Source organism: Salvelinus fontinalis, chromosome 42 (assembly GCF_029448725.1).
Source record: "Salvelinus fontinalis isolate EN_2023a chromosome 42, ASM2944872v1, whole genome shotgun sequence".
Taxonomy (NCBI): domain Eukaryota; kingdom Metazoa; phylum Chordata; class Actinopteri; order Salmoniformes; family Salmonidae; genus Salvelinus; species Salvelinus fontinalis.
In genome coordinates this window covers 11306455-11594812 of record NC_074706.1, presented here as the reverse complement: position 1 = coordinate 11594812, position 288358 = coordinate 11306455, and the positions used below count along the sequence as shown (strand labels likewise).

At 43.2% G+C, this 288358-nt stretch overlaps 6 protein-coding genes across 13 annotated transcripts; 4 read left to right on the top strand and 2 right to left on the bottom strand.

The window, feature by feature from the left end:
* The first annotated feature begins 22433 nt into the window (after nt 1–22433).
* Nucleotides 22434–35686, top strand: LOC129841099 (endothelin receptor type B-like). Its single transcript, XM_055909198.1, has 8 exons — nt 22434–22837; nt 24368–24965; nt 27472–27599; nt 30180–30378; nt 31549–31701; nt 32268–32401; nt 32648–32756; nt 33494–35686. The coding sequence occupies exons 2-8, from the start codon at nt 24387–24389 to the stop codon at nt 33632–33634; spliced, it is 1443 nt and encodes a 480-aa protein (XP_055765173.1). The 5' UTR covers nt 22434–22837; nt 24368–24386; the 3' UTR covers nt 33635–35686.
* A 14307-nt stretch (nt 35687–49993) lies between these two features.
* Nucleotides 49994–56927, top strand: LOC129841543 (transmembrane protein 184C-like). Its single transcript, XM_055909861.1, has 11 exons — nt 49994–50623; nt 50732–50862; nt 50999–51035; nt 51502–51618; nt 51840–51928; nt 53170–53244; nt 53684–53777; nt 53925–54037; nt 54460–54559; nt 54856–55027; nt 55292–56927. The coding sequence occupies exons 1-11, from the start codon at nt 50504–50506 to the stop codon at nt 55624–55626; spliced, it is 1383 nt and encodes a 460-aa protein (XP_055765836.1). The 5' UTR covers nt 49994–50503; the 3' UTR covers nt 55627–56927.
* On the bottom strand, nt 56270–69587 carry LOC129841542 (protein arginine N-methyltransferase 9-like). Of its 4 annotated transcripts, none has more exons than XM_055909857.1 (13): nt 69400–69587; nt 68411–68610; nt 67662–67810; nt 67109–67345; nt 66498–66665; nt 65896–65998; nt 65099–65223; nt 64594–64783; nt 64118–64301; nt 61897–62644; nt 61490–61643; nt 59295–59417; nt 56270–57690 (listed from the first exon to the last, which is right to left on the bottom strand). In XM_055909857.1, the coding sequence occupies exons 2-13, from the start codon at nt 68606–68608 to the stop codon at nt 57430–57432; spliced, it is 2640 nt and encodes an 879-aa protein (XP_055765832.1). In that variant the 5' UTR covers nt 68609–68610; nt 69400–69587; the 3' UTR covers nt 56270–57429. The 4 variants fall into 4 exon arrangements, with proteins under 4 accessions (XP_055765832.1, XP_055765831.1, XP_055765833.1 ...); XM_055909856.1 differs by lacking the exon at nt 69400–69587 and adding an exon at nt 69058–69372; XM_055909858.1 differs by lacking the exon at nt 69400–69587 and adding an exon at nt 69058–69372 and having other exon boundaries at nt 65099–65208.
* Nucleotides 69588–69906: 319 nt separating this feature from the next.
* Nucleotides 69907–129267, top strand: LOC129841045 (rho GTPase-activating protein 10-like). Of its 2 annotated transcripts, XM_055909157.1 has the most exons (23): nt 69907–70577; nt 89816–89911; nt 90401–90462; nt 93940–94011; nt 94482–94583; nt 96222–96332; nt 97282–97386; nt 98426–98555; nt 98643–98749; nt 98978–99072; nt 100069–100150; nt 100324–100366; nt 100477–100545; nt 101591–101665; nt 103741–103825; nt 106330–106388; nt 110165–110270; nt 112000–112159; nt 114629–114758; nt 117565–117712; nt 124923–125006; nt 126022–126122; nt 127884–129267. In XM_055909157.1, the coding sequence occupies exons 1-23, from the start codon at nt 70424–70426 to the stop codon at nt 127970–127972; spliced, it is 2265 nt and encodes a 754-aa protein (XP_055765132.1). In that variant the 5' UTR covers nt 69907–70423; the 3' UTR covers nt 127973–129267. The 2 variants fall into 2 exon arrangements, with proteins under 2 accessions (XP_055765132.1, XP_055765134.1); XM_055909159.1 differs by lacking the exon at nt 124923–125006.
* Nucleotides 129268–137110: 7843 nt separating this feature from the next.
* LOC129841316 (mineralocorticoid receptor-like) lies at nt 137111–248409 on the bottom strand. Of its 4 annotated transcripts, none has more exons than XM_055909527.1 (9): nt 247917–248409; nt 244152–246098; nt 177091–177227; nt 161534–161650; nt 160253–160612; nt 158231–158375; nt 151022–151152; nt 143563–143720; nt 137111–142135 (listed from the first exon to the last, which is right to left on the bottom strand). In XM_055909527.1, the coding sequence occupies exons 2-9, from the start codon at nt 246077–246079 to the stop codon at nt 141980–141982; spliced, it is 3132 nt and encodes a 1043-aa protein (XP_055765502.1). In that variant the 5' UTR covers nt 246080–246098; nt 247917–248409; the 3' UTR covers nt 137111–141979. The 4 variants fall into 4 exon arrangements, with proteins under 4 accessions (XP_055765502.1, XP_055765501.1, XP_055765504.1 ...); XM_055909526.1 differs by having other exon boundaries at nt 247945–248409; XM_055909529.1 differs by having other exon boundaries at nt 177100–177227; nt 247945–248409.
* LOC129841317 (uncharacterized) lies at nt 209548–213364 on the top strand. The gene is made up of 2 exons (XM_055909530.1): nt 209548–211410; nt 211531–213364. Exons 1-2 carry the CDS (start codon nt 209711–209713, stop codon nt 212531–212533), a joined length of 2703 nt encoding a protein of 900 aa, XP_055765505.1. The 5' UTR covers nt 209548–209710; the 3' UTR covers nt 212534–213364.
* Nucleotides 248410–288358: the final 39949 nt, after the last annotated feature.

Genomic DNA, 288358 nt, shown 5'->3' with positions numbered 1-288358 from the left:
TGATATATCAAAGTGCTGTACAGAAACCCAGCCTAAAACCCCAAACAGCAAGCAATGCAGGTGTAGAAGCACGGTGGCTAGGAAAAACTCCCTAGAAAGGCCAAAACCTAGGAACAAACCTAGAGAGGAACCAGGCTATGAGTGCTGGCTAGTCCTCTTCTGGCTGTGCCGGGTGGAGATTATAACAGAACATGGCCAAGATGTTCAAATGTTCATAAATGACCAGCATGGTCAAATAATAATCACAGTAGTTGTCGAGGGTGCAACAAGTCAGCACCTCAGGAGTAAATGTCGGTTGGCTTTTCATAGCCAATCATTGAGAGTATCTCTACCGCTTCTGCTGTCTCCAGAGAGTTGAAAACAGCAGGTCTGGGACAGGTAGCACGTCCGGTGAACAGGTCAGGGTTCCATAGCCGCAGGCAGAACAGTTGAAACTGGAGCAGCAGCATGGCCAGGTGGACTGGGGACAGCAAGGAGTCATCATGCCAGGTAGTCCTGGGGCATGGTCCTAGGGCTCAGGTCCTCCGAGAGAGAGAAAGAAAGAAAGAGAGAAAGAGAGAATTGGAGAGAGCATACTTAAATTCACACAGGACACCGGATAAGACAGGAGAAATACTCCAGATGTTACAGACTGACCCTAGCCCCCAGACACATAAACTACTGCAGCATAAATACTGTAGGTTGAGACGAGGAGGGGTCAGGAGACACTGTGGCCCCATCCGATGATACCCCCAGACAGGGCCAAACAGGCAGGATATAACCCCACCCACTTTGCCAAAGCACAGACCCCACAACACTAGAGGGCTATCTTCAACCACCAACTCACCATCCTGAGACAAGGCCAAGTATAACCCACAAAGATCTCCACCACGGCACAACCCAAGGGGGGGCGCCAACCCAGACAGGAGGGCCATGTCAGCAACTCAACCCACTCAAGTGACGCAGCCCTCCTAGGGATGGCATGGAAGAGCACCAGTAAGACAGTGACTCCATCAATGTAATAGGGTTAGAGGCAGAGAATCCCAGTGGAGAGAGGGGAACCGGCCAGGCAGAGACAGCAAGGGCGGTTCGTTGCTCCAGAGCCTTTCTGTTCACCTTCGCACTCCTGGGCCAGACTACACTCAATCATATGACCTACCATCATACCAAACTTGTAGCGTCATACCCAAGAAGACTCGAGGCTGTAATTGCTGGCTAAGGTGTTTCAACAAAGTACTGAGTAAAGTGTCCGAATACTTATGTAAATGTGATTTCATATTTTTTTATATATATAAACTTGCAGAAAAATATATAAAAACTTGTTTTTGCTTTGTCATTATGGGGTGTTGTGTGTAGATTAATGAGGGGAAAAAAACATTTTAATACATTTTAGAATTAGGCTGTAACGTAACAAAACATGGATAAAGTCAAGGGGTCTGAATACTTTCCGAATGCACTATAACTGTTATGCATGCCAGTCTCTCTTGGTTAAAAGTTGAGGAGAGACTAACTGCATCACTTATTTTTATAAGAAACATTAATATGTTGAAAATCCCAAATTGTTTGCATTGTCAAGTTACACACAGCTCTGACACACACACACTTATCCCACCAGACATGCCACCAGGGGTCTTTTCACAGTCCCCAAATCCAGAACAATTTCAAGAAAGAGTACAGTATTATATAGAGCCATTATTGCATGGAACTCATTCCATCTTATCTCAACATTCCATCTCATATTGTTCAAATAAACAGCAAGCCTAGTTTCAAAAAACAGTTAAAGCAACATCTCACAGCACAACGCCTCTCCCCTATTTTACCTAGAAAGTTTGTGTGTATGATTTGGTATTGATATGTAGGCTACGTGTGCCTCTTTTCATTAATTTTTTATTGATGTAGTTCTGTCCTTGAGCTGTTCTTGTCTATTAATGTTCTGTATTATGTCGTGGTTCGTGTTTTGTGAGGACTCCAGGAAGAGTATCTGCTGCTTTGCAACAGCTAATGGGGATCCTAACAAAATACCAAATACCAAATGGTAGGAGCACCGGTTTGTGTCAGTAATTGCAACATTGCTGTGATTTTCACACTCTACAGTTTCCCCGTGTGTATCAAGAATGGTCCACCACCTAAAGGACATCCAGACAGCTTGACACAACCGTGACACAATATTAGGAAGGTGTTCTTAATGTTTTGTACAATCGGTGTATGTTAAGTTCCCAGAATCTCCTACTTGGGTAATACTTTTGGTTTCTGAACCAGAATATTGCTCAACATTGGAATAATACAAGATTAAATGCATGAGGGTTAAATATGTGATGTCATAGCTAAAGGATTACATTTGAAACATATCCCATGAAGCCGACAAAGGCTCTTACTCATAAGATGAAGGGTGAGCTTGTTGGTTGATCTCAGACACATTGTCATCGACTCTTTACATACATAGGAACTGAAGCCACATTTGCCTCTGAGCTATGGGGACTCAGAGCTGAGGGAACACAGGCCTCGTGAAGAGTGGAGCTTTTATCCAGATCAAAACCAGCTCTAATCTCATCTGGACCCTTCTGTTCCTGGAAAACAACACCGTGTCCTGTAAACACACACCAGTGGGATGGGTGGACGTCCACATGAGACACACACACACACACGCAAAGGCATGGACACGCACACAAAAACATACACTCTCTCTTTGTCCAAGTCCATTCCTCCTGCAATTCCCGTCTTTCCCTCCCCTGGTGCAGCACACCCCTTCAGTACTGTAATTAGGGGACAGATGAAAGCAATACCGTCCTGTGTGTCAATGTAGCTGGTTACATCGAGCCAATCAACCCAGGCCATGGGGCCAGGTAAGCAAAGCATGGGTACATCAGCTGTGAACATTCACCCCCTCTCCCCTGGCCCTCTAGCCCCATAAAGGCGACTGCACGTAACCCCTGGTGACACGTGATGTTGTCTTTGTGTAATTAAATCATCCTGGCTCTTGGGTCCATCCCATGAGATCTCCTCTGAGGATTTGGAAACCTAGCTGGGGCAATCCCCACAGGTCAGGGTCCGCTGTTTTTCTTGGATGTGTTTCATGGGACCGCATGTTCTCACTGAGACCTCGGAAAAATCAACCCCTTAGAAAAACAAAGCAGAGAAATTGGGATTTGGGCCTCGGTCGGACATTGGGTACACAGTAATTTAGGTCCTGTGCCTCGCCCCAGAGGCCCGAGTAGCCAATGCTATGCATGGAAAGGTTCCTCCAGGCTCCTCCATAGGTGGTCTCCCATTTCAAAGAGGCTGGAGGTCTAGGCTTGTTTCCTGAATAACAGGCCCTTTATTTATTATTTAAGGACACACTGACTGTCTGTAGTTCCTATGCTTTGCATCAGACCCGTAACAGGATTTGGTCTGAGAGGTCTTTGTGATGACAGAACTTCTTGTTGTTGTCTACTCCTCATTGTACCATTGTTATTGGGACGGAGGAATACAGTCATACCGGGCACACTACTCCAAAGAGAACGTGATAAGACGCCTCTGAAGAGACCCTCTCCGTCAATTAATTAGGTCGACAAAGAAAGGGGGCCGTCTGAAACACCATAAGGGGTGTGGAGAATAAGCGCAAAATAGATACTAGAGACAAGTCCTCTTGTACTCTTTCATTTTAAAAGACTTAGGCGCAGGCTACTCTTCCTTACCTAAACACTACAGGCCACCTCCTACTCTGGCTACCATGGTGTTCATGCACCTTGTAAGTAGATGGAACATATTATTAGAGTATCAAGTTGCAGTAAGTGGCCATTCTCTGTCTGGTCCTAAAACAACACTTTGTCATTATCATCGGTTCAGACTATGTTACAGTGCAGATTGACAATGTAGGGCTTTTTTAGGAAATGTCATCCGCCAGGAGAAGTACATTTCCCAGGGAGCTCCCTTTTTTTTTAAATTCCCTGAGCTAATATTGAGTTCCGAGGTTCCCAGCAGAACCACATTTCTCGGGGTGAAAGATGACGGCGGAGCCCCTTTCAACAACACACACAGGAAGTAGAATAGGCCTGATCGTTCCTCAGTAAAACATCACTCTAAAATCAAATCACATTTTATTCGTCACATGCTTCGTAAACAACAGGTGTAGACTAACAGTGAAATGTTTACTTACGGGCCCTTCCCAACAATGCAGAGAGAAAGAACATAGAGAAATAATAGAAAAGTATAACCCGTAATAATAAAAGTAATAATAGATACACAATGAGTAACGATAACCTTGCTCTATACACGGGGTACCAGTACCAGTTGATATGTCTCCCGGGTGGCGCAGTGGTCTAGGGCACTGCATCGCAGTGCTAGCTGCGCCACCAGAGTCTCTGGGTTCACGCCCAGGCTCTGTCGCAGCCGGCCGCAACCGGGAGGTCCGTGGGGCGACGCACAATTGGCATAGCGTCGTCCGGGTTAGGGAGGGTTTGGCTGGTAGGGATATCCTTGTCTCAGTATGTAAAAATGTAATAAAATGTATGCACTCTACTGTAAGTCGCTCTGGATAAGAGTGTCTGCTAAATGACTAAAATGTAAATGTAAAAGATATGCAGGGGTATGAGGTAATTGAGGTAGACATGTACATGTAACTGGAATAGAGTGCAAAAAGGGTTAAGGCAGATTCTTAAATAGTTAACCAATAGCTACACAGACTAACTATTTAGCAGGCTTATGGCTTGGGGATAGAAGCTGTTCAGGGTCCTGTTGGTTCCAAACTTGGTGCATAGGTACCGCTTGCCATGCGGTAGCAGAGAGAACAGTCTATGACTTGTCAAATCACACACCGGCAGCCGTCCACTCGTCCAGACAGACTGCCCAAGACAAAGGTGGGTCCAAAATAGCACTGTAGTGCATTACTTTAGACCAGAGCCCTATGGTTCCTCATCAAAAGTAGTGCACAATATTGGGAAATAGGTACCAGACTAAATCACACACCAGCAGCCGTCCACACAGACAGCCCAAGACAAGGCAATTGCATAATTCTGTCATAGAGCCATTTCTCATTGGTTGTTCAGATCAGTGCCCTCTGACACACTCTGACTATAAATACAAGGTATATGAATCCAGTTGACCTCTATGTCTAGCTGTTGATCACTTTATATAGAACTTTATACTGCCTCGCAGACAGATCAACGGTTTCATGTTGAATCAAAACTACCATAGGGACCAGTAAATGTCTACAGAACAGTATATTTTCCTTTTACATGCATATTTGTCGATATTTACAGTGGTTTTGTGGTTTGTTAAAATGTCTGTTCAGTTCAGCCACTGGTAAAGCCAGGAGACTTGTACTGGACTGGACAGTGTCCAACCTAAACACTATCCTCTATGCAGCAGTGGGCTGGTATGTAGGCTACTCTGATGCTAATCTGAGTGTAGGCACTTAACTCGTAACACATGGTGGAGTTGACACTGGCATTGAAAAAACTTGAATAATTATAAGCACGCTGTACAGTAGGCTACGTTATTTTAAAGGTGTTGTTTGGCATCAATCAGATTGTTACATTGGGATTTGTGACATCACCCATCAATGAAAGCAAAAAGGTAGATGAGCAAATTGAACCGCACGTACCAAGGGCTTTTTATACACGGTTGTATAAACTGTTAGAAGAAATGCGTCGACAAGGTTTGACAAACAAGGGCCTTAGGCACTAACAGCATCCTGATGTCATGGTGGTTGAGGACTATCCCCCAGGTTATTAGCACTTTTAATCACTCCCCATTTGACCATGGAGCCAGCAAGGGGCTGGATCATTAGCAAGGCTACTGGGGCTATGCTTCCAGGTGGAGGTATGGCTGTGGGGTGATCCTCTATACTGGTGCATGTAATCTACTCTCCTCAGAGGGTTGCTAACAGCAGGACGTCCCCTCTCTCATGCTGTTCCATGGATGATGACCTCAGTGAACCCGAACAGCATGTTGGGTGGTAATGAATGACACTACATTTTCCGTAGCAGCTGAGGAGCGTTGGTAGCAAAAAAAAGCCGTGCATATTGTGCTGTTCTATCGTGCATGCAGTGATGTCTGCTGGGAAAAAAACGGTGTTTGTTGTTTGCAGTAACTTCTTTGTTGTTGTAATATCCCAAATGGACACGTCTGTTTCACCATTAAAGATTCCAGCTTTAAGCCACGGGTTCATATTCAACAGCTACGGGTTCATATGACACATCGTTTTTTATTTTATGACGTTTATTTGACAGGGACCATGTACAATTAAAACATACATCTCCCAGACAATGTTATACGTTGTATTGAATAAGGGTTTGAATTTGGCGACATGCGTCATTTCATATTATTTAACTGTATTATATGAAAGCTTGGAGTCAGTCAGGAGATTTGTTGATATTGTTAACTCATTATGAATATAATATAATTCGGTTTAATATTCCTATGTAATAGAAGAGGCTGCCCAGGTTGTATAAATACATCACTTAACCGATGTTATCTGAATCCTGGCTGGAGATGCTTAACTCAAACTGATGCACAAATCGAAATCATTGATTGACATAAAAAATTGTGTTATGCAGAAATATTTCACAGTCATAGTTATTCTTCTCTTTACACAATAGCATGTTCTCAGCCACTCTCTTGTGCTTTAATACTGAACAGTAGAAGCCACCTACCAATCCACATTAACATAAGAGTCATTTCCTGTTACGCTTCTCATGATGTATTTCTTTTCAGATGACCCCAGTGGGAAATGTTATAACGTGAGGAACATTAGTTCAATGGCTAAATAGACAAGTTTTATAAGATGTATATTTTGATTTCCAGCAATATATACATTTTAATCTCTCATCTAAACTGTGTTGCATATCTTCACAAGTTCCCACACAGTTTTTCTCTTCGTCTGGCATGTCGTGCTTAGAAAGCTGACATAACTGCAGGGGCTAGTATGCTCTGTGGTTAAAGGAGCTATCCTGGATTCAAAAAAACAACACAGCTATGGATGCAAGGACTGATCCAAAGACTGACCCAAAGACTGACCCAAGGACTGACCCAAAGACTGACCCAAGGACTGACCCAAGGACTGACCATCCATCCAAAAATGGATGACTTCCGCTGTAAAGGGAGTGTCATTTAGGCTCTCTTTAGACTCTAGTATATACTGTATATTTCACTTTCCCAAGCCACAGTTCACTAGTTCCCTGGGGGACCATTTACTCAGTCACGTAGCCCAGTAGAAATAGTTAGGTTGCATCCCAAATGGCACCCTATTCCCTATATAATGTACTAGGTTTTGAACATGGCCCTTTTCCTTAGTCACGTAGACTGTAGAAGTAGTTTACAACATATGGAATAGGGTGCCATTTGGGATGCTGAAACCTTAGTCGATCCATCACAACTTCACTAAAGTAAGCCTCTGTCTTCTTTTCACAATGTCATGTGATCAAAACACGTTTGGATAGCTAAAACATCATATTTGTCCTCTCTTGCATAGCAGACGTGCTCTGTTCCCTCAGGACATGTTGGTGTAAACAACCACAGGAAACGATGAGGACTTCCTCAACACGTAGTTCTGCGAGGAAGACAGTTTTTGTGCTCTCTCTCTCTCTTTCTCCGCCTTTCTCTGCCTTTCTTTCTCTAGCTCTCTCTCTCGGTCTCCGTCTCCGTCTCTCTCACTCTCTTTCTCACTCTCGCTCTCTGTATGTCTGGAGTTTGTTCCATGTGAACCAACCATCGTCAGATGATCTAAACCATCCGCCAGGAGACATCTGGTTGTCTGAGTCATTACTGACTGAACCAGACTGTATATTATTGAGTCATGACACTGTGTGGATATACATAAATGCTATTTACACAACTAAAAAGCTCAATCGTCAAGCCTGCTCTTGCTATATCCAATTGTAAACGAGGAGAGGAGCATAGCCTCCAGGATCGTGTGTGTGTGTGTTGGCATGCGTGTGTGTGAAGGATCGCCTCCAGGGCTGAACAAGTTGAATGTCATACGTACATATCTTTGTGAGATTTACACGAGCATGAGTCATGACATGATGCAGCATGCTGCAAAATGGCAACTAACCCCGTTATCACAGCCCAGAACTCCCCCATATGTAATAGAGGTCACAAAGTTGTTTAAGTTAATGTGAACTAGGTTTCCTCGTGCCAGTTTGAGCTTGCTATGTGAGTACAGTGGTGAGACTGCGGCTCTGTTTTGTTCTCATAAATCCAGGAAATGGTCTGATGATCTTATAATATCTGTTCTTCGTCTCTTTGCTTCTTCTTTTGTCTTGCCAAATGGCACTGTCCTTAACTTCCTCTCGGGATGTGGGGAAAACGGAGGTTTTTGAATGTGTTTAAATGTGCGTGTTTCCACAGTTCTCTCTCTTCCCCACATGACACTGTGTTTTCCTCCACGGTGTCACACAAATTCCTATAAACAACAAAAAATGGCCTCAACATTTCAACATTCTTCAAGTCTTTAATTGTCTCGAAATACTAGAGTGGGACAGGTCAAGTTCAATGCACTTCTCCATCAATCTGAAACAACCAGGCGACCCCAACAGACCACTGGCAGGCTTCTGGAAGGAAACACCCAACAATAAGAACACAACGATTAAAACAGCAGCACGAAATCTATGGTCAACAACCCACATCTGCATGACTGTGGTACTGTGTAGCAGACCTGGGTTCAAACACTATTTAGAATCTTTCAAATAGTTTCAGCATTTGTTTTAGCCTTCCTGGAGTGACAGGTGGGCAGGGTGTGCATGCACAATTAGTTCCATTGCAACAGGTACGCTCAATCGAGCTCAGCTAAAGTATTTGAAAGATTTCAAATACTATTTGAACCCAGGTCAGCTGTGTAGCTCTGCCCGTTGTAGGATTGGCTGTGCACGCCATGCCCATTTCCTACCCTTTGATCCCTTAACACAGGAAACCACTGGATATAACAGGGTTTAGTCTGCATTACTCCCTCCAACCCAGAGACTGATGGACTCCGATGCTAAGACTGGGTACTGGCACAGTCTATACGGCAGATTACTCATATCCTAAAGGCAACCAGCAAACTGTTGAGAAGATACTGGCATCCGACCAGCAAATGGGCAGTACTGTTCTGTCACAACACTTAACTGTCACTCCCCAATCCTTCACAAACTTAAACAATGGAGAATGCAATTCATTGTGTGTTAGAATAGATTAATCTGCCAGGGTTTATACAACGGGTGGGTCTAATCCTGGACGCTGTAACGCTTGTCGTGGTTGGAAGAAGAGAGGGACCAATGCGTGGTAAGTGTCCATATTGTTTTAATACGAAATAATGAACACTGAACAAAAACAATAAAACGACAAACGTACACTCCTGTACGGTGAAACAAAAACACAGAACAGAAAATAATCACCCACAAAACACAATGAAAAACAGGCTACGTACCTAAATATGGCTCCCAATCAGAGACAACGACTGACACCTGCCTCTAATTGAGAACCATACTAGGCCAAACACATAGAAATAGAACAACAGAACAAAACATAGAAAAAACAAGCCTGCCAGTCTCTCGGCACCCCAACTCACGCCCTGACCAAACTAAAATAAAGACATAACAAAGGAACTAAGGTCAGAACGTGACAGACGCTGATTGGTTAAAACCGCATTCCAGCCGGTGTCTATTCCACAAGTTACCACCAGCTAAAGCTATGATTTCTTTTAGACTAGCAATTGGTTTTAAATAGTCCCCAGATTTGTAAAAACCTTGCTCTCTATCTAATATTGTTTCAATATTGAAATTTGATATCCATCTGTCCCATATTAATGAACGTGTATGAGTCGGGTGTCGGAACTATTCTTAGCCAGTTGAAATCATGAATCGGCATCATTTTCATTATAAACTCAGCAAATCTCAGTCCTTTTTCAGGGCCCTGTCTTTCAAGGTCAGTATAGGTCAGTATAGGTGCATCAAAGCGGGGACCGAGAGACTGAAAAACAGCTTCTATCTCAAGGCCATCAGACTGTTAAACAGCCATCACTAACATTGAGTGGCTGCTGCCAACATACTGACTCATCTCTAGCCACTTTAATAATGAAACATTTATGTAATACGTGTATCACTAGCCACTTTAAACAATGCCACTTTATATCATGTTTACATACCCTACATTACTCATCTCATATGTATATACTGTACTCTATACCATCTACTGCATCTTGCCTATGCCGTTCGGCCATCGCTCATCCATATATTTATATGTACATATTCTTATTCATTCCTTTACACTTGTGTGTATAAGGTAGTTGTTGTGAAATTGTTAGGTTAGATTACGTGTTAGATATTACTGCATGATCGGAACTAGAAGCACAAGCATTTCGCTACCCTCGCATTAACATCTGCTAACCATGCGTAGGTGAGAAATAAAATTTGATTTGATTTGTTCAATGAATCATAAACAATTAATGAACATGCACCTGTGGAACGGTCGTTAAGACACTAACTAGCTTACAGACGGTAGGCAATTAAGGTCACAGTTATGAAAACTTAGGACCCTAAAGAGGCCTTTCTACTGACTTCGAAAAACACCAAAAGAAAGATGCCCAGGGTCCCTGCTCATCTGCGTGAACGTGCCTTAGGCATGCTGCAAGGAGGCATGAGGACTGCAGATGTGGCCAGGGCAATAAATTGCAATGTCCGTACTGTGAGACGCCTGCATGTGTCACAACACCTGCACAGGATCGGTACATCCGAACATCACACCTGCGGGACAGGTACAGGATGGCAACAACAACTGCCCGAGTTACACCAGGAACGCACAATCCCTCCATCAGTGCACAGACTGTCCGCAATAGGCTGAGAGAGGCTGGACTGAGGGCTCGTAGGCCTGTTGTAAGGCAGGTCCTCACCAGACATCACCAGCAACAACGTCACCTATGGGCATAAACCCACCATCGCTGGACCAGACAGGACTGGCATAAAGTGCTCTTGACTGACAACTCGTGGTTTTGTCTTACCAGGGGTGATCACCAGGGATTCGCATTTATCGTCAAAGGAATGAGCGTTACACCGAGGACTGTACTCTAGGCGGTATGTCACAGCATCATCGGACTGAGCTTGTTGTCATTGCAGGCAATTTCAATGTCTTGCGTTACAGGGAAGACATCCTCCTCCTTCATGTGGTACCATTCCTGCAGGCTCATCCTGACATGGCCCTCCAGCATGACAATGCTACCAGCCATACTACTCGTTCTGTGCGTGATTTCCTGCAAGACAGGAATGTCAGGGTTCTGCCATGGCCAGCAAAGAGCCCAGATCTCAATCCCATTGAGCACGTCTGGGACCTGTTGGATCGGAGGGTGGGGGCTAGGGCCGTATCCCCCAGAAATGTCCGGGAACTTGCAGGTGCCTTGGTGGAAGAGTGGGGTAACATCTCACAGCAAGAACTGGCAAATCTGGTGCAGTCCATGAGGAGGAGATGCACTGCAGTACTTTATGCAGCTGGTGGCCACACCAGATACTGACTGTTACTTTTGGTTTTGACCCTCCCCCCCTTTGTTCAGAGACACATTATTCCATTTCTGTTAGTCACATGTCTGTGGAACTTATTCAGTTTATGTCTCAGTTGTTGAATCTTGTTATGTTCATACAAATATTTACACATGATAAGTTTGCTGAAAATAAACGCAGTTGACAGTGAGAGGACGTTTCTTTTTTTGCTGAGTTTACAAAGAAATGTCAATAGAAAACAGGTAAAACGAAATTAAATGCAGCTTGTTTGCAGTCTTTCCAGCTTCAGTATGAGGTGACTGTGCTAGCTGTGTTGTTGGCTAGCTCCTCTGAACAACAGTGTCCTGACGAGAGAGCACATTTTCTATGCCAGGTGAAATCGCACATTATTAGCTCATTGTTATGGATGTATGCAAATAAACGTCACTAGAACACAGCTTAAACAAATGCAAATTCAGCTACTTTGTTGTTATTCTGGCTGCACTGTTTGACGTGACTGAAGGTTAGCTGTAGTTGGCTAGCTGGCAAGCAAGAGATAAGGACGTTGCCAGCCAGTATGGCAATAGAACATTTTGGATGAACGACTGGGTCACGTCCATAGACACAGAACAAAGTCGAACTGATAGAACGAACGACCAGCCGGCTTGAGTAGGAACCCTAGATTTGTGTCGGGACTATATCTCGTGGAAGGATGAAATAGTACGAGATTTTTTTTAATGAAAATACAATATGTAAATAATTATTTAAATATGTTGGTAACCCATTGTAAAAAAAAAGTGATGATGCCCTTGAAGCCGGTGTTTGGAGGATGTACTATTCTTCGTCTCAGGCCTGACAACACCCTGCCAATATATCCTTCAAACACCGGCTTCTCTAGCATTTTCACTTAAATAGACACATAAGTGCTGCTTTATGACCACACAAAATTAGGGTCATACCTTTCATCATTTAAATTCAGTTTCATATTGTGGGATAATACAAAAACAGTAATTGAGCTAGTGAGCTTGTCGGGAAAATTTTATATTTTTGATTAATGAACTACTTTCAACTGCCATGGCTTATTCCTGCTAAAACTTTAAAGCGCCGCTGTGTGAGTACCCTGGGTTGCGTGTTGATGTTGTGGCGGTCAGAGTACTGAAGTCTTAAGTGTACAGGCAGTGTTAAGGCAGGTGGGCCCTTAAGCATGCTGTGACCCTCAGGCCTACTCAGGACCACAATTATGAAGGTCAAAGGTCAGTTTAATGCCAGGGGCTAATCGGCCTTCGATATGCATATCCACTTGAACCACGGCAATCAGTGCTGATCAGCCAGATGTTACGGTATTGGGAGAATTGTGCAAGTCTGTGGGAAATTAATGAGAATGTACTGGAATATAAGTTATGAGAAATAAATATTTTCAGAAAATTCATAGGCTTTTTTTGGCGTTTATTGCGTTTTTCAGATAATTACCACAATAAAGTGTTCTAACATTATTTTGGTTTCCTTTTATTTATCTATAAAGTATATATAGGAAGTGACATTCCATCCTAGCATCATGTATAAAATGTCAAATGTGTTGCACTAACCATCTACATGTAAATCATTACATAACCCTGTCTCAATTCACACTTACCTCAGAGCTTTTCTTACTAACATGCTCTAATTCACATTTATGTGGCACTTAAAATGATCTAGCCATCACAGTCCCCATATAACTCTCATTTAACTGTTACCTCAGAGTACACCTCAGAACACAGTTGGGTGTCTTAATAAAGTCACAGCTTGTCCACATCACATCCACACACGTCTAGCTGTAACACACACCGTGATCTCTCTCTCAGCCTCTAATCACTGCCAGATAATGTGCGTCCTCTCCCCTCTGACCTCTCACCTCTGGCCTCCCCCTCTCTCTCTCACACTGGCTGTGGCGATTCTGGGAAGGATAACACCCTGGAGGTTACTACCCCACTACCCCAGCACGCTGGAGGATCCAACCCCAGGAAGAGGTCACGTGTTGGGGCAGGGGAGGCAGGGGGGCTGGAGGGGATTCCCTGTGGTCCAGTAATCACAGAGCAGGATAAACACAGCTGTAGCAGGAAAGGGTGATTGATCATACATAGAGATTCTGTAGGAGACAAGAGGCATGCCGAAATCATACTAGTGCTATAGCATGCCCTCCGTTTCACAACGTGACGTCTCTGTCTCTCTTACAGGTGAATCAACATGGAGGTGAATGATTATCATAATATAGCTAAATATAACATTGTTATTTTGGTGGTCTGGCCTGTATTCAAATGTGTTGGTCATTTCTTGTGTGTTTAGATTAGGATCGGACAATTCCTGGAACGTTCAATAAATTCCCTGGTTTTCCAGAAATCGTGTTTGGATTATGATGTATCCTGGTTTTTCTGGTAAACTTACATGATTTATTCCTGCTATTTTGAACATCTTTATTATCTCCAAAATAAACTTAGTAGACTTTTGCCACAGACATAGTCATTCAAATAAAGCAACCCAACAGTTACCGTGTTCATAACGCAAGACGTGGAAGCGAGCTGAACCACCGTGTTATCTGGAGCAGGATGACAGACTTGTTATGCAGCTTCTCCAGTTCATGAATCAGGTCAAGTAGAGTTTCTCTCAGTGTGAAATATAGTCAAGCATTCTCGCTCTTGCCTTATATGTACTTTTATAAGTTCAGTACTTTCGGTCCTACATTACATTCTTTTATGGAGCGTTTCAGTACAGAGGAACCGTTGACCTTTCCGGTAACTTTTCAATGTATCAAATAGCTTGTGTAACATCTAATATGGAGTAATGTCCACTATTTACTGATTTTAGTACTGTAGCATTTTTGAGTCAAGATACTTCATCAGACAAAATAATGATCAATAAGTGCTAGGCCTACCTACATTTCTTGTTATTTATTTATGTGACAGATGTTTGTGCAACTTTGAACTTTACCCAACACAGAAATCAGTTGGGATGCCCGTATTATGGATAGCCATAGTATTTTGTCGGTACAGACAGGTGTTTCCACCTTCGCAGCATGTGAATATGTGTTTAGGTGTGTTTAGATCGCAGAAACAATAGACTGGATGTGCAGCCATTGAACGTCATTCGGAAGACAGGAAGGGCTCTATAATTACAATGTTTTAACTGTATTGGGTTCTCACCACTGTTGTCCTAAATGACTTTTTAACCTCCAAGACATAAATATTTATTTTACCTTCAATCGCTTCTGTCTTGGTGCATGTTTCAGTCAAAAAGCCTTTGGGCCTGGCATGAAGCAACACTGTCATAAATGACAGAGTCTACATCAATTCCCATCCCAAAGTTCAGTAACCTGATACATAATTGTGTTAATTTGGAGCCAAGAATTTCCTTACAACAATACGCCCGTGCTGCCATGCATTCATAAAATAATAATACAATTCTTGTTCTGAATGAGCGAGGAGAGGCTTAGCTACATTTGGCCTGCGTTTTCAGCTTTCAGCTGTCGCCTCACTCCAATAGCCCGACTAGGGTTTGTAACCGAGCCAAGGGAACTAACCGCAAGACCCAAAGCTTATGTTTTACCCCAACACCCATACAACAGAGAGGAACGTTAATCAACTCATATAAATGTCAAGGGGCTCAAATAAAATGCAAAAGTTGCAGATAAAGTCCTCTCTAAAGGGTTTCATAACACGCTCCAATGAATGAGCGTTAATGGCCCATGTGCTACACATCAAACTGGAACTCAACACTCTTTGCAATCTGGACGATTAAAAACAAGGGGAATGAAATGTTCTGGATTGATAAACAAAGCAGAAGGACTGGCTCAGATGAAATACCAGCTTGCGGGATTGCCTTTTAGGCTAGGAAGGATACAGTTTATGTCAGAATTGACCAGAATGGACTTTTTGTAGCAGGTTAGGAGAACTTACGCAGCAGGTTAGAAGGATTAACAAAGCAGGTTAAGATAATTAGGTTAAGGTTAGGAAAGGGTTAGGGTTAGCAAAAATGCAAAACGTTTTTTTCTTTTGACTTCAATTTGACATAAACTGTATCCCATCTAGCCATTAGTTTAGAGAGGGACGGGTGGGCCCCATTGACTGATTACCATCATTAGCTACTAGCATGATGTCGTTGCTGCGGTAGCCACAGAAGAACAAGGGGGCGATTTGTATCGGCTTCTCTGGGGCACCTGTACTTGGCTAGATTAGCCACACAACCACCAACCAACCGTTCTCATATGATCAGTACAGAGTTTATCTGCTGTTTCCTATAGCCATATTATTACATTTCATGATACATCCATATCTAGCAGGCCTTTAGCCTTTCATCTACTACACAGGCCTCCGACAGACAGATTCTCGGATTTCGCTCCACAAAGGCTGCTTTGTTTACCAAGCAGATGGATGCAATTGAAGGGAAAAAGACACTCAAAGACTTCCCCCTACCATCAATTGATAACAGATCTTTATTCAACCTCTCAAACAACAAACCCAGCATGTGGCGTTCCTTTTACCTGTGAAATCTCTTTTCTCCTCTATCTTCATCCAACCGTCTGTCTGTTTCTCTTGGAGTTGCCATACTTGTGATCTCTCTGCGTTGGCCGGTGCCGTGGTTTGCGGGTGCGACTCAGCTCTGTTTATAACTAGCACGACATGCCCCCCAATCGTCCCCAGATGTTTCCAGAAGACCCAAACCTGCCCCGAGGTGAAGGTTTCTGACCAAAGGAGCAGTTCCTGGATCTTGGATCACAGCCCCAAATCCTGTTTTTTTTTCTTCCCATTGATGTCATATGGGATTGGATTTCTGAATGGAGGCTTTCTCTGAAACCTTCTCTGTTGTGTTGGTTCAATTTATCTGTGTTTGTATCGCCCGTAACATTGAGCAAGGAATGAGGGCTTTCTCTTGGGATGGTCAGCGAGTAGCGGTGTTGTGTTGATTCAACGCAGGGATGGACAACTTTGATGGGGGTTACAAAAAATCTGAAGTCATCATGAGTGGCCGCAGTTTGTCGCGGGTCTGCGTACCCACGTATATACACATTGTGATCAAAACATTTTAGTGGCGCCCCTCTTGACAGTAGAGAGACATGTTGTTTTTTTCTTCTTCATGCAATTCTACACTTTTGGCAATGGGCTGTAGAGAAAATGTTGCTGTTTTAAAGCAAGTTTGCTGCAATTCTGCACATTTTGCAATGGGGCGGAGACAAGATTTAGCAATTGTAAACTCATTTCATACAATTCTACAAATTTTGCCATAGGGTAGAGAGAAATCTTTGCCGTTTTTAATATGATATCTGAGCGAGACTGACATACAAAATCAATGGGGGACCCCCGGCCGGTAATTTGTGTAGATAGCTAGCCACTAAATAAACAATTAAAAAAATAGCAATACAAAATAACTGAGCTGACATGGGCTAAATGAGTGACTGTCAGTGACTGACATAAGAGAAAAACAGCTCATGCACAACCAAATGTCGAAATTGCACCTTGTGCACCTTGTGTATTCTACTATTCTTACTCTCAACATTAAGTTGAGACCCCGACTGAGTTCCCCTCCCCCAAAAATGAAATATAAATATTATATACGGTATATATACAAACAAACACACACACACACACACACACACACACACACACACACACACACACACACACACACACACACACACACACACACACACACACACACACACACACACACATACACACACACGCACGCACACATTTTTTTGGGGGGGGGGATTGCTAACAATAAGCAACGGAGAAAGATGGTATTGTGTTAGACTGCTGGAGATAGCAAGGGAGGTGCTGGACTCTAATGCAGGGAAATAGTGCTGGACTGCGAGAAGATATGGCAGGAGAAGATATACCTTCTACTTTGAGAAGACAGTCAGTCAGTGAGCACCTTGTCACGATAAGTCATGATAAGATCCATTGGCATTGGCTGGAGGTGGTTGGTGAAGACTGATGTCTGGGGAGAGGATTCATCATGGGGTTGATGCATCACTGGCTTGTCTGTCTGTAGGGGCCCTCTCATTTCCTCTACACAGTCTTCAAAGAGACAATGCGGCGGCACATACATTTAGATTATAGTCATTTAGCAGACGCTCTTATCCAGAGCAATTTACAGTTAGTGCATTCATCTTAAGATACAGTTGAAGTTGGAAGTTTACATACACTTAGGTTGGAGTCATTAAAACTCGTTTTTCAACCACTCCACAAATGTCTTGTTAACAAACTATAGTTTTGGCAAGTCGGTTAGGACATCTACTTGGTGCATGACACAAGTAATTTTTCCAAGAATTTTACACAGACAGATTATTCCACTTATAATTCACTGTATCACAATTCCAGTGGGTCAGAAGTTTACATACACTAAGTTGACTGTGCCTTTAAACAGCTTGGAAAATTCCAGAAAATTATGTCATGGCTTCAGAAGCTTCTGATAGGCCAATTGACATAATTTGAGTCAATTGGAGGTGTACCTGTGGATGTATTTCAAGGCCTACCTTCAAACTCAGTGCCTCTTTGCTTGACATCATGGGAAAATCAAAAGAAATCAGCCAAAACCTCAGAAAAAAAATTGGAGACCTCCACAAGTCTGGCTCATCCTTGGAAGCAATTTCCAAACACCTGAAGGTACCACGTTCATCTGTACAAACAATAGCACGCAAGTATAAACACCATGGGACCACGCAGCCGTCATACCGCTCAGGAAGGAGACGCGTTCTGTTTCCTAGAGATGAACGCACTTCGGTGCGAAAAGTGCAAATCAATCCCAGAACAACAGCAAATTACCTTGTGAAGATGCTGGAGGAAACTGGTACAAAAGTATCTATATCCACAGTAAAACAAGTCCTATATCGACATAACCTGAAAGGCTGCTCAGCAAGGAAGAAGCCACTGATTGAAAACCGCCATAAAAAAGCCAGACTACGGTTTGCAACTGCACATGGGGACAAAGATTGTACTTTTTGGATAAATGTCCTCTGGTCTGATGAAACAAAAATAGACCTGTTTGGCCGTAATGACCATTGTTTGGAGGAAAAGGGGAGAGGCTTTCAAGCCGAAGAACCCCATCCCAACCGTGAAGCACGGGGGTGGCAGCATCATGTTGTGGGGGGGCGGGGGGGTCAAGTGCAAGTGTTGGTTCAGGATTCATATTTATTTTACTGAGTAGAAGGCAAAGCAAATGTTTTGAGTTTGTTGAAGAGGAGGTGCATTTTCCTGAGAATTTCTCCATAATCAAATTTTGACTGATTTCAAATACTTTGTGTATTGTTTCGCTTCCTGAGTTAGTAATTATTTCCCTCTAAAACAGACATCAGGCAGATGTTCTGTGGTGATGACGTCCGGGATGTCTTCAGCCTTGAGTGCATCTTCAAGGGCTGTCCAAAAGGACCAAAGAACGGACATTTCCATTCAAAGTCATTCTCTACGGGTCTAGACTCTAGCTCTTATCGCCAAGCATGTGGGGCCAGATTAGAGCTCTGCGTTTGGGTCTCTAATTACCATGTCCAAGACAACACTATCAGTCCCCTGTCTCAGTCTGCTCCCAGAACACACTACTGTATGTATAGCCAGAAAGAATTATGAGCATAGCTTAATATTGTCTGTTCACTTCTCTCCACGCATTGATTGAAATATGCGTATAGCATTGTAACTGCTGTAGGTAGCTGGGAGACGCTTCCAGGCTTTTTCACTTGTCCAATGTCTGGTTCCAAAACAAATATGAAGTGAGCATAACATGGAGCTACTCTCCAACTATGTATCAGATAAATCATGTCACACATTAAAAGATTGGGATCACTGAGAGAAGAAAACTAGAAGTGCTCCATAGTAAATGTAGCACTGAAACAACTGGGAGCCGGACTGGTTGTCATAGCTGACATGGTTCAGCATATTTCGGTGTGTGGGGGGGTGGGGGGGGTGGAACTGTTCTAGGGATGTGCTGTCCTCTTTCCGGGAACTGAAATGAATAATCAATTTTTTTTTCTAGTTGTGAGACAGCGAGGAGCCACCCTTCTCATGGCATTTGACCCTGCTCTGTCCCTAAAAAGACAGTCAAAACACAAAACTTCCTGTTCAAGACAGAATTGAAAGTCTCATCTTAGTCCGAGTACGTATTTCAGCCAAAATTAGCCACGTCAGATTCAGAGGACATGAGGATTTTGGGATCCTCTGCAAAAGTCTGACATACGTATTTCACAACAGAACGTGTTTCTTCACAGGCTTGATGAGTAATTTCCCATCATTCCTTATTGACTCAACCTCAGCCATTCTGATCTTAATCCAATCTTAATTGGATAACGGTCCGATTGCATATCGTAATGAAATAAATTGAACTCATATGCTTACATGAATTACTCGATCACAATTGTGATAATACTTCCATCATTGAGTTATCCTGCATTCCCTTTTCCAAGTCTATCTGTTTTCACAGTAATCCCTCTCTCCAATAAACCAACAAATTCAGTCAAAGTAGAAAAAGTCACTACAGTTTGTCACTGATTGTCACAATAAAATTGGCCTCTAACTTCCTTCCCATTTCTCTCTCTCTTTTCCCTTTTTGTCATTTGGAGCAAGTGCCCCAGATAAGAAATTGCTTACATCCCACTCAGTGTGGGACTGGGTGGATTGCTTCCCACAGGGTATGTACCAATGTGCAGAGAGCACACTTCGACAGATGCCATCAGAGAACAAGCATATGAATTACCAGGCAGCCTGCCATCTAGCGAGTTCACACAGAATGCCATTAATACCTGATGAACAGTCAGACAACAACACAACAACAACATGAAAGCCGTGGCAACTGGGACCCAGGTAAAGGTTCCATCATTTATATATTAATGGTTTTATTAACAAAGACTTCCAACTAGCAGCTAGCGAAACGCCTCAAAAGTTACAATGATGGAGGCGTCGAAGCTTGATGCCAGGCTGGAGCAACCAGGGGACCCGTCAGCGAATCACGTCCCGATGAATAAAAGATAACAGCACTGTTGACCAATAACTAATTCAGAAGCCATGAGATATTTATGGATACAATTAAAGAAAACACAATCCTTTTAAATTTAAATTGTGGTAGATATTAGCATTACCCAATGAAGTCACAATTCACATTAAGTAGGTAAAGTACCTTTACAAGTGTACTATAATTGGATGAGATCAGTGAATCTGTTATTGGGGCTTAATTAAAAAGCATAAAGGAAAGGCTTTGTTAAGTCTCTAAATGTTCATTACTAAAAAAGGGCACACGATGTTATGATCTACGTGATATTTCTCATTATTATTATACAATTAATAGTCAACCGATGATTAAATGCATAAAATATCTGAAACAATTAATACTAAGTGATGTATTCACACTATATATAAAAAGTATATTTTCTCTCATATTCCATCTCTTCCTGGTACAGGGCATGACATGGCACGCAAAACATAATTACTTGATTATCATAAAGATTTCCACTTTTACAAGGTAATATTTTCCACAGGAGACTCTGATAACGTCAGACACACTGTTTTCATTAAACTGACGATGTGATCCAAAGTGTTGTTTAATGAGATGATTGCTACAGCCTGACCTTAATGGAAAGAAGCCTACCCTTAGGCCAGGAGAATGTACCAGCGAAGGGCGGGGGGGGGGGGGGGTATTGGAGTGCTGCTGATACAAAAAACACTACTTTGCCCTCTCGGAGGATGTTCAATCAACTTTTAGGAATGGCCCTTGACTTCGACAAGGCCTGGGGGCCCACAAGTAATCAAGCGGTGTGTGTGTGTGTGTGTGTGTGTGTGTGTGTGTGTGTGTGTGTGTGTGTGTGTGTGTGTGTGTGTGTGTGTGTGTGTGTGTGTGTGTGTGAGTTTGTGTGTGTGTTTGTGTACCTTATCTGTTTGCACATTATCTTATCTTCCTCGTGATATGGAACTCCATTTTCCAGGTTCTTTATTTAGCTAAACAGTGTCTGTGTCAGCTCGTTGGGAGAGAGAAGGGCCGACCCTGGCCTGCTTGGATAGCCTCTCTTCCTGCTTTTAGACAATGTATTGATGAAGGGCCCATTTGCTAAGTGTATAGTTATGGAACGAGTAATGGACACCGATGGAGAGGCACTCACATTCCTCATCATTATTGACATGCCTCACTCTTCTTTGTTACCTAGCACAACTCACAACATCTATCTGTCTGGACATGATGTACTTTGTGCCGTACATGTCTATGGGACAATATATCAAACATTCCTTTGTTTAGTTTCAAACTAGTTTATTTACTGTTTGGTGAATATGACAGCTGACAAACCTAATTAAGTGGAATAATCATGCATATGAACCTATTTAAGGCAAGCTAAAAGAGATTTATACACTTGCAGCTAGTGTGGCACGTACAGATGTGGTGACTTAACTAGCCTCTGCTTTGGCCACCCACAGAGATGTGATTGTAAACAGTAATGCTTCAAAGAAAGTTAGGTTCCGCTCTCTTTACTACCCTTCCCTTTCCATCTCAACATGTTCAAATCAACACGACTGGGACATGCACATTTAGTTCCGACTGCCCTCCTCACATTTCCTTACCATGTTGATCTCGGTTTCCTTTAGTGGGAAGAAACAGTTGAGCCGTATACAGGGCTAGAATCTGATCTGGGATCTGAGGAAAGGAGAGAGAGGAGCATACTGACTGGGGACTGTGTGGTTCCCAGAGACCCGGTGCGTGAGTGTGGGAGTGTGTGTGTGTTTGTGTATATCGGAGTGCGTTGTGCCCCTGAGATGATTTTCAGCAGGCGGTGCAGAGATGAGAGAGAGACGAGAGGAGGAGTGAGAGAAGGAAAGAAGGAGAGAGAGAGAGGAGAGAGGAGAGAGAGAGAGAGAGAAAGAGAGAGAGATAGAGAGAGAGAGCGAGAGAGAGAGAGAGAGAGGGGGAGAGATAGAGAGAGAGAGCGAGAGAGGAGAAAGGGGAGAGAGAGAGAGAGAGGAGAAAGGAGAGAGAGAAAGATAGAGAGACAGAGGAGAAAGAGGGAGAGCGAAAAAGATAGAGAGAAAGAGTGAGAGAGAAAGAGGGGCTGCTGTTGCTGTTTCCTATGGGGGCCTGTTACCGAGGGGAGGTGGAGATTTACACTCCCTCTCAGTCAAAGTGCTCCCTCCACTCCTGCTGCACTCTGAGACACACACACACAGAGACACACACACACACACACACACACACGCTCCCAACTCTCCACAGGAAAACCCAGAGCCTAATGCGCAGCACCTCACAGGCAGCACACTGCCACGTACGTTGGGCAAACCAAACCAAGTGGGACACTAACTCCGACTCTGCGACTTTGATAGTTGGTTAATTACTCATGTGATGTGATTCAGATGTCTAGGGGCTTCAGCAGAAAGTTCGCCTGACGGTTCCAACAGGGGAGGCAGGAGCAGACATTTTAGGAGAGCAGAGCGGTAGGTGAAAACCAAAGCTATTTATTATTTATCAATATATCAGTTTACGTGCCGTCACACAGGGTCCCAGTAGTGTGGTGCCTGATGCTAAACGGTGATGCTACATGAAGTGCTGGATGCTAAATAGGTTTCTGTGTACTAACTAGGTGACATCTGGGACTTTGAACAGGATGAAACACTCTTCATGGCTAGCTGGAGAGCCACTGTGTTCTGTTGTGATGAAAAAGTATTCAAATGTAGATCTCAGTTTTCTTTACCTCCTTGGTCTGAATTCAGTGAGTCTAAATTGTACATTCATAGAAAGGGTTTTTAACTACTTTGTAAAGTTTTACCTGAAATACACTATGATATTACTTTGAATATAACCTGGTAATTATATAAATGTAAGTATTTGATTTACATTTTGATAGTAGGGTTAATTTCCAACTGGTTAAAAAATATATTTTAACATTTTGAGAGAACTTAAGATTTGTTCATGTAACATCTTCACTTAACTCTCAAACAATACAAAAGCTATATTGTGTAATATAACACTGACTAGACATGGGGCTGATCTGATTCTTTCATGTTAAAATGTCTCATTGTTTTCTAACCGCTAGTCTGAGTCTTTAAATTAAAACCAGAAGGGAGAATGCAGGGCAGAGGAAACCACACTGAAGAAGCCACATAAGGGGCACATTGTCAAAACAATATAAAGCCCTGCCTGGCTCTCTCTCTGTGTGTGTGTGTGTGTGTGTGTGTGTGTGTGTGTGTGTGGTGTGTGTGGTGTGTGTGTGTGTGTGTGTGTGTGTGTGTGTGTGTGTGTGTGTGTGTGTGTGTGTGTGTGTGTGTGTGTGTGTGTGTGTGTGTGTGTGTGTGTGTGGTGTGTGTGTGTGTGTGTGTGTGTGTGTGTGGCATGTGTGTGTGTGTGTGTGTGTGTTGTGTGTGAGAGCTTGTGTGAGTGTGTGTAATATGTGCTTGTAGCCCACACACTCCTATTAGCACAAAGGCTGTGCTGATTATTACTTCCAGAAATGACAGAGAGGAGACTCTTCATAAGCTCACCCATCATATTGTTTGACTGTAACCAGTCGTGGCATCTTCCCATCTGTGCCCCCTTGGTAAAACCTGTTTGAAGTCTGAAGGAGGTTGTTTTACTTCCTCTAGCAGTTGGAGAGGATGGGAGAGGACCCACTGTGATGTGTAACTTTTGACTGACACATTATGGTTTTGGCTCCATTTCTGAGGAGATGTTCCTGGATTGACATTTCAGTTGTGGCGGGGGAAATTAAAAGATTCGGACAAAAGTTTGCAGTGGTTACACAGTCAATTCAATTGAGGAAGTTTTGTTTTGTTGCTTGCAAAGTTTGCTGGCTGAAATAACCCATATACTTTTTTCCCTGTCTCCCTTCATCTCTCTCTTTCTGTGTCTCTCTCTCTCTCACTCTCTCTCACTCTCCCCCCTTTCTCTAACTTGCTCCCCCCTCTCTCTCTAACTTGCTCCCCCCCCTCTCTATCTCTCTCCCCTCCCTTGTCTCTCTCGCTCACCAGCTCTCACCACCAGCAGTATATGGGGAACCCCTACACTATCTGTCCATCTCCTGAGACAAAGCGTGGAATGTGTTCTATAATGGGCGCCCCAATCGTACATGTGTTGGTGCTAATGGCCGTCATGGCCGCCCTGCCTGGCCCTGGAATGTGTCAGATAAACAGCACCACAGACGAGGGAGAGAAGAACTCCCTACCAGATCAGGGCCTGGTCCTCCACAACACCCACATCACCCTCCAACCCCTGGGCTTCCACAGCACCAGTAGCCCCTTCCTGGAGCATGGGAGTCCCATCTCCACCAGGGGCCACCAGGGGCCGCAATGGCCCAGGGTCGGAGCTGGATCTGGGGCCACAAACATCACCAGGATAAGGGCCCCTCCACCATGCACCATCGCCACTTCCATTCAAGGCTATTTCAAATACATCAACACAGTGATTTCTATCATAGTGTTTGTGGTGGGCATAGTGGGCAATGCCACCCTGTTGAGAATTATCTACCAGAATAAGTGCATGAGGAACGGGCCCAATGCCCTCATTGCCAGCCTGGCGCTGGGAGACCTCATCTACATCACCATAGATATACCCATCAACGTCTACAAGGTAAGAGACACATATCCATCCTGTACACTGGACATCACAGTGAATTGTGCATGGATATATTGAAGCATAATTGCATCTCAGAGAAAACGAGAGATTATTTCACTTGCTTTGGCAATGTAAACATATGTTTCCCATGCCAATAAAGCCGCTTGAATTGAATTGAGGGAGAGTAGGAGAGAGAGAGAGAGAGCGAGAGAGAGTGGGTGAGAGAGGGAGAGCGAGAGAGTGCGCGCAAGAGAGAGAGAGAGAGAGAGCGAGAGAGAGTGAGAGAGAGAGAGAGAGTGAGAGAGAGAGAGAGAGAGAGAGAGAGAGAGAGAGAGAGAGAGAGAGAGAGAGAGAGAGAGAGAGAGAGACATTATTTGCCAGCCTAAGGGATGTGGTCGCAACACGGGCCAGATGGTAGACCAACAACAGACTGAAAAAGGCCAACCTATTAGAATCCTCTAAGAGAGTAGCGGAGAAAAGAAAGGGGAGAACAAATAAATAAAGTATTCATTAGAAGGCTCCCCAAAGATCATGTTGCTCTCCAAAGTTGATTTCAGTCAGTAGTAGTACTACTTTATCTTCATTGGGTGGCTCTTTGTGATGACGGAAGCAGGGAGAGGCCCAGACTTAAATAAACAATGTAATCAGACCAATCAGACTGCGGTCACACATATCAGTGGCCCTGCTCTGACCCGTGGTTTGTCACAGGACCAGCTCTCCTCTCCAGCCCTCTTATCTGCGATCACACTTGAACCTAGCTACACTCAGAATAAATGGGTCTGGTTAAATGATGAATCACGTGTCCAGTGTGAGTCATTTAAACCCATTAGACTGTAGTCCATTTACCCCCATGTGGGCTCACTTTAACATTACCTAGATAGATCTCACAGATGATTTACTACGTTATCTTACCTGCTGTGGTATTATTGCTTGAGAGTAATGAGCATATTTTTCATTGGGTCCACATACATTGGTTGAACAGGTCAAGGTTCTTAATAGGATGTAGTACAGTACGTTGGGAATGCTCAGTTCATTGTCAAGAGAAATGGTGAAGCCACCTGTTTAGTATTACCGGTATATAGTTTCATCACACTGTGTCAGCACATATGGAAGTGCTCGGGTCCCGGGACAGATGATTCTCTACATGTACAAAGGGGGAAAAGTCTTTCCTGTATTAGGCGCTTCAGTTACACACATGAAGGATAAATCACAATGTCCCTTCGTACTGGTGAGGAAAAGTAGTGCCGTAGGTACAACTCTGGATTCAGGCCAAACACTCCCTGTGAATATGTCTGCACTACAGGGCCATGTGCTTTCGGGAGGCCCAGCTCACTTCCTACGGGGTTTGTTTGACGCAGTTTCCAAATTGAATCATATACACACTGCACACACACACACACACACAATACTACACACACACACACGGACACAGGCTACACACACACCCACACTGACGTAGCCCCCTTTTTCCTTCCAACTCCCATGTTCCCGAGACTTTTTGATTAGATGGAACCGCCTAGCGCTCCAAGTGAACAATAGGGGGACAAGGATGCACCCGTGAAGTGGTTCCTTCGACCCGGCACCTCAACGACTCTGGGTTAATCCCCTCTTTCTCTCTTTGTTCGGCCCATGTTGATTCCTGTTCAACGACAGCTGCCAAGACTACTTCATAATGACAAAGGGTGGTTTTAGCAGTCTGTTCTACAGGGAGAGCTGTGAGTTGTTTTCTTAAAGGAGCTCTTTTTGTAAGAGGCTATGGGAAGTGGTGCTTATAGATGCCTGGAAGTCCAATTAAAGAAAAGATGTCACTTTCAAAGATAGTTCCAGGGTTGGCTTGCTAGGGTTTTATTGTAGGACCTGACTCAATGATGTACTGTATCAAGATGATGAGGCGCATATGGGCCTGCTGTTGGACTGTACTCAGATTCGGAATGAAGTCAGGACGTACCATGAAATCCCTCTGATGTGACTAACCTGCCTGTTGTGAAGGGCCTGCTACAGCACAGTGGTTAAAGATAGTCCGGACCCTAAGGACAATGGGAATTGAGCTAAGAGGAGATAAACATGAGATTCCCTAACCTCAATCCCCTATAATGTATCCCTTACTAGTTAGTAAAGAAAGCGATATAAGGGCTAGTCCATTATTTTTATTATTGTTATTATTATTGTTGTTGTTATTATTATTGTTATTATTATTTTATTATTATTACTCTTCACAGCAGGTATTGTTCTTTCACAATTCTATTTATTTTTGACATGCTTTTTCTGTCTTCTCAGTTACCATACTGGCTAATAATGACCATTATGGATTTCTGGTATCTTATGAAAGGGTTTGTAACACAGGGAAGTGCCAACTGGCTCAATGCCATCTAAGGTGTGTGGTTATTTCCTGACGATGCAAAGCCTGTTGTGAGTTGAAGCGTACATACTGTCGTCTACGATGTGCTGACGGTCTCTCTCTCTCTCTCTCTCTCTCTCTCTCTCTCTCTCTCTCTCTCTCTCTCTCTCTGTGTCCCTGCAGCTCCTTGCCACCAGGTTCCCCTTCGATGACAATTCCTTTGGGCTGTGTCTGTGTAAGCTGGTGCCATTCCTACAGAAGGCCTCTGTGGGCATCACCGTCCTCAACCTCTGTGCCCTAAGCGTCGACAGGTCAGTCACCTGTACCACTGCTGAATTCCAAATCAACCAATGGTAGCTGATCTAACAGGATCAAAGCAAAAAGCCTAAGAAATATTTGCATTTGCATATCAATGTTTATGGAATTAATAAACAATATAAGCAATAAGCAATGTGGTGTTTCTTTCCATCTGCTTCATGATAGCCTATTGCCTACACCTATCGAATTCTTTCAGATCTACGAGAGTGTCTTGGGAGTAAGGGATAAGGCTTCTGAAGCATTATACACATTACTCATTTACTATCAAATGCATTGTCTGGCAGGCATACACTTACCAAGGTTAACATATGAGCTGTAGCTGAATCTGACCTAGTACTCAGACACTAAGTGGGTCTTTATGCAATTTATTTCATAGAGACATATTCTGCTCCCTGGAATAGGACTCTATTATCTTGTAAAAACATGTGTTTTAATTGGTTCCAGACTCATGGAATGTTTGCACCGTAGAATTCTGTTCTGTTCTGAACCTTCAGTTCTGTGAATCTTTATATGTAGGTTACGGTAAACTCCAAATGAAAATCAGTCTAATGATACTTTTTTTCTGTGAAATGTAGTCTACTTTACAATATGTATGTATCAAAGAAAAAAACTCCTCTCTAAACTTTTTTCCTATGAAAAAAAGTCACCCTCAGACCCTCAACCTTTGCCAGTAACTCACCAACACCATGATAAAACACATTGCCGCGGTTTGAATTCAAACCAAACGTGTTTGTTGAACAGTAAAGCCTTTATGAGATAGCCCACTCTATGTATGGGAGTGGCTGAGACAAATTGGCCAGGAAAGATGAATGACTTCCCTAATTTGATTTAAAGGAAACCACAGGATGAGAGTTAGTTTAACTTCTTAGTGGAGGTGGTAAAGGCAGTTTATTCCGGAAGTTTGTAATGTCAGTAATAATGGAGCTCTCCCATTAGCAACATAGTTACTCTCCCTCCTAGTTTTCTATTGGCTGCATCTGTTGAGGACTAGGCCAGCTGGGGCCATATCCACAAAACCTCTCAGAGTAGGAGTGCTGATCTAGGATCTGCCCATACAATCTTTTTCATCTGATCCATAAGTCAAATCTGATGCTAGATCAGCACTCCCACTCTGAGACGCTTTGTGGTCTTAGTTGTTTCTCTCCCTGAGGAGGGATAGCTTTGCCATCAACGAGCAGAAGTAGTCTTATTCTCAAATCTAAAAATGTTTATTCTCACATTTTTAACTCTGATTGTTTTGTGTCTGTTGCTACACTACTAGACTTGTATTCCCGTCTCACTCCCTTCAGTTCTTGTAACACTTAACACTGTCGCTCCTGTTAATCAGCAGAGTGAAAGTGAGAGGCTGACGTCCGGCTTCATTGGCCTGTGAGTTAGCAGACATAAGAGATAAGAGCATAAGGAGGCCTGTTCTGGGTCTAAAGGGATGGAAGCCAGTTGAACATACCAGCTATGCTGAATGACTCCCATCATAGAGAGAGAGAGAGAGAGACGTTAGTGATAGAGGCGAGTTCAATAGCAGATGGTCTCCAGTTGCTCCCAGAAAACGTGCAGCATATCTCGCCTGGTTTGCACGCGTTGTGTCTCGTCCTCTCTGTTTGAGAGAGAGAGAGAATGTGGATGCATTACCAGCTGGGTAAAATATAAATGACACTATGTTGTTTGCCAAGGGTATTGAAGTGCGTCATGAAAAATATATTGTTCAGGCCATAAAATGTTGATGCAGCGTTTACTAAAACAAGCGGTGCCTCTTAATGAAACAAACACGCAAACATGATTTGGAGCGCAGGAAACAAGCGTCAACAAACAGACTATAGCTCCTGCCAACGCTTGTTTGGAGGCTTCACAAAAGAATGAATATTAGATTGTGAGGATAAACAATTGATTATTATCTGTTGTTCATTAAATCTTAACTTGGATCATTTTTCTCACTATGCGGTACAGTGTGTGTCTGGTCTACTGCCATGCAGTCAGTTCATAGAGCATATACTACAATGCACAGCTGAGTTGACCCAACATAATGGTACTGTGGTAAGATGAACAAGTAGGCCAGTAGTTTTCTCACCATATCTCTGTGGTTCTCACAATCATGTTCCCATGCAGGGTTAAACGTTTGAAGTAAGTCTATTATTCAAGTACTGGAAGTGTCTCTAAAATAGGTTCACTTTTCACAGTCACTTGAACCTCCTAGCGGGCAAAGCTGGTTGAAATGACTTCATTACAACCATTAAAAGCTGGTTGAAATGACTTCATTACAACCATTAAAAGCTGGTTGAAATGACTTCATTACAACCATTAAAAGTTGGTTGAAATGACTTCATTACAACCATTAAAAGCTGGTTGAAATGACTTCATTACAACCATTAAAAGCTGGTTGAAATGACTTCATTACAACCATTAAAAGCTGGTTGAAATGACTTCATTACAACTAGTTTCGCCGCTGGGCTGTTTATTAGTTCCAACTCCCAACTCATCAGTTGTTGCTGAAAAGTCCACAGCCCTGGCCCTGCTCTAACCCCTACCTTACCCCACCATGTTCACCCTTTCATTCTTTGTGTCCCTCCATGCCCCAGGTACCGTGCAGTGGCGTCATGGAGCAGGGTCCAGGGAGTAGGGATTCCTCTTCGGACGGCCATGGAGATCGTGTCCATCTGGGTGCTGTCCATGGTCCTGGCTGTCCCAGAGGCCATCGGTTTCGACATGGTTGAATTCAACTACAGGAACGAGACCATACGGACATGTATGCTCAACCCCAAGACTGAGTTCATGATGGTACGACCCATTTTCTTGTTGACGCTTCTGCACTTCAAATAATCCTACTACCTGTATACAAACAAATCTGGCCCACAACGTGTCTGAGTAAGAGTGCTGATCTAGGATCAGGTCCCCCCTCGTATTCATAATGATTTAAAAGACAAAAGTGATTCACGTAGGGTTACAGTACAGTACATGTGTGTTAAGTAAGTAAATCTGAGAGTCCATGATTTCATGTGGTGGTGTATCCTTGCACTGACCTATCAAAAACAATTCCATCTGTCCAAATACTTGGCATGAAAAGTAATTGTTATAAATACATTGGTGGATTTATCGTACTGACATTCATTTCTCTGACATTCTTGGTGGAACCACGGAAAGAACTAGAAGTATGGTGAAAGGAAGCATACAGGGGCCAGACCTGGGTTCAAATATCACTTCAAATACTTTAGCTGTGCCTGACTGAGCTTGTCTGGCTTAAAGGACGAATAGAATCGTCCCAAAACATCTGGCACTCCAGGTAGGCTAGAGCAAACACAAAGTATTTGAAAGATTTCAAATAGTACTTGAACCCAAATAGCATTTGAACTCTGACAGAGGTCTCCATACGTTTTTTCCCTCAGAGAGAAAATCTCTGAGGTGATCACTTTCTTTGTTCACAAGCCTGGAGAACATAATTGATCGCAGGCCACAACAGCAATTACAGCTCAACTGATGTATGGTTCCTTCAAGCTGAGCCATGTGTGTGTCTAGTTCACATCATGCAACACAAAAGATACTAAATCCCATATCATGACCAAACCATGCTGAGGTTTAGGTCGTTTCATTTAAATCCTCCTGGAGTGAGGAATTTAGTAATGTCGTATAAAGGTTATAGATTATTTATTCTGTGGCCAAAAAATTCCTCAAATGGCATCTGCTCCTCCTTAAAACTTGTACGATAATATGTGGATTTAGTAGATTAGAATATGTCACTGCCATCACATAGACGTATTGGTTAAGTCAACTTGCTTTGTTACCAAATCTAGCAGGTGAAACTGGTTGAAATGACCTCATTATGATATCAATACAACCAGTTTTCCACGTTTGCCTGCTAGACAGTCTTCTGGAGTATTGGCATGTTAAGAATTGTGGTTCTCCTGCATAGAACCTGTGTACTAACGTTATCCTGTTGTGGTTCTCCTGCAGTACTATAAGGACATCAAGGACTGGTGGTTGTTTGGGTTCTACTTCTGCGTTCCTCTGATGTGTACGGCCGTGTTCTACACTCTGATGACCTGTGAGATGCTCAACCACAGGAACGGCAGCCTCCGCATCGTCCTCAGTGAACACCTCAAACAGGTACACACACACACACAAGGTACTGAGGCCAGACTGCCTGATGTTTAGTGTCTCTTAAGGAGAAGCCCATTCCCTCTCTCAGGCCTCTCAAGCTGACGTTGCATAACCCACCCTGACTGCCTTCTACATTCATAGTACTACTACTTAGTATCAGATCTCTCTTCTCTTCGGTTGTTACGTCCTGTAACCAGAGCCTCTAGCGTTTTGGAGGCCCTAAGCCAGGTTGGGCTGCGTATAGGCAGAGGCACCTCTACCGTAACAGTACACTACTGCAGAATGACTCATGTTTAGTCTCTTTAAAGGTTTGTCCTTTTCCTCTCTCAGGCCTATCCGGTTTACATTACATAACCCTACATCTCCCTAACAACCTAGCGTCTCCCTAACAACCTAGCGTCTCCCGAACATAACATTTTGTCTGTTTAAATCCTCAGAGTTGTTACCATACAGTACTCAGGATGACTCAGCGTTTTTTTAGATATGTTTTCCACTCTCAGTATCTTGTCTTCATCATCCTTCATCGTCATCGTCCAACCTTTTCCTAATCTGTTGTTTATTGTTATCCCCAGAGACGGGAAGTGGCCAAAGCAGTGTTCTGCCTGGTCCTGATCTTCGCTCTGTGCTGGTTCCCCCTGCACCTCAGCAGGATCCTCAAGAAGATGGTCTACAACCCCAGAGACATCGGACGCTGTGACCTGCTCAAGTGAGTGCAGCCATGTTTGTTTGCTGTTGTCATCTTATTATTAGAAATGACTGATTCAGTACGGTGTGTTGGAAAATGGAAAGGTGGAAATACGTGGGGAATCACTCGACTGGATCTAGAACCACAACAGACTAAACACAGACGGACATGATTTGAGTTGCTGTAATTTAACGATTCGAAATGTTTGAAAGGAGATGAAACTCAAATGGAAGTTCGGCCAAAAAACATGGGTGTCGTTTCTTTCAGCTTCCTGTTGGTCTTGGATTACCTGAGTATCAACCTAGCCACAGTAAACTCCTGTATAAACCCCATCATCCTCTACTTTGTCAGCAAGAAGTTCAAAAACTGTTTCAAGGTACAGTAGATCCCTAAACATACACACACACCCAACTCTCCTTTTCTCTCTTGCTCTATATCTCTCTCAATCCTTTTCACTCTCTCTTGCTTTCTTTTTATTTCGCTCTCTCTTTCCCCCCATATAATCAGTGTCTCCACTAACCCCCCCCAGCCCTCCCCAAACCCTTTGTCTTGTCTCGCCAGTAAAACAAACAGAGAACCTCTCCCTCTCCCCACGACCGAGGGGCCGTGGCTCTGTGCTGGTGATGACATTATTTAAAGAAAATGTAAAGCAAAGCAGTGATTTATCAACTCATTTACTGGGTGAGGTCACATAACTGTACACATCTGTTAGAGACCTGAGCTGAAGATAAGCCATGCTCTAGCTCTAGCTGTCCTCAGAGAGCGAGAGAGACTGAGACTAACTCATAACAGCAATTCCCAGACCCTGAACGTGCCTCTTCCTCTTCTGCAGAAGTGGGGCTAAGAGTTTGGGAAGGATAGAAAGTGTTCTACTTCTCACGCTGTGAGCAGATGTAGTTTTATGTAGTATACTGTTCAAAGAAGCATTCCCAGCCCTCATTACACAAGCCCTCATTATTGTAAGCTGTAGAAAAGTGCCTACTTGGACCTCGTCTATCGTAGCAGCAATAGAATAAACACTATCAACACAGAATGACCACAGCACCATGAACAGTGCCTCTAATCTTGTAAACTTGCACCCTTGTTCAAGTGTCTAACCTTGTCCCCTTCCAGTCCTGCCTGTGTTGTTGGTGCCACTCGGATGCCACAGTGACCAGCACGGGACAAAACGGGAACGGGACCAGTATCCAGTGCAAGAGCCCAGAGCCCGCCAACCTTCACACGGACCGCAGCCTACGCAAAGACAGTGACTGACCACCACAGGAGGTGACGCCCCCTATGGACGAGGAGGTCTCACTACAACTACAGCCAGTCTGCACTAAACACAATGGACTCTCAACTCAATAGGACCCCCATGCTAAACCGCTATGGCGTGACAAACAGAGAGAGAGTCACACGTTTCAAACACCATCACACGTTTCTTTTACAGAACACTGCTGGGCAGCTCTGGAGCCTGACGTAGAACGACGGGGAAATTAGTGGAGTTTATATATAGACACAAACATACAATGGGCATGATGGACGCTGCAGTATTTCCAGTGTCTCTATGGACTATACCGTTCCCTTTGCCAGGGGGAGACGAGGAGGGAGCGATGCTTTACAGTACCGTGAGAGAGGAGGAAGAGGGATGGAGGGAGGGGAGGGGACGGGAGGGGGAAGGTAGCTAACAGGATGCAGCTGAACTCAGGCTATAAATGACCGGCCAGTCAGTAACGGAGCGAGTAGCGTGTTGTTCTGTTCACAAAATGGTCAGCACTGCTGGGATGAACCAGGAAGCAGCGGAAACCCCGGGAAGGAAGGCCAGAGCGCTCCCTGTTAGAGGGGACGAGAGGAGAAGGAGAGAATGGTCCCCCATGAGTCCTAATGAATTGCTACTCAGTGATGGTGGAGAGAAGGGGAGCTCTCACTATTGAGTTGACTGTCCTTTTTTAGTGTCGCTATAGCTTCTTCCATCATAGGCACTATACGCTGGTCGTTGTATACACAGTAGTACACTTTCATAGAGTAAGCTAATGTCCTGTGTTCGGTATGGTGAATTTGTTTTAATATAGATGAAAGTGATTTTGCCATCTAAACGTGTGTGTTCCAGTACTGTTTAATATTCTGTTTTATAAAACGTACCAGGAAGTGTTAATTCACTGTGTTTAGGTTTCATGTGCTGGGAAGAAGGAAAAACGGATTTTAACGAAAAGGTGCCTTGTGTCACCTTGAATTCCCCCGTCTAGCCTTATACAGTATACAGACTCTGTACAACGTCCATTGGAATATCACATAGGGTGTAGAGTTACTCCAGTGTAGAGTAACCACCAGTGTGCATCCCAAATGGACCCCTATTCCCTACATAGTCCTATGCGCCCTGGTCAAAAGCTGTGCACTATAGGAGGGAAGGGGGTGCCATTTGGGAAGCAGACCCAGTCTCTTGACTTGTTATCCAAAGACTTACTGAAGTCCCAAGCTAGTTTAAAGAACATGTCCAGATGCAACAAGCACCACAGGACCATAAAGAACAACGTTATGATTATGTCTCAGTTCAAGGCTCGTTGAAAAGGGGGTCTCTATGTTCTCACCCCAAAAATAAAGGGATAAAAACGGTATCCCTACTTCACTGTGAATTTTACAAGACACAGAAAATGTTGCTATTTACAGCTAAGCTGTTTGTGAAACATGCTCGTATATATCAAGTTTTTATATGGTGTTATATTTTGCTATGTTCTTTATCATGTATACAGAATGTGGTTATTATTTGTCCTTTGCCTGAGGCAGGATTTTTTATTCATTTTTTTTTGTGTGATGATAAATATACCAGTTGGTGTTTAAATCATATCAGCTACCTAGGTGACTATACTGCTTTATACATTTGATATGTGAATACATGTATTATGAATACAATTAATGCGCTGTGCGTGTGTGTGTGTGTGTGTGTGTGTGTGTGTGTGTGTGTGTGTGTGTGTGTGTGTGTGTGTGTGTGTGTGTGTGTGTGTGTGTGTGTGTGTGTGTGTGTGTGTGTGTGTGTGTGTGTGTGTGTGTGTGTGTGTGTGTGTGTGTGTGTGTGTGTGTGTGTGTGATTCTTTGCACTTTTTTCCGTTTGAGTGTTTGTGGAACTATCTACAGCATATCAGACAGTGTCAAAGATAAAGGCTTTTCAGTTTAACCACTCATATCAAAACATGGTATTTTACCACTATAATGTTCATTCAGAGGCATCATACCCCTCTATAGAAAATTGTATTATTGTTTGACACATTTGTTTCTCATGTTTCATACAGAAATGCTGCTGCTTATCCTAATAAAAATCATTTAAGTGTATACCGTTTGCCTTGCATTACTAATGAGAGATTAACGTTATATTGATATGCATAACGTAAATACTTCGACATGTGTAAGCATAAGAACATTAAACATGGCATTACTAAGGAGTTATACATTTGACATTGATATGCATTACATATAATTACTTTGGAATTTGTAAGCGTATGACCCTCACATTGCTTTACTGAGGAGTTATGAACTTTATACTGACATGTCATAGAAATACTATTCTCTTTCTGAGAGGATAAGGGGCCTCTTTTTTTTATTTTCTTAGTGTCTGTGGGAAGGAAACACAAGCTGGTCTGGGAGTGATTTGAAGTGCACTGTGACCTGCTTGCTTGTTGCTTGGCAACGCCGCCCTCAGGGTTACCATGTCAACTGAGAGGATGTGAACTGAATTGCTTGGAGAGAGGGAATGTAATCAAGCCAGCCAATACGAGTGACTTATCAGAGCTCCCAAATAGAGGAGCTGTTAAACATAACTTGTCTTGTTAGCGTAAAGACGTCCACCAGCGATTTCAGAATTTTTACTGTTGAAAAGCTATATATATATAAATACAGTGAAGTACACAGGTGTAATACATTGAGAAATATAGTGTTTTTTAGACAAAACTGAAAACTTCAAGGAGTTGGTCTGATGGGGAGATGTGATGTCATCGGCTTCTCCCCTTTCTTGAGGAACAATAGAGAACAAAAGAGGATTCCTGGACCACCTATAGAGATGTGCCTTTTGTTAAGTATATCAGGTGAACAATTAGGTGAAAAGAAGAATGGAGAACGACTTTGATCAAATCTGCAGGATCTCAACTCTTTGCTTGAGATCAGTGCAATGGCTTTAGTTACATGGTTGTGTTGGACATTTAAAGTGAACACCATGAAATCTTCTTCGACAACCTAAACATTGTGACCGATATCGTTTTTAATCAAGATGATCATTTTAGCATTTTAGTCATTTAGCAGACGCTCTTATCCAGAGCGACTTACAGTTGTTGCATTCATCTTAAGATCTTCGTCATGTCTAGGTTGAGCTTGAAGTGGTGGGCCGACATCCAAGCTGAGATATCTGCCAGGCACGCCGAGATGCGTGTCGCCACCTGGGTGTCAGAATGGGGGAAGAAGAAAAGTAGTTGAGTGTCATGAGCACAGCAATGATAGGAGAGACCATGTGAGGATATGATGGAGCTGAATGACTTAGCGTATAGATAGAAGGGGAGAGGGCCTAGAACCGAGCCTAGGGGGACACCAGTAGTGAGAGTGCATGGTGCAGACACAGATCCTCTCCACGTCACCTGGTAGGAGCGGCCTGCCAGGTAGGATGTAATCCAAGAGTGTGTAGAGCCTGAGATGCCCAGCCCTGAGAGGGTTGATAGGAGGATCTGATGGTTCACAGTGTCGAAGGCAGCAGATAGATCTAGGAGGAGGAGAACAGAGGAGAGAGAGTCAGCTTTGCCAGTGCGGAGAGCCACCGTGACACAGAGAAAAGCAGTCTTGATTGAGTGACCCGTCTTTGAAGCCTGACTGGATAGGTTCAAGAAGATCGTCAGAGATGAGTTGATGAGGGAAGTGAGGAATGGGAGAAGATCTCCAGAGATGGTCTGGAGAAGGGAGGAGGGGATGGGGTCGAGCGGGCAGGTTGTCGAGCGGCCAGACTTCACTAGTCGCAGGATTTCATCTGGAGAGGGAGGGGAGAAAGAAGTCAGTGGATACAGAGGAAGAGAAGGTAGAGAGGAGGGAGTGAAAGGATGATAGGTCCTCCAAAAGTTTTCCTCCATTTTCCTCCACGGAGAAGGAGGGGAGGGCCGAGTCGGTCGGGAGGAAAGGAGACAGTGTAAGTCATAGGATGCAGAAAAGGGAGGAGAATAGTGTCGAAGAGGCAGAATCAGGAGACAGGAGGGAGAGATGATAGGTTAGAAGAGGAGAGAGTAGTGGGAGAGAAAGCAACGATTGTGATGCCGCTTGACCATCTGGATAGGGCCTGAGTGGCTAGGGTTGGAGGAGAGTGTTATGCTGGTGAATGAGGACCCAAAAGCGACTTAACAAAAACAGAGTCTTTATTCCAGTCTTAAACAAAACGGTACTCCAGGATATATCTTAGATGACACCTGCTCACACGCAGCATCTGATGAAGGCAAAAACACGACAGGGCGGAACCAGGACACAGAACAGCAAACATCAAACAAAGATCCGACAAGGACAGAAGCGGAAAACAGAGGGAGAAATAGGAACTCTAATCAGAGGGCAAAATAGGGGACAGGTGTGAAAGATTAAATGAGGTAGTTAGGAGAATGAGGAACAGCTGGGAGCAGGAACTGAACGATAGAGAGAGAGCGAGAAAGGAAGAGAGGGAGGGGAAGAGAGAGGGATAGAAAGAGGGAAAGAACCTACTAAGACCAGCAGAGGGAGACAAATGGAAGGGAAGCACAGGGACAAGACATGATAATCAAATGACAAAACATGACAGTACCCCCCCACTCACCGAGCGCCTCCTGGCGCACTCGAGGAGGAACCCTGGCGGCAACGGAGGAAATCATCAATCAACGAACGGTCCAGAACGTCCCGAGATGGAACCCAACTCCTCTCCTCAGGACCGTAACCCTCCCAATCCACTAAGTACTGGTGACCACGTCCCCGAGAACGCATGTCCATGATCTTCCGTACCTTGTAAATAGGTGCGCCCTCGACAAGGACGGGAGGGGGGGAGGGAAGACGAACGGGAGCGCGAAGAAAAGGCTTGACACAAGAGACATGGAAGACAGGGTGGACGCGACGAAGATGTCGCGGAAGAAGCAGTCGCACAGCGACAGGATTGACGACCTGAGAGACACGGAACGGACCAATGAACCGCGGAGTCAACTTGCGAGAAGCTGTCGTAAGGGGAAGGTTACGAGTGGAAAGCCACACTCTCTGACCGCGACAATACCTAGGACTCTTAATCCTACGTTTATTGGCGGCTCTCACAGTCTGCGCCCTGTAACGGCAAAGTGCAGACCTGACCCTCCTCCAAGTGCGCTCACAACGTTGGACAAAAGCCTGAGCGGAGGGAACGCTGGACTCGGCGAGCTGGGACGAGAACAGAGGAGGCTGGTAACCAAGACTACTCTGAAACGGAGATAGCCCGGTAGCAGACGAAGGAAGCGAGTTGTGAGCGTACTCAGCCCAGGGGAGCTGTTCTGCCCAAGACGCAGGGTTTCGAAACGAAAGACTGCGTAAAATGCGACCAATCGACTGATTGGCCCTTTCTGCTTGACCGTTAGACTGGGGATGAAACCCGGAAGAGAGACTGACGGAAGCACCGATCAAACGACAGAACTCCCTCCAAAACTGTGACGTGAATTGCGGACCTCTGTCTGAAACGGCGTCTAACGGGAGGCCATGAATTCTGAACACATTCTCAATGATGATTTGTGCCGTCTCCTTAGCGGAAGGAAGCTTAGCGAGGGGAATGAAATGTGCCGCCTTAGAGAACCTATCGATAACCGTAAGAATCACAGTCTTCCCCGCAGACGAAGGCAGACCGGTAATAAAGTCTAAGGCGATGTGAGACCATGGTCGAGAAGGAATGGGAAGCGGTCTGAGACGACCGGCAGGAGGAGAGTTACCTGACTTAGTCTGCGCGCAGTCCGAACAAGCAGCCACGAAACGGCGCGTGTCCCGCTCCTGAGTAGGCCACCAAAACCGCTGGCGAATAGAAGCAAGCGTACCCCGAACACCGGGGTGGCCAGCTAACTTGGCAGAATGAGCCCACTGAAGAACAGCCAGACGAGTAGAGACAGGAACAAACAGAAGGTTACTAGGACAAGCGCGCGGCGACGCAGTGTGAGTGAGCGCTTGCTTTACCTGTCTCTCAATTCCCCAGACAGTCAACCCGACAACACGCCCTTCAGGGAGAATCCCCTCGGGGTCGGTAGAAACCACAGAAGAACTAAAGAGACGGGATAAGGCATCAGGCTTGGTGTTCTTATTTCCCGGGCGATAGGAAATCACGAACTCGAAACGAGCGAAAAACAACGCCCAACGAGCTTGACGTGCATTAAGTCGTTTGGCAGAACGGATGTACTCAAGGTTCTTATGGTCAGTCCAAACGACAAAAGGAACGGTCGCCCCCTCCAACCACTGTCGCCATTCGCCTATGGCTAAGCGGATAGCGAGCAGTTCGCGGTTACCCACATCATAGTTGCGTTCCGATGGCGACAGGCGATGAGAAAAGTAAGCGCAAGGATGAACCTTATCGTCAGACTGGAAGCGCTGGGACAGAATGGCTCCCACGCCCACCTCTGAAGCGTCAACCTCGACAATAAATTGTTTAGTGACGTCAGGAGTAACAAGGATAGGAGCGGATGTAAAACGCTTCTTGAGGAGATCAAAAGCTCCCTGGGCGGAACGGGACCACTTAAAGCAAGTCTTGACAGAAGTCAGAGCTGTGAGAGGGGCAGCCACTTGACCGAAATTACGAATGAAACGCCGATAGAAATTAGCGAAACCGAGAAAACGCTGCAACTCGACACGTGACTTAGGAACGGGCCAATCGCTGACAGCCTGGACCTTAGCGGGATCCATCTGAATGCCTTCAGCGGAAATAACAGAACCAAGAAAAGTGACAGAGGAGACATGAAAGGCGCACTTCTCAGCCTTCACGTAGAGACAATTCTCTAAAAGGCGCTGGAGTACACGTCGAACGTGCTGAACATGAATCTCGAGTGACGATGAAAAAATCAGGATATCGTCAAGGTAAACGAAAACAAAGATGTTCAGCATGTCTCTCAGTACATCATTAACTAATGCCTGAAAGACAGCTGGAGCATTAGAGAGACCGAACGGCAGAACCCGGTATTCAAAATGCCCTAACGGAGTGTTAAACGCCGTTTTCCACTCGTCCCCCTCTCTGATGCGTACGAGATGGTAAGCGTTACGAAGGTCCAACTTAGTAAAGAACCTGGCTCCCTGCAGCATCTCAAAGGCTGACGACATAAGGGGAAGCGGATAACGATTCTTAACCGTTATGTCATTCAGCCCTCGATAATCCACGCAGGGGCGCAGAGTACCGTCCTTCTTCTTAACAAAGAAAAACCCCGCTCCGGCGGGAGAGGAAGAAGGCACCACGGTACCGGCATCGAGAGAAACAGACAGATAATCCTCGAGAGCCTTACGTTCGGGAGCCGACAGAGAGTATAGTCTACCCCGAGGGGGAGTGGTCCCCGGAAGGAGATCAATACAACAATCATACGACCGGTGAGGAGGAAGAGAGTTGGCTCTGGACCGACTGAAGACCGTGCGTAGATCATGATATTCCTCCGGCACTCCTGTCAAATCCCCAGGTTCCTCCTGAGTAGAGGGGACACAAGAAACAGGAGGGATAGCAGACATTAAACACTTCACATGACAAGAAACGTTCCAGGATAGGATAGAATTACTAGACCAATTAATAGAAGGATTATGACATACTAGCCAGGGATGACCCAAAACAACAGGTGTAAAAGGTGAACGAAAAATCAAAAAGGAAATGGTCTCACTGTGGTTACCAGATACTGTGAGGGTTAAAGGTAGTGTCTCACATCTGATACTGGGGAGAGAACTACCATCTAAGGCGAACATGGGCGTGGGCCTCCCTAACTGTCTGAGAGGAATGTCATGTTTCCGAGCCCATGCTTCGTCCATAAAACAACCCTCAGCCCCAGAGTCTATCAAGGCACTGCAGGAAGCAGCCGAACCGGTCCAGCGTAGATGGACCGACAAGGTAGTACAGGATCTTGATGGAGAGACCTGAGTAGTAGCGCTCACCAGTAGCCCTCCGCTTACTGATGAGCTCTGGCTTTTACTGGACATGACATGACAAAATGTCCAGCAGAACCGCAATAGAGACAAAGGCGGTTGGTGATTCTCCGTTCCCTCTCCTTAGTCGAGATGCGAATACCTCCCAGCTGCATGGGCTCAGTCTCTGAGCTGATGGGAGAAGATGGTTGAGATGCGGAGAGGGGAAACACCGTTAACGCGAGCTCTCTTCCACGAGCTCGGTGACGAAGATCTACCCGTCGTTCTATGCGGATGGCGAGTGCAATCAAAGAGTCCACGCTGGAAGGAACCTCCCGGGAGAGAATCTCATCCTTAACCTCAGCGTGAAGTCCCTCCAGAAAACGAGCGAGCAACGCCGGCTCGTTCCAGTCACTGGATGCAGCAAGAGTGCGAAACTCTATAGAGTAATCCGTTATGGATCGATCACCTTGACATAGGGAAGCCAGGACCCTGGAAGCCTCCTTCCCAAAAACTGAACGATCAAAAACCCGTATCATCTCCTCTTTAAAGCTCTGATAATCGTTAGTACACTCAGCCCTTGCCTCCCAGATAGCTGTGCCCCACTCCCGAGCCCGACCAGTAAGGAGTGATATGACGTAGGCGATCCGAGCTCTCTCTCGTGAGTATGTGTTGGGCTGGAGAGAAAACACAATCTCACACTGGGTGAGAAAGGAGCGGCACTCAGTGGGTTGCCCAGAGTAACATGGTGGGTTATTAACCCTAGGTTCCGAAGACTCGGAAGACCAGGAAGTAACAGGTGGCACGAGACGAAGACTCTGAAACTGTCCTGAGAGGTTGGAAACCTGAGCGGCCAGGGTCTCAACGGCATGACGAGCAGCAGACAATTCCTGCTCGTGTCTGCCGAGCATTGCTCCCTGGATCTCGATGGCAGTGTTGCGAGAATCCGTAGTCGCTGGGTCCATTGTGGTCGGATCTTTCTGTTATGCTGGTGAATGAGGACCCAAAAGCGACTTAACAAAAACAGAGTCTTTATTCCAGTCTTAAACAAAACGGTACTCCAGGATATATCTTAGATGACACCTGCTCACACGCAGCATCTGATGAAGGCAAAAACACGACAGGGCGGAACCAGGACACAGAACAGCAAACATCAAACAAAGATCCGACAAGGACAGAAGCGGAAAACAGAGGGAGAAATAGGAACTCTAATCAGAGGGCAAAATAGGGGACAGGTGTGAAAGATTAAATGAGGTAGTTAGGAGAATGAGGAACAGCTGGGAGCAGGAACGGAACGATAGAGAGAGAGCGAGAAAGGAAGAGAGGGAGGGGAAGAGAGAGGGATAGAAAGAGGGAAAGAACCTACTAAGACCAGCAGAGGGAGACAAATGGAAGGGAAGCACAGGGACAAGACATGATAATCAAATGACAAAACATGACAGAGAGGGAGACAAAAAAGGAAACAAAGTTTTTTAAATATTTATATTCTTGATTTCAGACCAAAATAAGCTGAGCCAAAATAATTTCTGCCTCAAAACCAATAGTAATGTCAGTGTCATAGATGTGTTAAGAGCTAATTTGTTACTTGTTTCAGTGGGTTGGTGATAACAGGTCATTCTAAGTCATGATCCTTATGAAAGTGTTCCATATTCATTGCAAAACATTGTTTTTGTCTCTTTCCAGTAAGTTTGAAAACATGAATTCCTCTCACAACTGTGGTTGAAGAATATCAAAATGTCTGGCTTTAATGAAATGGATGACAGAAGAATAACATGGGACTCAAAAGGCATGACCATGAGAGAGAGAGAGAGAGAGAGACAGAGAGAGAGAGAGAGTGCAAGAAAGAAAGTGAGAGTGCAATAGAGAACAAGCGAGAGAGGATGGTTTTAGGTCTGTGGAATTTGGTGGGAAACTTGGTTGTTGCCAGCAGTGAAATGAATAAAGCTCAAAGGCAAAAAACAGAGGACCTCAAAAGGGCCAAAGAGGCTCCTCTATATAGAACATGGTGAACAGAGCCAAGTCCTTAATGTTGAAGGCCAAACACTGTTCACGAATGACAAGGCATTGGAGGGTTAAGTTGTGTGTGTGTGTGTGTGTGTGTGTGTGTGTGTGTGTGTGTGTGTGTGCGTGCGTGCGTGCTCGCGTGCACCTGCGTGTGTGTGGAGAGGCATCAGAGGGTTATTATACAGTGCAGGCTGTTCTCTGCTGAAGAACGATGTCTGATGGATGTCTCTCTTTATTCAGCAGAGTTCAAACCCATGCTCTCAGCTGCCACTCAGACTTAAGATGCATACAACACAATAACAGTGAGGACTAGATGGACTACATATACCGAACTATGGTGGGTCGATAATGAGAAAGTCAATGAGTTTTGAAAGGGAGCTGAGAAAATTGTGAAGAGATACTTTGGGAAGATGCACTATAGTTTGAAACTAGGATAAATGTTATATAAAGTCAATCTTAATTGAATAGTTTATAATGGGTTGTACGTTGTTCATTCTTAATTAGGCCATTGTATTCGCTACATACTGTGTACACAGAGTAAGGAATTAAGATAAAGCGTGATACAACTGTGTTGAAATCCTTATACTAGCTAGATTTCACAACATTAACAACTCAATCACCAACTGAGTTCTAAGTAAACATCAATGGCTACAGACAGATGCAAGAAGAGAATAGCTATTCTGAAACATACCACCATAGACTTTAATAATAGCCTGTGCCCTTTGTCAGGCTTCTCTACTTGTCTCTCAGCATTACACAGATGCACTGACAGACCTGGGTTCAAATAGTATTTGAAACAATTCCATTTGGTTTCGTTGTGCCAGGCCAGCTCAATCAAGCCCAGCAAAATTATTTGAAACCAAATGGAGTAGTCCCAAAGGTGCCAACCCCTGCCTTCTGGCTTTTTAGGCTGACTAAAGCCAACGCAAAAAGTATTTGAAATTATTTCAAATACTATTTGAACCCAGGTCTGTCTGTATAAATGGAATAGTCCCAAAAGTGCCAACCCCTGCCTTACGGCTTTTTTGGTTGACAAAAGCCAACAATAAAGTATTTGAAATGATTTCAAATACTTTTAGCGGCTTTAGTCAGCCTAAAAATACAGAAGGCAGGGGTTGGCACTTTTGGGACTATTCAATTTGGTTTCGTTGTGCCAGGCCAGCTCAATCAAGCCAAGTGAAATTATTTGAAAGATTTCAAATACTATTTGAACCCAGGTTTAGTACTGAGGTAATGGATTGGTGTTGAGTCCAAACAAGCACACCACACTTCAGGGTCAACCCTACCTCATGCCACAAGAGTCGACATCGACTTAGCTCTGCATTTCCTCTCAAGAATCCCCCCTCAATCACAGAATAATATCAATAACACATTTCTAATACCACGTGGAGTTCTGCCATACAGAGTAACCTGGAACCAGTAGAAACTGTATCAAACTGGATTGATGATTGGATAATGATATGGTCTGGGAGATATTATTGGTTCATCATGTCAGAGGCCTACTCTTCCAGCCAATCAGATTGTCACGCATAGGCCTACTCTTTCAGCCAATCAGATTGTAAGGCTATGTTGGGCTATTTCAGGAGGTGTATGGGTGACCTCATCTTTCATGCAAGTGATCTCAGAAACACACAGCATCCAGAAATATCAGTCTACAGGGACCGGATCCAGAAAATTGACAGAAAACAGGATGAATGATCACACATTTTCGTGATTAGAAATATGAATGTCTGTTTCTTATAATGATATAACTTTGCTTTGTTTTCTTATAGGCCAATACATATGATCTGAATGCATATCATTCTAATCTAGAACACTTTGTAGGTCAAGCTAAAAATCTATTCTATTCCAGTCTGTTAGTTATTGTTCAGGAGAAGAAACAGCACAGCTGAAGTAAGTTCCCTGGGTGAATTTGAACACTTCCTAACACACAGACCTTAGGCAGATGTATTAAGATAAATAAGTAATCTCTGAATAATTGCAGACTTGTGTATTCCCCTGATGAGGGCGGTGCACTTTGGCTGATACTGTATCACTTGGTGCCAGTCAACAATCAGACAGTATGGCTCCACCTCTGCATACATTGATTTTCATACAGGTACTTCGCAGGGCCCATATTCATAAAGCGTCTCGGAGTAAGACTGCTGATCTGGGATCAGTGTTAATTTTCAGATCATAATGAATAGGATTAGATGGGCAAAGGAGACCTGGTCCTAGATCAGCTCTCCTACTCAGATGTTTTGTAACTAAGTAACAAGACTGTTCAGTTCATTCAAAAATATACAGTGGCAAGATAAAGTATGTGAACACTTTTGAATTATCTTGATTTCCTCATAAATTGATCAAAAAATTTGATCTGATCTTCATCTAAGTCACAACAACAGACAAACACAGTCTGCTTAAACTAATAAGAAAAATACAATAATTTCTGTGTTGTCTATATTGAATACATCAATTACACATTCACAGTGTAGGTTGGAAAAAGTGTGTGAACCCCTAGGCTAATGACTTCTCCAAAAGCTTAATTGGAGTCAGGAGTCAGCTAACCTGGAGTACAATCATTGAGACGAGATTGGAGATGTTGGTTAGAGCTGCCCTGCCCTATAAAAAACACTCACTTCTTGCTATTCACAAGAAGCATTGCCTGATGTGAACAATGCCTCGAACAAAAGAGATCTCAGAAGACACAAGATTAAGACTGGTTGACTTGCATGAAGCTGGAAAGGTTTACAAAAGTATCTCTAAAAGCCTTGATGTTCATCAGTCCACAGTAAGACAAATTATCTATAAATGGGGAAAGTTCAGCACTGTTGCTACTCTCCCTAGGAGTTGTCATCCTGCAAAGATGACTGACTGCTGTAAAGATGACAGTGCAGAATGCTCAATGAGGTTAAAAATAATCTTAGAGTGTCAGCTAAGACTTAAATAAATCTCTGGAACATGCTAACCTCTCTGTTGACGAGTCTACGATACGTGAAACACTAAACAAGAATGGTGTTCATGGGAGGACACCAGGAAAAAGCCAATGCTGTCCAAAAAAGACATTGCTGAACGTCTGAAGTTAGCAAAAGAGCATCTGGATGTTCCACAGCGCTACTGGCAAAATATTCTGTGAACAGATTAAACTAAAGTTGAGTTGTTTGGAAGGAACACAAAACACTATGTGTGGAGAAAAAAAGTCACAGCACACCAACATCAAAACCTTCTTCCCAACTGTAAAGTATGGTGGAGGGAGCATCATGGTTTGGGACTGCTTTGCTGCCTCAGTGCCTGGACAGCTTGCTATCATCAACAGAAAAATGAATTCCCAAGTTTATCAAGACATTTTGCAGGAGAATGTAAGGCTATCTGTCCACCAATTGAACCTCAACAAAAGTTGGGTGATGCAACAGGACAACGACCCAAAACCCAGAAGCAACAGAGTGGCTTCAACAGAAGAAAATATGCCTTCTGGAGTGGATCAGTCAGAGTCCTGACCTCAACCCGATTGAGATGCTGTGGCATGACCTCAAAAGAGCGGTTCACACCAGACATCCCAATAATATTTCTGATCTGAAACAGTTTTGTAAAGAGGAATGGTCCAAAATTCCTCCTGACCATTGTGCAGGTCTGATCCTCAACTACAGAAAACTTTGGTTGAGGTTATTACTGCCAAAGAAGGTTATTATATCCAAGGGTTCACATACTTTTCCCACCCTGCACTGTGAATGTTTATATGGTGTGTTCAATAAAGACATGAAAACGTATAATTGTTTGTGTGTTATTAATTTAAGCACACTGTGTTTGTCTATTGTTGTGACTTAGATGAAGATCAGATCAAATTTATGCAGAAATCCAGGTATTACCAAAGGGTTCACATACTTTTTCTTGCCACTGTATATATTTTGTACCCCCTTTGCGATCTTGTCTCATTTCTGCAACTCCCCAATGGGCTCGAAAGGCGAAGTTCGAGTCATGCGTCCCCCGAAACATGACCCACCGAACCACGCTTATTAACATCCGCCTGCTTAACCTGGAAACCAGCCGCACCAATGTGTCCGAGATAACACTGTTCAACGTACTACCGAGGTCAGCCTGCAGGCACCCGGCCCGCCACAAGGAGTCGCTAGAGCGCGATGAGCCAACCAAAGCCCCCCTGGCCAAACCCGGACGACGCTGGGTCAATTGTGCACCGTCCTATGGGACTCCTGATCACGGCCGGTTGTGATTCAGCCCGGGATCGAACCAGCGTCTGTAGTGACGCCTCTAGCACTGCGATACAGTGCATTAAACCGCTGCGCCACTCGGGAGGCCCTTAAATACAGTGCCGAGACAGCCAGGGGTCGAACCTAGAATCTTCTAATCCGTCGTCAGACACATTTTCCACTGTGCCACTGTCCCCGATCATTCACATTTCTTAACAAATCCTCCTACAGTTCTATGTGCCATCCAAATAACCTTATTGTGCACTGTAAAATGATGCTTCAGTGGGATCTTATCGACGTCACATTGTCTATGCTCAAATATGTTTTCAGTTTGATCAAACACAGCACATGTTTATCCTACCCGGCCCTAACATGGCTGTGTTCCTAATGCCATTTTGCATAGCAATCCCTCCAAGCTATAACCCACCAAGGCGCCAGCTCGCTCGCATGACTGTGGTGGCAAAGACCATTTCTAATTTATAAAAGCCAAAAGGATAAATTCAAAATTCATGAACAATCTGTCTGGTAACAACCAGTGATTTCTGTGATTGTGGGGCAGTAGCTAGTGAAACGATGGGGACGGATGGTGCAACACAAAGGAAAGTTCTGCCTCCACTCATTAAACAGGGAAACACACTCTGAACGAAAGAGAGGAGAGAGAGATTCATAGTCAGACTTCTCCTCCCTAGGCTCTTTCTATAACTTTCTTCATACTCAATGCTGTTTGAGTATAAAATCCTTTAGAAAAATGTCAGAACAGCTTTAGTGAAACAAATTGCTGGCAACAAGAGGCCTAAAACTCCTTGAAATCTTGTAATTCATTCCCAGAACTAAACAAACAATGAGTGAACAATGAGGTAGAATGATTACTATTTTGTTTTACAAGCCTAGTCAATTCAACCCACCATCTGCCCTCATCATGGAAAAGTTTGTGCCGACAACGTTCTCTGCGCAAAACATTATTTCACTCCTCGTCACCGTTGCGAGAGTAATTAAAGCAGACCGCCGAGGGGTTTTAAAGCTTGTCTGTTTCACATTCTCCATGATTCTTGGTTTCGTGACTGAGAGACGTTGTTTGTTAAAAGAGCAGGTCTCCAATGATACATAGCAGATCAGGCCAACACATTAAAACAGTTCCTAGTTCCCAGCACTGGCTTCAAGTCATGAAATAAGTATAGTGACCTTCACTTCAACCCCACTGCATTTTGAGGTATAAGTAGATTGTCACTCCAATAAATATATTTAATATTGAGAAGTTTCCCTGATATCTGCACTCTGTGGTAAGAAATGCAGTCCTTGTCTTCACTGCTGTAAATGCACATACATTCGTTAAAAAAATAACAAGCACATTCCTTAAACAATTTGTTAACAAGTATCTCTAATAAACATAAGCTCAAATCCCACATCCTTGACTTTCTCTGCTTCCCTGCACTGAGCTAGACCCAGATCACATTCTCTGTTGTGGGTCAATGTATTCAATGTGGAGCTTAATGTTCAACTAAACAAGTTTCAACTGGAATAAATACATTGAAAACCTTCAATTGGACAAAGAAAAGAGAGCCTAATTGACTATGGCCTATTTACTCCACTCTAATTAACGGAGCAACGGATGCTTCTCTGAAATTATTTAACCATTGAAATTGTTTAAAGGATAACAGATCTGTATTGAAATAGTTATCCTAGGACTATACACAGATGGTCGTTCTGTTTTTCAAATGATGGCCTTGTGATAGCCTGTAGTAGAGATTTTTTAAAGAAACTTCAGCCAAATAAATTCCTATTGTCATTCATCTTCCTTGTGTTATCTTTCTTTGGACAAATGGTTTCACTTGACTAAATATTTTGTGCTGACTTGCACCTTTCTGAAAGCTTTTGTAGGAATTAGTGGAGCTTTTGGACTTAATCCTCTCACACCATTTCTTACTTCTTAAGAATCTTAATTAGAACCATTTATTCACAGGCCACATGTTTTACAGCAAGGAAAGAGAGAAAGAAATATTTATAAATAAGAGATAGAGAGAGAGGAGCCAACTCCAGTATGAAAAAATGAGAGAAGTTAAGCTAGCTCAATGTGGAGCATGATGATGAAAATGAGTTTCCACAGCGGACATCACATTTATACTTTGTCATTATTTTACACTGTTGAGTTATTCTTAACTTTTGGTCATTTAAATGAACCATCCTTTTCCACTTGTGTGAAATACTGAGAATGATTGATTTGCATTGCCATCTAGTGGAGCATACATGAGTACTCAGATTGCAGATCAACCGAACTACATCTGTGCCCAAGTCATCCATTGTGATGGAGTAAAAAGGTGAGCAATGAAAAGGATAGAGACCTTTTCCATATCCAATCAGATTGAAGCATGGGCGGCATTTGTCAAGAACGTCAACAAGAAGTAACCATCAGTTACGTTGTAAAACTTATTTTTGATGTTTAGGAAGTTTTAGAAATTAATGTATCGTTATTAATACAAGAACGGCGTTGTTTTTGACCAGTTGGATTTGATTAGATTATCAATATATGTTTTGAATTTTATCAAGAGCTTTCGTTTGGAATGGATGCAGCGTGGATCATTGTTTGTTTATAGTGAATCATGAGATCAGCTGACTAACGTTAGCTAGCTAGCTACCAATTTCTGGTTTAGCAAAGCAGCTAACGTTACAATGTGTTTGGAAATTGTCGTTCAGTATTCATGCTTCCCAAATGACATTTGAAACGAACTCTTATACCAAGCTATAGCTGGTAGCGGTAATAGCTAGTTGTTACCTAGCTAGCTTGCTTGCTAGTTAGCATTAGCTTTGTTTTCACCTATTGACCCAGTGAGTGTAGGACGCTTGACAACTTGCTGTGGCTAACTAGCTTACCATTACAAATATGCCTTGTACTTGTGGCAACTGGAGGAGATGGATTCGGCCTCTGGTCGTTCTTCTATACTTTCTGTTTGTGCTTGTCGTCCTACTACCCCTGTGCATCTGGGAACTACAGAAATCAGAGGTCAGTTGATATCATTGCAGCCCAATCATATCGTTACTTGACACTGAATAGCCTAGTCCATGCTTTGTTGTTTGGATGTTGATTATATACGTAATTTATACCTTTCAGGTTGGTACCCATAACAAAGCATGGTTCATAGCTGGGATATTCGTGTTCATGACCATACCCATATCACTATGGGGGATCCTGCAGCATCTTGTAAACTATACTCAACCAGAGCTACAGAAGCCAATTATCAGGTAAGTGAAAGGCTACTCTGTCACAGCTGTAGGATAGTATTACTTCATTACCATCATGGGTTTGTGTCTTTATCTTGAATGATGTACAATATAACCTAACTGATTGTAAATGATCTCGTCTCCTTTTTTTTTACAGAATATTATGGATGGTCCCCATTTACAGTTTGGACAGTGTAAGTAATGCCTTCAATTCTTGATCATGTAGCTAGATGTTCTTAAAAGTCCACATTGGTTTATTGTTAAGTTACAAATATGGACAAATTTGACAAAAGAAGTTAACAGAAGAAGTCACTGTAGCTTTGACAGTAGTAAAACTGAAAAGCGCCTGACATGAGCATGGCACTTCAATTCGTTTCGTTATGCTAATTAGCATTTGCTACACTCAGCATTCCCCCTATCACACAATTTCCATTATCCTACTTCCCAAAGAATGAGAACAGAGTTCCTTTAGAAAAACAAAACAGAGAAACCAAAAAATGCCTCACTCCCTGACTGACTTTTCAGAGTAAATGTTTTCAATAGTTTCAAGTGTTCACTATTATCATGCAACATATCATTGAGATAATGTAATGGCCCATCTATGATCCCATTCCTCTCCTTGTCTTCCTCTCCCACCCTCTCCCTTTCTCTCTCACACAGTGGATTGCGTTGAAGTACCCCAACATTGCCATCTATGTGGACACGTGCAGGGAGTGCTACGAGGCATACGTCATCTACAACTTCATGATCTTCCTGCTCAACTACCTAGGGAACCAGGTACACATTCTTGTCATGACCTGACTGAGAATGATCCCAGACCTGTTTGTTCTAACATTCCAATCATGGCCACTCTTTGGCCTATGCCAAACATAAGTCTAGCACAAACACATCTGGATCCCAGGCTAGACGGAGTAGCCTACATTTATTTCAATATCCTCACACTGTAATTCCTCTCTTCTCTTTATTTCTCTCTCACTCTCTCAACCATGGGTAACCAGTACCCCAGCCTGGTACTGATGCTGGAGGTGCAGGAGCAGCAAAAACACCTTCCTCCCCTCTGCTGCTGCCCGGCATGGCCCATGGGAGAGTGAGTTTGTTGCTTTTATCGTTTTTGTAGTTCTTTAAGTGTATGTGTGCTATAATAAACAGGCCCCTGTACCAGATTTGTTAGGTCTGTGCATTTGGCATGAGAACAAACATAGGGGTTGGCTTTACTCATAGAGATAGAGGACGCAACATTGTATCTTGTCCCATTAGGGTGTCTGGGAGCATGGGCAGGGCATTGATGCTATCTCCATTTTGAAGTAGTGAATTTTCTTCTACTACTTTTATAAGTTGGTATACAAAATTAAATGGTCATACTGCCACGTGGAATGTGTTGTTTGAACAGATATATAAAGCCAAGGTTGGCAAATTTTCTGCCACCTGTGGTTATGGAATGTTCACTTATAATTTATTGGCTGAAGCCTCCTTATGACCTGGATGGATTTATGTGATCCTTCCTTAAACCATAGGAAGTCCCACCCAATTGACTACTTCAAAATTGTGAAAGTCCTTAATGGCACTGTCCATACTAAAATAGGCTTTTGGCCGTTAGAGTCCTCTATCAATATCTATGGAATTACTGCGCAATCAGCCAGGCTAATAAGGAGCTATAATATTATCCATACCATGTGTTATAAGTTTACATTTTAGGATGAAGGTCTATGTTTTTGTGCAGCAATAAACTACCACTTGTTTTACGTGTTATGAATGGATATTTTAGGGTTAATAACATGTTTTTATACCACATTGATGTGTTTTAAGTATACATTTATATTTCAGGCTCATAATCAAAACAGGAAGTTGGGTGTTAAAGTGGCTCCAGTCTGTGTGGCCTCCATTTTGAGTCTCTTTCTAGAAAGTTCACCTTCAAGGTGTTTGTTTGGCTGCTTGAAGTCTCTCCAAGTCTCCATTGCTACTCGCCAGCTCCAAACGAGCCCCAGTCAGGCAACAATAGTAATAACAGAACCAGAAGTGTTTGCAAGTGGAACAACGTGTTCTCATTTTAGGAAAAATGCACCAGCCTACAGAACAGAAAGACCGCATTAGGCTCATCTGTTTTGTTTACTCTGCATTTGAACTAATGCTGTGCATCTGCGGTTTTAGCCACAGGTATTGCAACATCTTTCTTCATAGGATGTTTTTGATTTTAAGAAATTGAAGAGATCCATGAAAAACAAAGCTGGTGATTAGTAAGATGTTAGTGCTATTTTATAGTGGGGAAAAAGCTAACATTTTGTGTGAATGTCTTTCCTTAATAATGTGTACCGTGTTTTCTTATTGCAGGGTATTGCTATTAAGATGCAAGCTGGGAGTGTTGCAGTACACGGTTGTCAGACCAGTCACAACAGTTATTGCCTTGTAAGTGTTTTTCACAGGATCTGTTTTCCATTCAGGAGGGACTTATGTTATATGCCTAAGTGTTGAATGTACATGTGTCCAGAGAGACAGCAACCTTACCTTGGTCCAGGTCCAGCTCTGTCTCTCTTGACTTCTGGGTCGGCCAGTCCAAGCAGATTATAATTTGTTCAGATGGTGACGAAATATAAATATGTACAAAAAGGAAAAATACCAAAGGCATGCCCAAACCTAAAGATTTTAAAATAAATAAAGTATCATGGCCACCAAACCAACCAGCAGCCTTACGGCTCTCCAAGCTGCCACCCCTTGGGTGACTGGGGTGTGGAAGTAAGCTGTAGTGTGCGGTCTAAACTACCTAACCTATTCCCTAACACTCACCACATATAAATTGACTTTTTGTATCAAGTCATATCACATGTCTCCATTCACTATCCTGTAGGATATGTCAGCTCTGTGGTGTGTATGATGAAGGTAACTTCAGCTCAACCAATGCATGGACGTACCTGGTGATATTCAACAATATGTCCCAGCTGGTAGGTTCTATATTTTTCACACTTGTCTCCACATTGCTGTAAACTTCCTGTCATCATACCACCACCACAAAGATAACATTATTAAATATTTAGCATTCAGTAACTAATCTCTTTCTCTTATCATTCTCTCTCCTCTCTCTCTCCCAGTTTGCCATGTACTGCTTGGTGCTGTTCTACAAGGCCCTAAGAGAGGAACTGGCCCCCATCAGACCAGTGGGGAAGTTCCTGTGTGTCAAAATGGTGGTGTTCGTCTCCTTCTGGTGAGTGCTTTTTTGGGGCTGCCATTTTGGATCACCTGCATCTACCTCCTAGCCTGGTTTGTGCTCAGATCTTTTTGTGCTGTCTTGCCAACCCCTGTGGTCAATGTCAAGCCATTGACATAGCACAAACAGATCTGGGACCAGGTTATCGACCTCCATGATTAATAACATATTTGTTTACCAGTCAATGTGTCTGCAATTCATGGATCTAGCATTGTTATCCATTAAAGTAACACAGTTTTGGATGCCCATTTGTATTTCTTATACAACTTTTTTCCAGAATTGCATGTGTAGGACTCGTTAACAAAGTATGTTTTAAAGCTGTGTGGATTACAGCCAGTAATTGGGTTAATGCATTCCCTGTGTTGGCTGCAGTGTATAGGATTGATTATTTCCACTCTGTTGTCTGGAATCTATCTTAGGCAAGCTGCGTTCATCGCTCTCCTGGTCAAGGTTGGAGTGATCTCAGAGAGACACACGTGGGACTGGGACAGTGTGGAGGCTGTAGCTACAGGCCTACAGGTAATGCAAGACAATACCAACACTGTATAATGCCATAGTAACACTTTTACTACAATGCTACATAATGCTGAAGTAATGCAGTTGTAAAATTACTTGTTTGGTATAAGGTAATATCTGAAGCTTGTGGTCTCATGCCCCTAGAAAACGACATGATTCATCTCCAAGGACTTCTATCCTGTGCAAGATTTCTAAATAACTTAAATAGATATGATGGTTTGTTACATAAGTACATGAAACAGGTGTGAGAATAGACTTGCTTTGCTATACAGTCAAGCTTTCATCCATACTTCATCCAGGACTTCATCATCTGTGTGGAGATGTTCCTGGCGGCCATCGCCCACCACTTCAGCTTCACCTACAAGCCCTACATACAGGAGGCTGAGGAGGGATCCTGCTTCGACTCCTTCCTGGCCATGTGGGACATCTCTGACGTCAGGGCTGACATCTCTGAGCAAGTCCGCAACGTCGGTTAGTTCTCCTCCCTCTTGGCTTGACTCAATAGCAGTCATGCATGGATGGAATCGAATAAGCCGCTGTTAAGAACTTTGTTTGAAAAGGATTCATCTCAGAACCAAATGCATTGGCTAGCTACTCGATTTATGTTAATAGAATGTCATGAGAGAATAAAAAATGTCTAGCCTCAAAATCTTCAAGACTTTGATAGATTTCCCTATTATGTGAGTGTATTGCCATTCTCATATCTTCAAACACATTCTTTCTTTCCTGATACAGGGAGAACGGTTATGGGCCGACCTAGGAAGACCTACTTCGGTGAGGCAGAGGACGACGGCGAGCGCTCAGGCTTGCTTTCTCCAGGCTACCTGGACGCCATTGGTCCCACGGAGGCCTTGTCCAACCCGGCGTCCCCCAAGGGTCGGTACCAGGGCCTGGGCCAAACCCAAACGCCCCACTCCCTGTCGGCCCCCGCCGGGCTCAGCAATGCTCAGTGGATTGGAGAGGGGGATGGAGAGGAGAGGGAAGACTATGGTAGACAAGCTCCAGAGCCCAGAAACACCACCAACGAGCCAACAGACTCGGTTACAGACGACCTTGTCGTTATCACCTAACTTAGCGTCATCGCTAAAATCCTCCAATGTGAACTCTGAATGCACGTTATACCATACACAGTTGGGCAGGAACCAAGTATGGCCTTGGCTATGTTTCCCCTACAGACGATATTTGGCTAACCCGCACATGACCAAATTTAAAGCAAGCGTTGAAAAAGCAACATTGTAGTGAGTCATTCGTCCACCAGGGCTGATGCAGATGGACTTCTGTCAATGACAGCTCGAAGAATGTTTATAAGCTTTCGTAAGGGTCTCATGACACTTAATATATTTTTTCTTGTATCTGTATTGTACTACTGAGTCATAATGGTAAAGTACGGTACCTCAATACCTTATTTTAGTAGAACCCCTCTTCATTTTAATGGGTCTGGACTTCAAGTTCAAAAGCCGGTGAGAGATTTTACCAGTATACTTGTTCTATAATAGCACTACAAACTCCATCATTTACCAAGGCTTTTAGTTGTTGCTACGGAAACGTTCAGAGTATTATATATGTAGCTTTTAAACTGAAACTTATACAAAATACTGGTTTGCAGACAGTACCTCTCATTCTAGGGTTTTTCTTTATTTGTACTATTTTCTACATTGTAGATTAATAGTGAAGACATCAAAACTATGAAATAACACACATGGAATCATGTAGTAACCCCAAAATGTATTTATTTGGGATTCTTCGAAGTAGCCACCCTTTGCCTTGATGATAGCTTTGCACACTTTTGGCATAAAGAAAAACCCTTGAATGAGTAGGTGTCTATACTTTTGACTGGTACTGAACATCATTGGTTTGCACATGCTTGAAAAGGTCTTTGAACCAATGGTACAGATTTAAGCATGAAGCTGTGTCTCACTTTGGCATTAACGCTAACAGTCTCTAATCTTCTCAGATGCCTTGTTCTTCTATGTGCCGTACGTGGTCCTAGTGTATCCACACTATATCCACTATCAAGTAATTCACACATTTCACGTCTGCCTCTCATTTGTAAATATAAACTGATGCGTACACAGTCATGGTTATAGAATTTGTTGGACCAATGTAGCTGACATTTTTCTTACCATTCTAATTTCTGTTTTAAGCTTTTCAGGGATATTAGTTGTGATTTACCGTACTGAAAGGGATTGATTTCAGTCTTTTACTAGTTTCATTGTCATCCATTAGTAGAACGTCTTCCTATCAGGAATGTGTGTCAAGTGTGTTAACCTTGAGGGAAGTACTACATCAAAACGTGTCAGCACCTTTGTCTTTGAAAGTTCAACTCATGGTTCCAAACATTCACCCTCCAATAAATTAAATGTGACTGTCAGTTTTTGCTAGTGTCAATAAGAAATGACACAATGTTGAGATGACAATAAGTCCCTTGTTTGTTCATTATGATTTTCTTTGATTTCTAAATTATTCTTTTGGAGATAAAATGCAAGTGCTGATACGAAACATTTTAATTCAGACTGCAACCATAATCAAGAGACGTCATTCCAAAACAAGATTATGAACACTGACCAAAACGTCTCAAGATAAGCACATCATAAAACATGTGAAAGTCCTGAGAGAAGGCATATTGAGATGGTAGCTATTGTAGACCTTGTGGGGTCATTTTAGAGCTGGCGTTTCCAGAGCATCCATAGTCCAATCCCTTCCTCGACATTATATGCAGTTCACACTCATAATATAGAATCCAGAGTGATACCTTGACCTCTCTCCCAGTAAGACTGAGTGGACTTGATGCTTTTGTAGAATCAAAAGCACCACAACACCCTCCTTTAAAACACTTATGAAGTTGACTCTTGTACTGTTCATATCACAGACAGTCACTGAGTGGACTCTCTAACAGAATTCACAGTCCCAGCCTCTTCCTCTATACTGGCTGATATGGAGATGGAGCTCTTCTGCAGGGTGACGGCCAGTCGTACCCAGTCTCCCTCCCTCACTGCCAGGGGCTGGTGCAACACCACGGCAGCCTGCTTCCAATGGGAGTCCTGGTTGAAGGTGCTCACGCTGATCTCCTCGTTCAGGTGGATCTGGTACCAGAAGGGCACAGCAGTCACCCTGCCCGAGGCACTAGCCTGGACCTGGGAGAAAACCACAGAGTCAGGGCCATAGAAACAGACTATTGTAATCAATAAAATAGTAATTGTAAACTCAGCAAAAAAAAGAAATGTCCTCAACTGCGTTTATTTTCAGCAAAACTTAACGTGTAAATATTTGTATGAACATGAGATTCAACAACTGAGACAAACTGAACAAGCTCCACAGACATGTTACTATTCAATTTCTGTTAATGTGTCCCTGAACAAAGGGGGGGTCAAAATCAAAATTAACAGTCATTATCTGGTGTGGCCACCAGCTGCATGAAGTACTGCAGTGCATCTCCTCGTGGACTGCACCAGATTTGCCAGTTCTTGCTGTGAGATGTTACCCTACTCTTCCACCAAGACACCTGCAAGTTCCCGGACATTTCTGCGGGGAATGGCCCTAGCCCTCACCCTCCGCTCCAACAGGTCCCAGACGTGCTCAATGTGATTGAGATCTGGGCTCTTCGCTGGCCATGGCAGAACACTGACATTCCTGTCTTGCAGGAAATCACGCACAGAACGAGCAGTATGTCTGGTGGCATTGTCATGTCAGGATGAGCCTGCAGGAAGGTACCACATGAGGGAGGAGGATGTCTTTCCTGTAACGCACACCGTTGAGATAGCTTGTTCTCATTGCAGGCACAGTCCGATGATGCTGTGACACACCGCCCCGTGCCATGACGGACCCTCCACCTCCAAATCGATCCCGCTCCAGAGTACAGGCATCGGTGTAATGCTCATTCCTTTGACGATAAATGCGAATCCGACCATCACCCCTGGTGAAACAAAACCGCGACTCGTCAGTGAAGAGCACTTTTTGCCAGTCCTGTCTGGTCCAGCGACGGTGGGTTTGTGCCCATAGGCGACGTTGTTGCCGGTTATGTCTGGTGAGGCCCTGCCTTACAACAGGCCTACACGCCCTCAGTCCAGCCTCTCTCAGCCTATTGCAGACAGTCTGAGCACTGATGGGGGGATTGTGCGTACCCTGGTGTAACTCGGGCAGTTGTTGTTGCCATCCTGTACCTGTCCCTCAGGTTTGATGTTCGGATGTACCGATCCTGTGCAGGTGTTGTGACACGTGGTCTGCCACTGCGAGGACGATCAGCTATCCGTCCTGTCTCGCTGTCTTAGGGGTCTCACAGTACAGACATTGCAATTTATTGCCCTGGCCACATTTGCAGTCCTCATGCCTCCTTGCAGCGTGCCTAAGGCATGTTCACACAGATGAGCAGGGACCCTGGGCATCTTTCTTTAGGTGTTTTTCAGAGTCAGTAGAAAGGCCTCTGATGTCCTAAATTTTTATAACTGTGACCTTAATTGCCCACCGTCTGTAAGCTGTTAGTGTCTTAACGAGCGTTACACAGGTGCATGTTCATTAATTGTGGGAAAATGTTTAAACACTTTACAATGAAGATCTGTGAAGTTATTTTGATTTTTACAAATTATCTTTGAAAGACAGGGTCCTGAAAAAGGGACATTTCTTTTTTTGCTGAGTTTATTTCTATGGTCAGGTCCACAGCTCAGTGGAAGTACTGACACTGCCAAGGAATCTAGCAATAATGTATCTATAACTAAATGAATCTGTCAAGTTGGGTCTTTACCTTGACTTCTCTGTTGGTATAGTTGGCGTTGGTGTTCATGAGGTCCAGGATAAAGAGTTCTACAGAGTCACTGAGATGTCTACACTGCAGAGTGGACAAGTCCAGAAACACATGGACTGGAACCTAGGAAGGAGAGATATCATATCATTGTTACATATTAGATGTCCATTTAGCGGACATCTATACAACCCTACATCTGAAACTAATTCAACCCCTTTAAAACAGAATGACAAGGCGGTCCATGTAGTCTAGTTCAGTATTTCCCAAACTCTCCAGCTAGTTTCACTAGTTGTCAGGTGTTTTCAACAAAAAAAATGTAACTCTTAGAACTCCTTTAGAGTCATGCGCATCATGTGACCTGCTGCAACGCACCGCTCTAGAAAGCAGGAGGAGAGTTCTCATCGAGCGACAGTGTCACTGTCACAGAGAACAAACGAATGCCGCTGCCTCCTCCTCCCTGTCACAGCTCCCGGTGTCTCCGCCGTTCTCCGTTTGATGTCATTGATGTAATGCTTAGTGATGGATCCAGGTAGGGATGTCCTTACGTGAAGCCGTGTGAATGCCTTCCCCTGTGTGACAGTCGTGCCCTTGTCTGAGCTCTTCAGAGACAACATCTGTTTAAACAAACTGCCGTCCCGCCGGAGCCAACACCGAAAATTAGAGCGCCAACAAGACACCGGAAAAGACAGACAACTTAAAAGGACTTCTCAGCTCTCCGTAATACCGACAGAAAGCCAGATAAAGAAAAGAGAAGTCTCAACGTAGAAGGTTGCATTGCAAGCGAAATAGGTTTTTAAAACCCAGTTTGACAAAAAAGCACAGTAAAAGGACAGTTTAAATGTATTGTGCCCTTTCAAATTGGTTCACTTGAGCTCAACTGCAATACGGCAGACCAAGAACCACTAACAGTACTGCGAAAGAAACTATAAGAAAACAATGTTTAGCTTTCGTCCAGAATATTTGGGGGGGGGGTTGGCATTATATGTCAGCAGCCATCTTGAGTCAAGATGTTACAACCCTCAGGCAACATGTTGGTGTGTCTCAGGAGCCTGTCCTTTGAATCAGAAGAATGATGCAAGGTACAAAGAACATTGAGGCAGCTGTCAATACTATGACTATTGCATCAGTGACATGAGAGGGAATACCAGATATGAGAGGAGAGACATGTTGAGCGAGAAAGGTTTGGGAGTTGACCATACTTTTGACCATACTTTTCCCCCTAACCATGCAGTAAATGTACTATACGACTTTGTTAGTTATCAGAATATAGTGCATGCAGATTTAGAGCTAGGGAGCGTGACTAGAGCCAGGAGGTTTTCCTGACAATGTGAGCGGACTCGGTCCTCTGTAGCTCAGTTGGTAGAGCATGGCGCTTGCCCTCAGAACAGCCTCAATTCGTCGGGCATGGACTGGCCCATGTTGACTCCAATGCTTTCCACAGTTGTGTCAAGTTGGCTGGATGTCCTTTGGGTGATGGACCATTCTTGATACACATGGGAAACGATTCAGTGTGAAAAACCCAGCAGCGTTGCAGTTCTTGACACACTCAAACCAGTGCGCCTGACACCTACTACCATACCCCATTTAAAGGCACTTAAATATTTTGTCTTGCCCATTCACCCTGTGAATGACACACACACAATCCATGTCTCAATTGTCTCAAGGCTTAAAAATCCTTCTTTAACCTTTCTCCTCCACTTCATCTACACTGATTGGATTTAACAAGTGACATCAATACGGAATCATGGCTTTCAACTGGATTCATCTGGTCAGTCTGTCATGGAAAGAGCTGGTGTTGCTATTGTTTTGTACACGGTATATATATATATATTTATATTATATATAAACGGTGTGGTTTGAGGCCTGCATGCTGATTCACTGAAAGCTGTGGTAAATCAGACTGTATACCACAGGTATGACAAAACATTTATATTTACTGCTTTAATAACCAGTCTACAATAAGGCTCCTCGGGGGGTTGTGGTATCTGGCAAACATACCACAGCTAAGGGCTGTATCCAGACACTTTGTGTTGCATCGTGCATAAGAACAGCCCGTGGCCACATACCACAACCCCTCTGGCCTTATTGCTTAACTATATAATTAAAACCTCAGGCCCTAGTGACGACATATGCAAGGCTGGTGGGGAGACACAGTATGCATGCAGCGGATCTGGGGAGGTGTGTCAGTAACTCACAGTGAACTGGTTGATGAACGGGGCGATGTTGAAGCCCAGTGTAGGCTCCTGGCCCTGGACAGCACTCTCCAGCAGCAGGGTGTCAGACTCCACCAGCATCCCGTACAACACTATTCTCTCTGGGAAGATCTGACCGCCGTCCTCCAACAGGCACCTGCCATGGATGGACCCCACCAAAACAATCAAACATTTATACAAAAAAAGGGAGAGATTCTTCCAAAGCCAAATAGTATATTTTTCCCAATGTCACAACACTGAAGATTCAATATCAACATTTGAGATGCTGCAATATGATCCACAATCCCACCTCATTCCTAAAACACTATCAAATTCCACCAGCACTTCATACATACTACCAGTTACTACCAAAACTACCTTTCCCAGCAGTGCTTGCTCCATCTTCCTACCTGGCTAGTGTGGCTTTCTCCATCAGCTTCTGCCTCACTAAGCCACAGGTCTCCACACAGTCTAATATAATGGCGCTCCACAGCTTCTCCCTGGAGGGTCTCTGGAGCACCGCCTGCTCGTCCTCCACCTGGTTCAGCCAGAACTCGAGAGCCTCCTCTGGGACACCGTTGGCCCTGGCCAGCCTCCTGAGCACCGCCTGGTGCTGGGTCTTCTCTACCGAACTATAGGCCTTCACCTGGCCCTGACTGGCTGCCATGAGGGAGAGAACAGAGAAGCCCTCGGACACGTCCAGCACATAGAAGGGGTCTGGACCAGGGTCCATAGGGCCACTGGGGGGGTCAGTGAGAGGCATGACCTCTAACCCTTGACCCTGGCTGGGACCCTGGACCGAACGAGCGTCCTTCAGGTTGGTGATGAGTTTAGCCAGTGCCCTGCGGAAACTATCGTGGTAGGGCTGGTTGTTGAGGAGGGCCATTTCAGCACACTCCAGCATGGTGTAGTCTCGAGGTCCACTGCTCTGCTCTGTCCCGAGGCAAGCTAGGGCGCTGCACAGTTCTGCCTCGGCGTTAAGGCTTGGGTTGGGATTGCCGCTCGGGCTTGGGTTGTTTCTAGGTTCGTCTGGATCCAGACAGTCGTCTAGACGGAACTCTTGTCCGTCTCTCGCTACGGCAACGCTGCAGAGTCTCAGGTAGGCGTCCCGGCAGGAGATCTCCACGATGAGCTCGTCACCAGGCCTCAGGGGAAAATCTGACGAGACATTTCATTTTATGGTTCATTTGAATAAGTACAGATACAAACCTATTGACATTGAATAAACAACCATCCAATGCGTTGCACCATCACTTAAACATTTTGCCCATTCACCCTCTAAATGGCACACATACACAATCCATGTCTCAATTCTTAAACCTGTCTCCTCTTCATCTACACTGATTGAAGTGGATTTAACAAGTGACATCAATAAGGGATCAAACCTTTCACCTGGATTCACCTGGTCTGTCTATGTTCGTCAAACTCAACTCTGGACCTTGATGCCAGTTCCACTGCTTTTTCATTGTTCTCCTCTAATCAGATGGATTTAGACCTGGAACACCAGGTGGGTGCAATGAATTATCAGGTAGAACAGAAAACCAGCAGGCTCCGGACCTCGTAGGGTAAGAGTTGAGTACCTCTGGTCTATGTCATGGAAAGAGCAGGTGTTCATAATGTTTTGTACACTCAGTGCCTATACACATGCAGTGAGGTAGTATATTTAGACAACTGCACACTACTCCACTGTAGGTGTATGATGTAGTGTTGCAGTGCGTAGGGAGCAGTGCGTAGGGAGCAGTGCGTAGGGAGCAGTGCGTAGGGAGCAGTGTGCATAAACATCTCTAATCATACAGTAGAGATGCACAGAATGCACTGTAGAGACTGATCAAGTTCTACACAGATTCTCCTGACATCCACTCAGAACAACTATTGCAGTAATAAATTACACATATCTTACATACTGTACATAATATATACAAATGGTGTTCTTGCATATTCCGCTGTAATATTTGTCCCCTTCTGATGTTTGCGATGCAATTCCGTCAAACGGGGGCAGTAGGCTACATATAGAAGGAACCTATTCCATTGAAGACAGTAGGCAATGAATGAAGTCAACTTACACTGTAACCTCAAGGCTGTTATTGGTTGTCTTTGGTTTGTACAGTGAGTGTATAAAACATTATGAACACCTGCTCTTTCCATGACAGACTGACCAGGTGAATCCAGGTGAAAGCTATGATCCCTTATTGATGTCACTTGTTAAATCCACTTCAATCAGTGTAGATGAAGAGGAGACAGGTTTAAGAATTGAGACATGGATTGTGTATGTGTGCCATTCAGAGGGTGAAAGGGCAAGACAAAAGATTTAAGTTCCTTTCAATGGGGTATGGTAGTAGGTGCCAGGAGCAACGGTTTGAGCGTGTCAAGAACTGCATCACTGATGGGTTTTTCACACTCAACAGTTTCTGTGTGTATCAAGAATGGTCCACCACCCAAAGGACATCTAGCCAACTTGACAACTGTGGGAAGCATTAGAGTCAACATGGGCAGAATCCCTGTGGAACACTTTCGACATCTTACAGAGTCCATGCCCCGATGAATTGAGGCTGTTCTGAGGGCAAAAAAGGAAGGTGTTCCTAATGTTTTGTACACTCAGTGTACATTCATGTCTTATATAAATGATCCTACTGTGTGGTGTCTGAACGGGGTAGATGGCCTGCTCCCAGCAGGTGTCCTCCTTAGGGCCGGTGGACAGGCTACTCTCCTGGTCCAGGTGGAGCTGGAACCACACGGCCAGGGCGTCCAGCAGACCCTCCCCAGTTACAGGCAGACGCACCCGGCTCACCTCCCTGGAGCACAGACCCTCCAGCTCCTGGGGTACAGTTAGCATAGCATAATACAATCACTGCTCTTGTATTCTTGGAACCTATAGCCAAATATCACGCAAACTAGCTTGTTCGATTTTGAAAAGCTTGAGAGAGTATGAGGCTTTTGACATACGAGATATTGTTTTGTTATCAATATACAGAATCTACAGACAGCAATGCCACTGTAAGGCTGTAAGTCGTAGTTGTTGATGATGATAACTAACAGTTCCCCATAGAGATGTAATTCTGGTTTATATGTTATCCATGTATACATAAAGACGCTCTACTGCCGCTGACCTGCACGTTGTTGAAGTCTATGTCCAGGGCATTGAAGGGTTTAGTGAGAGGCGTGTAGCCTCCAGGCAGTCTGCTCAGTCTCTCTGTGGTGTAGGGCTCTGTGGAGTCATCCTCTGAGCTGCAGCTTACTGGGCTGTGGAGCTCTCCGGCTGCAGCAGTGGCCAGGCCTCCCACCTCAGACACACACAGCCTGCAGGCACATGGTTATAAATAGATGGTATGACATGAATATTAACACCGGTGTCTGTTTACACACACACACACACACACACTACCTCCAGGGACATATGGCCTTCAGCTGTTGTTCCATGTCTACAATGAAATATTCCAACAGATTAGGACACGAAAGGTGAATAACATGTTGAACTTGTTGATGTTTGGTCTACTGTTCTAAACGCTGAGGCTTTGAAACGTGCAAAAGAAATTATACCACTTAATCCATCATTGAAGAACAATGTCTGACTGACTTAAGTTAGCCTTTATTAACAACAGAGGGACAGGTCACCTGTGATGGCGGCGGATCTCCAGGCACTGGACAGCCATCCCAAACACAGTGGCTCCGGCAGGGATGACCCGGCCTGTTTGGGAGGGAGGCCTGGATGGGTCCTGGGTGCTCTGCAGAAAGTGAGCCTTCACGTCTTCATACATCAGGCCTCATGCCATTAACTTTGCTATAATAGGATTTTGGTTGTTGTTGCAATTTATAATATATGTTTACTAAATGCACTTGTCTGTATTTATGATTTTCATCTATCCTTTTTTTTAACCTCAAATGTATTATCGCATTGAGACCATAGATGGCACTGTTGACTTATATTGGCTGCAGCATTATGATATTGAGGAAGGTGGTTGATTGGTACTGTAGCCTCCTACTGTAACCTTAAATTATTTTGGATTCATCTCTTTGCCAATAAACAAAGGATTTGGCTGGATAAAGGATATTTAATATAAGAGGATTGATGCTCCATAATCATGTTTTACAATTGTGATACAAAAATATAGGTAAAGCCTCTTTTGAAGATTACTTTGCGATCACTTGTGTTGAATTGAGACAGACAATCCTGTTAAATGAATGAAAAACATTAACATGACTGGCATCTAAATCCACGGTTGTAATGAAACTGAAAATGTTATGAGAAAGTGTTGGGAAATAAATAATCAATACTAAAACCAATTCATGTTACTTACTAATCATGGTAATGCTTTCACCCACTAAAGGGTGGCTTGTATTCACTACAGTGTTGGAACTCAGCATGAACACAAAAGTAATCCTCAAAATGGCTGCCTATACTAGTTAATTACCTGTGGAGGCAAAAGCAGATGATTCCAGGCGTGTATAAGGCTCTCTATTATACCTTCACCAAATAGGCCGGCATCCACAGTCTCGGTGACAACCAGCGATACCCTACCACAGAAAACACATCACACAAATGGTACATACACATTAGAGGAGGACGCATAGGGACAGTTTCCAGGCCACAGACTACATTTTAGTCATTTAGCAGAAGCTCTTGTCCAGAGCGACTTACATTAGTGCATTCATCTTAAAGTAAGCTAGATGAGACAACACATCACAATCGTAGCAAGTACATTTTCCCTCAACAAAGTAGTTATCAGCATAGTCAGTTCTAGTAGGAAAAGACAAGCGAATTATTTGTATTTTATTTTGTGAGAGGACATGGAATTTATTCAAGATGCTCTTTAAAGAGGTACGGTTTCAGACGTTTTTGGAAGATGGGCAGCGACTCTGCCATCTTGACATTGTATGGGGTTAAATTAAGTCTTGGACTGATGCCCATGCTCAATGGAGTCTCCATGTCTTTTTAGTACAGGACTAGGCTTAATCTATGTCCAGGAAACTGGCCCATACAGATGTCAGAGTAAGAGGGAAGGTGAAAAGTCACCTCTTAGGGATGTCTTTAGGTACTTCCATCTCTAGCGACTTCATATGGAGGATCTTGATGCGTCCGTTCATTCCGTTAGCGGTGACCACCTCACAGGCCAGTTCGTACATGGTCTTGGACAGCTCACAGGCGTACACCTCAGCCGCCCCTGCCTTCTTAGCACACATTCTGTCCATAGAGAGACCGGAGAGGAACAAGGATTACAAGCAGTAACAAACTAATAGAAATGGACAGACCACAGCCATGACAGTTAGCGTTTGTAACACAAATGTAGTCAATCCCAGAGCTGTGTAGATTTCTCTGGGATAGATACTAACCATTAAGATTGTACAACTTTAACCTAATTCTTCATACAGCGTAGCCACTGTAATAAAACAACAGATGCACTTAAAAGGATAGCTCACCCAAATTACAAAATGACATTTGTTTCCTTACCCTACCTACCTCGGTTAAGTTTTCCTGGCAGTGGCTGGCACTGTTTCCAAATGCTACCCTGTTAGCATTTGCAGCACAAATGTCCAAAGACCTCTTGCAGGTTAAGAAAAGCAGTATGTACTTTTTTCATTTGATGAACTATCCCTTTAACTGTAATAGGCAGAAAGAAATCTCACCCGAGGATACCGGTCCCTGTGCCTATATCTAACACAGTGTTGCATCCTCCTTCAACAGCCTTCTGGATGGCCTGCTGGTACTTGTAGTTCCTCCTGCGATCGTTGAGCATCAGGAAGTGCCAGCGCTCCACCAGCCAGTTGGCCACGCGGTAGAAATTCTCCTTGGCCTCAGGGTAGTCCGGCTTCAGTTTCAGGGCCTTGTGGAAATGACCAGCGGCCTCATCCCGGAATCCCATTCTGGAGCGTGCATGGAAGATTGGAATGGAACAATTGTGAGCAATCTAAGAATACTGTGATACATTTACTAGGACACAGCGCTGTCTGGCTAGTTCAATCACTTTACACCACTGCATGCAAACAAACAATTCACTGGCAAGACATGAAAGAAAAGATAACTATAGTCTTGATCCGGTATTGAGCACAACATAAGGTACAATATTACCCCACCATAACTCTGACTAGTAAAGTCAACCTAGTAAGCCTGATTAGTAAAGTCTTCCCAGTTCCCAAGCCTACAGACAAGACACCGGTCAGACTGTTGAGTGAGGGCTACCTGAACAGGTGTTCACCCATGCTGTTGATGATGACCTCATCAGTAGGGAAGAGCTCCAGAGCCTGTTCATAGCAGTCAAACAGGTCCTGGATGCGCCCCAGAGAGTCGAGTTCATCTGCCCATTTGAACAGAGTGAACCTAAAGGACTCCTGAAAACACACATTATAAAAAATGTATTGGACTAATCTACACATGACATCACTTGTCTTTTTCCTTCAGTGGTAAACATTCATATTATAACATGCAGAAAGAATACACACTTCAACTTCAAAACGAAAGGTAGCCTAGCGGTTAGAGCGTTGTGCCAGTAACCGAAGAGTCGTTGGTTTGAATACCCAAGCCAACAAGGTTAGAAAATCTGATGTGCCATTGAGCAAGGCACTTAACCCTAATTTGCTAAAGGGGTGCCATACTACTATGGCTGACCCTGTAAAATAACACATTTCACTGCACCTATCTGGTGTATGTGAAAACAAATACAAATGTAATAATAAAAAATCTGAAAGTTCAACGGGAATGTCAATTGTCAGACAGGCTGAATGGTGTATAGCCTACAGCATGGCTCTCCAACCCTGTTCCTGGAGAGATACCGTCCTGTAGGTTTTCGCTCCATCCCTAATATAGCGCACCTGATTCTAATAATTAGCTGATTGATACATTAAATCAGGTTAGTTACAACCTACAGGAGGGTAGCACTCCAAGAACAGGGTTGGAGGGCTCTGGCCTACAGGGGTTCCTTTGCTACCCACACTGGCAAAGTCCTTCAGCACAGGAGCCAGGTTGAGGACGAGAAGGTAGTGGACAAAGGCGGTCCCATAGTCTTGGTTGAACAGACACTGCTGGGCACTCTCCAGTGACCTGGACACCAGCTCATTCCTGGCAGGATCCTCCCTGGGCACCCGACGGTTCCGTCTGCCACGTTTAGGCCTGGTGCTGGTGTTGGGCATTCCTATCACACAGGGAGTTAGGAGACCACATATGTTAGGAACACACAGAAACATAAACGCATAGCCACACAACGTTCATCACACTGATGAGCAGTTTAGTTTGATAATTACATAACTAGCTACATTGTCATTATCAACAGGTGTTGTGTTGCTGTGGTTGTAAAAGTGTGCAGAAGATATTTTGGTTGTAACCACAATACACGAGCTAGCAAGCTAACGTTGTAATTATACAAGTCTAGACTATCGGTGAAAAATGCCACACCAAATGATACAAGAGTGTAACTAACTAGCTGTGTTGTGTACATCATGCAATATCACTAGCTAACTAGTGGGTATTATTTTTAAAACTAGTCGCTAACTTAGCTAACGTTACTACTGTATGTTAACTAGCTAACTATAGCCAGCAGATTATGTGTAACACTTCATTTTCAGTGATGTTGATGACTTACTATATATGTATCACACAATCATGCATTTAAATATAACAGTAACGCTATAAACGATGATGACATTAACAGTATAAAATGTAGAGCTAGCAACATTGATGGCGCCGTTAGCTGAAGACCACTGACAGTGAAGTATAATAAGAGTTTCTAAATCCAGAGACGCAATATCGCCAGACTTCCGGGAACGCTTGCGAAGCAGACCAACAGACCAGGCCGGGGTTTGGGTTTTGAGAAATCAATAAGAGAAGTGAAAAATGATTCCTTAGCTGTTCATCTTCTCGAAATCTAAAGGCACAACCTAGATGGAAGACAATGTCTCAAGTAGTTGAACATGTTTACTCTAACCTCGTGAACGTGACAAACTGACACGTCTTCATTTTTGTCAAAAACAACTTTATATCGAAGAAGTCCCTTTGATTTGACGGCCTGGACATGCGCAGTTTGGCGCGAAACGACCGTTATACCCGATGACGCGTTCTACTCATGAGTTTAGCTGGCCTACAAAGCGTGATCGGGGATTTCTATTGATGTAGCAGTTTCTGCCTATCTTTATACTGTACTGTCTAGGTATAATAAGAACTACGGCACATGTCCGCTGAGTAAATAAGTACGGGTAGGAACAAAGATATCTTCCATGTTTCCATTGTGTAAAGTTGTGGATGTTCTGAGTGAAGAAAATCAAATTAGAGCGTCTGAAATATTATAATAAAAAACAGTCACCGGCTAGATGTATTATAAGTATGTATTTTGTAGAAAATGTAAATATTTTACATTTGTTGGCAAATGTATGAATTGATCAGAAGGTGGGTGGAAGCCAATTGGATACACGCCCTATCCCGCGTCAGGGGAGGAGGGCTTGAGCTCAACGCCTACTTGTCAAATAGGAGTTTCTCCTTTCGACTGTCAATTGAATGTCTATATTGGACGACGTGGACTACAACTTAGATTGACACAAGAATATACTGAGTTTTTCTGACCTAAATAATGGTTTGCTGTTACTCTTGAACAAGCTCTAACAAAATAGTTGCTAATTTAGGAATGCCATGCTCCTTTTCAACTACTAGTAACGTGCTAGCCAAGTTACTTCTTGAAAGAGCTGTAGTTAGCAAGTCAGCCAACACGTTATGATTTGGGAACACTAGCTAGCAAAACGTAGCTAACGTTTGCTAGCTAACGAGTTAGAGGACAGCACAGGCTAGTTGCTCACCCTAAAAATCAGTTTTTAGTTGGTTAAAGCTACTTTTTTTCCCGCTTGACACCAAGCAACTGGTTGTTGGTGGCTAACTAGTTAGCGCGTCGTTTTTATAAAGTAGTTTTACAGCTTCTTATGCTAGCTGGCTGACCTAGCCAACTAGCTAACGTTAAAGACATGGGATTACACCCGTTGGAGTTTAGCGAATGCTACCTGGACAGTCCCGTTTTCAGGGAGAAAATAAAGGCACACGAGGCAGAGTTGGACAAAACCAACAGATTTATCAAGGAACTGTACAAGGATGGAAAGAATCTCATCAATGCCACAAAACGTGAGTTTCTGCAGTTGAGTTTATTGCCCTGGAATGGTTAAATTGAGTTGCTGACTATCTGGCTAGTTTGCATAGGGAGAGACCTGTCGTCTCAAGTTTGCCTCTTGGACTGTGCAAGCAATATGGTTAAGGTTATAACGTCATGGCTCACTCTTTGCTTGCAATCAGCTGTATCCAATCGCCCTAAACTTTGTTTTATAGCTACCAAAAGTGTGTTTCTCTAAACAGCTGTGTTCAACATTTTGTACATGGACCAGTAGTCAGTTCTGGAAACAATGCCTTCATTATTCAATAAACTGGAACACATTGCTGACAGGTGAGGTCTGTCAACCCAATTTGTTGTGCATGAACTTGCAGAATCCCCAGATGTTAACATTCACCCATTGTCTAGAGGCCAGAACACGATTCATGTGTAGTACTTTGCATAAATGAAAAGGGTTTTCATTGAAAGAATTGAGGCAATAACCTATCCAAATAACTTATAGGTGTGTGACAAGGTTTGAAACATAAGTCGCAGTCATCATGGATTGATTTGTGAGCACACCTTCACCTGGGCAAATATCATAATCTCATGCTCTCTAGCCCAGTGGGTTGGGTCTGTCAAATTGGTCCGGTGCCTTGTAAACTCTGGTGTTATTTGTCACATCCACCGAATACAACAGGTGTAGACCTTACCGTAAAATGCTTATTTACAAGCCCTTAACCAACAATGCAGTTCAAGAAATATAGTTATATTTATTAAATAAACTTAAGTAACACAATAAAATAAGGCTATATACAGGAGGTACAGGTACAGAGTCAACGTGCAGGGGTTGCAGGTCAGTTGAGGCAATCAGCTACTTATTCATTGCTGGAACAAAGCCCTGAAGACACCACTGATATCTGTCATGCAAACCGGTTAACTTAATGTAGTCACTGATGTTAGCTGATTTAACTATATTGCTTTAGTGCAACTGTTGCAGTACTGTAGGAGGGTACTGCTTTTAGCCCACTGCAAGCCTCTGAGGTTTCCTTGTCATTCATAAGTCAAGGATTTCTAGCAAGGCATGCCAATGCATTTTTCATTACACTCGAAAGTACACCAGTGTTTTATATCTCCTTTTTCTAGGTGCAAAGAGATTGCATGTTCCATTTGGAAAAGCAAGAGAAGAAACAGAATATTTCTAAAAATAAAGAGTAACGTAACTTTCAGACGGGCCTCTGTTTTGCAGGCCATTTTGGGAGTTATCAGGGACCAACATGTGCAGCGGAACTCTCTGGGGCAGCCTCAGACGGACTGTTTGGAATAGAATTCCTCTGTTATTCACATTGCATGTGAGCTTTAATACAATGCAGAGTAGTGTAGCTGTAGGTAGCCCACACAATTGGTTGTTCAGGCCAGGAGAGATTGCTTGCTTTGACAATTGCTTGTCCCTTCCTAGTGTAACTGGTACTCTACTGGTCTCATTAGAAGCCAGTGATGCGCTTGTTAAGAGTTTATCGGTTCACTACAATCGGTGATGCAGCCCAGAATGGCTCAGATCAACCTCTTAACCTTCAGTGCAGCGGACTAAAAATAGTGTTTTTGATGTTAATTTGCAGTAGGCTACACTCCCACTGTAAGAAAATAAACATTGAGTTGTCTGTTTAGGCAGTAAGGATGCCATCGGAGAGCTCTGCTGCTGCACTTCATAACTGTAACAATAACATATATTTGATGTACCCTAGGTCTATTGTTATTCCAAAGAATTGAAGGTTCTAGAATGGAAAGGTGAGCTTGTTTTCATAATGCAGGCAGCACACACCCTCTGCCTCCACATGGAGCATCACCCTGCTAGGCTCGCTCTCTGCAGGGGTCTCTGTGGATGCATGTGTGGCAGGCATTGTGTTGAAGTGGGCCTATCTTGTGCTAGGAACATCGGGCTCTAAAATCTTATTTTTCTCAGTTTTGTTTCTCCAGGTTTCCGCTTTCCTAGTTTTCGCTCTAAAAATAACACCTAAGGAAATACATTTTTATTGGAAAGATAATTGGATGTTGTAAGTCCTCAACAATGCTTAAACCACACCAAGAGACTACTTTTGAGATCTGTGAAAAAATATAAGTGATTGATTATTTTTGGTGAAGTTACCTTCTATTGCAGGTGCGCACCAGGCAGAGAATGTTTTTTTTTAAATCAATGTTTCTGTAGCCCTTATGTTATTTCAGAATTTGCTAAACAAATGTCCACTGGATTGATGCAAATAATCATATCATTCTGCCAGAAAGGCATATGCTATGTTTTTAGTTAACATTTAATTGAAAAGGTTTGAGTCTTTCCATCTCTACCAGAAGACAGTTATCATTAGCCTCATTGCCTATAGTACGCTGTGTAGCCGTTGGCATACGCGTGCAAAATACAAATCACTGATTCAGTTTGTTCATGACTTATGATTAACTTGGGCAAATTAATACATGTTAAATACATTTAGTTTTCCTACTAAGTTAAACTTTTGGGTATTGTTGAAGTCTGGATTCTGAGTAGGCCCCTAGTAACAGGCTGTCTTTGGAAGACATTTGTTGAGATCAAAGACCATAAGCAGAGCAGATTTAATATCCTACTTGATGAAAGGGGGATAGATACCTAGTTGTACAATTGAATGCCTTCAACTGAAATGTGTCTAACGCATTTAACCCAACCCCTCTGAACCAGAGGGGTGCGGGGGGCTGCCTTAATCGACATCCGTCTTCAGCGTGTGACAACCCCTTTAGAATGTCAAATCAGTGAATAGGCTGTTTCATTTCATGGAAATAAACAGAAATAGGCTAGGTTATTAGTGTTGTAGAAGTCTACCAAATCATGACATTACTCAACTGCCAAGAGGCAGAGCAAAACGGCAGCAGGTAGCCTAGAGGTTAAAAGGTGTTGGGCCAGTAACAAAGGTTGCTGGCTTGAATCCCCGAGCTGACTCGGTGAAACATCTGTAGATGTCCTGTTGAGCAAGGCGTTTAACCCTAATTGCTCCTATAATTCAACCAGGATAAGGGCGTCTGCTAAATGACAAAAGATTTATAAAAACTTATGTGGCAGGCAGTTGGCTGTGCATCAACTTTGACTTGTAGGCCAAGCCTATTTCCTAATGTGCTTACTGTATATGGCTGCTCTACACTATAGCCTTAGCCTAGTTAGCTAGCTAGACACGTGATTGTAGTTGATACAAAGTGGGTTGAACAGAGGGTCAAGATCATCTTTGTCTGAGATCAAGAACAGCGTTTATTTTAGGTAGCAGTGTGTATCTGGTTTTATGTCCTTATTAAGCGATAAATAAGATGGGATTGGCGGAGTCTGTGCCCGTGTAAAGTGGCATGTGGTGTCTTTACTAGTCTCTTACACCTTTAAGCTGCTCCAGTATATACACTGTCAGCTTTGTGCACTCACTCACTTCTCTGCGTGAAGTCACAGCCATGAGCCAGCGCCAAGTTCTCATTACATTAACTTCGAACAACTGTTTAAGACACAGCAGAGCATCTACTGACAGCTGCTAGTGAGACAAATACATCATTCATCATTGTAGTTGTTGGTTAGCAAGCTAGCATTTTTTTATTTTATTGTTGCCATGTTAGCATTGATATGAAATGTCTATTCTTGACGATTTGACACAACTAGCTGAAATGAGTCACTTACGATTCACCACATGGCAGTTTCTCGTCATTGTTGGTAGCTATCTGGCCATCCAGAATCGCAACAACTCAAACTTCTGCCCCATTGAAGAGTGTGCATCGTTTTTGTGACGTTGTCAGCTAACCCATCTATAGTCCCTCACTAGCTATGTTTCCATTAACTTTTCCAGTTTCCATTTAATTTGTTTGTTGTTAATGACATTTAAAAAGTTTGCATAGAAAATAGATGTGACAATTGCTTGCTATGGTGAGATTCCATTTAACTATCTTGTCTGTTGATTAAAAACAGCTGGATGTAATGACATGACACCTTTATAAAAAATAATAATAATAAAAAAATAATCTCTCACAAGAACCAATTTTCAAATAAATGCACTGGTTGAAGTGTTTCCATTACACATTTAGGCAAATTGCGCATTAATAAGTTCTCATATCTGCCGTTTTTAGTTAAAAAACAAAAAATTGCGACATTGCTTTTGTCGAATATATACCATGGTCAATGGAAACCTGCCAACAGTTGAGATCAGAGTAAAATGTCTCAGCAATTGGCTGTACTTGTTTGACATTTATCTGAGGCCTTTTAGCCTCTTTGATTTTTTGGTTGACAAGAAAAAAGGCTTGGCTGGGATTCAGTGAGATCGTCATTTATCACTATTGAAATCAGACCATGTTGTTGACAGGAGGAATTGAATCGGGCTCTCTATGGCATATAATCCTCACGGCATGTGAGCCTCCCATCGGCTTCATGGCAACATTAAAAGCTATTTTGTGAAAGGGCAGATTCAGCATTACGCTAGTCTTCAGTAAACATCCAGAGATTTGGTGTCACTGCCTGTATACATATCATGTGATGAACTGTAGCCTGGTCCCAGATCTGTAGGAGTTGGCTATACAGCACAAACAGATCTGAAACCAGGCTAGATGAAGGCTGAGGTTTGTATAAGGTAGGGACTAGGGATGAGGAATGTTGCGCTGTCTCTTGGGCCAGTCACTGCTGTAGGATCTTCAAGAGCAAGACCCAGGGAATTCCACAAGTTCCAAGTTACTCTGGTCCAGCTTTGGCCCTAGGCCGCTCTTTTCAGTCCTACGCCTGAGGGGATGTCCCGCAACGGCAAGTCTTAGATTTTTGGGGGGGAAGGAAACGTGCAAACAGGGCCTTTGGCCAGGGAGCTAGCCTGTGACATGGAAGTGCCCACTAGAGGAGGGACAGGCCAGAGGATGTGCTCCTGTTTCAAGTGGTTTCCATAGGAAGTCTGCCCGCTCCTTACCCCCCTGTTACCCAACCCCAACTCAACATGTCAGTCACTTTTTTATTTTTTTACCCTTCATTATGTTAGGGTTTAGTCTCTCTCATTGGTCATAATTGAGAATGTCTGCTTTTCAAAGAACCTCCTGAAATCTTCATGGGAGCTTTGTCTTGTGAGAAGTATTACCCACTAAAACTCATTCTTGATTTCTGATAATGGTATCTTCTATTAGGGCTGGATGATATCTAATTGATGTTTTAGCACAATGTTCCAAATGCCTGTATGGCAAGAATCAAGGTTATTTGTTTGAATTTTTATGGGGGTTTGTCTTTTTGGTCTCTTTTGCTCCTTCACTACTGTGTGCACTGTGTACCTCCCCACTCACACACCAAGCACCTCCCCTGCCACACAACAATGAAAGAGCATATTCTTCTTCCTCTGACAACAAGCAGTTTCAACTCTATTTGCATTTCAGATTTGGTCCAACATAATCAGTCATATGGAAACTGAAACACAAGACATTATTTTACTGTAATAGAGGAGAACTTAAACTTTAAGGCCCTTTTTTTGTCTCAGCTCCCAAAATGTTGAGCAGACACTACTAAAATGGGGTGTGTCAATGAACATGATTTTGGAAAATGATGCTCAGTTTGTCGCACGCAGCATTGTGGTACCGCTAGCAGCATTTTAGACAGACTTATGCCTTCTAGATAAGCGTAGAAAGACACATTTATATAAGGCATTGGCAACTCGTTCTCATTCAGCGAAATGAGCATCTTATCCAAGTAAGCCTGTTCACTTTGTTTAGATCAAGTGGCTATGTTAGGAGGGTGTATTCATAAGTTATACCTTGTTAGCAAACAAATAGATCCAAGTTGGCAAGACTTTAAATATAAAGATTAGCTAGCTACTCACTAGCACAGGGGTTTGGCAACCCTAGTCCTGGAGTGCTGCAGACACTTCATGTTTTTGATTTAACTAACCCTAAAGACCAGGTGGGTTGAATTTAGACAATAGCTGAACTGATCAATTTGGTCAGGTGCAGTGGTGTAAAGTACTTGGTCATCCCTACTTCCTCTAATCTGGTGGACTCATTTAAACACAATTTACAAAGGAAGCATTTATGTTGGCGTGTGCCCCTGGCTGTAAAAAATAAAATTATAAAGGAAATTGTATCAAAAGCTATACATTTGATGTATAGCTGTTTTTACTTTCACTCAACTATGACAATTGAGCACTTTTCCACCTCTGGTCAGGTGTGGTGCCTAGTTGGAACAAAATCTGTCAGTACCTGTGGCACTCCAGGAACAGGGTTGCCTACCCCTGCACTAGCAGGTGGGCTTATGTTTGAGATGTGTTCATATTTTATAATGGCTGCTACCAGAAGTTGGTCATTGGTGGTTGTGTATGGTTCTGGTAAATTTAGTAACAAAGGGCATTTTCATAGATAAACTTGAGAACCAGAGCAATGATTATTGTAAAAAGCACTTTAAACTGTTTTTATAAAATAATGTAATTATTAGTGGGTATTAAGGTTGAAGGCTTATATTTTGCCTAGGTATAATTTAACAAACCCTAAATGCATAGATTATCCCAGGCTGTTTGAAATGCAGTGCATTGAGCATTAATTGCGCATCAAAGCTTACTTGGAGAACAAACAAAAAAAATATATTGTGAATAGCCCATAACTTTGAAAATATCAAGATATACACTGAGTGTCATGGAAAAGAGACTTTATTTTATTGATGTCACTTGTTAAATCCACTTCAATCAGTGTAAATGAACAGGAGGATACCTGTTTAAATAAGGATTTTTAAGCCATGAGACATGGATTGTGTATGTGTGCCATTCAGCGGGTTAATGGGCAAGACCAAAATATAAGTGCCTTTTTGATAGGGGTATGGTAGTAGGTGCCAGGCGCACCGGTTTGAGTGTCAAGAATTGCAACTCTGCTGGGTTTTTCATGCTCAACAGTTTCCCGTGTCAATGGTCCCCCACCCAAAGGACATCCAGCCAACTTGACAACTGTGGGAAGCATTGGAGTCAACATGGGCCAGCATCCCTGTGGAATGCATTTTGAGGCTGTTCTGAGGGCAAAAGGGGGTACAACTCAATATTAGGAAGGGGTTCCTAATGTTTTGTACATTTAGTGCAGGGGTGCCCAACCCTCTTCCTGGAGATCTACTGTCCTGTAGGTTCAGTCAACCCTAATTTAGCATATCTGATTCAGCCAGTTAAGATCTTGTTGAGCAGCTAATTAGTAGAATCAGGTATGTTAAATTAAGGTTGGACTGAACCCACAGGACGGTAGATATCCAGGAAGAGGGTCGGGCAGGCCTTACTTACTGTATATCATGAAGCGCCCATTAGTTATGATTTTTACACCATATCGCCCAGCCCTACCTCATATTCCTCTTTATATTTTTTTAGATGAGGACATTGAGGAAGGAAGTATCAAGCTGTCATGTGAAACTAAACCAGGCAATCAGTTTGTGGTGATGTGATGGGCGGGCTGTGTTCAGTCCACCATGGCAACAGCTCTGGTCAACTGATGACCTCACAAATTAAGATGTTTTGTCTTTTCCTTCCCCTACATAATTTCCCCTGTAAAAATCAACAAGCCAAGAGGTTTTGCAGCTTTTGCTGGGTGTTGGCAGGCAGGCCAGAGTGAGTGTACGGCCATGATTCGGTCTGGCAAGCTGCTCAGGCTCGCTCCCCTATAATTGAATTACTGATTCCGCCAAAGAGCCACATCACAATCTTTCATTAAAATCACATTAACACAGACGTGATGTCATGCAGGAGGAACTTTTTCCATCCGTCTAGTGCCGTTCTAAACGAAACACGAGGTTATTTTATGAAACTCATACCAGAGTACATTACCTGGGTTTGATCATGGTCATGACACTCAGGAGTCCCTTTCATTTTGCAGGTGTTTCAGTTTGCTGAAGGCTCCACCCTCCTTCCCTTTAGGGGCTCTGAACTCCTCTACCTTTTTTTGATGAATTGATTAAAACCAGTGTTTCAAATGCCTGACTCTGAAGGTTACCTTCAGGGTAAAACCAGATGGGCCATATCTGCTTGAAGCCTCTCGCATTAAAAAAAATGCAGAGGTCTAGATATGTGGACACAAGGACAGGGAATTCTCCCTCAGCCAATGCAACTAGTTTGACCAGTCAGAGTGAAAGCTAGAGTTCTCAGATGAAGATCCTGTCGTAGTTGTCGATTGGATGTACAGGGGCTGGGAGACAAAAGTAACTCCCAAGGAGCTCCTGGAATTCTTTGATAAATTACTCTACTGACTTTTTTTTTTTTTGGACATGTTTTGATGTTGAAGAACCCTGAGGGTAGAAATGAGGTAATGCTGCTGTTGTCATGAAGGGTAATACCATGGAAGATTGACGGGGGGGGGGGGGGACTGAACTCTAAACAAACTAGAGAGAGGGGGAATGAGGGTGTCCTCCAGAGAGGAAAATGGTTGTGCCTGTGAGTGGAACGGAGTAGAGCAGAGTGTGGCTTCTGACTGGAAAGATGGGCGAGTGGAACAGGAAGGATTGGGAAAGGCATGGCCGTGTAAACAGTTCGTTGGCCCGTGAGGCCCTGGGCCCAGCCGCTCTCTAGCTCTGCCTGCTGAGAACGGCAGTTAGTGGCACATCAGATAAGCTGGTTAACTCCTCGATCCTGTTTGTAGTATACCCCTCTGTAGTAATCATAACAAAGTACTCACAATGAACACAGCGTGCACTTTGTTGATAATTTACAACTAAATGTCAATGACTCTTCTACAGCAAAACATCTGATCCAAACAGGTATTTTAATGTATCAGTGGAGTAAGATTTGTGTTTGCTTTGGCTGTTCTAGTTGCTATTGTTTTGATACTTTCTACCCAAAAGGGTAAAGGAGTTGGGCTTTACTCTGTCTACTACAAGGACTAGACTAGTGGATAGTTATTTTTAAGTTGGTAGAGTTTAGAAAGTACAGTAGTTTGATTAGGCTGCAGCTACACAGTGGGCCAACCATTACAGTATCCAAAAGCTAGCTTACTTGGGAATACCGTCTCAGGAAATTCAGCTTTGCAAAATATCATGAATACATCTACTATGTCTGTGAGGCAAATGTATTAATGATTCACCCGCCCTGCTACAGTCTGAGGTTAGGTCACTTAATAAACACTTAAGATGCACTGAGCTATTTTTCAGCTTCGCCACCACCCTCCCCAGTTTCACTAGGCTGCTTATGTTTGCCACTGCTCCTTCAGAACAGCTGTGCATGGAGTGAGTCGCATTAGCAATCCAGGAAACTTTCAAAGGATGCGTAAAAACGCATATTAGTCCTACTAGCTTGTAGCTTCTCATGGCTTCATTGAATTCACTATGGGACTTTACGGACCTGAACTGGATTGGTTGGTGTGGTTATATTAACTCTGCTGCTCTGAGGGAAAACCATCACGTCATGAGCAACATGTTGTACACTAGTGTGGTACTGAAGGTCCAGCACAAACATGTGTAACCGGTTGCAGTGCACTGTGGGGTTGAATGAAGCATGAATACGCAGTCGGGATTATGCTGCTGAATGTTTATTAAGTGTAGGGCTGGGTGATATGGCTGGAATATTACATCACGGTATTTTTAGTTGTTGAATAATACAAGTTATACATTTGCTTCATGAGTAGTGAGTGATCCTAGGGTGGCATCACATACATTCAGTCTTTCTCCATTCTGATTTGTTTTATACTGTTCAATTCAACTTCAACCAAAACAAATTTATTTTATCATTTCTGCATTTCCTGCACTCCATTGTAGTGGTGGAAAAAGTACCCAATTGTCATACTTGAGTCATTTTCTATTAACATACATTTACTCAAGTGAAAGTCAGAGTAAAATACTACTTGAGTAAAAGTCAAAGTATTTGTTTTTAAATATATTTAATTATCAAAAGTAAATGTAATTGATCAAATGTACTTTAGTGTGTACTTAAATGTACTTTAATTTTAAATGTCAAATTACCTTATATTAAGCAAACCAGATGGCACCATTCTTTATTTTTTTAAATTTATGGATAACCAGGGACACACTCCAACAGTGACATAATTTACAAACAAAGTATTTGTGTTTAGTGAGTCCTCCAGACCAGAGGCAGCAGATGACCAGGGATGTTCTCTTGATAAGTGTGTGAATTGGACAATTTTCTTGTCCTGCTAAGCATTCAAAATGTAACAAGTACTTTTAGGCGTCAGGGGAAATGTATGGCGTAAACAGTACATTATTTTCTTTAGACATGTAGTGAAGTAAAAGTTGTTAAATGGTAAAGTACAGATGCCCCAAAAAATGACAAGTACTTTACACCACTGCTCAATTGAGAGAATTTCCACACTGCCACGTAGGGCTGCACGATATGTGCAGATCTAGGACTTATTTTTCACCAAATGTTGCAATTGCGATTTGACTTGAGAATTAGATAAACTGTTGGAATCACTGAAATAGAATGACTATTCTATAGTTAGAACGTAATAGTGGGCACTTTGAATACAGTGTTTGAGATGACAATTAATTCAAACGCTAGGAAGGAGTGACAGGGTAGGAACTTAAGTGTTTCCTGTCAGCTTTGGCTACATTGTAGGTTTTCTCTTAGCTACTTCATGTAGCTAACATATTCTTGTTTTGCATATTCCTCTTTGATTTAAAAGATACTGTTGCACAAACATGCTGATTTAAGTCTATGCCATCACTGGTATTATCAGGCTATATAGCCAATTACATTTGCTCTGACTCAGTAGCCAGCTAACTAGCGATTAGCATTAGTGACTAACACAATTTAGGCCTAATTTGCTAAGAATAGACAACCTAGCTGTTTGCAGATGTAAGAAACTAATAGTGTAATTTTATAGAACGCTTGTGAAAACGGCATCGCTATCAACATTGTTGCATGTCTCGTGGTCAAGGAACAACATGCGCTCCTTGAGTGACGGCAGGGCTAGGTCTGTGGGAAGTGGCATAGAGGGAGTGGAGGGGGATGACTCGAGTAGCAAAGTGAAGAATAAAAATGTATGTTTCACATGGCGTATCACATTTAACAGACCTAACATTCAAATACCGTTTATAGAAGGTAAAGTAAAAACTCAAATCGGTACGTGCATCAATACTGGTAGACCGTTAAATACGGTATACTGCCCAGCTCTGTGTGAACACAAACAGGCATCCATAGCACTTTGTTATATTCCACAGCACTTAAGCTACAGTAGAGCCTCTTTGAACATATCTCTTCCACTTTGTAGAGTCGGGTCTAGGCCTTAAAGTGTAGAGCAATTTCTGTGTTCTCTTGACGACTACACCTAGATTTGAACAGCGTAGCCTTTAAAGAGTACCCGGCCTTTGATCTTCTAGACTAGGCTGTATCTGACCAAGACCGAGGCCAGCAACAAACATTTAAAATGTCCCACCATTTGTACTTCAGTTGTCTTTCGCTCCAGGCTGGATGCTGATAGGTCAGTAATGCTGTACTGTAGACTAGAGCACCTCCTTGTTTTAATGTAACCAAAGAGGGAACGCTGGCTAGGAGGTGACGCAATACACTCCCAGAGCTGTAGCACTCCATTGTCCCCACCCGGCTTAATAGACACACACACACGGCAACAAGTGTTTGTCACATCGCTTGGCCCCTTCATGTTTTTCCTGTTAGAACTTGGCTCACTATCAGATTTAATGGAAGGTCGTGGCATCATGACTCACAAAGCCAAGCAGGGTCTCTGGTTTTTACACGGACAAGTGGTGGGGCTGGAAGTCGACAGTTCCCAGTTTAACTGAAATTATTTGCTAGTTTTTCTGAAACGCCTTTTAATTTTTAAAAGGCAGCATGGCTAGGACCAGGGACAGATGTATTTCCCTTAGGTGGAAGTTCGGGTGTTTTGGTATTTGTTCTGTCACTGTAGGATAACAGTTATCTCTGGGATCGAATAAATACAGACCTCTTGCCTGTCACATTTGTTGTTGCTACGCTGATGATATCTTATTGATATGTGCCGGCAGCTGCTCTGTGCAATTGTCTTGAAGTTATACACCCCGTGATACCACCAAACATATGCGGTTGCCAGATTTGTTTTTTCCACCATTTCGAGTACTACAAGTGATGTAAGAATGCTATGGTGAAGGGTGTTATGTAATGGTTGAGCTAGCTGCTTTCTTCCTGTCTCTGCTAGTACCCACTCCCTTCTGGGAGGGAAAGAGGAATATGAACGGAGGGAATGATTCAGTCAGTGACACCACTGTAGCTGTAACCAGAGTAAGAATCAATGGGACGGAGTCAAGGTGAGGACACACCACACATGGGGCTAATCAAGCCAATGTCAACTGAACGGTTGAATTCCAATGACATCACCCTCCCATGTGCATTCTCTTACTGTGTACCATGTCCTTGAACCCTCCCCCCTCACCAGAGAAAGAGGAGAGGAAACGGGACTTTCATGGAACAGTCCACATGGAATGGAAAGGAACAGGTCTGGAAAGTGTGAGAAACCAGTTGGCTGACCAAGTGGCCATTTTTAAGCACAGGGATATCTGAAGTACATCCATCCACACTATGCCCTTTGTGCCCTACTATACTTTATGTCATGATAGTAGAACTTGAGCTCATTATCATATCTAGAATTCAGTGTGGCCCACTTGGCTCATGTCTATCTCCCTCCACAGTGTCTTCCTCTGCTCAGCTGAGTACTTATCTGTTAAAGAATGCATTATTTTTTTACGGCTGTCCTTTGAACCTTTTTTAAAGGAACGCTTGCATGGGGAAGCATACACTTCTTTGGGATGTCATATCACATTATCCTATAGCCTATAATGGCCAAGGGCTGTCTTCCCCCACCAAACCATGTATTCTGTTAGTTAGCCTTCAGTGTCAGAGCGGCAGAAAGAAGACAAAGTTTAAAGGGATGTGTTCAATGCTTGGGCATCATATTACGTTAGCCTATTCTGTCAAAACCATGAGCTGTCTTCCCAACCACAAATTTAGATTTCTCCTAGTGACGTCAAATGAATTTAACACTGAATCAAGTGATTTCTCACTGCTGATGTGACACTGCTGTAACAATGGCGCCCTGACTTCTCCAGATAGTGTAGGCTGTGGAGACATTAACTTACGTTGTCGTGGCATGTTGTCAACATGTTTTCCTACATTAGTTAAAGGTGTTGGGGAGGAAAGGTTCAACTGTATCCAGAATGCAGTTTTTACACAATAGAAGGAAACCTCCAGATTTGTTGGAGAGACTCCGCCTCTGTTTACGCCTAGGCCTGTTATCTGGTAAGGGCTGCCACATACAGATGGGAGGCTTCACATGGTGTCCTAGTGTTTGATTTGCTTCAGGTTGCACAAATGAAGCGCTCGTTTAAAACCGCATCACCATGGCGTTGACATTTAGCCTAAGCCAGTTGAGCTAGCCAACCGGAGCTAAAGTACCTCGAGGAGCACATAATGTTGGCTAACAAAACAGATATACTGTAGCAATACCATGTTAATGAGGTGTGTCTATTGCATATGTCAAAAGGTAATTAGACACTGGCTCTTAGGTAGAATATCTCTTCATATATCCCTGGGGCTGAGACAAACACTGGCTCTGTTGCTTGTTGTGAATCTGGATCATCCTGTGCAACAGACAGCCACAGCACTGATGCCCGCTGTGGCACTGGCAGACTAGCCTAACTAACCTGTTGCTAGACCATCTGGATGGAATGCCCTCGGTGGGAGCTGGGAGTGACTAAGGATGAAAGCTGGTCAAACTAATCAGTGGGAACCTGATTACAAGGTGGTAATTCTGCTCAATGAGAGAGAGGAAGGACCGGCCATATTCAGAGATCTGGATCCTTCTAAGTGGTTTGGACTCACTCGAGTGCCACAGTTGCTAGAAAGCTAATTGCTATGTTCAGCATGGTATGTTTGCTAACAAAATAATGACCTGTCTGACTTGTTGGCCTGGCCATACCTCTGTTTTGGCAACACTGCATCGAGGCTATTAACCCATACTTTAATACCACAGTTCATATGTACATCACTGCGTCTACTGGATGATCGACTTGTTAGTCTGCTAGAAGGCGATGTTCACTGTACAGGAGACAAACAAGGAGCCTCCAGATAAAATCGGCTGCTGAACCTGTTATTTAACTTATTGTTATTTAATCTTAACGAATTGTAACTTTTGAGATTTGATCCTCTCAGTGTCGAAGTGTCTTTCTTGGTTGGTGGGTTTTGTCTGCAGCAGATGCTCAACCTGTGCCCTGGTGTGTTAGTAGTTAGGCACAAACAAGGCTGCAAAAATCTGTGGTCAGAGCTCTTGTTGAGCCTATCAGTCAGCTCATCTGAGGAAGGAAGCACACTGCTGCGGTTTTACATGCAATCATGTGTTTGTGCGAAGTGGTCTCTCCCCCTCCCTGTGTAATTTAGCCTAGTTGTAGTCACCCACCCCAAGAGGGGCTGTGATTTGATTATTACTCCATCAGAGACAGTATTTTGGGATGTCTGTCCCATTCCTTCTGACCCCACATCAGTGGTTAAACACTGGCATGAACACCACCAGTAAGGGAATTAGAGGACCTTTGGCATAGCAGGCTTGTGTCTAGGTGCTTATGAGTAGGCCTAACCATCCCATTGTTTCTCTACTCAAGTGTCTGTTGTCCAAAGCAAGGCATGGATTGGGTCCAACTTGAGACATCTCTAAGGATTTTAATTACGTCAGTCTAGGTGAGATAATTGACTTGGGCTTTTTTTTCCTGAGATGTTTCACTTTAAAATTTGTCAAACAAAAACCAGTAATTGCAAAGTTAACTGTACAACTCTGCACAAGGATAACTTGTCAATTTCCACTGAAACTCTTTCAAAAATGCATGTAGTTGCAAACTTTGCATCTGCACTGTTCTTCATCTGCTCTGTTAAAGTAAATGCGTTTTTGTGTAATGTTCAGTGGAAATTACTGTTCGGCCATATCAAGAATTTCATATCGAAAAGCTACAGAAGCTAATCTTAAATGTCTTTCATACACTCCACTATTGTCTAATAAAGAAAATGTATAACATGCATTGAATGTTAATATTGCAAAACTATCAAAATATATGATCATACACAGGGAATGTGACCAATATTTACAGTAATATACAAACACAATACTAAATTAGGATTTAAAAAAACAAAACAATTTGGACATTGACACTTAAACGGTTTCAAGTCAAGCTCCTCGTTAAGGCCATGAGACCGTGTTGGTACTGTGGATCCAGAAAGATTCCCTTTGAAGAAGTTTCTTTTCAATGTCCCCTCCCCAGCATGACATCTTGACCATTTCTATTCAATGTATCTCAGAACTAATAGGATGTCCAGCTTGTACAAAATGAGCAGCAACCAGAAGTTTTTTCATTTAGCCTCACTGTCCGTATATTGCTGCGGTGCTCACTGAGCCGTGTCTTAAGGCTTCTATAGGCTTTCCCTATGTAAGTCAGACCACGTATTTAAAAATGGGTTTCAGTTGTGGGTCAGTATCAATGTACCAGTGCTTCCTGATGTCCTTTCTGTTTTCCATGAGTTTGCCTACAACTCCAGCACCTGCAGTAAGTACCTGGATGTGCGTATGTTCTTCAGCTTTTGTAGCTGTACAAATAATCCATCCAAAGGGCTTTGACTTCTCAAACATGTCAGAAAGCCAACACTATGATGCCCTGTCACCTTATTAATTGAGCCACTTACAAAGATGAACCAGCGAGTTAAACTTAGTGGCTGCGTTGATGCAGAATTCTGTGTTTTTATGCCAGAAAAAAAATGAACGCATAAGTATCTTGCTGCGTTTTGTAAACGGGTATGTTAAATGCTTTTTATTGGGTTCCCGAGTGGCACAGCGGTCTAAGGCACTGCATCTCAGTGCTAGAAGCGTCACTACAGACCCTGGTTCGATTCCAGGCTATATCACAACCGGCCGTGACTAGGAGTCCTGTTGTGCGCTGCCCTATTGGCGTTGTTAGGGTTTGGCCAGGGTAGGCTGTCATTGTAAATAAGATTTTTTATTTACCAAGTTACATAGTTAAAATATATTTCTGCTCGGCATCAGACTCATTTCATGCTCCAGTTGTACTTTCCACTCGGGTAATAATTCACAAACGGACATTCTATCAGCAGATGGCGCTCTGACTGTGTAGCTACTTTTCTCCTGTACTTTTCTCGATGTAGCCAGCCTACTTTTCTCTGGTAAAATGAAAGAACTTTAAGCAAAACATTAGGAAATGTAGCTGGCTACATTCTTTCTATGATAAACATTAGAAATATAATGCCCATGCATAGTTGAACTAAATACCTCCATTATAAGCTCATTTACTTGTGGCTGCCAGCCAAATAATAGCTTTGCACAGCTGTCATCTGATGAAAATGGCTTGTTTTTCTTTCTGCCGAATGTGTTCCGCTTATGTATTTTCTGCGAAGGAAAACTATAGTTCCGTGTCCCTATTCAACCGGGGGTACTGCAGGAGTCTGTTAATATAAGTGCTTTTTTTTTATTTTTTTATTTTTATATCTTTTGAGTGTAGCTAGCAACAACATAATGTATTGTTTTATTATATACCTGTGGTACAGAAGAGGAGAATATCATCTTTCTAATGTCAACTTTATTTCTCAACTCCTAATATTGAGGAAATTACACTTGCTGGAGTATGACATAGGCTTTGAATAAGCACCCGCATATTGGCTACCAGTGTGGCAAGTGCCACTGGCTGCTGGTAAGCTTTCCTAAATTGGACATACATTTTTGCCAACACATGGCTAGCCTTTGTTTAAACAGCAGCTCTTAGCGAAAATGTGTTTGGAGTTACCCTTCTAGCTATTAGTCTGTTAACTCTTCTAGTTATAATGGAGGCACGTCAAAATAATGAAACTATCTACTAAAATGTTAATTACTTCTCCTTGCCATTATTATTCACCTGATATTGATAAGATGACATGATTTTAAAAAATTGCTAACGAATGATGTGGGTCGCTGGTTTGCCAGGAGGGGGTCCGTGGGCAAGAATTTTGAAGACCCCTGGCCTATTGCTAATCTGTCATGGTTTGATAACAGCTCAGGAGTGCATTGGCTTGTACTTTACTTTCTGCATATATTAATAGGCCGTCATCACTGAACTTTTCTAAGAACGACCATTACGTAACCTCACCAGTTTTTTTTTTTTTTTTTTAAAGGAAAGAAGCTAGCTTCCTGCAGGTGCTATTTTAAAGCAGGCCAAACTCAAAGAGCAAGTGCTCGTAAACAATGCTGCTGCAGAGTGCAGAAAGTATCCGTGTTTCCTGTAGTAACTTGGACAACAAACGTACCAAGGTCTTAGCACTACATAAATGGTTTCCAAATGTGTAAAAATGTATTTACACATGTCAACTGAGTAGGTGGGGTTTCAGAATGTGGCTGTGTTCAATAGTATCAAATCCATGCTGCATTGTGGGTAAATTGACTACCTGACTGATCTACATATGTGTATGCTAGTTATGATGCAAAATTTGTTGGTCAGTCAGCAGTTTTTTTTTTTTTTTTAAATGTTGAACAAGCCCAATCATACAGTGGGTTAGCCAGCCTACATCAATTTCCTTGTGTCTAAGGTACACAGCTCTGAGCTCAGTTTGGGGAGTTTACTTGCCTATTGATTGATACAAATACAGGCTTGGGGTCAGTCAGGCAGAGGTTAGGGCTAGGCACTTTATGCCAGTCATTGTGCTGAAGTCACATGATTAAGCTTTGGGTCTCGTCGTTATTATCCGCATGTATAAGTGTTGACAATGTTATATTTTCTTGGTGGTTGTGGGTGTTGGCGAGCCGCTTAATTGGCAGGTTTATGGCTGTAGAGGAATTTGTTGACATGGCCCACGTTTTGTAAAAAATATTAGAGAAAGCCAGGGGAGCAAACTGTTTTGAGGGTGATAGGCTGTGACTTGTTTTAATGTGGCAATTCTCAACTTCTGTTCAAAGATTGACTTACAATCATTTGTAGATGTTAACATAATCAATAGGCCCCAGTATTGAGTGAATACTGTGTTTGCGGAAGGTACTCCAGACACTGACTCATGGCAATATGCAGGTTGACTTAAAAAGAAAAAATGTTAGTGTCAAGAGTCTTGTCCTGGAGGCAGAACTGAGCGATTTCCACTTAGGCCAGCTGCAAAGTCCAAATTTGCTATTGTAAAAATGTAAAAGGGCCCTCTCGTGGCGCAGCAGTCGAAGGCACTGCATCGCTGTGCTGAGGTGCCACTACAGCCTGGGGTTCGCTCTAGTGACTCCTTGTAGCCAACGGGGCGCTTGCGAGCTCTCTTCGGTCGTCAGTTGTGGCTGACTTCCGGGTCATGACAAAAAATGCTAACCTGCTGGTGATATAACTGTTAGAATATAAACACAGGCTTCCTACCTCCATTGTCAGTGAGAATCTGAGAGCCCCTGTATTCAAAACTCCCAGCTGATCCTCCCCAAAGAGCCCCAGCCAGCTGCCAAAGCTAATGATACTGCTCCTCTGGATACCAGTCATAGCTCCAGTCTTAAAATTACCCTGCTACATTCTCCCATGCTGTCCTTATGGGACTGTCATCAGTCCGAGATCCACACCGCTGGGAATATCTGTCTACACTGTTTAGAAAACAGTGCCTGGAAAACGAACGCCCCGAAGTTCACTCTAGTGCAGCGTGTGGGTTCCAGGCTAGGCTACATCCGAATGTGGTTCAGTTGTTGTTTAGCCCATCTCCTCTAGCGTATGGCCTAAACTATTATTTCTTACACAACAAGCAGGTCAAGCGTAAAGGTTAGCCTATGTAGGCTAATATGTATGTTTGTAAATCAGTTGGCTCATTATAAACCCGTGGGCCAATACCCACCACACCCCCATAGTTAAACCAGGCCTATATAGGCTAATTTCTATAGGGACATATGCTTAATGTATTGCTCAAATGTATACACCTGTCACCATCAATGGACCAGTAGGCATCGTCTCTTTATAACCTATACAGGGACAGGATGCTACAGTCTGACAGCAGAGGCAACAGGATGTATGCAGAGTGGGTTAACCACTAGGTTACAGTAGGTGCCTTACTGCCTGCATGTCAGCCAGGCCTTGAATAAATGACTTCTGTTTTTTATTTCAGTCTTGACATATTTGTGCTTTGGTCCAACTCAAATGTGATTATCTATCAAGCTAGTATATCCACTAATTAAAAAAAGAACGTATTGATACAAGCCTGTAAATAGGAAGCACATGTGACAGCAGTGCATTTGATGTCGATATATGTTCGTCAAGTGATTACGGATGTGACCTTCCCATCAATCCATAGGGTTGTTTTTGAAATGATTTTATTTTGGTTTTCAGAGCTTGTGTTGGCCCAGCGCAAGTTTGCCCAGTCCCTGGGAGAATTCCAGTTTGAGTACATCGGCGATGCGAAGACCGACGATGAGAGGTGTATTGGTGAGTGTGGTGCTGTTACCACCTACAGCTGGGTGGTTCTGCCAACGTAATCAGACTGAACCTTTGTTTTTGGTTCTGTGTCTACCACCAAATGAAGTGCTTGCATGTGTAATTTCCCAAACACGTGGCATCTTTAGAGATGGAAACACCAGTACTTATGTCTCTCTTTCTGTGTGTGGTCTTATGTTTGTGTCCTGTCTCTTGTCTCGCCTCCTGTTTAGGGGGAGTGGGGGGGTGTGTCAAATGTTGTTGGTTACATACACATATTTAGCAGATGTTATGTCAGGTGTAGCGAAATGCTTGTGTTCCTAGCTCCAACAGTGGAGTAGTATCTAAAAACAATACACGCATCTAAAAGTAGAAGAATGGAATTTAGAAATAAATATTAGAACGAACAATGTCTGAGTGGCATTGACTAGAATACAGTATATACATGAGATGAGTGAAGCTGTATGTAAACATTATTAAAGTGTGTTCTGTGTCTTGCAGATGAATCCTTGCAGGAGTTCTCCAACTTCCTTAAGAACCTGGAAGACCAAAGAGAGCTGATGGTAAGCACTAACCAGTCGAGACCTGCTTTAAAAGCAAGGGGAAATACCTCTAACTAAAGTCTGCTCTGCGTGTGTGAGTAAATTACAGTTCCTCGGTGGGTGGAAGGTTGAGCGATGCCGCTGTGTTGTAACACCAGGGTCATGTTCATTAGGGGACACCGTAGCAAAACTTATTGGAATAGAAAATGTGTTTCTTATTAGACAAGTCTGGGTAGTCCCTGCTGTCTATTTTCTTCTGATTGGTGTTTAATGAACATGACCCAGAGGAGAGGAGGCAGAGCCACCTTCACTGCACTTGTCCAAGGGTCACTGTCTGTGCCATCCCCACCTCTCTGGAGGCGGTGGGACAGAGAACCATTAAACACAGCCTCAGAAGACATGACATACCAGAGTCAATGGAGTTATTCAACACTCACTGTTGTGTAGTGCTATACTAGTACCCTACAGTGACACATGTTAAAGTTCAGTTACATCTGCTATACTGTATAGAGGAAGTTACAGCTGAACTTAATGTTGTAAATGTAGCCTGTTAGTGTTTTCTACCCATGCAGAAAAGACTGGTCTGTGTCCTAAATGGCACCCTATTCCTTCTCTGGTCAACAGTAGTGCACTACATAGGGAATAGAGTGCCATTTGGGATGCCGCCTAGGGTAACCCTGGAGTTTGCAACCAACCCAGCCTCTCTCGTTGAGTCACGGTGTTCGTGTGTCAGCAGATGGGTGTCTTCGTTTCACAGAATAATATCCCTCAAGGCTCCTGGCTCTATTATCCCTATTCCTCCATACCTCTATTTACTGTAGGTGTTGCTGAATCAATGTTTTAAGCTATAGCTTGTCTCTTGGTGACTCATACAACATAGATAATGTGTTATTTATATTCTCCTGTAATGCAGCCTATGGCTTGTTCTAAGAGCTCGAACACACCAATAGTGTTTGCCTGCTGTGAGTACTTGCGAACCTAGTGCAAACTGATTTTACATGGAGTCGCGCAACAGCACGCTGAACAATCGGTAGACGAATGGGAGATCCATCTTCGGTGCAATGTGTGCGACCCTTAAAATATTGTAGCTAGCTACAGATACTGTATGGCATTTTTTTTTTAAACACTCAATACTATTGTTTTACTTCCCTGACCCCTTGCAATCAGAATAGGGTATGTTCTGAATGTTTACATACACATACAATGCATGTGTTTGCGCTTGAGATAGGGTCTATCGTTGCCATGTGACCGTTTCTACCAGGGCCTGGTTCAGCCCCAGCATCGCATAGCAGTATGGGATGACATCGCAGAGGACGGTGGGCAGGCAGGCTCAGACATGTCCTGGAATCAACCCAGGGCAATCCCACGGTAACGGAATTGCGCTGAGACTCCGATTTTTCACTTAAAATGTATGCTAAACTTGATTTCAAAGTTTAACAAACCATACAACTCTATTCACACGAACTACTTTTAACAATTTACATTTTACAAAAACACATTTACTGGAAAAACTGTGCAGATGGCAAAGTTTAGGTCCACGTTTTCCCAAAACTCTTAAACAGCTTGCCTGAATTAAGATTCAATGATGTTTGCAAAAAAAATTGTCAGCTATGACATATTGACTTTGAGAATCTCTTGTGGTTAGTGAACTACCTTAAGTGAAGTGGAATTGCGGGAACGGAATTTCAGCATGTCTCCCTAAACTGTACTAACCAGAAATGCATAATTATGGATATAAATGTCATTCTCTTCATGGTGATGTATCCTAACTAGGTACACAAAGGTAGAAATATGCAATATCCTCCTTTGCATTTTGGGGTATTATTCTACACCCTGGCTATTTTAATGTGCTCTGCCCCCAAACAAGACCAAATATGAACCGATCATAGACGTCTATGGCTGCATTTAGAGAGGCATCCCAATTCTGACACTTTCTTCATTAATTGTTTTTTTTGACCAATCAGATCAGCTCTGATGCAAAACCATCTGATGTGATTGGTCAAAAGACCAATTAGTGTAGATAAAGGGGAGGAGATGGATTAAAGAAGGATTTTTAAGCCTTGAGACATGGATTGTGTGTGTGTGCCATTCAGAGGGTGAATGGACAAGACAAAATATTTAAGTGCCTTTAAACTGGAAATGGCAGTAGGTGACAGGCGCACCAGTTTGTGTCAAGAATGGCAACGCTGCTGGGTTTTTGACGCTCAACAGTTTCCTGTGTATCAAGAATGGTCCACCACTCAAAGGACATCCAGCCAACTTGATACAACTGTAGCAGCATTGGAGTCAATATAGGCCTCTGGACTGCTTTCGACACCTTGTAGAGTCCATACCCCAATGAATTGAGGCTGTTCTGAGTGATAAAAGAGTGCAACTCAATATTAGGAACGTGTTCCTAGTGTGTTTTACCCTCAGTATAGTACAGTTCCGTGAGTAGTGTGTTCAACCTTAGTGTTCTCTGCTGTGTACTGTGCTGTCAATTCAATTGCAAAAACTCTGTTACCGATTTGGTAATGGATTTTCAAGTTTTAATCACTTCATATTTCATAAACAATTGATAGGTCTACCTTATGACTTCTGTGAACTTTCATTATCCTCCCTGATGAGGGAGAGAAATGTTCAAATATCTTAAAGATATGTGCGTTTCTGGTAATGGAATTAAGTCAAGGCAAAGTTTCTTAAACTTACAGAAGGCAGAGTTCTTTCTCCAAAATATAAGTGTTAATATTAGTTGCCAGGGGTCTTTAATTCAACATTATACTGTTTTGATGTATATCTAAGTTAAGAAAATCAAAACCTTTGCTTAATCAACATTTTTAGGATGGAAAATGGTTGACAAAAGTATATGCCTTGATTTCAACAACAACAAAATATGGAACTCTAGATTTGATTTGACACCAAATTTGACATGCTCCTTTGAGCGTCACATGTTGGTGCTCATGGTTCCTTTTACATGGACATGACCCCCAGCAACAGGACCTTTAGCAGAGACGGAGGAAGGTATGATTCAGAGAGGGAGATTTGGCAGGGCGAGTGATCAATAGGACAGTGCTGTTTGATTTCCTGTTGTCATGTGACTGGGACTAGTGTACTTGAATGTGTTGTGGATGCTTGTAAAAAGTTATACGACAGGCAATTTTCACTGACTTTATGCTGTCATTAACCCACTGCAAGTATTGTGACCTTTGGCTTTCCATTGGAATGTTATGTCAACGGTCAAATCGGAGGGTGCTTATATTTGTCCTTTTTCGCTAGTCTACCTGCCGCCTCTTAGGCTGGGTTTACACTCGAGCGGTCCTCTTGACAATACGTCACTGATGCTTCCGTAAAGTTAGACATTTTGGCATGCACTGAAATCTCCATGCTGAGCTTGTGGCACCTCTACAGAGAATGCCTAGTGGAGTGTAAGTCCAGCGCAACACTGTACCTGTGAAATAAATGAAACACTTTTGTGGAATATGTCCTAATATGGTCATGTCTTATCTCTTGCTCTCTTAGATGAAGAATATTACAGAAACGCTAATGAAACCGCTGGAGAAGTTCAGAAAAGAGCAACTGGGCTCAGCGAAGGTACTCTTATCATATGCCATGACACTGCTTAATTCAGTCTGCTTGTTAATGATCTCATACACGCAAAATCCTGTGTGCTCTGAACACAGCTATAAAGTAATACTCTTTTCACAACACTGAGCCAAACCAAGCTGTACTGCCCTGGCCTGGTTGTGCATACACCATAGTTGCAGAAACCATGCTGGAAAGAGGAATGTGAAATGAAAATATCAGAGCCAGATAAGTACGTTTTTGGTCTGCACGATAATGTGAAAAGGGTATTAGACAGCATCTTTTATCAAAATGCCTGTCTAGAGTTCCAACTCCCTTAATTGAAATTGTAATGTGTACCTCTTTATATCATGTTCTGAACATTCCTTTGGTCAGTGAAACTAATGCAATATTACGATGTTTGTCCTGCTCACTTCTCTTATCTTGCTCTCTTACCATGCTCTTTCTCGTTCTGTTCCTCTATACTATGCCCTTTTAAGGATGAAAGGAAGAAGTATGAGAAGGAAACTGAGAAGTACTACAGCTCCTTGGAAAAGCTTTTGAACATGTCAGCAAAGAAGAAGGAACCGCAGCTACAGGACGTACGTTGTTTAATACTTTTACCCTCGCTCTCGTGTGTATATATTTATGGAAAAGAGGCCGAAAAGACGGGCCCCAACATCTTCCCAACCCCAAAATGGCTGGAAAGGATATTTGCTTAGGGAGAAGTTCCTGAATCCTGACCCATAGGATGGCACCCTAATCCCTGTATAGGGCACCACTTTTGACCAGAGCCCTGTACACTGTAGGGGATAGGGTGACTTTTGGGATGCACACAGACTTCTTGGCTCATCTCTGTAGTGCTGAAGTGTGTGGAGCGGTATGAGTGTCCACAGGCCTAGGGTTAGAGTATGGCGTGAGTTTCTCTTTCCTGTGCTCGGAAAGGAAAGTCATGTTCAGTGTTTCTGTACCAGCCACCAAGGTCGTACCTCTGAGGCAGTAGCTTTTGGAGCGCCTCAAGACATCCTGAGATTTCAGATACATTATCAAGCTTTACAGACCCAGTGTGGATTATATTGGGGTTGGTAATGGGAAAATAAACCCTTTAGGTTATCAACAAAGTTTATTTGTATTTCACTGTGAAGGCTTGTGGAGCTATCCTTTGTACACTGCTCAAAAAAATAAAGGTGACACTTAAACAACACAATGTAACTCCAAGTCAATCACACTTCTGTGAAATCAAACTGTCCACTTAGGAAGCAACACTGATTGACAATAAATTTCACATGCTGTTGTGCAAATGGAATAGACAAAAAGTGGAAATTATACATTGTGTTGTTGAAATGTTCCCTTTATTTTTTTGAGCAGTGTATAAGGATATACTAAACTTACCATATAGTACCTTAGACATGCAGTCTGGTACTAGATTGTGTATGTAATATAACCTAAACTCCCCCTCACTTAACAATTTATTTTGCATCCTATAGATTGCCCTTGTGGGAACTGTTCTGTTCTTCCCTCACTGACTCTTGTGGTGTATTCAGTGAGATTAAACTTTCTGAATATTTCAGGTGGAAATGTAAAGAATAGATCTAACAATTCCAAGTTATACGCGAGGCAATCCTATCTGTTCTATGCATTACATTTCTGTATTGTGATACCCTCCTGAACAGACCCCAGGGTTCCATGTTTGGAACAGAGATTGTAATCGGGGCACAGTAGTGTGTGTGTGTGTGTATATATGTGTGTGGTGTTCACAGCCTCGTAGCCGCGAGGCACCGTCTGAACTCCCTCAACTAATCTGATGTCATACTGTACACGTCATGTGACAGGCCCGACCTATGGCACTAATGGAAAAACTGATGCACTGGATTGAACACAATAACATGCTATACAGTAAAGTGGCAAGTAACATTGAATACTGGGATGTTGTGAAGATCCAGTCAAGCAAACCATGTAGCCTAATCAATTAGCATATTAGTCAACCAAACGATAAACTCGCCAGTTGATTGCTCACTTTTTTGGGGGGGGCTGTCATACACTATGTCATCTGTCTTAGCCCTTTAAAGTCTTTACCAAAGTTATCAGAAAAGAGTAATACTTTCTCAGCTCATCCTTTCTGTCTGGGCCTCTGAATCCAGTATGACTGAAGCTATGCCGTGATCTCCATCTGTCTGTGTAGACCTGACTGTACTGTATAACAACGCTGACATTTTCTCTCTCTGTCCTCTGTTGTGCAGGCGGACAGCCAGGTGGAGACCATTAGACAGCACTTCCAGGAGGAGTCTCTGGACTACGTGTGTAAACTGCAGGAGATCCAGGAGAGGAAGAAGTTTGACTGTGTGGAGCCAGTGAGTGTTACAAAATACATAGTCACACACACACTACACTGGGTGGACAAAACATTAACTCCTTCCTAATATTATTTGTGACAGTTGTCAAGTTGGCTGGATGTCCTTGTGTGGTCCACAATGGTGGACCATTGTTGATACACACAAACTGTTGAGCGTGAAATCCGTCAGCGTTGCAGTTCGACACACTGCAGCCATACCCCGTTCAAAGGCACTTCAATATTTTGTCTTGTCCATTCACCCTATGAATTGCACACATACACAATCCATGTCTTGAGCCTTAAAAATCCTTCTTTAATCCATATCCGCCCCTTAATCTGCTCTGATTTAAAGTGGATCTAACATGTGACATCGATAAGGGATCATAGCGTTCACCTGGTCAGTCAGTCATGTTCTTCATGTTTTGTACACTGTCTGTTGTACTCCCAATGGGCCTTAAAGGAAATATTCACCCATTTTTATTTTTTTAATGTTACATTGTATTTGTACATCTGAGTGATGTTCTATCGATTTTGTTCATTTTAATGTTTATTTGTATCTGCGCTGTTCTGCGTTCAAGCAGGCAGAAACACAGCCAGTATGACGAGTTTTGCATCATATGACATTTGGAGCCAGTGAGTGAATGAACTGCTGATGAATGCACCTTTAGTACTTGTCTAGCCTGGTCAGCAGTTCTCCTTTACAATGCTCATTAACTTAGTGCTCATAAAGTAGTGTACACTACAGTTAGTGTTTTTATATAGGTTCCCTAGCAGTCAAATTAAGTGTTTTTTTAAAAAAAATGTATAAACCAGCTCAAAGTGAGTTCTTCAACTGATTTTTCACAATGACTTCATTCCACGTAAACCCCTGAGAAATGAATGTGAGAAGTGTAGACAGCCTCGGGTTACAATGCATTAAAATGTCATTGCACTCTTCATTGTATCCCATGTTTTCTTTCTCTCCCCAGATGCTGGCTTTCTTTCAGACAGTGTTCACCTTCTACCACCAGGGATTTGAGCTGGCCAATGACTTTAACCACTACAAGAAAGCCTTACAGATCAATATACAAAATGTGAGATATTAGTCGTCACCCGTGTCTTATTAGATTTCTATTTTAAGATGGAATCGGCATTAGGGGAAACAGCGCCACTGTCCTTCCCTCCCCAGCACCTTTTGTTGTTTTTGTTCAACATTTTTGAAGTGCAGATTCTGCTATTCTATCGAGATGCAATGACGTCCGAGGGGGGGTGTTTGTGATTTGCAGTATCTTCTTTTGTTGTAATAGCCCAAACTGACATGGTTTCTTCACCATTAGGGATTCCAGTTTTAACCACATAGTACAAGGATGTCAGTATACTGTATGAAACAAAGTGGTGTAAATGTAGGTAGGTGGCAGGTGTCTGAGCAAGGCACGTCACCTTAATTGCTCCTGTAAATCGCCCTGGATAAAAGTGTCTGCTAAATGACAAACATTTAAATGAGGTGGTCATTTCATTCAATTTTAGGATGATATATTACGTTTTTGTCCTAGAGGCACATGTCTTGTACACACAGTATTGCTCTAAATACTATAGATTACACATCACAAAAACTGTACATACACCCCATGTTATACATATTCTACATTTGAATGTTGGCTCATAATATATCAAGTTGATCTGCTTCTAGTGGGACTTTCCCTAGGTACTTGAGGTGCTTTCTTTTTAACTCACTCACTTGTTAATTGTCTTAGTGTTTTGATTCTTTTCTTTGACCCCCAAGCTTTTACTTTCACTCACTCTGGGATATCAGGGGAGTTTCCAAAGGGAACTCTGCAGATTTTATTTTCCAGTGGCTTTGCATTGTGTGATTGACCCCTGCATGACCATTTTAGCTAGGGTCACAAGGGGTGTCTTCCTTCCTTGGGTGTGTCTCCCGGTAGTCAAAATGTACTACATTGTGAAACTTGACCAAAAAAACAATTAACCATCATTTAAGGTTAGGGTTAAGTATACGATTAGGGGAATAGACCAGGTTGGGTTTCATTTTTAAATCAGATTGGAGAGGTGTTACTTTACCCCCGGCTTTGCAGCTTGGCCCGATTAGTAACAAGACACCCCTCCCCCATATAGACACGGAGTCGGTTTGAGGGCACGCGGGTGGAGGTGTTTGAGCTGATGAAGAGGATAAGGGAGGTTCCCCAGGAGTACAGACAGACCAGCCCCATCAGCAGCGAAGGATATCTCTACGTCCAGGAGAAACGTAAGGATAGAGGAACGACGTGTGTGTGTCCAAGAGGGGTGGGCAGTTTAAACTGTGTTCCAATGAAATGTGTGTTCTCGTCCCCAGGGCCCCCTCCTTTTGGTTCCAGTTGGGTGAAGCGTTACTGCACGTTCGTGAAGGAACAGAAAATCCTACACATGGTCACCTTTGACCACAGGTCAGGAGGAAAGATGGTGAGTCGTGACCCATACAATCAAAGACAGGTTGTGGAAGCTATACAGAGTATGGTCCAAGTAGCACATCAAATGATTGATTATTCAAATACAACTATGAAGTCATAATTTGTCAAATCGACAATTACTATTGAAACCCGCATTAAAAGTGTAGTCTGTAGTCATTTTATTAGGAACGACTTTCTTGCCTTCAGAACAGGCTCTCTGAACAGTGATTCTCTCCCTCAGGGCGAGACGGAGTCGGTCACCCTCAAGTCTTGTGTCCGCAAAACCACAGACGTGCTGGACAGGCGGTTCTGTCTCGATATAGAAATCACAGACCGGTATGTCGTCGCGTCGCACTACACCCATTACATTTCTCAATTACTTTAGTCATCATGTGTTCTCTGTGGTAAGACAAACTTTCCACAACCACCTGTTAAAGTATCTCGTCTCATCTAGGAAATAAGGGGGATTTTTAGATGGATTCCCCTCAAAGTTCACCAGACGTCAATGACTCATACATTTAGTACATAAACCAAGGGGGTCGGTCAGTACCATCTGGGTTGAGGTCTGTGCCATTAGACCTGTAAAATGTGATTGCCACACTTGTAGCTTATTCATGCACTGTTGGCAGCCTTCCCAAATACAGTAACACTCCCCATTTAACAGGCTTGAAGCCTTCGCTCCACACAGGTCCTGTGTACAGTAGAGCTGAGAGCTGCTCTCCCTAGCCTAACACAGCGTTGGGTTGGAGAGGATTTGTCATGAACGATGGCCCCTCCACATAGCTGAGAGGATTCTCTATGCTCCTCCGCTACACTTGGTTGCAATAGATATGGCTCGTTATGTCACTCTGCTGGACCAAACTGCTATTCTGTCTGGGGTATTAATAGCAACAGCAACCCCCAAGCTTAGAGGGTTTGAAATTTGTTGCACCCCCGGTGCCTGCTTGTCAGCCTGCAGATGTAAGGGATTTGGTATCTGAGTGCAACAGGTTAAGGTTAGCCTGATGTGGTAGCCTATTAAAAACTAGGGTAAATGAAGCTCAGGTGTTCCTGTCATTTTGCTATTTAAGAGGCCAGCCCCTCTGGCACATTTTAGGACTGACTCTAGATCAGTCTTAGACACATGAATTGACATAGTAGTTTGTTGGAAACCCAGGCCCAGTCTGACTGACAAAATTAGATGAGATTGACTGTACTTTACAATCCCCAAGGGTGAAATGAGTTTGTCATACAGCAGCCATAATTAAAAACGGAACAAACCCTCAAGCCATTTTAAAGAAAAACAATCACGGCTATTACAACAAATAATTGTGCGGTGTGTTCTGTTCCCAGACCGGGAACGGTCCTCACGGTCCAGTCGCTGTCGGAAGATGACCACAAGTTCTGGATTCACGCCATGGGTGGGAAAGAACCAGTGAGTAACCACATCATCCTGACAGCTCCACTGTAGTTTCTATTGTCTATTGAACACTACTGAAATTCTATGAAAGTGGTACATTAATGCCAGCAGAAGTGTTTTTTTTGGTTTGTGGTAACCTCTTGGATATCAAATGATCTGTGGAAAGCTACATATTAAATTTTTTTCAGGCTGGGCAGTACTTGGGTAAAACCTATTCAAAAGAACGTGGAAGTAAGTATACAAAGATTAGAAGCCCCTGATCTCAATCATTTCAATGTAGTCTCTGTGATATTTTAATTATCCCCATGTCATTTGAATTAACTGTTGTCATGACTCTGCAGTCGACGCACAACTAGATGACGTAGGATTGTCGTTTGTGAAGAATGCCATCAACGCCATTGAGACGCGAGGTAAGACGATGCATGATGACAATAGAAGGCCTAGGCAATATAAAGTCTACAGAAGTGTACTTGGAGGTTAGCTGACTGGCCTGAGCAGGGGTGGGCATTCATTTTGTCTCGGTGGGCGGGATCGGGGTTTCAAATTTCAGGGGATGGCCGCACATTTTTTTTCCCCCCGGACTGATTTGGCTGCCAAAAGAATTTATGGGCCAAAAAAAGGGCAGGTATTTGAAAGTATAAATCTGTTATTTATATGTACATTCTATCAAGTTTTAGCGGTTCAAGAGTGGCCAATGTGTTTTTTTTTTTTACTAAAACCTCCCTCGTGCCGAAGTTTGCCCACCCCTGGGCTAGAGGGTAGAGCGGTAAAGAGGGTTTTGTGAAATGTTGTGATGTCTCCCTTTTAACACATGAGGGCAGACTTGGACCAATATCCACTGTTCATAGTTTCCAGATAGAAGTGCACATATTGCACCACTGGGTGTACAAAACATTAAGAACATCTTACTAATATTGAGTTGCACCCCCTTTTGCCCTCAGAAAAGCCTCAATTCGTTGAGACATGGATTCTGCAAGGTGTCGAAAGCATTCCACAGGGATGCTGACCCATGTTGGCTGGTGGACCATTCTTGTAAAAGAGGAAACTGAATGTGAAAAACCCACCAGTGTTGCAGTTCTTGACACACTCAAACCGGTGCGCATGGCACCTACTACCATACGTTCAAAGGCACTATTTTGTCTTGCCCATTCACCATCTGAATGGCACACATACACAATCCATGTCTCAATTGTCTCCAGGCTTAAAAATCCTTTAACCTGTCTCCTCCCTTTCATCTACACTGATTGAAGTGGATTTAACAAGTGCCATCAATAAGGGATCATAGCTTTCACCTGGTCAGTCTCTCATGGAAAGAGCAGGTGTCCTTAATATTTTGTACACTCGGTGAAGAAGCCCACCTTTTGATTTGAGAGAAGCTGTATTTTCAAATTTTATCCATTCATCCTCTTATGATTGTTTGTGCTATTAAGGGCCATGTAAACTGTCTGTTGTCAGGTATCAATGACCAAGGCCTGTACAGAGTGGTGGGGGTCAGCTCCAAAGTCCAGAAGCTCCTTAGCCTAATGATCGGTAAGACATGCTCATTTATCACCCTTTAAAATAACTGTCCAGTGAAAATCACTCATGCCCAAATAATGCTGTTGACTCATCCTATACTCTTATTTGAGGCTAAAGCATAAATTGGAGGAAACATTAAAATCCCTCAAACTTTTATCTCCAACAAAAAAGGCCTGCTATTGTCAGAATGTCATCCTGTGTAAGATTAGCTGGCCAATCGGTGGTCTGCTCGCATGAATGTTTTTAACGACCGGTATAACGCCCACACCATTCTGTTGGGGTATGACCACACCATTCCAACACACAAAAGCTGCTTTTTTTAACATGCTTTATTACATATATGGCGGAGGAAAACGATTTCACTCATATTGTACTTAATTATAGGTCATATTTCATAAAAATTGAACCACTGGCCAGTTAAATTGATACAGTAGGCATTGTGCACCCGGTCTGATCTACTTAGTAGTATTCAGAGTAATGGTTTCCTGTGACTTAGACGGCGATGTAAGGCTCAGAGTGCAAAACGTTCTGCTGGTACTGCATTGGCATTCATATAGCCGGGGGGTGCCTGAGGCCCCCTGCCTGCCTGTACCGGCCGTCCTTGCAGGGACTTCACTTGAGTCGCTCAGCGGGAGCTGGACATTTGATTTCCTCGCCATTCTCCCCCCTCTCTCCTCTAAACGCTCTCTCTCCTACTCTTTCTACCCCGCAATCCTCTCATGCTCTTTTATCCTCTGCCCCCCTTTTTCTTACCTTTCCCCCTCTCGACCTTTCCCCCTCTCGACGACTGTGTCTAGTCAGCTGTGTTCTGAATGGCAACAAACCCAGTCTGCCACCAGGCTGTCCCAGAGCCCAACCCAAACTTCCCACCTGAACCTGCCGACTCATACTTCACAGCCCATTAGCACACTGTCTGCTGGTGTAGACTGGGTTCAATTAGTATCGGTTTTCTTTCAAATACCATATTGACGCAGGTAACTCAGTTGAGATTTCGGTCACCAGTCATTTATTTGAGATACTTTCATATCTCACCCACTAACATGGGCGGAGTCCAATCAGAGGTGATGGATGCGGGGGGGAGGGGGGTGCAGTTAGTAATGACCAGATAGCCACCCTGTGCATAGTTGACAATTCACTGGAACAGACGTAGGGGAAAACTCCAGTTCAATGGAGGGGTTAGAACGAGGCCAAAGCAGCAGAAGTGGATCACATTATTTTCCCACTGTGCTCACAAATCTGTGATAACAGTGGATTGGCAGAACTCATAAAGCTTAGCATAGAGAATGGATATTTTACAGCTGGGAATTTCACTGCTGGGAATAAAGAGGTAAAAGGACTTGTATACTACTAGTGTAGTCAGCCATGTCCCAATACATCTGTAACAGAGTACTATGTGGGTTGTTCATATTGATGTGCGCATTACAGTAGCTAAAAGACACGCACACCACTCTCCCACCATCTGTAGCTGTGTACACACACATTTGGCTGTTGGCCTTCTAGGAAAACATTTGGTCCAGCCTGTTGATGTTGGACAGGCCACTGTTCTGTGGATAAATAATCACAGCCCTTCTGGTTTTAGTACTGAAGGGAATACAGTCAAATGAAGTAAATAAATGGCCCAGAGCAGCAACCTACCTCCCACCAAGTCTAACCCCTTGGAGACCTCCTGGTGACCTGAGGCTTGGCCTCGCACCAACCTCTGACTCAAACACACAACTATGGTGGATTATTCATCAGGTCAGCCCAGTATAGGTAAGCCTGGCTCGGTCCAGTTTGACTCAGTAGTGTGAAGCGTGTACTTTAATCCAGCCAGCAATCGCCACGGTGCAGAACTGCTCCTCAAGACTACTGCAATGCTTTTATCCACATAAGACACATTTCACGTTATTTTTAGTTTAGCTTCTTTGCAGCTATTCACTTCACCATAGGGTTTTTGTTACAATACACTAGGTGACAGAACGACTTTAGGCTCAGGGTATCATGGGAATTGGAGTGTACTCTACTAAAGTATAAAAATGTATTGGTGCTTTGTATAATTAGTTGATTATGTGTTGGAGTTTAAAACCTTTTGGAATGTTTCATTGCAGATGAGAAGAGTAACGATGTGGATCTGTCTACGTGTGAGGACTGGGATGTGAAAACGATCACCAGCACACTAAAGCTGTATTTGAGGTAGGAATCCTTTCTATCAATCACTGTCTGCTACATAATTGCTAGGTTATGTATTCATGTAGGCTATTATGTCTTATTAGCAATTGGCAAGCTGTGGAGACTTTATTCTAACTGTTCGTCATTGTCTGAGTTTGAAGTTATTCTACTCGAGGTAGAATCATAATCATTTCCTGGAGCTCAACTCCTGCAATGCAACAGGACATTCACATTGCCGCATAGACATCCATGCATTTAAATTCAGACACATAATCAATCCACTTCATCAACCGACCCCGTCTCTGACTTCATTATTCCCAGTCGCTGTGTGTTCTAGGAAATCCGTTGTTGACCTGAGACGTAATTGGTAGGGAGTCTTGGCCACTTTCTAGGAAGAAGTGCTGCATCCCTGGCTTCACATAGTTTATCATCCATCTTTGAATGTATTGATTAGGTGACCAGGTGAAAAACAAAATGGTGGCCTGTGGCAGGTATTTTAACTACAATTTACCGCCACACAACCAAGCAGTGATATGAATACATTAGCATGATAGGGATTTATTATCATTGTTTCTCTGATCAAATCAATCACTCAAATTAGGTTGGATGCCACATATTAAAGGAATCCTGTATTTTAGTTCAATGGGGCAATCGATTATATAGATTAAGTTATTGTTGCTTTTTCAAATGGCAATTCATTTAACTGATAGTCCTAGATTTGTTATAAAAACACTTTGCAAGGTAACAAGTTAGATGTACCCTAAAAGCTAAGCCAAAGTTTTCTGTTAGCTAACTGAAACAAACTCGCACTGCATATTCTGACGCCAATGCAATTATGGTATCCAACGGAAACTAATGAGTAACATCCCTTCAGTTTATGCAGCACTACAGTATGCAAATGTCAGAGGTTTGGCTCGTTATGGAGCGATTTACTGAATAAAATTATAGCCAACTTATCGTTAACCCCAGGCCAGTCTGTTCACTTTCTTCTGCACTTGTTTTGGAATTGGTTTATTACGCTTGTTCAGTACTCCATGTGCTGTAAAAGGTTTAGTTATCAAAATTAAATTATAAAAGATTGACAAGTTCACCAGTGCAATTGCCATATAGCCTATTAAATAATAAACTTGGAGTGAGCCAAGACCATTTTTCCATCAATTGAACAATAAATAAAGAGGATTTTAGCTCAGTGGTCAATGTAAAAGCATGGGAACTGGAATGGTATCAGTCTGATAGGCTAACAGGACAGGAGCAGGTCAGAAGTCACAGCACTGTGTTGTGACTGGCCAAGTTTTGCTGCCCGCCCGCAACCCTTACAGGAAGTAGTTTGATGTTGCTTTCTGTGGGTCATGGGACTGACACTCTCCCAGGCTGGTCCCAGATCTGTTTGTGAGCTCTTGCCAACTCCTATGCTCGTTGGCCTCCCGAGTTGCGCAGCGGTCTAAGGCACCGGGTTGGATCACAACCGGCCGTGATCAGGAGTGCCATAGGGCGTTGCACAATTGGCCCAGCGTCGTCCGGGTTTGGCCGGGGTAGGCCGTCATTGTAAATAAGAATTTGTTCTTAACTGACTTGCCTAGTTTTAAATAAAGGTTCAATAAAAAATTGCTGTAAATTGGCATGACTGCAGAAAAAGATCTGGTCCCAGGCAGCGAACTACCTTTCTGTTTTATGTCAAGGAGTTTTTCCTCTCATAATGCAACCTGACAGTCAGCCAGTGGGATTAGAGTGTTGGACAGGTAACCAAAGGTTGCTAGTTTGTCCATCCTGTCGGCTCGGGGATTCAATCTGTCTGCCCTTGAGCGATGCACCTAACCCTAATTTCTCCAGGGTCTGGTTATGGCAGACCCTGCCCCATTCTCCAATGGTGTCTCGGGGAGAGTTGGGATATGCCAAAAACACATTTCCAACTCACCCATTCATATTAATACACTTTAATACGCACTCGCTAAATTATAATTAAGACGACGTTTAGATTGCTACTGAGATATTGCAGATGTCAGTTACACATTATATGATCAAATGTTTTTTTTGTTTTTTTTACACAAGCAATCTAACTATCTAGAAAACCTTCCAATCATAAGATGAAATTAAACTCATCCATTGAGTCAACTGAAACCTTATTACAGGCTTAAGTCTGCAGTAGAGACAGTAGATTTACTGTAAATCGTCCTGCAGCTCCATCCTCGATCTGTCTTCCTCTGGCCTGCTGCAGAGCCAGAGGGTCAGCCCCTCTTCTCCTTCCCTGCTCCTCTGGTTCCTCAGGGGAGGCTAAGTAGCCTTGGCACAGGGCCTGGTGCAGCACCGTGAAAGGACCTTCAGAACTTGGTTATCTCACTGTGGCATGGTGCGCCATCTAATTCCATCCCCGACACAGCCACATTAATCATTGTTGTGTGCAGACCCTATAAAACAGTGCTGCATCTATTTCTGTCCCCCCCCCCCCCCAATTCTTCTGCGCTCTCTTTTGCTCTCCACCTCTTCTCCTCTCACTTTTGCTCTATGCATTCTTTCCTGTCTCTCTCTAGGAGTCTTCCTGAGCCACTGATGACCTATGGACTCTACAAAGACTTTATCGCCCCTGCAAGTAAGTTTGGGCCGTCCTCTTCACTCACAATACAGCTCTTCTCAAAACAGATGTAAAACCACTCACAGGAGTGTAGGCGCAGGGCCAAGGAACACTTCTGTTTTATTGCACGTTATCAATGAGTGCAATGCTGTGTGCATGACTAGCAAGTGTTTGAGACAATTCATAGTCCAAGTGTCCCAGCGCAGTTAGATTGGTTATTAATCATTTTCATTGTCTCAGTAGTTCTATGGAAAACGGATACCAGCGTAACTGTTTTGAATGTTCCACATCTTGTAGAGTCTAAACAAATGCTTGTTTTCACGGTTTTCCTCTGTAAACGTGCCTTAGCATTTAGCCTTAAAGCCTTTCATGTGACCCAGAGAGATGTCTTCTTCTCTCTCTCACACACACACTTTAATTCAACCTTCATCTGCCATTAAAGTAACCTTTGGTTCTTTGCAATTAAGGTAACTTAAAGGAAATGTTACCACCTGTTAAACACTATAAATCCTAGTATCCTACACTAATGTCCTCAAATGGCCCAGTGACTTTGAACAGAGAGAAACATGACATTTCTCTCCCTATATAAGCTTACTCCAATAGCCTGCCTGACATGTCCTCAGTGATCCTCCTAACATGAATTACCCTCAAGTCCCATAATTGGATCACGATGGAGTGTTTTTATCAGCTGTTTGCAATGCCCTCATAATGCAGGTACAGAAAAATGCATTAGCAATAAATATTTTCTGAAAGATGACAGCATCCATAAGAAGCTTTATTCCCTCATTCAAATTTGTGTCGTTCCCATAGTAATGGGAACGACACAAATTTGGGGAGGGTGCACGCCGGCTGTTTCTGTGTGTGTGGGCAGTAGCCATCAGATGCCTGTGTGTGGGTGTGAGGAAATGTTTAAGGGATGATCTTGTGGGTTTTATCACAACCCTTTTACACGGTAGCTTCTGTAGTATAAAGCTATCTCTCTATAGCCAGCAACAGTAGCCTACATATCCTCTGGCAAAATTCACTCATGTCTAATATCAGTGTCAAACAGGAAGTTTGCTGTTCATCGCCATTCTCTTTTTATTTGTTAACCCATTACTGCTTTCTTTTAAATATGAAACAACCCATATGTAGCCTACACTAGCTGATAATCCATCCATTGTTTTCTTGTGTGGTAGCTTGTACTGGGCTAAACAGTGACTGTTTTGTGCTGTCATTCTGTTACCAAACTTTGCATCTGCACTGTTCTTCAACTACATGCGTTTTTGGAACTTTTTCAGTGAACAATTTCGAAAGTTGTCCTTGTGCATTGAGTTGTGTGGTACTTTAACTTAGCAATCATTGGTTTTTGTTTGGCGTACATTTTTAAAGTGGAAAAAAATGTGAGTCTCCGCATTCTGTTAACGTGGAATTGCCTTACTGTAACTGCACATATATTGACTAGAGCTGCCAACAAATTTTAAACGGATGACCCTGTGTCTCCAGTGAATAGATCTGGAGTCGGTGGTGCCACATCTACTGTGACTGCTCCTTCCAGAGTGAGATCTGACTGCACCAGAGCGCTCGCTGCTCAATCCAAAATGTCTATGGTTGGATTACCACGGGGCAATCCAAATCCTTCTCGTTCTATGCTGTGCAGTTTCTCCGTTGTGGAGTCTTTCCACCTAAGGAATGGATAGTACAGCACTGTAATAACACAAATGTTTTTGGATGATTCCAATTGTATTTATTTAAAAAAAAAAAAAAAAAAAAAAAAAAAAATAAACATTTTGCCAGGGAGTCAGGCTGAGACCAGTCTCTTTAGCAGATGAGCCCTGCATACACATCAATCAACAATGACACAATACATATACGCATCCATTACACTATTAAAAAAGCGCAAACAAAACATGAAAAGCAAAACACAATCATATGAAATGCATCTATTTAAAAAGCCTTCTAACATCCATCTGAATTGCCCTAAAGGCACCAACTCCACCAGCTTTAAGGAGTTTTGCATATCTGTCATGAGCATTATGTTCTCATGTTCATTAACCAATTAAACTACATCAGGATTTGTAGGATACTGATAAATGAAATCACAGGCCAGTCTACAATAGTCATGAATGTTTATTTATGAGAGCTCTGCTTATCATTTCCTGTACATTGGTCTATATACCGCACATTTTGTCAAATGTCCCTCTCAGAAACAATGACAATATACACTGCTCAAAAAAATAAAGGGAACACTTAAACAACACAATGTAACTCCAAGTCAATCACACTTCTGTGAAATCAAACTGTCCACTTAGGAAGCAACACTGATTGACAATAAATTTCACATGCTTTTGTGCAAATGGAATAGACAAAAGGTGGAAATTATAGGCAATTAGCAAGACACCCCCAATAAAGGAGTGATTCTGCAGGTGGTGACCACAGACCTGAATCCAATTGAGCACACCTGGGACATAATGTATCGGTCCATCCACCAACGCCACGTTGCACCACAGACTGTCCAGGAGTTGGCGGATGCTTTAGTCCAGGTCTGGGAGGAGATCCCTCAGGAGACCATCCGCCACCTCATCAGGAGCATGCCCAGGCGTTGTAGGGAGGTCATACAGGCACGTGGAGGCCACACACACTACTGAGCCTCATTTTGACTTGTTTTAAGGACATTACATCAAAGTTGGATCAGTCTGTAGTGTGGTTTTCCACTTTCAATTTTGAGTGTGACTCCAAATTCAGACCTCCATGGGTTGATAAATTTGATTTCCATTGATCATTTGTGTGATTTTGTTGTCTGCACATTCAACTATGTAAATAAAAAAGTATTTAATAAGAATATTTCAATCATTCAGATCTAGGATGTAATTTTTTGAGCCGTGTAGTTCACAAGTCTTCTCCTTCTCGTACATTGTCTGCCACCTGTTATACAATCTACTACAAGCCCAAGGTCTCTCCCCTCCCTGGGTGGGGACAGAATGTCCTGTAAGGAACACAGTAGTAGAGCTTGTCTGTCGATAGCGCCTCATCATTTGTTTCACACTTGCACCCTGCTTACATCCTAAAACTACACTCTTTAGATTTATGATTCTAATGAATTTCATACAGTGACAGGTAGAATTCTGTTAGTTGTAGTTCTGTTAAATGTATACATCATTTAGTCATTATTCATAAAAATCATAACATCATTCCAAATGAGGTGCAAAAACTAAAAGTGGATTTTCCTGACTCTGTGGAGATTGAAGGGATCGCCAGGGTTAGCCATCCCGGAGTCTAGTAACATATGTCTAAAGGTTAACAGTGAGGTGTGGTGGAAGTTTATGCAAGAGGGCTTTATAGACGAGTGCAATGTACTGTGATAAACTGCGTCAATACAGTGGCAGCTGCATTCATAGACGGTAGTCAATAACCAGAATGAATGTTGATGTACTCATTGGTTTTCTGCTATTAAACAAGAGGCAGGACCTGCTCCTATAAATGTTTAAATTCCTTAACTAAATCTTTAACATACTTTTAGAACAATAGCTTTTCATCAATCCAGTTGCGCAGATATTTATAAGCGGGGACACGGTCAATGTGGGCTCCATCCAAAGTACATATGCGTAAATCATAACTTGTGATTTTCAAAAATAACAGTTTTACCTTCAATTAATTTTGGTTCAACAAAGTATTTCTGCAGAGCAATAATGTTGACGCCTACAGCATGGTGCTGGCAACACCTGGGTTGTGGGTTTGATTCCCGCATGGTCCACACAGAAGGATGGCACTTCTGTAAGCGGCTGTCAAATCTTGTTTGTCCTGTTTTTAAACAGAGGGTGGTAGTCCAGAGTCTCGTAGCCAAGCCATCCACTGCCTAGTCCACAAGCTGCCTGAGATGAACTGCCTGGTCCTGGGGCTGCTGATGAAACACCTGGCTACGTGAGTTAGCAGCCTTACTCTCGTCCTTGGTCTCATACTCTTTTTTTTGTACTCTATCTCCACTGTCCTTGATCGATTCCCTCCCCCCATCTTTCTCTCTCCGGTCTCTTCTGTGTGTCTATCTCTCCCCATCAATCTTTCCTTTCTCACATCTTCTGTTCCAACTAAGTGCAGGCAGAGAACTCCCTCCCCACCCTGTCTTAAAACAGCCCAGCACCCTCCACAATAGTAGTCAGAAGTTTTGAACTGCTTCACCAGTTCTCTATGCCTTTAATGAAATGGACTGCTCCCTCCATTTCCCACCCGCTCCTCTGGGTTTACCCCTCTCTCCAAACTGGACCGTTAGCTGTTACACAACTTGCCCTTTCAGAGATAGGATCTGAGATGTCAAAATAATCTTTGCTAACATTACAAGGTTTTACCTCAGCAACTCGCTTTATATTTTTTACGACAAACTAAATAGTAGCGAATTGAAGATGAGTACATGATCCTCGTTCCCTGAGGCAAAGTCTGGAGGATCTTATTTCTTAGAGAACCTGCCCCAGGGTTCTCAGAGTAGAAGTAAAAAGGCATTTAAGTGCAGCAATTGAATTTGGATTATCCGGCATGAAATTCTTCCGACTGGAGTTTTATTTTAGACATTTTAAATTGGCTGCGTGTGTGGGGGGTGTGTTTTGACTATGTGTGTGAGCTTGTCCTGCAGGGAGAGAGCCAAAGCCGAAATTTCACACCGCTGTCTGAAATGGTTTGAGATGTGATAAAGGAAGGTTGTCACTAGGTGACATATTTAGGTCTGCAAAGGCTCCCTTTCATGCATTTCAACCATCACTCTGAATGACAATTTGTCATTTTATACATTTTAAGGAAAATATCTTAACTGGTCTAATATGACATTGATTTTAATTTGTCTTAAATGTATGTTCTTATTATCCAAAATTGTAACTTAGAATCATTAAAACAACGGTTGATTCACTTGATTCGTCGTAACTCAAAATTATAGATTGATTCAGAGATTTCTCTATTTAAAAACAACAAATACAGCAACACCTCACAATGCTTCTCCCACGTGACCTACTTGTTGTGTGTGTGTACTGACGTATATGGAACTGAGATGTATGTTAATTGTCTTATCTAATGTCTTTTTCGTTGTGTGCAGGAACCCAGTAAGACTAGCTTTGGCAATTGGCTAATGGGAATCCAAAAAAATCTACTCTGCAGTTTTTGGCAACTCTTCAGTCATTCTAAAGTCAAGCAAGAATTCCTCCCCTAGAAAAAACAACCCAATTTAGCGTCGACTTACTGTGACTCGGCTGAAAGGCAACTGGAAAAAGTTCTGTTTGTAGTGAGGAAAAGTTTAGGAGAGGTCGTCAATGTTCAAGAACAATCTATGGAGTGGTGATGAACTGGGTAATGTCAGTCAGAACTCTAGCTAACACCTATGAGGCCAAGCCAGAGATGCTGTTCTAGACACCTCTGACTGACATAACAAGGTGGTAGCAACACCTTCCTTCCTTGGCAAACTGTCAGACAGATGTTAGTAAGCTAACAGACATGGAGGAATCAGATCTTCAAAGCGAATTAGAATTTTCTAGCTGAATTCCTTATAGTATACAGGCCTTCTAAATTGTATGTATCCCCCGATGTAAAACATTTTAAACTTCAGGGAAAAGCACTCAATCAATTGTCTATGAATTCATGAATTGTAATCCTCCCTGGTCTCCCCATGCAGTGTGGCGGCCCACAGTAAGTTGAACCTGATGACGGTGGCCAACCTGGGTGTGGTGTTTGGTCCCACCCTGATGAGACCCCAGGAGGATACTGTGGCTGCCATCATGGACCTCAAGTTCCAGAACATTGTGGTGGAGATCCTCATCGAGCAACACGATAAGGTAACCGCTGGATTCTTCTCTTGAACGAAACAGACGTCCGAATGCACTCCTGAGCAGTGGTGTAATGTACTTACAACAAACTACTTAAGTACTTTTACTTATCTGTACTTTACTATTTATATTTGACACCTTTTACTTCACTACATTCCTTAAGAAAATAATCTACTTTTTTACTCCATACATTTCCCTGACACACAAAAGTACTCGTTACATTTTGAAAGCTTAGCAGGACAGAAATGGTCTAATTCACGCACTTATCAAGAACATCTTTAGGTCATCCATACTGCCTCTGCCAGATCAGACTCACCAAACACATGTTTCATTTGTAAATTCTGTTGGAGTGTGCTCCTGCATATCCATAATTTGAAAAAAGAATTTAAAAGAAAATGATGCTGTCTGATTTGCTTAATATAAGGAATTTGAATACTTAAGTTACTTTTGATACTTAAATATATTTTAACAATTACATTTACTTTTGATACTTAAGTATGTTTAATACCAAAATACTTTTACATAAGTATTTTACAGGGTGACTGTTACTTGATTTTAAAAAATAATAATAATTTAAGGTTCGTTACTTTTACTCAAGTATGACAATTGGGTACTTTTTCCACCACTGCTCCTGAGCTTGTCCCCCTGACCACAGTAACATCTATAGACCCATCCTCTAAAATTGTTCCTCAAAGCTGCAACCAGAGGAAAGCTTGTCTAAAACCCACCGCTAAATGCACTGCCGAGACTTTTCTCCAGTGCTGGCAATGGGATTTTGAGGACATTGCTCTGAGTGACATTTTAGGCAATATATAAGCATTTTCTCATTTGCGATATTCTTCCCATTTTATGAGTACAGTAAAACTTATTGGAATCCCTGTTTGTCTTGGGCTTGGGCTCTAAGACAAATTAAACTGTAAAGCAGCTTATTGATAAGAAGCATTATAGTTTTTATCTATGTGTTTTACATAATGTAGAGATGATCACTTTGAGCTGACTACAGTACCTGGCTGACATCATTCCATCTGCCCAGCGGTTGACTTACAAAGCAGGGATTCTCACTTTGCTCCTTTTTGTGCTTAAAAACAATATCCAGTATGTCATGGTACTCTTGATAAGGTCCTTTGCCTAACCTACAGGGTTTAAGTCCCATTTTGGGCCATGCTACGACAGAACTGTAATCTGCTTTTAATGTAAATAGTCATCTGCCTACATCTGTAGAGGGGCTCAATTCCCAGAGACAAAACAGAACGGTTTAAGATCCGTGTGGCTAAGTATTCTGGCTAGCTATAAGATGCCAAGAGTACCCCTGAACTCTGAAACATGAATTGCCCATGGATTGCTCGTCAATTTCGAGCTCTATTTCTAATAGTCCAAATAATAGAAAGTGCTTAACCTTTAACCACCAAGCAATCCAAGTTTTGGTGAGGAGACACTTCCATATAGATACTGTTCCAGAACTTCACCATGCACGCCACAAGGTGATGGAAGACTTGGTGTCAGAGCCAGAATGTAATACCATTGGAAGCTTTAAGAAAAGTAAAGTGCTGAGCTGCGAGACGAGAGGTGAGGGAGTTTTGCAGCCAGACAGACATTAGCTTTCCTCTCAGGCCCAGCGCCTCCCTCCCCTCCCCTTCTCTATCCCTCCCCTCTCTCTTTCTCGCCAGACTGTTGATACCCCCAGATGCTAGCAGACAGTGTTTTACATTCACATCCATCTGCAGAGATGGGAGGGGGAGAGATTGCTGAAACTCTGCTGCTCTCAACCATATCAGATTTCTCTCACTGTATCGTACTTTTTTCTCCCAACTTTCTTTTACTTACTTTTTCTCTCGCTCTCTCCCCTCCCTCCCTCCTCTGTGATCCTCTCTGCCTAATTTCTTTCAACTCCACATCTGAAGTTAGCGGATGTGTTTACATGCAGACTATGCAAACAAGCTGTACAGTGAGCCGCCTCCAGTCCAGACCTACTGCCCGTCAGTGGGTCAGCAGCTCCTAGCCACCTCTGGCTCCTGTTCATTAGGTACTAACAGAGCTAAAACAGAGTTTGTCCAATGAAAACAGTCATATTTGTTTTCTATTGCCAAATGTGGGTGCCCTAATAAACATGCTGCTTTCAGCAGATTCCATATACTGGATTTGTTGGTCTTAGTGTTTCGGGTCTTAGTTTATATTAACCCTGATGTAAGTTGCAAAGGAAGATCCAATGTGTTTTCCTAGTGCGCAATAAGTGAGCAAAGAGCATCTCAACTGTCCCTTGAGATACCCATGCTGCTGGGCTAAAGTGCTTTGCTATCTGACTTGCGTCAAATATGTGAGCTCTTCAAAACACACATTTTACTAAGGTCAAATGAGGACATGCCTCTGCTCAATATGCTCCATCTTTGCTTTGAGGGAGTAGTTAACCAAAATGTGTTAATGCGCACACAGTATCCCCGCCACTTACACACACACACACGCTTACTCTTCTTGTTTCAGATCTTTGGAGATGTCCCAGGTGCGTCTTCCCCAGGGCTCTCCGCCCCCACCAGGCAGTCCAAGAAACTGTCTGTTCGACAGAATCGACCCCTTGCCGTCTATAACCCAAAGACAGTGGACCTGCAGACAGGTAAGAGACAGAGCCCTAACGTTACATCCTTAGCCAGGCTTGCTGAAAGGTTGAGTTGGAATGAGGGACCCCTACTCTCATGACAAGTATTTGACTCAACGATCCCAGTGAAGGTTCCTGTACTATATAAAGCAGTCACGAAGCTAGTGTTGCGCCTTAGTAAACCTGCACAATAGCTTTATAGATCATCACTAATATAAAGGGGACAGCTGTACCACTACTGTACCAGTCCTCTCCTCCCATACTGCTCTACCAGGAGAGCCTGGTGAGTTGACCTGCTGCCCTACTGTAAACCCCAGATCCCCAGCCCCCATCAGATCCTCCTCCTGGAACACGACCTAAAGGAGGCCTAATCTGTTTATCAGACTGACTCCTCCCTTCATATTGCTCCAGGCTTTTACCATTGGGGTGTTTTTAATATCTGGGATGAAATATATATATATATATATAATCCTCTCTTTAACCATATTGTGTTCTGAGTCTGTGGATGATGTATTTAAAGTGTTGTCTAACTACCTGGCGGAGAACGTTTAATTCTTAAATGTATGTGTGGGCAAATATACCCACTAGATATGGACGACTACGTTGAAGGCTGCGTCCGCACCTAGATTTTGTATCCATGGAAAACTGATAAGCCAAGGGCTTTTTTTCTATTGGGCTGATAATGTTAAAGGATAAAGGACAACAGAACTGATAGACAAATCTATGGATGCCATAATTGTTACATATGCAACTCGTGTGTAATGTTGAAATTAGTTAAACATTTGACGGTCTACAATGGACAGTGAGGAAGATATGCTTCTCATCCATTTTCACCCGTCTTTGTGTGGCTTCAGCCCCTTGAAAGGGAAGTGTGTTAACACACTTGCAATGGGGCAACTGTCCAACGGGTATTGGATTTCTGAGGACACTGCAGTTTGGAGTGCCAGGAATATCATATTTTCCTGGATCAAATCATTCACAAAAGTTTTGTTTTATACCTTACACTATTTTCTCTCTGATTAAAATCTTACATTTTCCCAAAACTCAGGTGAAGCGAAACAAATACTTCAACAATATGTTGACATGTTATTAAGAGATGACTGCCAGGGTTTGGTAGAAAATCCTGTCTCATTTGCAAGACAATGAACCAGGTACTTTGATATTTTTCATGTGCCAGTTCAAACCTGTGTTTAGCTTTTAGCATTAGCCAGGGTTGTATTTGTTAGTCATCAAATGGAAGACTACTTGAACTTGTCCAATACGAAACGCTTGTTTGCGCTTTCTGTATTAAAGGTTTTGCTACAGAAGCTAGGTTTCCATCCAATTGGCGACATTATCATGCGAATATTGTCAAATCTGTGTAAAACAATTTGCACATTTTCCCACCTGATGTTTCTATCAAACTGACTCATTGTGCAGATTATTATGGATAAAAACAAGGTTGATTTTCTTTGTCAAACAGCATTGATCATGTCAGCAGAATATTATTTTATTGGAAAGAGCATCAATCTCATCACCGTGCACTTTCACCACCCTGTGAAGTTCATCGTAGCTTATTTCATCTGTAGCCTGAAACTGCATGCTTTCCCATGCCAACGTATCATCGTCTGACTCCAAGTTTACTGTGATAGGATAGTTATATCAATATTTGCGCATAAAGGCATTTCCACCTCCCATTCTTGCATAATTAATTTTACCGACACAAAAAGATATCACCGTGTCGAATGAACAAATTGTCTGCCAGCATTTATACAATAGTACCAGCATTTCCTTTTTCCATCAACCCGGTTGTGACTTTGTTTTTTTATGTGTAAGGTAATTAATCCACATAATGGCACAGGCATTGTGTACAAAGCAGATGTTACATTTTACAAGACGTCTCTGGTTTTGATAATTTGCTTCTATTTGGGCTATGTTTTCTAGTAAAAGTAATGAAGTAAATCTGAATAACTCATTTGGATCGTGTAAACATGGAAAATGTTTTTTTTTTTTTTTTACTGCAATATCCCCTTGATGCTTCTTCTTAACTCTATACAGCTGACGGTAGTGAACGTTTTTAATAATGGTTGAAGAAAACGGGTTTAACTGATTCCAGAGGCTCTTAAGCCCAGACAGTCATCCATCTTGTGCTCAGTGCAACCAACAAAGCAACAGTTGCTTTTCTCCGAAAGCTAAACGGCTTCTTGTAGTTGTGTGGACTGTTTCGATATAATCGAGGCTAGATGTCATATAATCATGATATATGGCTTTTTCATATGATCAATGTCATCTGATCTATAAGACCTAATGTATACGGGCCAAAAAGCTACAGTCTTTTATGAACGTCCCTTTTATGATCATGATTGTCTTCGACAGAATCTGCAAACACTTTCTTCCACAGTGCAGCACAGCACTGTCAGCCATTAGCTTTTAGTGGAGTCCAGGGGGACTCTGCCTGAACATCACTCAAAATCCAGAATGGCCACCCTGTTGCTTTGATCGGTGTGGTGGGAAAGGAAACGACACTTCCAAATTTAAACAAGCAACTTCCTTTAACTTTTCATTGCTGCTTAGGATCGTCTGTCCCTCTGTTTTAAAAACAGGAACTAAGAGTTGTACTGGACAGTGAACTTGGCCTTGAACCTCCTAGCGTCCCTTAGTCATGGTGATCTCCTGGTCGTCCACTGACCCATTTATTCAGCTGCTGTCCTGGACATTCAGCTGCTGTAGTGGCACAGGGTCATCCACAGAGCCGCGTTTAGCCATGCTCCCCTAAATAAATGACAAAGACCTTCTCGTCCAACAGTTTGCTCTCAATGACTAACAGCCGTACTTCTCCTCTCAGTGTCACCTGATGTCGGTTCCAACTCGGATGAGGCGTCGCTAGGCAGCAACGAGTCGATGTCGTCCCAGTCGACTGCCTCGGGGACGCCTCCGGAGAAGGCCAACCATGCTCCCCTTCTCGCCAGCCTCAGCACAGGAGACAGCCCAGGGTAAGTGGGTCTACATGGAGAAATGCCTGCGGTTAACCTCAGCATCATTCTTTTCAGATATTCTGGCAACTTCAGTTGCAAGTAATGTATCCTGATTGGCAGTGTCACTATAGGATCAGCCATTACATCTCTCCATGGCTAAAGAGAAGCCTACTATTTTACCCTAACCTCTTTACAATGCTGTATCTAATACAGGTTATAGTCATGAAATAGTCATTAACTTAATCACTCTAGCTAAACTTCTTCTGAATACCTAACTTTCCCCCGAGTCACCCCCCCCTCCCCCACTACCATCCACATTAAGATCTGTAGCCGTCTGGCTTCACCCTCTCAAACTCAGACAGTCTGGAAGAGCTGACGTGTTGCAGTGGGATTTAATGTTTTCTCTATTCACACCACTTAGTCACTGACGGGGACATTTTGGTGTTGCTGGCTCCATTCATACAGCAAACCTTCATATCTTTTTAATTGAAACTCTATCTCTGTCTCGAAACTCTTTGAACTGAATATATCGTTAGTGTCATAACCTGCCCAAGAAAATATGCGTTTTATTAGTTTTTTATTATGTGGCACAAAGTAAATTGATGCCTTCCTCCTGTCTACCCGTTCCCAGCCTCCACGTACATATGAATATCTTTCAATTTCCTTGCTTTCTCTCTCCTCGCGCTCCTCCCCCTCGCTCTCCTCGTGCTCGCTCGCTCCTCCCCCGCTCGCTCTCTTCCCCCTCTCCCCCCTCTATCCAACCCTTCTCTGAAGTCCTTGGTTTCTTTTAGTTGTCTCCAGCCCACAGCTTGCCTTGAATGCTGATGCGAGAGCTAATAATAATATTGGGTTAGACTGCAGATGTTGGGCTGCTCTTTGTCTCTGCACTTTCACATGTCTGCAGATTCACCTTGTGAAAAAGGTTGTTTCTCTGACTCCCTATACCCCTTGCCCACTTTCCCTCCCTTCCTCTCAGATGCTCAGAGTGCAATGAGTTCTTCTCAAGACACACGAGCTGTAAAACAACAAAATTAGCACATACTCAACTGAGGAGAAATTATTTCTCTTTGGTTATCAACGTGTCTCTCTCGCTCTCTCTCTCTGTGTGCTCGTCTGTGTCGCACCTCTAGCCTTGGCTCCTAATCGCCATGGTAGACAGACGGAGCTACAGTGGGTTACATAACCAAGACTAGTTTTTTCCATGTTTTCCCACTTCGAGGCTTTGCCTCTCCTCCATTGGAATGGAAGGAGTGACCGGGAGGGGGTCGTGAATACCGCCATTATTTGTTTGGGAGACAGGTGGCAGAGCGGCAGCCGTGTAAATTGTGTTGACTTTGGGAGATATTCTAGTTCACTCTTATAGCTCAGCTCGGACCTTTTATGAAGACTGCCGTGTGAGAGCATGGCAGGGAGCACCTTCCTGGCAGAGGTCACGGCACTGTCACTCTCCACCAAAAAAGGAGTGGGAGGTGGAATGATTGTGTACAGTAGGTAGCCTGTTTTCAGATCAATTTATGCTGCCTTGGCAATTCCTGTTTAGCTTGACAGTGACATTGACCATAGGAGTTGCCAAAACAGCACAAACAGATCTGGGACCAGGCTAGAATAACTCTACCAGCCTCAACACTGGAACGTGAAATCACTGCTGAAATTACTGCTCAATATCTGGAATTGTACATCTGTTAAGCTTTAACCTGGAAAAAATGATATTATACACAAGTTCAACTACAACTCTCTACATCAGACACTATTTTCTGTAGATAGATTTATAATCTCTGCCAACATCAGTATCTCACCCCCCCCCACCCCCAATTCACTATCTGGATATCCCCGTGGCAGTCATTTCCAGACCTGGAGAGTGAGACTAATTCTGCCTCTTCTCCTCGTCATCTCCCCCATCCCTCTGTCTTGGCAGACAGCTGTGGATCATGGAACAGGGTTTCCTGCCCACCCAGATTGAAGGCAGAGTTGTTTGTTGGTGCTTACCAGCTCAAATCAAATGTATTTGTCACATGCGCGTGTTTAGCAGATGTTATTGTGGGTGTAGTGAAATGCTTGTGTTTCTAGCGCCGACAGTGCAGTAATCTCAGTTTCACAACATGTACCCAAAATACACATATATCTAAGTAAGGAATGGATTAAGAATATATACATATGTCAGAGCGGCAGCATTGTACTAAAAGTTTAATGGAACACAGTGTGTGTGTGTGTATATATATATGAGATGGGTGATGCAATATTTACACACAATTATACTATTCTAAGGTATCTTAGTCACTTTAGAGTACAGTTTATACATATGAGACCCTGCCCACCACTCCTCCAGTAATCAGTGATGTGAAAGTCTCTCTTAGCTCAGAAAGAGGAGCAGTAGATAGTCCCCCATTGGCAGACCCTACCAGGCCTGGAGGCTGTGGGGTTGAATTCCTTTCCTGCCATATGGTAATGCGAACCAGCAGTGCACCTCTTTTGTACAGTGACTGCCCCCATATCCACATGATTATTAAACTAGTGGGAACTGAACTGGTGACCGGAGGGCTGCTAGTGTCTGATCCCAGGTATCATCTCCTGTCCGGCTGCTGTGCCCTTGGGCAAAGGCTCTTAACGCCAAAGCTGCTCTCAATCCAAAGGCACTGCGCTGGCTTACCCTGTGCTTCTCAACGTGCGTGTTTATTTGTGAGAGGTTTAGATGGGCAGTTGGATGCATTTCAGTTTCACAAAATGGACACAACCTAGTTATTCTATTATACTATAGGTTTAGTTTAAGTATGTTTCCACTGAAAATCTAACTTCAGACATACACCGTACAAAACATTAGGAACACATTCCTAATATTGAGTTGGGACATGAACTCTACAAGGTGTCTACAGCATTCCACAGGGATGCTGGCCCATGTTTACTCCAATTCTTTCCACAGTTGTATCAAGTTGGCTGGATGTCCTTTGGGTGGTGGGTTATTATTGATACACACAGGAAACTGTTGAGCATGAAAAACCCAGTAGCATTGCAGTTCTTGACACACTCAAACTGGTGCGCCAGGCACCTACTACCATACCCTGTTCGGGTCCCCCTCGGGATGGGTGAGTTAACATATGCTAATTGCATTAGCCTGAGGTTGTAAGTAACAACATTTATTCCCAGGACGTAGACATATCTGATATGGGCAGAAAGCTGCACTGTTCAATTTACAGTAGCTATTAGTGAAATAATACCATGCTATTGTTGAGGATGGTGCACAATTATGAACTTAAAGTTATTAATAAACCAATTAGGCACATTTGGGCAGTCTTGGTACAACATTTTTAAGATAAATACAATGGTTCATTGGATCAGTCTACAACTTTGCACATACAAAGCTGCCATCTTGTGGCCAAAACCAAACCAATTTGTATTGGCTGGAATAATACATTATGGCCTTTCTCTTGCATTTCAAAGATGATGGTACAAAAGACTCATGTTTTTTATTTGTATTATCTTTTACCAGATCGAATGGGTTCTTCTCCTACATACATTTCCACAACCTTAAGTGTTTCCTTTCAAATGGTATCAAGAATATTCATATCCTTGCTTCAGGTCCTTAGCTACAGGCAGTTAGATTTGGGGATGTCATTTTTAGGCGAAAATGTAATAAAGTGGTCCGATCCATTAAGGGGTTAAATCTTATCTTGCCCATTCACCCTCTGAATGGCATACACATTCCATGTCTCAGTTGTCTCAAGGCTTAAAAATCTTTCTTTAACCCGTCTCCTCTCCTTCATCTACACTGATTTTATTTTATTGTAGATTTAACAAGTGACATCAATATGGAATCATAGACTGACCAGGTGAATCCAGTTGGAAGCTGTCATGGAAAGAGCAGGTATTCCTAATGTACTGGAAGTTCAGTATATGTAATCATATTTCAATAGGAAACTCATTTTGTAAATGATTACAAACAACCGATGTGTAATTTTAGGCTCTGATATTTTGGTTAACAAGACACCAAAACATTTATTTTTCTGTGTCTGGCTTAGTTGTAATTTGTTTTTGGATAAATCCATTTTCCACTCCGTTCATTTGACAGGTTTCTAGGGCAACCATGTTGAATTCGTTAAATACTTTCCCAACCATTTATCCTGTAATCATTTCAGTATCTATTTACTTGACAGGTCTTTTCCAGATCTTCATAATTGCCATTTCATTAATAGCCTTCCCTTGAGTAGTAAAGTCAACTTTTGACTGATTATTTCGATTTGAGTGTGATTTGAATCTGTTTAGTTTTTGCGTGTCTGGTGAGAAGAGTGAGTGTACCCTCGTGTACACACTAACATGCATTTGTGTGAGTTTGCCTGTTTTAGTACCCATATACTATGTGTGGACACACCCACCTACACACATCCACTCTGCCCCCTTTCCCCCTCCATCCCCCTACCTTAGCAGTGAAGAGTGCATCTCAGCACTTACCCTCAGGTGGGTAAAGTGACAGTGCTCCTGTTCTGCTGTTGGCCCAGGCAGAGCGCCAGGCAGACAGTGTGCTGTGTGGACAGAGACTAAGGTTAATGAGTGGATTTGCTGCACTGCAGCGCTCCCCCCCCCCCCCCCCCCCCCCCATGCTGATGTGGAGCAGCTGAGACACCAGTGGCCCCTCTCCCCACACACACACTGTCTGCAGAGCTATAAATCACCCACACCATCCGGCATCCACTGCACAGACTGAACCTGATGGAGGGAGAGGTTGGAGGGGGGACGGATAGATGGAGGAGAGAGGCCATGTCTACACTTGAGTTAATGCAGTTTTCGTGTTCTGATCGTGGAATTCCGAACACGTCATGCATCTACACCTACATTTTAAATGTGTCTACCGTGTCCAGATTCCCTTTTCCCGCTATATTAAAATGCCTGTATGCATTCTACAAACCTTGGAATACTAGCCAGCTAACCTCTGTAGCAAGCAAAGCTAAATGGATTGCGAACGGGTTAGACTAACCCTAGCCAAACAATTTTTTTTTTCTTTCGAAATGTAAGCTAGCTGGCTAGCATTTGAGTCCAGCAAACACGTTCCTCACACGCTAGGAGGGTATTTCCGCCGACTTTATAATGAAATGTTGACTCTGTCCCAAAACACACGTTTTCTGGAGACTTGTGGGAGGAGTGCTGATGACGTGATTGCGTCCAGACTGAGGAGAAATCCACACACAATGCAGCCCTGACCACCTCCTGAAGTGGTCAGACAGATCTGAACACAATCACACCACAATTAGACTTTTGTGCATCGAGACCCGTCTATTCAATGCGGTCTTCGTATTCTGATAGCAGAAGTCATGGCCAGAGAGCGGTAGGGACAATGTATCCTCATTCCCATCCCACCTGTAACCCCTGCCCCCCAGGCCCTCCCAAGCTGCTCCCTGTAATTGTATTTTAGTGTCTCTATGGGAGCAGCTGCTAGAAGCAATTTACTCATTACGCTGTATTAGCATGGGCCCCGGGCAGGCAGGGAAGGAGGGAGGCTTGACGCTGGCTGTCCCCCTCAGCCCCACTGTGCCCTGGCTGGCCCTGCTCGTCTCTGGAGGTTAAAGTAGACGCAGAGAGCATAAAAGAGTGCAGAGACGCACTCTCTGCCCCCTCCGTCCCCCTACTTAAGCAGTAAAGAGCGTATGGCACAATACGACATCTTTACTAGTAATGGTTAATAGGATTGGTATAACTGTTTTAGGGTGAATGGTCATGTCTATAGTGTGTCTCTCCTCCTTATATCCATTTAGTGAACAGATGTTGTAATGGGCTGTGACCTCCCAGGTAGTTTAGAGGTCAGTTGAATTAGTGGGGAAGTGGAGGCTTTACTGTTAAGGGAATTGTTTTCCCCTCCAGTTACACTGTTCAGGCTAAAGGACCTCTAGTAATGGCTCTCTAGAACATTCTCTAAGTTGGTGATAGTGGGGGGTTTTTTTCCTCTTTTTTTTAGTGTCTGTCCTGAGAACAGTGGAAGTTGTTCCTAGTGGAAAAAGATAATTTATTGCTCCAAAGAATGGGTCAATCGCATGTACTTTGTTCTTTTATACCATTGGACTAATCATACGTAAAATAAGTGGTTAAAATGTGGACAATGATTTTCAAAAATATTCAAACAGTTCATCATAAAGTGAGGACAGCTGTGAACTATCCCAGATTTGAATAATTATGCACCTGCTCTCAATGTTTTATTCATAGGTTGTGCCGCTCATCTCTGTGTTCCTCTCTCTGTGTGTATGTTTTCCTGTCTAAATCTGCTCTTCCCAGCATTCTGCAATCAGCATGTTAAAGGCTGTTGAATTGTCCTGAGATGGTGTGGTAGTCAGACAGGGGGGGGGTCAAGGGCATTATCAAAGAAGCAGCCAGTGTTAATTCAGCCCCAATATGAGATGTTTTCTTTAGATCTGATGAATTGTCAATTGTTTTTGTGATGACCCTTGATTCTGTTTCCTGCTGTTCTTCACAAAGGGCCAAAATGTCTCTGCTTTTGTTTTGCTCTTTCCTTTTTGAAACAGCACTGATTTTGTCCTTTTTAAAATTATCTCACATGAATAAACTTGTGTAGAATTTTATAAATATGCCCTTCACTACAGAATTGTTTTTACAAAAACGGTACAAACAAAGGTAATTAGAACAAAACCTGAGTTTCTGTAAGCCTTGCCAAGGCTGTGTGGAATATTAATTGGCTGCGTGCGAAAGTAGCTAGCTGTTAAGTGTGGTGCTCTTCCCAGCCTCTACTCTGCCACACACTGTCCCCTGCTGAAATCCCCTCTGGCTTTACCCCCACAGCTCAAGGGCACTAGCCATCAAAACCTCACACTCTACCTCACTCCTGACAATTGCTAATGATTTCAGTGTAAATTATAGCAGTCATTTTGAGATGACTGTGTACTTTAAAAAAAATAAAAATATGTTGGTGACTACAGGGAATTAAGCATGTTTAACTTCAACTTGAAATATGCGTTTGAGAAGGGAATTAACTTTTCAACTTAACGATGGCGGTCACCTAGACCTTCTCACTGCAGTAAAATAGATGGGAGGACTTTAACCATTCAGTTAAACATGACGCAACAATCTGAGTGCATAGGCTTCACACAGGCCAGGGAAAAGACTAAGACCCACTACTGGGTGGATACAGTGGTCACTGACATTGTGTTGGCAGTCCACCGTCTGGTGTCATTGGGATGCTACTGTAGGTATCTGGTTGTAGATGTTTGTTTGACCCTCTGTTTGACTGCAGGGCCAGCATCTCTGTAGCAGCCTCATGGCTCAACTCTGGAGCCCTGACCAAAGCCAGTTCTGATTGGGACAAGACAGTGGACGGGTAAGCGCGCGCACAGGTATTTGAATGGACTCTGTAGACATGTAGCCCATAATTGGTATCCATAGCTGGGCTACCTACCAGACAAAAAGATTAATTCAAGCTTTCAAATTATGCTGAGGAAATTGTACATGGGCAATCCATTATGTTATTTAATATATACAAAAGGCCTGCTCCTCCAGATGCAGTCCTGTAAGAATACCCTCTATTCAAAAGAACAAATCCCAAAGTGCAGGTGAAGATTGTTGCGGTGACAACTCGGCATCCGCAAAAGATTTTCAGTTTGAATAGATGTTATGTTTTGGTCTCCAGCACTCTCCAACATTGTTGTTGTAGCAGAGTGTAGGTATAAGAAATATTTATCAGGGTATGAGGTATTGAAGGCTGAGTTTTCTACATAGTTCTCAACTGGCAGCAGGCATTACTATTTGCAAAGGGGGCAAAACAACAACAAAAACCTTGCAGAATAAACACGTTGTTTTGTCAATGCCAGAAAAGCATCTTCTCTAACCTTTGCAGGGCTATGCATGCATATAGTTTCGTAGACAACCCTTTTACCTCGCATTCACTTTAAGAATGTAGCCTCAGTGTCTGTCTAACCACTACGGGTAGAATTTTTCATAAAACCGTGCCAGGAGAGGAACTCAGGAATTCCATTCGGCTGTTCTGTTTGTGTAGAAACCTGCTTTAGAATTGCCCCGCTCTTTATCTCAGTAGAACCATAGTGGTTGTCTATCGCTGTGGCCTGACGCATGTCTGCAGTCTGAGATGCATCCACACGGACCCTGCGTCTCAGAGGGGGACGGTGGTGTGTGGACTCGCTCGCCAGGTTCAGATAGTGGCCAGACAACAGTCCTCTTGGTTCGCGCCAGCACCTGAGATACCCGTAGTCCTTTTGCTCATTTTCTCCCTGCTGTTTCAGTACTGATCACCTAGCCCAGATTGGACCGTGAAGTAATCCTCTGATCTCCCTCTCTCCCAAAGCCCCGCCAGCTCACTGATTGTCTTCATTTTTCAGTGTCACCGGTGGAGGCGGCAAGAGAGCCATAGCGGTGTACCCGTGCGAGGCCGAGCACGAATCTGAGTTGTCCTTCCAGGTCGGAGCAATATTCAGCGCTGGTAAGTGTTATCGCTCCGACAACGGTCGCTCACTCCGAAATCTCAAAGAACTGTGAGGGAACCGGTAACAGGACAGCCCAATCTGATCTTGAATCAGACTGAGTGAGGGAGAGAGGAGGGGTAGAGATTGACTCTCCAGTCCATCTGAAAGGGGACTTGACAGAACTCTAGTCAGTCAAGGGAAATGGACTTGACCCAAGTCTTTACAACAAGAGGATATGTAATTATGTCCTTGATAAGATACAATGTGTCCGTGGCTGGGTATTACCAGCCAATTATCATTGAGGGCTTACTCAAGTATGCATATGGGCTGGGGTTCCTGAAGATGCAAGACACTTGCCTAGCTACCCATCCATATGCCTCTTGCCAAACTGATGTTTCTTCTCCACGATGAGTCTGGATTTGCCCTATGATTTCTAGAATGCGAACACATTCTGACCGTTCTGATTGGTCCCAGTAACCAATGGGTTGAGCCAGAGCCAGATGACTTTATCAATTTTGATTTGTTAGAGATTGAATCGCTGATTTAGTTTGTTTTGTACAACTCCCCTCAATGACTTCTAGGATGTCAGATTCAGACTGAATGTATATAGCAAATTAATAGAGCAGAGAAATTCAATTCAGGGTGAGTGGTCAGGCAAGGGAGACACTACTAATAAAATACTATCTGGTATGGGGTTGTTTTCCAATTGAGTTTATCTGAGGTGTTTGTAATTCAGACGGAAAATATAAAATGTACGCCCTCGTGCCAAATGTTTTTGAAAAATATGATTCACTGTCTCGTATTGAGAATACAACAATCTCAAAGGCACACAGTCAGTTGGCAGTACATGGGTCGACAAATGAAAGAACCCTTGTCAAAAGAAGTGTTACAGTATGAGGGAAAATATGGCCAATCTCTTGACTAGAGACCTATATTGACTTGCGAATACCTAACCAAACATGGTCGAAACCTATCTTATCAATAATAGTTTTAATCATGGCACAGCTTGATTTAATATCATCTTGTTTTTTCCATCTCATAAGAAATCGTATCACATGAAATAATATACACCACAAGCAAGGGAGCCAAATATCACGTAGTATAAACATTTTAGAGAGATGGGTTAGAAAATACTAAAGTTATCAATCAACATCTCAGCCCATTTCACTTTAGTCAAATATACAGAGTTTGGGTAGGAATCCATTGGTGCTGTATTTTGCTGCCAATTTACCGCCGACTATCATCTCGTATTCAGTCTGAAGATGGTCCGGCACTATGGGAAGACCAACCTAAACGTTTTCAAACATTTTGCAATACAGAACTAAAATGAAGAATTCTGATTGGAGAAGTCCATCCCTGTATGTCTGTTTTTAATCCATTTAGTGCCTAATTAACATGTCCCTGTTCTCTGAAAAGCTTCTCTGTGCCAAATATGTTTTATAAAGCCTACAATGATACCCTCTTGAGTCATTCTCCCAGCAAATTGGGTACATTGCCATGTCATCCTCATTTTGTCCGTTCAGGTACAGGGACATTGCCATCACTTTCTGTATTTCCAGAGCACAAAGTATATTTATTTCCACCACAATTTCATTGTTTGCAGAGATGATGGTTGTGTTTATATACTCTATCTATGCCAACTATAAAATGTCAACTATAAAGCTCTGAGCAAAACTTTCTCTCACTGACACAGCCATCTGTTTTCTAACACTGATGAAATGCAGTGTGTTTACTCCTATCTCACCCTGTCCCCTGGTACCTTCTGTTCCCATCTGCAGTGGCACCTTCCAGGGAACCTGGCTGGCTGGAAGGAGAGCTGGAGGGGAAGAAAGGCCTCATCCCTGAAAACTATGTGGAGATGCTGTAGTCCAGAACCTTAGACCTTAGCCTGTACACTCTCAGTGGAAGACTAGCCTTGTCCCAGAGCTGTTTGTGCGGTATACTTTTATATGGTCATAGTCATTACCAAACATACCAAACCGTGGAAGTTTGCTATACAGCAAAACATTGTTGGGAAGACCGCACAAACAGATCTTGGATCAGGCTTGTGGAAGAGGGGTCTCGTCATCCCTGACAATCTACGTCTAGATGCTGTATGCCAAACCCAAGGGTCGCCTGGCCTGCCACCATCTATCGCTGTATCTCGCCCAACTGTCACCTTATACATGGTATCCATGAAGTCGATGTTGACACACTCCCATTCTCAAATTCATACTTTTTCCTTATGCCTTCAACTCTCACGTTCCCTGCCCGGCGACTACTATGCGTTCATCAACTTTAATGCAGAATAATAATAAATACCCCCCAGCAATGATGTACAATCATTATCTTGGATATAGGAAAGAAAGTAACATCTTAAGGTGCCTTACAACACCAAGACATAGTTGACATGTATTTACTGAACGGGTATGTTTGGAAAATGCTAAAGAGTTGTGTTCCGTGAAGAATGTCTGGAATACTCTTCAAGAGGTGCTTTGGTATATTATGATTTATTTAATTGGCACATTGCTAGGATTTAATTTTTTTTACCACAATTAGCTTTTATCTTTTTTTAAAAGTATGGTATCCACTGTTGTGACTGATTGTACAATTACATGCCATAGAGGCAGTCGTATTAGAATGGTTCTCCTTCGATCAAACCATAGAAATATAATTACTAGAACGGTTCTTGTATGTCTAGGGTACAGACACTTCCTCTGCATACTTGTTGACCTAGACATTCAATGATGTCCGAACTTAGACTAGTTATCGGGTCGTTTCCACTTCAAAAAGCACAAGGAGGAGTTCGACACCCACCATCTCAGATTGTGCTGAAATCGTTTCTGTAGTTACAAACACATTAGCGTTCCTGAAATATTTTGTTGAAATATATAATTTGATTTAAGATAATTGATTGCACCCAAATTGGCCATTTAAAAATAATAGGATTTAAATCATCTTCCTTAAATATAGTAACATCATTTGACCATAATTCTTCCTACCAATGAGTAAGACATGAGGAATCCAATAGCCACCCACATACCGCTCACACTCCTCCCCAATTGCACCCCAACAACCAGTATCAGTTCTGTCTAGCAAGTAGTATGGAGCTGCGGCCTTGGAGTATTGCAACTTCATCCTATGTAATGTGTTTCCTGTGAATCTGGTGCCCCCCCCCCCCCCCCCCCCATTCAGAGATATTAAACATTTGAAGTCGCTGGCATTACCATAAATTAGTTTGAGTACCAGGTTTTGCCTACTATATGCCGCTCTTCCTGCTACTGCCACACCCTTTTATCCATGTTGCTGGTCTCTTGTGTTTATTAATTAACATGTATGGCAATTTTGTGACCCAATTTACTTTTGCAACTTTGGGTAGAAAAACCAATAGCTTTTGCTCAAGATGAAACTAAATTGTGGCCATCCTCATTCAAACCAGTCCTCCATGAAAGCAATTCAGGTTGTTCTCTTAGGCTTAATCTGTGTCCAGGAAACAGCCCCTCTGTGTGGTTTATTCCCTTTAAAAAAGGTCTGGATTAGTTTGACCATTCCTGGTGAATAAACATACCATTAGGCTACAGCAGTTCTAATGGTTTCAATGTTATGCTCTTCAATGGGAAAATACTTAAAGTATTTTGCAAAGGTGTTGGGTTAAATGGTACAAGTTGCTAATCACACAACATATATGTTTTCAAACAATTGTATTAAGAAACCACTGCCATGTAATAGTTTATAATTTTGTTTGGGTTTTTGTCACATTTTAGTCACTAACCCATTTCTTCAAAGTTTTGGGCTTGTAGGAAAAGTTTTCATGAGAATTGCACCATAGGTGTTGCCCACTCAGAGCTGTCATTTGTTGGGTTTAATCATTAGGCTGCTAAGACAAAGAAACGGAATTGCTTTTATGGACTGTCTTGACTTGTGAGGATGACCACACTTTGTTTTCATCATGAGCAAAAGCTATTGATTTTCTACCCAAAGTTGCAAAGAAAATGTTGTGATTCGTTTAATAAACATGAGACCAGCAACATTTACAAAGGGGTGTGTCAGTAGTAGGAACAGCAACATCAAGTTGACAAAACCTGGTACTTTCAGACTAATATTTGGTAAATAATACAAGTGATTTCAAATGGCCAATTTCTCGGAACGGGGGGGGAACTCTGATTCAGAGGGAATACATTACATAGAATGAAGAAGCAATGCTCCATACTACTTGATAGACAGAAATGCTACTGTATAATTACTATTGGTGTGGGGGGTCCATGGGTGGCTTTGGATCATTTTATTGGATTCCTCATATCTTGCTCAATGATAGGAAAACCTTTAGTCCAAATCGGATGTTTAGTCAATCAATATAGTACCATGTGAATCTTGTAAATTAGAAGGGCCAATTTGGGTGCGATCAATTAGCCTAATTTCTCAGATCAAATGAAATGTCAACAAAATTGCAGGAATGCTAATGCTAATCTTATGTTTCAAAATACAGAAATGGCTTGCTGAAAGGACATGGAATGAGCATCTAAAATTCTTTAGGTGTGACTGAATGTTCAACTCAATGCAGCAATGATGTATGGGAATGTGCAAAACAAAGTGGGGTTTTATTGAAAACCGGTTTTATAGATCCATATTCGACGTTGTTCAAAATCCTTCTGAACAGAGTTTACGAAAATTAGATAACTATCACATTTGTATTATTCTGTACCAAATTGACTGACGAGACAATATTTTATTATTATTATTACCACGACCACAAATGCAGTATTTTCCTAATCTTATTGTCTATGGCTGTGTATATAGTTATTTTAAAAGGCCACACAAAATGCCAAGTATATTCTAAAGTTCTTTTTTTAGTGGTTTCATTTGGAGTGGTTTTTACAATTGTAAGTGTACTATACACATCACAATCCTTTTATTCTATTGCCGTTCAACAAAGCCGGTTTCATTTTTCTAAGAGCTTTTGTTCTCTCATTTTGCATTGCAATTGAAGTAATTTAAGACAGTGATTCATGACATTTCTAAAGGTCTTGGCATCCATTTCAATTTTGTAACATTGGATGTCCTCTTGATCAATGTTAAATAAATAAAGACCTTTTTATTCTTTACCTCATTATGTATTCTTCTGATAACTGGAGAGTAAACGGACACCGCAGACTGAAATGGTCGTCCCAAAAGAATATTTGATATAAAAAAGTGAAATGGCAACTCTACTGAATCCAACAAATTTCATTGAAACGACTGTCAGTACTTTCTGTGGAAGAACAATGGAATAGAATATATCAAAGGTTATAATTTTGGGGGCCTAAAACTAATGAAGGAATGGACGTCTTTGTCTACTGCAGTTTACTGAATCAACCTCTACCTGCTTGTTCTAGTGGTACAAATGAACAGTATCTGTGTTTTTGAAATTATTTGAAGTCTTACTGAATGTTTCCTTTCACTTATTGAGTCGTAGGCATCATAGGATATTCAGAAGACCATTTCTCTACAGACACTGCAGAGATTTTTCATCACTGATTCAGTCTGCTACAGCCCTGCTGTCTTTAGAGTTGGTCTTCCACTTTATAATGGAGGCCTACTTAAGTCTGCATTATACATTAGGATAGACCGACTGAAAGCTCTAGTCGCAGTCTATTGCAGCTGTACGACTACAGTATTTTTGTATTTTTTTTTTCCTATAAGGATCATAGGCTATATCTACAGGCCACATGATGTCTATCAAACCACCTCTCCCTCCACCTCAATCCTCCACTCACATGTGAAAATCCTTGGGATTTCATCTGGATTAATTAATGTACAAACTGCTTCCAGCAGGCCACTGGGGTGTGATGCAGTTTTAGATAATAATTATCACGCGTCGTTTGCCTCCAAGTCTTGCCGAGTTCAAAACAACAGGAAACTCAGAAAGCTGACTTCAGTGCATTCAAGACGGCTTGGAACAAGATGGGGGGACTAGCTCCGACTAGGAAACATTGTTTTGAATGGTCAGCCAAGTCGAAAACATGGGCCTCTTTCTAGAGCTCTGACTTTCCGACCTGAAGATCACTGACGTCATGATTTTACCTAGTGTTATTTTTTTTAATCCCCCCCCCAGAGTTCCCAGTTGTCTTGAAAGCAACTTAAGACATCCACTCTTATGTATTCTGTACTGGAGAGCAGGGCATGCCGACTGGCTGGGGCGAATGTTTAGGCTAAAAATACAGGGTGGTCTTTGTCCAGGGGGAGGGTAGTGTGGGTGGGGGGGGAGTAATGGCGGAGGAGTCATGGCTCAACGTGCCCTCAATGACGATGGCAAAAGAGGAGGCTGTGACAGCAGTGGTTACATAATCAAACAAGGCTGAGCTAATGATCTGGTCAAATTATTCTCACTATCAGACTGCCTCGATACAGCCACTCTCTGTATCCCTCTCGCTCTGTCTTTACGATCTCGGGCTCTGTCTTTACTATGTCTCTCTTTACCTTGCTCTCTTTCTCTTTTCGTCTCGTCTCTCTTTTTTGCGTCTGTCCAGCTTACTGCCTCACATGCTGACCAGACCGCTCGCTCGCATTGTTGAATTTTGTCCCCCCACACCAGATGTGATCAGGACATGCAGATTGAAATATCAAAACAAACTCTGAACCAACTATATTAATATCGGGACCGGTCGATAAGCAAACATTTATGGCAATTTAGCTAGCTTGCTGTTGCTAGTTAATTTGTCCTGGGATATAAACATTTGTTTATTTTACCTGAACCAATGAGGAGTTGGCATGTGGGTATATGCTCCTAAAAACCAATGATGGGAGAGGAAGGACTTGCAGCGCATCAAGCGTCACAAATAGAACCATAGAATCTATTTTAGCGCCTGGCTACTCAGATGCTCGTGAGCAGTGTGGGTGCAATGATTGAATGACATGCATGTGTACATTTATTTTGCAACGCGAGCGGTGTGGGTCAGCCTCTGTCTGCCCCGTTCTCGCTCTCTCTGTCTCACTCAGTGTCTGTTTGCTCCACTTCTTTCGCTCTCCCTGCAGATTTTGATGTAATTTGTTAAGAAAATCATTGATACTACTGTAGTCACTCCTGTTGAGGATCTTCCCCAATATTACTTATATTAGGACTTGAAGGAGCTGGGATGTAAATGAGCCTGTATTGCTGCTCACTTAGAGCAAGTTCGCTGTCTGCCTGTCGGTCTGTCTCTGCCCATCCGTCTATTCGTGAGATTCATTTACAGTATAGCCCCAATCATCCATGTCGTCACTTATAGTTGTGTACTTTGATACAGTAAAAATCTAGCTGGATATTTTTCAATTCCTCGGACAGCAGTCTTTGGACATGCGTCAGCTGTCCTCCACCTCCTGCGGCGCAGTGTTTTTAAGCACCTGAAAGTAGACCTTGTCTTCAATTTCATCATGGCCCCAGTCAGACCACTTAGCCTAGTGACAGCGTTCAGCTTATGACATAACAATGTTACAGAAGTCTCAACACTTTCCTTTTCAGAAAGAAATATCTGGGTAACCAGCTGGCAAGTGTCTACACTGAAATGTTCAACTTTTCCCTGACCCAGTCTGTAATACCTTACAGGGGTTCGTGCTTAGTTCCCCTCCTGTTCACCCACAACTGCGTGGCCACGCATGACTCCAACACCAAGTTTGCTGACAACATGACGGTGTTAGGCCCGATCACTGACGACAATGAGACGACCTCCTCCCTATTGGCTAAAGACGACCTCTCCCTCAATGTCAGCAAGGCAAAGGTACTGAACGTGGAATACAGGAAATGGAGGGTGCCTTACTGATTGGTAGGGCAACTGCTTGGCATCCGGCCTGCAAGGCACTACAGAGAGTAGTGCGTACGGCCCAGTACACCACTAAGGCCAAGCTCCCTGCCATCCAGGGCCTCTACCAGGCGGTGTCAGAGGAGGGCCCTAAAAATTGTCAGACTCAACCCCCTAAGTCATAGACTGTTCTCTTTGCTACCGCACGGCAAGCAGTACCAATGCACCAAGTCTGGAACCAACAGGACTCTAAACAGCTTCTACCCCAAACCATAAGACTGCTAAGTAGTTAGTCTGGGTATCTATTTGGGTAACTATAAACTCAACACGTAAAGTGGTGTTCCCATGTTTCATGAGCTGAAATAAGATCCCCAGAAAATGGACATATGCACAAAAAGCTTATTTCTGTTAGTGAGAATTTTCCCTTTGCCAAGATAATCCATCCACCTGACAGGTGTGGCATATCAAGAAGCTGATTAAACAGCATTATCATTTCACCTTGTGCTGGGGACAATAAAAGGCCATTCTAAAATGTGCAGTTTTGTCACAACACAATGCCACAGAAGTTCAGGGATCATGCCATTGGCATGCTCACTGTAGGAATGTCTACCAGAGCTGTTGCCAGAGAATTTAATGTTAATTTCTCTACCATAAGCCACCTCACGACCACGTGTAACCACGCCAGCCCAGGACCTCCACATCCGGCTTCTTCACCTGCGGGATCGTCTGAGACCAGCAGGGTCTTGAGCTGACTGCAGTTTGGCATCGTAACCAACTTCAGTGTGCAAATGCTCACCTTCGATGGCCACTGGCACGCCAAAGTGTACTTTTCACGGATGAATCCTGTTTTCAACTGTACCGGGCAGATGGCAGACAGCATGTACTGTATGGCGTTGTGTGGGCGAACGGTTTTCTGATGTCAAAGTTGTGAACAGAGTGCCCCATGGTGGCGGTGGGCATTCCACAGGTCACAATCAACAGATCAACTCTATGCAAAGGATTTGATCTGGTGTATTAGGATAACAATCTCAATTCCCTTGAATCTGAATATTAGCCTATCTTGGTGGGGAAAGTTTTTCCAGAGTGTGATTAGGCAACAACAAAAAATTAAAGCGATAAGAACCAATGCAGGGTGAAAAGAACAGATGAAGAAACATAAATACATGTGAAGCAGAGTGTAGAATGTTGAGAGGAAAGGGGTAGCTGAGAGAGAGAGGGTGCCACAGAAGCCGCCATGTGCGCCGTGTGCAGCCGTGAAATGGGACTGATCCAATAGATTCTGTTTATCTGGCACGACTACACAGTGAAAGCTATTGGAAATCTGGGGGAGATTTGGAAGTGGGCTGTGGATTTTTCGAGAGCGAAATGAGCAAAAGTAATACTGTCTGGTCGGGTTCTGTTGCTGCAGTCTGGCATCCGGGAGTATTTTCAGATCAGCTTTTAATGAGGTTAATGGTGATTCTGTCTACAAGGGTGGCTGGGGGAGGAGGGTTATAATATTATAAATGTCTCTTTATTCTCCTTCTCTTCTCTGTTTTTGTCTCTCTGCTGTTTTCCATCTCCATCCCTCTTTCATCTATTGAATTCTTAAGTATGTATGAGCTATATAAAAAAAAAAGATCATTCATATTAGCAAAACAAATAAACATGCATTTGGATAACATGCTAAATTCTCTCCCTCTGTCTCTCAACTCTCATTTTCCGCTCTTCCTGGCACATCTTAATTAGTCATCTGGCTCTCTATCCCTCTTGCCATCCTCCTACTCCAATTTTCCCAGTCCTGGATCTGTATATACAGATTGGATAAGCCAGTGGCCCGAGCTGTGTGCATTCCCTCTGGTTTTCCTCTTTTAGACAATCTCATTGGGGTCTTCTGATTCATGCACACACTAGATGTTACTTACAAACTGCAAATCAAAAAATTACATTTTGTTAAGGTTTTATTGGAATCTCTTGATAGTTTTGCAAACACATTTATGGCAAATATCTGCTTCAAGATATACAGTTTGTAGTAGGAACTAGTTGTTTTTATTCACGCTGAAGGATATTCATGTACTGTGGATAGTTGCTGACAAATATTGTACAAAGCATTGGATTAAAAATGTGTTTTGGGATAAAAACCAACCAGGTGCAATTAATAGGAAATGCTGCTCTGAGCTTCAACGTGGCTTTGGGGATATGGCTTAGTCTCAATATACTGGGTTAATGTTTGTTAAAAAAAATGTGAATGCTGTGGCTCCATTACAACTAACGGTCAAATAATCGGTAAAGTAGGCCAGAAATTGATGGTAAGCTACATAGTGAGCTCAAAGTATTAGGACAGTGACACATTGTTGGTGGTTTTGGCTCTGTACTCGAGCACTTTGGATTTGATATGATACAATGACTGGAGGTTAAAGAGCAGACTGTCAGCTTTAATTTGAGGGTATTTTCATCCTTATCGGGTGAACCGTTTAGAAAGTACAGCTTTTTTGTACAAAGTCCCCCCCATTTTAGGGGACCAAAAGTAATAGGACAAATTCACTTGTGTAATAAAGTAGTCTGAAGTTCAGTATTTGGTCCCACATCCTAGCATAACGATACACTTCAACCTCTCATAGTCATTGCATCATTTCAAATCCAAAGTACTGAGCCAAAACAACAACAAACGTGTCACTGTCCCAATACTTTTGGAGTTTACTGTACATCCACGTCCTTGCACAGAGAGAAATTAATGCTGTAAAGGTTGAGTAATAAGCTTTGTTTCGAATATATCGGAATTGAATTACTCATTTGTTGTACAGTATATGCATACTGTAAATGAGATGGTGGTGGGAAGTCCCTTTGTACAATTGCATGGTGTTGTACTGTAGAAGGATGAGCAGATAACCACCAACTTATTTCTGAGCAAGGCAGTAAGCCATATACAGTAGAACTTCCATTAGGAGCACTGCAAAACCTGAGACCAAGCCAACTAAACCTGTGAACAGTCATGATGCATCCATATCTCAATGATACAAATGGTTGTTTCTAGAAATCCCAGGGTTGCATGGTTTGGGTTCTATATTACCAGTATTGGAGTCAAATTAATTTAAGTGTCAGACGTTCAGTCAATCCAAGAGTTATACCCCAATGAGCCTTTTCCTCCAATTCAAATGGTATGTCCAGATTATTTCCTTAATTGTTTGGAAGTGTAGTAAAATGAATCCCAAGTGTGGTGACCACATCAACCTGTCTTTCAATGTATCTGAGTTGGAACCTTAATAGCTGAACAAACTGAGAAGAGGCAAGAGTATTTTCAACCTACAGTATTTCAGCTTTAATCTTTTTTTTTTGTTGATTGATTTTGTGTTGTGCTATTAAATCACATATCGCCAAGGGGTTTGGGAGATAATCATGTCAACAGCAAGAACTCATTGATCCATAGTTTGGTACTGTCTACTCTCTGTAACATAGAAATTACATATGTTTGCCTACTTTTTTTAAAGTCACATTGACATAAAATGCGAAATAAAAGTACAAAACAAAGCCAAATCAGAAAGTTAACATTAGTTGTAAAGGAAGAAGAAAAAAAGATGACATTTCTGTTCTTTCTCTAACATTCAGGTAGTAAAGTGTCTGTCACAATGTTTGGTACTTTCATAACTCACTCTAACCCGTTGGCTTTTTTGTAGCCTGGTCCCAGATCTGTTTGTGCTGTCTTCCCAACTCCTGCCAATCGTTATCATGTTTGGCATCACAATGACTGGCAAGATTTGACAATACTGCACAAACAGATCTGGAAGCAGGCTAGCTTTTTTGTGTGAACCTTGTGCCATTTCTTTCTATGACCCAAAACGACAACAAAACAAGTGGGAGCTGCATGAACTGCAGATATTCCAACAAGATGTAAGTTAAAGGAATAATCCACTCAAACTATATATTTAATTTGTTTCATTAGTCCCCTGTTGATAGTCTCAATGTTTTGCATGTCAGCAGTCAAGTTTTGAAGATATAAGTTTTTCAATAAGCAAAGTGTAACTTTGGTGCTTTCAAGACAAAAAATGGGGTAAAATCATGTCTGTGATCTTCAGGGTTAGGAAGTCGGCGCTCTGGAAATATGCCAGAGTTTCCGACTTGGAATTCCGAGTTGAAAGACTGTTCAAATCCTACATCTTGACAAAAATTTTTTTTAATGATTAACAGTGGACTAATGAAACCAATACCAAAATAGTTTTTTACACTACTCAAACATAATGACTTTCTGTATTATTTACAATATATACTGTAAAATGTTAAATCAGGTGAGATAAAAAGGCACAATTTTCCCTTCTTAAATACAATGTAAACATCTCATCAAAAAAAGCATGCATAAACATTTCACTTTACAAAAAAAGTTCTGTTTTTTAATTTTTAGACAAAGTACTTAAATATTGTTTCCAGCAAAATATAATTCTTTCAAAAATACTTTTCCCATTCGTCCTATGAACCTTTTTTGACACTATTTTTAAAAAATAAAAAGGAGAGGGTAAAGAGGAGCAAAACAAGAAGAAAAATAATAGCAGTTCTTTACAGCGTGTCTTTAGGGTCCTTCAGTTCAAAACTTCAACACAGCAATGTACAAAAGGGACATGGAGGGAGAGACTGCAAAATGAGACCGTTTAAGCATAGGTACTGGCTTTTTCTTTCATCGTGATCCTCCTGCCGTTGTCTGTTCTATACGTCCAACTCTGGACAGCTTCCTACAAAGTAGAACCTATAGTGAAACACCAACAGCACCTTAAAGGGGGAGTTCACATTTTGAAGTGAACTATCCCTTTAAACTATAGGCCTTCTTCATGCAGGGTCTCCCTGTATATATTCACATTTAGTTATTATCAACCAGACACAACGTTCTAGCTGGGTTAATGCCTCAATTGTCACATCTCTTCTGTACAAATCTAATTCAGGCAATTAGGATATTCCGCATAATCCTATAGAACGTAGGAAAACTAACAATGCCGTCAAAAAAAGCAGATCAACTTTGCTCGTGCTTGCCAGGAAAACAAAACAACCACACTCACTCACAAACGAGGTGAAACGATGGAACCAAACGCCCCCTCTGTTTTTCCTCTCGAACGACTCTATCTCTCACGCTATTCAGTAGCATCATAGAGTTCCACAATGGTTAAGCAGTCAGTCAATCTGGTGTGAAACTAGTAAGAATAAGACCTGGGTTCAAGTACTATTTGAAATTGTTTCAAATTCTTTAGATGTACTTAGTTGAGCTTGACTTTTGCAATGGAACCAATTAATGTCCCAAAAAATGCAAAACCCACCCAACTGACAGTCCCGGCAGACTAAAGCAAACGCTCTAAGTAGTTTGAAAAGTTTCAAATCATGTTTGAACCCAGGTCTGGTAAGAATGGTCCAGATGACTGGCCATACATCTAGTTGGCCCAAAGACAAGATGGACAACACAAAATCAGGACAGGTGGCCAATGCAATGAGTCAATCATTTATCAGCAGTATCAACATGTACTTCCAAAACAGTTTCTGTACAACAGTGGGGGAAATGTGACTGTAACCTAAGCAAGTGACATTGCATTTACTGTATGTATTTGCTGCTTGCCAGGTAAATTTGAATACATTATGCATTTACTGAAAGCACTGACTGTAGAGTAATGGCATTTTCCAACGTCAAGTTCCAATATCAACATCATACAGTATGTTTGAAGGTTGTTATTGTATCTAATCAGGGTTGGGGAGTTACATGTAATCTGATTACAAAAAAATGCAACTAATCAGTTACTTTACCCGCACAAATATTGTTATGCGATTACGGATGCCTACTTTTAAAAACCTAGATTACTTTTTGGATTACTTTTAAATTCGAAATGGATGTTTGTGAAAAATACATTGCGACACCTTTCTGTTTTCTTAATGAGAAAGGCGCATGTTTAAGTTTGTTCCACCTGAGCAGGTCTGATCACAAGTCGGAGACCACTGATGACACACACAATGCGTTTGATGGATTATTTTTGTCGTCTTCTAATGTCTCTTAAGGGGAAAGTAATCCAAAAGTACCTGAAAGTAATCAGATTGCGTTACTGAGTTTGGGTAATACCAAAATACGTTACTGATGAACATTTTGGACAGGTAGCTAGTAACTGTAACAGATTACATTTAGAAAGTAACCTACCCAACCCTGTATCTAATGCTGATAATTGTACATGTGTTAGTTACCAGAAAAGTGTTATTTCATCTTTGCCTTTACAAAAAGAAGCACCTTAGGTGTAAAATGTCTGGTTTATGAAACCGAAAACCTTTGCAACAACACTCTTACAAAATGCTTCATTATTATTTCTGGAAACGGTAGATAAGTGTCGGTTGACTTCACAAAGGGTGCTGGTTTGGATGTAGAAATAGACCAAGAAATGGGTGCTCTGATGTTTTCACTATACTGTATAAGTCAGGGGTTCTCAAAGTGGGCTCCACATCTCAAAATATATATTTATTTTTATTATTACAAACAGATCAAACAAATCTGGGCCAAGGGATCTTTGGAATAATACTATGAAAAGGGTGTAATACAATATTATTAATCTACTGTACAATTTAGGTTCTTAACCCTGGGGAACATGGGCCTGGGAGGCTCACAGGGATATTGGTATCCACAGTACTCAACCAATTATCAATATTCCAAATGAATTATTCTTGTATTCCCCCCAAATTTAAATGCACTGTAATTCAAGCTTTAAACAGCTAAGTTTTCTCTCTTCCTCATGGCAAAATGTGTAGAATTTTTGGATATTAGCTTTAAAGCTATAATAACGAAAAATCTGCCCCATGACAAAATGTGTAGAATTGCAGGAAATTACCTTGAAAATGGCAACGTTTTCTCTCCGATGCCAAGGGCATCTTAAAATGGTCTTTCCCAGGGCCCAAGACTTGGTTCGTCCAGCCATGCACTGCCAAAGTCCCAGTAAAAATAATTGAATGTTATTTTTAGTCATTAGTTGTGTTCTGATTATGAATGGGTTCCTTATGAATTTGCTATCAAGAGGGCACTGCCCCAAAAAGTTGAGAACCCCTGCATCACTAACTGGGTGTACTGCCGTCAAACGCATTACGATGTGAGGGAAAGTCGTCATTGTGAATCCATCAGGTTTTTCCATACTCCCGCACCTATTTTGGATGGAATTCATCTATTGACAAATGTTGCGTGGTTAATCTAAATATCAGAAAGCCTTCACATATGACATGGCAGATTCACTTAACTGTTACTCAACTTTTTCACACAAAACACCATACTTTGAAAATTCTTCATTTTGAAGTTTTTGCATATTAATAAGAGTTACGTTTTTGATCGTTATACAACGTTAAAACAATTTTAGTTGTGGGCATTTGGATGTTGTAATGCACACCCCTGCAGAACAAAAGTGGAATTGGTTAGCTTTTTATGCAACTTCAGTTTATTGTTAAGCTTGTATAGCCCTTGGAGTATGTTCAAATAGACCTTGATCCTCTCACAGAAACCCTACATTTATTCTTTGTCATGAAAAAAAGTATATGTTGCCATGTAACCTAATGACAATACACTGCATAGCAACATCTAAGCATTGTTTTCCATATTGTCAGAGTAGTAGTACTAGTATCCATGAATCAATGCAAAAGCACAGTTATCATCTGACATTTTTCAGGATGGTTTGATGGTGTATGTTACTGTCTACCTGTGTGCGTGCTGCATTACTGTACACGTGGGTCTGTGTGAATGTATGGACTGTAGCGCAACCAAAAAAATGTATGGCTTCATATCCATAGAAAAACATTATCATCGTCTTTCGGGGGGGGGGGGGGGGCTCTAAGGGTCGGGATGCTTCTTTGTCACATTTTAAAAAGTCCTCCTCCTCAGTGCGTTTTCCTTGGCTCTGAGATGTCACTCACTCAGCGCCACCTCTCTAACCGGCGGATGGAGACTGTAGTGTGGGGGACTCAACTCCCTCCACCTCACTTCCTGCCCCTCAAGTGTCACTTCCTGTCCCATTTGAGAAAGGGGAGGGGGCAGCAGATCGACTGGCTGGCATAGTAGTTAGGCCACTCCTGAGGCTAGGGTCCTTCCTTGGCCTTCCTCCTCTCCCACTCCTCCCCCTCTCGTTATTTCATTCGCTCTCTCCTCTCTTCCTCCCAAGGACTCAGTACAGTCACTTCTTGTGGAAGTAGAGGGTGTGTGTGTTGCCCGACTCCACCTTTGGTATCTGGTCACTGATTATCTCCACCAGCATCTCTGGAAACTCCACCTTCAGAGCCTGAGACTCACGGAACGTGTAGAAACAGAAGTCTAGCAGGTTCCCCACCAGCTAGAGGACAGAAAAGGGAGGGATCAATCAATAACATGTTATTTGTCACATATAGACTAACAGTGAAATGGGTCCTTCCCAACAATGCAGAGAGATAAATGTAGAAAAAAGAACACAAGGAGTAAATACAAATTGAGCGGGGGAGGGAGAGCGGGAAGGAGAGTTGTAGTTTGATAGAATCCAGCTGTGTTTGCATAGGGATTTCATTGGCTTATCATGAAGTGTGAATAATACACAGTACAATCAAAGCCTCGTTCTTGGAAGTTGGGGTGAACTTTGTGCACTGGGAAACCTTGAATTGGCATTCCCCTTTTCTGACGTGTGTTCGGTTACCTTACCGTACCTTATTCAGTGATGCCACCTACCATTGCCAGATCCTTAGGTTAACTTTGTCATGGCATTGATATGACTGTAATTGTTTATCGTTTAGGGGTCACGACTCATGAGTCTGACATACCACTAGGGGGTGCTACTGATTCTCAATAGACTATACCTCTAGGGGTTGCATGATTTTGAAAATGGGATCACAAGGGAAACTCTGGGGGGGGGGAAATAAGTACAATAATTGCTTGGTTCATAGAACCAGGGTTATGTCAGTAACCTCCGGTAGCCGCTAGATGTGGTTGTAATAAACAGAGCGGTTCCTGTTTTCTTCCTACAAATGCGTCTCTTTTGAACGGTTTAAGCTACAAAATATTATGACCCCATCACTGAAGGATAAGCCTCTCAGGAACACGTATGTGTCTACAATGCCCACAAACAGTGCAGGACTCATTAGAACAGAGTGGACAAGACCCGGCACTAAATCAGACTGGGGGAAAAAAAGAACATCAATGAAGATATATGATCTTCAGTGTAGAAAAGAACAAGATTATTGCCTGATGATCTTCTGAACTTCCCAATACCTTTCTGATGCATGTCAATCACTTCAAATCCTACTTCCTTCAAAAGTATGGTTTGACAGACTGATTTTAGACTGTCATAGCCCCAATATCAGGGACTTCTCCCAGCATTTGTGAGATGTGAGTTTTTCCTAATGCTTCTAGCTCCTAATGTTTCACCACATGCTAAGTTGTCCTTGCATAACCCCTACAGTCAGTGCGTTGTACAGTTGTATTGACCCACCAGGCCACCACTCTGAGCCTGGACATTGATTCCTCCATGTTCCATTCATTCACCAATACAGGGCAATCTCTGCCCATTCCAAAATAAACACACTTTAGGGCTAGTCATTGGAATGCAATATGTTATTTCAGAGATACTACCTTACATTGTTAAACTCCAGTCAGTGATGGGGACCTGCTATTTGAACTTGCTCTGTCTATCCATAGCATAGAGAAGGCTTGTTGATGGGACTTGGCATGGTGATGTGGCGCTGGGTACAGTGCCTGATGTTATGGATACAGTGATGTGGGTCCAGTGCTTACATCATGCATGGCGTCCAGTAGCTTGGTGAGCTGGAAGAAGCGTTGCCAGGTCTGTCCAGAGTTGTTGGTGGCCTTGCCCACAGACCTCCTCAGCTCCTTGATATAGTTCACTCTCATCTCCTCAAACGCTGCCTGGTTCTTTAGACCCTCTTTGGGAACTGAGAGGAGAGAGGAAGCCAAAAGATAAGTATTAATGGGAGGTGTAAACAACTAGCCTACATAACACAAGACGCATGTATTGTATAAGAACATGGCAATTTGACCTAAACTTGACCTAACTGGGAACATTTCATTTGAACACCCTACGGTTCATACACCCTACAGTTCTAACCATGACATAAGGTGTCATAAGCAGTCATAACAGGTATTTTAATCAATTACCTTTTTTACAATTTTTTTCCATTATTGTTGACCAACCACATCAACCCTTTGTCACTTCACCCATTTAATTCAGTAAATGCTAGTTGTCCTCTTGACTTGCAGCGTCAGTCAAATAACTATCAAAGAGCGTGATGAACGTATTGAAATAGGATGTATAGACAGAGTATTTGTGTGTGTCTTCTCAGGATGGATACAGGTATCCTCTCCATTTCTCCCTTTCTAAATCACTTTTTCCCTTTAGATCTCTCCTCTCTCATATCTCCGTAGAGGACAAACTAACGGCAATATGGCTGCCTGCCAACCTCTTAAATGAGATTCCGCGTCTGGCTGGCTAACTAATTAAGAAACACCTCGTCTCTCAAAGAATGTCTGTCTCCCAACACAGTCTCTCTTAGATCTTTCTTCTAGTGTAGGCCTACAGGAACACTTCTGATATACACTGTGGTGTAATGAACAAAGTGCTGCAGGTACGGTAATCAAACTAACCAGCCCTGTGCCTTTATCACTAGTAGCCTGCAACTCTGCCACTGTTATTCCACTGATGCACTGGAGGTTGGTGGCACCTTAATTGGGGAGGGGTGATGGCTGGAGCGGAATCAGTGGAATTGTATCAGCATGGTTTTTGTTGACTTTTAGTGAGCCGTCCTCCCCTCAGCAGCCTCCTGTGCACTGTTGATTATCATAGCTGGTACTATTACAGTATATTATCATAGTATACAGTAACCTACATTATTATGGTCATAGAGACATAACATGTTATTCAGACATATATTGAAAACAGGTCTATAGGTCAAAACAATTGTTTAGTTTTATTAAGTGCGATGTCACGGGACAGTGTTAGTTAGGTACTCTACACACACATCCTGTTTCATAGGGAGAAGGCTGACAGACCATAGCCCATGTTAGTAGGCTACCTGCCGGGCTGGTCCCAAATCTGTTGGTGCTGTATAGCCAACTCCTATGGTCAGGCATGGCGTGGCGTTAGCTGGTCACAGTTCTGTATGTGCTGTATAGCCAACTCCTATGGTCAGAATAATCATGCCGCACAAACAGGTCTGGGATCCGTCTAGGACCTGCCTGGTCCCAGATCTGATCCAAACATTACATGACAGTGACCATAGCAGTTGGCAAGACAGCCAAAACCGATCTGGGATCAGTCTAGAAGCCTAGGCTACTTGCCTGGTCCAAGATCTGTTTTTTGCCCACATGATGACAATAACTCTAGGAGATAAAACAAACAGATCTAGGACCAGTCTAGGAGGATAGGCTACCTGCCTGGCTAGATCCTTCTGGTGTCAGTGTGGCTCGACCTGCCTCACAGCGGTACCCTAATGACAAGCTGCTCTCCTTGTACTGTTTCTATGGTCAGTTTTGAGACCTTTTAAAAATGTAAATTAAAAATGCTATTTTTTGGGTTGCCTATGGCTGCGTTCAGGCACTGTTTTGACCCTTGAGGCCTGCATTTTTGATATACAGATGTAGGATGTTAATTTGATCACCCTGTTACAGGAGACCTTTCCTGCTATGCAGGCCATTTGAAATGTGTAGTGTATTTGAGGTTTAAAGCTGCTTCTGAAGTTTGTTAATACCACTTTAAAATTCCAGACTTGATTTCCCCTTATATGGATCAACCACTACAACAATGCAGGGCCAGCGTTATGGGCGAGTCTTAGGGGGTCTGGCCCGCCCTACCGCACCTACTTGCCCATCCAAATAAAATATTGAACTGACTGAGATGCAGGCAGACAGACTCAATCTCAGAGTATCAGCGCGAGCGAAACAGCACCCCTCTGTCTCCGTATGTGCAGACCATGTATCTGATAGTCTGGACAAAAGGAGTATGGCATGTCATACTTAAATCTGTGGATTGTTTCAAATCACATGCATATGCCTATTTGGGAAGGTAGCAATCTGGGCAGTGCGCTTGGCAATAGGCCTAGTTGATTATTTAGTTGCGGGTGTCAGTGAAAATGATCTTAAATGTGTGAAGATAATGTGTCTTGAGTATCATTTTAAAGTGTTGAGACAAGAAGGGGAGTGGTGTGTGGCGACGATATGGGCGTCTTTCTCCAGAATACATGCACTCAGCTCTCCGGAATGTGCTCCGCTGTCTGCTGCACATTCATTGTGTGAATTGTTTGCCCTTTATTTAGATTTTTTCAAATCAATTCACCATTACATATGTAACCAGTAGGTCTACTAAATGTACCGTTCATCTCTGGCTACATTCATTTCTGTTAATGCATGTATTACAGACATTTACTATTCTCATTCTAAGAGTGGAAACGTTGTTTGTAGAGAAATCCATTCAAGTGAATTTTATATCCATAATTTAGGAGTTTTGACAAAAAAATGTATTTTGTTGAGGGCTCCATGTGAGCAATGAGGATGTGGTTGAGGGAGCGGGCACGCCAACCTACTGAGTTGATACAATATTGCACTTGACTAGCGATCGCTCAAGTCAAGACAGGTAGAAAGGGAGGCAGAGTGTAGAGATTAATACGATTGACAGAACCTGAATTTATCAGGCTTATTTATTAGTCGGCTTTAGGCCTATGTATTTTACTTAGTTGACAATGGAAGTTATAGGCCTACTGCTGCATTGGCCTATAGGCTATCTCTGAGTAACATACACTCATTTCTTTAGCTGCCAAAGGATCACGGTGTATCAATGTGTTCATATGGCAAAGGCTGGTGCTCTTGCAGTAGTTGAATTTAAACTTTTAGATTTTATTGTTTTGATTCAGATTTTTATGATTAACCGCGTGACAATAATTTTGAGAAACAAAAACGTTATTGAAATGAAACTGTTCCACAAACATTTTTATATAAAATATAATCCATAACTGGAACATAGAAATGGTAGGATAAATTGTAAACTTCCCCAAACTTGAAATTATGAGCTGCCTTTGGTCTTTATAACACCCAATAACACAATTCCTGAAAAAAAACAGCCCGTTTTTAGAAATCAAATATCCGTCCAACTGATTCGCTCTGTTACCGGCCCTGCAACAATGTCCATTTATTATAATCCACGTAATAATTCACACTTCCTGTTGCTGCAGATTTATTTTTCCTGCTGTAGCAAACTGGCTCAAATTAAGATCCTACATCTGTACTATACTCCATCTGTAGTAAATGTGGTGCACCTGCAAGTAAACATTTACTTGTACTGTGTACACCATGTGTCATGTACATATGACAAATGCACTTGATTTGATTTTATGTTAGCCTAGTTTGAAGCTTTGCATTTGAAGATTTTACCCAAACCAACATGTGGCAGACAAACACACACCAGTTGATGCAGAGAGCCATGTGAGAAAATACAGTTGACAGGGCTTTTTGTTTCTTAGAACACACAGCCATAGGCAAGACTAGGACTAGAGCCTGTCAGTTAGCATTGCATCTTGGAGGAAATTGCTCAGTGAATGGCAATGCTCAGTCGTATGTACGCAGGCACGACACACGCACACACACACAGAGAGGCATAGACACTGTGAGATATGCAGGCGCACACACACAAACCTAGCCTAGAACGTAGCAGAGACACAGAACAAAAGAAAGACAAAGCAATAACGAGAGCTCTCTGGAAAAGCATCAAGGCGAGAGAGAGGGATTCTTCTCTTTGTTTTGCGGCTTGTTTTGTGGCCCTTATTAACAGGAACATGCTAAAACCAGTGCCACATTTGGGCCTTTTGTTTTTGCCCCACTGACTCAGTCCCTAATTTAATTCAGCTCCAGTTGGCATTTAGGGGCGTGGCTGGCAGAAAGGGTCATTTAGGGGCGTGGCTGGAAGAAAGGGTGTCGTTTGGGGGCGTGGCCGGCAAAACGGGTGTCGTTTGGGGGCGTGGCCGGCAAAACGGGTGTCGTTTGGGGGCGTGGCCGGCAAAACGGGTGTCGTTTGGGGGCGTGGCCGGCAAAACGGGTGTTCTGTACATATGATATTTTCACAATCACACCCAATATAATATATAGGCTATCGTTAAACACACATGACATGTAGCTTCCTGCTTTAGTCTTACCAGCTCATACCTCACTGACTGTGTCTTGGCCTTGATTCAAGCCATGATGTACCGGCTTACAAAGGGAAATGCAGGGTATTTGAATAAATAAAGACTGCCGTACAAATATGCCTGTAGACTGTTATCCTCCTAGATAAAACCTAATCCAGAAAGATATAGCATCCTGTCGCACCGGAAACCTTTAATAAAACGATGTCAAAAACAGCCCCCCTAAGATAATAATCCTGTGAGTGTTATTCATATCTGACAAATAAATCAGATTATAATAATGGATTGTGGTTTATATAATGATTATAGTGCTTTTTTTAACTAGTTTTAGAACACTACTTCATGTGGGGTAACTCATGTTATCTACCATTAGTGTAGCACCCAGCTAGCTAGCGAGGCTAATGCATGTCAAGTTTAGAAACCATTTTATGACAATCATCCACCACAATATGTATTAGGTGGCGTTCTATTACGGAGTATTGTTTAAAGGATAATGTTTCCATACATTATCACTGTGGAGCCGAAGAGTTCATCTGTTTTCATCAGATCACACCCATTCTACAGGGTCTCATGAGACACTGCAGGGCAACTGAACCCTTAACCAAGGTCAAAGACAAAAAACAGCTCCAAACACAACTACTTCTCGGTAAACACCTTTCCACAATAACTCATCACACACATTATCCTTATCTCTCTTCATTAGTTGGTGACAATCTGTGCTCAAGAATATGGAGGGAGGTGGTAGCTGGAAATGTTTTCTCTGTCTCGAAAGTATCAGATCTAATTTCACTGTTTGTCACAAATATTAAAAGAGGATGAAATGGCCTTTTACAAACCTAAAAAGTTAACAACATAAAATTCATAGTCACTTCAGTATAGGATTGCGATGCTGAAATGAGAACCTCAATATCATCATCCACAAGAAGACCTACAGTAGGATGCAATCTCTGACAGACACTACTAAAACACTATTCTGACAGATTCATGCAGCCACATAAGACCAGTCAGATACCACAGCGCTCTCTCTCTCTCTCTCCCTCCATTTGGGCCATGTTTGAAGGAAGTAGGAGAAAAACAGCAGGTTTTGGAGTGCTGCCCAGTGCTTGACTGGGCTTTATTAAGTACAGCAGGGCTCTTTGGAGGCTCTAGAGGATGAGGAGGGAAGAGGCAGCAGCAACAACAGACGGACCAGAGAGCTCTCTCGTTCTTTCTGTGCTGTTTCTCTCTCTCGCTCTTTCTACCTCTTCCTCCATCTTACTCTCTCTCTCCCTGCTCTCTCGTGCTGTCAGTTTCTCTCTCTCTCTCCCTCTCCCTCTCCACTCCAACAGCACTCCTGCTTTCAGATTATGTCAGGCCAGTGTCAATGCCCTTTGGGAATGCTTAGAATTTAGGGGCTAAAATCCAATTTAATTAAAATTACACAAGTGTGTTATGTCATTGATTGATCTCATTTAAGATACATATTTTAGTCAAACATTTTTTTTAATGCATATCCCCTGAGTGGGGTCATGGCCAGTGTCGCTGGAGAACCCCTGGCGCAATTAGGGTTAAGTGCCTTGCACAAGCGCACATCAACAGATTATTTTAAAATGTTTTACCTTGTCGGCTCCAAAATTCAAACCAGCAACATTTGTGCTACTGGCCCAACGCTCTAACCTCGAGGCTACCTGCCGCCCCTTGCAGGTAGATAAAGCAATATGCAACTAAATTAGGTGTCGATAACGTAATTTTGTATTAAAGGGGTCATAGCTGCGGGAAATAGTTTGGGGGTGGAGGTGCTGAAATTTTTTGTTGTAATGAAGCCCTGTATTTACTTCCCCAAAGCCAGATGAACTTGTGGATACAATGTTTGTCTCTCCGTGCAGTTTGAAGGGAGTTGCTAACTAGAATTGGCACAATTGCTAACGCTAGTTAGCACTGGCTCGCGAAACTACCTCTAATAACTTCCTCTGGATGCAGAGACGTACAAATGTAATCCATGAGTTTATCCGACTGCAGAAGTAGATAAATGGCTTCATTGTCAAAATCCCAAAGCATCCCTTTAATAGTTTGTCATTTTCCGCTCTGTTTGCTCTAACAACACTTCTAGCCAGGCTTCCATTATCAATCAGGCAGAAATCCATGGAAAGCTGAGTAGTGCTGCCTCTGGCTCCACTTGAGACTACCCAGCATCCTCCAAACGGAGGCCCTGCCTGCCTGACAAGTCTAATAAACATTCCTACAAATCCGCACGGCGGCAGTTCAAAGCAGAGTAGAGGGCTGAAGCCTGGCCTCCCAAAATAGCTCCCATAACTGGCCTATGTATCCTTGCCCTCCTGTAGCTCTGCCTGCCTGCTCTGCCCCGACTGCATTTACTGCTGGATGCCAACAAGAACCTTGTCCTCAGTTGACATATGGTGAAACAATATGGGGGTCTCTCTTTCTTTATGTCCCGTGTGGCTCAGTTGTTAAAGCATGGCACTTGCGATGACAGGGTTGTGGGTTCAATTCCCGCGGGGGACCAGTAAAAAAATGTGTACACTCCCTACTGTAAATCGCTCTGGATAAGAGCGTCTGCTAAACGCCTAAAATGTAAATCCCTCTCTCACACTGAGATTCTTCTCTCTCTCTGTGTACTTTCTCACTATTTTACCTCTCACTCTCTCTCTCCATCGATTGCCCTCTTTCTCTCTGGCACATTAGTGTCATGACAGGTTGCGTGCCAGAGGTATAGCATAATCGTTGCATACCTAGAATGTATACTACTCCAGCTTATTATAGACATGACCCTGTATGTATACCTGTTATTATTGTTGTTCATGTTTGTTTTCCAACTCCAAGCTCAGCAAACAAATGACAAGTGATCTACCTGTTATTTACTCTGTCAACCTGCTTGTATACTGACATGTGGCTGATACACACTACCTCACTGCAGCTAGCTGTTGATTGGTGCAACAAACACACCATATAGACTCTCTTTCTCTCCCTCACACACACACAATACACTCACTTAGAGTTAGATGTCTTTCTGGCAAAGGAACTCACCCCCCCCCCCCCCCCCCTTCCACACACACCTTCAGCTGACTTACCTGTGCTGAGCAGCAGCAACACTTTCATGGAGAGGAACTCTTGGTAGGTGAGCTGCAGCCTGACAAACTCCTGGCTCACCTGCCTCATGCCCAGACACAGGTCGTACATGGCTGACTGCTGCATGCGGTCCCTGTGGGAAAGGGGGGAGAAAGGATGGTTGGTCAGTGCCTGAGGCATATTGCTTCTTGCTCTCACTATACAGTGCTGTAAGTTAACCTCCTAAAAACAACTGTTTGAGTGCATTCCCACTGGGAACACACTGGTTGAATCAATGTTGTTTCCACGTCAGTTCGATGAAATTCCATTGAACCAATGTGAAATAGAAGTTGAATTGACGTCTGTGCCAAGTGGGATGGCTCAGTAAGCTCCCATTAGCATTGACTGTATTGTCCAGCCAAACTAATCTCAGATGTCCATGAAATACAGCCAACATCCCCAAAACACTGAATCGTCCATGCAAACTCTATATACATTTCCCACCATCCACCACATGATAACATACAACCTATTGTATCCTCCCCCCTACACACACACACACACACACACACACACACACACACTACTGTGCCTCAACCCTTTGGAAGATCTTTCCACATAGTTATTCTACTTGCTGAGATAGGATGAGTTGAGAGCCAAATTCCTCTAGAGTGCAGAGCACTGCACACACAGTAACACAATGCAGATGACTTAGCTGCTTCAGTACGCTGTGTAAAGGCTGGGAAAGACTTACTGCATCACCCGAGTCATGGTACATGAAAAGACACACACTAGCATGCACACTCCGTCCTAAACATAGTCACTCACACACCATATCAGAGAAGTTGATCTCAATCCTGTCAACGTGCAGAAACGGCAACCAACAACAACAGGGCTGAGGGACAGTAGAGTAGGTTGGGTCGGATGGAGAGGGAGAGCCAATGAGCTATGTGTTATGCAGATGCCGCAAATCTCAGGGTATTATGGGTTTTGGAAGCCACTTTCTCCACTTTAAATCACCCATCATGTCAAGACTCGAATAATCAAATGCAAGCGGTGTGGCTCCACTTGAAAGGGAGTTCACCATAGGGCTGCATAGCAAATGGCACTCCGTGCCCTATTTAGTGCACTACTTCTGACCAGAGCCCTATGGGGCTAGGGTGCAATTTGGGATGCAGCTCATGTGATACTACTGCAGAAACCACATCGTAACACTAGCACAGAGGAGGGAGATTCTGCTCTGTGGATCGAGCCAGTCTTAACATTCTGAAACAGGTTTGCAGCAACAAGGGAGAATTGATGCATATGTTCTCATTATAAGCATAAAGCAGGTTTAAAATACTAATTAGTCCAATTAGTTTACTGTATACGATGTACATCTGGCTGCATGAGGCTTGGTTTAGCTGAGTGTCTCGTTCTCTTTCTGTCTGTCTGACTTTGTCTAACTTTTAAGAACATATGAAAAATGTATGGGTTTTAGGAGTAGCATTGTGTTGGAGTTCTGCAAACTGAATTTCATTATTTGGAGAACCTTGGGTCTGAGTATAAAAAGTCTCTACATATTTTGTCTGAAATCAATTTTGCTGAATCATTGCCCAAAATTAGAAGAAACCCACTGCCCCTGGTTTCTCTCTCTCCGGCTCTCACCGTTGCCATGGAGAGAGATTCAGGAAGCAAGAGCGAGGACTTAAAAAATGTAAAAAGTCAGGCTCACTTCACTTCTGTGAATATCCCTGATAGACAGCAACTACAACTGTATAACCCCCACTTAAAATACACTAGTTTGTATTGGGAGTTGTTTTTCTTGGTCACTGGATATTATTGGCAAACGTCTTTCAGAGTCTTGTTTATACCTCGTTATCTTCTGTTCTCTTGGGTCGAGACGGAACTTTGCATGACCTTCTTGACCCTCCTCCTCTGTCAATCGCTACAGTTTAGGTCTAGATGCACCCACTACGGTCCCAAAAGTTGGAACAATCGTTTTAATAGAGCTATTGCAAGCTATTATCAAACATTAATGCATAAATTAAGTTTAAAGAGCCACTGAACACAGATTGGCACGTGTTTTTTCTGTTGCTCATTAGAAAGATGAGATTTCAGTCTTGGAAGTGTGTTCCTGACCGATTCTGCATTTGGTTAATGACGTTTGTCCCCAATGAGACACTGTAGATGCAGAAGCCTATTTCACTTCCTCATAATCCCCAGAATAAATCTAAGAACTCAAGAAATCTTTCATTAATTTTGACGTTTGTCAACGATGTTTTAGTAGTGCAATTTTACATCTAAGGTATTTGGTGCAGTATTTCTCAAGTAAAGAATGTGTGATGCGTTACGTAAACAAAGTCGGAGTTGCTGGGTAGGTCTGTCTCACTGTCTATGCTATTGGATAGACAGCAATCACTGCAGCTGTTCAACCCATGTTAATGGACAAATCGCCAAATCAAACCCCAACCTTCATTTACATGTGACACACAGATGTTCCAAACTCCATTTTAGACAAGACTGACTTTATGACAAATTATCCTATTTACACGTTGTAGTCAATTTTGACACTAGAATAACCGTTTGACTCATATCGATGCCACATCGTTTTCAAAGGGATTCGTTGCTTTTTGAAGGCAGTCGCTCTTTAATTTAGATGTCTTTCACATCGAGCACATTTGTCTTTTTGTTCTCTCTCAATCAGTAGACCTAACTAAATTAGGACAAAAAATCCAAGTGGGCGGACTATCCAGCTCCAGCCAATCAATTCATTAACTTCTTATGGCTGCAATTCCGCTACCGGGATCGATATGACAACAGCCAGTGAAAGTGCAGAACGCCAAATTCAAACAAATCTCATAATTAAAATTCCTCAAACATACATGTGTCTTATATCATTTTTAAGGTAATCTTGTTGTTAATCCCACAAGTGTCCGATTTCAAATATGCTTTTCAGCGAAAGCACTACAAACGATTGTTAGGTCACCACCAAACCACAATAAGCACAGCCATTTTTCCAGCGAAATATAGCAGTCACAAAAAGCAGAAATAGAGAGAAAATGAATCACTAACCTTTGATTACCTTCATCAGATGACACTCATAGGACTCATGTTTTGTTTGATAGATTTTTTTCTATAAATATGAACTTTGAGTTTACATTGGCGCGTTACATTCACTAGTTCCAAAAACATCAAGTGATTTTGCATAGCCACATCGTTTCAACAGAAATACTCATTATAAATGTAGATGATAATACAAGTTATACACATGGAATTATAGATATACCTCTCCTTAATGCAACCGCTGTGTCAGATTTCAAAAAACATTACGGAAAAAGCAACCCATGCAATAATCTGAGACGGCGCTCAGAAATATAATAAAATTAGCCGCCATTTTGGAGTCAACAGAAACCAGAAAATACATGATAAATGTTTCCTTACCTTTGCTGAACTTCATCAGAATGCAGTCCTAGGAATCCCAGGTCCACAATAAATGCTTGATTTGTTCGATAATGTCTGTTATTTATGTCCAATTAGCTACTTTGGTTAGCACGTTTGGTAAACAATTCCAAAGTCACAAAGTCCATCCACTATAACATGATGAAATGTCCAAAAGTTCCATAAGTCAGAAACATGTCAAACGATGTACTGAATCAATCTTTAGAATGTTAACATACATCTTGAATAACGTTCCAACCAGAGAATTACATTGACTTCAGTTGAGAGATGGAACAGAGATGCCTATCACGTGAACGCGCATGCTCAAAGCATGGTCAGCTCGTGGCAGTGGTGACTAATTCCTTTCTCCTTCGGCCCCCTTCACATTAGAGTCATCAGACAAAGTTCTGTTGACATCTAGTGGAAGCCGTAGGAAGTGAAAACTCATCCATATCTCGCTGTAATTTCAATGAGAGCTTGGTTGAAAATCTGCCACCCCCAGAAATCCAAACAGGAAGTGAAACTTCAAGTTTTTGCCTGCCATATGAGTTCTGTTATACTCACAGACATAATTCAAACATTTTTAGAAACTTTAGAGTGTTTTCTATCCAATACTAATAGTAATATGCAAATATTAGCAACTATGACTGAGGAGTAGGCCGTTTACTCTGGGCACCTTTGCACGTTTTATCCAAGCTACTCAATATTGCCCCTGCAGCCATAAGTTAAACAATGTCAAGACAAGGAAGTCAACAAGGAGCCATAGAAATCATACAGTTAACAAACTGCCTCCTCGAGGACTAGAGATGAACAAACTTCTTCCTCCTCGAGGACTAGAGATGAACAAACTTCTTCCTCCTCGAGGACTAGAGATGAACAAACTTCTTCCTCCTCGAGGACTAGAGATGAACAAACTTCTTCCTCCTCGAGGACTAGAGATGAACAAACTTCTTCCTCCTCGAGGACTAGAGATGAACAAACTTCTTCCTCCTCGAGGACTAGAGATGAACAAACTTCTTCCTCCTCGAGGACTAGAGATGAACAAACTTCTTCCTCCTCGAGGACTAGAGATGAACAAACTTCTTCCTCCTCGAGGACTAGAGATGAACAAACTTCTTCCTCCTCGAGGACTAGAGATGAACAAACTTCTTCCTCCTCGAGGACTAGAGATGAACAAGCTGCTTCCTCCTCGGGGACTGGAGATGAACAAGCTTCTTCCTCCTCGAGGACTGGAGATGAACAAGCTGCTTCCTCCTCGAGGACTGGAGATGAACAAGCTGCTTCCTCCTCGAGGACTGGAGTTGAACAAGCTGCTTCCTCCTCGGGGACTAGAGTTGAACAAGCTGCTTCCTCCTCGGGGACTGGAGTTGAACAAGCTGCTTCCTCCTCGAGGACTGGAGATGAACAAGCTGCTTCCTCCTCGAGGACTGGAGATGAACAAGCTGCTTCCTCCTCGGACTGGAGATGAACAAGCTGCTTCCTCCTCGAGGACTGGAGATGAACAAGCTGCTTCCTCCTCGAGGACTGAAAATGAACAAGCTGCTTCCTCCTCGAGGACTGAAAATGAATAAGCTGCTTCCTCATTGAGGACTGGGGATGAACAAGCTGCTTCCTCATTGAGGACTGGGGATGAACAAGCTGCTTCCTCATCGAGGACTAGAGATGAACAAGCTGCTTCCTCCTCGAGGACTAGAGATGAACAAACATGGAGAAAGTATGGATTGTTTGAAATACTGATGCTGTTAACTGACTGGCAGACAAAGGAAGAGACGTATACAGGTTCGTTTATCTACTCTATAGGTCTCTATAGGTCGACAGACATGTTAGTTTCTCTACTCGTCTCTATAGGCCGACAGACAGGTTCGTTTCTCTACACGTCTCTATAGAGCGACAGACGAGTTAGTTTCTCTACTCGTCTCTATAGAGCGACAGACGGGTTAGTTTCTCTACTCGTCTCTATAGAGCGACAGACGGGTTAGTTTCTCTACACGTCTCTATAGAGCGACAGACGGGTTAGTTTCTCTACACGTCTCTATAGAGCGACAGACGGGTTAGTTTCTCTACACGTCGATATAGAGCGACAGACGGGTTAGTTTCTCTACATGTCGATATAGAGCGACAGACGGGTTAGTTTCTCTACTCGTCGATATAGCGCGACAGACGGGTTAGTTTCTCTACACGTCTCTATAGAGCGACAGACGGGTTAGTTTCTCTACACGTCTCTATAGAGCGACAGACGGGTTAGTTTCTCTACACGTCTCTATAGAGCGACAGACGGGTTAGTTTCTCTACACGTCTCTATAGAGCGACAGACGGGTTAGTTTCTCTACACGTCTCTATAGAGCGACCGACGGGTTAGTTTCTCTACACGTCTCTATAGAGCGACCGACGGGTTAGTTTCTCTGCTCTACACGTCTCTATAGAGCGACAGACGGGTTAGTTTCTCTACACGTCTCTATAGAGCGACAGACGGGTTAGTTTCTCTACACGTCTCTATAGAGCGACAGACGGGTTAGTTTCTCTACACGTCTCTATAGAGCGACAGACGGGTTAGTTTCTCTATAGAGCGACAGACGGGTTAGTTTCTCTACACGTCTCTATAGAGCGACAGACGGGTTAGTTTCTCTACACGTCTCTATAGCGCGACAGACGGGTTAGTTTCTCTACACGTCTCTATAGCGCGACAGACGGGTTAGTTTCTCTACACGTCTCTATAGAGCGACAGACGGGTTAGTTTCTCTACACGTCTCTATAGAGCGACAGACGGGTTAGTTTCTCTACACGTCTCTATAGAGCGACATACGGGTTAGTTTCTCTACTCGTCTATATCTCTACGGGGACATGCTATAGCCTTCCTCCTAACTGGGGACCTTGGCCTGATACCATGGTCAGTCACTGACATAGTGGGGACACTAGGGTGACATGCAGGTTTTCGTGACAGAGCACTGTGGACATTCCAGCCGACATCCAGGCCATGCAGTAAATCAAGTTGGTGTAGGATACGTCTCATGGGGATCGTCACCCAGAATACCTGGACCATCTGTCATATAGACAGGCAGTTCCACTGTAACTGCGTCAGACATGCTTTTCAGAAGTTCTTAGAATATGTATCAGCAGCACATGCTTAGGAAGACATCTACTGTAGTTAACTTCATGATCGTAGATGGAATTAGTTCAATGATAGAATGTAACTTTCTCATTTTACTTTACATGTAATGACATTGTATCCAAACATACTTGGTCTCTGCAATGACTTCATTATTGTCTGTCTTTTGTTTGTGTGTGCCGGGAAACATTGCATTGAAGTCCTTCTTTTACAAAATCAAATAAGCCAACTATCAATTCCACTCCATCTGGGCGTGATGCACTTTCCCCATCCACCTGTAGGGGCCAGTATTCTCCCTCTGCCCTGGCCCTGTCCAGGTCCCATACCATTACCCTCTACTTCAATGCACCAGTCATGCACCACAGCTCCAATACGCAGCTGCCCCATATACATTTCCTCTTCCTTTTCAAATATATTAGAGCGTATCACATGCCCCATTGACTCCCCGCTCCGCTCTGATCAACTGTGCTCTGGGGATCGAGGAGCCGTTTAGAGCTACAAAAGCCTTTGCTTTAGGGAGCAGGGTTATCCGACTATCAGTCAGAAGACACAGCAGTTTCTTCAAGCCCGTCGTCACTCAGAGAAGTAGGAGGAACTATGAACTTGACGTTTGGCTTTGTTTGGAACTCTAAAAAAAAAATCTGAATACTGCATATCTGTAAAGTGTGGCGTGCGAGACGACTAGGTCGGTGGTCGACAGACTTACTCGTTGAAGACGAGGTCGGGGGCGAAGTAGAGCATCTGTCCGTTGGTGTGTTTGTAGGACCTCCAGCTGAGACTGAAGGAGGATAGACACATCCAAGAGTACTGGATCAGGGTGATTTGGTCCTCTATGGGCAGGCCCCGGAAACCTGGGAGAGAGAGAGAGGACCATTATTGATGTGATATGAGGACAATGTTTGATTTGGCAATGAAAGTCCCTGAAGTCCACTGTTAATGAAGGCTATTGAATTGAATCGAGGGGGCTGATGGGAAGGGAAACGATGAGAGGTAGTGAGTCTTAAATTGAGTACAGTAGTGAATGCAGGACCAGTGACATACCTAGAGAGACACAGGTACAACAACCCATGAGGCATCCACCCAGTCTTTCCTCTCTTTCTCTGTCTCGTGTGTGTGTGTGTGTGTGTGTGTGTGTGTGTGTATACACATATGGCAAGGTGCCTAGCAGCACCAATATTTGTTCAGACATGAACAAACCGCTGCAGAGTATTCGCCCGGTGTTTTACACAAAATCCCCCAAGGCTTCTAATTGTTGGCCTGTTGTCTATGTGGGCCCTTAAATAGACCAACGGGAAAGTTGCCAATCTCTCACTCCAACTTTATACAGAACATTACATATAAACACTTCCTCATTCTATAATGCATAGTCCCAACGAGGTTGCGGATGCTGCAACTGAAAGTGACTTATCAGAGCTTAGGTACTATTCCAGGCTTTGCATGTCAGTCGTCAGCCATGCAACCGCTGCCAAGCCCGCGATGTGTCACGGTATCAATTCATTGTTGAATTAGTGTGTGGGTTGTATTGCTGGCTACGCCTGTGGCTTTTTTTTAAGGACTCCAAGCTCTTGATTCAAATAACTGGCTTACTGTACATCAATGGTGCTCCCTGGAAGAATCTATAGCTGGGTCTAAGATGCTTATTAAAAGATTAACTTTTCGGTCGCCCATCAAAGTGCTTGAAGACTGAAGACACTCAACAAGTCAATAGGGTTTACAGTGACTACAGTACAGGATGCTGCTCACAGCATATACTAGGCTTCCTGTGTACTGTGGCACTGTACTGTCCAGTACAAGGCTTGTTTATAGTCTACAGCAGCCATGTAGCGCAAAGCAGTCTGCCTTATTAGTGCGAGTCTTCTGGAGTTGAGCTTCTGAGCTTTATTAGCAGAGCTAAGTCCAAATGTAAACTGAATGCAGTGGAACTTTCAAAGTCAGAGAGACTCAGAGAGAAGGAAAGGGGAGAGAGAGGGGCTGGTTTCCACCTACTGTGTCTTTCTATTTATACGTCCGGATACGGCAAGCAGACACCCTGGAAGAGGTATCAAATATTTGCAATGCAGCGAATTAAACGGCATCAAAGAGGTACCTGTGACTGTAAGGCATCTTTTGAATATTTCACCAACTGACAGTTTTTAGGAACTTACCTCTATAAAAAATAAATGGTATATTAAAGTAAAAATTTTCGTAAACGAGTTAAATTTACATTTTTTTTAATAAAAGGCTGATGAATGTAAATTAGCTCTGTTTCCAAATCTTAAATCTTGATTACATTCTGGCTTTAAATAGGATGCTATGGCTAATCTCATTAAAGCATTGCGGAATAATTTCCTAACAAGATCGGGAAAATTACTGCCGAATATATTCAGAAGACGCAAATGTTAATAATACTACTACACCATGTCAAAATATCCCTTGAGTATAAAATACATGATAGTGATTTCTCCTAACAGCCAATACGCCCACTCAAGAGATTTACCCATGTCTCTGCCCCCAAGCATTTAGAACGGAATAGAATCGGAATAAGTTGACTCTAGACATTTATCTGTTTCAGATGTCCCCATCAAAGATATTACTGTATAGGAAAGGAAGCCACTCTTCCTTACATCTGTACCGCCCAATCCCATCTAGAACCCCCATATCTGTCTAACCTGGAAGTAGTTTGGCCTCCTTCACCAAAGCCATCAAAAATATTAGGGGGAAAAAGGAAGATACTGTATCTCACTCTAACCTGGAAGTACTTTGGCCCACTTGACCACGCGGATCATCTGTTTCCCAGCCAGCTGGTTGAGGCTGGACAGCAGGTGGTCGGTGGTGTCAGGCTGGGTGTTGTCGTAGCCCGCAAACACCACCTCTGGCTCAATCAGCTCCAACACGCTGCAGATGGACGGGGGCAGGTATGGGGTCACCAGCCCACCTCCAGGGCCGTGGGGCACCAGGGCGTTAGTGGGGCTGATGCTCAGCTCCTTCTCTCCCGAGGACAAGTACCCCCCTCCACCTCCAGATCCAGGGCACGTCTGCCCCCCCTCCTTGGTGGGGGTTGAGTCTTCGTTCACACCCTTCAGCTTGCCTAGCTTCTTAGACTTCCGCGCTGTAGGGAGGAAGAGAGAATGATGCTCCAACTTAAAGTAGAACTTATCATGATGTTTCTGCATTGTGGTGTTTCAAAATGTTCTGTTGACAGAGAGCATGTAAAGTAGTGTACGTACTGAAGTAGCTACAAATATTCAAGCTGAATTTGAGCACAACTTTGTTTGACAATTGTTGGACTTTTGGAAGCTAAGTGTCATTTTGACCATTCCATAAGGTGGTGCACAATTGGCCCAGCATCGTCAGGGTTAGGGGAGTGTGTGGCTAGGGGAGTGTGTGGCTGGGGTAGGCCGTCATTGTAAAATAAGAATTTGTTCTTAACTGACTTGCCTAGTTAAATAAAGGTTAAATCAAAAATTCAAATAAAATATTCTATCGGCACTTTGATTTCTGTTTGTCAGATGTAGTAGTGCTCAAGATATCCTAACAGAACAGTTTTCTGCCTCTCTCCAGGGACGTTGTAACTTTCAGAGGGAAAGTATGTTAGGAAGTGAATCAGGATTTGGAGACTGTCCACCTTTGACAAAGTACAGTAAGGAAAACATTTGTTCTGTATATTGCAATAGCGGTAAAACGGAAAACCTTTTTTGCTCTATAAGCAAGTCTATTTTGGTTCCCTGGCAGTATCCAAACTCTATCACACGTTAATATTGGCCTGCAAACTGTACTTGGCTGTGTATTCTGTAATGATACAGAACGTCTCAAAGTAGCACCGATTCGACAACAATTTTACGACTAGTCGGGCACCGACATATTTCACAGGTTCCTGCCATTGAACCTGCCTATGATCAGACTAGGAATCTGATTGGCCGCTCAGCAATAATAGCCCTTAGTCCTAGAAAGCTCACATTCCCTTGGAATATGGTGTTATTTTAGATGTATAGGTTCAGATTTAGGATGTCTGGCATTTATGATTCCGTACCTCCGAGATTCATCCCGGCTTGGAGACACTTCCGTACTCGACAGGCCGGACAGTTTTTCCTCCGGATCTTATCGATGATACAGTCATTCCTTCCGGCACACAGGTAGTTGTGCTGGCCTTAACACACACAGACAGGAAGACAGGAAGTTTAATAGTGAGCCAAACGCTGAGAAACAAGACAGAAGGAAGCTGAAACATATGGAGGACAATAGGATAACTTAGATGTAGGATCTTAATTTGATCACCCTATTGCAGGAAAACGTTGTGTACTTAATGTTTAAAAATGCTTCTGAAGTCATTTACACTTTGACACTTTAGATTTGATTTTCCCTAACGAACAACTTATCAACCCCAACAAAAATGTCCATTAATTATAATCAACATAATCGTTGAAATCCTGTTGGGGGGATTATTTTCCTGCTGTAAAAATCTGTCTCAAATTAAGATCCTACATCTGTACTCAAATGCATTGGAGTGTTTCCATAATATACTGTAACAACCTAAAATACCAAGATATCTTGATACCTTAAGCCATTCTTGCACACAGACATATACAGTACATATACTGAGGACTTCCTCAACTGGCCAGTATGGTCTCATGATATGAATACTACATCTATAGAAACGTAGGCTTTACAATTGACTGCACATAACAATAAATGGGATTATTCCACTAGAACTATAAATAGTCACTAATGGTGTCTCTGTATGGTACATGGGTACTATATCTAAACACGAGTGTGGTTGGCTGAGGCATTGGTTGGGTGTGTGTGTATGCCTGCGCGCAGCCCGTTTATGTGTGTGTGTCCGTGTGTCTCTCTCGCTCTCTCTCTGACTAGTGCCTGGGCTTATCCAGTCTCTGACAGTGACGCTAATAGGCCGAGAATCCCCCTCTGCCTCCCTGCCTAGCCCACAGCTAAACCAAATGATCTCCTGTTTCAGAGAGCCAGCTTCCGCTCCACTGGACCAGCACTGTACGTCTCCTCCTCCTCTTCCTCTCCTCTATTCACCCACCCCTCTCTTCTTTTCCTCTCTACACGTCCGCCAGCCTCAGTGCCACACGCGCCCACACACACACACATTCGTTCCCCAGGCCAGGGACGGCCAGCTCAGCGCGCCTGCGCCGCACCATGGAAGCAACACACACACACCATGACTGTCATACACATACACACACACTGACCCGAGCTATGGCCCGAAAACCTTCACTATGGTATGTCACAGCCACAAGGAGTGGCCAAGCGAGATGCACTGAGTACAGCCAGAAAACAGGATGCAGTGACATTAGTTCATTACATTTCATCTGATGATGACAGTCTGAGTGTCTACGTAAGTGGGGGTGTGCGAACGTGCCACAGGACGTTGGTGGGACCTTAATTGGGGAGGACGGGCTCGTGGTAATAGCTGGAGCGGAATCAGTGGAATGGAATCAAATACATCAAACACATTGTTTCCAGGTGTTTAATGCCATTCCATTTTCTCCAGTTCAGCCATTATCAGCAGCCTCCACTGGTACATGCATGTGTGTTTTTGTGTGAGTGCCTACTGTACGTGCGTACCTGCATGCATACTCGTTTCTGAGCATGTGTGTGGGAGTGTTGGCATGCAAGCGTATTGCTGCATTGGCCTTCTGTGTGCATGCATGCATGACTGTGCGTCAATGTACAGTATGTGTGACCCTACTGTGTGTGTGTGTGCGTGTGTGAAGCTACACAGTGTGTGTGTGTGTAGTCTGATCTCTGCCAGGGGAAAGTGGAGGGGGGAGAGGAGAGAATGGAGGAGAGGAGAGGCAGCAGCTGTAGCTAGGTCTAGCTCCCTCCAGTCCTCCACTATTTCTGTCTAAATCACATGACTCTTACATAAGCCCATTTTTCTTGCTCTAAAAAACAGTAAACTGCGACACAGGAAACGCACAACGCTAACCCCACCCCCCCTCCTGCCCTCTTCCCGCCCCCTCACTGGATGGTTCAGACTCTGAAAAAAGGAAAACTTGTCTTGGAGCCCTTCTATCCAGTGTCCAGCTCATTCCCATGAATCCTGTTCATCATTGTCAGAAAGTTACACACTCCAAATTGTGTGTGTGTGTGCATGTACAGTATTCCTGTACAGTTCCTGTATGTATTGGCGGGTGTGTGTGGATTTTGTGTTTCTCAACATTTACAAAAGGTGTTTGCTGATAAGTGATAAATCCCTTTTCCAGGGATTTAGCCCCGTACACTTTATATGAACCGGACAAATATTGTTTATCCTCATCGGCTCTACAGAGAATCTATTCGTTCACATACTTAACTCAACTTACTCCAACAGATTTCCCCATTTCCAGATTCATCACTTAGTCCTCCACTATAATAAATATGAAGATGGCTGCCATCTACTCGGCTCTTAACCAACCATGCTATTTTGTTTGTTTTTTCACGTTGTACGTAACTTGTTTTGTACTTAATGTTGCTGCTACCGTCTCTTAAGACCGAAAAGAGCTTTTGGACATCAGAACTGCGATTACTCACCTCAGATTAGACAGAGTTTTTCTTCATTGAGTCGGACGGGAGTGAGACTACAGACACCCGACCAGGCCCAGATCCCCAGCTAACGCTGGAGAAGGAAACTGAGATTTCGCGAAAAAAGATCAGAGTGCCTTGTGAAGATCAGGCAAGGAGTGGCTAATCTGCCTTTGCCTTCCGTCCTGCTAGCTAACGTTCAATCGCTGGAAAATAAATGGGACGAACTGAAAGCACGTATATCCTACCGACGGGACATTAAAAACTGTACTATCTTTGTTTCACCGAGTCGTGGCTGAACGGCGACATTAAGAACATACAGCTGACGGGTTATACACTCAATCAGCAGGATAGAACAGCAGCCTCTGGTAAGACACGGGGTGGGGGCCTATGCATATATGTAAACAACAACTGGTGCACGATATCTAAGGAAGTCTCAAGGTTTTGCTCGCCTGAGGTAGAGCATCTCATGATAACCTGTAGACCACATTATCTACCTACAGAGTTTTCATCTGTATTTGTTGTAGCTGTCTACATACCAACACAGACCGATGCTGGCACTAAAACCGCACTCGATGAGCTGTATACCGCCATAAGCAAACAGGAAAACTTTCATCCGGAGGCGGAGCTCCTAGTGGCCTGGGACTTTAATGCAGGGAAACTTAAATCAGTTTTACCTCATTTCTAGCAGCATGATAAATGTGCAACCAGAGGGGGGGGGGATTCTAGACCCCCTTCACTCCACACACAGAGACGTGTACAAAGCTCTCCCTCGCCCTCCATTTGGCAAATCTGAACATAATTCTATCCTCCTGATTCCTGCTTACAAGCAAAATTAAAGCAGGAAGCACCAGTGATTCGGTCTATAAAAAAGTGGTCGGATGAAGAAGATGCTAAACTACAGGACTGTTTTGCTATCACAGACTGCAATATGTTCTGGGATTCTTCCGATGGCATTGAGTACACCACATCAGTCACTGGCTTTATCAATAAGTTTATCAAGGACGTCATCCCCACAGTGCCTGTATGTACATACCCCAATCAGAAGCCACGAGCGGAACTCTGAAGCTTATAAGAAATCCCGCTATGCCCTCTGACGAACCATCAAACAGGCAAAGCGTCAATACAGGACTAAAATCGAATCGTACTACACCGGCTCCGACACTTGTCGGATGTGGCAGGGCTTGCAAACTATTACAGACTACAAAGGGAAGCTCAGCTGAGAGCTGCCCAGTGACATGAGCCTATCAGATGAGCTAAATAACTTCTATGGTCGCTTCGAGGCAAGTAACACTGAAACATGCATGAGAGCATCAGCTGTTCCAGACGACTGTATGATCATGCTCTCCGCAGCCGATGTGAGTAAGACCTTTCAACAGGTCAACATTCACAAGGCTGCAGGGCCAGACGGATTACCAGGAGGTGTACTCCGAGCATGCGCTGACCAACTGGCAAGTGTCTTCACTGACATTTTCAACCATAGTCCCTGTGCTCAAGAACACTAAGGTAACCTGCCTAAAGGACTACCGACCCGTAGCACTCACTTCTGTAGCCATGAAATGCTTTGAAAGGCTGGTCATGGCTCACATTGTCCCAGAAACCCTAGACCCACTCCAATTTGCATACCGCACCAACAGATCCACAGATGATGCAATCTCTATTCCACTCCACACTGCCCTTTCGCACCTGGACAAAAGGAACACCTATGTGAGAATGCTATTCATTGACTACAGCTCAGCGTTCAACACCACAGTGCCCTCAAAGCTCATCACTAAGCTAAGAACCCTGGGACTAAACACCTTCCTCTGCACCTGGATCCTGGACATCCTGATGGGCCGCCCCCAGGTGGTAAGGGTAGATAACAACACATCCTCCACGCTGATCCTCAACACGGAGGCCCCTCACAGGTGGGTGCTCAGTCCCCTCCTGTACTCCCTGTTCACTCATGACTGCCATGCCAGGCACGACTCCAACACCATTACGTTTGCTGATGACACAACAGTGGTAGGCCTGATCACCGACAATGATGAGACAGCCTATAGGGAAGAGGTCACAGACCTGACCGTGTGGTGCAAGGACAACAACCTCTCCCTCAAGGTGATCAAGACAAAGGAGATGATTGTGGACTACAGGAAAAGGAGGACCGAGCACACCCCCATTCTCATTGACGGGGCTGTAGTGGAGTTGGTCGAGAGTTTCAAGTTCCTTGGTGTCCACATCACCAACAAACTAACATAGTCCAAGCACACCAAGACAGTTGTGAAGAGGGCACGACAAAACCTATTCCCCCTCAGGAGACTGAAAAGATTTGGCATGGGTCCTCAGATCCTCAAAAGGTTCTACAGCTGCACCATCGAGGGCATCCCGACTGGTTGCATCACTACCTGGTATGGCAACTGCTCGGCCTCCGACCGCAAGGCACTACAGAGGGTAGTGCGCACGGCCCAGTACATCACCGGGGCCAAGCTTCCTGCCATCCAGGACCTCTATACCCGGCGGTGTCAGAGGAAGACCCTAAAAATTGTCAGACTCCAGCCACCCAAGTCATAGACTGTTCTCTCTGCTACCGCACGACAAGTGGTACCGGAGCACCAAGTGTAGGTCCAAGAGCCGTCTAAACAACTTCTACCCCCAAGCCATAAGACTCCTGAACAGCTAATCAAATGGCTACCCAGACTATTTGCATTGCCCCCCCCCCCCCCCCCCCCCACCCTTCTATGCTGCTGCTACTCTCTGTTATTATCTATGCATAGTCACTTTAGTAACTCTACCTACATGTACATATTACCTCAATTGCCTCTATACCGGTGCCCCCGCACATGGACTCTGTACCGGTACCCCCTGTATGTAGCCCCGCTATTGTTATTTACTGCTGCTCTTTATTTGATATTCTTATCTCTTACTTTTTTGGGGGTATTTTTTTTTTTTTAACTACATTGTTGGTTTAAGGGCTTGTAAGTAAGCATTTCACTAAGGTCTACACCTGTTGTATTTGGCACATGTGACAAATAAAAATTGATTTGATTTAATCCAAGAAACCATTGCCTCTATTTGTACTCCATAAAAGCATTCCTAGAATGTGAATGTGCACTGATGGACATGGTGGACCATTATTACATCATAATGTTTCCATATACCATGGAACAGATCAAATCAACATTATACTTTTTATAGTGATACCAAAAACACCTTTTGTACATAGTTTCCTTTCTATAATACTATACTTAAATACAATATAAAATCTCCTGCAATCATCTTAAAAGGGCTACGGCTACATTACTACTGTAAGTGCTCAAGCAGCTCCAGGAGCGAGAAGTCCATTACATGGCAACCAAGGGAGTTCCTGGACGACTCCATTGATGTCTCCTTTATGCTGCATTTGTGACATCAAAATCTGGCAACCGGCCTATGAGCGGACCCTGCCTGTCAACTGGAGCATAAAACAGCTATGGGATATTACTATGTGGGGAATACTTTGAACAACTCTTTTTGGGGGGGGGGGGGGGGGGGGCCCGGGTTGCCAGATACTGAGAACGTCCTTGAAAGAAGAGTCTGAGAGGCCCATGTCCTCCACAGGTTTAGGTCATACAGTACTGCAGCCTTTATGCAGTTCCTATTTAAATAGTCTGAACTTGAGACCGTGGCTCGTGTTTCGTGGTCATAGGTTGTCCGATATCTGTCCCGCATTGAGTGAAGAGGCGTTTGTCTAAGACACTTGTGTCATTAGGCTAGGCTATATTTAGTGTTTACCAAGCATCACACTCACACACAACGACAACAGAAATCCTGCCAGTGGTATGTCTATTCTAGCCAGGCAATTTCTTTAACCACACATCCAACACATTAGACATAGGCAGCCTTGGCTGCATACAGCTGTGTAACGACTGGTGTTGTTGGATTAAGGCAGTCAGCTCCTAAATGGCTTTCACCAGATACATTTTGGGGGGAGAATTTGACACAGGCTCAAAAGCACTAATTTGTTTTCAATGACGACGTCTGTCAGTGTTTTTTTTTCAAAAGAAGTTCTCAACACGTTCCTATTAGATTCATGGTACACCTTGAGGAAGTCATTCAAACACACACACTCTATACATGTTGTATTCAAAGAGAGGGAATAGGCACCCACCATCCAAGTTGATCTGTGTTTCCCATCTAGTCCCCTATTATCTCAAACTTCTGTTATTTTACCCCAGGCTCACAGCCTTGCATATCTCCATGGTCATTATTCTCTCACTGGGACATTCTAATGTGGTTTTATTTCAACATGAAGGTATAGTCTATATCAAGTCCTCATTCTAATGAGGTTTTATTTCAACATGAAGGTATAGTCTATATCAAGTCCTCATTCTAATGAGGTTTTATTTCAACATGAAGGTATAGTCTATATCAAGTCCTCATTCTAATGTGGTTTTATTTCAACATGAAGGTATAGTCTATATCAAGTCCTCATTCTAATGAGGTTTTATTTCAACATGAAGGTATAGTCTATATCAAGTCCTCATTCTAATGTAGTTTAATTTCAACATGAAGGTATAGTCTATATCAAGTCCTCATTCTAATGTGGTTTAATTTCAACATGAAGGTATAGTCTATATCAAGTCCTCATTCTAATGAGGTTTTATTTCAACATGAAGGTATAGTCTATATCAAGTCCTCATTCTAATGTGGTTTAATTTCAACATGAAGGTATAGTCTATATCAAGTCCTCATTCTAATGTAGTTTAATTTCAACATGAAGGTATAGTCTATATCAAGTCCTCATTCTAATGAGGTTTTATTTCAACATGAAGGTATAGTCTATATCAAGTCCTCATTCTAATGTGGTTTAATTTCAACATGAAGGTATAGTCTATATCAAGTCCTCATTCTAATGTAGTTTAATTTCAACATGAAGGTATAGTCTATATCAAGTCCTCATTCTAATGAGGTTTTATTTCAACATGAAGGTATAGTCTATATCAAGTCCTCATTCTAATGAGGTTTTATTTCAACATGAAGGTATAGTCTATATCAAGTCCTCATTCTAATGAGGCTTTATTTCAACATGAAGGTATAGTCTATATCAAGTCCCCATTCTAATGAGGCTTTATTTCAACATGAAGGTATAGTCTATATCCATGAAGGTATAGTCCCCATTCTTTAACCTACCTCTCCATCCTCCCCTCTCACACACGCCTCATCTAGTGGTCGATGTTCTCTTGGACCTCCATCATTTGATTTATTAGGATCCCCATTAGTCAACGCCAATGGTGACAGCTAGTCTTACTGGGGTCCAACACATAGCGAAAAAGGCATTACAGACAAAATACTTTACAGTTGACATTTAAGAACATGAAAGACAATATAACTGATTTCTATTTGGAAGGAAGGAGCAGCGTTCTTTTATAGAGCGGTTTTGAAAATGAACATTTCTGTCAGCGGGCCAAAACAAACGTGACTTCTCTTCCAAATGAACCAAATCAGAAAGTGCTTCAGAACCTGTTTCTGGGGCTAATAGTTACACATATACAACCCTCTTTGATTTCCCAACTGCCCCGTCTGTCACAACGGTGTACGCATGATTTGCTGTTTTTATAGTCACCTGACTGACCTGACTCACCGCCTATCCTAAAGGTTAACCCAGTAACCACGGCAACCACATCCGCCCCTACAGGTTGAACTTCCCAGCTTTACCACGACAACCACAGTGCTTAGTCCCTCTAGGAATTCTACTATTTGTGATGCAATAATTCAACAGTCTATGTAATGACATGCATACTGTAGGTGTAGGATAATTGGCACACTTGCATATTTAGCATAATATAGACCTACGCAATTTAATCTGGCTTGGTGTAGTAGGTACAGTCACACAACTTTAATTTCAGATACCTATCAGTCATAACACACAAAAAAAACTATTTTCTTCAAAAACGTTCTGCAAAGCACAGTCACAACACCAATACACACATCAACAGTACACACACACACCCCACACCGCAACTGTATCAACAGTGTCCCTATCAACCACAAACCAATGGGCCAGTGATAACATTGATAAAGCCCATCTGATTGGCCTGGCGGTGTTATTTGGTTAAACACTTAAGGTGTATCCTACCCAGCGACCCAGCGCTCAGAACACTCTTTGCATTGATGTCAAAGAACAAAGGTATCAGCCTGGAAGAGGAAGTAGATGGGTGGTGATTGAGGCCTTTAGTGCCACGGGGCAACGAGGGCATGAGTGGCTCCACACACACACTTCTATGTGGGTCATCTCAGGTCAGGTTGAGTTAAGGACACAGAGGAAACACGGAGGGACCGGTCCGTCTGTTGGCTAGATATTAACTGGCACTCACAGTTACGATACATCCGCATAGCACTGCCATAGGTCTATTAAACAATGGACTAGGACTGCTTCTAAGACTGCTACCTGCCATTCATCTAAGCTGCACAATACTAGAATGAACCAATTAATAATAACTGGCAACCACTGATAGTGTAGGCTCATTTGGGTCTGGAGCTGGACAAGTTGAAGAAGGCCTGCCGTAGGCCTATATCCACGTAGCACTGTTTAAAAGGCCTTTACAATAAACCAGGACTGCTACTAAGGTGACTAGCATTCAGAGGATAGACAATAGTTGAATGAACCTTGGGTAACCCTAGTACTTGGCCTACTTACTCATGTTGCTAAACCAATTACTGTAATCTGCACAAAAATATATAGTATTCAGGCCTAGTGTTTTATCACTGCATCATCCACAGCTGTTGTTGCCTGCAACATTTAATTAATACAACTGTGGTGTGAAAAGGTTCGGCTTCCATTAATGACACAATTACTTTTAATTATCTAGCATAATTACTAGGCTTAAGGAAATTCTGCACCCTCAGTCAGTCACTGTCTGGCCTCGTTCACTAATTGCGTTGACAGTCGTTAATGGGGTCAAGGGGAGGGCACTGTCGTCATGGATTATATAGGTGTCTATAGGCTCTAATACAGGTGCCTGATCAAAAACTGATTTCACTGGGTGTCTTGGTAACTTGAATTTCTCGTGGACAGACAGGTAAATATAAATGTTACGAGCATCTGACCTACAGTAATTAGGCAAGATTTTAGTTCTGGGTTTACCGAGATTAAGGTAACCTTAACGAAGTGGGTCAAACACAACCTAAGAGGTGGTCTTAATGACTTACTGTTAGTTTATGTAACGTTGTTAGTATGGATTAGATTGCTATAATGCCTGCTTTGATATAATCCATGATTGCTTACTTCACCTTACCTTACGTTAAAGGGACAAGTGGTGTTCATTGTATGATACAACTTGGATTAATATAACATTTTGGAACACCATGCTTATTGTTATGATGGGTATTAACCGGTTATTCTGCATATAGCATGACTTCGTATAAAATATATCAGAGTAGTCAAAGGACATCACATCTCTATAACATATGAAAATGCATATAGCATGACTGTAATAAATATACATTACATCAATGTATGTTTACTGTAAGTCTGATGGAAGGACATGTATGCCATTCGTCTGAGAGGGACTGAGACGGGGACTGAGTCTAATAAATGGCTGGGTTTCAGATGCTGTTATATGAGACAACCTGAGGCACCCAGTCCAGCTAGAGTAGGTGGGAGGAGGCATCACATCTGATTGGAGCACAGCCCTGTCTGTAAAAATATAAACCATCTGATTGGAGCCCAGACCTGTCAGTCAAAATATAAAACATCTAATTGGAGCACGGACCTGCCAGTCAAAATATAAACCATCTGATTGGAGCACGGACTTGCCAGTCAACTCATAAACAGTACCATTCGTGTCCTCAGATGAACTTTTCCACTGATGCCCGAAGAGAGAGTGACAGAGAGAGAGAATGAGAGGGAGCGTTAGAGAGAGAGAGAGCTTTACATCCGTGTAATGCTAACCATCCCCGTGCCACATACTGCAATACTATACACGGCTAGCCTGTAACACGGTTGAACGGTTTCACAGTAGACCTTTGAGTTCAATAAAGTAAAAGCCAGTAAAACAATAAGTCATGGAATAAAGGAACTGTACTGACTATTATTAAACAGAACGGTATGCCAAACCACTGATGACATGTGAATAATAAGCTAGCAGCACTCAACAGTTAGTCTTCCAGACCAGAAAAGGGATGTGTCTCAAATGGCACCCTATTTATTATAGTGCACTAGTTTTGACCAGAGCGCTATGCACTGTTTAGGAATTAAGGTGCCGTTTGAGACGCAGCCCAGAGCAGCAGTCCACATGGAGTGGTTTACAGAGCCCAGCTGTCTTGTATCAACACACTGTCTCGGGGATGACTTCAGGGATAGGGGAGGGGTAGGGATAAGGGAGGGGAGGAATAGGGGAGGGGTAGTGGAGGGGAGGCTTTAGGGGAGGGGGTAGTAGAGACTAGTTCAATATGTGAAGATGCTTGGCTTGGAAACGTACTGTATCCACACTTTTCTAACCGCTTTTATATACATTGTCTGCTATGCTAACTCAATTCAAGCCATGTACAAACCAAATTCCTACGTGAGGTAACAGAGACTACAGTAAGCCTGAAAAGTTAGTTTTGTAGGTACTGTATGAGGTGAAACAATGACCAACAAGGCTCAGAAATGAATGATAATTTGTCTATAACTTTATAGGAGATAATGATTCTACAGCAATACCTCTGGGTGTTATTCATAAGCCACCATAACCCTTTTCATTTAGCAACAGCTGCTAAGCTCAATAAATGATGCCTTGTGTTCAGCTACACAGAGAAGGCTATTTGTCATATCAACTAAATGTATATAAAAAGACAAACGAATGAGTATTAAAATGCATACACCGTTATTCTCTAAATAACTATGGCATATTTATGAATTGAAATGAGAGATCTTTACTTTAAGGGAACAGTTAGTGGGCGAACATTTCCGTAATGAATGAAACATCATCTGGTTTCAGTCTGGTGGGAGGCAGCATGGAGTGGAAAGGGAAAGGGAGATACCTAGTCAGTTGTACAACTGAATACATTCAAAGTGAGGTGGGGGGCGGGTGGGGGGCCTTAATTGACATCCACGTCATCAGCGCCTGGGGAACAGTGGGTTAACGGCCTTGCTCAGGGGCAGAACGACAGATTTTGACCTTGTCAGCTCGGTGATTCGATTTAGCAACCTTTCGGTTACTGGCCCAAGAGGTGTATATACTGTATATGAGAAGTTCCATTGAGATCAGAGTGGTATACTGTTCAGCCGACCACAGTTTAATGCTACACTTACCAAACCACCAAAAACTACCATTCACACAAACCCAGTCCATACCTAGCTTATGTCTAACCCAAAATTATAACCTGAATTATAGATTATATTCCAGTTCCTTCCACTACTCACACACTCCGTAGCATGGTCCCAGACCTGTTTGTACAGTATCGCCTAATCCTATGGTTATTGCCAATGCCACACAAAGAGATCTGAGATCAGCCTATAGACTCCTCGACTTTGTCATTGAGAGGAAGTGGCCCCTCCCTAGTACACAGGATTTTAATGTGAGCTGACGATGAGTAAAGAATACTAACTAGCTGTGGGTTGTAAATGGGTCTGAGACTCTGGGTCTGTAACTGGGTCTAATGGGCGGAGGCAGTCGGAAGCCGTCGTGCCTGTGAGGCAGCTGGGGGGCGCCTTGACAGAAATTAAACATGGATTATTTCTCCCGTTGTATTGACGTTGTTCTGCAGTCTCCTCTCATAGCTCATTATCAGACTCACAGAGGCCAGGTTTTTCACATTGAGGAAGAGGAGGAGAAGGGACAAGGGGAAGGAGGAGAAGTAGAACGTCTCCTCACGTCCTACTTACACCTCTCCGGAGCTCGGTGCTGACACATCACTTTAGTTTTCTTTCTCTCGCTCTTGGTCCCTCTCTCTCGCTTACTTTCTCTCTCAGCCCCTCCTCTCTGTGTCTGTCTGTGTCCCCCTCTCGCTCTCTCTCTCTCATTCTTTCTGGCTGCTTCATTCTCTCACTCTCCCTCCCTTCTATGTCTGTTTCTCTGCCCTCTGTCTCGCTCTTTGTAATTCCCCAGTCTTTTTCTCCTACTCTCATTCTATACCCTACCTCTCTTCCCTCCCCCTTTCTTTCCCATCCCCCCTACCTTTCTTTCCCTCCCCCTCTACCTCTCATCCTCTCTCCCCCACCCTTCCCCTCTTAGCAGCTATGCTGATGTCAGGTAAGGTAAGCGCTAGCTGCGCTCACTGCACACATCACAAAGGACACACATACTACAGTACAAGCAACCTTGATGACATCATCCCACTAGTTCATATAGTTTGACGAGGCAGCAGCTGCACCAGAACAGACCCCAGAGTAGTCAGTTCAAACATAATATACAATACACTACATTACCCACAATTCCTATAGCTTGTAACTAGGCTATTCCACATCTAAGAGAGAGAGTGATGGCCTACAATACCTGACAGTATCAGTTTAGATGTGACACCAATCTTCTCCTTAAGTCATTTTAAGGAGTAGGATACTTGTCCGGATGCTTATAAGAAATCTCGCTACACCCTCTGACGAACCATTAAACAGGCAACGCTTCAATAAAGGACTAAGATCGAATCCTACTACACCTCTCTGATGCCTGTTAGATGTGGCAGGTCTTGCAAACTATCACGGATTACAAAGAGAAACCCAGCCGCGAGCCTACGTGCTAAATGCCTTCTATGTTCGCTTTGAGGCTAGCAACACTGAACCATGCATGAGAGCCCCAGCTGTTCCGGATGACTGTGTGATCCTGCTCTCCGTAGCCTATGTGAGTAAGACCTTTAAACAGTTTAACATTCACAGACGGATTACCAGGACGCGTACTCAGAACATGCGCTGACCAGCTGGCAAGTGTCTTCCCTTACATTTTCAACCTCTCCCTGACCCAGTCTGTAATACCTACATGTTTCAAGAAGACCACCATAGTCCCTGTGCCCAAGAAGGCCAAGGTAACCTGTCTAAATTACTATCACCCCGTAGCTGTGCTTTGAAAGGCTGGTCATGGCTCACATCAACACCATCATCCCAGACCCCCTGGACCCACTCCAATTCACATACCGCCCCAACAGATCCACAGATGACACAATCTCTATTGCACTCCATACTGCCCTTTCACACCTGGACAAAAGGAACACCTACGTGAGTATGCTGTTCATTGACTACAGGAAACAGAGGGCCGAGAACGCCCCCATTCACATCAACTACCTCGTACCCCTGCATATTGACTTGGTACCGGTATTCCTTGTATATTGTCTCGTTATTTTATTGTTTCTTTTTACATTTTTATTATGATTTCCTTTTACATGTTTTATTAATTTGTCTTACTTTTTAACTCTGCATTGTTAGGAAAGGGCTCGTAAGTAAACATTTCACGGTAAAGTGTACACCTGTTGTTTTTGGCGCATGTGACAAATACAATTTGATTTGATCATTTGACATGGCTATCTAACACACAGAAAGAGGACATGTTTAGGGGCTAATTGAGCAAGTAAACAAAGCAGCAGTTGTTCCACAGAAATCGCAGCAGTTTCCCATGAGGTAAACAGTCTACAGATTCCTACTGTGTATCCCATTTGGAATTGAATGAGCCTAAAATAAGACTGAATAGGCTTGGGTGATAACACTCTTAACCAACCTCATGTGGCCAACTCTGCTGCCTGCTTTCTGCACAAACAGCTGCGCACACAGACACACACACACACACGCACGCACGCACGCACGCACACACACACACACACACACACACACACACACACACACACACACACACACACACACACACACACACACACACACACACACACACACACACACACACACACACACACACACACACACACACACACACACACACACACAAACACACAAACACACAGATCTTCAGCTGTTATATGTTAACTCTTCCCAGCCCTCCCGGGCACACTCAGAGTGGAATGATATCATTTCTGATCCGATAACCCAGGAGACCTAATCCAGTTTCATAGGGATACATATATTGACTGTTTGTAAATATCATCAAATTAAGATAATTCAATAGGAGTTGACTGTAGTTCCTCAGTTGACTGCTGAAAAAACACCTACCGACTGCCTTGTTGGTGCTTGCCTGCCTCCTCAGAGAGAGAGAGTGCGTGTGTGTGTGTGTGTGTGTGTGTGTGTGTGTGTGTGTGTGTGTGTGTGTGTGTGTGTGTGTGTGTGTGTGTGTGTGTGCCCGTGCATGTTTGTGTGTGTGTGTGCCCGTGCATGTTTGTGTGTGTGTGAGATTTAGCCCAGCGCCTCATGCTACACACAAAAATGAAAAGCGCATTATGAGTTTTTGTTGATTTTCCCCAGCTAAAACACAGCATAAAGGGCTGTTATGGGAGAAGTATGTAGTTTGTGAGGTTTTTATTACGTTTTCAGTCATCTTAGGCCACAAACTGTACATGCTGAGCAATTTAACCTTATTTGTTTCTGACTGAATCATACATTTAAGTTTAAAACTATAAATATTTGACAGGTAATTATCTAAAAGCTCCAAAAATGGAGTCATTCGTAAACACCAGTTTACAACTTCCTTTTAAACTTTACGGGTGTTTTTTTAGACTGACTGGTCTGGTGTCACCTCTCTCTGGGTGAGTATGTTTTGGGTTTGGGCTACTTTGTTGCTAGCTCAGCATTTTCTCCTGGAGGTTATTCCTCTGAGACTATACGGAGACTGGTGTGAGTTAGCCTAGCGCCAGGGCGCTAACTTAACTTAGCATTGAGGTTTCAACCCGCTAATGGAGGGGTTGTGTTTTGCACACAACCAAAATGGCCGACAATTATCTTTAAAGGCCACATATCTTCTGACCAGGCATACTCCTGTCACAAACAACTGTTCTACTATAGACAGAAAAGCAGATTATAAACAGAAGCTCTTTAAAATTCATTTCACACTTTCTTTAAGACTTTACTTTACACTGTGTCCCATTTTGAGTCTGAGGCCATAGAAGGGAGGGTTCCTCAGACTTCAACAGGAGGCACGTTAGTAAGCACCCAAACCCAGACCCAAACGGAAAGGCATATCATACTTTTCCTACCTTCTACGGCTCTCTTGAAGAAGACCTTGCAGCTGCCGCATGTAACAACCCCGTAGTGACATCCCGATGCCTCGTCCCCGCAAACCAGACACACTTTGGCTGTGGACGACGGGTGTCTCAGCGACGCGCTGAAACAAAAGCACAGAGACGACACAGTTTAGTCCTTAAAGCTGCCAAAGTAATTGTTATCCAACAACATCAGAAACGGAGGCCTCTGAAATACTATGAAACGTTCACATTTTTTACTACGTGAACAGTACATTAGCCGCACAATGTGGCTAACCATGAAGGATCCCTGCCAACTGACAGAAAAGAGAAAGGACTTTGCACTTCTCAAATTTACTGCAGTGAGTTGGAAATGACGCTGACAGAAACACAGGGGAGACGTCTTTAGCAGGCTAAGAAAAACAAAGGACAGACAAGAGGCTGTGAGGAGGGGTGTGTGTGTGTGTGTGTGTGTGTGTGTGTGTGTGTGTGTGTGTGTGTGTGTGTGTGTGTGTGTGTGTGTGTGTGTGTGTGTGTGTGTGTGTGTGTGTGTGTGTGTGTGTGTGTGTGTGTGTGTGTGTGTGTGTGTGTGTGTGTGTGTGTGTGTGTGTGTGTGCCTGCGTACGTATTTGTGCAAAATAACAGCAAGACTGTGGAGTTGATTTGGCCCAGATGACAGAGTACAGGTTAAAGTCAGAAACACTACAGTCGAAAGGTAGAAACTGTTAGCAGATGTTACACTAGGCTGACCTAACAATATCTCCCCTTCAACTACCTATCGCTGATGTCTAAGTTCAACTTTGAGACAACTGTTTCCTAAATAATGGATTCTAAGATATGTAGGCTGTAGGTCTGACCTACGCCGTTGTCCACATGTGGAGAGATATGTCAAACCAATGTAGATAGACTATCAGCCAAGTTGATAATGGGATAGCTCCCACTATGGACTGACCTGGCTGCAGAGTTTACATCCTGTTATGTCACTGAGTCTTGCTCCATAGTTCATGATTCTCCAGGTGCTAATCAGGGGCGAGGACTTAACTTGTTATTGATGACACGGATAGGTCGAACACTTAGTCACACACACACACACACACACACACACACACACACACACACACACACACACACACACACACACACACACACACACACACACACACACACACACACACACAGGTATATAGGTGGATCGCTTAGTCACTGGGCTTAGGGTATTGTAGGCCACTTATGTACGCGTTGATGTGATGACACATCACACACGTTTGCTCAATCATGTTGTTCTCCATTTCTATGTTGTGAGTCATGCTATGGCTTACGGGGTCACTATAGCTTACGGGGACGTTTTCTAATAATATGCCAGACGAGTTCACCTATGCCTTAGGTCAACTTAACCAGAGCGTACTGGGGTTATGCAAGAAATACTGAGTGACGACTCAATATTGTACTGTGTAGCCAGTGTCATTGGTCAATTGGCCTGCTGTACTTAGGCAAGGTCGAAAATGAGGCTTTGATAAGATATGGCTACGCCGTTACGGTAGATAAGTTCAAATCTATACTGTAAGTTACACGCACCATAAAATAAATCTCTCTGAGCACTGAGAGATAGAGAGAGGAAGGGAAGGAGAGAAGTATACATTTTTCCCAAACATTTACAAAACGGACCAGGCCTGGGTGCTCCAAATAGTTTCGCTGAATCAGCAGAGATCAGATTAAATCGTTGGGTGAAACCTGACATAGTTTTCGGGGCAGGAACTCGGCAGCGGCACAGTGATGTCCTGTGGAAAGGTTTGAAAGTGACCCTTTCAAATGATGCACATGGCATCAGCCTAAATTGCGTGAGTAAACTCTGGAGCAGTTGTGAATACACTGTGTACAGTGGGTAAGATATTGAAGGCTTGTTTCTCAGGGCGTGCCATTCATTAATGCCAGTTATTAATGTCTACTCCAGATATTGAGTCAGCCATTACCAAATGCAGTCTATGTAGAGAGAGATGAAAAAAACAGACAGAGCACAGCGCTGTTATTGACAAGAAGGCTTATTATTCCCGGGGTATTTGAAGTGTTTAATGTAGGCTACAGTACTGTGGAGTAAAAGTTGTACATGGTAAAAAATATATGTTTAGTCTATAATACACATTTTTGCTGATTTACACAAAAATAACCTATGCACACAAATAAACACACATGCATAGAAACACACACACACGCCCTACCCCCCACCGAAACAACAAAAACAAGGAGATAGGTACAGAAACAGGACACGTCGTATCAAGACATTAAAAACGACCTCCCCCCTTCCATCTAATTACCTCTCTCGTCTCAATCAATAACACACAAGGTGATTGTCTGGTTAGCATTCTACCGACATCCTTCATCAAACGAGCTGTCTTCTCTCACAGACACACACACACACTCAGGCACACACACTGGCTCTACCACACACACCTCCTGCCAGGGCTTGCTGGAGGGGGTAAACCAACAGCGGCAAGCAGAAACGATCCGGAGCGCTGATCTAATTCAACCTTGACGATCTACACACACATTCAATTTCTTAACGCGCTCTATCTAGATCCGTGTGTGTGAGTGGATCTGTCTGGCACTGGGCCTGTGTGTGTGTGTGTGGGTGGGGGGGTTCTATTTATGATCAGCCTGCTAAGCAGACCTCATTTCCCACAAACCCAGTCATCTTTCCCACACCAAAATGCATTGACTGGACTCTGTAATATCAGCAAAACGATGCAGAGATGCGTTGTGCATACAGGGCCAGTAAGCCAGTTGCCTTGCCACGTCACAATAAACTCATCCTCCCCCCCCCCCCCCACCCTGCGCCCCTGCCTCGCTGCCGGCCGGTCCCCGACAAGGTGACTTCCCCTCCCTGGGAGGAGTTATGTAGGTCATCCCGGCTCCTGCTTATGAAACAAGCAGACAGACAGCGGGCCAAGGCTGGCTGCAGTGACTGTGCACACACACAGCTCCAACAGAACTGTAGTATAATGAAGGAAGACAACACCCAGCCCAGTCAGGATAGAGAACTTACATAGGCTACATACAGACACCCTATTCCCTATGGGTTATCTCTGCATACCTGTTGCTGGAATGTTTGTTGAATGTTTTTACATGAACCTACCAACAACAAACATTCTGGAATCTAATACTTGTTAGTTGGTATGTCTTTATTTCAATAGCATATTTCTACTGTACAGTTAAACTGTTAAACCTCTATGGCAGTGGTATTCAACGTTTTTCAGCTGGGACCCAATTTTTTTCTCCAGAATTTCTGGGGACCTTATTTTTCCCCAATAATTTCTTGTGACTCCACCATACCTCAAATCTAATGACACAACCTTAAAATCGGTAATTTCATTGCATTTTTAAATCTTATCAAAATGAAAAGAAACCAATAAATAGATTTGCTCAATAAATTAAAAAAAATCAAATTAGCTTTCTCAAAAAACGTACATTTTTATAACATTTTGGCGACCCCACTGCAGTTCCCCCGCGACCCCGACTTTTCATTGCACTGCTCTATGGAGAAACAGTTGTCCATTTGTATGAAGAGCTCTATTGTACTTTCACCAGAATCAACGTAACCACAGCTCTCTCCAGTAATGTCTGTTTATTGCAATGAGCTCAACCTCTTTTCATACTACAGCCAGATATTAGTGTCATCCTTCCATCTGTTCCTGGCCCAAACCGTGCCAACACCCAAATGTGCTTTATAAGGCTGCAGCAACAAACTAACACTAATAATCAGCCATTTTATATGTTTCGCCGAGTACGAGTTGATGAACAGAATCACTTGTTTGGTCTGTGAAAATGATACTCGGGTGTTGTTGGTGTTGTCTTGAACATGAAGTATGCTATCAACCCTTGCAGTTAGCATAAGTATATAACGCAACATTCAACCAGCACTCTGCGATGAATCAGAATCAACAATGTCAATATCTAACAATTTTTCAGTTTTTCAACTCCTTATGCATGGAGTATACCAAACATTAGGAACACCTTCCTAATATTGAGTTTCACCCCCCCATTTGCCCCCCGGAACAGCTTCAACTCTTCGGGGCATGGACTCTGCAAGGTGTCGAAAGCGTTCCACAGGGATGCTGGCCCATTTTGACTCCAATGCTTCCCACAGTTGTATCAAGTTGGCTGAATGTCCTTTGGGTGGTAGGTCATTCTTGACACACACGGGAAACTGTTGAGCATGAAAAACCCAGCAGTGTTGCCGTTCTTGACACAAACCGGTGCGCTTGGCACCTACTACCATACCCCATTCATAGGCACTTAAATATTTTGTCTTACCCATTCACCCTCTGAATGGCACACATACACAATCCATGTCTCAATTGTCTCAAAGCTTAAAAATCATCCTCCCCTTCATCTACACTGATTGAAGTGGATTTAACAAGTGACATCAATAAGGGATCATAGCTTTCAACTGGATTTACCTGGTCAATTTATGTCATGAAAAGAGCTGGTGTCCTTAATGTTTTGTATACTCAGTGTATATGACGTACTTAGTTTATAATGAATTAATCCTAAATGATATAACTACTTTTTAAAGGGTTAGTTCAGGATTCAGATGTCAGATGAAATCGTGGGTACCATTTTTGTCTCTGCATCCAGTATGAAGGAATTTAGAGGTGGTTTCACGTCCCATTAGCATAATGACTAGGTCCACTAAGTTCCAATAGGGGACTCCCTAAAAAAACACACCACTTCAATACAGCTATGACAGGAACTGATTTTTCATGGCAGGTTAGGAGAGCATTTTCCCTAACCTTAATCCTAATCCTTTTCCTAACTTTAACCTAATTCTCCTAACCTGCCATCTAAATTCTCCTAATCTGCTACAAAAAAAGTAACTTCCGGTCGTAGCTGTATCAAAGTGGTGTGTTTTAAGGGAATCTCATTCCCATAGACTTCCAGTCATTGCACTAAAGCTAGTTAGCAATTGCGCTAAAGCTAGTGAACAATTGCGCTAAAGCTAGTTGGCAACTTCAAACTGCAAGCAGATACATAAAAACAGTATCCACGAGTTCATCTGACTCTGGGGAAGTAGATAAAGGGCCTCATTGCCAAAATCCCGAACTATCCCTTTAAGAGCGCAATGTTCTACCACCACCAGACACATGCAAAAGCAGGTGATATATCTAGCCTCAAGATACATGTCTAAAAAGGAGCTCTTATTCTTTTCACTTTTGACCCCAGTTTCTTTTACGTTAGACATGTACCATTGGAGACTAACTCAAGGGGATTTCCAATGCTACCAGAAGATCAAAGCCCCCCACCCCCCAGTCCTTTTTTATTAGATTTCTTTACAAAAAGTCCCAGGGAAGCATTTTCATTGTTTGGAGTCTACCTTTAATCTTCAAACAATAACACAGGCGATACAATAGCAGTTTATTTCATCGCACAAATCTCTCGTCAGAAAAACTTGAGCAAACAGCCTTTATTTCTCGCTCCATATGAACCCCTAAAATATCTATGGGATTGATTCCCCCAGCAATATCTCACTAGAGACTCTATTTTGTCTCAGGGGACTATGATAATGGGAAAACTAGATAAGGCCCGGAGATGTGATTGTGGGTGTGAAGCCAGAAAAGAGCCACTCACTGACTGTGCGGCGAATGTGTTATTGGGCAACAACAGGACAGATGTTGGAGCTCAAACTAGACACCAGGCTAATTTGGATGTCACACTGGGATAACACTGTGAATACTCAGAATGCTTCAAATATCTGGACACTTTCTCAGCTGTGTAAGGAATGCTTTGTCAGAATGAGTTAAGTTAGTGAAGATTGGTGATTTAGCTAAAGTTAATGGTGGGGGTATTAGGGGGAAAGGCAGGGATGCACCCACATAGTATCTTTCTATTGGAGATAGTTTATCTCTACGGATGATAAACAGCCTATTGGATATCCTACAATAATTGTTTGTCGATACAGATGTTTTTTTTAACATGTATTTTATTTCTTCACTACAAATCTGTCTTAGTGTGTCAGTTGCCTCTGTATTTTGCCCGGCTAGAGAGAGAAAGGGTTAGTTTGTTTTTAGCTCAACACTGTCAGTTAGCCTCCAAGACCAGAACACAGGTCAGGGAAGGAGAGTGCCCTTGGGGTCAGATGAACGCTGAAATGAGGTTGGATGTCGGATGGTTACCGTGGAAACTGAACAGAAAATAACAAGGTATCTGCCGTCATTGACAAAGTAACGGGAGGCATTCTCAGAGGGTTACTTGTGTAAACGCATTACGTGGGTGATTTTAGATGTCATCGCTGTGACCATGAAGGCAGAATCCATGTGAGGGAATCAAACCCGTTGACCCCGATAAGTACATTAACATTACATATCACGTAAACAACCTGGATAACCTCACAAGGGCTCTGTTGGATAGAAGACAAAGATGTCATCAGGCATGCACTATACTGCTCTCTTTCTATCTCTCTGGCTGTCACTCACATCTGCACTACACACACAGTGCACATAAAGGATGGGGGTCATGGAAGTGTGTTTGTCCCGTGTGGCTCAGATGGTAGAGCATGGCGCTTGCAACGCCAGGGTTGTGGGTTCATTCCCCACGGGGGGACCAGGATGAATATGTATGAACTTTCCAATTTGTAAGTCGCTCTGGATAAGAGCGTCTGCTAAATGACTTAAATGTAATGTAAATGTTTGTGTGTGTTTCAAGTTTTAATGTCACGTGCACAAGTACAGTGAAATGTCTTTCTTGCAAGCTCCAAACCCAACAAAGCAGGAATCAATATCAATGTAGCACTAAAAATAACAAGGTAGAACAAAAACACACACAATAGAAATAAAAACAAGAAATAAGAAACTACATGCAGAGTCAGTTCCAATACCATATTTACAATGTGCAGGGATACTGGAGTGATGGAGGTACAGTAGATATGTATATGGGTAAGGTGACTAGGCGCGTGTGTGTGTTTGTGTAGGCTTACCTTGGGTACATAGACAGCGATTTAGTCACTGAGTCATTCCACTTAGCTATACTGTATTACAGGGGTCAGACAAGAGCCATAGCCTCACTGAACCCACAGTCTTGAAAGAGAAGTACCCTTGACTTGTGCAAACAATAGCACTACAGTACAGTAACCTGCTATGGTCTAGAGTACACTATTTATATAATCCACACCTCGAAATGTAGAAAAAGATTATGTAAAACAAACAGAGAGAGGGATAGAGAACGGATAAAACGAGTTATGCAACTTGTAGTCAGACAGCCTAAACATTAGGACACCCACTCACCACCTCCCAACGAGACACAGAGGTCTATTGAGGTGGAATTAGAGACTGTTGTTAGGGAGCTACTTTACTTCAGCCTCTGTGAAGGTGACCCTAGCATAAGGCCTGTTTGGAGAGTACCTGAGCACACAGAAATCTGATATGTGTATCCCTACGCCAGACTTCTGTTACAGTGATACTATGGTTACAGTACTGTACACTGGCCACTGTGGTTACACGGGTGGTAAAAGGTTAACTGTGGCCAAAGCTGCTTTCTATGGGTTCTGATGCTTCTAGCCTTGAGTTGCATTTTTGACAACATATCTCTCTGATTCAGAGGAGTTGGGATAAATGCGGAAGACACATTTCAGTTGAATACATTCAGTTGGACAACTGACTAGGTCTCCCCCCTTTCCCTTTCCTTTTTTTTGTATTGCTTACTGGATATTGTCCAATGAATTCTGTAACCACTCCCTCTTCAAATCATGGCCTTTGATGGACTGTCGTTTCTCTTTGCTTAATTGAGCTGTCTACCAAATAGGGCTATCTTCTGTATACCACCCCTACCTTGTCACAACACAACTGATTGGCTCAAATGCATTAAGAAGGAAAGAAATTTCACAAATTAACATTTAAGAAGGCACACCTGTTAATTGAAATACATTCCAATCTAAAATATAAATATTTGTTTAACACTTTTTTGTTTGCTACATGATTCCATATGTGTTATTTCATAGTTCTGATGTCTTCACTATTATTCTACAATGTAGAAAATAATAAAAAAGAATAATAAAAACCCTTGAATGAGTAGGTGTTCTAAAACTTTTGACCGGTAGTGTACAAAGTGAGGCATATCTGGGATTCTGGGTATTTCATCCCAATTTATTTTTCTTGTGCAACAGAACATGAATTGACTGTCCGATTGTATCTGGGCTGTGATTGCATTCCTTATTGTATCTTATCTGCTTTTGTGCTGTCTCCTCACCACATAAACTGTCCATGACCCTCCTGATAACAACAACAGATCTACATTCTCTCTCTCTCTCTCTCTCTCTCTCTCTCTCTCTCTCTCTCTCTCTCTCTCTCTCTCTCTCTCTCCTTTCTCTCTCTCTCTCTCTCTCCTTTCTCTCTCTCTCCTTTCTCTCTATCTCTCTCTCTCTCTCTCTCTCTCCTTTCTCTCTCTCTCTCTCTCTCTCCTTTCTCTCTCTCTCTCTCTCTCTCTCTCTCCTTTCTCTCTCTCTCTCCTTTCTCTCTCTCTCTCTCTCTCTCTCTCTCTCTCTCTCTCTCTCTCTCCTTTCTCTCTCTCTCTCTCCTTTCTCTCTCTCTCTCTCTCCTTTCTCTCTCTCTCTCTCCTTTCTCTCTCTCATAAGAGAGAGAAAGAGAGAGAGCCTGGAGAGGAGGAGGAGGAGGAGGAGGAAACAACACCAAATAATGCATTGCATGCAGAGCAGAATTAGGCCCGATACCCGCTAATTATAAAAATCCAGAAAAGAGACGTTAAATTCCACAACAATCTAAAAGGAAGCAATTCCCAAACCTTCCTTAACAAAGCCATCACCTACAGAGAAATAAACCTGGAGAAGAGCCCCCTAAGCAAGCTTGTCCTGTGGCTCTGTTCACAAACACAAACAGACCCCACAGAGCCCCAGGACAGCAACACAATTAGACCCAACCAAATCATGAGAAAACATTTATTTTTTTTGTCCCTTAACAGAGAGTACACAGTGGCAGAATACCTGACCACTGTGACTGACCCAAAATGAAGGAAATCTTAAACTATGTACAGACTCAGTGAGCATAGCCTTGCTATTGAAAAAGGCCGCCGAAGGCAGACCTGGCTCTCAAGAGAAGACAGGCTATGTGCACACTGCCCACAAAATGAGGTGGAAAATGATCTGCACTTCGTAACCTCCTGCCAAATGTATGACCATATTAGATACATACATTTCCCTCAGATTACACAGATCCACCAAGAATTCGAAAACAAATCCAATTTTGATAAACTCTCATATCTACGGGGTGAAATACCACAGTGTGCCATCACAGCAGCAAGATTTGTGAGGTGTTGCCACAAGAAAAGGGCAACCAGTGAAGAACAAACACCATTGCAAATACAACTTATATTTATGTTTATTTATTTTCCCTTTCGTACTTTAACTATTTGCACATCATTACAACACTGTATATATACATCATATGACATTTGAAATGTCTTTATTCTTTTGGAACTTTTGTAAGTGTAATGTTTACTGTACATTTTTTATTGTTTATTTCACTTTTGTTTATCTATTTCACTTGCTTTGGCAATGTAAACATATGTTTCGCATGCCAATAAAGCCCTTAAATAAAAACATTTTTTTTAAATATTTGAATTGAAAGAGAGAGAGAGACTGCCATTGAGGCAGCCTACATTATAAGGGTGTCCTCTGTACTGTAGGTGAAAGATGCATGCTATCATGCAGATCTATGTACATACATACTGTACGTTATATATCTCTCCTCACCCCCGCCCTAATGGCTAGCAAAACAGCCCAACCATATCCACAGGCCATATATATGTCTCCTGACATATAGCTGAGAATAGTCCGTTTTATGGCAAGTTAAAGGGATACTTCGGGATGTTGGCAATGGGGACCTTATCTACTTTCCTTGCCACCCTTAGGTTAAACGCTAAGGGTGGCTAGGGTCACAAGTTCACCTGTGTCACCGAAAGCAGAGGATTTGTTGCCTTAGAGAAACAGGCTTTAGCAGTGCAGCTTTGACGCAGCAGGTTCTGTTTATGTCTATGGGCTATGCCACTAAGCTAGATTAGTGTAAATAGTGTGCCGGGTTACCCCAAAGGTGCTGAAAACATGGCCCTTTCTTCAGTTTGATTAGATTTAACGCCTAACGCCAACTCGTTCGCTTGTTTTCCTTGCTATTGTACAGGTTTTATTTTGAGGGGGGGAAATACGATCAAAGTCATTGCGTGGTGGTATTTATTTCATGTTCTGTTCTGTTTTTAAAGCTCATTGTGTTTATGACAAGGCTTCTTGTTTGGGGTATCTCACAATTTCCCATGGCCTGGAAATCAATCCTATGCCCAGTAAGTTTATTTCTCAACAAGTCGTCTTGCCAGCTGGTTGCTGACTGTGTTAAGTAGGCCTATTACTGGGAATTTTCTGGCTGCTTTCAGCACAACGTTCCTGGGAGTTTGCAGCTAAAAACAGAAACAATGAGGTTCATTAACTGATCAGAGAGCTGTACTGGACTTGTGAGGCCTTGATTCTTCGAGTCAATACAGATATTGTCTCAGCTCCAGATCAAAGTGGTTCAGACTTGGGTTGCGTCCCAAACGGCAGGGCCCATAGAGCGTTGGTCAAAAGTAGTGCAATGTAGGGAATTGTGTAATGGTGCAATTTGGGAGGCATCCTTGGAGTGTTGATCAAGAGGTTTTCTCTGGTCAGATACAGAGCTGGCACAACCGGAATCAGTCACTACTCATTATCGGCCTAGTAGATAATTCAGTTGCAAAACAACAGCAAATATGTCTACCAAGAACTATTTTAATCTGATGAACCCTATTTGGAAGACGGGGGTTCTTTGTAAGACGAAAGGTCCTACCTAAAACCTTTAACATACCAAGAATCGTTTTTGAAAGAAAGTGTTCTTTGATGATTCTTTGGAAGGCAAGAAGGTTTACTCTTCTGAATCTGAATAAGCTTTTGTATTGTATTTTATTCTCTCTTTTTTAATAGTGCCTGAGCATTAGTGTTTACCTCAGTGTTAACACTTTAACATCAGGAGTTTGAGTGATCTGATCAATTTAAAAAGATATGTGAGAATTTAAAAATGTATGTACCTATATGGGAATATTTGTGCATGTATCTGGTATTTCTTTAATAATTTTACATACAGTACTGACATATATCTTTGCCATGATTTCTTTCTTTAAAAGTAGTATTTTCTGTGATTTTATTGAGCAGAGAGTAGGAGAATAGAAGGGAGTATGAGTGAACTAGCAATGTATTGTATTTATTTAAAAATATATATATTTAAATTGAACCTGTATTGTATGGTACACAGCAAATTGGCCAATATTACGATATGTTGATTTTTAAGTGTAACATTTCTAGTGTTGATTCAGAAGTTAAATTAACTTAACAATCAGTGATGTAAAATAACCACAGTGTTGGTGTTAATAACAAGTAATACAAGTAATACACTCAAAACCACACCCATCATTATCATATTTCCCAGCATTCTGTATTGGAGCTTGATTTTCAGAAATCTTTGTTTCAATATTTGTGTTTTTGCATGTACATTGATTGGTTGATTAATCTTATGCTACACAAAGATAAATTATATTCATTTTCCTAAACTAATCCAATCTGTTAGTAGTTGGACTTATTGCACCCGTTACTGAGAGGATTGTTCCAGTTTAAATGATTTAGGTAGTCTCATTACTTCCTGGCAGTCATTCTGAATGCAGGTAGCAGGTGATTAAAAGTTCCAATTGTTGCATATCTGGATTCCAATAGGATTACACATCACTTTGCAAGCCAGCATAATGTGACTTTCAGGCCTGATGTGGCCTGTAAACCAGGAGTTCCCTAACACCACTGTGTTAGGTTATAACTAGGCTTTATGATATACAGTACCAGTCAAAAGTTTGGACACTCCTACTCATTCCAGTTCTTTTCTTTATTTTTACAATTTTCTACATTGTAGAATAATAGTGAAGACATCAAAACTATGAAATAACATATGGAATCATGTAGTAACCCAAAAACTGTTAAACAACTCAACAGTGCTGGAAAAGTACTCAATTGTCATACTTGAGTAAAAGTAAAGATACCTTAATAGAAAGCGACTCAAATAAAAGTGAAAATCACCTAGTAAAATACTACTTGTGTAAAAGTCTAAAAGTATTTGGTTTTAAATATACTTAAGTATCAAAAGTAAATGCAATTGCTAAAATGTACTTAAGTATCAAAAGTAAAAGTAAAAGTATTCTAATTCCTTATATTATGCAAACCAGACAGCAAATGTATTGGTTTTTAATAGTTTTTTAAAACTTACGGATAGCCAGGGGCACACTACAACACTCTGACATGAATTTACAAACAAAGCATGTGTGTTTAGTGAGTCCGCCAGATCAGAGGCAGTAGAGATGACCAGGGATGTTCTGTTGATAAGTGCAGGAATTGGACCATTTTCCTGTCAAAATGTAACAAGTACTTTTGGGTGTCAGGGAAAATGTATAGAGTACATTTTATTTAGGAATGTAGTGAAGTGAAAGTAAAAGTTGCCCAAAATATAAATAGTAAAGTACAGATACCACAAAAACTACTTAAGTAGTACTTTAAAGTATTACTTAAAGTACTACCACTGAAAATCAAAATATATTTCATATTTGAGATTCTTCAAAGTAGCCCTTTGCCTTGATGACAGCTTTGCACACTCTTGGCATTCTCTCAACCAGCTTCATGAGGTAGTCAGTCACCTCATGTAAAAATGAGGTAGTCACCGGTAAAATAGTAGAAGCATTTACAGGGGGTTCTATGAAAACCCCCTCTGCAAAGGGTTCTACCTGGCGCCAAAAAATGGTTCCCATATGGGGACAAACCAAAGAACCCTATATTATTCTACTTGGCACCTTTATTTCTACGAGTGTAGTACAGAGACGTAGTTTATGCGCTAGACAGCAGCTCATTCAAAGCCGTATCACATGACTGAGGCCTATAGATTGTAATACTACTTCTGTCTCTCTAGACTCTCTGATGTTGACAACCGGGAATTATGGGAGTTTCCAGCCAGGAGTTAGTTCCTTCCCACTGAGATAATAACAGCCTGTCACTCACATCGCCGTAGAGATTCACGCGAACATTCTTAGATGGTTTCATTATCTCAGGCAATTAGTTACAGTCAGTGCTGCATCTGAAATGGCACCCCATATTATACCATATATAGTGCACTACATTTGACCAAGGCCTATATGTGTGACAGTGAGTGAGGAGGCTAAATTTAAGTTCCATAATGGATTACTTTGTCCTCAGGCTTAGTTTTAATCACTAGATGTCAAGGTTCTAGCTTAAAGGAGGGTTATACCAGGTCAGCTCTATGTCTCTACTAACCTTTCAGCTGGTATTCTAGGTTATTTAAGGTAAGGTCAAAGTTCTCGGTGGGGAATGGGATACTGTGTTGTGAAATACTAGCATACTAGCATGCTAGCAGATACCCATAGACTTGCATTCATTGTGTTAACGCTATGGACACAGAGACATAAAAAGGGTATCCACTACTTCGTCTGACTCTGGGGAAGTAGATAAGGTCCTCATTGCCAACATCCCGAAGTATCCCTTTAACTTGCCATAAAACGGACTATTCTCAGCTGTATGTCAGGAGACATATATATTGCCTGTGGATATGGTTGGGCTGTTTTGCTAGCCATTAGGGTGGGGGTGAGGAGAGATATATAACGTACAGTATGTATGTACATAGATCTGCATGATAGCATGCATCTTTCACCTACAGTACAGAGGACACCCTTATAATGTAGGTTGCCTCAATGGCAGTCTCTCTCTCTCTTTCAATTCAAATATTTAAAAAACATGTTTTATTTAAGGGCTTTATTGGCATGCGAAACGTATGTTTACATTGCCAAAGCAAGTGAAATAGATAAACAAAAGTGAAATAAACAATAAAAAATGTACAGTAAACATTACACTTACAAAAGTTCCAAAAGAATAAAGACATTTCAAATGTCATATGATGTATATATACAGTGTTGTAATGATGTGCAAATAGTTAAAGTACGAAAGGGAAAATAAATAAACATAAATATAAGTTGTAACATGAGGATATTTAGAAAAAAAGTCTTCCTCGCTCTAAATCTATGGGTGTTAGCTGGGCACAAAAAGCAGTAATGTAGGTAGGCTATCAATCAATCAATCAAATGTATTTATAAAGCCCTTTTTACATCAGCAGATGTCACAAAGTGCTTATACAGAAACCCAGCCTAAAACCCCAAAGAGCAAGCAATGCAGATGGAGAAGCTCGGCTACACTGGCAGTGACGTGTTGCCAGCAACCATAGACATTAGCACAGCTGTCACATGCAATATCCATCACCCACCACCAGTCAGTGAATTCTAAATAAAAGATTGAATAGGTTTTGGAAGGAGACTGGTTGAAAGATGTCTTATGGATTGGGGATACAGCTTACTTCTAATGTACTGTATAGGTACACAATATACAGTCCATGTATACTGTATGTATACTCCTACAGTATAGTGCTATGCTTCAAAATATTCAGTGTGTGGGGATGTAGGTCTGTAGCCTAATTTTCTAACCTACTGTATATACATCAGAGGAGGATGGTGGGAGGACCTGTAGGAGGACAAACTCATTGTAATGGCTGGACCACATGTTTAACTCTGTTCCATTAATTCCATTCCTGTCATTACAATGAGCATATCCTCCTATAGCTCCTCCCACCAGCCTCCAGTGATATGCGTCAATATATATTCAGAGTGTGTCTGGTACCGTATAGCTGCCAAGCCAGCAGATCTGCCAGTAGGGTTTATTGTATGTACAGTTACAGATGTAGGATCTTAATGTTATCATTATTTTGTTGCTGAGAATTTTCCTTTAAAAAAAAATGCTTCTGAAGTTTGTCATTTCCACTTTGATATGTCAGACTTGATTTGCTCTAATGAAATATGTATCAACACCTACAAAAAATTCCCATTAATAATTCTCCATATAATAATTCACATTTCCTGTTGCTGCAGGATTATTTTCCTGCTGTAGCAAACTGGCTCAAATTAAGATCCTACATCTGTAAGGGTTGAGCATCTCAGTAAAGTCACAGAGTATGAAACCGCAACCACAAGAAACTACCAGGCAGGCAGGCACTGTACAGGACTGCTTGCCAGCCAAGGCCCTCGTTAGCTGGCACACTGCCAGGTGGTTAGCACTAGGCCAGCACATTCTGCATAGGACTGGGAGCGCTAGCTAGACTGCCTAGCACTGTTAAAGCTTTCCAGTCAGGCTTTATGTAGTATTTAACTACGACTGAATTCTAAAATGTCACCCTATTCCCTACTGAGTGCACTACGTTTGACCAGGGCCCTTGGCACTACATAGGCAATAGGGTGCTATTTTGGATACTTTGACATGCGGAGCTATGGAATAGTTGCATTTTGGAGCCCAGCAAGAAGTCCTATCTACAGACACTTATTCCCTCATCTAGGGCCAGGCAAAACTCTGTAAGCTGCTTGCACCCGTCACAACAAGGTGTCATGTGAGGCCAACCTCCACTTCAATACATGCCACTTAGCAGACGCTTTTATCCCAAGCAGTTCAACAGAAGGCCTACAGAGAGGATTCCCTGAAGGAATTGATGCTTTGATGCATTGTTTACTGTGTTAAACAAATCTCCCAAATATACATTTTGCTCATGCAGTTATCACAACTTTAGCATATTTAATGGCATGTCCAACTTCAGGTACAACTATGTCTATGTCTTAGGGCTGCAGGTGGCCTAGAGGTTAGAGAGTTGGATTAATAACTGGAAGGTTGCAAGATCAAATCCCTGAGCTGACAAGGTAAAATGACGTCGTTCTGCCCCTGAGCAGAGCAGTTAACCCACTGTTCCTAGGCTGTCATTGAAAATAAGAATTTTTTCTTAACTGACCTGCCTAGTTAATTAAAAATGTATATTGGGCTATTTCAAGTATAGACAGAGTGGCAAACAAATTGCATGTATTATGTTTATTTTCAAGAATGCACAAATTACCATTTGACTATGAAGAATAAACATTATCTGTAGTAATTTCACAATGTATTTCTAAGATGATTCTGTGTTTGTACTTTGTCTCCACGTCCACTAATTTCTAAAATGGACTAGTCCGGGCACAACTATCCCCCAGAGTTGTTGACAGGTAAGCTGTGTTGAATATTACTCCCTCAAAAAATAACAACACATCAACTGACTGGGTGTAATGTCAGGTATGAATATGCAAAAATATATCATTTTAAAAGGTTTTATTTTTTTAGCTAGCTCACCAGGCTAACATTAAGCTAGCTGCTTTCTACCTGGACCACCAACTGAGATGTAGGTTTCTGCAGGCATTTTGGGTCAATTTAGTTACAGACTACTATGCTATTGGCTACTCTACCTGTCCTTGCCTGAACCTGTACCTTTTCTTTAGGCCTGTACCATATACCATATGTCCTGATGATGCATGAAACTCTCCTGCCTCCCATCAAATGTGCAGGTCTTTTATAAATGATACCTGATACCTACCTTTTATGATATGATACCTTGATATGGTAACTTTGCTATGTTCGTTGTACAACTCTGTGTTTGTTGGGAGAGAATAGTGCGTGACGACATCTTCACTCTCATCACATTTTGCTACAAGCCTAACAACTAACCTGACCTATGTAGCTGCACAGCTTCTGTTATTACATGAACAACGTCCAATCAGCCATATGAGGCTGGTAGAGTACAGTTTAAGGGAGGTCACATCTATAATACTCAAATGTAATATAATACTCTCTAATCCTGGTTCAACTGAGGATAACGGATATAGTTGTAGACTGCACCCCCCCCAAATGTTTTATTTATTTTTACACCTGAGTCAATAAAATAGTACAAGGCTTTCGGTGTTTCCTCTACATGCATTTAGCAGCGGCGGCATTTAGCAGCGGCGAACCTAAATGGTGGCCGCCACTGCCCAAATGTTTTTATATATATATAATATAGATGTATGCTCCAGGAAGACCACATCCGCTGACTTTGCCACCGCAGATGAAAAAAATCCTAGGGGAAACACTGATTTGAAATTGCAATTTACTGGCTTAACCCAGGGCAACACTCATTACAAAGAACCATTTTTTTTGTCTTCTGAAAGGTCAACTTTGAGATTCTGACCCACCACAGTAGTACAAAGGATCCTACACAGACGTGCTACAAAATGTTAAGGAACAAGAGCATTAGGACCATACACACACACATACCCGGTTCTGCTTAAACTAAATGTGTCCTTGCCCGATGACCGTTATCGAATTTGTGCACGTCAGCGGATTACTGGCACATATGGCCATTGGACGAACAATGCCACACCTGTTCTAGGACGCGCTGCAATCACGTCCCAGTGAAAAACAAAAACCGTAGTAAAGAAAAGCCTCAAACAGACAATAATAGACTATCCAGGGAACGTAATGCATTTGATGACGCTTTTTCTACAATCGCTGCAGTGCTATATGTTGTTTAAAATCCTCAAATTCAGATGATATCACAGGTGGCTGGTGGCATCTTAATTGGGAAGGACAGGGTCATAGTAATGGCTCGAATGGAATGGTATTAAACACATGGATAACGGATATAGTTGTAGACTGCACCCCCCCCAAATGTTTTATTTATTTTTACACCTGAGTCAATAAAATATAAAACCTATGGTTTATAAGTTCACTACCATTCCATCCACTCCATTCCAGCCATTATTATGAGCCGTCCTCCCCTCAGCAGCCTCCTGTGGATGATATTAATGTTCTTGTGAAACGTCTGATTCTAATCAGAACAATAATAATGCGGTCAGTCAGGCGCATGAGAAGAAGAAGCTGTGTCACATTAAAGTTGTAAGATGCTTTCTCGTTTAAACCAGTTCTACACACAATTTGGACTGTGTTATTCAAAAATACAAAGAGAAAGGTCACGGGCGGTTGTGCAACAAGGAGCATTGAAGACAGAGAAACCGTCATGGGAGGGAGACTATTCAAATGCACAGAAAGTCGATTTGGACTGTAACAGTGTGGAATACAGTGTATCACCATCAAAGTCTCTGTATTGACTCTGATCCCAGTTCCAATCACACAGTGGGTTCAGCACCCCAAACCAGGCACTGCCAGGCCGTCATGCCATGCCCGGCTGTACACCGCAGACTCTCTCTGCACCAATCATTTGGTCGGGTTTCTTTCCCACAATACAACATGAGAGAGAGACATTGTTACAACACTGTATATAGACATAATATGACATTTGAAATGTCTTTATTCTTTTGGAACTTTTGTGAGTGTAATGTTTACTGTTCATTCACTTTTGTTTATTATCTATTTCACTTGCTTTGGCAATGTAGACACGTGTTGAGAGATTGCTTTGGCAATGTAGACATGTGTTGAGAGAGAGAGAGAACCATGTGCAGTTAGCCAGTCAGAGATGCTTCAAAGACCAGGATGCTTTCTAAGAACAAACTCCCTGCCCTCTACCCCCCCCCCCTCCCCTCAAAAACACACACCCCTTTCTGCATCCCTCTCTCTCCCTGCTGTCCTTCCACACAGACGACCGTTCCACAGGAGGGCAAAGCCCTAAAACTAAAACCCAGCGGCCGTTCAAAACAAGAGGTTAGAAATAACATCAATCACAGTAACCTTGGCTCAGGTGAGAGATAGCTACCTCAGATATGGCCCCGGACCCGTCTACTGATGTATATTTAATAAGGTGAAAAATATTTGCAGTGGCGAGAGAAGCTGTGCCCTTTCAGCCGGGCGCCCATGTCACCTTGGACCACCATTTTCTGGTGATGTCAGCAGGCAGGCGGTACAGTACAGTTGAGAGGGAGGGAGGGGGAGGGAGAGAGAGAGAGCACTTCTCTATGGGATTTACAGGTTCATTTAGGGGCTGGAGAGATGGCCATGACCAAGGTGAAGTTAGCTACAGTACATCTACCAGCAGACAGTGTTGTGATGGTGCTTGCACCAGTATGTACACTATGCTTGAAATCCTGCTCATAAAATATTGCTACAAGTCAGCTAAATGAAGTAGCCTAGCTACCTAGCAGTGGAACACACAGTTATGTAACCACCAAAAACAGTAATCTAGTACAACTGTCCCTCTCTGTCCCTTTCTCTCCTCTCCAGGCTCCCTCCCTCTGTCTGTCTGGTCTGGTCTGGTCTGGTCTGGTCTGGTCTGGTCTGGTCTGTCTGTCTGTCTGTACCTCCATCTCTGTCCCTTTCTCCTCCTTCTCCAGGCTCCCTCCTCTCCTCTCACCTCATCTGACCCCTTCCCTCTCTCCTCTCTGTCTCTCTCCCCAGCTGATACAAAGCAGCCCCATCATAATTCCTATCACGTCGCACTTTTAATGAATCATCACACCGACCAGGCTTTGCAGCTCAGACGCCCCAGTTCAAATAGAACGCTGCCCAACTCAAATATTCTTGGGGCCTCCGGGAATATCTCCCACTATGTTCCGTCCCAAGGAAATACTGTCAATTCATCCCCTTCTTTTTCGCTTGCCGTCTTCTGCAAACAGTACGTCTCATTGTTGGAGGTCTATAAAACTCTAAAGATTAGGATAAATACATGACATCCCTCCGAGTTCACTCATAAATATTTAGGAATGATGGGAGACGGCTAGGTCTCAGGCAAGGAGGGAGGGGGAATATATATAGTGCTTTATTTGGAAGGTGTGTGTGGGAGTTTGCTTTGTTTAAAGTGGGAAGTGAAAATAATGTATAATTTTACAGGAGCTGGAGACGGGCCAGGGTTCTAGATCGGTGGAGATGGATCTCTTCCTAAAAGTCCTAACAGCGCTTCACTACTGCAGTCAGTCAGTCAGTCAGTCAGTGTGGATTTCTGGCCTCTTTAATTACTCTTTGTGGGCTGGAGTTTAGTCTCAAGTGAGATTCGTTTTCAGGAGTGCTTAAATGGGAGACCGTGGGGATTTGTACGGCGAACAAAGGATTTCCTATTGAAAAGACAGGGCTTTGTACGCATGGCGGAAAAGCTGCTTGTAGCCGTGGAATTTATAAATTCACAATTCTGATTCATCTTGTGAAACCCTGTTTCGCTGTTGTTAATGGAAAATAAAGCATAATTGGTTGATTGAGAGCTAGAAATGCAATACTAAGACGGGGGGAGTACAACAAGGGATATGCAATCTCCCATCTACTCTAGTACTGATCTAGGATCCGTTTGGCCTTTAAGATCATAATGATTAGGATTATATCGACAGGGGGGACCTGATCTTAGATCAGCACTACTAAGAGGCTTTTTGAATATGGGCCCTGTGCTCTATACTACATAGTGCTGTTTTGACACCAGGTATACCACATTGGCAACCTTTGAGGTTCGACTATACGCCCCTCTCTCTCTCTGTGTATTTTGCCCTTGGGGTCTGCCTGTCCTTAGCAACTTTTACAAGAAAGCTTGTCAAAACACGGTGTTATAGTGTAAGTAGTGCCCTGTGCTGGGATGATCCCGGGCCAAAACACGCACACACTTTCGGGTTACAGTTTAACCCCAGAGGAGGTGACACACACACACTCCTTTGAACTGGTTTACCGCTGCTAGTCTTTAGAGAACCAATAGGCCATATTTTCCGTTTAGCACCTCCGGTCTCTACACACACACATTAGCGTCACAGTCTACTTCTACTAGATAAACTGCCCAGCAATGGTATATATCATCTGTTGTCTTTGGGCAACCACTACCGTCGTACGGGTTGTCACACAGGCATACATTACAGTCACTCCGGACTCAGAGCTAGGCTATGCTACCCCACAAGCATCAATACCGCATAGCCTTTAACTAAATAGGTGCCAGATGTGCATTCAGGGCCATATTCATAGTGTCTGAGAGTGCTGATCTAGGCTGATCTGTCCATATAATATTATTCATTATGATCTAAGAGGCAAAACTACTCCTAGATTAGCGCTCATACTCTGAGAAGTTTTGTGAATACAGGCCCCTCTGCTAACACATCTTATCCCAACACAAAAGCCCCCAAAATATATAAATGCTTTTCAGGGTTGGGGTCTATTCCATTTCAATTCAAGAAATATACTGGAATTCCAATTTGCTTTACTTTCTGAATTGACCCCAACCCAGATTTGTATACAATGTAAAACATACAGTAAATCTAACCTCCATGACCTCTGACCTTTGCTTTGAATTCCCCCTCATGTCCTGGTATAACAGACATCACACTGCCTGCTTAGCGAGTACCGCTTCCTCCTGATTCAGCTCACACTGAGACTCGAACCCAGGACTTCTGCTTTGCTAGCACACGTCACCGCCCTCCTGAAACGCCTGACCAAGGCTAGCTATTCGTAGGTGCAAGTGGCGACACTTCAGACTGAGGAGTAAGATTCACATTGCTCTATGTGCTACACTGGCTGTAGTAAATCCACTCTTCTGGCCAGTCCTTGCCCCCTGGTTCTCCTTTGTCCTCCTCTGTGGGGCTGCATCCAAATGGCACCCTATTCACTACAAAGTGCACTCTATAGGAAATAGGATGCCATTTTGGACGCACAAGGGACTGTCTTTTTGTAGCGCCACAGGGCCTGTGCCTGCCACCACTTCTGTACTCTACAAGGTCTTGTAAACACCACATCTTTTTTTCAGCCGTTTCCTCCTCCTCGTCTCTTAGTTCCTTCTGTTTGTCAAACATACACACAGTACTGTATAGAGATTTTTTATTTTCTGGTGGCCAGACAATTCAACTCTTAATATATGGACAAATCCCTCTTCCTGTGTTCTGGTTTTGGGTAAATATGCTATAGGTTTTTGGCAATGCCATTTAGACAATTTATTTTTAATTCAGCAAAATACCAGTGTACTGTATGTACTGAAGGTAATTCACATGAACATGTATACTAGTTTCTCCTGAAAGCCAGTTTCCCCTTCGGAGTCAGGATGTTGTGCAGAGCTCCATTTTGAATCCTGTTTGTTTTATTGTGATACCATCAGTTGTTATTAACGGCAAACAGGAAACGAAGGATAAATTAATCCGTCTGTCTGAGACGCCTGCCCTCGGCCATCAATCAGTAACAATACAGTCACTGCTGATTTAATTGGTTGGGAATGCCGGCTTGGCTACAGTTTGTACTGAAACACCCCCTCCTCTACCATGGCAATAAAGACTAGCTAGCCTGAATCCCAATTCTCTAGGAAAGTGTACACTAGTGCACTCCTCCCCATCCATCTAAACGCAATGAGGGGAAGTGAACAGGTGCACACTTAGAGCAGAAGAGTGGTGAATTTAGATGCAGAGTTAGTACCATGTCAATCATTAGGGTTAGGGTTAGAAACATGTCAATCATTAGGGTTAGGGTTAGAACCATGTCAATCATTAGGGTTAAAACCATGTCAATCATTATCTGTGGATGAAAGAGAGCGACCCGGCTCTACAGCCCAAGAGTTAACATACACAGGAACTTTATTTAAACACACTGAGGAAGATGAACATGGGGATGAGTTAAATAAAGGTTCAATAAAAATAAATAAAAAATAAACATGGGAATGAAAAGTGGGAATGGTAGTGGAATGGTAGTGGAATGGTAGTGGAATGGTAGTAGAATGGTAGTAGAATGGTAGTGGAATGGTAGTGGAATGGTAGTGGAATGGTAGTGGAATGGTAGTGGAATGGTAGTAGAATGGTAGTGGAATGGTAGTGGAATGGTAGTGGAATGGTAGTGGAATGGTAGTAGAATGGTAGTGGAATGGTAGTAGAATGGTAGTGGAATGGTAGTGGAATGGTAGTGGAATGGTAGTAGAATGGTAGTGGAATGGTAGTGGAATGGTAGTGGAATGGTAGTGGTTTTTGAAACAGAGGTAATTAATTCACTGTACACAATACTACAACTGATAGCAGAAGTATAACAACAAGCTTATTAACAAGGGAAGGATGACAATGTATATTCTACCTGTACATATTACAATCCAGCTATACACAAAGGCAGTGTACAGCCATAGTAACAACTAACTGTGAAGAACAATATACAAATGTCACACAACTCACTTTGTGCACGCACAGCATCCCACCAGTCCAGAAAGTGTTATTGAGTCCAGTTGTTGATGGACAGAGATGTTGCACTCTGCCACTGCTTGAGAGAAACTGATGGTATTGTGTGACCCAGTAAAGAGGATGGGCAGATGTCCAGCCCCCTAGTAACATCTCTAGCAACCTATCAGGGCACAGGTCCCACAGGTCAGGGAGAGTTTGAGAGGCAGGTTTATGGTACCCCCTAGACTCTCAGACTCCGGTCAGTCGTGGGGTATAGAGGGGGGAGTGTGCAGCTCAGGGTTGTGAGGTGCTGATAACGGTAACCTGCAGGGAATTTGTAACAGTGGACTCCTCTCCTGTGGACAAACACTGTTGGGCCCTAGACACTATTATACTGGGCCAACGTTTAGTGTTAGTACCAATGTAGAACCCCAAAACAATACCAACAGTACTTCCTTTAGGGCCTTTCTTTGTCTCTGGTAGAAAGCAATTCAATCCAATCTAACTCTGGGCCACGTACAGAAATCAATTGGAGTGCTTAGCCGACAGCGGCTCAGTCCTCCTAGAGTGTAGCATTGATGTGCCCAAGGTCAACACGTTGTCGAGGTAACTTTTGCTTTGCTCTCCCTTTCCCTCTCTCTCTCACTTATTCTCCTTCTCTCTCTTTCTCTCACTTTCTCACACTAGGTCGCACACAGGCTTACTTTCTATCTCTCAGCTCCTCCTATCACTTTCTCTCTCTCAGCCCCTCCTATCACTTTCTCTCTCTCAGCCCCTCCTATCACTTTCTCTCTCTAAGCCCCTCCTATCACGTTCTCTCCCTCAGCCCCTCCTATCACTTTCTCTCTCTCAGCCCCACCTATCACTTTCTCTCCCTCAGCCCCTCCTATCACTTTCTCTCTCTCAGCCCCACCTATCACTTTCTCTCTCTCAGCACCTCCTATCACTTTATTTCTCTCAGCCCCTCCTATCACTTTCTCTCTCTCAGCCCATCCTATCACTTTCTCTCTCTCAGCCCCTTCTATCACTTTCTCTCTCTCAGCCCCTCCTATCACTTTCTCTCTCTCAGCCCCTCCTATCACTTTCGCTCTCTCAGACCCTCCTATCACTTTCTCTCTCTCAGCCCCTCCTATCACTTTCTATCTCTCAGCCCCTCCTATCACTTTCTATCTCTCAGCCCCTCCTATCACTTTCTCTCTCTCAGCCTCTCCTATCACTTTCTCTCTCTCAGCCCCTCCTATCACTTTCTCTCTCTCAGCCCCACCTATCACTTTCTCTCTCTCAGCCCCACCTATCAAGTTCTCTCTCTCAGCCCCACCTATCACTTTCTCTCTCTCAGACCCTCCTATCACTTTCTCTCTCTCAGCCCCTCCTATCACTTTCTCTCTCTCAGCCCCTTCTATCAAGTTCTCTCTCTCAGCCCCTTCTATCAAGTTCTCTCTCTCAGCCCCTCCTATCACTTTCTCTCTCTCAGCCCCTCCTATCACTTTCTCTCTCTCAGCCCCTTCTATCAAGTTCTCTCTCTCAGCGCCTTCTATCACTTTCTCTCTCTCAGCCCCTCCTATCACTTTCTCTCTCTCAGCCCCTTCTATCAAGTTCTCTCTCTCAGCCCCTTCTATCACTTTCGCTCTCTCAGCCCCTCCTATCACTTTCTCTCTTAATTCTCTCTCTCCCTCTCTCTCTCTTGCATTCTCAGTGATAATTGTCTCATTGAGTAATCTGTAAGCAAACTAAGAGTAAGACGCAGTGGATCAACATGGAATGTTTGTATTATTCTCCAGGAAGTAAGAGTCATCAAAGAGGGCCACGCAGCAGTAAGCCAATAAGTCATTAACTGGTTAAATCAACATGTCGTCCAGGGTTAATTGCTCTTATTTAATACCAAATCAAGGTGACTTCAAAAGTAAATGATTGTCTCTTTAATAGTCTCATCATGGAAATCCAACTAGCCGCCTCTTTCAAAGGCGTCCGAAGATCAATCAGTTAACGATGCACTTGTATGAATGAATGGATGCTTAGGGATAACTTGGAGTATAGCACATTACGAAACCTGTTTGCTATTAGCTAAATGGATTTTGGATCTCTCTCAATGCATGTTAATGGCCAGATGGGCGGCATACAGGGGTCGTAATCTGACTTCCTGTTTACAGAAAGGCATTGTACAAACACGGTAGTAAACGATGTCTCGTAAAGAGTTTGTTTTGTAATGGTCAAGTTCAAAGACCCTGATCCATTGTTGCCATGATATCTTCTCAGTAAACGTGTTAACTTGACTCACGTCTCTCTGCCTCATCCATGGAAATGTAATGTACATTTGAGCATAACGACAAGTCTACCGACTGCCTATTGGGCAGATACCATGCTATATGTTCATGCTATATGTTAAGCCATGCAATTAACCTGTTTAGGCCGGTGTCTTGAAGAACGGGCTCTCGAGGGTTAAGAGTCTGTACCATGCTCTTACCTGACGTCAACTGCTCATACCCTCAAGACTGTGGGTCATTAGATCTCTGTTATTCCCTTCATTGCAGATTATAGACCCATAGTCATTTGAATGTGCTTCCTAATCTACAACCTTCATCTCTGAAAGTATGTCAATCTCTGAGCAAACAGAATAACTAATTTCCCCTTTTTTTCTTCATTTCATCAGAGGACTTGTTTACTTAGCCTGATAACCTTTTACTTACCCTGATAGCACGTTTACTTAGCCTGATAACTTTTTACTTACCCTGATAAAACGTTTACTTAGCCTGATAACTTTCGGGACTGAACTTGCAAGGGAGACGTAGCACAGGTAGTGAGTGAGGAAATCATATATGACTGTATGAACACTGGGTATGTACCGATGCAGTGTGTGTGCCAGCCAAGGACTGTAGCGATGTGGAGTTTCTAGGTCAAGTGAATAAACATTGGTAGTACTTAGCATACTTTCTCTCCTCGCTCGAGTCGAGCAGCGTGTATTAGCAAAGAAACTTTACTCCGAAATTTGCAGAAGAACTTCTTTTAGTTTCAGCACCCTGAGCTTTCTCAGACGGAACGCAAGACGCCGTCGCCGCTCGAGTGCGAGCTCCAGCCGCCGTGTTCATTCCGCGACGTCAGTAAAAATGACACATTGAAATTGACACGTCATCGGAGCTTTCTAACAAAAGCGGCTGCAATGTCGTTTCTCTGCTATTCTGTTCTGGGTACAGCTTATTTTTCCCGTCCCCTCCCTCTCGTCCAAAGACCTCATAACAGCCCTACGGATAGAGAAGCTTTAATGTCAGTCCCATCAGATCAGTGTCATTGGCATTAAGCACCTTAAGTACAATATAAATACGTATGTAGGCCAATGAGGTGGCCCCATTCAATCCAATTACCCAGAATTCAATTCAGCCAGTCTCAAGGAAGGAACCTCAGGAGCCATTTCTAATGATTTATCCATTGACTATCTGGCAGTAACAGACAGTCTATGAAGGTAGAAGCTATTTGTGTGGCCCAAATGATGGCAGCAGCTGGAACGTAGCCCAGTAACATCTGTCTATGCGTCTGCGCTGGCATTGTGAAACAGCACGGCGGAAGATTATACCTCCACTCTGTTCTGTTGAGGCATGTAAGTGACTACAGGTGGACCAGCACAAACAGACCTCCCTCTTCCCGTTCTGCTTTGTCTGGCTTTCATTACACATGTTTACCCTCTGCACTGATTAAATCTGATTCTATACCCATGTGTGTGGTATCTGCTTATCCAAATGTTATGCATTGAAATTAGTTGGGGCTGTGTGGAACGAGGTTACAGACAGTAGTAGTAGTACTTGTGTAATGTATAGGCTGAGGTCAGTCCAAGTCAGGTTCCCATATGTTTTGAGCCGTTCCTCCTGCTCGTGGCTATTGCATTAACCTGTGTTGGGTCTGTTACCTAAGTGGGCTCGGGTTTACTTCAAGGGATTTGGTTCCAGGGGGGCTGTCATGTGTAGGTGATGTGAGGATAGGGGACTGGGATCACACACAAGGCCAGAATATTGATTAGGGAGTGATAGGGTCATAACAGACCTGAGGTGAGATTTGCTCTCCCGCTGATTCCAGGTCAGTCAGGTTACCTTGTCCTCAGCATTGGGGCTAACACCCTGTCTAGGGCTTTTAACACTACTGGACCGAACAGAACCAAAACAAGTACTTAGCTGGCCTGGTTATGCATCCAGCATCATTGCTGGACCCATGCTGATAGGGACAATGTGAAAAGGCCCGGTATCAGTAGATATGAACTTTGCTTTCATAGCCAACATACACTGAGTGTACAAAACATTAGGATCACCTGCTCTTTCCATGAGGCAGACTGACCAGATCAATCCAGGTGAAAGCTATGATCCCTTATTGATGTCACTTGATAAATCCATTTCAATCAGTGTAGATGATGAGAAGATGGTGTGGAGACAGGTTAATTAAGAATTTTTAAGTCTTGAGACATGGATTGTGTATGTGTGCCATTCTGAGGGTGAATGGGTAAGACAAAATATTGAAGTGTCTTTGAACGGGGTATGGTAGTAGGTGCCAGGTGCACCTGGTTGAGTGTGCTATACTGCTGGGTTTTTCACACTCAACAGTTTCCCGTGTGTATCAAGAATGACCCACCACCCAAAGGACATCCAGACAACTTGATACAACTGTGGGAAGCATTGGAGTCAACATGGGCAGCATCCCTGTGGAACGCTTTTGACAACTTGTAGAGTCCATGCCCCGAAGAGTTGAGGCTGTTCTGAGGGCGAAAGGGGGGGTGCAACTCAATATTAGGAATGTGTTCCTAATGTTTTGTATACTCCGTGTAGAATCTCTGTTTATATGAGTGGGTTGAATGTACAGCACACAGATAAAGCTGGAGCTTTAACACGTACAACACAGTCTACCAAGCCACTGGACATCAGACAGTGTTAGGTTAAGACGGACGTGTGTTATGTTAAGACATTGTTAGGTTAAGACATTGTAATGTAATGTAACCTTCTACTACTGTATACTTCAAAAGGGTCTGCCTTGAGGCTATACAGGTCACTACCCCTGCCTGTTTGTATAAAGTAAATTATTACGTGTTAAACAAAATCTATTTCCATTAGCAACTGAATTAGTATAAAATAATACAAGACAACAAACTATTGGCGCATACAATTTAGCTCAGTATTTGTATTATTTATTGTATAGTTTTTTTTCCTCACCTTTATCAAGGGTGCCAGTCATTTTGGACCTTAATATATATATATATACAGTGTATACAGCCCAAAATATCCTATGTATTTACACAAACAGCTGATGGTTTGCCTCCTTAGCGACTGTTCAATGTCCTGTTACTGAATGCTATTCCCCTTAGTGACTGTTCAATGTCCTGTTACTGAATGCTATTCCCCTTAGTGACTGTTCAATGTCCTGTTACTGTATGCCCTTAGTGACTGTTCAATGTCCTGTTACTGAATGCTATTCCCCTTAGTGACTGTTCAATGTCCTGTTACTGAATGCTATTCCCCTTAGTGACTGTTCAATGTCCTGTTACTGTATGCCCTTAGTGACTGTTCAATGTCCTGTTACTGTATGCTATTCCCCTTAGCGACTGTTCAATGTCCTGTTACTGAATGCTATTCCCCTTAGTGACTGTTCAATGTCCTGTTACTGAATGCTATTCCCCTTAGCGACTGTTTAATGTCCTGTTACTGAATGCTATTCCCCTTAGTGACTGTTTAATGTCCTGTTACTGAATGCTATTCCCCTTAGTGACTGTTTAATGTCCTGTTACTGTATGCTATTCCCCTTAGTGACTGTTCAATGTCCTGTTACTGAATGCTATTCCCCTTTGCGACTGTTCAATGTCCTGTTACTGAATGCTATTCCCCTTAGTGACTGTTCAATGTCCTGTTACTGTATGCCCTTAGTGACTGTTCAATGTCCTGTTACTGTATGCTATTCCCCTTAGTGACTGTGCAATGTCCTGTTACTGTATGCTATTCCCCTTAGTGACTGTTCAAGGGCCTGTTACTAAATGCTATTCCCCTTAGTGACTGTGCAATGTCCTGTTACTGTATGCTATTCCCCTTAGTGACTGTTCAATGTCCTGTTACTGTGTGCTATTTCCCTTAGTGACTGTTCAATGTCCTGTTACTGTATGCTATTCCCCTTTGCGACTGTTCAATGGCCTGTTACTGTGTGCTATTCCCCTTAGTGACTGTGCAATGTCCTGTTACTGTATGCTATTCCCCTTAGTGACTGTGCAATGTCCTGTTACTGTATGCTATTCCCCTTAGTGACTGTGCAATGTCCTGTTACTGTATGCTATTCCCCTTAGTGACTGTGCAATGTCCTGTTACTGTATGCTATTCCCCTTAGTGCCTGTTCAATGTCCTGTTACTGTGTGCTATTCCCCTTAGTGACTGTTCAATGTCCTGTTACTGTATGCTATTCCCCTTAGTGACTGTGCAATGTCCTGTTACTGTATGCTATTCCCCTTAGTGACTGTTGCGTCAAAACAGAACACTCAAAACATGAGCACAATGGCAGCTCTTCCTTTAAAGACCTCCAGGCCTCAAGAGGGCAGATAACCCAAAAAACACAGGTGGAACTAAAAAATTGAGCCAGGATTTCTGGAGGGACTACTTTTACATGCGCACCTGTCAGATAAGCATGGGTATAAAATGTTTGGTCCTCAACATACACACAGCTCATTGTTCAACCCTAAAGACGCAACTGGTATGTAATGTTTGGAATTATTTATTATGTTGCATCCAGTGCTTAGCAATTTACATGTTTAACTCTGGTAGGAATTTTGACTTTTGTTGTGGATATTTTCTGACCTCAGAAGTAATTGCTAGAAGTGCTAGATTAAATTGTTTAAACGTTTACTTTATTCAAAGCCATGCTTTGTTGCTGTGTCATGCATTGTTTAGTGTAAAATAATGCATGTTTATTCTCTGTTTGTTTAAGGTTATCAACCTATTCCTAGTGCTAGTGCTATTCCTAGTGCTAGTGCTATTCCTAGTGCTAGTGCTATTCCTATTGCTATTGCTATTCCTATTCCCTATTCCTCTGTGATTCAACTACTCTATTCAACAAATCAACTATTTCAACATATTCAACAAATGGCATCAAAACCATAATAAAACACTGGAAAGGAATTGAGTTGTCCCTTTGCATCCTTCACGGGTTGAGCAAGCCGTTTTCAAGTTTGGGCAGAGCTGAAAATAATTATAACACCTAGACAACTTGACAGTTGATAACCAAGGTGGCAGTGAAGACAAAAGGATTAACGGCCTGAAGTCAGGAAAGCTGTCGTCGCAGAGAGGATATTGGCTTACATCTCAAAATGGCGGAGGAAGCTCTTGGGAAAACAGTGAAGGAGCTGAAGCAAGAAAGAACTTTGGCTAAGAGTGCTTTTACCAAGCAAGCAAACTTCCTTAGCAGAGGTGCAAAACACATGACTAAGAGCGAACTGCGAGAGGAGTTCAAGAAGCTCATGTCGGAGGCAAGGAAGGTCAGTGAGACAAATGATGAATACAGGGCTGGACTTCTGGCAGACATTGAAGCTGAAACCGATGAGGGTGAAGAAGCTGACCTGAGCAAGCAGCAGCAGACTGAACTTGAGAAGACATTCCAAGAATGCGAAGTACGATTGGATGAGGTCAGGGGGATGATCCAGTCCAACCTATGGCCTAGATACGGGGAGGACGAGGTGAAGTCTGCAATCAAAGAAGCGGAGACCGCCTGTGATGGAGTTGCTCAAATACCTGTTATTGCTGTAAATAGAGATGGCTTCGAGCTACGGTGGGATGGTGCGAAGGCACAAGTCCAAGATGCAATCACAAGCCTAGCAGAGTGGGAGATGTGGATTCCAGTAGCAGAAAAAGAATGGCTGGAAGCCAGAGTAAAGGATCTGAAAGCATTCAGAAACAACCTTGAAGCAAGGAGGGCAGAATTTCTCACAGCGCAAAGAATTGCGGATGAGGATAAAGACAGAGGGAGAGTGCTGCAGATGCCCATGCCAGCTCCACATCCGACACTGAGAATAAAACCAACCTGTTTACCCAGGTTCAGTGGGTATAAAAGGAATTTCCATCGATGGAGGAGAGACTGGGAGAGTCTACAGAAGCAGGGGGAACCAACAGGCTCAGTCGAAGTGAAGAAGATCCAACTCCTTGACAGTGTAGATGAGAGAATGTGCAGAGACCTCCGTTTGTCTACTTACAATACTGCTGAGGACATGTTCAGGGTGCTTGAGAACAGGTATGGAAACAAGTCTACAATTGCCTTGGAGATAATTGAGGATCTGGAGAAAGTTCCTGCTTTAAGAGCAAATCAGCCAAGAAAAGTTATCGACATGATCCAAACTATAGAGAAGGCACTGGATGATCTCACAGAGCTTGGAGGCACAGGAGCCATCAACAACCCACTAGTGATTAGATCCATAGAAAGCAAGTTACCTGACAACATCAAGCGGGATTGGCTTGTCTTCATGGTTAACCCGAGGAATAATGTCACGCCGGACAATCACTTTGAAAACCTTCTTAAATTCCTGAAAACACAGGAGGAAATTCTTGAAAAATTAGAGCAGCTGGGAGTGAGTGAAAAGCCAGAGAAGAAATATGCTTGTGTGGAGAGGAGATATGCGTCCACACGTTCCACAAGGAAAGGCGGCTGTGTTGTCTGTGGAGATGAAAAGCATAGAGAAAAGATCTTCTTTTGCAAGCGTTTCAAAGAACTGAAGCCGGTGGAAAAGTTGGATGCTGTAGAAAAGCTGGGGGCCTGCAAGAGGTGCTTGGTCTGTCGTGGAGAAGATGATGAATGCAAAGACACTTACCTGTGCAGGAAAAGAGACTGTAAGAAAGACCATCATTTCTTTCTTTGTCTGAAGGGAGATTTCAAGAGAAGTGTCTCAGACAGAAGACAATCCAATGTGAGAAGGTATACGCTTACAGAGGAGCAGGAGGAATTGGTATCTAAGCTCTCCCCAGAGATGGCAGAGAAATTCAAGAAAGCATTCACCAACGCCACTGCGAAAACAAACTGTGTCGAAAATAATCAGCTGGGAGTGACTGCGTCAAGTGCAGTAGAAGAATTGCCAGTTATTCTAATGCTGCTCAAGGTAACTGCCAATGCAGGACAAAGAATTGGAACCCTGATCGACTTGGCATCGGACACAAACTACATCACTCACAGAGCTGCCAGAAGATTAAATCTTCGAAGTGAAAACATCACTTTAGTCGTTCATGGAGTCGGAGGAATGGCCATGAAGGTTAGAACCAGAAGATATCTCCTCAGAGTGAGGGTCAAAACGCCCATAGGCACGGAAAGAGCTCATGAGCTTATCTGCTATGGTTTGAATGAAATTGCCAACGTCCACAGACTCATCAAACCTGAGCAACTCAAGAAGTTCTTCCCAGAAGTCAATCTAGGAGATCTGAGTAGACCAGAGAATATTGAGAAACTGATAAGCCACCGCGAAGGAAGACTTGCTCCGCAAAGAGTGAAGGTGATTGGAGACCTTGTCTTGTGGGAAGGCCCGCTAGGAAAGACTGTTGGTGGAGCACATCCAGATCTGTTTGAAGAAGTGGATATAGCCGCACACAGGTCTGAAACACACTTTGCTCGATCCATGAAAGCAACTGCTGTCAGGTATCAAGAGATAGCTAAGCTGTTCACAGCTGAAACGAAAGGAACAGTTGCTCACAGAGAGTTCTTGGATTGGTGGAAGTGGGACAGCATTGGAGCAGCTTGCGACCCAAAGTGTGGAGGATGCCGGTGCGGCAACTGTCAACCAGGAGGCAAAGAAATGACTCTGAGTGAGGAAAGAGAGCTGGAGATCATAAGGAAAGGCCTCACCTACATCAAAGCAGATGCTCACAGTGATGAACCCCACTGGGACACAAAATACCCCTGGATTCAAGATCCAAGTTCCCTTCCTGACAACAGGAGTGGGGTGGAAGCCACCTTCTTGAGAACAGAAAAGCAACTCAAAAAAGAGCCAGAGTGGAGAATAGCATACACAGCTCAAGTCCATGAAATGGTCGAGAGAAGAGCAGCGAAGAAACTCACCAAAGAGCTCATTGCCAGCTGGAAGGGGCCAGTATGGTATGTCAGCCACTTGGTGGCAGCAAACCCGCACTCTCTCACAACACCTGTGAGACTGGTATGGAACAGCAGCCAGAAGTTTAGAGGGGTCAGCATGAATGACCTTCTGCTGAAAGGGCCTGATGTCCTCAATCCCATCCGAGCAGTACTACTCAGGTTCAGGAGAGGCGTCAATGCTGCCCTCGGCGACATTAAGAAAATGTACAATTCTGTGTGGTTGGAAGACCTGGAGATGCACCTCCACAGATTTCTCTGGAGAGACACTGAGGAGGAAGAGATTGAAGAGTATGCGATCACCAGAGTCAACATTGGCGATCGACCAGCAGGGTGCATTGCGCAATTGGCTATGAGAGAGACAAGCAAACTGCCCATGTTTGCTCACCTGGAGGAGGAACGTAGGATCCTTGAGGAGGATACCTATGTCGATGACATCCTGACTTCCCATAATGACTTGCAAAAGCTGGACCAGAACACCAAAAGTGTTGAAGAGATCCTGAAGGCAGGCGGCTTCGTCCTCAAGCCCTGGGTCCGGTCAGATCAAAGTGGGAGGCAGGAGATCGTACCAGAAGAACAAGGAGCGCAGTCAAGCACAGCACTCATTCTCCCAAACCAAATGAGGGAAGGATACAATAAAGCCCTTGGAGTTGGATACCTTGTTGAGGAGGATAGACTGTACCTCATGACTTTAATCAATTTCTCAAAGAGGAAAGGGAAAATGAGAGTCGGCCAAAATCTCCTTGATGAAGAGGTGAGAGGGAAAACTCCAAACCCACTGACGAGAAGAGAACTGCTGAGCCAGGTAGCTAGCCTGTATGACCCAATAGGCCTCGTCACACCTGCCAAACAAAAGGGCGCCATTCTTGTCAGAAAGGCGTTTCAGGAAGCTGGAGGCAAAACTCTGACCCGAGACACTTGGGAAAAACCTTTGTCTGAAAATTTGAGGGAAGAAGCCATCCAATTCTTTGAGGAATACACACGTCTTGGCCAAATCACCTTTCACAGAAGCCTCACACCAGCCAACTGGATTGGAAAACCATGGGGAATAACATTCTCTGATGGAAGTGACAAGAGCTATGGAGCCGTAGTGTACTTAAGATGGGAGACCCAGCAAGGCATCAAAGTCAGACTGGTTGAATCCAAAGCAAAGCTCACACCATTGGACCAAAAGGGAGAACCAGTAAAAGCTGAAATCTGCGGTGCTGTCTATGCAGCACGACTTCGAAAGTACGTTGAAAAGCACAGTCGAATAGAAATTGAACGATGGCTCCATCTACTGGACAGTCAAACTGTGTTGGGAGCCATCCAGAGAGACAGCTATGGATATCAAACTTTCTTTGCAAATAGAGTTGGAGAGATCCAGAAATCCACATCCATAGAAGACTGGTGGTGGATCCCAGGAAGCCTGAACAGTGCTGACATCATAACAAGAGGGGCAGCCCCAGAAGACCTCCAGGAAGATTCCATGTGGCAGGATGGACCAGCATTCCTGAGGAAACCTGTGAAAGAGTGGCCACATAAGTCAGCCAAAGAAATCGCTGCGTATGCCAAGGAAGGTATAAACAAACTTCGAAGGAAAGCTTTCTCAGCAGCACTGACCAGAGCGCAGGTCAAGAGAAACCAGAGTGATGCACAGCAAAATAACCCAGATGAACCCAAGACTCGGATCCGAAGATCACCAGCCGGCTCTGCGGTAACAAAACTGATTGACATCAGGAAATTCAGCAATCTGACCAGGCTGATCCGAGTCATTGCCTGGGTTTGGAGAGCCGCAACGAGATGGAAAGAAATGTTAACCAAGAATTCAGCCTCAGATAAACCAAAGTGGGAGGACGCTCTTTCAACAAACTGGAGGTACAGAGCCAAACAAGCTGTACTCACTGTCGGGGAGTGTGAGGATGCACTAAGAGACTTGTTCCTTGCAGCTCAAGAAGGTATAACCTTTCAAGATACCACTCTCAACAGACTCGCTGTTTACAGAGATAAAGAGACTGGGCTCTTAGTTTGTGGAGGAAGGTTCCAGATCTTTGATGAGGACGAAACTGCCGTACCAATTCTACCATATGAGGCATGGATATCCACTCTCCTAGCTCAAGAGGCCCATGGTGCAAATCATGAAGAAATAGCAGGCACACTCCTCCGGATGAGGAAGAAAGCCTGGGTGATAAAAGGCCGTAAGCTGGCTAAAAAGAGAGTTGACAATTGTGTGGTGTGCAGAAAGGCCAGGGCCAGAAAGTGCCAACAGATCATGAGTGACCTTCCATCCGAGCGGATAACACCAGCCAGACCATTTGAGTACACAACAGTGGACTTATTTGGACCGTATGAAGTCAAAGACACTCTCAACTAAAATACCTGCTACAGTTCTTCATAGGGATGTCAGACGCATCATTGTTATACTTCCTGTTGAAGAAGGAAGAGCCTGATAGCTGAAATCGAACATGCCCAACACAGAGGTTCGTGTGACCTCCTTCGGTTCAAGAACCAGGAGGTCAAGTGGGAGGTGTTGCGTCAAAACAGAACACTCAAAACATGAGCACAATGGCAGCTCTTCCTTTAAAGACCTCCAGGCCTCAAGAGGGCAGATAACCCAAAAAAACACAGGTGGAACTAAAAAATTGAGCCAGGATTTCTGGAGGGACTACTTTTACATGCGCACTTGTCAGATAAGCATGGGTATACAATGTTTGGTCCTCAACATACACACAGCTCATTGTTCAACCCTAAAGACGCAACTGGTATGTAATGTTTGGAATTATTTATTATGTTGCATCCAGTGCTTAGCAATTTACATGTTTAACTCTGGTAGGAATTTTGACTTTTGTTGTGGATATTTTCTGACCTCAGAAGTAATTGCTAGAAGTGCTAGATTAAATTGTTTAAACGTTTACTTTATTCAAAGCCATGCTTTGTTGCTGTGTCATGCATTGTTTAGTGTAAAATAATGCATGTTTATTCTCTGTTTGTTTAAGGTTATCAACCTATTCCTAGTGCTAGTGCTATTCCTAGTGCTAGTGCTATTCCTAGTGCTAGTGCTATTCCTAGTGCTAGTGCTATTCCTATTGCTATTGCTATTCCTATTCCCTATTCCTCTGTGATTCAACTACTCTATTCAACAAATCAACTATTTCAACATATTCAACAAATGGCATCAAAACCATAATAAAACACTGGAAAGGAATTGAGTTGTCCCTTTGCATCCTTCACGGGTTGAGCAAGCCGTTTTCAAGTTTGGGCAGAGCTGAAAATAATTATAACACCTAGACAACTTGACAGTGACTGTTCAATGTCCTGTTACTGTGTGCTATTCCCCTTAGTGACTGTTCAATGTCCTGTTACTGTATGCTATTCCCCTTATTGACTGTTCAATGTCCTGTTACTGTATGCTATTCCCATTAGTGACTGTTCAATGTCCTGTTACTGTGTGCTATTCCCCTTAGTGACTGTTCAATGTCCTGTTACTGTATGCCCTTAGTGACTTTTCAATGTCCTGTTACTGTGTGCTATTCCCCTTAGTGACTGTTCAATGTCCTGTTACTGTGTGCTATTCCCCTTAGTGACTGTTTAATGTCCTGTTACTGTGTGTATTTGCCTCCTACTTAAGGGTATACTGTATAATACGACAGATCGGCGGAACATTTGCATTGAGCCTTAATCTTATTATACCTAAATTCAATCAATTGTATGCACAGATGGCGGCAGGGGGAAATTACAATGTTCTGATTTTGTACACATAAGGCAGAGATCACCAAGAATAGTACTATTCATTTCCTGGGTAAACCTATTTTTCTATCTATTAATAGATTCAGGGGATGGAGGATAAGTCCAATGAGATGTCCAGTGATACAGGGTTGTTTTAGTTGTGCTAATGTAGGGGCTATATTAAAGGCCAAGTCCAGTAAAAAAACGTGAATTATATATATTTCCACACTATTAGGTTGACATAATACTGTGAAATTGTGAAAATGATGACAATGCCCTTTTAGTATAAGAGCTGTTTGAAAAGACCACCTGAAATTTCAGCCTGTTTTGGTGGGATGAAGTTTTGGCCTGCCAATAAGAAAGAGAGTTCCAAGCCTCTTTGCCAATAACAGCTAATTTTCACTTTCCCCCTCCCCACTCAGACCCACTCCCAGACAGTCCTAGCAAAATTCTTGAGAAATTGCTCTTCGCTAAGAAGCTATTTTTTTGGTTATTTTTGACCATTTTAATTGAAAACAATTACAGTAAGGTACTAAGAAAAAAATAAATTATTTGATATTGAGATAGAAATGGCGGCATTAGACCTTTAAGGTTTTTGTGATCTATACTCTTAGAAAAAAATGTGCTATCTAGAACCTAAAATGGTTTTTCAGTTGTTCCCATAGGAGAGCCCTTTGAAGAACCCTTTTTGGTTCTAGGTATAACCCTTTTGGATCCAGCTATAACCATTTTGAGTTCCATGTAGAACCCTTTACAGAGAGGGTTCTAGATGGAACCCAAAAGAGTTCTACCTCGAACCCGAAAGGGTTATACCTGGAACCAAAAAGGGTTCTCCTATGGGGACAGCTGAAGAACCATTTAGGAACCCTTTTTTCTAAGAGTGTATAAGCCAGGTTTTTTTTATAGTGGGAAATTATATAAAGATTCATAGGAGACCTAGGGTTGTCATCTTGCCCTCAACGGATTTTGCTCTCTCATCCTTTCTCTTCGTTTCCCTCATCCTTTCTCGCATTCTACCACTTGCTTTCCTTCCCCACACTGTGATGAGAGCTGAATAGAGAGAAGAGAGGTGAGAGTAGAGAGGTACAGTTCAGATATGTAATTAAATAATGAAATGTTTGAAGGGGGAAATAGAATTCAGTTGTGAAATAGGAAAAATGTTAGCTAAAATGATTCTCTATCCAAAAGTTCACTGTCTGTTGCCAAAGATTTTGTGTCGAAATGTGATATGCCCTGCAGTTAAATACTTCTGAGGCAAAGTTACAAAATTAATTTTGAATTGCATGAATATAAATATTCAATGCTATGCATCTACAGTATTATGTTACTTAACAATGAATCCTTGAATCTCTCAATCAACCAGAGACGATTACTGCTGGCAGGCAGCACTGCAGCAAAAAATATGTTGGCTCTTAGATGGCAACCACCTCACTCTCTCCCAATTCACCAGTGGATACAGTTACTGTTAGAAGTTATAACATTAGAATTATTGACAGCGAGAATGAATGGTGCTAGTCAAGGAACAATTGAGGCCTGGACAAAATACTTGACTCTGTAAAGAATAATCTTAGTTAAAGCCCAACACATACAAATAAACAATATATTTATACAGTGGGGCAAAAAAGTATTTAGTCAGCCACCAATTGCGCAAGTTCTCCCACTTAAAAAGATGAGAGAGGCCTGTAATTTTCATCATAGGTACACTTCTATGACAGACAAAATGAGAAAAAAAAATCCAGAAAATCACATTGTAGGATTTTTAATGAATTTATTTGCAAATTATGGTGGAAAATAAGTATTTGGTCACCTACAAACAAGCAAGATTTCTGGCTCTCTCAGACCTGTAACTTCTTCTTTAAGAGGCTCCTCTGTCCTCCACTCGTTACCTGTATTAATGGCACCTGTTTGAACTTGTTATCAGTATAAAAGACACCTGTCCACAACCTCAAACAGTCACACTCCAAACTCCACTATGGCCAAGACCAAAGAGCTGTCAAAGGACACCAGAAACAAAATTGTAGACCTGCACCAGGCTGGGAAGACTGAATCTGCAATAGGTAAGCAGCTTGGTTTGAAGAAATCAACTGTGGGAGCAATTATTAGGAAATGGAAGTCATAGAAGACCACTGATAATCTCCCTCGATCTGGGGCTCCACGCAAGATCTCACCCCGTGGGGTCAAAATGATCACAAGAACGGTGAGGAAAAATCCCAGAACCACACGGGGGGACCTAGTGAATGACCTGCAGAGAGCTGGGACCAAAGTAACAAAGCCTACCATCAGTAACACACTACGCCGCCAGGGACTCAAATCCTGCAGTGCCAGACGTGTCCCCCTGCTTAAGCCAGTACATGTCTAGGCCAGTCTGAAGTTTGCTAGAGAGCATTTGGATGATCCAGAAGAAGATTGGGAGAATGTCAGATGAAACCAAAATAGAACTTTTTTGGTAAAAACTCAACTCGTCGTGTTTGGAGGACAAAGAATGCTGAGTTGCATCCAAAGAACACCATACCTACTGTGAAGCATCATGCTTTGGGGCTGTTTTTCTGCAAAGGGACCAGGACGACTGATCCGTGTAAAGGAAAGAATGAATGGGGCCATGTATCGTGAGATTTTGAGTGAAAACCTCCTTCCATCAGCAAGGGCATTGAAGATGAAACGTGGCTGGGTCTTTCAGCATGACAATGATCCCAAACACACCGCCCGGGCAACGAAGGAGTGGCTTCGTAAGAAGCATTTCAAGGTCCTGGAGTGGCCTAGCCAGTCTCCAGATCTCAACCCCATAGAAAATCTTTAGAGGGAGTTGAAAGTCCGTGTTGCCCAGCAACAGCCCCAAAACATCACTGCTCTAGAGGAGATCTGCATGGAGGAATGGGCCAAAATACCAGCAACAGTGTGTGAAAACCTTGTGAAGACTTACAGAAAATGTTTGACCTCTGTCATTGCCAACAAAGGGTATATAACAAAGTATTGAGATAAACTTTTGTTATTGACCAAATACTTATTTTCCACCATAATTTGCAAATAAATTCATTAAAAATCCTACAATGTGATTTTCTGGATTTTTTTTCTCATTTTGTCTGTCATAGTTGAAGTGTACCTATGATGAAAATTACAGGCCTCTCTCATCTTTTTAAGTGGGAGAACTTGCACAATTGGTGGCTGACTAAATACTTTTTTGCCCCACTGTACCTATTTTCCGATTATTATTATTTTTTTTTTTGCTTTCATGCGCATGGGGAAGGAGTGGTATGGGGAGGTTTTCTCTGGTCGCTGGGAGGGTGGAAGTGTGGTGGATGACTGACGTGGTGGTGGAGACATGTTGGCTGGGTGGGGTTGGAGGAATGAGATGGGAGGTTGGGGGTGGAGGCATGTTGGCTGGGTGGGATTGGTGTTGGGGGAAGGGGATGGGAGGTTGGGGGTGGAGGCATGTTGGCTGGGTGGGGTTGGGGGATGGGATGTTGGGGGTGGAGGCATGTTGGCTGGGTGGGGTTGGGGGAAGGGGATGGGATGTTGGGGGTGGAGGCATGTTGGCTGGGTGGGGTTGGGGGAAGGGGATGGGAGGTTGGGGGTGGAGGCATGTTGGCTGGGTGGGGTTGTGGGGATGGGGTGGAGGCATGTTGGCTGGGTGGGATTGGGGGAATGGGATGGGAGGTTGGGGGTAGAGGCATGTTGGCTGGGTGGGGTTGGGGGGGTGGGATGGGATGGGAGGTTGGGGTGGAGGCATGTTGGCTGGTTGGGGGAATGGGATGGGAGGTTGCGGGTGGAGACATGTTGGCTGGGTAGGGTTGGGGGAATGGGATGGGAGGTTGGGAGTGGAGACATGTTGGCTGGGTAGGGTTGAGGGAATGGGATGGGATGGGAGGTTGGGGGTGGAGGCATGTTGGCTGGGTGGGGTTGTGGGGATGGGGTGGAGGCATGTTGGCTGGGTGGGATTGGGGGAATGGGATGGGAGGTTGGGGGTAGAGGCATGTTGGCTGGGTGGGGTTGGGGGGGTGGGATGGGATGGGAGGTTGGGGTGGAGGCATGTTGGCTGGTTGGGGGAATGGGATGGGAGGTTGCGGGTGGAGACATGTTGGCTGGGTAGGGTTGGGGGAATGGGATGGGAGGTTGGGAGTGGAGACATGTTGGCTGGGTAGGGTTGAGGGAATGGGATGGGATGGGAGGTTGGGGGTGGAGACATGTTGGCTGGCTGGGGTTGGGGGAATGGGATGGGAGGTTGGGGTGGAGACATGTTGGCTGGGTAGGATTGGGGGAATGGGATGGGATAGGAGGTTGGGGGTGGAGACATGTTGGCTGGGTAGGGTTGGGGGAATGGGATGGGATAGGAGGTTGGGGGTGGAGACATGTTGGCTGGGTAGGGTTGGGGGAATGGGATGGGGTGGGAGGTTGGGGGTGGAGACATGTTGGCTGGGTAGGTTTGGGGGAATGGGATGGGAGGTTGGGAGTGGAGACATGTTGGTTGGGTAGGGTTGGGGGAATGGGATGGGATGGGAGGTTGGGGGTGGAGACATGTTGGCTGGCTGGGGTTGGGGAATGGGATGGGAGGTTGGGGGTGGAGACGTTGGCTGGCTGGGGTTGGGGGAATGGGATGGGATGGGAGGTTGGGGGTGGAGACATGTTGGCTGGCTGGGGTTGGGGAATGGGATGGGAGGTTGGGGGTGGAGACATGTTGGCTGGCTGGGGTTGGGGGAATAGGATGGGATGGGAGGTTGGGGGTGGAGGCCCACTTATCTTTTCTTTTCCTGTTTATACTGAATGTATTATTTATTATTAAACTCTGTATGTACTGATTGTTTTCGTTTGAGTGTCAGCCTACAGGTACAGGTTTTATAAACGTATCATTTGAAATGGAGAATGTACCTGTAACCCCCCCAACAACAAAAATAACAAAACAAATACAAATGTGTTCATTTAAAAAACAATTTTATTTTCCATATATTTAGCCTTTACAGTTAAATCTTAAACCAATTGAAATTGCTTTCACATATGGCTACACTTAAACATCGGGGGCCAAAGCAAATACACTCCATTTATCATAAAATTCATATTTAGAAAATAGCAGTACCGTGAGCAATCAGTGAAAATGATAGAAAGCTCTTGCAAATGCATTATAGAAATACAGTAACCACAAGAGATTAACTACATTACTGTAGAAATACAGTAACCACAAGAGATTAACTACATTACTGTAGAAATACAGTAACCACAAGAGACTAACTACATTACTGTAGAAATACTGAGCAATGTAGCAAAGCCAGTGATGTTTCTAATGTAAGAACATACAATGTTATTTGATTCAGGTACAATATGTTTCATTGGATAAAAATAGTAGCCAATGAACAAAACATCCACTGGCCTTGAGTAGCATGCATAGACTCATGCAGCAGGAAATGTATTGTAAGCGTATGTCCTAGCTTACTGACAGTAATTTGAATATAGTATTAACTAATTGTGGATGGTTGATTGAACTCATGGCAGTATATTTGACCTTCTTGGCTGGCTTCTGCAATAACGGTCTATGTGACATTCTTGAAACGTAAAACACATATTATAGACTTAGGCCTATATAATACAATTCTATATAGGTTTCGATGTTAACCAGGGTCCTTTAAGGCCAAGTCACAAAGTATTAAGTAGTAGAATGACAAAGCAAATCACTCATTAAAACCCAACCAATCAGAGTATGTCCCTAAAACACCCACTAAATATATTCTTAATTCATTGGATAATGAGATTTTCATCAATGTCCTCCACAGTCCTAAGCAATGTAGCGTGCATTAAAAGACTATGTCTGACACATTTCCCTGTCCTTCAGTATCTGCCCTGTATCATTACCCTTTTGCTAAATATAGATTGGTGTTGTCCCAAAAAAGAAATGCCCAGTCATACATTCACTCTCCTTGTAAGTGACTCTAGCCCTCTGTGCCACATTGCTCCTGTGTACACTTCCCTCGTTTTTTAAAGGCCCAACCCTTAATTAGAAAAACAACAAAATGGCAACCCATTGGCTGCCACTTGGTTTGCTATAAAGTTGAGGGTATTTATAGCTGTAAATATCACAGATTGGGGCATTTAAGTTTAGCAAAGAGCCCACACCTGATCTTGATTCAAACTGCCTAGTCTTTGCCACAGACAGATTTCCACTAGACTTTGGCGGTAATATGATGATTATGGGGTAGAAGTCCGTAAGGAAAGCATTTAGCCAATTCAGACGCAAAGGCCTATTGATTTCTAATGGGCTAGCCTCAAGGTCGGACCTCCGGCAAAGAATTCTCGTGTTTCCAATAAGGATGTAATTTGTAATCCAACGCCACACCACAGCGCCCGCTCATTCTCATCCAAGAATCAATCACACCTGGCCAAGAAATATAGGCTCCCAAGACCCAAAGATAGTTGTTTGGTCTTTTCAAAGCTCATCATCTCACCATGACCTTCATTCGGGCAGATTTGCGATGAAGACTTAATATTCTAGGTCTGCAATTATAACACAATTGAACATTGTACAATGAAACAAGACATACTGTACATGCTGACTTTGTGTATTGCTACCAGTGCCCCAAATCAGCAGCCACATCATCAACCCACAGGCCATCATACAGTCTGTCATACAGTCAATACAGCCACATGTGAGTCTATAGACTAGAGGACCACAGAGGAAGCCAAACCACAGTAAACCACAGAGGGAATGACTGGCATAGTACGGCCCTGCAGATCTTTACTGACTACCACAATTGGGAAAGAAAACGATGGAACCAGCACACCCTGTGGCCAAAACCAATGTAATGTAGGTCTATGCTTCAGGGTGGCGCTGGCTCAACTAAGACAATGGAAGATTGGCTACATATTGTTCAGTAAATGTGTGAGGATCTGATGATCCTGTGAGTAGAATCCATTTCTATGATATTTCGTCGTTAGAGATTTTGTAAACAGAGAAACGGAGGGTTTAGCCATAGGCGAACTGTGTGTGTGTGTGTGTGTGTGTGTGTGTGTGTGTGTGTGTGTGTGTGTGTGTGTGTCGTAGCATCACAGACAGCAGTCATCTGCAGCAGCTGTTGAGTGTCAAAAGTACTGAGGAGTCTATACTTTAGGATAATGTAAAGTAAAGATCTCCTAGGGCTATACATTTCAGTGTCTATGAGGGGGGGGGGGGGGACATTAAACACTCACCCTGAGGTGAAACGAAAGGCTATGCACGGGACCGTATTCTGTAAACTTGACTCAGCATTTTTGTGTGTTCATGCTTATCTGTGTGTGTTCGGCAGACATGCTCACCTTGTTGGCAAAGACACACACACACACACACACACTGTTTTCGTCTTGTGATGAGGGACAAAGCTTACCCCACCGCTCAATTCTCAGTTCCCATTGAGGCAGTGCAGCATAGCGGCGGTGGTCTAGTCGTCTGGTTGTCTGGCTCCTGTACCAGGATGTGGCTGTCATTAAAAACAATAACCTTAGGTACCTGCATGGTGACTCGCTGTAATTGTTTTCTCATTTTATCTACTTTCTGCCCTCCCGCTCGCCTTGCCGGCAGACAGGAATAAGTCTTTCACCTCCTCCTCTCCTCCTCTCGCAACCTTTTCAAAATCAAATCAGTCCAGTACCATAATCAACAACTTTAGAATATGCCGGGCGAGAATATGACGGGTGAGATAAGAAGTAAAATCTTTATGACCCATGCACCGCTCAGCCAGGTCCAACCTCCATCACACACATGCGCACGCATGCACGCACGCACACACACACACACTCCACACTCATGCACGCACACACTGCATTGTGGGTGCACAGTTCTTATTAACAAGTTTTCATCCTCTGCCGTTTGGAAATGTTCTCTTGTTGAGTTTTGGCTCTTTCCAGTGTAATCACATGGGGAAATCACCCCTCACACTGTGAGTGTTTGGACTTTTTTCATTGTATGTGAGTGTATGTGCGTGTGCACACGTTTGTATGTGTGTCTTTGTGTGCCTGCGTTCAGTGTTAATGTGTGTGTGGTTGTGTGTGTGCACGCCTGTGTGTGTGTGTGCATTTGTGGTTGTGTGTGTTTTCATATTTTATGTAATGAGATGTAGCTTTGTTCGGATGTTGAAAATGCCACGCCGGCACTGGAGCATGTCTAATACAGCCACAAAGGGGATTCTAATAAACATTATAGCACAGCCGGGAGAAAACAGGACACAACTGCCCTCGTTGATAGTGTTGTGGTTTGACCAGTTGCAGTTTGACCCGTTTTTACGGTAGATGGCTTAGAGTCTTATATTGTAGTTTGGCCAATTTTTATAGTAGATTATTTTGATTTGAATCGGTGCTCTTCTGACTTTATAAGAAGTGTCGGCAAACTTCAGTCACAGAGATGGAAAGAGCCTCTATTTGCCATGTACAGCAGGGACAAACTGACAGTCACTCTGGTATGGCTTGTCAGTTTTTATTGGCTTTCAACATCTGGTTCTAGAATGTTCGTGACCCTGTTCTTAGCACAGAGGACACCAGCCCAGCAACATCAACAGAATCTTACTGTACATAGATTTGTCCGCTCCATGGCATCTGTAAGTGACTGCCTCGAACATGGGCTGTTAGTAGCAGCACTGTACTGTAGGAAACTGGTGTGGGCTGTATAAGTATAACAAGCAATGGCAAAACACAACGTACATTTCCAGACTGAGCCTATGAACCGGACATTGTGGTGATTGGGCTATTCAACCTCCCACACCTCGGTGTAATGTACACTGATGTTTTATTCCTCTCATTCAGACAGTCATTGAAAGAAAAATCTATATGGACAAAATAATCCAAACGAAGTAGAAAATATCCATAGTAAAATCTATTTATGAGCGTGTGAAGGGTAAAGGGGCCCTATTAACAGTGCTTTGTTAGTATAACTCAGGGCCGAGGGGTCAAGGTTTAGGGGAGTGCATCTGTCATGTGAGCAGGGACTGACGTGTTGGAGTTCTGGTTGTGATGAATAGGATCTGAGGGAGGGCGTTGGCCCAGGAGTGTCAGGTTAACATTGCGTGGGAAACTCTACTGGCAAGAATAATAACCAAGGCTATGCATTATACCACACCACCTATTCCATTGTAGATATAGGCTGTTAAACTGTAAGACCATACGTAGGCCACACACTCTTTCTTTCTGTCCCCTGGTTTACTTGATGATTGTGGAAACGCCTCTAGTCTCTATTGTGAGTGACTTGGATCCTTCCCTGGGCTGGTCTCAAACAGGTCTGCTCAACACCTTTCACACGACCTGTCAAACAAGCTATCCCGCAGGCCTGATGGAATGGTGTCAGCCGAACGGTAGACACCGAACGGTAAACACACCTGAACGTCTATGCATACACACACCTGAACGTCTATGCTCTTGAAACAGATGTTCTTACGATTATAGAAGAATTACTGTGCACATGTTGCCGGGGTGTAAGTACGTACACTGGAATGGAAGAATGAACTCCAGGCATCTCAAACTTGTCAAAAACAGCCCAAGAAAACATCCTCCTCCTCCAAAAACAAACCGGCTGCAGAATCTTTTGCACGTGTTCCTTGTCAATAAACTGGGAAAGACATCAGAGGAGAAGTTTAGAGAATGAACTGACAATAGACTACTCTGTTCAAAGAAACTACAGTATGTGGAAGTTAGGGTACATTTGACTGTGTGGATGGATATAGAGAAAACAATTGGCTTTCAATGGCAAATGTAAGGGCAGTAAAGTGACACAGTCATTTACCATGGAAACGTTTGTAGTCTACAAGCTCTTTAGCCAGGTTACTCAGCTAGTTTTTCAGAGAGGCTCTAATGAACACTCCTGGATGTAGCTTGACAGACACTCAGCCCTGTTAGCCCTGGGGTGTGTCTCAAAAGGCACCCTATTCCCTAGGTAGTGTGCTATTTTTGACTAGAGCCCTATGGGCCCTGGTCAAACGTAGTGCACTAAAGAGAAAGGGGTGCCATTTGGAATGCAATCCTGGTCTACCCAAGGCCAAAGATAACAACTGTTGCCTGGGCTGATACAAAGTGAAGCTGAAGCACACTGCTAGCTAATGCATTGAGCATAAATAGGTCAGACTCCCCCTCTGAATAATGGGGAGAAAGTGGACTGGCTCTACCAGAGAGCACCACATAAACAACATGTCACAGCCATATCTAGATGGGCTATAGTGCAGTGTTGTTGCAAGAGTTGTTGTTTGGCATTGTTTACTGAAGATGTGCCATAGTGTTAGCTATTAGCTGAAGCTGTGTCATAGTGTTAGCTGTGTCTTAGTGTTAGCTATTAGCTGAAGCTGTGTCAGTGTTAGCTGTGTCTTAGTGTTAGCTGTTAGCTGAAGCTGTGTCATAGTGTTAGCTGTTAGCTGATGCTTCTGCTAAAGGAGCTAGTTTCATTCCACAAAAACAATGTGCCATGCCACAGCCATCTACACGGCCTCAATTTAGTTGTTTTGAGTTGTTTACTGAAGCTGGGTTATTGTGTTAGCTAAAGCTGGGTTGAAGGAGCAAGCTAGCTAGCTGCATTACTACCTGTGTTTTAAGTGCCGACTGGCTGGATGGCTGGCTAGCTGTCCCAAGCCTCTAAGTATGTGAGTGAGCCATCCATTCAGACCGTAAAACTGCTAATTATCACTCCAGATGTGTGCTCCAGTTATGCCTTAAGCGCCGGATTAAATGCTCATTTGCATTAGTAAGATTTACTCTGCAACGGGTATTACTTGAATTTGCATCGAGAGGAAAAAACACTGTTTATTTTCTCTGTTTGTTTTTTTTAGACAAGACGGTTCTCCTGCAAGACAAATATTTTTTTGTGTTCTAAATGAGGTCAATCTCCTAGAAATCAGGAGTAGCACAAGAGGAATCATATGCATGGACACCTGAAGCATGCAGCATGCTACCCTCTCAATTACCCTGCCAATAAATACATTACTCAAAGAAGAAGATAACAAGTATTGTGTTGAGAATAACGTATAGTAACTATTCAAAAGTAAAACTAACATAACTTCATAGGTGTCTTTTGTGGCTGGACCCATAATCTCACAGTATGGGCCACTGTAACTAACAACACAACCACCCTAACCCCTTCTGTCTTTCTAACCCAGGGCAAGTTTGTATATAAAACATTGCTCCTATTGAAGCCAGGACAGAAACCCACCTGCTTAACAGGGCTAAATCCAAATAAAAGCCTCCTGTCTCCCTAACCGATTAGACTGAACCAAGCAGCTGAAACCAAGTGGCTGGTGGCAGCCGAAACAACAGCAGACAGTAAACAGGGAATGTCTGGCGAGTGCCAGGTACAGTGCAGTAAAACCAAGGCCAGGGGGTTGCCAGTCCTAGGGCAGTGCACTGTAGAGAAACGTTGTGGGTCCACGGAGCCAATTGACAGGGAACACAATGGTTCTAGTGTATCCTGATCAGCCATTTTGGATCTAGGTTGGTCCAGGTTGCCCTATGACCAGGTCTTCTCTTAAAAAGACACCAGGCTATTTGGACATGGCAGCCAGGCCCACTCGTAAACAAGACATGGGAACAAATATCTCTCACCCTTGCTGTATGAAAATATCACTGTCAAGTCAACATTTTTCAGGATGCACAACATGGCTTTCTTGCAAACAATACAACAGCCTGTAAGAGACACAAGTGTTCTAGGGCGCCAGAGCCACCCCAACACATACCTTCACACAACCTGTACACAATACCTTTGGATCTGTTCTACATAACAGGGGCCAATGTCATTGTCATTAACACAAAAGCCCTGGCAATTACAGGATGATTCTCTAACCCTACCCTCCATCCCTTCCTGCAATAGGCAGCCATTTTGATTCCTGCTAAACCAGTTTACCCCTTTTTAAGTCTTGGTCACCCAATTGCGTCCGCGTCAGCTCTGTGTGCAATGTGATACAGTGTCTTTTCTATGGACTGTCATCAGACCCCTGGAAGTCTCCTTTTACCTTGGCTGGGTCACTGTATCAGAACTTGTCCCAAAGGTGCTACATTATCAGAGCCTGTCCCCAGGGTGATACATTATCAGAGCCTGTACCCGGGGTGCTACATTATCAGAGCTTGTCCCCGGGGTGATACATTATCAGAGCCTGTCCCCGGGGTGCTACATTATCAGAGCTTGTCCCCAGGGTGATACATTATCAGAGCTTGTCCCCGGGGTGCTACATTATCAGAGCCTGTCTCCAGGGTGCTGCATTATCAGAGCCTGTCCCCGGGGTGCTACATTATCAGAGCCTGTCCCCAGGGTGATACATTATCAGAGCCTGTCCCCAGAGTGCTACATTATCAGAGCCTGTCCCCAGGGTGATACATTATCAGAGCCTGTACCCGGGGTGCTACATTATCAGAGCTTGTCCCCGGGGTGATACATTATCAGAGCCTGTCCCCGGGGTGCTACATTATCAGAGCTTGTCCCCAGGGTGATACATTATCAGAGCTTGTCCCCGGGGTGCTACATTATCAGAGCCTGTCTCCAGGGTGCTGCATTATCAGAGCCTGTCCCCGGGGTGCTACATTTAAGTCATTTAGTCTACATTATTACATTACATTATATTATTACATTATCAGTGCTACATTATCAGAGCCTGTCCCCAGGGTGCTACATTATCAGAGCCTGTCCTCAGGGTGATACATTATCAGAGCCTGTCCCCAGAGTGATACATTATCAGACCCTGTCCCCAGGGTGATACATTATCAGAGCCTGTCCCCGGGGTGCTACATTATCAGAGCCTGTCCCCAGGGCGCTACTTACATGATTTTTGTGACAAAAGCCGAGCTCCCAATAGCCTGAGTCATAACAATCTACCAGGGATTTTATGGGGTGGGTTTTTATGGGTGCAACTCAAGACCCGACAAAGCACAGAGCACACTGACTGACACAGCCGTTGTTGTTTCCCATAGACCGGGTTAGAATATAAAGAGAAGCTCTGTGTGAGACTATGCTACTACTACTGTAGGTCGATGCCATCACATAGCCAAAGTGCTAGCCATTTCTTCAGTTGTATTAGACGTATTCCTATGAGAACAGCGCGTATGTGTACGTGGGTGTGTGTTGACCTAGTTAACGGACTGCTGAAGCAGAACAATTAACATTTTTTGGAAGTGTTTTCCTTAATGACATCCATTTCCGCCTATGTCAGTGAGTCGAGTCCCGTCATGTCCAGTGATGAGCTAGCTGCTAGCTAGACTAAGTAAACACAGCAGTTCAGAACTTGAATACAAACTCCAATTAAACATGAATGATGACTCGAGTCATGCCCTTATTTGGTCAGTAGAGCAGATCAGAATGCAGGGTGGAAGACAATGACAATGATGCGTATGTAGTATGGATCTCACTCAAAGAACTAAACTAAAATGTAGTATGGATCTCACTCAAAGAACTAAACTAAAATGTACTATGGATCTCACTCAAAGAACTAAACTAAATGTACTATGGATCTCACTCAAAGAACTAAACTAAAATGTAGTATGGATCTCACTCAAAGAACTAAACTAAAATGTAGTATGGATCTCACTCAAAGAACTAAACTAAAATGTAGTATGGATCTCACTCAAAGAACTAAACTAAAATGTAGTATGGATCTCACTCAAAGAACTAAACTAAAATGTAGTATGGATCTCACTCAAAGAACTAAACTAAAATGTAGTATGGATCTCACTCAAAGAAAACTAAACTAAATGTAGTATGGATCTCACTCAAAGAACTAAACTAAATGTAGTATGGATCTCACTCAAAGAACTAAACTAAAATGTAGTATGGATCTCACTCAAAGAACTAAACTAAAATGTAGTATGGATCTCACTCAAAGAAAACTAAACTAAATGTAGTATGGATCTCACTCAAAGAACTAAACTAAATGTAGTATGGATCTCACTCAAAGAACTAAACTAAATGTACTATGGATCTCACTCAAAGAACTAAACTAAAATGTAGTATGGATCTCACTCAAAGAAAACTCAACTAAAATGTAGTATGGATCTCACTCAAAGAAAACTCAACTAAATGTAGTATGGATCTCACTCAAAGAACTAAACTAAATGTACTATGGATCTCACTCAAAGAACTAAACTAAAATGTAGTATGGATCTCACTCAAAGAACTTAACTAAATGTAGTATGGATCTCACTCAAAGAACTAAACTAAAATGTAGTATGGATCTCACTCAAAGAACTAAACTGAAATGTAGTATGGATCTCACTCAAAGAACTAAACTGAAATGTAGTATGGATCTCACTCAAAGAACTAAACTAAAATGTAGTATGGATCTCACTCAAAGAACTAAACTAAATGTACTATGGATCTCACTCAAAGAACTAAACTAAAATGTAGTATGGATCTCACTCAAAGAAAACTCAACTAAAATGTAGTATGGATCTCACTCAAAGAAAACTCAACTAAATGTAGTATGGATCTCACTCAAAGAACTAAACTAAATGTACTATGGATCTCACTCAAAGAACTAAACTAAAATGTAGTATGGATCTCACTCAAAGAACTTAACTAAATGTAGTATGGATCTCACTCAAAGAACTAAACTAAAATGTAGTATGGATCTCACTCAAAGAAAACTCAACTAAAATGTAGTATGGATCTCACTCAAAGAACTTAACTAAATGTAGTATGGATCTCACTCAAAGAACTAAACTAAATGTACTATGGATCTCACTCAAAGAACTAAACTAAATGTAGTATGGATCTCACTCAAAGAACTCAACTAAATGTAGTATGGATCTCACTCAAAGAACTAAACTAAATGTACATTGGATCTCACTCAAAGAACTAACACACACACACACACACACACACACTGTGCCTACAGTACGACCCACTCTGGGAATTTGGGCAAGTTTCATCAAACCCTGTTTCAAGAAGAGGTTGAAATGAGGACAGGCATTCTGATCCCAGCAGGTAGGGAGAAGGAGAAAGGTACAGTCAGAGAGAGAGAGGGGAAAGGAGGGAGAAGGAGAAAGGTAGAGTAAGAGAGAGAGAGGGGAAAGGAGGGAGAAGGAGAAAGGTACAGTCAGAGAGAGAGAGGGGAAAGGAGGGAGAAGGAGGAAGGTACAGTCAGAGAGAGAGAGGGGAAAGGAGGGAGAAGGAGGAAGGTACAGTCAGAGAGAGAGAGGGGAAAGGAGGGAGGGAAGGAGGAAGGTACAGTCAGAGAGAGAGAGGGGAAAGGAGGGAGAAGGAGAAAGGTACAGTCAGAGAGAGAGAGGGGAAAGGAGGGAGAAGGAGAAAGGTACAGTCAGAGAGAGAGAGGGGAAAGGAGGGAGAAAGAGGAAGGTACAGTGAGAGAGAGAGGGGAAAGGAGGGAGGGAAGGAGAAAGGCACAGTCAGAGAGAGAGAGGGGAAAGGAGGGAGAAGGAGAAAGGTACAGTCAGAGAGAGAGAGGGGAAAGGAGGGTGGAGGAGAAAGGTACAGTCAGAGAGAGAGAGGGGAAAGGAGCGTGGAGGAGAAAGGTACAGTCAGAGAGAGAGAGGGGAAAGGAGGGAGGGAAGGAGGAAGGTACAGTCAGAGAGAGGGGAAAGGAGGGAGGGAAGGAGGAAGGTACAGTCAGAGAGAGAGAGGGGAAAGGAGGGAGGGAAGGAGGAAGGTACAGTCAGAGAGAGAGAGAGGGGAAAGGAGGGTGGAGGAGAAAGGTACAGTCAGAGAGAGAGAGGGGAAAGGAGGGAGAAGGAGAAAGGTACAGTCAGAGAGAGAGAGGGGAAAGGAGGGTGGAGGAGAAAGGTACAGTCAGAGAGAGAGAGGGGAAAGGAGGGTGGAGGAGAAAGGTACAGTCAGAGAGAGAGAGGGGAAAGGAGGGAGGGAAGGAGGAAGGTACAGTCAGAGAGAGAGAGGGGAAAGGAGGGAGGGAAGGAGGAAGGTACAGTCAGAGAGAGAGAGGGGAAAGGAGGGAGGGAAGGAGGAAGGTACAGGGAGGGAGGTACAGTAAGAGAAAGAGTGGGGAAAGGAGGGAGGGAAGGAGGAAGGTACAGGGAGGGAGGTACAGTAAGAGAGAGAGTGGGGAAAGGAGGGAGGGAGGAAGGTACAGAGAGGGAGGTACAGTAAGAGAGAGAAGGGAAAGGAGGGAGGGAAGGAGGAAGGTACAGGGTGGGAGGTACAGTAAGAGAGAGAGAGGGGAAAGGAGGGAGGGAGGTAGAGTAAGAGAGAGAGAGGGGGAAGGAGGGAGGGAAGGAGGAAGGTACAGGGATGGAGGTACAGTAAGAGAGAGAGAGGGGAAAGGAGGGAGGGAGGTAGAGTAAGAGAGAGAGAGGGGAAAGGAGGGAGGGAGAAAGGTACAGTCAGAGAGAGAGAGGGGAAAGGAGGGAGGGGGGGTACAGTAAGAGAGAGAGAGGAGAAAGGAGGGACGGAAGGAGGAAGGTACAGGGAGGGAGGTACAGTAAGAGAGAGAGAGGGGAAAGGAGGGAGGGAGGTACAGTAAGAGAGAGAGTGGGGAAAGGAGGGAGGGAAGGAGGAAGGTACAGAGAGGGAGGTACAGTCAGAGAGAGAGAGGGGAAAGGAGGGGGGAGGTACAGTAAGAGAGAGAGTGGTGAAAGGAGGGAGGGAGAAAGGTACAGTCAGAGAGAGAGAGGGGAAAGGAGCGTGGAGGAGAAAGGTACAGTCAGAGAGAGAGAGGGGAAAGGAGGGAGGGAAGGAGGAAGGTACAGTCAGAGAGAGGGGAAAGGAGGGAGGGAAGGAGGAAGGTACAGTCAGAGAGAGAGAGGGGAAAGGAGGGAGGGAAGGAGGAAGGTACAGTCAGAGAGAGAGAGGGGAAAGGAGGGTGGAGGAGAAAGGTACAGTCAGAGAGAGAGAGGGGAAAGGAGGGAGAAGGAGAAAGGTACAGTCAGAGAGAGAGAGGGGAAAGGAGGGTGGAGGAGAAAGGTACAGTCAGAGAGAGAGAGGGGAAAGGAGGGAGGGAAGGAGGAAGGTACAGTCAGAGAGAGAGAGGGGAAAGGAGGGAGGGAAGGAGGAAGGTACAGTCAGAGAGAGAGAGGGGAAAGGAGGGAGGGAAGGAGGAAGGTACAGTCAGAGAGAGAGAGGGGAAAGGAGGGAGAAAGAGGAAGGTACAGTGAGAGAGAGAGGGGAAAGGAGGGAGGGAAGGAGAAAGGCACAGTCAGAGAGAGAGAGGGGAAAGGAGGGAGAAGGAGAAAGGTACAGTCAGAGAGAGAGAGGGGAAAGGAGGGTGGAGGAGAAAGGTACAGTCAGAGAGAGAGAGAGGGGAAAGGAGCGTGGAGGAGAAAGGTACAGTCAGAGAGAGAGAGGGGAAAGGAGCGTGGAGGAGAAAGGTACAGTCAGAGAGAGAGAGGGGAAAGGAGGGAGGGAAGGAGGAAGGTACAGTCAGAGAGAGGGGAAAGGAGGGAGGGAAGGAGGAAGGTACAGTCAGAGAGAGAGAGGGGAAAGGAGGGAGGGAAGGAGGAAGGTACAGTCAGAGAGAGAGAGGGGAAAGGAGGGTGGAGGAGAAAGGTACAGTCAGAGAGAGAGAGGGGAAAGGAGGGAGAAGGAGAAAGGTACAGTCAGAGAGAGAGAGGGGAAAGGAGGGTGGAGGAGAAAGGTACAGTCAGAGAGAGAGAGGGGAAAGGAGGGTGGAGGAGAAAGGTACAGTCAGAGAGAGAGAGGGGAAAGGAGGGAGGGAAGGAGGAAGGTACAGTCAGAGAGAGAGAGGGGAAAGGAGGGAGGGAAGGAGGAAGGTACAGTCAGAGAGAGAGAGGGGAAAGGAGGGAGGGAAGGAGGAAGGTACAGTCAGAGAGAGAGAGGGGAAAGGAGGGAGTGACGGAGGAAGGTACAGTCAGAGAGAGAGAGGGGAAAGGAGGGAGAAGGAGAAAGGTACAGTCAGAGAGAGAGAGGGGAAAGGAGGGAGAAGGAGGAAGGTACAGTCAGAGAGAGAGAGAGGAAAGGAGGGAGGGGGGTACAGTAAGAGAGAGAGTGGGGAAAGGAGGGAGGGAAGGAGGAAGGTACAGGGAGGGAGGTACAGTAAGAGAAAGAGTGGGGAAAGGAGGGAGGGAAGGAGGAAGGTACAGGGAGGGAGGTACAGTAAGAGAGAGAGTGGGGAAAGGAGGGAGGGAGGGAGGAAGGTACAGAGAGGGAGGTACAGTAAGAGAGAGAAGGGAAAGGAGGGAGGGAAGGAGGAAGGTACAGGGTGGGAGGTACAGTAAGAGAGAGAGAGGGGAAAGGAGGGAGGGAGGTAGAGTAAGAGAGAGAGAGGGGGAAGGAGGGAAGGAGGAAGGTACAGGGATGGAGGTACAGTAAGAGAGAGAGAGGGGAAAGGAGGGAGGGAGGTAGAGTAAGAGAGAGAGGGGAAAGGAGGGAGGGAGAAAGGTACAGTCAGAGAGAGAGAGGGGAAAGGAGGGAGGGGGGGTACAGTAAGAGAGAGAGAGGAGAAAGGAGGGACGGAAGGAGGAAGGTACAGGGAGGGAGGTACAGTAAGAGAGAGAGAGGGGAAAGGAGGGAGGGAGGTACAGTAAGAGAGAGAGTGGGGAAAGGAGGGAGGGAAGGAGGAAGGTACAGAGAGGGAGGTACAGTCAGAGAGAGGGGAAAGGAGGGGGGAGGTACAGTAAGAGAGAGAGTGGTGAAAGGAGGGAGGGAGAAAGGTACAGTCAGAGAGAGAGAGGGTAAAGGAGGGAAGGGGGGAGGTACAGTAAGAGAGAGAGAGGAGAAAGGAGGGAGGGAAGGAGGAAGGGACAGGGAGGGAGGTACAGTAAGAGAGAGAGAGAGGGGAAAGGAGGGAGGGAAGGAGGAAGGTACAGAGAGGGAGGTACAGTAAGAGAGAGAGGGGGGAAAGGAGGGAGTGAGGTACAGTAAGAGAGAGAGTGGGGAAAGGAGGGAGGGAGGTACAGTAAGAGAGAGAGTGGGGAAAGGAGGGAGGGAAGGCGGAAGGTACAGAGAGGGAGGTACAGTAAGAGAGAGAGAGGGGAAAGGAGGGAGGGAAGGAGGAAGGTACAGAGAGGGAGGTACAGTAAGAGAGAGAGGGGGGAAAGGAGGGAGGGAGGAAGGTACAGAGAGGGAGGTACAGTAAGAGAGAGAGGGGAAAGGAGGGAGGGAGGAGGAAGGTATAGAGAGGGAGGTACAGTAAGAGAGAGAGAAGGGAAAGGAGGGAGGGAAGGAGGAAGGTACAGAGAGGGAGGTACAGTAAGAGAGAGAGAGGGGAAAGGAGGGAGGGAAGGAGGAAGGTACAGAGAGGGAGGTACAGTAAGAGAGAGAGAGGGGAAAGGAGGGAGGGAAGGAGGAAGGTACAGAGAGGGAGGTACAGTAAGAGAGAGAGAGGGGAAAGGAGGGAGAAGGAGAAAGGTACAGTCAGAGAGAGAGAGGGGAAAGGAGGGTGGAGGAGAAAGGTACAGTCAGAGAGAGAGAGGGGAAAGGAGGGTGGAGGAGAAAGGTACAGTCAGAGAGAGAGAGGGGAAAGGAGGGAGGGAAGGAGGAAGGTACAGTCAGAGAGAGAGAGGGGAAAGTAGGGAGGGAAGGAGGAAGGTACAGTCAGAGAGAGAGAGGGGAAAGGAGGGAGGGAAGGAGGAAGGTACAGTCAGAGAGAGAGAGGGGAAAGGAGGTAGGGAAGGAGGAAGGTACAGTCAGAGAGAGAGAGGGGAAAGGAGGGAGAAGGAGAAAGGTACAGTCAGAGAGAGAGAGGGGAAAGGAGGGAGAAGGTGAAAGGTACAGTCAGAGAGAGAGAGGGGAAAGGAGGGAGAAGGCGGAAGGTACAGTCAGAGAGAGAGAGGGTAAAGGAGGGAGGGAAGGAGAAATGTACAGTCAGAGAGAGAGAGGGGAAAGGAGGGAGAAGGAGAAAGGTACAGTCAGAGAGAGAGGGGGGAAAGGAGGGTGGAGGAGAAAGGTACAGTCAGAGAGAGAGAGGGAAAGGAGGGTGGAGGAGAAAGGTACAGTCAGAGAGAGAGAGGGGAAAGGAGGGAGGGAAGGAGGAAGGTAGAGTCAGAGAGAGAGAGGGGAAAGGAGGTAGGGGGGGAGGTACAGTAAGAGAGAGAGTGGGGAAAGGAGGGAGGGAAGGAGGAAGGTACAGGGTGGGAGGTACAGTAAGAGAGAGAGAGGGGAAAGGAGGGAGGGAGGTAGAGTAAGAGAGAGAGGGGGGAAAGGAGGGAGGGAGAAAGGTACAGTCAGAGAGAGAGAGGGGAAAGGAGGGAGGGGGGGAGGTACAGTAAGAGAGAGAGAGGAGAAAGGAGGGAGGGAAGGAAGGTGGAAGGTACAGGGAGGGAGGTACAGTAAGAGAGAGAGAGGGGAAAGGAGGGAGGGGGGGAGGTACAGTAAGAGAGAGAGAGGAGAAAGGAGGGAGGGAAGGAAGGAGGAAGGTACAGGGAGGGAGGTATAGTAAGAGAGAGAGAGGGGAAAGGAGGGAGGGAGGTACAGTAAGAGAGAGAGTGGGGCAAGGAGGGAGGGAAGGAGGAAGGTACAGTAAGAGAGAGAGAGGGGAAAGGAGGGAGGGAGGTAGAGTAAGAGAGAGAGAGGGGAAAGGAGGGAAGGAGAAAGGTACAGTCAGAGAGAGAGAGGGGAAAGGAGGGTGGAGGAGAAAGGTACAGTCAGAGAGAGAGAGGGGAAAGGAGGGAGGGAAGGAGGAAGGTACAGTCAGAGAGAGAGAGGGGAAAGTAGGGAGGGAAGGAGGAAGGTACAGTCAGAGAGAGAGAGGGGAAAGGAGGGAGGGAAGGAGGAAGGTACAGTCAGAGAGAGAGAGGGGAAAGGAGGTAGGGAAGGAGGAAGGTACAGTCAGAGAGAGAGAGGGGAAAGGAGGGAGAAGGAGAAAGGTACAGTCAGAGAGAGAGAGGGGAAAGGAGGGAGAAGGTGAAAGGTACAGTCAGAGAGAGAGAGGGGAAAGGAGGGAGAAGGCGGAAGGTACAGTCAGAGAGAGAGAGGGTAAAGGAGGGAGGGAAGGAGAAATGTACAGTCAGAGAGAGAGAGGGGAAAGGAGGGAGAAGGAGAAAGGTACAGTCAGAGAGAGAGGGGGGAAAGGAGGGTGGAGGAGAAAGGTACAGTCAGAGAGAGAGAGGGAAAGGAGGGTGGAGGAGAAAGGTACAGTCAGAGAGAGAGAGGGGAAAGGAGGGAGGGAAGGAGGAAGGTACAGTCAGAGAGAGAGAGGGGAAAGGAGGTAGGGGGGGAGGTACAGTAAGAGAGAGAGAGGGGAAAGGAGGGAGGGAGGTAGAGTAAGAGAGAGAGGGGGGAAAGGAGGGAGGGAGAAAGGTACAGTCAGAGAGAGAGAGGGGAAAGGAGGGAGGGGGGGAGGTATAGTAAGAGAGAGAGAGGAGAAAGGAGGGAGGGAAGGAAGGTGGAAGGTACAGGGAGGGAGGTACAGTAAGAGAGAGAGAGGGGAAAGGAGGGAGGGGGGGAGGTACAGTAAGAGAGAGAGTGGGGAAAGGAGGGAGGGAAGGAGGAAGGTACAGGGTGGGAGGTACAGTAAGAGAGAGAGGGGGGAAAGGAGGGAGGGAGGTAGAGTAAGAGAGAGAGAGGGGAAAGGAGGGAAGGAGAAAGGTACAGTCAGAGAGAGAGAGGGGAAAGGAGGGAGGGGGGGAGGTACAGTAAGAGAGAGAGAGGAGAAAGGAGGGAGGGAAGGAAGGAGGAAGGTACAGGGAGGGAGGTATAGTAAGAGAGAGAGAGGGGAAAGGAGGGAGGGAGGTACAGTAAGAGAGAGAGTGGGGCAAGGAGGGAGGGAAGGAGGAAGGTACAGTAAGAGAGAGAGAGGGGAAAGGAGGGAGGGAGGTAGAGTAAGAGAGAGAGAGGGGAAAGGAGGGAGGGAGAAAGGTACAGTCAGAGAGAGAGAGGGGAAAGGAGGGAAGGGGGAGGTACAGTAAGAGAGAGAGAGGAGAAAGGAGGGAGGGAAGGAGGAAGGTACAGAGGGGGAGGTACAGTAAGAGAGAGAGGGGGGAAAGGAGGGAGGGAGGTACAGTAAGAGAGAGAGTGGGGAAAGGAGGGAGGGAAGGCGGAAGGTACAGAGAGGGAGGTACAGTAAGAGAGAGAGAGGGGAAAGGAGGGAGGGAAGGAGGAAGGTACAGAGAGGGAGGTACAGTAAGAGAGAGAGAGAGGGGAAAGGAGGGAGGGAGGAGGAAGGTACAGAGAGGAAGGTACAGTAAGAGAGAGAGGGGAAAGGAGGGAGGGAAGGAGGAAGGTATAGAGAGGGAGGTACAATAAGAGAGAGAGAAGGGAAAGGAGGGAGGGAGGTACAGTAAGAGAGAGAGTGGGGCAAGGAGGGAGGGAAGGAGGAAGGTACAGTCAGAGAGAGAGAGGGGAAAGGAGGGAGGGAGGTAGAGTAAGAGAGAGAGAGGGGAAAGGAGGGAGGGAGAAAGGTACAGTCAGAGAGAGAGAGGGGAAAGGAGGGAGGGGGGGAGGTACAGGGTGGGAGGTACAGTAAGAGAGAGAGAGGGGAAAGGAGGGAGGGAGGTAGAGTAAGAGAGAGAGAGGGGAAAGGAGGGAGGGAGAAAGGTACAGTCAGAGAGAGAGAGGGGAAAGGAGGGAGGGGGGGAGGTACAGTAAGAGAGAGAGAGGAGAAAGGAGGGAGGGAAGGAAGGAGGAAGGTACAGGGAGGGAGGTACAGTAAGAGAGAGAGAGGGGAAAGGAGGGAGGGAGGTACAGTAAGAGAGAGAGTGGGGCAAGGAGGGAGGGAAGGAGGAAGGTACAGTCAGAGAGAGAGAGGGGAAAGGAGGGAGGGAAGGAGGAAGGTACAGTCAGAGAGAGAGAGGGGAAAGGAGGGAGGGAAGGAGAAAGGTACAGTCAGAGAGAGAGAGGGGAAAGGAGGGAGGGGGGAGGTACAGTAAGAGAGAGAGTGGGGAAAGGAGGGAGGGAGGTACAGTAAGAGAGAGAGTGGGGAAAGGAGGGAGGGAAGGAGGAAGGTACAGGGTAGGAGGTACAGTAAGAGAGAGAGGAGAAAGGAGGGAGGGAAGGAGGAAGGTACAGTCAGTGAGAGAGAGGGGAAAGGAGGGAGGGGGGGAGGTACAGTAAGAGAGAGAGTGGGGAAAGGAGGGACGGAAGGAGGAAGGTACAGAGAGGGAGGTACAGTAAGAGAGAGAGAGGGGAAAGGAGGGAGGGAGGTAGAGTAAGAGAGAGAGAGGGGAAAGAAGGGAGGGAGAAAGGTACAGTCAGAGATAGAGAGGGGAAAGGAGGGAAGGGGGGAGGTACAGTAAGAGAGAGAGAGGAGAAAGGAGGGAGGGAAGGAGGAAGGTACAGGGAGGGAGGTACAGTAAGAGAGAGAGAGGGGAAAGGAGGGAGGGAAGGAGGAAGGTACAGAGGGGGAGGTACAGTAAGAGAGAGAGGGGGGAAAGGAGGGAGGGAGGTACAGTAAGAGAGAGAGTGGGGAAAGGAGGGAGGGAAGGCGGAAGGTACAGAGAGGGAGGTACAGTAAGAGAGAGAGAGGGGAAAGGAGGGAGGGAAGGAGGAAGGTACAGAGAGGGAGGTACAGTAAGAGAGAGAGAGAGGGGAAAGGAGGGAGGGAAGGAGGAAGGTACAGAGAGGGAGGTACAGTAAGAGAGAGAGGGGAAAGGAGGGAGGGAAGGAGGAAGGTATAGAGAGGGAGGTACAGTAAGAGAGAGAGAAGGGAAAGGAGGGAGGGAAGGAGGAAGGTACAGAGAGGGAGGTACAGTAAGAGAGAGAGAGGGGAAAGGAGGGAGGGAAGGAGGAAGGTACAGAGAGGGAGGTACAGTAAGAGAGAGAGACGGGAAAGGAGGGAGGGAAGGAGGAAGGTACAGAGAGGGAGGTACAGTAAGAGAGAGAGAGGGGAAAGAAGGGAGGGAGGTACAGTAAGAGAGAGAGAGGGGAAAGGAGGGAGGGAGGAAGGTACAATAAGAGAGAGGGAGAGAGAGAGGAGAAAGGAGGGAGGCACAGTCAGAGAGTGAACGAGAGAGAAAAGGGGGGAAGGGAGAGAGGAATGTACAGTCAGAGAGTGGGAGAGAGGGGAGATGCCGCAACAGAGAAAGACGGGGAGGTAGGAAACTAGTAGTTACCGCTGTAAGAGTATCAATTAATTAGGTCATATCCTTCCTTTCTCCTCTCATCTTTTTATGAAGAGAATCATGTTCTGTGTTTTTAACTAAGGCAGTCTTTGAATGTCATAATACAAAATATATTTCATAAGACAACTGTAATAATTATTTTATTTTAGTCCACAGCTTCAAGTAATTATTTTTGAGCACATTTCTCTCACAATCCTTGTAGTGACAATAATGACTGGTGTTTTTATATATCACCCCTGTGATATCTCCAGTCTATGACTAACTTCCCATCTGTTAGCTCTGTCGTTTAATAAGTCCTCTTTTATCCAGCATTATACTGCACTCAACATAAAATAGTGTGTGTGTAAGTCCCACACAAACACAAAGGTGAGGAGCCGACATACAGTAGTTCTCATGTGACCACGTGGAATTAGCAAAGACCCAGACTTCAATTTTTTTACCTCCTCAAGGAACACCTTCCTTGCTAGGGCAGGTAAAGACACCTTGGACATGACCCCCAACACCCCTGTCTCACTTTCACATCCCAAACAAGCAACTAACGTCCCTCACAGCCTCACAACCCACAATGCACCGGGGCCAGTCGTATCAAGGCACACCACGAGGACGTGGATTTAATTCGATATTAGTATCCAGCCGCGTCTGAATTAATCAAATCAATGCTACTCATTAATTTAGTAGAAGAACATACAATTAAAGGGCTATTAGCGTTCTCTCAGGAGACTGCCCTTTCATCCTGCCAGTAGAACATTGGGACTTGGCCCAGGTCCAGAGGCAAAGCGTTCTCTTTTCCTTTTTAACCGGCACTTCCTCCCATCCGCCTGACTCGATTCTACTCCTCTTCTCCAGGCTGGTGCCATAGAAGTACAATGACTAGATGTAGTATGTGCAAAAAATAAACGTCGGCGTAACTTTAAATCAATACTCTCTTTTATCCATAAGCATAACATTTAGTGGGAGGATGAGAGAGAAATATGTTTTCTTTTTGTATTTGCATGTTTGTGGTACTGATTTAGACCCAGCCACCTACTAGGTACCTAAAAGTGTACTGGGCATTTTAGGTTGTATCTTAATTTTGTCCCTGGCCACATTGATTTAAACACTATGTCACGCCCTGACCTTAGTTATCTATGTTTTCTTTATTATTTTGGTTAGGTCAGGGTGTGACTAGGGTGGGTATACTAGTTTTGTCTTGTTTAGGGTTTTTGTATATCTAGGGGTTTTGTAGGTCTAGGTATATATATGTCTATGGTGGCCTGATATGGTTCCCAATCAGAGGCAGCTGTTTATCGTTGTCTCTGATTGGGGCCCATATTTAGATAGCCATTTCCCTGGGGTATTTGTGGGTTCTTGTCTATGTGTAGTTGCCTGTCAGCACTCATTTGTATAGCTTCACGGTTTGTTTGGTTTTCATTCTTGTATTAAAGAAGAATGTATGCATACGACGCTGCGCCTTGGTCTCCTCCTTTTGACGGCCGTGACACACTAACACCATTTCCATGACTTAATGGTGCTTGACATCATTTATCCTGTAAGTAGCTCGTCATTTAGGATGGCGTCTCAAGAGTTTGAAACAAAACTCTATAAATGTCAACACACTGTAGCATAGTCCCAGTCAATGCTTAACAGGGAACTCTCTAAATAGGGTGACAAGAGATTTAGGGAATGAGCACACAAATAATCCAGCACCCAAAACTAGGTCATTGTATTATAATATATTTTGTTCAGATAATTTATCATTTGATCATCGCTGTGTATATCTCAATTGAGGAGGTAAGGAAACTAGACTGAAAATAAGATTTTAAGCTTTTACATAGACTTTGAGGTGGTACTGTATTGTACATGGGACTATAGGGTGCCCTACAAGCTTTAAACAGTAAATACTTCTATCGGATTCCCTACAAACATACAGTCAAATATAATCTTATTTAAATACAGCAGGGGAAATCCTCTGCGTTCAAAATGTCAATCTCTGCACCGCATACAGCTGGCCACCTGGTTCTCCCAAAGCACTGAAGCAAACCAGGCTCTGACGGAAAATAATTCTGGGCCAAGGAGATTCTTTTTCTCTCTCTCTTTTTTTTTTGCTCTTGTGAATTAAAGTTAAAACGCTTTCGCTCTGAGTAATCCAGACTCCTCCGACGAACAGTCATTTTTAATTAAAAACATTACCCCATTTACAGAGGAAACCAAAGTGAAGCCTGAAAAAAATACTAACTGCACAGGGATTTCTCTCTCTACTTCGACCTAGCAGTCTCTCGATTTTCTCTCGCTCTCGATTTTCTCTCCCTCTCTGTCTCTGTTTCAATCTTTCTTTCTCTTTCCCTCCTTCTCTCCCTCCCTCCCTCCCTGCCATCCAAGGCTTCAGTTGATCAAAGGAAGTTCCAGTTTCTTGCTGGTTTTTAATGGTTATGTAACTTTCTCTTGATGAAATACTGGCCTGTGCACAATACTAACCCATCCAGTGCTGAACTGGACCATAGAATTCCTGCAATTGGACTTTTTGGGGTTATGTGAACCTGGCAGGAGGTTAATCCAACTCACACTGTGGCAACGCTTGGCTACTTGGAACTATTAAAATGTAATTAATAGGTACCATATACATTGTGATTGTGATTAAAACTGAGTCCCAAAAACTTTGATTAATCACATAAAAACAAGCAATCTCAGCACAGGAATATAACTAAAAAAGGCAATATTTCTTAACCACATGGGTCTTCTGCAGTGCAGTTTTGATTGAACCCCTTTTGTGATGAGCTATGTGTAGTTGGAATGAAGTGTTTCTCTGAGAGCAGCAGGACTCTGGCTAGTCTTCCCCAGTGCGTGTTGGATTGAACCTCTCCTGTGAGGAGCTAAGTGTATAGTTTTATAGAGAGGGGCAGTTCCAGAGCTGTGTCTGTATCTGGGTCTCTGCCATACGGCCAGACCAGGCCCCACCTCTGACTGTCATCCTGCCTGACATTAGGGGGCTAAGCTGTATCTCATTAGGCCTAGGGTGGCAGTGATCCCGTCAACATCACTTGAAGCTCTGGCTCCCACCATAGGGGAAGAGACAGGTTGTCTCCAAGGTAACGGCCAGATCATTTGGCAGGAACTGCATGCCTTGTTATCCCACAGAAACCCACAGATACTGTAGGCAGGCGCAGCTGGCACGCACGCACGCACGCACGCACGCACGCACGCACGCACGCACGCACACACACACACACACACACACACACACACACACACACACACACACACACACACACACACACACACACACACACACACACACACACACACGTGTGTAAAGACAAACACACGTATAGTCACTCCACTGCACATAGACATCAGCTCCCTCTCTGCCAATCAAACATCCGGCTATTCCTCTGTGTCCAGTATTGATTTAAAACACAATGAAGCCAGGGGCGGGCCAACCGTTTAGGAAAAACCATTGAGTTCATTTGCTGCTCGTACCCTAGGGATAATCCTTCTCACTGTTGAAAGAGAAATTGATTTCTGTTAATCATGAGCCAGCATTATTCAAATCAGTGGGGGGTCAAACCAGGCCAGATATCTTGAAAGAGGGGGTTAGAGAGAGTTATACAAGCAGAGTCAAGTATTTAGGTCGTAAAGTGCAGTAGAAAATAGTTTTTTTATTGTGTTGTTACAGTAAATGACATGAGTTTGCATATAACCATAGAAATTGAACTGACAGAATGGCATGTAAATCTAACTCATTCCCACCTGATCTCAACTATGTCTCTGGGCCCATATTCACAAAGAGTCTTTAGATTAGGAGTGCCGATCTAGGATCAGTTACATTTTATAACCTGACCCTAGATCAGCACTCGTACTCTAAAAACACTTTTTGAATACATGCCCTAACCCCCTGTCACATACTCTACTGTACATCCTGAATGCCAAAAGTGGACTGACCATTCCATAGCCAAGTATGACAAGAATAGCCCTGATCAGACAGCCAGAACAACTGGATGAATTGTAGCCTGGTCTATCGATAGGAGGTCAATGGGACAGGGACTGACCTCCTGGACCAACATAACAGCCTCAGGACAAAGGCTGACATGATCATTGCCCCATTTTTAGCCAGCCTGATGGTGCTATTGGTGCTATTTTGAGTGAGACTGGATAATTGTTGTAGATCTGTTTGTGAGTGTGTTCAAATAAAGTGGTTGGGGAGAGAGAGAAATCATTAGTTACGACCAATGATGTATATAAACCCTGGATTGCTGATGCTATGTATTGGCCGTTGAGAGGCTTTGAAGTCACCGGTCGGACATATTGGCACTTCCCCCAGTAGGAGCAGTCCTCCATAGGAATGAATGGAATTCTACAGTATATCAATTAAATGTTTTAATGACACAATTACATGTATTGAAGTATCTTTTGCTATAGTGGGGAAAGTAGCATTAGTAAGCGAAAAAATATATACTAAAGGAAAATATATTATGTCTTTTTTTAATTTTATTTTATGTTTAGCTCACATAATATAATGTAATATTATGCATTAAGGTGTCTGTAATATAATACATGTGGCAAAATTAATGTAGACATTAATAAATGCCTTTCTAAAGCTTCCAAAATATGTTTTACAACGTAAGGGAGTGCTAAAATGGAGGCATGGTGGTTTCAACACAGCGCCCCCTATCAGTCAACTAGTGTATATATAAATCATTGGTTGCAACCAAATTGGAACACATTGACCCATTCTGCTAGCCTAGTTCCTAGTCGGCCTAATCTTCTCTGCTTGTCTCTGGGGAAAACCAACAAACACAAACATACCAAGCCAGGCCCCATTGCCACAAATAATCACATGTATTTCTCTTAGGGAAACATCTGCCTATCAAGGTTTTGTAAGTCAGGAGGGGACACCGTTTGCAGATTTGTTTAGTGCTTCCTGCACTGACTCGAGCTGGTAAAAATGCAATAATAAGCAGGGCATTTACAGTGTGCCATGTCGCGCATACTTTTACGACTTCGGTGATCAGCTCAGATTTTATACCACCATTAATATACATCCCCTCTGTGAAATGAAAAAATGAAGAAATATATCACACGCAAAACAAATCCCAAACTCTCCAAATACCACAGCCATAATCATATCTTCATATCTTTAAATTAACTGTAAACAAATCAACTCATTCTACAAGGAAGGAATTCCTTATGTAACTCCTTCACATACTGAAATTGCAACAAAATTGGACAATTTTTTCCAATTTCCTGGTTGGTTTCATAGCTGTGATACTTTAGTTTTATTCATCCTGGATCTTAATATCATAATGCTGTATTTAGCTTCACACTCAACTGGGACATCAGACAAACTGTCCGGACAACAACTGTGTCAAAGTTAGACGTTGCCATATTTGCCTGTGCAAAACAAACCGTTTTTCTGCATGTTTGTTTTTGTTTGGTGGCCGGGGCTCTGCCCTGCAAAGCAACTGTTTGTTTCCTACATCTGGCAACAAAAGCATCTGATCAATCATTCATAATAATTTATGACGTCGCCACATAATGGCCAGCCCAGGCTCGTAAAAATATATTTGCATTACACAAGGTCCCTTCAGGAACTCTCAATAAGAGTACAATAAATGTTGTTTTTGTCCATACACATAGCTCTGATAAGAGAGCAAACTTTAACCTCTGTTAGATACAGTAGAGAATAGGGCCAGGGCAGCAGTGTATGTTGCGATGTTGCTCTCCCATGCTAGACCCCATCCCTTAGTTCCTGTTCTCCCAGCCAAGCCAACATCCCACTGCTTTTCCCTTTCCCAAGCCTTGTTGTTATTAGTATTTTGGTAGTCCCCGACTCGGAGCAAACGCTCTTCTTTAACCCCTCGGGTCCTGAGCAACACGGTCTTTAAGTCAGACACACTGTCCCCTTCATTCATCCTGTCACACTGTAGTAAACAGACTCAGTTCCACCCAAAAGCTACATAGCAGGGAGCATCTCTCTGCACATGAGAGCCCTTGGATTATACCACTGGCTTTGTGCAGATGCTGTGGACAATCCATCACGTCTTATAACAAGTCTAAAGTAACATAACAGTTTCTGAGCCAGTACTCTTACTGTACTGGAGTTGTGCAGCAGCACTACAGTACCCACAATGCAGTTTGTTTTCTCTTTAAACGTTTCTATTTTGAAAGTAACAAACATTTCTGAGCCAGCCAGCCGCTCTTACTGTGCTGGAGTTGTACAGCAGCACTACAGTACCCACAATGCAGTTTGTTTTCTCTTTAAACTTTTCTATTTTGAAAGTAACAAACATTTCTGAGCCAGCCAGCCGCTCTTACTGTGCTGGAGTTGTGCAGCAGCACTAGAGTACCCACAATGCTGTTTGTTTTTGTCCATACATTGATTTCTTTCTTACCTTGACATGCTGTCTGGCATGCAGCCGTGACCTGGATAGCCATCTCCTCTTGGACCCTGCGACATGCCGGGCCGAGATTTCCACGACTCCATTAACGCGGTAACAGGCGAAATTAGATTCAACAAGGGGTTCGTCCCGTGATCCCTTGGGTCGTGCCGTGAGAAAGACATTGTCCCCTGCGCTCCGATCTGGTAGTGAAACGAGTGTCCGCCTGAATTAACACCCACAATGGCCGAGGTGGGCACAACGTTGTTGTTGTTCTCTTGGTAGTAGCTGCCATCGTTGTTCTCTTGTTTAACTTTAGACAGGAGGTTGTGGGGGAACACGCCGGCTTCGTAACTGCCATTCATCTCCGTGCCCGGAGGTCCCAAGATCCCAGAGAGACTGTATTCGTCAATGTTGTCCCTCAGAGACAAGTAGGTGATCTCGGACGGACCTGACTGGAAGAGACCCATAGAGTGTTGCTGCTGCTGCTCAGTGTAGCACTGAGGATTCATGCATCCGCCGCCATCTTTGTTTGGCTCACTTTTTATCTGTGTGATGAAAGGTGAGCCATTGCCGGGGCAGCCGGTGGCCTGGTTACACTTTGTGTTGTTGCTACCATTACCCAGACACATGCTCCTATAGTCCGTGTCGGGTTCATTCTTGATGAACTTCACCATACCCATGTGGTCCAGGCCTACGTTGAACATCTCCCCGTCCACGCTCTCCACCTTGGGGAACTCAAACTCCTTGAAATCCTGCTGGTCTCTTCGTCCCTCGGGACTGTTGGAGTCATTCTGGACCAGGCCCAGTTCACTAGCAGGGCTGGACACAGCAAACCCACCCCCGCCGCCAGAGGAGTTCCTGGGGCTCAAGGACATTGCCATGGGGCCCCCCGTGGTCGGACTGGAGATAGACGATGAAGCCCTCATGTTGTTGGTGCTGCCAGTGGGGCTGGAGACAGACGATGACCTCATGTTGGTAGAGGTGCTGCATGACGGTGGGGAGCGCACGCTGCTCATGCTCTGGGGGCTGGAGATGGGCGAGCGCATCACATTGAGTGGGCTGGTGAGTGGAGGCGACCCCACCGTGCTGGAGCCTGCCGGGCTGCAGGTGGCCGAGTTCCTCCTGTGGATGTGGTTGTGGGCCAGAGCTGGTCCGGCAGCGTTATGCTGGTTGACGGGGTTACTGATGGTCGAACAGGAGAACGGCCCCCCAAAGCAGGTGGGGCTGGTGGTGGACGAAACTAGGTTGTTGCTGCCCCCGGGGCTGGAGATGGAGCTGGGCGTCTGTGGGCTGCAGGACAGAGACAAACCCAAGACGGCTGACCCTGCTGGGGTTCCAGATGAGCAGCAATCCCCTGGGGTGGAGCTAGGCTGCTTCGGGAACCCCGTAGAAGGGGACTTCACCTTGGGGCTCCCCGCGGACGCAGCACACTGGCTGTCCTCGAGACAGGGGCGCCCGCAAACTCCCGCTGGGTACATCTTCCCCGTACTACAATGACCCCCCTGTTGGCCGAAGCCGCCAAAGTCTGTGGCCTCCCTGGCCGCGTTCATATACAAGCCCATGGACTCAGCCACAGTTTTGGACAGCTCCTTGGAGTCCATCATCTCTGGCTTCCTCCCATGGAGGGAACTGTTAAAGAGGGGGAGAACAAAAGGCTGGTGCTGGTTCTGGGTCAGTTTGAGAGTAGGCTGCTGCTCTGGCTTCTTCTTCTCTTCGTTGTTATTGTTACTCTCCTTGCTGTCGGCCGTGTTGCTGCTGGGGGAGCAGCTGACATTGACTATGTCCATCAGGACATCACTGTTGCTGTTCAGGTTCAGGCTGTCGGCCTCCTCGGCTCCGCTGCAGCAGTAGTCCAGAGCACTGCTGGGGACATGGGACCATCTGTTCTTCTCTGTGTCCGTGGATCCTTCAAAGAAACTTGGGTATCTTTTGGTCTCCATCGCTGGGTCATTGATTTACCTGCAGGTTGAAGGAATACATTAATTTGATGAATGCTGTTTAAATATGAATTCAAAGTGGTAGGGTATTTTGTATGCATTATTAACATAGCATGCAAAAGCCACTGGAATCTCACATTGCCGAAGCTGAGAGCATACTACTGAATATAAAAACTGTAATTTAACACGAATATTTATTAAATCATGAACAGTGTAAAGTATTTATTTAATGGATGACGATTTCATTAAGATTGACTTAAGTGTGTTTTATAGTGGGAAAATGATGCCAAACATCTACAGTATCCAAGTTAAGTATCCTTTTAAATCAGCAAGCATTTTCTCTGTCAATCAAGTCATATTAATTTCTGGAAAATCATTTAGACATTCCTCCTCACTTAGTTAACTGTTTATTTGCTTTGGTTTTTAAATTAAGAATCCCTGAAATGGTTATATAGGGGAACTATGTCTAAGGTATGATGTCCCAAATGGCACCCTATTCCCTTTAAAGTGCACTACTTTTGACCAGAGCCTTATGGGGGGGGGGGGGGTCATAGAACGATTATTAAATTATTTTTATAGATTGTGTCTTGTCATGTCTGAGTAATAATAGTTAGATGACTCAATTCCCCATCACACGTTAACCTACATAACAAGTTCCTTCTGAAATGCATTTCTTTAAATGTATGACATGATCATTTCTAGTTTGCAGGATTAATTGCACTAACTGTACTATTAAATCGCCAAGTCAGTACAGTTAGATTTTTTTTTTAAACACATGACGTAGTTTTATAGTGTTCATTTCCTCCTCTTGGGCACTTCCATTGGATAGAGACAGACCCAGCGTCACATAAACTTTCATCACGCCATTCACGGATTGGTCCGACTATTCTGTCAATCCCCTATTGTTTTTTCAGACACAACATAGCTGCGACATAACTTGAAAATGGTATCTGTCTTTGAGCGTCTTCTGGAAAACATAAAACAACTTTCGAGAATAAGTCAATGCGCAATATTGACCCATGCTATCACATTTAGCCCTTTATATTATGCGTAATGTTGTTGTTCCTAAACTTATGCCCTGGTAAACTTATGTTTTAGCCTACTGTCAAAGAGAAGGACTAAAGAAAAACACTGATATTTTGATTGAGGTGACCTAATTACGGGTTAGGCTATACTAAATGAGAACGCTTATGAGATAGGATAGTTGTCGACGCACAAACTACAAAAACAGGTAGGCTACATGCCAGGTTGTAACGACAGATGAAGGCTATGCAATATTTTTGGGGGCAATCTGATCTACCAAAATGCACATCACAGTTTTGACATTGATGGCAACTGGTCGAAGAGTGTGCAAAACTATTTAAAAAGTGCATTAATAGTTAGAATGCAGATAATTTCAGACATCGCAGTTCTGCAATGACAGCAGAGCAAGCCGTACTCTTATCCATTATTTCTTTTTGTAAATAATTACTATCTACTGGAAATGTCGCTGGAGACAAAGTTCAAATTGTTATTAACTGATCTTTGAAAAGTCATAAACAACTGATTTTAAGTTTAGATTCCATAATAAATAAATGCGCCAATAGCTTGCTGGGCGCAAATACGTGAAATTATTATTATTAGGCTATTTTTTATTGTTTAGAGAGAAAGAGAGCAGCCTTTAATTGTATTTATAGCCTATACTGTAGGTCACAATCTGCCTGAGCGGGTCCTCAGGACATAGTTCAAAGTTAAAGATTTCCTTGGGATAATTCAGGTGACAATTAAAGTGATGTACATTTCGTTTAGGGAGTTGACATAATAATCTAAGTATTATAATAACCACACGTCGTTTACCTACCTCGAGCTATATCATTCTGCGCCCTTACCTTAATTACGACATTCAGATTTGTCAAGTGGCTGTGTTGCTGGGCGGCAATAATCCAGAAGAGAGAATAAAGACACGAAACCAAGCCTGTACCTTATTTCTTCTTCTTTACAATATCCCCCACTTCAGCTATTGTGCATTTTCTCTTGCCATACATCCACTAGTTTCAGTTCTGACAGTTCAACGCACAGAACAGTAGACTAGAACTCTGCTGAGCTGCGTAGCCTGTATCACTCGTAATCCTCAACATCAAGACGCTGCTTTGACACACCGATCGAGAGCGACATATAGATCGGACGCATCAGATATTCTCACATTCGGACCATAATTCCGCAGATTTATGATTTTCTAGCCCTTCGATAGAATGACTGATAAAAACAGCGAAGGAGTCAGACAGACTTGCAGTGCGACGTCATTCTGTGCACATGAACCCTCCTTCTGTAACGAGTGCAATACACACTCTGAAGGGGTGGCGGGGACGAGAGAGGGAGAGTGGAGGGGAGGGAGGGAGGGGAGTGCGTTCGGTCGCAGGCTCCTGAGCACAGGTACGCTATTGCGCTGGAAATAGGGCACCTTTACATTTGAAGTATGGTTGAGTTTCTCAGTTTTAATACTTAATACTCAAAATGCTTTTCGGATAGGAGGAAACCCGTCTCAAGAGCGTTGAACAAGATGAAATAAACATGACAGCTGTCAAAAAATTGTTTAGTGTAGAACAGAATAATACATTGCAGTAGACTATAAATACGACATTTACTAATAGGCCTACATTCAACATGAATAAAATACACAGTAGCCCTATTCATGTTGCAAAAAAAGAGGTATATTATGCATCGTTTACCACTTTGAAATCTCTGTATTGCTCTTTGACAATGGCACTGTGCTTTGCAAGGCTGACATTTTGCACATTTATCTGCAATAATGTGCTGGTGTGAGGTTTTACTAACTGTATGCCAACTTGTTGTTTGAGTACTAGACAAAAACACCCACAGACCCTGAAGTGGATATATGTTAAAAACTGTCTGACATATAGGGCATAGGCCTAATGAGACTGTTACATCTTCCCCCTTGGCAGGAACTGGCTGCATAATCTAGCAACCTTTCTTAGTCAGAGATAGGTTATGAAGATAAAACCATCAACAACAGTAAGTATTTAGTGCCTATGAATCATAAATAAGCATCAAATTAGCCTTAATGATGATATGTAGTGGGAATGATACATGATAATACACAAGTCTTGTTCAGATGATGAAAAACCATTCTGCTGTGTAGTGTTAGCAGAGTGAAATCAAAACAGGATGTTGGTGCTTTTCCTCTGACTACATCCTTTGATCTGAGATAGGAGTGACTAATAACCCATAATATATAAATACCAGCACACTGGACACGTCACTCAGTCATAGAGGTGAATTCAGTGATTTCTCTCGGCTTTATAGAGAGATACAGTGGAGCTCTCAGTTTTATTTCAGTATTGCAACATGTTGTGACTGGAGAAATTGTGTCCACAGGATGGCGCTATATTTCAGTTTCTGATCTGACACTCCAAATCGTATCAAATCAAATTGTATTTGTCACATGCGCGGGAATACAAGAAGTGTAGACCTTACAGTGAAATGCTTACTTACCAGCCGTTAACCAACAATAAAGTTTTAAGAAAAAAGAAGTGTTAAGTAAAAAAGAAAAAAAGAACATTAACAAACAATTAAAGAGTAGCAGTAAAATAAAAATAGCGAGGCTGTATACCAGGGGTACCGGTACAGAGTCAATGTGCGGGGACACCGGTTAGTCGAGGTAATTGAGGTAATATGTACATGTAGGTAGAGTTAAAGTGACTCTGCATAGATAATAAACAGAGAGTAGCAGCAGCGTAAAAGGGGTGGGGGGGTGCAATGCAAATAGTCTGGGTAGCCATTTGATTAGCTCTTCAGGAGACTTATGGCTTGGAGGTAGAAGCTGTTGGACCTAGACTTGGTGCTTCGGTACCTCTTTGCCCTTGCGGTAGCAGAGAGAACAGTCTATGACAAGGGTGGCAAGAGTCTTTTACACTTTTTAAGCCTTCCTCTGACACCGCCTGGTATATAGGTCCTGGATGGTAGGAAGCTTGGCCCCAGTGATGTACTGGGCCGTACGCACTACCCTCTGTAGTGCCTTGCGGTCGGAGGCCGAGCAGTTGCCATACCAGGCAGTGATGCAACCAGTCAGGATGCTCTCGATGGTGCAGCTGTAGAACCTTTTGAGGATCTGAGGACCCATGCCAAATCTTTTCAGTCTCCTGAATGGGAATAGTCTTTGTCGTGCCCTCTTCACAACTGTCTTGGTGTGTTTGGACAATGATAGTTTGTTGGTGATGTTAACGACAAGGAACTTGAAGCTCTCAACCTGCTCCACTGCAAGTTGATGAGAATGGGGCTGTGCTCGGTCCTTCTTTTCCTGTAGTCCACAATCATCTGCTTTGTCTTGATCACGTTGAGGGAGAGGTTGTTGTCCTGGCACCACACGGCCAGGTCTCTGACCTCCTTCCTATAGGCTGTCTCGTCGTTGTCAGGGATCAGGCCTACCACTGTTGTGTCATCGGCAAACTTAATGATGGTGTTGGAGTCATGCCTGGCCTGCAGTCATGAGTGAACAGAGAGTACAGGAGGGGACTGAGCACGCACCTGTGAGGGGCCCCCGTGTTGAGGATCAGCGTGGAGGATGTGTTGTTATCTACCCTTACCACCCGGGGTCGGCCCATCAGGATCTCCAGGATCCAGTTGCAGAGGGAGGTGTTTAGTCCCAGGGTCCTTAGCTTAGTGATGAGCTTCGAGGGCACTATGGTGTTGAACGCTGAGCTGTAGTCAATGAATAGCATTCTCACATAGGTGTTCCTTTTGTCCAGGTGTGAAAGGGCAGTTTGGAGTGGAATAGAGATTGCATCCTCTGTGGATCTGTTGGTGCGGTATGCAAATTGGAGTGAGTCTAGGGTTTCTGGGATTGTTTTATTTTTTATTTTACCCTTATTTTACCAGGTAAGTTGACTGAGAACACATTCTCATTTACAGCAACGACCTTGGGAATAGTTACAGGGGAGAGGAGGGGGGGATGATGGTGTTTATGTGAGCCATGACCAGCCTTTCAAAGAACTTCATGGCTACAGACGTGAGTGCTACTGGTCGGTAGTTATTTAGGCAGGTTACCTTAGTGTTCTTGGGCACAGGCACTATGGTGGTCTGCTTGAAACATGTTGGTATTACAAATTTAGTCAGGGACAGGTTGAAAATGTCAGGGAAGACACTTGTCAGTTGGTCAGCGCATGCTCGGAGTACACGTTCTGGTAATCCGTCTGGCCCTACGGCCTTGTGAATTTTGACCTGTTTAAAGGTCTTACTCACATCGGCTACTGAGAGCGTGATCACACAGTCGTCCGGAACAGCTGATGCTCTCATGCATGTTTCAGTGTTACTTGCCTCGAAGTGAGCATAAAAGTAATTTATCTCGTCTGGTAGGCTTGTGTCACTGGGCGGCTGTTTTCCCCTTTGTAGTCTGTTATAGTTTGTCCAAGTCCTGCCACATCCGACGAGCATCAGAGCCGGTGTAGTACGATTCAGTCTTAGTGCTCTATTGATGCTTTGCCTGTTTGGGATAGCGAGATTTCATATAAGCTTTCTGGTTAGAGTCCCGCTCCTTGAAAGCGGCAGCTCTACCCTTTAGCTTAGTGCGGATGTAGCCTGTAATCTATGGCTTCTGGTTGGGGTATGTACGTACAGTCAAGTTAAAGTTGTCATGATGTGTGACATGTTTGCATCTTTGAGATAACATTCTCACTTTTGTATATTATTTTTGTAAGTATTGGGCTGGAACAAAAACAGTTGTACCCAGTGGGCTGAATTCAGTATCCCCTGATCCCAGTTCAGTTTCCCCTGAGCCAGACATAACCCTACAGTTGTACCCAGTGGGCTGAATTCAGCATCCCCTGATCTCAGTTCAGTTTCCCCTGAGCCAGACATAACCCTACAGTTGTACACAGTGGGCTGAATTCATTATCCCCTGATCCCAGTTCAGTTTCCCCTGAGCCAGACATAACCCAAATAAGAGAATCGGCAGCTGGGAGTCAGTGGAGAGCAGTGGAGGCTGGTGGGAGGAGCTATAGGAGGACAGAGTCATTGTAATGACTGGAATGGAATAAATAGACCTGAGTAAAACGTGGTTTCCATATGTGTTATGTGTTTGATACCGTTCCATTTAATCCATTCCAGCCATTACAATGAGCCGTCCTCATATATAGCTCCTCCTACCATCCTTCACAGCGAGAGAGAGAGAGAGAGAGAGAGAGAGAGAGAGAGAGAGAGAGAGAGAAAGAACCTGTATTTACAGGTTCATTTGAGGGCCATGACCAAGGCGAAGCTAGCTACAGTACATCTACCAGCAGACAGTGTTGAGAGACGGACAGACAGAGCCCAACCTGCAGCCTTGCCCTGGTCTGCTCTGCTGGCTGTTAATCCTGCATGGTTGGAAACCTGCTTAAAAGAGCAGGACATTTGTTCCCAAGGAGGAGATAACCACCACAGTTTCCCGCCTTCGCTCTGGCAGCCAGGCAGCTCTTCCTCATTTATCTCACAAAATGGCCGCCAATCAATCCCTGCCTGCATTAGGTACAGACCAGATCATAAACATGTCTTTTTCGTGATGGGTTAAATCATTTATCTGGGCTTATGGATCTTTAAAGGCCAGGTTGCAATTAAATTTTGCCCCCAAAAATGGAATATACACCACTTGTAGATGGCAATACCCCCCCCCCCCCCAAAAAAAGTGTGTTTTATAGTTTTTAAAATTGTTATTATGATACATGACCTTTAAAGTCTTTGGCGAACTTTCACTATAAGGACTTTACTGGTATAAATCAATGCATTTAGTGTATATAATTTCTGATTATCAAGATTTTATGTAGTTTCTTGGATCTCACTTGCTTCAGGCACTAAACCTGATGTATTTTTGAAGCAGGATTCAAACTAGCTGTGTCTAAATCTGCTCTAAGATTAAGGTCTGTTTACTACAGCAGGAAAAGAATCCTGCAGAAACAGGAAATGTTTATTATTATGTGGATTAAATTATGTCTAAAATTTGGAAATTACAAACTTCAGAAATGTTTTTAAAGCTCAAATACCCTACACGTTTAAATGTTCCTGCATTGCAGGAAAGTTCTCCAGCAACAGGGTGATCAAATGAACATCCAACATCTGTAGTGACAGTTAGTCCTCTTGGTTGAATGATAACTATGATTAGAGGCATCATCCGCTCCAGTGATCGGAGTCAGGCGGTACGGGAGACGGTACGGCAGATTACTCTAGCAGCAGCAGCGACGTGATCATGAGAGGGAGAGGTACAGGGTGCCTCATGGGGACAGGTGAATTGGAGCATGTTAACTCCAAAACAAAACACTTCCGCAACAGCAGAAGTTTCTGTCTCCACTGTATGTGGTAATTATGGGGTTAGTTCTAATCAGCCGACTGCCAACCCGACATCCCCCGCTTTGTTAATGTTCCACTCTCGAATGTCGGCAGTGTCATTTTTCTTCTCAGCCATTGACTGGCTAATGTTCAATTCCAGCGATAGTAAAGAGTTTTTTCGGGACACTACCAGTCACCAGTTGTATTCAGTACAATACGTTTTTTCCTCACAAATTTAAGCCATTTCCTCCCTATTTGATTGTGTCTTTAATTTGTCGAATGACACAGTTTGTTTTGTCTAATAACACAGTTCCTCAACCTCATCTTCTTTATTTAGCTCAGTGAATATATTTAGCTGTCAAGCGGTTGGATTGCGATAAACCCACGCAACTGGTCAAGTGTACAGGCCAGTACCCACTTTCACCAATTTAAGCAGTGTTCTTCGACAGCCTTGCCCGTGTGTGGCACCTTTTGTATCCGTCGTCCATGCTATGTGTGTCTTACGTTTCAGTGGGCTAACAGGCCCATGGGTGTAGGTTTCAATAAGGTTGTTTGTTTGGACACAGTGACTCATTTGGGGAACACACAAGACACAACTCTAATGACAGCCTCTGTCCGATTGCTACCGTAAACAATTTCTTTAGTAAATGAGTTGGATCCTCTGCCGAGCCAGGAGCATATTGGATGAGCAACCTGGTCTCACTGTGTGTGTCCGATTTTAGTTAACACGTCCATGATGCATTGCGCCGTCACACCATGATGCATACGGGGCGTAGTACATGCACACACACACACACATATAGAGCACACACAGTATTGTCTTCACAGTGGGGTTCTAACTCTCTAGCTAGTCCATAAAGGTCAGCTAAAGGGTATGTGTTGTTATCATGGCTTAACTCATCTCTTTTGAAACCGGAGCTAGCCAGAGTCTTAATGTGCAGTATATAGGTCAGGGAATGGTGCTAAGGTACTCAACCGTAATTACATTTTGTCAAAATAAGACATATGACTCATGTTAAGACTGTTAGGTGTCATATGGTTATTGGGTCAGTGAAGTAAGTTGAACATGAATGTGATGTGCCTAGTTGATATCAAATATATAATGCCAGTTATTGTGAAATAACATAACCAAAGCCTACTTGGAAACTACAGCCTACAGCCAGTCAGATTCTTTGTGATTCTTGTGTTTCTTTTATATGTACTTATTCAATTTGGTAAAAGAGCAATTAGCCATAATGTACTACAGTATAATAGTCCGTCCATCCACCCATTTGTCTCATTGAACTACATTGTGATTCAGAGAGAAAGAATGAAAATGGACGCATGTGCAAAGCAAACCTACAGCAGTGATACTAGTAACATAAAAAACAGAGGTGGGGTTATGGAGGTCGCATCATCTCATACGTTTGAGTCTGATTTGGTGGAAATTCACGTGCAAATATTTTGAAAACTAAAAATAATATTGGAAAACTGATTCAATTCGACGTTATTTCTCCCCTCAGGGCAATTACTAATGTTTTTCAGAGGAATCCATTGTTGGGCGCTGGCTGGCCATGGCTTGTATGTCCCTCTTGGCAATAATAAGGAAGGGCACACTGAGAAAGGTTACGGTGTTTTCACAGGTGCCCAGACTACATAATAACCTCACGTGGGGAAATAGCGAGCGAGAGAGAGAAAGAGGGAGAGTGGGGAGGAGAGAGAGAGATTATGTGAGAGTGAGTGAAAGAAATAGATGGGGAGAGAGAGAGAGTCATCAAAAAAAGTCAAATCTCCAATATATGGCCTCTAGATCCCTCAAAATAAAGTTTAAGCGCTTTGATTCGTTCCCATAATAGAGGAGGTCGATGGAAATCAAAGACAGACTGTCTAAATATCCTTTTTGCCACGTACCTTAAGCCTTCACATTTGAGACTTCAACGGACTGTTAGCTGTCTCCTTTTACTAAGTTCATTCAGAGACAAAGCACAGGATCTCAGAGTAGGAGTGCTGATCTAGGATCTGTTTTTTCTTTTCAATAATAAATAATAAGATTATATGGAAGAGGAGACCTGGTCCTAGATCAGCACTCCTACTCTGAGGTACTTTGTGAATATCAACAAATACTATCTCCAGCCTTTGACACAGTAGTACACCGTAACATGTTTTTGTATTGATATAAATATAAGACAGGTTGATATAACACCTAAGCCTGGAATAACCTACTCCCTATATAAAATGCTAGCCAGTATTTATGTGAAACCCCTAGGGGATTTAGCCTACAGATGTAGGATCTTAATTTGATCACCCTTTTGCAGGAGAACTTTCCTGCAATGCAGGACATTTAAAATGCGTAGTGTACTTGAGCTTTAAAAATGCTTCTGAGGTTTGTACTCTCCAATCTCAAAATGTATTTTCCCTTACAAAAAAAATGCATCAACCCATACAAAAGTGGTTAAACTGGTTAAAATGAAGATCCTACAGCTGTACACTGTTGACTAAAGCATAGGCGAGCCAGCTGAAACGTGTTTATTATTGAATAACCTGTTTACTCCTGCTGCCTGGCAGTATGAGACACATGATCAATATTTAGTAGGAACACCGGGTATAGAGGCTACATCCCCTGACTCCAGATCAGCACATTAACATGTCCGTTTTCATCACTACATAATGGGATGTTTGACCAAATTGTGTCAAGTAGATTACAAATTGATATTCCCCAGTTGCCTTCTAGCACACGTTTCCTTCCCCCTTGCCCGGGTTGGACCAGATGCCAAAGCAGCATGGGATGCAGGGAAAACATTCAAAACATAAATAGCCCAAGGTGCCTGCGGCCTCATTTATAAACATTGCGTAAGTACATAATATACCTCAAAACGTGCGTGCACAAGTTTTCCTGCAAAAGTTGTCAATTCTAAAAACATATTTTTTTTGGTTATTTTACTTGCCGTGAGAATGTCCTTACCTCCACCCAAACTTCAGACCATGCGTACGCACATTTTCTAGTGGTTGAAGTATTGTATTGCAAGTAAGTACTTGCAATATGATGGCATGTTTATTAATTGCAATACTGTATATTACAATATTAAAACATAACAAGATGCAGCCGTTGTCTGTTGGTGAAAATCGACATGTTTTGATCTAAAATAATTACACAGGAATCAAATTGCTATTTATTTAATCTTCATAACCATTGCAAAGAAAATTTGTCATATTTTCTGGCGTGATGCATTTCCGAAATTGCCATGCACATCTCTCATTTAATTGAGCTAGTAGCCTAGTAAAAATATATATTTCAAGTTTTGCTGTGTGCATTTATGACATAAAAATTTAACGGGTGAACAGACAGTTGACCTTTTACATTGAAGTATGTATTCAAATACTGTAACTACTATTATTCCATTTTTGGGCATAGCCTAGACAATGTTTCAGAATCACCTTTATTCACTAAGTACATTTACACATACCCAGAATGTTGGGCAGCAGGTAGCCTAGTGGTTAGAGCGTTGGGACAGTAACTGAAAGGTTGCAAGATTGAATCCCCGAGCTGACAAGGTAAAAATCTGTCGTTCTGCCCCTGAACAAGGCAGTTAACCCACTGTTCCTAGGCTGTCATTGAAAATAATAATTTGTTCTTAACTGACTTGCCAAGTTAAATAAAGGTAAAATGTTACTTGGTGACGTGGTGCAGCTAGTGATAGACAACATTTAGAGTCATTATACAAACAACAGAGTTTTAACAAAGTTGACTTATATTATACTGTATACAACTAGGTAGAGTGAGCATAGAGCTAATACAGAATTAGCAGATATACAAATGTACAGTGGGTATATGGTTGATATACAGTGGATGTACACATTTACACCATCAGTATGAATATATCTAAATGCAGAGAGATGGACAGAGTGCAATGCAGTATAGTGCAGTTATTTTGTGTAGAGTTCAGAGAAGGCTTGATGCGGTGTGCAGCATAGAGTGTATATTCCTTTAGTCTCTATGGGCCAGATGGCCAGTTGGTGAGGGCCACAGCCCGGGGGAAGAACGGTTTCAGGTCGCGGGAGGTTTTGGTCATCAGTGACCTGAACTGCCTGCCAGAGGTGAATTTTTGGAGGAGGGGGGGACCGGGGTGGGAGGGGTGATCTTTCCTCGATGGAGGGCAGGTGGCAGCCGACGGCCCTCTATGACCGGACAATGCGTTGCAGTTTGTCCTTGCAGAGGGCAGACGCAGACCCAAACCAGACGGTGATGGAGGAGGTGAAGATGGACTTAACCATTGATACGTAAAACTGGATCGAGATTGACTGGGAGATTTTTCTGCCGCAAGTAGTACATCGTTGTTGGTGATGAGACCGACCAGAGTTGTACCATCTGCAAACTTGAGTAGTTTGACAGATGCGTTGTTGGAGGTGCAGATAGTGGTGCAGAGTGAGTAGAGTAGAGGTGCGACCACGCATCCTTGCGGTGCTCCAGTGCTGAGGGATAAAGATGGACAGATGGAGCTGGACACATTCAGCTGGGAGAGTTTGTCTTGTAGCAGTTCTGGGATGATGGTATTGAACGCAGAGCTAAAGTCCACAGACAATATCTTGCATTTGTCTTTGGGGTTATCAAGGTATTTGAGGATGTAGTGTAAGCCCATGTTGACAGCATTGTCCACAGACCTGTTATCTCTGTAGGCAAACTGCAGTGGGTCGAGGTGATGGTTTTGAGATGGGACAGTACCAGGCGCTCAAAGGTTTTCATGATGACCGAGGTGAGCGCTGCAGGTCTGTGGGCAGTCCAGCATATTTAGGTTGTGGAAAAAATGTCAATACAAAACATTGTTGAAACATTCTGCTGACTGGTCCGCACCAACTTGATATTGCTTTTTCTTTCAGAAACTCAAATCAAATCAAATGTTCTTTGTCACATGCGCCGTATACAGGTATAGACCTTACCATGAAATGCTTACTTAAAAGCCCTTAACCAACAATGCAGTTCAAGAAATAGAGTTAATAAAATATTTACTAAATAACACTTTAAAAAATCTATCAAAAAGTAACACAAATAATGTACATAACAATAACGGGGATATATACAGGGGGTACCGGTACCGAGTCAATGTGCAGGTTAGTCAATGTAATTTGCACATGCACTATAGGTAGGGGTAAAGTGACTATTCATAGATGACTATGCATAGCAGCAGTGTAAAAACAAAGGGAGGAGGGGGGGTCAATGTAAATAGTCCAGGTGGCCATTTGATTAGTTGTTCAGCAGTCTAATGGCTCTGGGGTAGAAGCTGTTAAGGAGCCTTTTGGTCCTAGACTTGGCACTTCGGTACCGCTTGCTGAGCGGTAGCAGAGAGAACAGTCTATGACTTGGGTGACTGGGGTCTTTGACAATTTTGGGCCTTCCTCTGACACCACCTAATATATAGGTCCTGAAAGGCAGGAAGCTTGGCCCCAGTGATGTACTGGTCCGTACGCGCTACCCTCTGTAGTGCCTTACGGTCAGATGCCAAGCAGTTTCCATACCAGGTGGGGATGCAACTGGTCAGGACGATCTCGATGGTGCAGCTGTAGAACCTTTTGAGGATCTGAGGACCCATGCCAAATATTTCTAGTCTCCTGTCATGTAATGAAACTCTGGGAGGGAGTTTCATTACATGGGTGTAGATTTACAAGGGTGTAGATTCACACGCAGAGCGCGGCAGGTGTTTATTTCACCTTCGCAGAAGGTAGGAATCGTGGTCACAGGCAATGGTCATACACAGGTTGGCAAACAGGCAGGTGAATCAGAACTGGGACTGAAGGCTATAACTGGTTCTCACAAACAAGCTAGGAAAAGGCTTAGTAGAGTCGAAACGAACAATACCTCACAAAGGCACAAACAGAAGGATCTAAATAACTAAATAAGGAGCTGGTGAGACCAGGAGAGTAACTAACACAGGTGAAATCAATGAACAAAAATGAACGACAGGGCTACGTTCAAGAACACAACGAAACAGAACACAAGGTTGACTAAGAAAATAAATAAAGAACCTTACAGTCACAGTCCTTTGGCAAATACAGCATAAGTTACTACAAAATATAAAAATATTCTGCCAACACCAACAAAAACATTTGATCAAATTTTTAATTGCTCTTTCTTTTAGAAACTGCCGTGACCCGATTTCAATAGTTACAAATTATACAGCAAATAATGGACATTATTGCCACCATAAAAGGTGAATGGAGGGCGTTTTCCAGGCAGACATAATGCTTGTTCACGATTTATGGGCTTATGGGAATGGTGTACGCCAAGTTCATAAATGTCAACATATATCCGCATGCAGATATTTAGTGTGAAATTTGCGCAACTGTTATAAATTAGGCCCCTGGTTCCAATCCGAACACCCAGGACAGTACTGTAAATTGAATTATGCATCGCCACATGGTGTCAGCTTTATTTAAACAGCGTTTTAGGGGGAGGATCATATATTATCAGTGGCCATTTTGGATCAACAACAACAGCTAGAGGATGGTCGCAGAGAGTGGACTGTTGACATGATAAGTGGTGTTTTTGTGCAGGTCAAGCGACAACGAGACACTTAGAGAGGTGAAAGGCTTAGTAAATACGACAAGGTTCAATCTGGACAAATTAGTGGTTTGAATTACCGTCCTCCTTTTTCTCTGTCCAGGAAAGTTATTTCTTTAAGAAAACAAAAAGGTTTAAGCTCATTATCTGTTGGAAAATAGGTGGGCGCCGGTTTCAGTTAAGCCGCTGAGGTGAATGCAGATTCATTTGCATAGCAGTTCAACTGAGTTCCTTGTTTTTCCATGACACGTTAGTCACTGTTTGTCTATGCGAGCATGAATTGGTATCCATGATATACTGTATCTCTCTTGCAAGGTCATCTTATTTGGCAGTACCTTGTAAAGATTCAGAGGCTCACACCTGCGCAAATGCAGACCTAGATATACTGTAGATACATACAATTACACATACAGTAGACAAACACACACAACATCTCTCTCTCTTTCCTCACACACACACACATTCAGCCACACACACAACATATAGAATAGGCTTGCGCTGCGCTCCGTGGGCGGTTTTAGATCCTGGTGACCTGACCTGAACCTGTTGGATGTGAGCCCTAATGCAGAGACGGAGACATCTCTTTAGTTAATCTGTGGCGTTCCCCATCTCTTTAGTTGATTTGTGGTGCTCCACATCTCATTAGTTGATTAAAGTACTGTATTCAATCTGGTCGGCAAGCGGCTGTAGCCAGCTTCCTGAATGTCTAGTAAATCTCCCTCTCTCCTCGCCGTCTGCCCAATCTGACTCATTCTAGCCACACACACACGCACGCGCGTATGAATGTACGCATACACACACACACACACACACACACGCACACACACACACACACTCATCTCAGCCAGAGCAGGTGGGAGGCAGCAAAGGATTGCCTCAGAGAAGGGTGGAAAAACATGGTGAATATGGTGAAATGACCTGTCACTAACTCACACAGACACCTTGAAGCTATGCTATTCAGAGAACAAGACAGTCAGGATGCACTGGTGATCAAGTTTGAGACTAAGATCTCATGTCATTCATGGATGAAGCATGACTTCATTGGGCATTCGTGTGGAGAATAACAAAGAACTTCTGACCAATAAGGAACTTCAGAATCAATAGATATCTAAAGAGCAATGGTTGACTTTTTCGCATCTTTTTCATCGTTGTAAAAATAAACTAATTGTCTGTCTGCTCTCTGTCTTAAAGATGTCTCGACGGAAAAGGCAGCAAATTATTTTCTTTGTATTTTTTCAGACAAAAAAACAATCTGAGCAATTAGACTTAGAAGCCCTCGCCGAAGATCAAAGCTAATCATAGACCCCTGAAAAGAAACACGGTTTACCAGCATGTAAACATGATCCCAACCTAATTTTAACACTCATTAAACAAAAGCGAGATGTCAAACCAATTAGCCTGTGCTTCGTCCCAAATTGGGCAGCTTACTATCTCTCCATGCCGGGCGTATGTGTTCCAAACATCAGAAACCGGTCATGACCAGCCCTTCCAGAAGTTAAAGTGTACTAAATGTAAAATGCATGTCACATCGATTATGCTCGACTCCTTCTATGTATAGTCGTGTGTTTCTGAGGGAACCGTTCACATATTTATAATGCTAAGAAAACGGGAGGTGATAAACTAATCTTCATGGGTGCCCAGATACAGACCATTTCCAGCAGAACTTTATGATGAGTCTGAGGCCGCCATTTTCCCTGCATTACCTCTCCAAACAAATCGAGAGCTTGGGACTATAAGGTTATATCTGCATTTTTTTCAAAATGTAGTTGTTGACATAGTCTTGTTCTGTTCAATGTTCTCTACCTATATAGTACTCAAAAAATAATACAATATAAAAATTGCTGACACCATTCAAACAAATGAGGTTTTGGAACTTTTGTTAATGGAATTTATATCTTTAAATTAATGATTAGAATATTCCACCCTGAAACTATATAATTGTATGTAATTGATTAGAATCATCAATGAAATACAGTGGGGCAAAAAAGTATTTAGTCAGCCACCAATTGTGCAAGTTCTCCCACTTAAAAAGATGAGAGAGGCCTGTAATTTTCATCATAGGGACACTTCAACTATGACAGACAAAATGAGGGAAAAAAATCCATAAAATCACATTGTAGGATTTTTAATGAATTTATTTGCAAATTATGGTGGAAAATAAGTATTTGGTCACCTATAAACAAGTAAGATATCTGGCTCTCACAGACCTGTAACTTCTTCTTTAAGAGGCTCCTCTCTCCTCCACTCGTTACCTGTATTAATGGCACCTGTTTGAACTTGTCATCATTATAAAAGACACCTGTCCACAACCTCAAACAGTCACACTCCAAACTCCATTATGGCCAAGACCAAAGAGCTGTCAAAGGACACCAGAAACAAAATTGTAGACCTGCACCAGGCTGGGAAGACTGAATCTGCAATAGGTAAGCAGCTTGGTTTGAAGAAATCAACTGTGGGAGCAATTATTAGGAAATGGAAGACATACAAGACCACTGATAATCTCCCTCGATCTGGGGCTCCACGCAAGATCTCACCCCGTGGGGTCAAAATGATCACAAGAACGGTGAGCAAAAATCCCAGAACCACACGGGGGGACCTAGTGAATGACCTGCAGAGAGCTGGGACCAAAGTAACAAAGCCTACCATCAGTAACACACTATGCCGCCAGGGACTCAAATCCTGCAGTGCGAGACGTGTCCCCCTGCTTAAGCCAGTACATGTCCAGGCCCGTCTGAAGTTTGCTAGAGAGCATTTGGATGATCCAGAAGAAGATTGGGAGAAAGTCATATAGTCAGATGAAACCAAAATATACATTTTTGGTAAAAACTCAACTCGTCGTGTTTGGAGGACAAAGAATGCTGAGTTGCATCCAAAGAACACCATACTTACTGTGAAGCATGGGGGTGGAATCATCATGCTTTGGGGCAATTTTTCTGCAAAGGGACCAGGACGACTGATCCGTGTAAAGGACAGAATGAATGGGGCCATGTATCGTGAGATTTTGAGTGAAAACCTCCTTCCATCAGCAAGGGCATTGAAGATGAAACGTGCCTGGTTCTTTCAGCATGACAATGATCCCAAACACACCGCCCGGGCAACGAAGGAGTGGCTTCGTAAGAAGCATTTCAAGGTCCTGGCGTGGCCTAGCCAGTCTCCAGATCTCAACCCCATAGAAAATCTTTGGAGGGAGTTGAAAGTCCGTGTTGCCCAGCAACAGCCCCAAAACATCACTGCTCTAGAGGAGATCTGTATGGAGGAATGGGCCAAAATACCAGCAACAGTGTGTGAAAACCTTGTGAAGACTTACAGAAAACGTTTGACCTCTGTCATTGCCAACAAAGGGTATATAACAAAGTATTGAGATAAACTTTTGCTATTGACCAAATACTTATTTTCCACCATAATTTGCAAATACATTCATTAAAAATCCTACAATGTGATTTTCTGGATTTTATTTTCTCATTTTGTCTGTCATAGTTGAAGTGTACCTATGATGAAAATTACAGGCCTCTCTCATCTTTTTAAGTGGGAGAACTTGCACAATTGGTGGCTGACTAAATACTTTTTTGCCCCACTGTACATTAGAATCTAATTATTATTAATGATGTGTGTAGTCTTAGTCAGTAAAATTATAATACATGATGTGTGTAGTTTTAGTCAGAATTAGGGTAAAACAATATATCTGTACAATATATCTCTATAGTATCTTAAACACAGACTGTCTGAGCAAGATTCAGTGCCGACCTTGGCTAGGGGCCGCCACTGAGAGATTTGAGGGAGGACAGGGAGTGCTTCTCACGGTCCCTAATCTTTGTCGGCTGGGTATTGATATGGCCAATATCAGTGTCCGTAGGATACCTACTATTTGTGTGCAAATGTATGTTCATATGATATATACTGCCGCTATAAAATGGATGTCTTTGTATTGTGGACTTCAGAACATTCTCGTGAATAAACATTTGACTATTGTAGGCTGGGCCTCTGTCTGTTTCATTCAACCAGTATCTTACAAATTCTGGGTTGCAGACCGAGTAGTTTATTTGAATTGGGTTATGAACATTGAGAACATAATTCTCGTAACAACTTTAAAGTCAATTATCTCAGAATCATCTTGTTGCAGATATAGTCCCAAGCTCTCGAAATGTAACTTCATGACATGCTATCTTCACATTATATCTTATTCAACCTATCGTGACAATAGAATAACTATATTATTAATACCAGGCACAACATTAATAGCTCAGTCATTTGGAAATATGGATACGTTTCACAAACTGTGTTAACAATTATGAGTTACTGTAGATATGGAACTGTCGAACTCCAATGTCCTCTTCTCTATTCACTACTAGAGTCTATTTAAGCAATAAGGCCCGAAAGGGGCGATGTATATGCCCAATATACCAAAGCTAAGGGCTGTTCGTATGCACAACGCAAAGTGGAGTGCCTGGACACAGCCCTTAGCCATAGTATATTGGCCATATACACTATCGGTCAAAAGTTTTAGAACACCTACTCATTCAAGGGTTTTTCTTTACTTTTACAATTTTCTACATTGTAGAATAAACTATGAAATAAAAACTATGAAATAACACATATGGAATCATGTTGTAACCAAAAAAGTGTTAAACAAATCAAAATCTATTTTATATTTGAGATTCTTCAAATAGCCACCCTTTGCCTTGATGACAGATTTGCACACTCTTGGTATTCTCTCAATCAGCTTCATGAGGTAGTCGCAAAAAACATCAAGCGCTATGATGAAACTGGCTCATGAGGACCGCCACAGTAATGGAAGACCCAGAGTTACCTCTGCTGCAGAGGACAAGTTCATTAGAGTTTCCAGGTTCAGAAATTGCAGCCCAAATAAATTCTTCAGAGTTCAAGTAACAGACACATCTCAACATCAACTGTTCAGAGGAGACTGACTATGTGAATCAGGCCTTCATGGTTGAATTTTTTTATTAAAGGACACCAATAAGAATAAGATACTAGCTTGGGCCAAGAAACACAAGCAATGGACATTAGACCGTCAAACATGGAGGAGGAGGTGTTAAGGTGTAGAGGTGCTTTGCTGGTGACACTGTCAGTGATTTATTTAGAATTCAAGGCACACTTAACCAGCATGGCTACCACAGCATTCTGCAGCGATACGCAATCCCATCTGGTTTAGGCTTAGTGGGACTTTTGTTTTTCAACAGGACAATGACCCAACACACCTCCAGGCTGTGTACGGGCTATTTTACCAAGAAGGAGAGTGATGGAGTGCTGCATCAGATAACCTAGCCTCCACAATCCCCCGACCTCAACAAAATTGAGATGGTTTGGGATGAGTCGGACTGCAGAGTGAAGGAAAAGCAGCCAACAAGTGCTAAGCATATGTGGGAACTCCTTCAAGACTGATGGAAAAGCATTCCAGGTGAAGTTGGTTGAGAGAATGCCAAGAGTGTGCAAAGCTGTCATCAAGGCAAAGGGGGGCTATTTGAAGAATTTAAAATGTTAATTGATTTGTTTAACACTTTTTTTGTTACTAAAAATTTTGACTGGTAGTGTATCACAAACCCAGATAAACCGGTTACCAATGTAATTAGAGCAGTAAAAATCTATGTTTTGTCATACCTGTGGTATACGTTCTGATATACCACAGCTGTCAGCCAATCAGCATTCAGGGCTCAAACCACCCAATTTATAACGAGCTTTGAATGTATTTTCAGTTGGATATACACCGTGGTCCTAAATACAATCAGTTATATCTGTCCATGCTGTACCTAGAAGCAATCTGATTCTGGATATTGCTCTTAAGGCTGCATTTACACAGGCAGCCCAAATGAGTTTTTCACGCATTGGTCTTTTGTCAGATCAGATCTGCTCTGAAACAAATCTGATGGGAAAAGATCTGATGTGATTGGTAAAAAGACCAATTAGTGGAAAAAAATATTTTAAAAAGGATCTGCTTTGGTATTCTGACTCGGAGTCCCCCGCATCGTTTTACAGGTGGCCGATGATCATTTAGACATCACGTGTCTTGTAATGTAGCTCATTGGTATTTGTGTTGCATGTGGTTTATTAATTAGCTCGTCTGTTGTGAATTACAAGCCGCGCTGGGTGTAAAATATGTAGAGCTGCCTGGCGCTTGTGTTGTGATTCATTTCACAGTGAAGCATTCTGAGCGATGTCACTGGCAATTAGGAGGCTGTGACACTTGATTGCATAACGCACCATACTATGTGTCAGAGTGGGCGGCTACCAAACTCGTCATAAATTGGGTTGCTTACTGGGATTGTGTTTGAAATGGCACCCTATTTCCTAAATAGTGCCCCGGACAAAAATATTGCAAAGTTAGTAGGGATTAGGCTATAGTATAGAGCACTATGTGTTGTCACTGGTGATTTAGTTGATACTGGTTGCATAACATGCCATACAATGTGTCAGGGTGGGTGGCTACCAAACTCAGTGCAGCACTGCTTTGACTCACTCACACTGACTGACCTGACTTGGACTACATTGAATGATAGGAAAGTAAATACTGTTTATAATTATAAACTGGGGGGTTCGAACCCTGAATGCTGATTGGCTGACAGCTGTGGTATATCAGAACGTATACCACGGGTATGATAAAAAACATTTTTTTACTGTTCTAATTACATTGGTAACCAGTTTATAATAGCAATAAGACACCTCAGGGGGTTGTGGTATATGGCCAATATACCACGGCTAAGGGCTGTATCCAGGCACTTCGCGTTGCGCCGTGCGTAAGAACAGCCCTTAGCCGTGGTATATTGACCATATACCACACTCCCCCGTGCCTTACTGCTTAATTATAACGCATTTAAGGCCAATTACTTTACTCCATATGGATTAGAAAATAATTGGTCTAAATCCTAATAGGTCTAAATTCTAATAGTTGTGAATATGGACGGAAGAAAACAAACTAGAACTACTGTAGTCTTGATTTATCACAACATATTGAAACAGATGAATATACAGAACGTATCAAATACAGTATCCATAAACTAGAAACATGCGTCTACATACAGTACATATTCAGCCAGTCTCTCTCTAGGTTTGGAGTCACCGGAGCAAAAAGAAATCACTGCCTGTTTCCCAAGAACGAGGGCAGTTGCTAAAAATAAACAATGACCCACACTCAAATTAACACAGATTGGGATTTGATGTGCTGTGCTGCACAGATCGGCGATGCGAGAGACGGCTGCCTAGCTCCACTCAGAGCTTGGAGCTCATGGTACAGTGCAGCTGAGGATGAGAGAGGAGGGCTTCCAGAGCGGATTTGAAAAGAAAATCTAGGCCACAGCCGGGCGGCTGTTTTAGTGCCTCTCTCGCTCTCACTCTCTCTATCTCTCTCTCTATCTCTCGCTATCTCTCTTTGTATCTCAGGCATGTTTCTCTCGCTCTCTCTCTCTCTCAGAGACTTGTATTTATCTCTTGTTCTTTCTCTCTCTCTTGGAGACTTGTCTTTCTCGCTCTTTCTCTCTCTCTTTCTCTCTCTTTCTCTCTCTCTTTCTCTCTCTTTCTCTCTCTCTCTTTCTCTCTCTCTTTCTCTCTCTCTTTTTCTCTCTTTCGCTCTCTTTCTCTCTCTCGGAGACTTGCCGCAAGTGCTGTCAGGTTTTAGTGCCTTTTAATTTTGAGGAAGGAGTAGCTGCTGCTACGTGGAGAGCTCTGGGGAAAGTGGGGTGGAGGGGAGGAATGGAGGGAATGCCTACTAGCCTGAAAGGAGTAAAAGGGAAGTGGATTATTCAGTGTAATGTAACATATCGGAGGAAGTGTGACCACTCACTGCAAGCTTTTCTTGTGTATTTATTCTTCATTTCACCTGTTTATTTTATATAATATAAACACTATATATACAAAGTATGTGCAAAGTATGTGGACACCCCTTCAAATTAGTGTTATAAAATCGAGCACACAGCCATGCAATCTCCATAGCGAAACATTTGCAGTAGAATGGCCTGATTGAAGAAGTGCTCCGTGACTTTTAACGTGGCATAGGATGCCACCTTTCCAACAAGTCATTTTGTCAAATTTCTTCTATATACACTACATTCGGAAATGATTCAGACACCTTGGATTTTTCTACATTTTATTACGTTACAGATGTATTCTAAAATTGATCAATCTCCACACAATACCACATAATGACAAAGAGAAAACAGGTTGACATAAATGTTTGCTAATTTATGAATAATAAAAAACAGAAATACCTTAATTACATAAGTATTCAGACCCTTTGCTATGTCTTGAAATTGAGCTTAGGTGCATCCTGGTTCCATTGATCTTCCTTGAGATGTTTCTACAACTTGATTGGAGTCCACCTGTGGTAAATTCAATTGATTGGACATGATTTGGAAAGGCACATACCTGTCTATATAAGGTCCCACAGTTGACAGTGCATGTCAGAGCAAAAACGAAGCCATGAGGTTGAATTGTCCACAGAGCTCCGAGACAGGATTGTGTCGAGGCATAGATCTGGGGAAGGGTAACAAAAAGTGTCTGAAGCATTGAAGGTCCTCAAGAACAAAGTGGCCTCCAACATTCTTAAATGAAAGAAGTTTGGAACCACTAAGACTCTGTCACTCTGACAGAACTCCAGAGTTCCTCTGTGGAGATGGGAGAATCTTCCAAAAGGACAACCATCTCTGCATCACTCCACCAATCAGGCCTTTATGGTAGAGTGGCTAGATGGAACCCACTCCTCAGTAAAAGGCACATGACAGCCCGCTTGGAGTTTGCCAAAGGGAACCTTAAGGACTCTCAGACCATGAGAAACAAGATTCTCAGGTCTGATGAAACCAAGATTGAACTATTTGACCTGAATACCAAGCTTCACTTCTGGAGGAAACCTGGCACCATCCCTAAGTTGAAGCATGGTGGTGGCAGCATCATGTTGTGGGGATGTTTTTCAGTGGCAGGGACTGGGAGACCTGTCAGGATCAAGGGAAAGCTGAACAGAACAAAGTACAGAGAGATCCTTGATGAAAACCTGCTCCAGAGCGCTCAGGACCTCAGACTGGGGCGAAGGTGAACCTTCCAACAGGACAACGACCCTAAGCGCACAGCCAAGACAACGCAGGAGTGGCTTCGGGACAAGTCTCTGAATGTCCTTGAGTGGCCCAGCCAGAGTCCGGACTTGAGCCTGATCAAACATCTCTGGAGAGTCCTGAAAATAGCTGGGCAGCGACGTTCCCTATCCAACCTGACAGAGCTTGAGAGGATCTACAGAGCTGTAGTGGAGCAGGTTGAGAGCTTCAAGTTCCTTGGCGTCCACATCACAAACAAACTAACATGGTCCAAGCACACCAAGACAGTCGTGAAGAGGGCACGACAAAACCTATTCCCCCTCAGGAGACTGAAAAGATTTGGCATGGGTCCTCAGATCCTCAAAAGGTTTTACAGCTGCACCATCGAGAGCATCCTGACTGGTTGCATCACTGCCTGGTATGGCAACTGTTCGGTCTCCGACCGCAAGGCACTACAGAGGGTAGTGCATACGGCCCAGTACATCACCAGGACCAAGCTTCCTGCCATCCAGGATCTCTATACCAGGCAGTGTCAAAGGAAGGCCATAAATATTGTCAAAGACTCTTGCCATCCTAGTCTTAGACTGTTCTCTCTGCTACCGCACAGCAAGCAATACCGGAGCACCAAGTCTAGGTCCAAGAGGCTTCTAAACAGCTTCTACCTCCAAGCCATAAGACTCCTGAACAGCTAATCAAATGGCTACCAAGACCATTTGCATTGCCCTTTCTACGCTGCTGCTACTCTCTGTTATTATCTATGCAGAGTCACTTTAATAACTTTACCTACATGTACAGTTGGATTCAGAAGTTTACATATACTTAGGTTGGAGTCATTGAAACTCGTTTTTCAACCACTCCACAAATTTCTTGTTAACAAACTATAGTTTTGGCAAGTCGGTTAGGACATCTACTTTGTGCATGACACAAGTCATTTTTCCAACAATTGTCTACAGACAGATTATTTCACTTATAAATCACTGTATCACAATTCCAGTAGGTCAGAAGTTTACATACACTATGTTGACTGTGCCTTTAAACAGTTTGGAAAATTCCAGAAAATGATGTCATGGCTTCAGAAGCTTCTGATAGGCTAATTGACATAATTTGAGTGTACCTGTGGATGTATTTCAAGGCCTACCTTCAAACTCAGTGCCTCTTTGCTTGACATCATGGGAAAATCAAAAGAAATCAGCCAAGACCTCAGAGAAAAAAAATTGTAGACATCCACAAGTCTGGTTCATCCTTGGGAGCAATTTCCAAACGGCTGAAGGTACCACGTTCACCTGTACAAACAATAGTACGCAAGTATAAACACCATGGGACCACGCAGCCATCATACCGCTCAGGAAGGAGACGCGTTCTGTCTCCTAGAGATGAACGTACGTTGGTGCGCAAATCAATACCAGAGCAACAGCAAAGGACCTTGTGAAGATGCTGGAGGAAACCGGTACAAAAGTATCTATAACCATCGTACAACGAGTCCTATATCGACAGAACCTGAAAGGCCGCTCAACAAGGAAGAAGCCACTGCTCCAAAACTGCCATAAAAAAGCCAGACTATGGTTTGCAAATGCACATGGGGACAAAGATCGTACTTTTTGGAGAAATGTCCTCTGGTCTGATGAAACAAAAATGGAACTGTTTGGCCATAATGACCATCGTTATGTTTGGAGGAAAAAGGGGGACGCTTGCAAGCCAAAGAACACCATCCCAACTGTGAAGCACGGGGGTGGCAGTATCATGTTGTGGGGGTTCTTTGCTGCAGGAGGGACTGATGCACTTCACAAAATAGATGGCATCATGAGGACGGAAAATTATGTGGATATATTGAAGCAACATCTCAAGACATTAGTCAGGAAGTTAAAGCTTGGTCGCAAATGGGTCTTCCAAATGGACAATGACCCCAAGCATACTTCCAAAGTTGTGACAAAATGGCTTAAGGACAACAAAGTCAAGGTATTGGAGTGGCCATCACAAAGCCCTGACCTCAATCCTATAGAAGATTTGTGGGCAGAACTGAAAATCGTGTGAGAGCAAGGAGGCCTACAAACCTGACTCAGTTACATGGGCCAAAATTCACCCAACTTATTGTGGGAAGCTTGTGGAAGGCTACCTGAAACATTTGACCCAAGTTAAACAATTTAAAGGCAATGCTACCAAATACTAATTGGGTGAATGTAAACTTCTGACCCACTGGTAATGTGAGGAAAGAAATAAAAGCTGATATAAATCATTCTCTCTACTATTATTCTGACATTTCACATTCTTAAAATAATGTGGTGATCCTAGCAAATTTTTACTAGGATTAAATGTCAGGCATTGGGAAAAACTGAGTTTAAATGTATTTGGCTAAGGTGTATGTAAACTTCCGACTTCAAATGTATATATTACCTCAATTACCTTGACACCGGTGCCCCCGCACATTGACTCTGTACCAACCGGTACCCCCTGTATATATCCCCGCTATTGTTATACTTGACTCAGCCATGCCTCCTTGCCCGTCCAACATTTCCTCATGTTCCACCCCTTCTAATGCGACTATCCCCGATGCTTCTCCCTGCAGGCATTCACTGAGTCCGAGCTGCTAAAAGAGCTCCTTAAACTTGACCCCAAAAAACATCTGGGTCAGATGGTTTAGACCCTTTCCTCTTTAAGGTTGCTGCCCCTATCATCGCCAAGCCTATCTCCAACCTTTTTAACCTGTCTCTCCTTTCTGGTGAGGTTCCCATTGCTTGGAGGGCAGCCTCAGTTTGTCCTTTATTTAAAGGGGGAGATCAAGCTGATCCTAACTGTTATAGGCCTATTTCTATTTTGCCCTGTTTATAAAAGTGTTTGGAAAAACTTGTCAAGATTCAACTGACTGGCTTTCTTGATGTCTATAGTACTGTATTCTCTCAGGTATGCAATCTGGTTTCCACTTAGGTTATGGGTGTGTCACTGCAACCGTAAAGGTCCACAATGATGTCACCTTTGCCCTTGATTCTAAGCAATATTGTGCTGCTATTTTTATTGACTTGGCCAAAGCTTTTGATACGGTAGACCATTCCATTCTTGTGGGCCGGCTAAGGAGTATTGGTGTCTCTGAGGGGTCTTTGGCCTGGTTTGCTAACTACCTCTCTCAAAGAGTGCAGTGTATAAAGTCAGAAAATCTGCTGTCTTAGCCACTGCCTGTCACCAAGGGAGTAGCCCAAGGCTCAATCCTAGGCCCCACACTCTTCTCAATTTACATCAACAACATAGCTCAGGCAGTAGGAAGCTCTCTCATCCATTTATATGTAGATGATACAGTCTTATACTCAGCTGGCCCCTCCCCGGATTTTGTGTTAACCTGTCTGGCTCTGGCGTTCCGCTAGTGGAACTCCTCCCACATTCCACTGAAAAGGCAGAGCGCGAAATTCAAAAGATATTTTTTTGAAATATTTAACTTTCACACATTAAGTCCAATACAGCAAATGAAAGATACACATCTTGTGAATCCAGTCAACATGTCCGATTTTTTAAATGTTTTACAGCGAAAACACCACATATATTTATGTTAGCTCACCACCAAATACAAAAAAGGACAGACATTTTTCACAGCACAGGTAGCATGCACAAAGCCAACCTAACTAACCAAGAACCAACCCAACTAACCAAGAAACAACTTCATCAGATGACAGTCTTATAATATGGTATACAATAAATCTATGTTTTGTTCGAAAAAATGTTCATATTTGAGGTATAAATCAGTTTTACATTGCAGCTATACAATCACAGCTATCACAGCTAACATCTAGCGGCTAGATGTTCTTCACCATTCGGCCATCTTTTTTTCAAAGACTCAATCATGGACACTCTTACTGACAGTTGTGGCTGCTTTGTGTGATGTATTGCTGTTTCTACCTTCTTGACCTTTGTGCTGTTGACTGTGCCCAATAATGTTTGTACCATGTTTTGGGCTGCTTCCATGTTGTGTTGCTACCATGTTGTTATGTTGTGTTGCTACCATACTGTGTTGTCATGTGTTGCTGCCTTGTTATGTTGTTGTGTTAGGTTTCTCTTTATGTAGTGTTGTGTTGTCTCTCTTGTTGTGATGTGTGTTTTGTCCTATATATTTATATTGTATTTATTTTTTTATTTTTTCAATCTCAGGCAGGAGGCCTTTTGCCTTTTGATAGGCCGTCATTGTAACTAAGAATTTGTTCTTAACTGCCTTGCCTAGTTAAATGAAGGTTAACTAAAAATACAACATTTAATGTACTGCTTATTCTTATCTTTTACTTTTTGGGGGGTATTTTATTAAAACTGCACTGTTGGTTAAGGGCTTGTAAATAAGTATTTCACTGTAAGGTCTACTACACCTGTTGTATTCCACACATGACAAATAAAATTGGATTTGAAACTGCCCAAATACAGGTACGCCAAGCTTGTAGCTTGTGATATTTCAGTTTTTTTTTTCTTTTTTTATTACATTTGCAAACATAAAAAAAAAAAAAAAGTTTTATGTGGTATTGTGTGTAGATTGATTTTAGCATAAAATTGTAACGTAACAAAATGTAATGGAGTCTGAATACTTTCCGAATGCAATGTATGTGTGTTCTTTGTTTGTCTGTGTGTTCTTTGTTTGTCTGTTGCCAGTATGTTTTGTTTGTCAAGTCAACCCGTGTTTTGTGTCTCAACTCCTACTTTTCCAATCTCTCTTTTTCTCGCCCTCTTGGTTTTGACCCTTGCCTGTCTTGACCCTGAACCTACCTGCCGACCTGTACCTTTGCCACACCTCTAGATTATTGACCCCTGCCTGCCCTGACCCTGAGCCTGCCTGCCATCCGGTACCGTTGCCCCACCTCTGGTTTACTGACCCCTGCCTGCCTTGACCGGTCTATTGCCTGCCCCTGTTGGATTATTAAACCATTGTTAATTCAACGTTGTCTGCATCTGGGTCTTACCTTCATACCTGATAGTACGTGTTGTTCATGTCAGTAAACAAATAGCCTCTTCAGTATATTACCATGCTGTCATACTGTAATTGCTTATTCTTGTTACCTTTCAAGCCCTGTGCTTGGTAACAATGAAGAAACCTTGGCAACAAATTAACACACAATTAGTTATCCTCTGTTATGTAAGTAATGTGGATGAAAATGTGCGCCTTAGCTAACATTGTAACACCGGCAGTCAGAGTCAACTTTCGGAGTTAGTCATTATTCATAAGCATACCCTCCATCTGGAAAGTGGCAGACTTGGCTGTTTTCCTGGCTGTTTCTGTGGAGCAAAAAACTGGGTCTGTGTGAAATTGCAGGACTCATGATATTCCGCCAAGGTGTAAATTTGTCTGGCTTCCACAATCATTTTCTTCACTTCACAGTCTGCACTTTGCCAACAGGAGAAATACAACTTTTTGAAACTTTTCAGGTTTTTGGAATATGAGTTCTGACCTGAGTGGCTGGCTGCTGTAAGTTGAGATAGAGGGGAACTGTTCCAGGTATTAACATCGACAGATCCAGTCTAGATCTCTAATATTAGAGGTAATATTGTCAGTGCATCTCAGGCTTCGCCCGCCACAGAGCAGTAGGTATTTAGATATTCAATGCACTACAAAATTGTGAGACTCAAATGATTACATGACCTCATCTGGTCCTGTAATATCTGAGTGAAGGATTCCACTGAAGCCAGTTTCACTGCGTTTCTCAGCAAAGTTTAGAAGAAGATAGGAACGCTACAGTGTTAGTGGTCAACTATTGCCTTCGTTGCTGTAGAACTCATTGGATAGTCAGTGCAGACGTGAGACGATGGCGATAATAAGAAAGTTCATGGTCAGGCTAATACCATGATGGTATAGTTGAACTATGGGCAGTACAGTGTCATACAGTGCTATGAACTTGTCCTTCAGTGAGATCATCCTTTGACTACCTCGGTGGCATTGAGAACTGTTTCTATCAATAATGTTTTCCTTTTTTCTCGGTCAATAATACAGTATATTACAGTCCTGCCAAGCGATCAATACGGTAATACAAGACAAGGTTATTATAGTAAACTAAAACGAATATAAAAGCACAGAACTTTAATAACCTTGATACAGGACCATACCTCATTGCTGGACAGCAGAATAAGATTAATTGCAAAAGGAGACAGCTGTTCATATTTCCCTCTCCTCTGCCGAGAGTCTGCGTGAATGGCCTGGAGTGACAGACAACACCGTCTGTTCGATACAGAGCCATCAGTGGGTATGCAGCACTTAGCTTAGCTACACACTCAAGGCTGCTTCAACCGCCCAGAAGACACACACACACTACTTCAGAAACGAGTTGTGTTGTTGTCTGTAGTTCTTCGCTCTTTAGTTTGTAGTCTGCCTCATTATCGCTAAGCGTTGGGGCTGCACATGTTCTTTAGTCATCTCCTAGGAATTCTGGTTTATTTTTAAGATAAAAAAAATGAAGAATTGAACAATACAAAAATAAACTGAAACAAGCTTGAGTCCTTATGTGGCCAGTTACATTATGCCCTGATGTTGAGAGTAAATTAGGATCATACTGGCAGTATGAATATTAAACAGGATGGAATTGGGTTATCTGAGTAAACAATATCCTAACATTAAAACAAAGTTGCGCTTCAAAGTAGTTGGTTGCCTTACTGTATAGGTCATGTTTCCTCACTACTGCAGTCAAAGGTCAGTTTGAGGACACACAAAAGTTCCGGGGAGGCGGGGAAAGAGGATGGGCCAGGGTTCCAATCTCATATAAGAACTGTTCGTTTTCTTAATTTAGCCCAAACTGTACTGAACAAAAATATAAATGCAACATGTAAAGTCTTAGTCCCATGTTTCATGAGCTGAAATAAAAGATCCCGGTTTTCCATACGCACAGAAAACGTATTTCTCTCAAATGTTGTGCACAACTTTGTATACATCCCTGTTGGTGGGGCATATCAAGAAGCTTATTACACAGACAATAAAAGGACACTAACATTTGCAGTTTTGTCACACAACACAATGCCACAGATGTCTCAAGTTTTGAGGGAGCATGCAATTTAATGTTAATTTCTCTACCATAAGCCGCCACCGACGTCATTTTAGAGAATTTTGCAGTACGTCCAACCGGCCTCACAACCACAGATTACGTGAAACCACGCCAGCCCAGGACCTCCACATCTGGCTTCTTCACCTGCCAGATTGTCTGAGACCAGCCAACCGGGCAGCTGATGAAACTGAGGAGTATTACTGTCTGCAATAAAGCCCTTTTGTGGGGAAAAACTCATTCTGATTGGCTGGGCCTGGCTCCCCAAAGGTTGGCCCTGGCTCCCAAGTGGGTGGGCCTATGCCCATTCAAATTACATCCATAGATTAGGGCCTAATTTATTTATTTAAATTGACTAATTTCCTTATATGAACTGTAACTCAGTAAAATTGTTGAAACTGTTGCATGTTGCGTTTATATTTTTGTTTAGTATAGTATTTTAATACATTCACAAGTACTCTACATAAGTGGTATCATAATTCCATCCTTATCTTGTCCATGTTAAATTCTATCTTGGCAGATATGGCAGACATCCAACAACAACAAAAATATTGTTTTAAAATTAAATAGAGAAATATGCAGATGTCTTTATATATATATAGAATGATCTGACCTACATTCATTAAATAACTTGTTTTGAATAAAACATTTCCAGTCTTGTTTTGATTCGAGAACATGTAAAAAGAGCAGTTATTAAATGCAGCAAAGTAATTACCTCTAGCAAAACAAAAAGGCATATCTGGCTCAGAGATCTTAGAAATGCATTTCCTTTTCATTCGGGATTGGGGAGAATTATTTTTTCTCCAGTCTTTGATAGTTATTTCCTCAACCATGACGAGTCTGATATAGAATCACAAATCCAAATCCTCTTTTCTAAAATAAAATAAAATAAATCTAACTTTCACTTACATGGTTACGGCTCACAGTGGAATCGGTTTGGCAAATCTTTAATTATCTAAGGATAAAAAATCCTCTGGAACTATAGCTACTTTCATTATTTGGTTTCCTCCACACAGGCTTCAGATCAGATCCAGGCCACTATGCTGTGTTGGAGAATACTGGTTTAAATGTGCATGCCACAGTACAAAGAAAAGGAGTCCTTTTGAAAACAGGTTCTTTCATCCGTGCCATTCTCACAACTCTACTAGTAAACTTTTATGTTCTCCATTTGATGGTTTGTCACTGGGCTGAGGAGAGGAAGCACCTATGGGTAATCATATTGAACAGCCGCAAGCATATGGTGACAATGCTTTATTAGGCCTACAGTACACTCGTAGGAATAAAGGTGCTGTCTAGAACACTGAAAGGGTGCTTCGACTATCCCCATAGGAGAACCCTTTAAAGAACCCTTTTGGTTCCAGGTAAAACCCTTTTGAGTTCCATGTAGAACCCGACTTATGGGGACAGCTGAAGAACCCTTTTGGAACCCCTTTTTTAAGAGTGTAGTGAATATCAAAGTGCTTGTCTTTGTAAGTCATTCCTAACAAGCCCATAATATATAAAGGAGGAGTTCCACAATTGATGTTTTCATCATCAACAACAAAATCATCATCACCATCAACATAATCACCATCATTTTCTTTCTTCTTATAGAGACATACAACAGTATCCCAATTCCCCCTAAATAAAAGCTATCTTGCTCTCCCATATGTTCTAGATAGGGAGGATCCTCAGGCATATCCATCCTATAACCAGATTATGTACTCAGACAGACAGTGTATGACATGTCTGTTAGATAGGCTGTGTACGAGTAATATTCACCATTAACAACTCACCCAGGAATAGAATTTACTGCTCCATATGTACTCCAAAGACATTACTCCCAATGATAATGATGATGACAGTCATAAATTGGTGCTGACAGATAAATCCGAGGCTCAGATAAATCCGATCTGTTTTACACACCACTCATGAAATCATGGAAGCATTTCTGTGTGTGTGTGTGTGTGTGTGTGTGTGTGTGTGTGTGTGTGTGTGTGTGTGTGTGTGTGTGTGTGTGTGTGTGTGTGTGTGTGTGTGCGTGTGCGTGTCTGTGTACGAGTATGGCAGCTGCATCTTATTATGACTACCTTTCGATCAGAATGTATTTTGTGTAAATCACTCCATAAGAAGACATGATGAGGGTGATTGACAGAGACCCATGTATGTGTAGGAAAAACGTTGGTGGATTAGCCTGGTTGAAACCGACTGAACGTTGGTGGATTAGCCTGGTTGAAACCGACTGAACGTTGGTGGATTAGCCTGGTTGAAACCGACTGAACGTTGGTGGATTAGCCTGGTTGAAACCGACTGAACGTTGGTGGATTAGCCTGGTTGAAACCGACTGAACGTTGGTGGATTAGCCTGGTTGAAACCGACTGAACATTGTTTCACAATGTTGATTGCAGCATTTAGTCTGGTTTAAGCAGGCTATCAACAGAGTCAAGAAAACTATCCTCTCTAAATGTTTGTGTGTTATCTGCAATCATGGGAATATCCGCTCTCCCTCCATGTTATTTTCAACATGTCACTCCCAAGACATCACTCTTCATCTAGACAGTCACCAATAGCATATGTTACATTTTCCACACATTGATCTCACTCAGTCAAACATAATTCTTACTCCCAGTGTGTGAATGTTTGGGGGCAAGAGAGGGTTGTGTGTGTGTGTGTGTGTGTGTGTGTGTGTGTTTGTGTGTGTGTGTGTGTGTGTGTGTGTGTGTGTGTGTGTGTGTGTGTGTGTGTGTGTGTGTGTGTGTGTGTGTGTGTGTGTGTGTGTGTGTGTGTGTGTGTGTGTGTGTGTGTGTGTGTGTTTGTTTGGGTGTGTTTGCGAATGTGTAGAGCACCAACATGCTCTCACTAAAGAATATATGACTGTAATGCCAACAACCACCAACAGCGCTGGTGGTAACCAACAACCACCAACAACCCCCAACAGCCCCAGTGGTAACCAACAAACCCCAATAACTTCGGTGGTAACCAACAACCACCAACAACCCCCAACAGCCCCAGTGGTAACCAACAAACCCCAATAGCTTCGGTGGTAACCAACAACCACCAACAACCCCCAACAGCCCCGGAGGTAACCAACAACCACCAAGAGCCCTGGTGGTAACCAACAACCCCCAACCGCCCCGGTGGTAACCAACAACCCCCAACAGCCCCGGTGGTAACCAACAACCACCAAGAGCCCTGGTGGTAACCAACAACCACTAAGAGCCCTGGTTGTAACCAACAACCACCAAAAGACCCGGTGGTAACCAACAACCACCAAGAGCCCTGCTGGTAACCAACAACCACCGGTGGTAATCAAAACCACCAATAACCACCAACAACCACCAATAACCACCAACAGACACGGTGGTAATCAAAACCACCACCACCACCAACAGCCCCGGTGGTAACCAACAACCACCAATAACCACCAACAGACCCGGTGGTAATCAAAACCACCACCACCACCAACAGCCCCGGTGGAAACCAACAACCACCAATAACCACCAACAGATGCATTCAACAAGCCATACATTGCTTGTGTGTACAGAGTCCAAAGCAATTGCATTGCAGTGTCCCCCAGCCAAACACCCAACAAGGCCCTTATAAACTTGTCAGGGTGCTCCTGAACTAACCTTTTGAGAAGCCCCGGGAAGGTGGGAATTAAAGGCATTAAATCAAAATTTGGCGGTGGGCAGAGAGGTGCTTATAGAGACATCCCCTTCACAGTCCAGTGACCAGAGCCGTTGGTCAGCAGTGACTGATGGCTTTCATCAAGGGGACTTGGCTGGCTCGCTGGGGGAATGGAGGGACATGGAAACTGCTGCCAATGTAGCCGAAAATTATCTCGCCCAGACCCCAGCAGCCAGAGAGAGAGAGAGAGAGAGAGAGAGAGAGAGACAAGTCTCCAAGAGAGAGAGAAAGACAAGTCTCCAAGAGAGAGAGAAAGACAAGTCTCCAAGAGAGAGAGAAATACAAGTCTCCAAGAGAGAGAGAAATACAAGTCTCCAAGAGAGAGAGAAATACAAGTCTCCAAGAGAGAGAGAAAGAACAAGAGAGAAATACAAGTCTCTGAGAGAGAGAGAGAGAGAGAGAGCGAGTGTGTGTGTGGAATGCCATTTTCTGAGTAATAATGCCATGAAAACAATATAACTAATAGTCAACAGAACATGTTCCTGTCTTGGTTTTAATGTCACACTATTATTACACTATCTTATGACAGCCAAGCCTATTCGATGAACTAGACAGCATTAATTTATTATCTAATTATCTAGCCTACACTTGGCTAAAGTCAAAGACATCAACCCCCCCCCCCTCCCCCTCCCCTCCTCCCCCTCCACTCCAACAACATCCCCCTATGACTTAGCTCCTTATTGGTCTAATTCGATAGCAAATGGGAGACCTTCGCTGACTGAGATGAAGACAATTAACAGGCCGGGCTGGTTGAAAGAGACTGATCGGGAGATGTGACTCGCTGGCTGCTGGACCTATTCCCTCGCAGTGGCCGGGCCTCTGTTTGTGCCGCCTCTAATATCCCATGTGGCAGTGGGGCATACTCCTGGCACAGGGCCAGATTTCCAGTTATCTGTTTAAACAATTTAAAGCGCTACGGGGCTATTTCAGGAAACAAGAAATTAGGCAGGCTGAGGCAACCCACACCTCCCCGGCGTTGTCGTGGCAACAGCCCAGTTCATCTTAAACAATAACATGAAGGTGATTCCAAGATACTGCCTTTCTTGAATCCTTCCTGTGTGAGAGCTGCGTAGATAGAGGGGTTGTCTGTAGGAAATTAGTTTGGTAATTCGATTGGCTCTAATTTGAAATATTAAACCCTTTGAATAATTTACAGTAATTGTCTTTTCTCTCAAACTAGGCCTATTTGGAGGATTCTTTAATTACTACTGCATAGGAGTGGAGCGGCCCCTAAGGCACACACTCGTTGACTCTGCACGTCCTGACAACTCCTCTGTAAACACCTTTCCACAATAAGTCATTACACACACACACACACACAAACACACGCAGAGACTGACCGACAGACAGACAGGCAGGCAGACAGACAGACAGTATGAGAGGATGATGCAATATTAATGAATGGCCCTGTAGGTTAACACGATTTCCTGGGCAGGAGCTACAGCCCTAAGGAATATACTGTAAAAACAGAGTCAGTGGATGTAATCATATCTTTCACTCAGCTGATAGACTTATTTAATTATGGGCAGTGCTGTTTTGCTCTGCAGTGAAAGTCGGAGAATGGGATGCTTGTGAAGCTAGTAGTATTGTAGGGATGGATAGTGAGAAGAAGGTTTGTAGTGACACCTGTGCTGTGAGGCTTCCTCATCAGTTTGTGAATAAAGTGATTAAACACATAATCCTTTCTCATAGTTCAAGCAAGGCTTCTGCCAAATTGCAACGATATTCAAAATGCTAAGGGTGTTCCTAATGGTACATTTCTGTCCCCTGATTATTCTTTGTCACTTTATTATATTATTGTTGTACGGAGAGTGTGAGACTGGGGAGTGTACATTTCTAACACCTTATGAAAAATGGAATTGTCATTAACAACATATTCTGCAACCAAGCCGCAAAAAATAACCTGTAACACTTGCCAGAAATATTGTAGTGATGTGACGTTGACGTTGCCCTTATGGGAACTGACATGAATGCAAATTGCATGCAAAATGAATATTGTATTAATGTATTTTAAACCCAAATGAAAATGCAAAATAGAGGTTAGCTCTGCCACAAACCTAAGCTGAACAACCCCTAGACAACAAACACATGCAAAGTAGGCTAACATCACTGTCCACAGCACAGAGGGACAAGAACAGATCCTCTGGCTAATACCAGAACAGTTCCTCTAGCTTATACCTGTCCCACACACACACACACACACGCACGCGTGCACACAACCAACCAACCAACCATAAAGGATATGACCTTTCCACTGCTACACACACACTGTTCAACATAATTGTGTATCCATCTGCTGAATGCGCCAGTGGACAGTTAGTTTCATTCAAGCTACTAAAGATTCTGCTCTTGTGCACCATCAAATATAGCACAACCTACACCTCAAGGAAAGGTCCTTGTGTAAGAGAAATGTCTGAATACTGATTTCAGTAAGTTGTTTTAAAGGGGATAGATGGACACCTATCCCCTTTAATTGTGCCTTTTGGGGTTCGGGAAATTAGTTTTAACATCTCTTGACTTGTCAAGTTTTACATTTTCACCTGATCTAGCTAACTATTTCTGACATTGTCATAAGACATTTTAATATTCCCTGTTATCCCTCTAATTATCCGTAAGAAGAATGACCATTATGTACTGTATGATACAATAACAATGGGTCCTTCCTGCATGTTTCACATTTACCCCAAAATATGCACTGTTGATTCAGTCTGGTCTAGTCAGAAAATAGGTCAGCGTAGGAATATTTGTCCTGAATTGATTGTAGGTTGTCTAGACTGATTGTTCCGATTGTTACCTGAGGTAAAACATTACAATTAAAGCAAAATGATAAGCAACAAGTAATTCAATGTAAAATATAGGTCAGTGTGGGATAAAGGCCCTGGCTAAATAATTCCCTTTGTACTGATAAACCATTCACTAAAGGATGAGGTCGCCCACAGGACACCTACTGTACTAATAACATACTAGTACCACAGGGTTGTTGTACAGTAGACACACACATATACAAAGAGAGAGAGAGAGACAGAGAGAGACAGAGAGAAAGAGATAGAAACAGAGATAGAAACAGAGAGAGAGAGAGAGAGAGAGAGAGAGAGAGAGAGAGAGAGAGAGAGAGAGAGAGAGAGAGAGAGAGAGAGAGACACATGGAGAGAGAGAGAAACAGAGAGAGAGAGAGAGAGAGAGAGAGAGAGAGAGAGAGAGACACAGAGAGAGAGAGAGAGAGAGAGAGAGAGAGACACAGAGAGAGACACAGAGAGGGAGAGACACAGAGAGACACAAAGAGGGAGAGACACAGAGACACAGAGAGGGAGAGACACAGAGAGACACAGAGAGGGAGAGACACGGAGAGGGAGAGATAGGGACAGACAGAGGGAGAGAGAGAGAGAGCGAGAGAGACAGACAGACAGACAGAAAATTAGATAGAAAGAAAGAGAGAGAGACACACACAGAGAGACAGAGAGATAGAGACACACACAGAGAGAGGAAGTGAGAGATAGAGAGAGAAAGAGAGAGACACACAGACACAGCCCATAACTATCTGTTAGGGAGGAATCCACAGAGGGAACCCACATGGGCCCTCAAGCAGAGTCACATGACAGAAAACACACACTTCACCTTTAGAAGGACCATAACATCCTCTGATACCCTTTCTACACTACTGATCCCAACCAAGCCGTACTGGGCTGGCCTAGTTACGCAATCCAACACCGTTTCTGGAACTATGCTGAATATATCCAAGGCAGCATAGTACGGATTGGGTCAGCAAAACAGTGTGAAAAGAGTAGGAGAACCATGTTGGTGTGTTATAAAGACACAGATACTGTGTATAGTGAAGCAGGGACGTATCTCTAACTCACCATTCAATAACACAGCAGATAACAGGACTCAAGCCCACTGAGACTAGTTGTACAGTAAGTGAAGTCAAAACAGGTACATAAAGGTTAGGCTGTTTTATTTTGAGTTGTTTTAGGAATAACTCCAGATCTGCTGACAGTTGGCAAGATTTGACTTTCCTGATGGGAAAAACTACCTCCTTCCTTCCCCCCAGGCCAGACCCCACTGGACTGGAGTCAGAATCACAGAGGACTTGTTCGTCAGTCAGAGGGGAAGTTAGCTGCCCTGAGGCCACAATAGAATAGCTGTGTGTGTGTGTGTGCGTGCGCGTGCGTGTGTGTGTGTGTGCGTGTGTGTAGCAGGGTTAGGAGGGGAAAGGTCACACCCTTCATGGTGTGTTGTGAGTTAACAAACATAACAGGGCCAGGCCTAAAGCTCCTCCTTTGGAGGGGATTTAGGGGAAACTCCTGTACCACAAATCAACACGTTGTTGTTCGTGACCTTTACCTCAGAGATTCAGACTCAAGCTGTATTGTTGATCTGTTTAGTTGTTGTTCTCCTTGACCTTTACCTCAGAGATTCAGACTCAAGCTGTATTGTTGAGCTGTTTAGTTGTTGTTCTCCTTTACCTCAGAGATTCAGACTCAAGCTGTATTGTTGAGCTGTTTAGTTGTTGTTCTCCTTGACCTTTACCTCAGAGATTCAGACTCAAGCTGTATTGTTGAGCTGTTTAGTTGTTGTTCTCCTTGACCTTAGCCCTAGAGATGCCGTTTTTTGTGTGATGTTTTATGTATTGGTTGTGTTATCAAGTTTAACACTATGTTTGATTCCTGGTTGAAGTTTTCCCTTTCATCCATGGTTTCTCTGAAAGTTTCTCTTGGTCCCCTGAGGAACCTCTGTCTGGCTCTTCCTATGACAATATCCATTCTCAATAATTGAGAGACCCATGACTCCAATCTAAGCCTGTCCACACTCTTAGATAGTTAGCCAAAGCACTTACAGTATATCAGCTGTTGAATTTGCCATGGCTCCGGTGTTAATGAGCTTCCTGTGAAGAGTTGCACACACACAATCTCCCAATTATTGGAAAACTTTTATTTTTTTCTGACTCTTCTGGATGGCAACTGCTTCAAATACATTTTTACTGCAGTATCTGTGTACATAGAGTATGTGAGGTGTCCAGCACCTTGGATAGTTGTACTCAGGGTACTGTACGTGGAACGAGGAAGTATCCTTATGTCACGTTCCTGACCTGTTTCTGTTAGTTTTGTATGTGTTAGTTGGTCAGGACGTGAGTTTGGGTGGGCAGTCTATGTTTTCTGTTTCTATGTTTGTTTAAGGGTTGCCTGGTATGGCTCTCAATTAGAGGCAGGTGTTTGGCGTTTCCTCTAATTGAGAGTCATATTAAGGTAGGTGTTTTCACACTGTTTGTTGTGGGTGGTTGTCTCCTGTGTCTGTGTATGTCGTTGCGCCACACGGGACTGTTGTCGGTTTGTTTTGTTTTTTCGGTTTATGTAGTCTGTTCCTGGTTCATGCGTTCTTCGTTATATGTAAGTTCTTATGTTCAGGTGCGTCTACGTCGTTTGTTGTTTTGTAGTTAATCAAGTATAGTTCGTTTTTTGTCTTTTTTTTTTTGTCTTTTTTTTTCTTCTTTGGGGTGGATCAGCTTAATATTGCGGAAAGAATGTTGCTTCCAATGTAATTGTCTGCATCATTTCCAATCCCCCATATTTTTTGGGGTAAATATATATATCCATACACGCATGCATACATATATACATATATACATACACATACCTATATAGACATACATACTTTTTTAAAGAATATACCTTTATTATTATTCCCCGCAACCCTACCACCGCTCCCCCAATTGGAGTAAACTAATAAACACTTCTGCTTTTACCTTCAATTTATACATCTTATACCTATTTTACAGACACAGACTACTTTATAATAGTTCTCTCTTGTTTGTTCTTAGTCCTTCCTCTATTTCTGTTGTCCATCCAATTTTATTTCCACTTGTAACTGTGCTATTTCACAAAAGCTCCGCACCTATACACATTTCACAGATCCCGTATGCCCTACATTGTTTATCTTGTTATTAGTCCCACCCTTCAGTTCCACTCAACCCTTCCCATCTATCTTCCAACATCATCCATTTCGGATTTTTATTTGCCATATATTTTTCAACTGTGCTGTGATGCTTCACAAAAGATTTGAACCTTCCTATTCTCATAGCTTCTACAGATTGTAAATTAAAAATAAACATTTTTGCTAAAATAATTATTATATTATTGATTGATTGACTATGGCTTTTCAAATCCCCCAGTATTGCTATCTGTAGCGTTAGTTCTAGGCAAATGTTGCAATTCTTCAGCCATTCCTGGACCTGTGACCAAAAACGAGCTACATATGGACAATACCAAAATAAATGATCTAATGACTCTGCCTCCTCACAACAGAATCTGCAGAGCTGTGAAGATTGTATACCCCATATATATAACATTCTGTTAGTTGCAAGAATTTTGTACAGTAATTTAAATTGAAAAATTCGTTTTGAATCCGGCGTTGTTTTGCGTATCAATTCATAAACCATGTGCCATGGAATGGGTACATCGAAAATCTCTTCCCAACTATTTTGCAATTTATATGGCACAGCTGTCAGTTTTTTGGTCCTTAAATGAAATTGGTATATGTTTTTATTTATCACACTTTTCTTTAACCATTTATGTTCTTTAATACAGGGCCGACATACAAGTTCCTTACTTTTTTCCCCTTCTACTTGCCTCTTCCATTTTTGTGGTAATGCTGCAATTAATTGGTTGTAATTTTGGGTAGAGCAGACATTTCCATATGTCTGTGTTAGCTGCATGTGTGACATAACTCCACCAGTCCTATTTATGATATCATTCACAAAAATTATACCTTTTTTAAACATTTCTTCGATAAATACAGTATTTTCCTTTCCATGGTAGCAAGATCTTATCTATTTTTGCTAACTTTCTATAAAAATTTATTGGAGTGAGATCATTTCTTTCTTTTGGGATTTTTATACCGAGTATGTCCACATCTCCGTCAGACCATTTAATTGGTAAACTACATGGCAATATAAAATGTGTATTTTTTAGTGATCCAATACGTAATATGGTACATTTATCATAATTTGGTTTTAATCCAGAGAGGATAGCAAAGGTATCTAGATCCTCTATGAGGCAGTGGAGAGACTCTAGTTGTGGTTTTAAAAGAAAACATGAATCATCAGCGTACAATGACACCTTAGTTTTTAAGCCACGGATTTCTAATCCATTAATATTAATGTTTGATCTAATTTTAACAGCTAACATTTCGATGGCAATAATAAATAGATATGCCGATAGTGGACAACCTTGTTTTACTCCTCTAGATAGTTTAAAACTTTCTGAGATGTAGCCATTATTTACTATTTTACACCTAGGGTTACTATACATAATTTTAACCCATTTTATAAGAGATTCCCCAAAATTGAAATATTCTAGGCATTTATATATAAACTCCAGTCGTACTTTATCAAAAGCCTTTTCAAAATCAGCTATGAAAACCAGACCTGGTGTCCCCGATATTTCATAGTGTTCTATTGTTTCCAGTACTTGCCTTATATTATCTCCAATGTATCGTCCATGTAAAAAACCTGTCTGATTAGGATGAATAATATCTGACAAAACTTTTTTTATTCTATGTGCCAAGCATTTTGCTAGGATTTTTGCATCACAACACTGAAGTGTAAGAGGTCTCCAATTTTTTAATTGGACTGGATCTTTATATATACCACTTGGGTCCTGTTTCAGTAATAACGATATCAGACCTTCTTGTTGCGTGTCTGATAATCTACCATTTATATAGGAGTGGTTAAAACAAGCTAATAATGGTCCTTTGAGTATATCAAAAAAAGTTTTGTATACTTCCACTGGTATGCCATCCAGCCCTGGAGTTTTCCCATCCTTAAAGGCCCCAATTGCATCAAGCAGTTCCTCCTCTGTAATTTGGCCTTCACATGAGTCTTTCTGTACAGATGTTAATTTTACATTATTAATAGGAAAAAAATCCATTCAATTAGTTTCAGTTAGTGGAGATGGAGGAGCCTGAAACGAAAACATATTCTTAAAGTACTTTACTTCCTCTTTCAAAATATCATTTGGTGAATCATGCGTGACTCCATCATTTGTAACAAGTTTTAATACATTTTTTTTGGTAGCATTTCTATATTGAAGATTGAAAAAGAATTTGGTGCATTTTTCCCCATATTCCATCCAGTTCGCTTTATTTTTATAATATATTACACTGGATCTTTCTTGAATAAGTTCCTCCATTTCTTTTTGTTTTTCCTCTAACTTATTCTGTGCCTCTATGGTACCGTTTTTATTGCTATCTAACTGTACTGTTAGTCCTTCAATTTCCTTTGTTAATATGGACTCTTTTGATCTAAATTCCCTTTGTTTTATAGATGAGTACTGAATTGCATGGCCTCTAAAGGCACACTTAAAAGTGTCCCATACAATAAGGGGATCTGCTGTACCTATGTTATGTCTGAATAAGTCAGTTATAAAATCTTCTGTCCTAGTTCTAAACAATTTATCATCTAGTAGACTTTGATTAAATTTCCAATATCCTCGCCCACGTGGAAATTCTGTAAGAGAAATATATATGCCAATTATGTGATGATCCGACCGCATTCTGTCCCCTATCAACACTTTTTTAACTTTTGGTGCCAGAGAGAATGGTATAAGAAAGTAGTCAAGACGACTAGCTTGATTCAGCCTCCGCCATGTATATCTCACTAAATCAGGGTATTTAAGTCTCCATATATCCACTAATTCCAATATATCCATGACATTCATGATTTCCTTAAGTGCCTGAGGGTGATAGTTTGTAGTGTGATTTCCTTTCCGGTCTATAG

Excerpts from the sequence above, each read along its gene's own strand:
- LOC129841099 (XM_055909198.1), top strand. The coding sequence starts at position 24,387 with ATGGGGAACCCCTACACTATCTGTCCATCTCCTGAGACAAAGCGTGGA. Across the intron at positions 27,600-30,179 it reads TGTGCCCTAAGCGTCGACAG|GTACCGTGCAGTGGCGTCAT; the intron begins GTCAGTCACCTG and ends TCCATGCCCCAG. Across the intron at positions 32,402-32,647 it reads GGACGCTGTGACCTGCTCAA|CTTCCTGTTGGTCTTGGATT; the intron begins GTGAGTGCAGCC and ends CGTTTCTTTCAG.
- LOC129841543 (XM_055909861.1), top strand. The coding sequence starts at position 50,504 with ATGCCTTGTACTTGTGGCAACTGGAGGAGATGGATTCGGCCTCTGGTC. Across the intron at positions 51,619-51,839 it reads TCAACTACCTAGGGAACCAG|TACCCCAGCCTGGTACTGAT; the intron begins GTACACATTCTT and ends ATGGGTAACCAG. Across the intron at positions 54,038-54,459 it reads GTGGTGTTCGTCTCCTTCTG|GCAAGCTGCGTTCATCGCTC; the intron begins GTGAGTGCTTTT and ends AATCTATCTTAG.
- LOC129841542 (XM_055909857.1), bottom strand. The coding sequence starts at position 68,608 with ATGCCCAACACCAGCACCAGGCCTAAACGTGGCAGACGGAACCGTCGG. Across the intron at positions 64,302-64,593 it reads TAGACTTCAACAACGTGCAG|GAGCTGGAGGGTCTGTGCTC; the intron begins GTCAGCGGCAGT and ends ACTGTACCCCAG. Across the intron at positions 57,691-59,294 it reads ATACCAACAGAGAAGTCAAG|GTCCAGGCTAGTGCCTCGGG; the intron begins GTAAAGACCCAA and ends GTTTTCTCCCAG.
- LOC129841045 (XM_055909157.1), top strand. The coding sequence starts at position 70,424 with ATGGGATTACACCCGTTGGAGTTTAGCGAATGCTACCTGGACAGTCCC. Across the intron at positions 98,750-98,977 it reads ACAGGTCAGGAGGAAAGATG|GGCGAGACGGAGTCGGTCAC; the intron begins GTGAGTCGTGAC and ends TCTCTCCCTCAG. Across the intron at positions 114,759-117,564 it reads GACAGTGGACCTGCAGACAG|TGTCACCTGATGTCGGTTCC; the intron begins GTAAGAGACAGA and ends TTCTCCTCTCAG.
- LOC129841317 (XM_055909530.1), top strand. The coding sequence starts at position 209,711 with ATGAAAGCAACTGCTGTCAGGTATCAAGAGATAGCTAAGCTGTTCACA. Across the intron at positions 211,411-211,530 it reads TATGCAGCACGACTTCGAAA|AGTTGGAGAGATCCAGAAAT; the intron begins GTACGTTGAAAA and ends CTTTGCAAATAG.
- LOC129841316 (XM_055909527.1), bottom strand. The coding sequence starts at position 246,079 with ATGGAGACCAAAAGATACCCAAGTTTCTTTGAAGGATCCACGGACACA. Across the intron at positions 160,613-161,533 it reads AGCCGGGATGAATCTCGGAG|CGCGGAAGTCTAAGAAGCTA; the intron begins GTACGGAATCAT and ends TCCTCCCTACAG. Across the intron at positions 142,136-143,562 it reads TACTGGACGCCATGCATGAT|CTGGTGGGGAACCTGCTAGA; the intron begins GTAAGCACTGGA and ends TCTGTCCTCTAG.